This window comes from Pelodiscus sinensis, chromosome 2 (assembly GCF_052426305.1).
Source record: "Pelodiscus sinensis isolate ZL-2025 chromosome 2, ASM5242630v1, whole genome shotgun sequence".
NCBI classification, from domain to species: Eukaryota; Metazoa; Chordata; order Testudines; family Trionychidae; genus Pelodiscus; species Pelodiscus sinensis.
The window spans coordinates 118239893-118528250 of record NC_143053.1 but is presented as its reverse complement, the minus strand read 5'-3'; the positions used below and the strand labels follow the sequence as shown (position 1 = coordinate 118528250).

General features: G+C 40.2%; 1 protein-coding gene across 4 annotated transcripts; it reads left to right on the top strand.

Annotated features, from left to right (window-relative positions):
* Window positions 1-86382: 86382 nt before the first annotated feature.
* On the top strand, window positions 86383-277849 carry EXOC2 (exocyst complex component 2). Of its 4 annotated transcripts, XM_075921344.2 has the most exons (29): window positions 86384-86539; window positions 102036-102171; window positions 107830-107989; window positions 114270-114446; window positions 115573-115699; window positions 124998-125111; window positions 132403-132527; window positions 146125-146205; window positions 154190-154335; window positions 154441-154522; window positions 155485-155587; window positions 160553-160671; window positions 174677-174802; window positions 177069-177193; window positions 185631-185699; window positions 186405-186562; window positions 188748-188869; window positions 193607-193668; window positions 199632-199712; window positions 201181-201240; window positions 202217-202278; window positions 203589-203655; window positions 206764-206880; window positions 213909-214050; window positions 259889-259944; window positions 264349-264471; window positions 269643-269704; window positions 270700-270759; window positions 276137-277849. In XM_075921344.2, exons 3-29 carry the CDS (start codon window positions 107872-107874, stop codon window positions 276225-276227), a joined length of 2775 nt encoding a protein of 924 aa, XP_075777459.2. In that variant the 5' UTR covers window positions 86384-86539; window positions 102036-102171; window positions 107830-107871; the 3' UTR covers window positions 276228-277849. The 4 variants fall into 4 exon arrangements, with proteins under 4 accessions (XP_075777458.2, XP_075777460.2, XP_075777461.1 ...); XM_075921343.2 differs by lacking the exon at window positions 102036-102171 and having other exon boundaries at window positions 86383-86539; XM_075921345.2 differs by lacking the exons at window positions 102036-102171; window positions 146125-146205 and having other exon boundaries at window positions 86383-86539.
* Window positions 277850-288358: the final 10509 nt, after the last annotated feature.

Here is a 288358-nt window from a genome sequence, read left to right as displayed (position 1 = left end):
GCTAGAAATTAAAGCTAGACAAACTTGCCTGGAAACAATGCTTTAATTTAAAAAAAAATTGGAGCAATTTACTAATGGTCATGACAGATTCTCCATCATTAGCAATTTTTAAATTGGGTATTTTTCTGAAAGATATGATCTGGGAATTATTTTGTGGAAGTTCTATGGCCTGTATTATATAGGCAGTCAAACTTCATTATTACACTGGTCCCTTCTGGCTTTGGACTCTACGACCTTATAAAATACTTATTAAAAAGACAGCCAGTAGACTACTCATATGTTCTTGTTTGCAGGGTTAAGGCCTTAATCAAAATATGTTTATTCTTACAGAGCTGGAGACTGAGAGAGAGAGATTTGGAAAAAATTGAAATAGATTCTATGAAGAATCTCTAGAAAGCTCTAAGATTATTGAGTGTTCTTTTGTGACCCCTGCTGTTCAGATTTCATACTGTGACTTCAGAAAATGTATCTGAAAGTCAGTGCTGGTTATATTTTCACTTCCATTCCCAGCGAAATCAGAGAAGGTACACAAACACATTAGTTTCTGTTACTTACCACATTGTTTGTATCTGCATTTTATATTTCCGTACAAATTGACCACTCTCTTTAGTACAAAATACAAAATGTAACAATGCTAGCTGAAATGAAAATAAAAATATGTAATCTGTTTACTGGCATTTTTTTGTGTTCATAATTTCAAATTTGTGTTCGATTAGTTGTTACTCTGATGAAAGAGAATAAATGTTTCATATATTTATATTTTAAAATATTAATGCCTAAAATGTTCTCAATGAGAGAAATCACTCCGTACATACTATCTCACTATGCAACTGGTGTTGTAACATAAACCATGTGGGGGTAAAATCTGTCCTCACACCAACATTATTGTATCTTGTGGGGGGAAAAAACCCATTTTGTAAAGTAAAAAAATAGTATTGATTGTTAAGGACAAATAATTGTCAGCTTTTCAAAGGACATTTTAATGGAAAAAAGTTATAATTGAAATTTTTCGTAGGAAATAAAATCCTTTCCCAGGCAGCTCTAATTATTAAATGTTCCTAGAGCAAGAGAGGCACCAAGTGCTCTGGAAAGAAAGAAAGAAAGAAAGAAAGAAAGAAAGAAAGAAAGAAAGAAAGAAAGAAAGAAAGAAAGAAAGAAAGAAAGAAAGAAAGAAAGAAAGAAAGAAAGAAAGAAAGAAAGAAAGAAAGAAAGAAAGAAAGAAAGAAGTGTACAAATAATTGGGTATACTAATGGAAAATCCTAGTTAAAACAAGGTACTGCATCTATGAATTGTTTAACCAATTTAAAGTGAATGCTAGGATCTGATTCTACTTTCACTTACGTAAATGTAGATCATGAATGTAAAATCCAGGATCAAACCTAGGACAAATTAGGAATAGCAAAATCACATCCAAAAATACTAAGAACTAGAAGAGGGGTAGAGCTTCTAGGTCTATTAAGATTCATTATATGTGTGCTTGCAGGTATCTTCAAAATCATTGCTTGTGAAGTATAGGTTGCATCTCTCTAGTCTGGCACTCTCTGCTCCGGCAACATCCATGGTCTGGCATGATTTTATTTAGCCAGATGCCTACTTATCATGGGTGTGGCCAAGTTTCCTGTTTACAACCACCAGTCCTGGCTCTCAGTGTTCTGTGCTGCTATTAAGCTCCAACTTACCCCAAAAAGTCTTCTAAGAGCCCAGTAAGCAGTGGCAGTGTTGGTAATGCTGCTAGACAATATTGACCTCCCATCGTCTGGCAAATTCGCTGGTTCGGCACTGGTCATGTTCCAAGGGTGCCAGACTACAGAGGTTTAATCTGTATCTGTGATTAATATGAAGTGAGAATATGCCTAAAACTGTATAAGGTTTGATTATAATCTTACTTACGCTGGTAAAAATCAAAAGCAGCTCCAATTAATTCAATTGAATCACAGTGGTATAAACTGGGTGTAAATGAAAGGCGAATTAGGCACCATAAGGCCAAATTCTGTTTTCTTACATTGGAGTAAATGTGTAGTAACTCCACTAAAGCCCATGGTATAACTGAAATAACTAGATCTATGCTACTGCAAGCAACAGAAGCAGATGGTCCATATTGTGGACAGACATTCCTCCTTCTCTCTCATAATTTGTCTATTGGCAATTGCTGATTGCCAAGATACGTCCTGGATGTGTACATAAGTTGTCTCCCTCTGTGAGAGTACTGCATTTGTGACATCACAGTCATTTCCAAGGTTCTCTACTACTTTTGAGGAGGTTTGCTATAAAGAAGATCCCACAGTCTTGTCTCAAATGTAAAGATAATTAACATTCCTTCTGGATTCATGATCAAAGAACTCAAACCAGTTGCATTCCCACATTCTAAATTTCCCTTTCAATGTATTCCAAGCTCTGTTTTTAAACTCAAAGTGTTGTGTATTATTTCAGAGGACTTTCCTGACCCTTTCCCCATAAATCAGGAGAATGAAGTGAATATCTCTGGCCAAGATACAATCCTCTCCTGGTTAGACATATGAAAATGGCTGCATCTTTTGTGTGAGCATGTGATCACATTATTGCCAGGGAAGGATTTCATTTTTCCTTGCTGGTTTTACATTTAGTCATAAAACTGGTTGACATGGTGACTATGGAACTGTATGTATTTGGCTGGAATATGGTAAAAGCAGAAATGGGCTCAACCGACCAATTCTGATTCAGACCCAAGTTTTCTCAAAGTCTGGGAGCATTTGAAACAGGCTAAAATTTTGCCACTGAAGTTGAAGGGAATTTTGCTGTTGACTTCAACAGAGTCAAAATTTGAGCCCCAGTGTTTTGGTTCAAGTCTATCTGTGACTCAAATATTTCTAGATGTTGTTACTAGGATCTTTCTAAATCAAGCAGTACATTATTGAGAGTAGCATAAAAAGAAAGACCCTGAGCAATTTTGGGTCCTCTTGGCTTTTTGACAGATACCCACACAATATGGTTATTTGGTTTTTTAGATGAAGCATACCATAATTACATCTACTTTTAAAAAGACCCATTCTGTCTTAATGTATTAAGACTGTGCATACATGATATACAAATGGTTATATTTTTACCCTCCATTTTGGCACGCAGCTAATATTGGACTTTACTAGGAGTTCTGCTTCTGGAATCAAGGTAAAGTATGTCAAATAAGACAACACAAGGAAGGCTGTGTGTAGTAAAATATAAGGGCAGCTGATGATATATCAGCAGATCCTTAATTAGTGTGCATCAGTTTAGCTCAGTTGAAGCCAGGGGATCTACACTGATTTATACCTTCTGGGGATGAGGCCTGTATGTAGCTGTAGGAATAACAACGACACTTTCACTATATTTGGTTTCCTCTGCTAGTGAGGAGCATAGTATGAAAAGTGGCAAGATTTTGTTCTGATAAGCTTCCAAAAGTCTGGGGGCCAGATCATGGGAAGCTCTATTTTGAATTCTGACTAAGTAGTGGGGACACACTATTTCGATTTTGTTGTTACGGGAGTTATTATTTCAATTTTACTTATTTCAGAATGATTTCCTAGTGTAGACATGCCCCAAGTGATCTACCTCTGTCCTTCAGTCCCAGCTTCTGGCAAAACAGAGAGTAGGGACACACATACCAGGGGCAGTTCCATTCTTCATCATCCTGGTTAATAATAATTGATGGGCCCATCCTCCATGAATTTATCAAGTTCTTTTTTTAACCCTGTTATAGTTTTGACCTTCACAACATTCCCTGGTAATTGGTTCCATTGGTTAACTGCACCTTGTGCAGTCTACACTGCACTGTGTCTACAATGCAGTGCTATTTCAGGATAACTTGATATTCCTCATTTTAACAGCAAACCCGTTATTTTGAAATATAACTGGCTTGCTATTTTAATGTCCCTGTAAACCTCATTCTGTGAGGAGTAAGGGATGATTTGAAATAGCAGGTTAGTTCACTTGACTATAAGTGAACTAGCTGAAATTGACTCAAAATCAGCTGTGCAAGTTGAGTTGTTCAAACTGTGTAGCTTATTTCGAGCTATGGGTGCAATGTAGAGGCACCCTTTGTGAAGAAGTACTTCCTTTTTGTTTGTCTTAAACCTGCTGCCTATTAATTCCATTGTGTGACCCATGATTCTTGTGTAATTTGAAGGGTTAAATAACACTTCCTTATTCATTTTCTTCATAGCAGTCATGATTAGATAGACCTTTATCATATCACTCCTTAGTTTTCCCTTTTCCAAGCTAAAAAGACTTTTTAATTTTTCCATATATGGAAATTGGTCATTTCTGTTACCTTTGTCTGTACCTTTTCCAATTCTAACATATCTTTTTTGAGAAAGGAATATCAAATCTGCATGTAGTATGTTAGCTTTTTTGACTGCCACTGCACATTGAGCAGAAATCTACAATGACTCCAAAATCTCAGCTGGCCCTGGGCTGCACACAGCTTTTCAACGCGGCAGCTCCGCATTGAGCCCAGGGTCTGGCCCCAGGCTTCAAGTGGCGCTGACACTTTGAAGACCTCCTCTTCTCCCCACCCTTGTGCCTCTATCTGACAGACACAGCAAATAGTGGGGGGGAGGAAGCGACTAGTTCACTATCCTGTCAATAATCCAATAAGCATTTGCTTATCATAAAGTCGACTAGTTGACTAGTCCTTCACATCCCTAATTTAGACGCCATCATTTTGTATGTTTACTTAGGATTATATATTCTTATGTGCATTATTTTGCAATTCTCAACAATAAATTTCATCTGCCATTTTGTTTTCCCTTCACCCTATTTAGTGAGAACCTTTAATTCTCCACAGTCTGCTTTGGACTTAGCTATCTTGAGTAATTTTGTATCTTCTGCAAATTTTTAAAACTCACTATTTATCCTCATTTTTCAGATACTTTATGAATATAATGAACAGCAATGGTTTTCCCAGAACATTCCCCTGTAAACCCAACTATTTCCTCTTTCCAGTATGAAAACTGACAATTTTTCCTACCCTTTGTTTCCTATCTTTTAACTAGTTCTCAAGCCATGAGAGGACTTTCCCTCTTCTTCCATGAATATTTATTTAGCTGAAGAGCCTTTATTGAGGGACTTTGTTATTACTGGATCAGATTTATCCTATGCTATGATGGTCAAACTAGATTAACATAATCCAACCTTAATATCTATGAAAAGTAGTAAATTCACATTGGTCTATGATGTCACTGAATAAACTTAATAGAATTTTTAACAAAAGACACAACCATTGGAACTTAACTCACTAGTCTGTAAAAATGAAATACAGTTTGAACCTCTCTAATCCAGCACTCTTTGGTCTGGCAACTTTCATGGTCTATCATGATTTTAGCTAGTTGGCTATCCACTTATAATGGCTGTGGCCAAGTTTCCCATGGTTTCATAAAGGTTGCTTACAGCCACCAGTCTAGGCGCTCAGTGGTCTGTGCTGTTATTTAGCTCTAAATTACCCCTAAATGTCTTCTAAGAGACCAGCAGGCAGTGGAAGTGCTGGTAACGCTGCTAAATGAAAGCATGTTTTTATGCTTTATCTCCTTATTTCCTTGTGCCAATACAGTAAAATTGCGTAACAACACTAATACTTTGTTATGAAGAGAGCTGATAACGCCTTGGATAGGCTTATGTTTATATACGGTATAATCAGTTTACAGTCATACATTGCAACATTACAAGAGCTGTTCCATTTTTGGTTAAGTAAAAATAAAGAAACACAATCACTACAATATTGGCCTCCCATGGTACAGCAAATTCCCTGGTTTGGCACCAGTCAAGTCCTGAATGTACCAGACTAGCTATCTTGAACACACCACTGACTTCCTGAGGAAACTGCAGAGCACCAGTAATCTTCCTCAACAAATCATCCTGGCCAACATAGATTATATTCCAAACGAGGATGAACTGCAAGCTATCAGGAACAGTATACCCAATGATGCCAAGGCACACCTGGTGGCAGAGCTATACAACTTTGTCCTCACCCACAATCCTCTGGGGCATCTGGCATTGACCACCCTTGGAAGACAGGATACTGAGCTAGATGGACCTTTGGTCTGACCCAGTATGGCTGTTCTCATGTTATGTACTTGTGTTCTTAACCATTGCTGATTTGGGGACAATTTATACCTTCAAATCAGTGGACTGCTATGGGTATCCACATGGCCCCACAATATGCCAACATTTTTATGGCTGACCTAGATCAATGTTTCCTCGGGTCCTGTCCCCTACCATCCCTCCTATACTTACACTATATTGATGACATCTTCATATATATGGACCCACAGGAGAGAGGCCCTTGAAGAATTCCACTGGGATTTCAACAACTTCCACCTTACTATCAACCTGAGCCTGGAACAATCCACACAAGAGAGCTAATTCCTAGTATAGGGGAGCCTGGATGGCCCTGCCTTGACTAAAATAATTATGTCTGCCTTGCCCAAAGTATGTCTCTCTAACAAAGCAAAACCCAGGCCTGGCTTAGTCTGGTGCAGGCAAGCCGGGGGGGGGGGGGGGGGGGAGAGAGTTTTGGAAGACAGGAATGTTTTGCACAATCATGCAGATTCAGCATGGTACAGTGAGACCACATCAGGAACATCAGGAGGAACCTTTGTACTGGCATATCCTATTTCTGATAAGCAAAAATTCAAGATAAGGTCATAAAACTATTAAGCACAAAGTTTTTGTAACATCCCGAGTAGCAGGATGTACCCCAAATATGGACAGAATAGGTATCTTACAGAATATGTAATAGATTGATAGATATTAGTAGAGCAACTAAGCCAAGTATAAATATAGGTGTAGAAAACATAATCAGTGGAAGGGATTGGATAAGAGGTCTCCACTACCTTACTCGCTTTGCAACTAGAAGTTGTGCCTGTTCCTACCGACAAATGCATTGTGGACATCTCTGTGTGTGGGGAAAGAAAGAGGCTTTCTGTCCGCCAACGGTAAATTGCTAACAGTGGAACTGTGTGTGATTTATAGAAATAAGTACATGTATCTTTATATCCTTAAAATTAAATACCTTGTGTATTGTCCTAGGTGTAGGAGTTATTATATTGCCTGTTCTACCTATTCCATTTATTGGAATAGATTTAGTGGAACAAGGTGTAACGGTAGTTCGAATTAGAAAGCCTAATTCGAACTACCTACTCCGTGCTGCGTGTAGCTGCGGGCACGGAGTCCGAACTACCGGGGATTTAAAAATGGCGGCGCCCGGCAAGATGCAAATGAAGCCCGGGATATTTAAATCCCGGGCTTCATTTGCAACTTCGATTGACTACATTAACCACCCTAGTTCAAACTGGGGTGGTAGTGTAGACATACCCTTAGTCTCTAAGGTGTCACAGGACTCCTCTTAGTTTTTGTAGATACAGACTAATATGGCTACCCCTCTGATACTGTAGATAATTAGTTCATCAAGCCACAAAAAGTTTGGTTAGTAACCACAGAAATGTACAGGTGTTTAATTAGTCAGAAAGGGGCTTCCCAGTTCCCTGATACAACAAAAACATTTTGAAAACTATAATGAAAAATAATTTTAAAAAATCATTATAAAGACTATAAAGTTCAAAAGCATGGTGAGTACAATCAAGATCTGTGTGCCTTTGACATTTCATAAAATGAGACTCAATGGTGTGCAATACATATTGCTGCTTCAAAAAAAGCTTATTTCAATATTTTCATGAAATATAGAATATTTTGGGATAGGAATTGCAATTAAATTTTGTAAATGCGATGATCAATTTGATGCTGAGCAAATAAAAGGTATTTTAATAAAAAATACAATAATCTTGGAACTTCAACTCACCTCTTATGTACTATATGGCATATACTCTAGCCATTAGACTACAAAGTAATGCTTTAACAAGAACAGGAATTTCAAGGTGTAAAATTAGCCCCAGGAAAGATCTCCTATTATTGCATGAATGCAATAAAGACAAGGCAAGACTTATATGGAAAAATTTAATAAAATTTTGACTATAAAGGGTACAATATTCAAAGTCTGTTCCCAGGTTTGTACTCAAATCTAGGTGTGTGCAAAATCTTGTGCAAATTGGACTTAATTTCCTTTGCATTATGCTTCTTCAAATAATAAAAAGTGAGATCAATAATTTTCCTTCATCTATAAATGGTTCTAAATAGAAGTTTTTTAAAGGAAAGTGGGTGACTTGGAGGTGGTGTTAGAATGATTAGATCTTACCAAAACCAAAAAAGGGAGACTGTCCAAATATTTGATAACAAGCCAACATCCTGGTTTCCTAATAAGTTTTTGCCTTGTCGTCAAAACTTTGTCAATTTTTCATAAAAGCTTGTCTCTTTCACCAACAGAAGTAGACCTAATAAAAACTATACCTCACATACCTTGTCTCTCTAGTTTGCCATAGGTGATTTGCCTTTATCCACTCATAGCAATTTCAATATTCCTATAGCAGACTGCCCGTGTGGTCCCTCAAACCCCAATGCCTTCTTTCTGTACAAAAAGAGCATAAGACTTTCACTTTAAATTACTTGTGTTTTATATGAAGGAAATTGAAAGAAAATCCAAATTTCTAGGAGTGAGACCACCTGATGTGTCTCCACAATAGTTAGCAACTAGAGCTGGCTGGGAAATTGTATTCTTGTTTAAGGAATGCAGTCAAGATCAGTATTCCCTGTAAGCTGGGTGCTTGTTCAGCTTCTCGAGAGAGATTCCAATGCTGTTCAGGCAAGTTCTCAGAGCTAGATTTAGGTTTCTCCAGGTGGTGCACATTCATACATGCCTCAGTGCATATAACAAAGTTTATTCCAGACGTGGGTGCCAAAAATCTGCACATGTATGGAAAAGATTAGAGGGAACATTGGTCGAAATTTTGAAAAGCTGTCCCATTCCACCTCAAGACAAAGTAAAAAAATCTCAACAATGTTCATGAACCTACAAAGAAAGAGAATTTCAGTTTGGAACAATTGAAACACTGTGTTGAAATGTTTTGTTTTGGTCATTGCAGAATGTGTCATTGTTTCTGGATTGTTTTTAATGTTTTATTAAACCTTTGACTCAGCATAAATTTATCAATGAAAAGTCACTTTGAACCAGGAAACTGATTGTTTCCATTTTAAAAAGTCATAATAAAATATGGTTGAAACCATTTAAAAACTTTTTATAACATTTCTGAGTTGAGAAATTCATCAGAACAGTGCCATTCCCATGACCAGTTTCACATTTGACAAATTCACATTTTTATGTGTGAAAACCACCAATAGCATCAGGGATCTTTTGACAAGACAACTCTGAGAAAGCATGTAAATGAAAAACAAAGGCAGAACAGTTTCAAGCTACACCCACCGCACCTATGATTAACTGTATTTATATACCGGTAATTTAAAACTAAATACAGTGTTGCTTTTCCTATTGGAATGACAGCAATCAAACATCATCATTTGTCTTACTTCTGCAGAGCTAACATCATGATCCCTACCTCTTAAGCAAAACAGGAAGACTACCTCTTCTAGCTAGTAGCTAGACTAATGTCATTTTGGGTACGTCTAGACTACAGGGTTTTGTCGACAGAAGTTTTGTCGACAGATACTGTCGACAAAACTTCTGTCGACATAGAGCGTCTAGACACATTCAGTTCTGTTGACAAAGCAACCTGCTTTGTCGACAAAACCCTGTAGTCTAGACGCAATCCTACAGGTAATAGTACCTTCTGTCGACAGAACTCTGTCGACAGAAGGTGTTATGCCTTGTAAAATGAGGTTTACCAGCGTCGACAAAACTGCTGAGTTCTGTCGACGTTATGTCAACAGAACTCAGCGGTAGTGTAGACGCTGGTATAGTTTTGTCGACAAAAGTCCACTTTTGTCGACAAAACTCAGTAGTCTAGACACACAGGCTCTAGAAGGAGACACAGTCTATGCAGTGAACAATGACTACTGTGTTGTATACCTTCCACCAACATTCTTTAGAACAGTAAGCTTATATGTTCTGCTACCGACATAAGACAAGTTCATTCAACTTTACATGTGGAAGAGTGATTTACAGACTGCCTTCTCCATAGAAGCAATCTTCTGCTATGTGGCAGCTTTAAGTCGTAGGTGCACAACCTACTGGTTAAAACTTCTGCAGTGATGTACTGAATCATTCTCACTTGACCTGACCACACCTTTCACTGGCCAATGCAGTCATTCACTACAGGGACCTAACCAGAGGCTGAGTTGTGACTAAGTCACTTCCTGAAGTATTTTCCACCTCAGGGGACCTGCATGTAAATTTATGCCAGTACACGCCGAATTTAGCTCACTGGATGGAAATGATGTACAATAATGGATGGCAGTAACAGAACATTATTTCTAGATCCAATCCTTAATTCTTCAGGCATAATTCTCTATGAAATCAATGAGAATTTTGCCCCAGAAAGAAGTTCAGTATAAGACAGTTTATGTAAATTATTAACGACAAGAACAGAGGACTCAGGACACCGTGAAGCCTCTGATGTACAGGATAGATTTTTTATTTGTATGTGAAAACTCTCATTTACCTCTGATATTAATCTGCTGTTTGCCTGCACTGTTTCAGTACAAACCTGGTGGTCCATTAGAGTTTAGCCTACATCCCAAACTGCTTGGGCAAGATAGTCACATTAACCTCAGAATCTGCTTTGTTGGGGGTGCCAGCTTTGTCAATGAGTCAGACCGTGATTAAACACAGAAGTATTTTTTCCTACATTTATGAAATGTGAAGATATTTGTTTTGATTCCATCACTGTCACCTCATTAGGCACCAGGAAAGTTAGGTTATACACTGAATCAGTTTTGCACTAGGTTTTGTTTACTTTTCAGAAATGAACATGGTAATTCTCTGTAATAAAATTCATGGTTTACATAGATATCAAAAGCCACCGTCCATTATTCTACTTAATGTTACAGCTTTTGAATGTGCACTAACTGCTCTGTTTATATAGCAGCTGGACGGAGCACTTAAGCCACAGTCTGTCGCATCCCGATCTGCTCCTTTTTAAGAAACAGCATGGAAATGCCAAAACTAAAAGACCTTTCCATTTGCAACATCTCCCTTCTCACAGAAAGGTGAAACTGAAGAATTGTTTCCCCTAAAGTCTCCCTCAATCCTCTTGCACTGTCCACAAAAGCCATTCTTATTAAAAAGGCAAGCGTTTCTCGTTGTAAAATCTGCAGAACTTCTGAGGATTCATTATTCAGAGCTAGGTCAGTCAAGAGTCTTTCTTTAAAATTCAGCAAGGAGCAGCATAGAGTAAATGTCATACATAGACAAGGGGCCAGTTTGGGGGTACGTAGGTCTCTATATTTTATACTTAAAGGCACCCTGAACACCAGTATACATACTCTATGCTGCTCATTGCAAATGGGCCAGAAAGCTGGTCTATCTAGGCAATTCAGGATTTATCCAGCACAGAGGCTGTGTCAGTGTGCTTCTGGAGGCAGGGTCACAATGCTACTGCACTCTTGAGAACTCCTCAGCAAGCATAGTTGCACCTTATGGATCATTAACAGTCACAGAGTTTAGAGCAGCTTTTTGTGAGGCTTCTTCTCTAGCGTAGGTCTGGTCTTCACCTAAAAATTATGTTTACCCAGCAACACTGTTCAGGGGTGTGGAAAAATTCACACCCCTGAGAGATGTAGTAAAGCCAAACTAGACCTCTGTGTTGACACAGCTAGAGCAATAGAAGGATTAAGGGAACGGATTTATTACAGTGGTGGGAAAAACATTTGTATTGCATTGTAGTGCTTGTAGACATACCCTTGCACTGAGAATCATATCAGCCTGTGGGTAGAGTTTAGCCACTTTTTGCTCTCCTTCCCACTCACTTGGTCATGAACAGAAAGCAGATCAGGCAAGCAAACCTGTGGGTAAAATCAATTGATCTGTCTATATACTGACCCTTATCCTTATTTGAGTTAAACCAAGGTAAAATAGGAGTAGCTCTATTGAAGACAATGGAGTTACACAGGTATAAATGAGAAAAGAATGAGGCCTGCTAACTTCTGACTGAAGAGACCCATGAAACCCAGCCCTTATGTAAGGCTCCATGCCAATGTCTGATTGGTGGAGTCACAGAGTGGCCGATGGGCCACTAGCCCTTTTTAAACCAGCAGCAAAAAGAATAAAGCTGTTTGAACAACTAGGGGCTACATCTACAGGCCTCTTACGAAAGAACTGAAGAGTTCTTGCGCAAAAGGTCTTGTGCAAGAGTGCGTCCACACTGCCACGTGCTTTTGTTCAAAAGATGTGCTTTTGCGCAAGAGCATCCATGGCAGTGTGGACGCTCTCTTGCACAAGAAAGCTCTGGTGGCCATTTTAGCCAGAGGGGTTTCTTGCGCAAGAAACCCCTGTTGCCATACTGCCTTCTTGCGCAAGAGCTCTTGCACAAGAGGGCTTATTTCTCATGGGGAGAGGACTAACTCTTGTGCAAGAAGCCCTCTCTTCCGACGCCTTACTGTAAATTTACTTGTGCAAGAAAATTTACTTGTGTAAATTTACTTGTGTAGAGACTCCGCAAGTTTTTGCACAAGAACAGCCATTCTTGAGCAAAAAGCCTGCAGTGTAGATGTAGCCCTGGACTCCTTCCTGCTCCCACAGTCCTGGCTTGATTTGATGGCATCTCAACCTAGAATGACTCTTGGAATCTATCTCATGGGTCTGATCTGCATATTTTTTTCCTGCCTCTGACTACTTGCTATCCCAGCCTGGCCTGACTCTGGTTCCTGACTCATTTTGATCTCCAGTTTGTGTGTCCTTTTGATCTCCTAATGTCCAGATCCATCCAGTTCTCCTGCCTCATTATTGCATACTCTGGCTCTGGTTACTAGGTCTGGCTCTCCCTAATTTGGGTGTGACACTTTAGCCTCATGAGATAGAAGATGGTTTATGTTACATGTAACCTCTGATACTATCTGGAGTTTCCCACCAGTATATTTTATTCTCATGCTCATCTGGCACCAGTATGTAGAAGTTATCCAGCTTGTAGAACCTTCATGGGGTGGGAATAGGGACATCCTTAGGATGTATGGGGCCCTATGCAGTACTATTAAACTGGTGTCCCTATGCCCAATGGCAACAGAGGGGAGGCAGTTTTTTGGAGATGTGATTTTATAATCTTCAGCAACACGCTAGTGCTATATTTTAAAGCAAATTTTAAACTAAGTCCCTGTAGGCTAATACAGTAAAGTCAAAAGCAATGAGTGGTCCTATGGTATCTTAGAGACCAAACAAAATATATAGAATCATGAGCAAAACCCACTTCATGAACTGACAGTATACACCTGTAGTTGGCAAATGCCTGTTCAATGGCTTCATTACCCCTTGAATGGCTCTTTCACAGGTTTGGTGTTTTGCTATTTAGTCTGGCAGGCTTTTTTTTTTAAGTTAACTAGATCCTCTCTGGAAGAAGCAGAGCCACAGAACAGGGATAGGAAGAGGTGGTGGGGTGGACATTAAGAGCAGTAGTGCCCCAAATGTTCAGGTGCTCTATGCAACTGTGTATTTTGCATGTGTGTAAGGATGGCCCTGGGGGGGGGGGGAGGGGGACGATGTCATATCAGCAAAGCAAAGTGCAGCTTAACCATCTATCTCCAGTATTTCTCTTTCATTGCTGTCTGTCTCTTAACCTAAACTAAAGGAAAGCTAACAGTGCAGCAATAGTGCAGTGAGGCCGAGGAAAATAAAAATATGTGCATGGTTTATCTGTGTCTGCCCTTCATTTGCTTTTTAATATAAGTTGATAGGAAAAGAAAGATCCCATGGGCCAAATCCCATTTGCTAAAATTATTTGGAAAACTCATAGGGGGCCAGAATCTATTGTAAAACCAGAGTCGCTACAATAAAGTAAGTGGGGCTGCAATTTGGCCCATCATATGCATTCTCTGCATACAATATGGTTTCTAAACAATTAAATGTATCTTTTTAATAACACCTTGTGCTTCTTCCATCTAAAGATCTCAAAACAATTACAAACTCTAATTTACCCTACAGCACAACTGGGAGATGAGATAAGGAAGTATTATACTCAACTTACAAATAGTAAAACTGAGTCACAAAGTTGGTAAGTGACTAACCTAATTGAACACAGCAAGTTTTCTAGTAAAGGTGGGTCTTGAATTAAAAGTTGAAGAAAGCTTTTCAACTCGGCTTGTTGAAAATTGAGGCAGTTTAAAAATTATTGATTGAGCTTATCAAGGAATAGGCCAACTGTATTTTCTATAGGACTGGAGGGACACTTTTCACTGAAGACATTGGCTGGACATGGAGATGGTGTTGTTTGGAGGTGCTTCTCAGTTCAGATGACACAGCATGTAATTGTTTTTGTAAAGTGATAAATTCATCAGAAAAGGCCTCTTTATAACAATAAAAAAGGAGGGGAGGGGTCCTGCCATTCTGACATCTGATCTATGCCTAAAACATAGATTGGCTTAGCTACGTTCTCAGACATGTGGGAAAAAATCACAACTTGTGCAACGCAAATAGATGGACCTAACCCACTGTACAGGCAATGAGCTAGATAGAAGAGTTCTTCTGTTGACTTAGCCACCATCTCTTGGAGAGGTGGGTTACTCACATCAACAGAAACATCCCTACCATCAATGTTGGAAGTGTCTCCTCCCGCACTGTACCCCAGGGATGTGCAATAATTTTTGAAGTGGTTGTGGCCACCCTGGAAGGGGGGGGGGGCTCAGGTGTAAGGGGTGGGGCCTTTTAATAGCAGGAGTTGAAAAGGCTCATGCCTCCCCTGTGGCTCCCAGGCATCACGTTAGCAAGGGGCAGGAGCAACCAGCCCTTTCAACTCCTGTTATTTAAAGGGCTTGAAGCTTCCAGCCCTGCTGCTAGAGCATTGCCTGGGAGCCAGGGATGCATGAGCCCTTTCAGCTGCTTCTATTTAAGGAACTGCCGCACGGGCCAGATCCGGCCCACCGACAGGCTCTAGCCCATTCCTGCTGTAGCCATTGCCGTAACTGCTGAAGTGTAGACTTACCCTTAGTCACACTATTAACATCAAGGGGCTATTCAGTATGAATAAGAATGGCAGAATCTAGTCCGATATGATTGATTTAATATTGTGTGATTAATTAAAGCATGATAGCAAACTGAACCAAACTGCTTTATCACCCACTTTAACTTCAGTCGGTGGTATCTCTTTTTTACTACTTTTTTTTAAAAAAGGATTATGAGATGAATGGGACCTAGCCAGCTCTCATGTGAGCACAAAGAGTCTGATTGTGCAAGGTACACAACAACTTGTACTTCACTTGGTTTTATTGGGAGATGACAGCATTCATCAATTCTTGTTAGTGCTCAGTCTGTCACAAGGCTGGACCCAAGGTTCCTGGGGCCTGTACAAACCAGCTGTTATGCAAGGAACAGAAACAAGAGACAAACACAGTAACTAGTTGGAAAAATTCTGTAGCACAGAGGACTAATTTTCAGTTAAATATAGAAATAATCAAAATGGGCTCTGCAATCAACCTCCAAATATAAAAGATGAAGTACAATAGTTCCCTATCCTACTTTCCTAAAGAGGTAGACTGCTGTGATTAATATAAAGTGGACAAACCTGACTTCACCAAAGAAGAAATCATATTATTGCCCATAATAACTTTGAAGTCTGAAATCATTTATTAATCCAGCAAAACTTATTCTCCTGTAAAACAATTATTTTATCCCAAGAAGTGCTATTTCAGGTCACATAACCAATCCAGCCAACATTATGTCCTGCATTCAGATATAACACCCACTTTAGATTTTGTTCCAAATCTCATTTAAGACAATGGAAAGATTCCAGGTGACTTTCATAGATGGTGTATCAGGAAATCATTTTAAATGAGCAAAGGCCACAATTTGCCAACCATAGCTGGGTAACACTTACGCAGCAAATAGGAATCTGACGCTAAGTGAAGCAAATGAATATGTACTGTAAGAGCATATAAATAAATGATTTTTAGAATTTAATAATAAACACTGTAGCTGATAGAATAGGATCATAACCTAATCGCAGGCCATTCAATGGCCAAAACCTCCCACTTTTGTCCACAGCTGGATGACTTGGCAGTTGAATATTAACATTAAGATCCTCAAATGTTCAGGACAAAGGTTAAGAAGTAAACTACATTCAGGAAATCAACAAGTTGTAGATTGACTTATCATATAGGTTTCCAAAATGTGGTCTGTGGAGCTCTGGTTGTCTGTAGAGAACTTGCTGGTGGTCTGCAAAGCGCAAAGAGGGAGCCTGAGGTGCTAGTACCTTATTTCTAGCTGCTAAATTGCATTACAGTTACAGATACGTTCCTACCCTAACTTCTCAGGTAGGCAGTTTCTGAAAAAGTCTGAGAACCTCGGATCTACCAGGAAAATGATAGGGTGAAAATATTGGGGATATTATTTAAGAAACACTATTAGGCCCCTCTCCTATTCCATGGGCCAATTCCAAGGACACAATGCCCAGCCAAAAAGCTAGGCTGTGTTTTGGCTATCCCCACAGAGGAATGATAGCTGGAAGGACATTTCTACCTTAGCACTGATTTTCTCTGGCCCATGTTAGCCCATGGCTAAAGTAGCCCTTCACTGCCCTAACCTGCACCCAAAACAATTCCATTTTCAGAGGGATTTTCCTTGCAATCGATCTGATCCAAAGGCCTTTCTGAGTCTATAGGAAAGCTCTCACTAACATCCGTTGCTTTGGGTCAGAATCATTGTGCATGTAAAATGGTAACTCTAAAGACTGGAGGATCAGACCATAGCCTCCATCTGGGAGGCTAATGACGATATCAGAGGAGAATGATGATAGAAGTGGGAACGCTTTAACTCATTTTCCACCACTGCCTCCCAAAATCTTAGAACTTTGATGGAAAACACATTTGTAATGTATTCAATTGCATCTATGCAGGGAAGAATAAGATTGGCATAAAGGTAAACAACTAGCAAAATATTCATAACTCAAAATCTGCCCAATGGTTTTTCTTTCCAAAACTTTAGAAATTAGAGACTGTGCACCAGATGTTATAAAAGAAATTACTAATTTAACTGCTAAACTGCTAAAAGGTTCACTCTAGTAATATTTTCCTGCCGAAAATGCCTGTGTCTTGTTAAATGTTTATTGAATACTATAATTATATTACATTTTTCTGTTAAACAATATTGACATTTTTGAATAAAAAAAAAGTTTTGGTTTCTTTTTTAAACCAGCCAGGATGTAAAGTGAACATCTGGTAGTAACCTTATGTGTGGTATTCAGGAGAAAAAAAGCGTTCTTTTTTTTTTCTGTGTGCTTTTTTAAAACCATGAAGCCTTTGTAGCAGAGAATATGATTAAGCACTAGATTTCTCACTATCTCTGAAATGTTTAAAGACAAGTCACCAGCAAATCCTCAGCAAGCTGATGAAGTAAGGATAAATTTAACTATGAAACAGCTGTTTTTTGAGCAATAGCCCAGCTGTTTGGCTTGGAGGATGTCTGCTAGCGTTGATTCATCATTATATTGAAAATAGAAAAAAATAATATCTTTGGAGAGCATGGAACAGGTTTTAAAAGAAACCAGCAATTCCATTATTACAAGGAGTGCAATAACAAAAAAGAATTTCACTTTTAGCAACACAACTGCATTTGTTAATAGTACAGAAGTAGATGAACAGTACAAGAATATAATTGCCAGCAGTTGATTGAGTTTCCTTTCTCCATTCAATGCTTGTAAAGCATTTTGCAATAGTTTGTGTTAAAAATTTTTCCATGTCCTCTTCCTCTCCTGGCTTAGACCTTTTGCTGAATTGCTATAAAGAGTCACAGTGTGTTTGTGTGGGTTGTTGGCTGACTGCACCAGCAGGGTACTTTTTTTTTTTCCTTTTTGCATTAAGTAACGAAAGAGGATAGATGGCAGGTATTTGGCTCTTTCTCCAGCCTTACACACTGTGGCTGTGTCTACACTGGAGCGATCCTGCACCAAAGCGGCCGCTCTTGCGCAAAAACTTGCTGCCTGTCTACACTGGCCGCGTGTTCTTGTGCAAGTACACTGACATTCTAATGTATGAAATCAGGGCTTCTTGCACCAGAACTCTGACATAAGGAACTCAGGAATAAGCCCTTAGGTGCAACTGTTCTTGCACAAGAGGCCAGTGTAGACAGGCAACATGAATTTCTTGCGCAAGAAAGCCCTATGGTTAAAATGGCCATCAGAGCTTTCTTGTGCAAGAGAGCATCTACACTGGCATGGATGCTCTTGCGCAAAAGCACATCTCTTGCGCAAAAGCACATGCCAGTGTAGACGCTCTCTTCTGGAAGAGTTTTTGCACAAGATCATGCCAATGTAGATGTAGCCACATGTCTGTAACTCAAAGATTGGATTTGAGCCGGAGGCTAGAGTAGAGGGATCCATATTATACTATACAATTTAGTTGGGATTTTAAGACAATCTTTCTTTTATGTCATGAAATAGATGTAATCAAGAGAATCAGCCAATTATAATGTGACATTTAAAAGATGTTTTACGTATAACTTGACTCTTTAAATTGAAAGTTGCTGTTCAGAAAGGAATTTCTGCCTGAGAACAGTGTCAAAAACTAAAAGCTTCGCTCTATATATGTGGGGCCAAATCCAAGTTGCTTTACTCATACAAGCAGTCTTGTTGACTCCGTTGCAACTACAGATGGCCTTCAGTTTAAGCACATACCTAAAGTGAAGCATACAAATTAGCCCATTGACTAAAGATAGGGTTTGTCTACACTGCAGGGCTTAACTCGAAATCAGCTACGCAAACTGAGCGACATCAATTGCGTATCTTATTTCGAAAAAGCTTATTTCAAAATAAGGAGCTTCTACACAGCACTTATTTCAAAACAGAGCACTCTTCCTCTGACTTCCCTTACTCCTCATACAATGAGGGTTACAGGAGTTGGAGTAAGAAGTCCTCCAGTTTGACAGAATTTTGACATTATTTTGAAATAACTGCCTGCTGTGGAGACATACCCTTAGCGAATCAAAGTCTGTATGAGGCTACGTCTAGACTGCAGGCTTCTTTTGGAAGAAGCTTTTCCGGAAGAGATCTTCTGAACACCCCTCTTTTGAAAGAGCGTATCCACACTGCCAAATAGCATAAAAAAAGCGACCAGCTTTTTCGAAGATGGAGTCCACACTGAATGGACGCTATCTCGCATTTAAGCTGTGATTACTATGGATGGAGTAGCCACCAGGGCACCTGTGCTTTTTCCTCTTTCCTCTTCTTCCAAAAGAAGTCCCTCTTCCCTGTCCACACACGCCTTTTTCTGAAACAGCTCTTTCGGAAAAAGGCTTCTTCTTCAGAGAAAGAGGATTACCAATGCCGGAAAAAACCCTCTGTTCTTTCAATTTTCTTTCAATTTTCTTGAGAAAGAATACAGTTGCAGTGCGAAAGTAATTGATGTTTTTCAGAAAAAAACTCTGTAGTGTAGGCATACCCTGACAGGATTTTGCCAATGTTAACTGTTGGAAATTTAAACAAGCCCCCTTCTTCTGGCTAGTTCTCTTTAAAAAAAAAAAAAAAAAAAAAAAAAACAGAATAAAAACAAGTTGTTTAAAATTATTTTAAATCTGATTTTAAATGTATTTCTTTAGACTTAATAATAAAATAATAATAAAATAAAATTACATATTAGCCTGAGAAATAGTCAGACATGAATTTATCCCACACTTTATAATTCTGGTAAGAGCTTATCTCTTGCCGTAAATGTCTGCAAAATGGATTTTTTCTTTCATGGGACATTTTGACACTTCAAAAATAATATTCTATTCCATATCAGAAGGGCAAATTGAAATATTTAAAAAAATTAAAAGCAAATGAAACATTGAAATAGTAAATTTGTAAAAATTCAATATCAATGCAATGTTTTGACCTATCAAATGGATCATTTTCATTTAGATTCACCTATTCAGAAAATTTTAATAACATGTAATTGAAAGCTACATTTCCCACATGAAAAATGTCACATTAGGCAAAACCATACTTTCCATCAGGAACAGGTTTTGATTTAAGAATGAACTAGCTCTCTTTCATACAACAGAATAAAATTATGCCTTGAAACATATATGTAGATGTTCAGCATGATTATCATTTACCCTTATGTAAATCATCAGTAACTCAATTAAAACAGAGCCCCAGGCCCTTTAAATCACTATTGAAGTGCCAGGTATGCACTCTGGGTGATGCTCAAGTGGAGGCGGTGGAGGCTAGTTTCTGTCCCACCCTTTCAGCCTGTGGTCCCACCCTTTCCCGCGGCGCAAAGCCCAACCCTGCCACCATCTTGCCCAGTGGCCCAGCAAGTCTGTCTGCCTCCCTGTTTAAGAGACACTGTTTATCCACAGAACAGATACACTTCAGAGAGTAGCAATGCAGATATCCACACGCAAACTCCAACTTATAGCTAAGAGAGAACAGAGAAGTTTCTATGACCATTGAGAGCCAGATTTTTATCTGCAGTATACAAGTTAAATCCAGAGTAACTGCACTGACAACAAGGGATCTTCTACATATTTACATTGCTTCAGCTGAGATCACAGGGCACATCTGCACGGCAGTTGGACACACAAGACTTGCCTGCACCAGGTGACTCGTACTCACAGGACATGGGGTAATGGGCTTTTTAATTGCAGAGTAGATGTTTGGGTTCAGTCTAGGGCCCCACAAAAGCATGAACTGCAGACTGAACTAGAGTCTATACCAGTTAAACAGCACCTCACCCAGAGTCCTGCAGCCCTCAGTTAGCTGGTACGGCACAGCTATGCAGCGTAAATATACCCATAGTCCTGCAAAATGCTCTTCATAGAGATTTGCCTGCAGAGAGCTCTTTACAGGATCCAGGCCATAATCTGGCCTTTACAAGTACTGTGGTACAATTGGGTGCAAAGATGGCATTAGGATCTCTTAGCAATGGAATGAGGAGATTTTGCTGTTTCCCAATCTCTCCTCTTTAGCAATAGATCTGAGTTAATTCAAACATATACATTTCAACAAGGGACATTAAATAGCATTATAGGGGCATCATTATTTTCTGTATAGATCAAAGTGTATGATGTTTACTCTATCAGCTACTTTTCCTATTTTTTAAAATTTAATTGCAAAAATGAGCTCCAAATTGAAAATTGTCTCTCAAGCTCTCAACAATATAAAATGAAATATTGTTAGTATAAAAGTAGCATTTACTTCCAAAAGGTCTTATTTAGAGTCTCCTAATAGAAAACTCTTGGGGTTGAATCTAACCAAAATAATAAAAATAGGAGTAGTTTTCCTTGTAATAGCACCTAGTTATTAAGTAAAATTGTTCTTTGTGAGTCAGCTGCACCAATCTAGAATGGTTCTAGTGCCCATCATCAGGCGGAAAGGCAAATTAAATGTGTGGAGATGATACAGGATGTTAATAAGGAGTTGTCAAGAACCTCTCAGCCAGCAGGATATTTCCTTAGCAGCCGTTCAATGAATTAAATTAAGAAAGAAGACAAAACTCCCATCTTCCCAAGGATCCCTGGGGTTGTATCTTGTTGCCAACACATGATCTAAGAAAAGAGGTATGTCAAAAAAAGAGCAAAAGTGTATTAAACATAATTATGCTTTCCTTATGTGTAAAATATCATCCTTCCTGAAATTAAGTATATCAGCAAATTGACAGTGGTGGGAGAGCAGAGAGGATGAGGTAGCTGCCTGTAGGAGACATGAAGCCCCCAGCAGGGTTGCAAAATGAGTCAACTAGAAACAGCTGGGGGAGAGGGAACCTCAAGCAGCTGAAGCAGTTCTCTGCAGGGTTGGCTGGGAAGTCTGCAAGGAAGTTGGCTGGGAGCAGGGCAGTACCAGGCTGAACCCAACAGTAGTTCACCTTCTACGAAACCATTTAAGAACATAAAGACTCTGTAGGGACCATTTTGTTCATCCACACTTTGAGGTAAAAGCCAGGACTGATTCAGGACCGTGTGTTTTACTTCTGGGTTTATTTGATCTGAATAAACTTGGTGATTGGATGAGTGAGTGTGTGTAGTCTGTATAAAAGTTCCTAGAAAGAGAAGAGTAAGTAGAGATCAGGGCAGTGAGGTGGCACCCAGGCCATGAGGAAGGTGTCCAACTTGTTTACAACAGTATGTCATTCCATAAGAATAATCATTTTGATGATTTCAGCCTCCTTCTATGCACCGTGAATATCCATACGCAGGTTATGATTGCCTCCTGTTTGTCATTCCGAATTGTTTGAATGCTTTTGCAAAGCTTTTAAACTCAGAAGTGACTGTTAATGATTCTGAATATTCACTATTCAAGTTGCACTGGTTAGCTGTGATGAGTCAAGTATGTCACATTGTATTGTTTCTATTCTGTGGATGAGTGAACATGTGCTTCTGCTGAAATATCTTTGAGTGCAACTTGAAAATTTGTCTTTCTTTAGATATTTCCATATGCAGCTTCTAAATCTGCTGTTGTGAACTTTCTCCTAGATCACTCACATATCAGCAAAACAAAAAGACAAGAGGCACCCATCCCTCCAACTGATCCATGAAGTGACCAAGACTACCAACAATACTTAAGGTAATAATAACAATAATTGATGTCAAATCCAATCAGTTTTCTCTTAATATAATTTTAAAGTGCCTTGAGTTAGCTGTCTGCTCCTAAAACCCTTTCAGTGCAGAAGAATGCAGCCACTGATATTTTCACTTTGTATCTTTTTATACAGTTCATCTACTTCCAAAGCAATTTCAGTAGCAAGATCATGTTTCTTCTCTCCAGATTAGTGAAATTCATTTTAAGTAAAGCTTCTCACCACAACCATATTTGTTGAATGCACCAATCTGAGGGTATGTCTACACTACAAAGTTAATTCAAACTAACAGACGTTAGTTCGAATTAACTTTAATAGGCGCTACACTAGCGCTCCGCTAGTTCGAATTTAAATCGAACTAGCGGAGCGCTTAGTTCGAACTAGGAAAACCTCATTTTACGAGGATTAAGCCTAGTTCGAACTAGCTAGTTCGAATTAAGGGGTGTGTAGCCCCTTAATTCGAACTAGTGGGAGGCTAGCCCTCCCCAGGTTTCCCTGGTGGCCACTCTGGCCAACACCAGGGAAACTCGTCTGCCCCCCTCCCAGCCCGAGACCCCTTAAAGGGGCACGGACTGGCTACGGTGCCCGTGCCAGGTGCAAGCCTGCCAGCACCCAGCCAGCAGACCCTGCACCTGGCACGGATCGAGCCACCCACCCGATGCCCCCCAGCCCTTCCCCTCTTCCCGGGACCAGGCTGGCGGCTCCCGGGAGCTTGCCCGGGACCGCAAGAGGCGAGCACCCGCCTGGGCTAGTGCAGACATCATGGACCTCGTCCACGATCTCCGCACTAGGCACAGGAAAGTGGCCGGCTACGGCAGGAGAGCTGCCAGCCTGGCCACCCAGGAGCAGGTGTGCAAGAAAATCAAGGGGGTCCACTGAGACCCCCGACCCTGAGCCCTGAGCTTACAATGGCCATCCTGGGTCAGATCAAAGGTCCATCTAGCCCAATAGCCTGTCTGCCGACAGCGGCCAACCCTAGGGACCCTGGAGGGGATGGACCGAAGACAGTGACCAAGCCATTTGTCTCGTGCCATCCCTCTCCAGCCTGCCACAAACCTTGGGCAGGGACACCACTCCTACCCCCTGGCTAATGCCACTCCATGGACCCAACCTCCATGACTTGATCTCACTTCCCTTTAAAGTCTGTTCTAGTTCTAGCCTTCAAAGCGTCCTGCAGCAAGGAGTTCCACAGGTTGACTCTTTGCTTTGTGAAGAACAACTTTCTGTTACTAGTTTGAAGCCTGCTACCCATTCCTTTCCTTTGGTGTCCTCTAGTCCTTCTTTATGGGAACTAATGAAGAACTTTTCTGTATGCACTGTCTCCACCCAACTCCTGCTTTTAGAGACCTCTATCCTGTCCCCCCTCCGTCTCCTCTTTTCTAAGCTGAAAAGTCCCAGTCTCTTTAGCCTCTCTTCATATGGGACCTGTTCACAACCCCTGATCATTTTAGTTGCCCTCCCCTCTCCCACCTCCTTTTCCCAGTCTCCCCCAGTTTTGTTCAATAAAGACAGATTCCATTATGGAAGACACGTTATCTTTATTTTGTACATCAAGAAGAGGGGCTAGGGAGGGGTAAGTGGAAGGAGGTGAGGGAGGAATGGGGCACGAGCCCCCGATGGGGAGGACTGGGCTGGCTCTGCGGGCTTCTGGGGGTGGAAGCTCTCCTGCAGCCCCCCAGTTGCCCCCTTTCCCCAGATGGCAGCCTGTGGCAAGTGCAGCCGGGCTGATGGCCGAGTGCTGTGATGTGCCCAGTGTGGGCACTCCGGGCAATCCAAGCCAGGACTGCTTTGCAAGCGGGGCACCCCAGAGAACTGTCTGTCCGGGGTGGGGGTCGGGACCCTTTAAGCACAGCCCTCGGCTAGCCTGAGACAGCATCTCCATGTTCTAAGTCCTCCTCTGATGCCCTGCCGGCACTGCTTCCGGCCATCCTTAAGCCCGGTTCAGGGTCCACTTAATGTGGACATGCTAGTTCAAATTAGCAAAACGCTAATTCGAACTAGTTTTTTAGTCTGGATCCGTTAGTTCGAATTGGCTTAGTTCAAATTAACTAATTCGAACTAAGTTAGTTCGAATTAACGTTGTAGTGTAGACATACCCTAAGAGGGTCTACCCTACTCCCTTTCTAAAGACTGGTATCTCTGAGAATGGTCATAACTGGTGGTCTGCCACTTAAAGAGTTCATCCCCTTTATTTCACCATGCTTACAAGTTCTTGCAATTACCTTTGCAATTACAGTTGCAGTAATGTTGAGACTTCTGCACTTATACTGAATCAAAGAATCTTCAAAGAGCACAAGATGATGTTTTCCCTTTGGTTCATCAATCACTGAGTGGGAAATTAACACAAACTTCAACTTTTCTTTTTGACATAAACAATGGCACACTATAGATATCCATTGATCAGAGTATCATTAGCAATGCTTGCATTATGATGCTGGAAGAAAACCTTCTGCCTCCTGGAAAAGTATGATTATTTATAATACTGTAGCATCTAGCAGCCCCAGCCATGAAATAAGACCCCATTGTGCTAGGTACTATACACACACTGATTTTCTTAACCTATCTACTGAGAGGGGAACCATATTTAAGGAGGTCTCTGTTAAGCTTCTCCCTGATGGTACCTCTAATGATACACTGATCAATAGACTCTCTAGCTATGGATGAAAATGTGGACTCTGCTTCTTAAAATGACTTGTTAGTACAATCCGTCCCTAGTAACTGTTGTGAACCACTCCAACTAGAAGTGCTTGGGAACAGACTAAAGATGGTACATTACTGCAATACTGTTCTAAGATGAAACAGAGCTCTACAGAATTTTGGCTCAGGAGTTGTGGCTTTTTCTATGCCTAGTGGTGGGGTTTTTTGTTGTTTCTTTGGGGGGGGGTGTTTGTTTGTTTTTGTTTGTTTGTTGGGTTTTTTTTTAAGTGCATCACAACCTCAGTTCTAAAAGACGCTAGACTTAGAACCAGATTCCTGATTTCCCTAGACATCTTTTGTGAGATTATCCATCCAGTACCATGTAATCCTTGATCATACTTTTTGGTTTGGAAAAGTGATGCTGTACTTTAAACACTTTTTGTGAAAATATGAGAGAATATGTGCAAGTATGGCAGGATGAGCAAAAGTTGGCTGCTTAGAAAGATTAATATAAAACACCTCTTCAGAGGTTTAAGATGTTAACTGTGTGTTCAATTCTATCTTCATGAAATATGTGCTTTTTCCCCCCAGCATTTCTTTCCCCCAGCATTTCTATCATGCACAGAGTATTGCCCCTTAGACACAAGTCACATAATGACCTTTTGCATCTTTAGCTCTTCATATATTGTGCCCTGCACTTTAGAGTGTGTGAAACGAAGTAGCTCAACTGTTAATCTTTGTTCCTGGCTCGGGACTAGAATGGGAAGAGAACAGTCTCTATACAGGCAGTCCCTGGGTTACGTACAAGATAGGGACTATAGGTTTGTTCTTAAGTTGAATTTGTATGTAAGTCGGAACTGGCTCCAGATTCAGCTGCTGCCACTGAAACTGACCAGGGGCTGACTACAGGAAGCCGGAGGCAGAGTTGCTCTGCCTCCGGCTTCCTGGAATCAGCCGCTGATCAGTTTCAACAGTGGTTAAATCTGGACTCCTGGGACAGAACAGCTGGGGCACTGCCGGGTAGGTCCCCGCAGGACCAACCTGGCAGCACCCCAGCTGCTCTACCCCAGGCGTCCCGCAACAAAAGCCTGGTCTGCTGGGGGGGGGGGGGGGGCGCACTAGCTGCGCCCCCTCCCTGCCCCCCCAGCAGACCAGGGAGACCCGAGCAAAGCCGCGGAGGCGCAGAGGTCCCGCCGCTTCTGCGGCTTTGCTCCTGTCTTCCTGCTGTGCACAGGAGGGAGACAGGAGCAAAGCCGCATAGGCGGGGGACCCCACCGCCTGTGCGGCTTTGCTCCGGGGCAAAGGAGCAAAGCCACATGGGCAGCGGGGTCCCTCCGCCTGTGCAGCTTTGCTCGGGTCTCCCTGTTGTGCTGGGGAGTCACCCCCAGCACACCAGGGAGACCCGGAGCAGCTTTTCTCGCCCCGGAGGACACGGTTGCGGGACCGCTGCGCTCTGGCCGGTCCCACTGCCCGCGAGCTCTGGGGCGAGAAAAGCCCCATTCGTAAGTGCGGATCCGACATAAGTCGGATCCGCATAAGTCGGGGACTGCCTGTACTACAGACCATTTTAAATTGAAATAAACACATGCTAGAAGCATTTAATCATAATAACAACCTTTCTCTTTAATGTGTTCATTCATTTATTTCCTCCTACAGAGCAAGAATTAGGCATCTGTGTCTTGAAGCTTTATTTTATGTAAAATTAATAAATTGAATCCAAGAAAATTATACTTAAAAGTGAAGGGAGAAAAAAATGTTATGATACTTTGTTTGATACATCTTGTTAGTGTTACATAGTTTGCTTTTAGCATAGAATGCAATTACCTAGCCTAGAGAATGATATCTGCAGGATTTCCTAGGCTGTTGTGTTTACTGTTCTGAGCCTTTATCTATTGCTATAACCACAACAGGAATTAGGCACCTAAATATCTTTGAGGATTTGGGCATACATGCTTATTTTGTATTGAGACATAGCTAGAAGATTTAAGCATCTACATATCTTTTGCAGATGTGAGCCATAAGCCCCAGTCCTGCAATGCAATCTAATCAGAGTCTTTAGCAGAGCTTTGTGTGAGACCAAGGGTGTGTCTAGACTACAGGGTTTTGTCGACAAAAGTGGACTTTTGTCGATAAAACTAAACCTGCGTCTACACTACCGCTGAGTTCTGTCGAGATAACGTCAACAGAACTCAGCAGTTTTGTCAACGCTGGTAAACCTCATTTTATGAGGAATAACGCCTTTTGTCGACAGAGTTCTGTCGACAGAAGGCGTTAGTGCAGCTAAACTGTTCTTTGCATCTACACTGCCATGTCGACAAAGCAGCTTGCTTTGTCGACAGAACTGAATGTAGTCTAGACACTCTTTGTCGACAGAAGCTTTGTCGACAGTATCTGTCAACAAAACTTCTGTCGACAAAAGCCTGTAGTCTAGACATACCCCAGGGGTTTGCCTGTAGAATCATAGAACACTAGAATTGGAAGGGACCTTGAGTCCAGTCCCCTGCCCTCGTGGCAGGACCACGTACCGTAGACCATCCCTGATAGATGTCTATCTAACTGGCTCTTAATATCTCCAGAGATAGAGATTCCATAACCTCTCTAGGCAATTTATTCCAGTGTTTAACCACCCTGTCAGTGAAGAAGTTTTTCCTAATGTTCAACCTAAACCTCCCTTCCTGCAATTTAAGCCCATTGCTTCTTGTCCTATCCTTAGAGGCCAAGGAGAACAAATTGTCTCCCTTCTCCTTGTGACACCCTTTTAGATACTTGAAAACTGCTATAATGTTCCCTCTCTCTTCTCCTTTCCAAACTAAACAAGCCCCATTATGTCAGTCTTCCCTCATAGCTCATGTTCGCTAAACCTTTAATCATTGTTGTTGCTCTTCTCTGGACCTTCTCCAATTTCTCCACATCTTTTTTGAAATGTGGTGCCCAGAACTGGACACAATACTCTAATTGAGCCTATTCAGCGCAGAGTAGAACAGAAGAATGATTTTCTCATGTCTTGCTCACAACACTCCTGTTAATGCATCCCAGAATCATGTTTGTTTTTTTTGCAACTGCTTCACACTGTTGAATCATATTTAGCTTGTGGTCCACTAGTCTATGACCCCTAGATCTCTTTCTGCTGTACTCCTTCCTAGACAGTCGCTTCCCATTCTGTATGGCTGTGTCTAGACTGGCAAGTTTTTCTGCAAAAGCGACTGCAGTCTACACTGGCCGCTTGATTTTTCGTAAAAGCACTGATGTTCTACTGTCCGAAATCGGTGCTTCTTGCGCAAATGCTTTGACGTTCCTGTTCGGGCAAAAGCCCTTTTCCAGAAATGTTTTTGTGCAAAAGAGGCAGTGTAGACAGCTAAAAACTGTTTTGCGCAAAAAAGCCCCGATGGTGAAAATGGCGATCGGGGCTTTCTTGAGCAAAACTGCATCTAGATTGACACGGACGCTTTTCCGCAAAAAGTGCTTTTGCGGAAAAGCGTCCGTGCCAATCTAGACGCTCTTTTCTGCAAATGTTTTTAACAGAAAAACTTTTCCGTTAAAAGCATTTGTGGAAAATCATGCCAGTCTAGACGTAGCCAACATGTGAAACTGATTGTTCCTTCATAAGTGGAGTACTTTGCATTTGTCCTTATTAAACTTCATCCTGCTTATCTTAGACCATTTCTCCAGTTTGTCCAGATCATTTTGAATTATGACCCTATCCTCTGAGGCAGTTGCAACCCTTCCCATCTTGGTATCATCTGCAAACTTAATAAGCATACTCTCTCTGCCAATATCTAAATCATTGATGAAGATATTGAACAGAACCAGTCCCAAAACAGACACTTGCAGAATGCCACTTATTATGCTCTTCCAGCAGGATTGTGAACCATAGCTACTCTCTGAAAATGGTTATCCGGACAGTTATGCACCCACCTTATAGTAGTCCCATCTAAGTTATATTCGTCTAGTTTATTGATTAGAAGATCATGTGAGACCGTATCAAATGCCTTACTAAAGTCTAGGTATACCACGTCCACCACTTCTCCCTTTTCCACAAAACTTGTTATCCTATCAAAGAAAGCTAGCATTTTGATGTATACCTTGAAGTACCATGAATTTCTCACATGGTGAGCCATTTTCAAGAGCAATAGTTAAAGTGGGTGGTATTAGGTGTATAAGTGATGGGGCGTTTCTCTCTTTATATATTTCTATATAGTCTAATTTAAGGGCCTACAATTATGAGAGCACCTGGAGCCTATGAAAAGCTTAATCCAGTCCTGCCTGTGTGTTTAAAAGCAAGTCTAGTACTTAAAATGGAAAGAAAATCCATCAAACACTGCTGTGTGCATTAGTATAGTATAATGTGCTACCCAAATATGCCACTGCCAGTAAGAGATCAGCCAGTGCGGTATCCTCCAATCAAACAAAATACTCTAAAATAATTTAATCTGTTCTTTTAAAATCAAAATCAGCAAGATTACAACTCATGTTGAATTTTCATGGTGGTTTATGATAAGAAAAAAATAGCATTAGGAACAAGGATGAGAGAGTCAATGGCACAAAACGTAGCAATTAGCAATTGGGCCCCTGTTAAGGTAGGCAGGAAGCTGCACCAATACAAGAGAAATTTGGGAGGAGAATGCACCTCAGTGGGGTATTACTGCCCCATTACCTCAAGAAACAAGCAGTTTGCTAAGTGTGGAGGTAGGGCAGAGCTATAGTTCACCACTCTTCCGTTCCCATTGAAACGACATGGGCCCATAAGTGCAGGAACTTCACAGGTGAATGGCCCTTCTCTGGAGCAGGCAAGGAAGGAGGTTCTGTCTCTTTCTTCCCTGCATTGCAGTGCAAGGGCTTCTCCCAATCTGGTCCAGATTCACTAATGAGCAGCAGCAGGTTGGGTTTAAATCTGGATCTCCAGAGGGGTGTAGCCTTCTTGTGTATTTCAACTCTTTTTTTTTTTCTTTAGTTTGATGCCATTTAAATAGGTTTAAAAAAATCCATTAACATCATAGTAACTTTCTTTATAAGGCTGAAAACAAATGTCAACATTTTTACAGTCCATAACCAAATGAAGAATACTGAAGTGTCAGCGGTCTGGACCCTCACCAATTTACAGGGCAATAAAAGAGAGCCCATTTCTTTTAAGAAGCAGTAATATATTTTACTTCATGTTTTCATGATGCATTGTTGATAGCTCTGATTTTATTTCCTCCTTCGTGGTGGGGGACGGGCGGTGGTGGCAAGGCAATCCCTATTTGGTTTCATGTCTTCAGGGCACACTTTAAGTATCAGTTCATTTTTTGATTAATGTTTTTACATACTCACATGCAAAGTGAAAAATCAAAGCCAATACTCTTTTCTGATTCACAGTTCAGCTGTCAGTTCTGTGAATTTTGATGAAGACAAAGTCATCCATGGTGGTGCAAAGTCATCAAATGTGCCCTAAAGACTGTACATACTGCTGTGTAAACCTACTACTACTTCCAGTACCTCTCTATAGTATAAGTTGTGAGTAAATCAGTGGTAATGCTTAAACTAACACAAAAAGAGGTTAATGTGTATTTTCAAAATATCACCTGTCAGAGACAGCAGAAATCTAACTAACAGGGCTGGACAGAATTAAAGGGGAAAATAGATATGGACCTCCTACTTCAGCTCAAAATATTTTAATCAGCTATGGAGCTGGTTAAAAGTACAGTAATTCCTCATTTAACACTATAAATATGTTTCAGAAAATGATCGTGTTAAGTGAAAACGTGTTATGCTGGGTCAATTTTTCCCACTGAAAATAATAGAAAAGGTGGGGGTTGCATTTCAAGCTGTGGTGTCTGTTGGGACCAGGACATAAGGTTGGGGGAGAAAGGGGACACGGTTACAGCAGGGAGGGGTGGTGTTTGGCTCTGGGGAAGGGAAGGAGAGGAGAGAGATTAGGTTGGGAGTATGCCCCTGTGATGGGTCTGCTGGGACCCGCACTGTGTCCCGTAAGGGGGGGTCACCGGGGAATGGTGCAGTGAGCGGCAAACCCTCCACCGCTTTGCAGCTGCCGGCGAAGGGCTGTCTGGGGAAACCCAGTTGCCGGCCTGCAAGCAGGGCTAGAGAAGAGGGGGCAAGGCATCTGGCGAGGGGGAGTCAGCGGGGAACAGCACAGCAAGCGGCAAACCCTCTGCTGCTTTGCAGGGAGGTGGGAGAAGCCCTGCGCAGCTACCGACAATGGGCTGGCTGGGAAAATCATGTTATTCTGGGGACAGTCGTGTAATTCAAAAAATGTCCCCTAAAAAAAATTGTGCTATCGCGAAAACATGTTAAGCGGGCACGTGTTAAATGAGGAATTACTGTACTAAAATTTAAAAAGCATGTGTAAAAATGGAACTAATAAGATTTCTATTTTTCAAAATTAAAAATATTAAATTTTGATTAAAATAGAATTACTGGCTCTAGTAGTCATTCATTAATTATTTGTATTGTCATAGCACTGACGTGGCGTTTCTTGGGGCCAGGTACTGTGAATACAAAGAGGCTACAATACAAATGTATAACTAGAGACAGCAGGTGGTTATAGGAAACAAAATGGAGGAGCACAAGGTACCAGTGAATTGATTATAGTTAGTACAATAAAGGGGGAAGCATGCCAGAAGCTAGATCTAACACCAACAGAGACTCCTGCTGACTTGAATGAGGTTTTGTTACATCAGGTGCAGCTCTACAGCTAGTTTCAAACATCTTTAGGCATTGTGACAGAGTTGAGTAGGGCTATGACAATAATATACCTGAACTCATCAACATGGAAAAATTTTGGAATATACTCTGTAGGACTGATGTGGATTTTTGAGAAACATATTTAGAAACTATTTTTTTTCTGCTAGCTGGCCTTCCCCACAGCCAGCTGATGGGGAAATGGCTTCCCAGTAGCCCACCTGTCAGCTGACGGTCAGGGCAGTGTGTGTGTGTGTGTGTGTGTGTGTGTGTGTGTGTGTGTGTGTGTGTTTCCGAGAAAAGGTTTAACGTCCGTGTCTTTACTGCTAGGACCGGGGTCCCATCACAAAGGGTAGCCAGAAGGCCAACAGACGCCCCTTTATAGGAAGAGCTTATTACACCTCAGATTTTAGCTGCTAGAACACAGGGTTCCTTCGCAGCGGGCAGCCTAAGGAAGGCTGAGAAGTGCCCCAGCAGATCTGTCACCTGGGAGTGACACAGATCCAAACACCCAAGCTCTTCCTATACCTGTCCCTTATGACCGGCTGAAGTTCTTTTAAATTGTGCTTGGTTCTGTTACAGCAACTGAAGGAGTCAGGTTAAAGCTTAAACAGTTACAGATTTATTTTAAAAAACTTATAAAAGCATATGGTTACAATGGCTGTTGCTCTCTTTCTTAACTGTTAGCAAATACAGATTTTTAAAAATGGTTACAAAGAAAATAAAGATAGAAAATAGAAATAATGGTACCAAGTGACAGCTTAATCTTTAAAGAGCTCTAAGTCTATGTGTACACTTAAGACAAAGGACCACATCCAGGTATAATTTTTACCCCCTTCTGTGCCTCTCGACTCCAGCGGGTCAAGCCAGGGCCGGTCTCTCAATTTCTAGGAAAGATGAATACAAGGTGGGCGTCCCCTTGGAACCTTGGGAGATCAAACACCTAACCCGACCATCGGATAGATGGTAGATTGACGCTCAGAGTAAATGTGCTGCTGGACCCATCTTTATACTCCTGGGGGGCCCGTATCCTCTTTCTTATCTTAAGATGCCAAATTGTACTGGTCCGTTTTGTGGCACCAGTTCTTACATGAAAGTTTCAAATAATTTACACTTGCAAGAGAGAGAACTAAATTGTGAGTACTAGACATTTTTTTTTACTGGGCAAGAGATTCCTCTCCCCGCGGATGGCTGTGTGTTCGTATCAATATGGGTTTGGCAGTCTCTCGGTCAGCAATTGGCATATCTCTGTTTACAGCCAGCCATTCACAGTCACACAGCCTGGGCCTTCTGCTCTGTGTGCCCTGTATGCTCCAGGCAAGCAAAAATGGATGTTACAGGGGGGTTCCTGACTGGCTACACCACCCTGTCAGAATCAGGAAGGAGATTTCTTATCTCAGTATGGAGATGTTTGTTTTAAGGAAGGAGATGTGCAATGTTTCTAGTCTGCTATGGAAACATCGAGAGAGAGGCTTGGGACATTTCCATGAAGACTGGAGTTCAGATAAGTCCAGAATCCAATCATATTTGAAGGTGTTGACTCACTGCCAGCCTTCTGTGAACCAGACCTCAGAGTTTTCATCTATGTGTCAGCCACCCTTTTGATTCACAAGAGCAAGTCAATTCAAAGCCAAGAATAATCTTCCTTTCATAATCCACCCTGAAATAATCACAGCTCAATAAAGGAATAAGGAATGTAACAGCCTGCACAATCACAGCTTGGACTAACCTTGTCAAATCTCATTTCATTATCCCTGGATACACATTTCTTTTTACACAGTGCTTTTTAAGCTTTGGGACTCCAAGGAACAATTTGTTTCTGCAGCTTCTCTCCTCATCCGTTCTCTTAATAAAGCTTTCTAGATATAGTGTGTGTGTGTGTGTGTGTGTGTGTGTGTGTGTGTGTGTGTGTACAAATCTACCACCACTCCCAGTATCTCTCTGCTAATGTCATCCTTCTGTAGATGTCTAACCATCATGTATGCCATTTCTCTATAGAGACATAATTGGTGTTTCTTAGCAAGCCAATGTTAAGCCTCATTTCTTTATTTCAGCACTTGGCTGGACTTGTAAATCATCAGGTTAGAAGCGACAGAAGACCTAGTAAGAATAATATGAACCTGATGTCAGCCTTTGCTAGGTTCCTGCTAGTGCTTGAACCATTAGCCTCACTACTTGTCCTCTGACTAGCTCCATACATGTGATACAGAGATATGTTGACTATAATGGGTGACAAGATTCAGACCACTCAGTTGCCAGACTTATCCTAACTATTCTGACTTACATGGAAGAGGGATGGTCTTTCCTTTAGAGTACTGGGCTAGAAATCATGAGACAATGGTTCATATCCCACTTCTTCCACAGACTATATGACCTCACCATCTCATAGGAAGACTGTGTCTCAGGATAATGATACTTAACTACTTCACAGGTGTATTCCATGGATAGCCATTAGCTACTTCACAGGTGCATCCCACGAATAAATGCACTCCCCCTGCATAATAGGTACCTAATATAGATTTTTTTTTCTTTGTATTATCAGTGATGTTCTTAGCAACACTAAACCCATCTCTCCATAATTATGTGTGTGTGGTCGGGCTCGGTAATTAAATGAAAGGAGACCTATTTATAGCAATAAAGAGTAAGCATCCAGATAATTAAAATGGCTAAGGTCACCCAGCTAGCATTCCAATATTGACACACAACCTCCAGTACTGGAGGAGAATGTGACAATTAGCCACTGCTGTTGCTCTCATAATTCCACAGAGGCCCATTTCTTGCTGCTTTACAATCTTAAATCTCCAAATTATGTTGATTTCTTCTTCTAAGAGATTTAATTATTGGTGTATATTCAACACAGGAATGATGAAAGCAAGCTAGAATTACTGAGTGGACTAAAGCAATCTAGGATTATGATGAAAGTGAGCAGTAATTGAACACATTGACTGATGTAAACAAAGTATTATTCAGCTTGAAACATCTATAATTACAGGGCTATGATTTATCAAATGAATGTTTTCTTGTCATACATAGGACAAAGTATATTTGTCTTGTAAAGCTGAAAGCTTGGGAGTGAAAAAGTAATTCATCAGAAGATAACTTGAGTATCTTATTGTGAAAATTAACCAGAGGGCTAAATCATTTCTAATGTGATTTAACTTCAGTGGAATTGTGGCCACTTGCAGCAAGACTGCATCTGCCTGTACGAATTAGATTGGTGTGAAATGTTCTTACAAAACTCAGAATGACACAGTTCCCAAGAATTTCCATTTCATTAGAAACTAGAAGCCCAGAGTTTGAACCAGTCCGTGAGAGGTGCCAAAGTTTTCAAGAAACTATAGACTACAGTCACTTAGCATCACTCTGGCTTTGGAACCCACCTCTCAAGCCAACTACGTGAATTTCTGCCAATCAAACAGGAAAGAGTGTCAGCAGTGTTGTTACCAAACTCTAAAGTGTCTCCTTTCCCAAAACACATTTCTTTCCACAGAGTGAGTTTAAAAGGTACTAATCAAATTCATAATCCTTTTAGATTTGAACATTTCATAATGCATATTATACATTAATTATAGCCTGTTTAGCAGTCCTGAAAATGATTGACTTGTTTAGCAGCTCCCAATACCGTTAGGTCACCAAAACTAATGATAATTCAGTAACATGGAATAGTCCAGAATTTTTCTGTGCTTTGAAAGCTGCCTAAGAATAACTTTTTATTGGCTGCCTCTACCCCAAACACTAGTTCAGGATGGGGAACCTTTTTGGGGGTCAGAGGCTGCAGACCCACAGAAAAATCAGTCAGGAAGCCAAGGGCGGGGGGAGGCAGCAGGGGGCTGGAGTGCAAGTACAGGTTCCCCAATGCTGGGGGAAGCCCTAAGCTTTGGGGGCCAGATCAAGGCAACTCAGAGGCCGTATCCAGCCCCCCCACAAGCCTTAGGTTCCCCAACCCTGCACTTGTTCATTAGTTTGGGTTGCCATGTCCAAATGCAAGGCAGTGATAAAAGACTTCTTAAGCTCCAATTGGAAACATTCTGTGGACAAAAGCTAAAAGTACCCAGCAGAGCTGCTGACAATGCCCAAAATGGTGTGGTTTTTAAACAGGGGCCATTAGCCGCGTGATTTCCATTTTTGTAACAACATGTTTCAGAAAAGAACTCAAGTACTCCAAGCCAACACAAAATTGAGCATGTGTGTATAACAACGCGTCCTTCAAAAGTGAAACCAAACATCCCAAAGGAATTGGGTGCCATGACAAATGGAGGAAAGCAGATCGGATGTCACCGTTTGAAAGCAGAGCATTAGGATCCCATTTCCTTATTAGCTGAACAGCATGGTCAAAGAACTAATGGTACAGAATTGATCTTGGGGTTGACTGAAACTTTTACTGAGATTCTTTAATGTACAAGAAGTGAGTTGTAAGAAAGTATTCAATGAGAATATTGAAGATGCTATTTAAAGAAGCTTAAGAAAAATAAACCACGAGGTTCTGTGGAATTCCTATGGAACTGTTTAAAAAGTGTTGGACCAGCTATTCTTTTGTGGCCATGAATGCTGTTCAATAATATATAGAAAGAGCATTATTTGGATACACAAAGGCAACAAACAGGGATGTTGTAACTATCATGGAATTGTTTTTCTATCCATCCCAGTTGTTGCTGCTTCTTGGCCTGAGTCACTGAGCAAGATAATACCCAACAAACTGGCTTTATTTTGGATCATTCCATGAGAGAGCAAATCTTCATAGTGAGAGCTTATCAAGAAGGCACCAGAATTGAAGTGCCCTGTTCCCATTGCACTGGCTGTCAAGACTGTGTTTGACTCTTGACACAAAATTGCTCTGGATGATTTTGAAATTTACAGACTTCCTGGACAAACTCCTCAAGTTGAAATACTCGTAAGTGGGAAAATAATCTATTTCTTCTGAGTTAGGTCAAGTGTTTGATAAGGATGTGTTGCCACCCTAGGATTCTTCAATGCCATCGTTGGCTATGTTCTTTGGCAGACACTACGCAAATGCATTTTTATGCCTATGACCTAGGAACCTCATTGATGTTGGTTTTGCTGATGACACAGGGCTAGCTGTTTGAGTCAGTGGATGAGCTGGTTACAGCACTTAAAGCCCTATGTAGCTAGCTCAGTGGCAAAAACCAGTGTGAACATTAAAGGTAAAGAAAAAATCCCCATCTCGTGTCCAAAATCACCATTAGCTCTAGACTCTAGCATCAATTACCCTGTTGAGAATGTCTGTCAGTCATGTCACCTCCCTGAGCTCTGTCAACAACTTGAATGGCATTGAGAAAGAACTTAAAGCCTGCACTGTATGTGTGTTCATTATTGGGGCTGCTCAGGAACATATTTCATAAACCAAACACAAAAAAAATTGTATGAATTCAAATTGAATTAAGAGATCCTTTCTCCAACTAAATAGATCATGTTCTCTCAAATGATTGCCCAGCGCTCTCTAAGGGTATGTCTACACTACCCCGCTAGTTCGAACTAGCGGGGTAATGTATGCATACTGCACTTGCTAATGAAGCCCGGGATTTGAATTTCCCGGGCTTCATTAGCATAAGCGGGGAGCCGCCATTTTTAAATCCCTGCTGCTTCGAACCCCGTGCAGCGCGGCTACACGGGGCTCGAACTAGGTAGTTCGGACTAGGTTCCTATTCCGAACTACCGTTACTCCTCGTGAAATGAGGTGTACTGGTAGTTCGGAATAGGCACCCTAGTCCGAACTACCTAGTTCGAGCCCCGTGTAGCCGCACTGCACGGGGTTCGAAGCAGCGGGGATTTAAAAATGGCGGCTCCCCGCTTATGCTAATGAAGCCCGGGAAATTCAAATCCTGGGCTTCATTAGCAAGTGCAGTATGCATACATTACCCCGCTAGTTTGAACTAGCGGGGTAGTGTAGACATACCCTAAGAGAACATAAGAATGGCCACACTGGGTCAGACCAATAGTCCATCTAGCCCAGTACCCTGTCTGCCAACAGTGGCCAATTCCCAGAGGGAGGGAACACAACAGGTAATCCTCATGTGATCTTTCCCCCATCACCCACCTCCAGAGACACAGAAGCTAGGGACACCATTCCTACCCATCCTGGCTAATAGCTATAGATGGACCTAACCTCCATGAATCTATCTAGCTCTTTTTTTTTTTTTTTTTTTTTTTTTTTTTTTTAACCCTGTTAAAGTCCTAGCCTTCACCACATCCTTTGGCAAGGTGTTCCAGAGGTTGACTGTGCACTGAGTGAAGAAAAACTTCCTTTTTGTTTGTTTGTTTAAAACCTGCTGCTTATTAATTTTATTTGGTGACCCCTAATTCTTATATATATAGTGGGAATAAGTAAATAACTTTTCCTTATTCACTTTTTCCATAGCAGTCATGATTTTATAGACACCTATCATATCCCCCCTTAGTCTCCTCTTTTCTAAGATGAAAACCCCAAGTTTTTTTAATCTCTTTTCATATGGGACCCATTCCAAACTGCTAATCATTTTGTTACCCTTTTTGAACCTTTCCCAATGCCTATATTTTTTTTAGATGAGACAACTACATCTGTATTCAGTATTCAAGATGTGGGAGCAACATGGTTTTATATAAAGGCATTAAGATAATTTCTGTCTTATTCTCTATCCCTTTTTTAATGATTCCTAACATTGTTTGCATTTTTTTTTTTTTACTTTGACTGCCACTGCACACTGAGTGGGTATTTTCAGAGAACTATCCACAATGATTCCAAGATATCTCTTGAGTAGCTGTAGCTACATTAATCTCCAGCATATTGTACGTATAGTTGGGATTATTTTTTCCAATGTGTATTACTTTACATTTATCAGCATTAAATATTCATTTGCCATTTTGTTGCCCAGTCACTTAGTTTGGTGAGATCTTTTTGAAGCTCTTCACAGTCTGCGTAGGTCTTAACTCTCTTGAGCAGTTTGGTATCATCTGCAATTGTTGCCACCTCACTGTTTACCTCTTTCTGTTGATGAGTGTCTCCCAACTGGTGCTCCGTGAAACCCCAGGGTTCTGCGAAGCGAAAGTAAGGGTTGTGACAATGCGGCACTCCCCCTCCCCCTCTTCAAGAGACAGAATATATTTTGCAGCTTTTTATTTATGTATTTATTTTTGCTTGACCAATTCTGGTGGGTCTTTTTTTTTTTTTTTTTTAGTTTGACAAATTTTACCCTGGTAACCCTAGGGGTTCCTTGAAATTCTTTTAAGCCGAAAAGGGTTCTGTGGCCAAATAAAATTGGGAAACACTGCTCTAGATCATTTATAAATAAATTGAATAGGATTGGCCCCAGGACAGACCTTTGGGGGCACCCCAGTAGTTACTCTCTCCAATCTGAACACTTACCGTTTGTTTCTACCCTTTGTTTCCTGTCTTTTAACTAGATATCAATCCATGAAAGGATCTTTCCTCTTATCCCATGATAATTTACTTTACTTAAGAGTCTTTGGTGAGGGACCTTGTCAAAGGCTTTTTTAAGTATACTGTATCCCCCTTATCCACATGTTTGTTGCCCTCCCCCACCAAAGAACTCTAGAAGATTAGTAAGGCATGATTTCCCTTTACAGAAACCATGCTGACTTGCCTCCAATAAATTATGTTCATCTATGTGTCTGACAATTTTATTCTTTACTATAGTTTCAACTAATTTGTCCAGTACTGACATTAGACTTATGAGTCTGAAATTGCCAGGATCACCTCTAGAGCCCCTTTTAAATATTGGCATCACGTTAGCTATCTTCCAGTCATTAGATACGGAAGCTGGTGTAAAGGATAGGAACAGTTAATCGTTCCTCAGTTTCCCATTTGAGTTCTTTCAGAACTCTTGGATGAATGCCATCTCATCCCAGTGACTTGTTACTGTTGAATTCATCAATTTGTTCCAAAATTTCCTCTAATGACACATCAATCTGGGACAATTCCTCAGATTTGTTACCTAAAAGAATGGCTCGGGTTTGGGAATTTCCCTAATATCCTCAGCCACGAATACTGAAGCGAAGAATTTATCTTTGAGTGCTCCTTTAGCATCTCAATCGTCCAAGGGCCCTACTGGTTGTTTAGCCAGCTTCCTGCTTCTGATGTACTTAAAAAACATTTGCTATTACTTTTTGAGTTTTTGGCTAGCTGTTCTTCAAACTCCCTTTTGTCTTTTATTATATTTTTACACTTAATTTGGCAAAGTTTATGCTCCTTTCTATTTTCCTCACTGGGGCTGTGTCTAGACTACATGCCTCTGTTGGCAGAGGTATGTAGATTAGACACATAGGCAAAGGCAAATGAAGCCGTGATTTAAATGATCACGGCTTCATTTACATTTACATGGCTGCCGCGCTGAGCCGACAAACAGCTGATCAGCTGTTTGTCGGCTCGCGCGCTAGTCTGGACGCTCCCCTGCTGACATTAAGCCCTTTGTCGGCAGCCCCGTTATTCCTCGTGGAATTAGGTTTACCGGGGCTGCCGACAAAGGGCTTTGATGTCGGCAGGGGAGCGTCCAGACTAGCGCGAGAGCCAACAAACAGCTGGTCAGCTGTTTGTCGGCTCAGCGCGGCAGCCAAGTAAATGTAAATGAAGCCGCGATCATTTAAATCGCAGCTTCATTTGCCTTTGCCAAAACAACAAATCTACATGGCTCTGTCAATGGAGCCATGTAGTCTAGACATACCCTAGGATTTGACTTATCTTTTAAAAAGTGTGTCTTTTCTTCTGTTACTGTTTCTTTTACTTGGTTATTAAGCCACGATGGCATTTTTTTGGTTCTCTGACTGTGTTTTTTAATTTGAGGGTATACATTTAAGTTGGGCCTCTATTGTAGTGACTTTGAAAAGTTTCCAAGCAGCTTGAACCAGAGGTTCAATGTTACCTCTTGAACCAGATCCTGCACTCCATTTAGGATTAAATCAAGAATAGCCTCTCCCCTTGTGGGTTCCAGAACTAGCTGCTCCAAGAAGCAGTCATTTAAGGTATCAAGAAATTTTATCTTGGTATCCCATCCTGAGGTGACGTCTACCCAGTCAGTATGGGGATAGTTGAAAAACCCCACTATTATTGAGTTTTTTATTTGGATAGCCTCTATAATCTCCCTTAGCATTTCATAGTCACTATCACTGTCCTGATCAGGTGTTCAATAATATATCCCTACTGCTATATTCTTATTATCAGAGCTTGGAATTACTATCCATATAGATTCTATGGAACCTTTAGGCTCATTTAATATTTTTACTTCATTTGATTCTACATTTTCTTTCATGTATAGTGCCACTCCCCCATCAGCACGACCTATCCTTCCAATGTATTTTTTACCCTGGTATGACTGTGTCCCATTGATTGTCCTCATTCCACCAAGTTTCTGTGATGCCTATTAATTCAATATCCTCTAGTTCACCCATTTTATTATTTAGACTTCTAGCATTTGTGTATAAGCACTTTAAAAATGTCACTCTTTATCTGTCTGCCATTTCCTGATGTTAGACTCTTTGTCATTTGATTGTGTCTCATCTGATCTGACCCATACTTCCATCCTCGCCTCCTGACTAGAACATAGAGCATCTCTATTAATAGACCCTCCCCTAATTGATGTCTCTGTCTGATCCATGTGCTCCACCACAACCATCAGCTTTCCCCCCAGTCCTTAGTTTAAAAACTGTTCTACATCCTTTTTAATGTTAAGTGTCAGCAGTCTGGTTCCATTTTGGTTTAGGTGGAGCCCATCCTTCTTGTATAGGCTCCACCTATCCCAAAAGTTTCCCCAGTTCCTAATAAAATCTAAACCCCTCCTCTCTACACTATCATCTCATCCACGCATTGAGACTCTGACGCTCTGCTGACCTACCTGGCCCTCCATGTAGAACTGGAAGCATTTCAGAAAATGCTACCATAGAGGTTCTGGATTTCAGTCTCTTTCCTATCAGCCTAAATTTGGCCTCCAGAACCTCTCTTCTACCCTTTCCTATGTCATTGGTACCTATATGTACCACGATCACTGGCTTCTCCCCAGCACTATACATAAGTCTGCCTAGATATCTCAAGAGATCTGCAACCTTCACAGCAGGCAGGCAAATCACCATATGGTTCTCCCAGTCATTACAAACCCAGATATCTGTGTTCCTAATGATTCAATCCTCCATTACTAACACCTGCCTTTTCCTAATGACTGGAGTTCCTCCCCCAGAGATGTATCCTCAGTGCAAGAGGATACCATAACATCCTCTGGAAGGAGGGTCCCAACTATGGGACCATTTCCCTCTGTTCCAGTTGACTGTTCTCCTTCACTGAGTTTTTCATCTTCCTTAACAGCAAAGGGGCTGTCTGACTGGAGGTGGGACAATACTACAGTGTTCCGGAAAGCCTCATCTACATACCTCTCGGCCTCCCTTAGCTCCTCCAGTTCAGCCACCCTGGCCTGCAAAGCCCTTACGCAGTCTCTGAGGGTCAAGAGCTCCTTGCACCAAATGTGCACACAGACTACCTGTCCACAGGGCAGGTAATCTTACATGCTACATTGGGTGCAAGAAACAGGATAGCCCCTACTCTGCTGCTGGGCTTCTGCCTGCATTCTCTCCTACAGATAATTAGGTTATTGATAGGGTTTTTATTTAAATTGGGTAGTTTTAGTTTTAGTTTTAGTTTAAAAGTTTTAAAGAATGGCAAGTGTATCTCACTCCTTTCTAATTCCCCTTCTAAAGTCCTTCACGAAACTTCTTGTTAGCTGCCCCTGTTTGAAAAGCTCCTTGGTCATTTACTTACGGGCTTTATAAAGCTCTGCCTTCCTGATAGCCCTGCCCCCGGCTAAGGTTTGACCAATGAACAGAGGGTTTTAGATTTAAAATCTTTGTTAAGGAGCTCACAGCTTCAAACTGCTGGCCACAGCACACGGTCCTTCAAACAAACAGCTCAGCACTTGAATTTCCAAACAGAAAGACAAACACAAGCTCAGCACACGGTTTTTTTCAGGCAACCAGCAAGAAACCCCCAAACACACATACTACAAACAGCCACTTACCTCAAGGGTCCCATAATCGCTCCTCCTTCACCTGGAGAACTCTCTCACAAAACTCCCTGTTAGCTGCTCCTTGAGGTAGGGGCAGCTAACAGGGAGTTTTGTGAGAGAGTTCTCCAGGTGAAGAGAGGTAGGTATCTGCTCCAAATGCCTGCCAAGAGCTCTCTGAAAATCATCTTTTACTTTGATCTAATGAATACAGGATGAAAACACTCTCTAGGAGACCTAAAACCTGATGACTGGACAGTATCAATGGCATCCTATTCCATAGCATGACAGGACATAATGGAGGTGCTTAATGTATTTGGTGGTATTTACACTGTTCAAGCAACAGCATATGAACCAAACAATTTATTTGGAGACCACACTAAGCAGAGATGTTTTAGAGTGAGAACAAGGAAAAGTTCAGCAATTAAAACACTAGTGGCCAACTTCAACCAGGAGAAACTCCATCTGGGACAACCAACTAGTCTCAGTTTCAAACAAGTGACTGGTGTTATCAATAAAAATACAGTGCAACCTGTGTTTAAACAATCACCCAGCTGGCAAAAATATGGGCTTGCTCAATAGAACTTATCTTGAAACAAAAATTTAAATATCTTTAAATAGGTATTTGTAGGAACACCAACTTCAAATCTCATCAATATTTTTTAAAGGAGTTAAAAATTCATTTCAGGCACTATGCTGAACACTTGTGAAAATTGTGGTTTAAGAGATTTGCCCTGCATCACACAAGAGCTCTGAAGTAGGGATAGAATCCAGCACTCCAAGGTAGCATTCAATTGTCATCAATATGAGACCTTCTTTTTCTCTTCCAGCTATCTTGTGCCTCATTCACTACGCTCCTTCCAAATTCTGCAACAAACTTGCCACAAACAAGTATCTTTCTGTATACAACTGTGATTCATCTCCAGAGCAGCTACATCCTGTGAACTTGATGCAGGGGTCTTGTACAAACAACTAGTATATTATAATGTAATTAGACTGTATCCTAATATATACATGGGGGAGGGAGGTCACATTAAGGTTGCATGAGCAGCCTTAATTTCAAGCACTTCCTAATTTTTTTACTGCTTGACTTTTGTGATCTTTAATGTTGCCATTGTCACTTTTTGTGTGTGCAATAAGGATATAAACTGACTATATAAAAAGGGCTGTCAAATGAATAAAACAGAGAAACAGAGAAAAATAACGTCCTCTAATTTTGTTCAGTTCTGATAATCTTAGGGTGTTGCTTGTAACAAGACTAGGTAAAGCAACTTCAGACAAAGGTTTTTTTCTTTTTTTTTCAAATTAATGGTGACCCTTTAAGAAAAGAGATTGGTTATTGGAGGTGGTGTTCAAGGCAGGTTCACCGCATGTGTTTTCCTTTGTTTGCTAGAACATAGATAGGACAACTAAAATAGGGTCAATATGCCGTATGTATTAGCAGGTTAGTACGAATCCTGCATGGCCCCAGAGAGTGTCGGTGAAAAACGATAATGGACAGCATTTTGTAGATTTGTGCCTGGAGAATGGTCTGGTGACCACATAAGACAATACATAAGTTGACCTGGATATCTCCAGATAGAAGGACTTGTAACCAAATGGATCACATTGCTATCAACCAAAAGTGGAGAAGATCCATGAGAGATGTCCGAGCACTGAGAGGAGCAGATGCCAACAGCGATCATCATCTTCTTCTTTGCAAGCTGCAGCTCAAGCTGAAATGGCTGAAAAGTACAGACAGAAAGATTGGCGGGCAGCTCTTTAACTAAAACATCCAACAGTGAAGATCCAGTTCACTCTAGAGCTGTCCAACAGATTCAGCCTGCTCGAAGACCTGATAGCAGATGATATTAATATCCTGTGTGAGGAGATCCAGAAGATATACCTGGAAACCAGCAAGATTGTACTGGGTTACAAGAAGAAACAGAGAAGGGAGTGGATGTCAGATGCTACATGGCAACTCATTGAGAGCAGAAAGGTGTTTATACAGTGCACACTTGCAGGCAGTGACGAAGATAAAATAACAGCTGTACAGGTCTACAGGGACCTAAACGTTGCCGTGAAGAGAAGTGTACGAAGAGATAAGAGAGCGTAAGTGGACAATATTGCCACGGAGGCCCAGTCAGCAGTAGACAGAGGAGATACTAGGACAGTGTACAAGATCACCAAGACTCTTATAGGAGACTTTACCAACAAGTCTACTGTAGTAAGAGACAAGAACGGGAAAACGCTGGTGACAGCAAAAGAATAGCTCAGCAGGTAGGCAGAACACTTCAGGAAGACTCTCAACAGACCAGACCCAGAGGAAGAGGCTGATATTAGAAGTATGAACCTCTAAGTAGACATGGACTGTGGGGATATCAGTGAGCTGGAGATAGCAGATGCTATCAAACAGACGAAGGGCAACAGAGCGCCCGGGGAAGACCAGATCACTGCTGAAATGCTTAAGGCAGACCCCAAGGCAAGTGCACAAGCTCTGAAAGGTCTCTTCAACAGGGTCTGGGAAGAAGAGAGGGTACCGGAGGCCTGGAAGAAGGGCATCATTGTGAAGTTACCGAAAAAAGGCAATCTGTCCATCTGTGGGAATTGTAGAGGCATTAATCTGCTGTCTCTGCCGGGAAAGATTTTCTGCAGAGTCCTGCTACAGAGAATGCGAAAGGGCATTGAGAAAATCCTCAGGGAAGAACAGGCTGGCTTCAGAAGTGGAAGGTCATGCACGGACCAGATCTTCGTCCTACGCACCATAGTGGAGCAGTCAATAGAGTGGAACTCTTTGCTCTACATTAACTTCATCGATTTTGAGAAGGTGTTTGATAGCATCCACCACTCCTCACTCTAGAGGATTCTACAAGAATACGGGTTCCCTGAGAAGGTCATTAACATCCTAAAGGACCTATACGCTGAGAATCAGTGCTGTGTGCGACATGAAGGACAGCAGAGTGACAGGGGTCAGACAGGGCTGTGTAATCTCACCTGTTATCTTCCTTGTGGCCAGTGACTGGGTGATGCACAGAGCCACTGAGGGCAGATCAAGGGGAGTACTATGGGGACTGACTGCTCGGCTTGAGGACTGTGACTTTGCAGATGACCTGGTGCTTCTCGCGCATGATTAGCAGGACATCCACGAAAAGACCGACATTATTGACCGGACAGTCAGAAGCACTGGGCTCAGAATTCACCCTGGCAAGTCAAAAGTGATGAAACTGAGGACAACTAACACCGATAAAACCATCGTCATGGGTGAAGAGTTAGAGGAAGTAAATGACTTCAGGTATCTCGGCAGTTACATCTCAGCAGACAGCAACATCGACAAAGAGATCTCCGCTAGAATTCCCCTGGCAGCGCAAGCCTTCCAAAAGCTTAACAACATTTGGAAGTCGTCACTGTTGCAGACCAGGACTAAACTGAAGATCTATAGGTCGAATGTGCACTCAATCCTGCTGTATGCCGTAGAGACTTGGAGGACTAACAAGAAGATTGAGTGCAGACTCAGAGGCTTTGAAGGACGATGCCTTCGTCATATCCTCAGAGTCCGCTGGGAACAGCATGTTACCAAGAAGGAGATAAGCCAACGCACTGGCATCAACAATGTTGTGGACGAGATCAAGCAGAGATGCTGGAGGCGGCTGGGGCATGTCCTTCGGATGAGCGAAACAAGACTCCCTCATGTGGCACTTAGATGGATTCCACCTGGAAAGTGGAGAAAAGGGAGGCCGTTGAGCACCTGGAGTAGGACTGTGGAAGAGGACATGAAAAGGAAGGGCATGACCTGGGAAGAAGTCAGCCGGATTTCTCAGTACTGTGAAGGCTGGGGAAGATTTGTTGGCACCTAATGCTCCATTAGGAGCAAAGAGGATTAATAATAATAATAATAATTAGCAGGTTACCACATTGTACTATGCTGAAACTTTGTTGTAAAGGTTTTTGTTCTACTTCTAAGTCAATATGTACACTGAGTATTTTCTTAGTGAACACATATGGAAATTACAGGTGGAACTTGCCAAAATATATCAGTGCTGTCCATATAGTTGCCAATGCCGTCCATAAAGTTGTTCTAAAACTAACACAAGCATCCTAGATCACTTAGGGTATGTCTACACTACCCTCCTAGTTCAAACTAGGAGGGTAATGTAGGCATACCGCACTTGCAAATGAAGCCCGGGATTTGAATTTCCCGGGCTTCATTTGCATAAGCGGGGAGCCGCCATTTTTAAAATCCCGCTGGTTCGAACCCCGTGCAGCGCGGCTACCCGGGGCTCAAACTAGGTAGTTCGGACGAGGTGTACCGGTAGTTCGGAATAGGAATCCTAGTCCGAATTACCTAGTTTGAGCCCCGTGTAGCCGCGCTGCCCAGGGTTCGAACCAGCGGGATTTTAAAAATGGCGGCTCCCCGCTTATGCAAATGAAGCCCGGGAAATTCAAATCCCGGGCTTCATTTGCAAGTGCGGTATGCCTACATTACCCCGCTAGTTCGAACTAGCGGGGTAGTGTAGACATACCCTTAGAGAGAATAAACAGAATTACCTGATCAAGAGGATGTGAACTCTCCTCCTCTTAAAATAACTCAACTCTTCTTGAAATACTAGAACTAAAATTGAGTAATTTCTGTTTTGCAAAGGAGCAGACCCTTTACAAATGCAAAATGCTATTGATTCCTGCACACCCATCCCACCTGTGCTATGTTTTTAAATACACAATTATTATTATAACCCTATTATATTGCTTTCTATACTTTTGATTTATTGTTCTAAATGAAAGGCAAGCAATATATATCTAATGAGTTCAGTTCATCCCTGGATCACAGCAGAAGCATCAGGTCTCTAGCATTGGAAAACCACAAAGACGTAGGGATGAACATAAGAATGGCCATACTGGATCAGACCAAAGGTCCATCTAGCCCAGTATCCTGTCTTCTGACAGTGGCCAATTTCAGGTGCCCCAGAGGGAATGAACAAAATCATCAAGTGATCCATCCTATGTCACCCATTCTCAGCTTCTGACAAACAGAAGCTAGGGACACCATTCCTTGGAAGGTAATAAAGTGATAGGGAATAGCCAGCATGGGTGTGTGAAGAACAAGTCATGCCAAACTAATCTGATAGCTTTCTTTGATAGGATAACAAGCCTTGTGGATAAGGGAGAAGCAGTGGATGTCATATACCTAGACTTTAGTAAGGAATTTGATACTGTCTCGCATGATATTCTTATTGATAAACCAGGCAAATATAACTTAGATAGGGCCACGATAAGGTGGGTGCATAATTGGCTGGATAACCGTAGTCAGAGAGTTGTTGTTAACGGTTCTAAATCCTGCTGGAAAGGGATAACAAGTGGAGTTCCTCAAGGGTCTGTTTTGGGACCCGTACTGTTCAATATCTTCATCAATGATGTAGATATTGGGATAGAGAGTACGCTTATTAAGTTTGCAGATGATACCAAACTGGGTGGGGTTGCAACTTCTTTGGAGGATAGGGACATAATTCAAAATGACCTTAGCAAGTTAGAGAAATGGTCAGAGGTAAACAGGATGAGGTTTAATAAAGAGAAATGCAAAGTGCTCCACTTAGGAAGGAACAATCAGTTCCATACATACAAGATGGGAAGCGACTGTCTAGGAAGGAGCATGGCGGAAAGGGATCTAGGGGTCATAGTGGACCACAAGTTGAATATGAGTCAACAGTGTGATGCTGTTGCAAAAAAAACCAAATATGATTCTAGGTTGTATCAACAGGTGTGTTGTAAGCAAAACTCATGAAGTCATTCTGCCGCTCTACTCTGCACTAGTTAGGCCTCAGCTGGAGTACTGTGTCCAGTTCTGGGCGCCACATTTCAAGAAAGATGTGGAGAAATTGGAAAGGGTACAGAGAAGAGCGACAAGAATGATTAAAGGTTTAGAGAACATGACCTATGAAGCCAGGCTTCATGAACTGGGCTTGTTTAGTTTGGAAAAAAGAAGATTAAGGGGGGACATGATAGCGGTTTTCAAATATCTAAAAGGGTGTCACAAGGAGGAAGGAGAAAATTTGTTCCTCTTGGTTACTGAGGACAGGACAAGGAGTAATGGGCTTAAAGTGCAGCAGGGGAGGTTTAGATTGGACATTAGGAAAAAATTCCTAACTGTCAGGGTGGTCAAATATTGGAATAAATTGCCAAGGGAGGTGGTGGAATCTCCCTCTCTGGAGATATTTAAGAACAGGTTAGATAGACATCTGTCAGGGATGGCGTAGACGGAGCTTGGTCCTGCCTTGAGGGCGGGGGGCTGGACTCAATGACCTCTCGAGGTCCCTTCCAGTCCTATTATTCTATGATTCTATGATAACGCCCAAGGAGGACTGAAATCTTGCTCCCTTACCTATGTTGGCTGTAGCTCTTCAAGAGTAACAGGCATCATATTATGCTCTTATTAATCTGGCATAAGTATGACAGACGATCACCCCATGCAGATAACCCCTAAGTAAATAACATAGTCATCTCCAAGAGGCAACTCCAAACTTTTGAGAATGGAAAAGTCTTTTTGATGCAACTTCTTTGCCAGTGTAGGGGGAAATAACTTTAACATAAAGGTGTATGTTTTTGGTTGGTAGTCTTTAAATGCCTCTCACTCATTTCCAACTAGACTACATTAATGATCATTTAGGAATGAACGAAACCTACATGGCATCATGGCATTCAATTTGGAGAGGTGTGTGTAGAGAAAGTACCGTTGGTGGCGAGGTAAAATATACAGAGGACACCGATCTGTAACTGAAGGATGACACACTGAAGACTGCACATATAGCTTTCACCTTTTGAGTTTTGGTCATAAAAATTAAGACACTTAGAAGTAAAAAATATTATTTATGTAACATCTTTCAGCACTGCATTGATTTGCGTGCTTAATTTAAGTACTTCATTCATGTGCCAAATGGCACAATCAGCATGTACTGTTGAAAGACTGTAATTTCACTTATAGAAAACTCTTGAGAGTTTTTTGTACATGTGCTTAATGTAAGATTTGTAGACTGTATCCTCAGCTGGTGTAAATCTGCATAGCTCTGCTTCCAATGCAGCCATGCTGATATGCACTAGCTGAGAAACTGGCTCACGGACTTCTCTTTTGAGTATTGTCTAGTTATAAAACCAGGTTTCATTTTAATATTTAAAGCTGTTAAAACTATATGCAGAGCATTTCAATAAGGTCTTACAGACAAATTTTAAAAATATATGTAGCAGAAAATAGCATGCATTTAAGCCAGGTTGAGAGGGTGAAGAATGGCAAAACATTAGTATGATGAATGAAGAAAAAATCTGTGGCTACGTCTAGACTGGCATGATTTTCCAGAAATGCTTTTAACGGAAAAGTTTTCCGTTAAAAGCATTTTCAGAAAAGCGCATCTAGATTGGCAGGACGCTTTTCCGCAAAAGCACTTTTTGCAGAAAAGCGTCCTGCCAATCTAGATGCGGTTTTCCGCAAAAAAGCCCTGATCGCCATTTTCGCGATCGGGGCTTTTTTGTGGAAAACAAATATCTGCTGTCTACACTGGCCCTTTTGCGCAAAAGTTTTCAGAAAAAAACTTTTTCCCGAACAGGAGCAGCATAGTATTTCCGCAAAAGCACTGACAATCTTACATGAGATCGTCAGTGCTTTTTGCGTGTCGACATCTGCTTTGGCGGAAAAACTTGCCAGTCTAGACACAGCCTGTGTGTACAGAGAGATGGGTATGTGGTGAGAATGGAATCCATGACTGGAGGAACCCAGAGAACAGATGGGAGAATTAGGTGGACATTAGAATTTTGCAAAAAAAATTTGGAATAATTTTTGCAATTTTAATTAAGTTTAGTATTAATGGGATAATTATCCACATGGCTATGATGTAGGGATGAAATTCGCCACTGTGCAGATGGCTTAAAAACATCTTTTACAAATAAGTCTGATTTTGGAAGGCTCAACTGCGACTTCGCTAGGTGTGTGGGCTTCTTACTGTCTTTCTGCATAGGGTTGAATTTTATCTCACACACCGTGCCTTAAAGCCTTGTTACATCTTATTGTTTAACAAATTTTCCTTCTGGGCATGTCTATACTTATGAGAAGATCGATGCTCTGAAGGTCAATCTTCTAACATTCAATTTCGTGGGCCTAGTATAGATCTGTAAGTCAAACACTGAGGGCAGCCCCCATCAGTGTTTAGTACTCCTCCTTCCGCGAGGAGTAAGGGAAGCCGATGGTAGCATTTGCTCCCATCAGCCTCCCACTGTGTGGCTGTTGCCACGGCTTGGCTTAAGGTAAGCATACCTTAGGCTGACCTCCATGGTCAAGTATAGACCAGGCCTCTATGTCTTCCTCTTCAGGATAATTCTAAATCAAGCTTGTATATTCTGTGACTTTATTTTTGGACAGCTTAAATTTTATTAGTATTTTGAAATTGCACCCAATTGTTCATCTCATTTCTAATGTATGAGGTGGTACTCAGGTTAGCCTTTTCCCTTTCTCTGTGCCTCACTTTCCCTATCTTTAAAGTAGGGATCATGATATTGATCTTTGTAAACCATCATCATCATCTGTAGCGTTAACAAGAAGATATCTGGCAATCAGCTATGGACAACATATTACATAGTTCTTAAAATGTATTTCTTAATACTACAGGTTGAACTTCTCTAATTCTGCATTCTCAGGACCTGACCAGTCCAGAACCAGAAAATTTGCCGAAACACAGGAGGTCAGTATTGTCTAGTACCATTACCAAAACTTCCACTGCTCACAGGGCTCTTAGAAGACATTTATGGGTAAATTAGAGCTAAATAACAGCACAGGATGCTGAGAGCCAGAACTGATGGCTGTAAACAAAACTTATGGGACCATGGGAAATTTGTCCATACCTATAAGTGAAAGCCTGGCTAACTAAAATTATGCTGGACCATGGATCTTGCCAGACCAGAGAGCGCTGGACTACAAAGGTTCAACCTCTATGTGCCAGTCAAGGAGCTAAGAACACTGGGACAGATTTTGATTTAAAGTTATACTTGTGTAAATTGGAGAAACCCCATTGTGATCTTAACTGGGATTTATGCCAGTATAACTGAGATTAGAATGTGGCCAGATACATTTTAATCTATTTTATCTCCTTATAAGAGAGCCTGTAATGATCAGAGCTCTGTGACATTTCAACTAGGAGTTTCTGGGATTTCACACTTTCTCCTTTCCCTTTAATCACAATGTTCTAATAATATAGTTAGATTAATGGATAAATTATAATTTAATGGAGATTGCCTATCTCCTAGAACTGGAAGGGACCTTGAAAGGGACCTAGATGGGCACTCTAAAAATAGGATGGATACTGACTGAGATTCTGGACTGTGCCTTCTTGAGGGATAGTATGGGCAAAATGGTCTCAAGTTACTTTGCATCCTGTCTATTCTGAGCTACTCCAGGGGCCACGTAATTTAGAGAAACAAGGTGTAATTATTCATGGGCTGAATTTTGGATATTTTTTGTTGAGATCAGAAGTGCTGTAGGTATTTTCATTTGCACATTCAAATATTTTAAGAATATTTTTCCTTTGCATTAATTAATAGCCAATTTTTCAATGTACTTAATCAAGCTTCCAAAGTGTAAGTATTATACCTGTAAGGTAAAGCAACTCCCCAGAGAAACATTCAACCCAGACTGAACAAATGAGAAAAAACTGCTTTGTATATTGGTGGACAATCAATTTTGGGGTTACAGCAAACACTAAAATTCACTGTGAAAGCCAAAAATAGGTCTGTACTACTGCAGAAGCATTGGGAAATATCACTTAATGCCCACCTCCAAAAACTAAATCACAGAAACAACTTATGACATATGGGTACAACCAAGTATGAATCTCACCTTGCAGTTTATTTTGAAAATAGTTTTCAATTCAGGTGATAACTGTCCCACCGGACAGAGATGACATACATGTAAGCTCGTTGGGGTAGCAAACCGTAACTTTCTTGTATGTTAGGAAAATGCCTAGCACATTATGGATACTACCAGACTCATGGAATGACAATTACAAAAAAAAATGATACTCGTAATTCTTGGTGCTGGCTTGCCTGGGCTTATTTTTGCTTGGCTCTATTTTGATAATGAAAAGAAGCCAACACATCACAACCAAGAATATCTACTGCTGTCTAATCCTTGTATCAGTCACCTGTCTTATCCACCTTTGGGGTTTGCTCCACCTTAAGATTTTCATTTTGACTTTGAACTGCACAACAAATGTTCTTTGGGAAGTCATGTAAGATATTTAAATTCAGGTCCTGAGTTTTTTCAGTACTCACTAAGTCAACACTATTTAAGATAACCGAAGATCTTAATGAAAGGATTCAGCTCTCTGTTGAATTGAGCTTATGTTTTTATCCAAAGAATTTAAATATCTTCAATAGTTATCATGGCCCAATGTGACAATTTACAGCCCGCAGATAGACCCTTGTCCCACTGCTGTCATGTTGCAAATGGCAGAAATAGAGCCTAAACCTGCTTCATTGTATTGCACTCACAGTGGGAAGTACAATTCTCAGGGACATGAAAGCATTTTTCTTGAATATCATATAACAGTTCCAAATTGTTGAAAGATGACTAAACTATGATGACTTCAAACATTCATCTTCATTTATGCTAGATTACTTTTCTAATGTATCAGCACTTGATTATTTAATTAGCTGTGTATTCAAAGCCAGAATTTCAAATGGTCAACTAAAATGCATCTATTTGCATATGCAAAATCCCACAGGTGATTGCATTTTTGTTTTCTTTCTAGATTGACTTGCATTGACATGACTGTCTAAAACAAATCAAAACACATAACTTTTTGAAGGGCTGCTAGTCATGCTTGCATACAAATAAAACTTTTTTAAAAATTTGAACTCTTTAAAAAATTGTTTTAGCAGCATAATATGCAGTCAGCTTTAGGTCATTTTCCAAAAATTTTGAAACTGGGTGGCTCTTATTTGACACTGAAGAAAATAGTTTGTTTCTCTGCAGCAGTTAAGTTCCCTTTTTAATTTAGCTTTTTGTGTCAGTTTCAAGATGCCTCTGTCACTTATGTTCATTATGTACATGAGAGTTTATGGGCTCCCTCTGGTGGCCATTTGAAAACCTGAAAATTAATTATATTTTACATACATCTCTACCAAAAAAAAAAAAAAATCCTAAAGCCTGGTAAACAAACAATCCGATACACCTGTAGATAGCTATATGATTAACCCCTTCTCTGTTTGCTACTATTCATAGTAGATTTCCTTGGGAGATGTTTCTTAAAATTTGGACTGAAATGTCATATTTCTAACATGAAGTATCCAGTAGTGCTTGAAGTGCACATTGATACAGTAAGCAGCAACAAAGTATCTAAATCTACTTGGAGGGTGCATGTTCATTAAAATTGCCATTATCATCTGTATTATCATCTGTATTAGTCTGTTTGACTTCTGTGTTCTCTCACACACGATGGACTATGGCTATGATTCTACTTCCATGCTGATTTTACATCAATGTAACTCTATTGAGTTTAATGGGGCTATTCCCAATTTACATGGATATAAGGGAAAGGATAACCAGGCCCTACATATTTAAATAAAATGTAGACTGTTTAAAATCTATTGCTTACTTACATCAACTTTTATATTTTCTGACTAAAAGCCATGACCAAAAATGTCTAACCTAGGAGATGTTGCATTAATTTAGAAGGACTCTGTAGACCAAGGTCTTAACACAACCCTGTCATTACCCAACATTAAACAGAGTTAAACAAGAGCTGAGGTTTGGTATACAGAGACCTCAGCCTGCTTATACTATGGCAAACACATCATTAAAATCCTTTTAACCTTTTAGTAAAGATGCAGGAAAGAAGGGGAAATGGTTAAAGCATATGAAATGTAAAGTATTTAGTAAGGCTTTCATGTTAGCTGGAGAGAGCTTTTAGAAGAGAAACTCATTTGTCTGATATTCTCATAGGCTTTTTCTACACTACACAGCTTTTAGCGACACAGCTGTGTTGCTACAGGTGTGTCACAAAGGTTGGGCAGTGGAGCTGCTGTTTTTCAGCTCTCTTGCTGACAAAATTCTTCTACCCCCCCAACGAGAAGTGTTCGTTTTCTCAGCAGGAGAGTGCTCCTGCTGATGAAGTACTGTTCACATTTGGTGATTGTCATTGGCAAATTTTTATCTTTCAGGACTGGGTCATTTTAACATCTCTGAAAGAAAAAAGTTTTATGGTTCAGTTGCCAGTGTATATGTAGCCTGAGATAATATTTCAGATTATAATAATTGTCCTTTTGGGGAGAAGAGAAGTTTGTAAAGTTGGACTGGAGTTGTTGTTGTTGCAGCCCACTCTGTTTTATCCCAGCTAATGTCTGGGATTCAGTCAGAGTTGGCAGAAGTGGTGATGTCATCTGTAATCCTCTTCTGGCCCAGTCTGATCAGGGCCTCACTGAGAACAAAGGTCCTGGGTTCCAGGAAACTGGGAGAGTGGCAGCCATGACGGTGAAAGCATGCTTCAATAGTCTCTATCTGCTCTTCTGTCTTTTTTCCACAAAGTCTTTCTCTTAGGACTGAAAGGGTATGTCGACACAGCAGTGTTATTTTGGAATAACTAATGTTATGGTAAAATAACATAGTCTGTGTCTACACTACAAGCAGTTATTTCAAAATAATGTGGAGCTGGAGGACTTTTTACTCCGACTCCTGTAACCCTCATTTTACGAGGAGTAAGGGAAGTCAGAGGAAGAGTGCTCTTTCTCGGACTTCCTGATGTGTAGACAGCGCCAAAAGCCGAAATAAGCTATTTTGACTTAAAATACGCAATTGACGTAGCTCAAGTTGCGTAGCTGAATCGAAATAGCTTAATTCAGCTTTTGGGGCTGTCTACACAGCAGGAAGTCTGAAAGAGAACACTCTTCCTCTGACTTCCCTTACTCCTCGTGCAAGGAAGGTTAGAGGGGTCGCAGTAAGAAGTCCTCCAACTCAACATTATTTCAGAATAATGGCTTGCAGTGTAGACATGCTCTTTGTTATTTTGGAATAATGTCAGTTATTCTGAAATAACGCTGCTGTGAAGACGTAGCCAAAAGGGGAGAGATGAGCAGAATAGTCTATGCTCTCATTATTTTCCCACACACCAGTTTTGATTCACTGATTTCCAGACTTTGATTTTCTTAAGTTCAAGTATTAGGCACTCTGATTTCAAAATGTTAGCCCCTAATCTTTCTTCCTTCTGCATACACATAAGGCCCAGTAATGTCCATGGGAGTCTTAATCAAAGATTAAGTAGATCTTCTCTGAATATTAGTCATCTGTCATGGAGAATGATCAACAAATGTCACAAATTCATATGTCCGCTCAAGGAGTTGTCTGAAGTTTTGAAGTTGTCTGACAGATGTGTAAAATGTAGTTGATATAAGCATCTATTCATTCATGGTGGGCCACGTACTTTTATACTAAGCATGGCATGTCCATTGATATTACTGGATGACCTCACAAAGCTTGTAGTTAGAACATGCCCCTCTACTGAAGGCTGTATTTGGAAGAAGACTGTCTAGGGTTGGGACACTAGTTGAAGTAGTGGGTGGCATCGATTCAATTTTCAGACTTCACATGTAATCTTGGGGTAATCACTTAGCTTCTCTCTGACTTGTTATCCTATCTATAAGGGTGCCCTGAGAAGAAATAGTGGCATATATATATATATATTTATTTTAAAACCCCACCCATTTAGATGTGCTGCGTACGGATGAGTTGATCACAGGGTAGACACTATGGAAATAATTATTGTGACAGGGCATTCCATAAGCATATTTTCATAAAACATATGAATAAAACTGGAAAATGCTTTATGTGAAATAGCCCATGTAAAGTATCACTGGAAAACTTATAATCTACTGAATATGATTTTCTCATTTGTGTGCATGTATCATGCCTGTATTTGAAGTTAGAAATACGAGGTATAAACCTGTATTAATAATGTAGTCATGCTAAGTGAGGGACATTGTAGTACTCAAAGAATTTAATAGCCCAATACTCAGCACAATGAATACACTTGGTTTAGTTGTAAGCCTGGGAGGAAAGCCATGTCACTGGATGCTAAGACCCATCTTGGATGCTGTATTTTCTCACTGAAAGGATTCCAATTGTCAGAATACCCTGGCTTACAACACAATATGACTGCTGGAAACATCTAAGATTAAATGGAAGGAAGGACTGATCTCAGACTGCGAGACTTTCCAGTCAAGGAAAGAAGCTTATCAGAATAACTCTGACTGTGAGATATTACACTTAATTAATTTCTTAGGGCATGTCTTCACTACAGCGTTATTTCAAAATAACAAGGTGAGCGTCCACGCAGCAAGCTCGTTATTTTAAAATTATTTTGAAATCATGGGCTTGTTATTTCAAAATAATAACCCTTCATTCTACAAGGGATAACACCTATTTAGAAACTGCTATTTTGAAATAGGGTTAGTGTGGATGCTCAGCTGTTGTTACTTTGAAATAACTATTCCCCAGAGTCATCCAAAGTAATTACTCCCCAGTGCTTCCTGGGCTCTAGGTCAAGATAGCGCATCCACATTAAGGGAGCCCGCCTCTGACTAATTTTGAGGCTTCCCTGTAGTGAGGATGCACTATTTCGAAATAGCTATTTCAGGAGTTGTTATTTTGAAATAACCTGATAGTGTAGACATAGCCTCTGAGTATTAAGTTTACCTGGTGTGTTCTATTTTATTTTGTTTAGTAATTGACATTGTTCAGAGATAGCAGACAGATGACCACTTAAATCCTACCTTTTATATGTAAAAAATCACTTTTGTTTATTAATAAACCCAGTTTAAGTGGGGCAAAGCATCTGTGCATATCTCTCTTCCCCCTGAGAAAGAGGAGGAACACTATCTTAGCTTATATAAGACTTTATGCAGCATAAGATGGATTCATATGGAATTCAGATCCCACTGAAGCTGTGCATTGGATGCCATGGCAAGTTCCTTTGGCTGAGTCTTTTCAGAGCTAATCTGATCTCAGTATCTGTATTGTACTGCAATGGGCTATGACCCCATCTCTGTGTCAATGCTGGAATAGGCTAAAAGGCATGGTTCAGTCAGATAGTCTTGAGGGGCATTCAAGAGCATAGACAGGTAGGCTCAGTGGTATTTCAGTGCATCAAGTGACAGTTACGAGGGGGGTCTCTGTGCCAAACCCATCGCAATTAATTTAAAGAGATAGATTTCAGATATTTCCATTGCAGCAAGTATAGTCTAAATACCTGGTGCATAGATAAGCTTTTTTATCAAAGTACCTTCCAGGATTACACAACAGAAGGAACTTAAAACATAAGTGTAGATCTACAGAGTTAGGCTAAATCAATTGTTACAAGACAACAGAATTTCAGACTAGCAAACTTTTAGCTGATAGCACTTCAGGCACCAGCATTTTTTAATTTACTGGAATCTGCATGCGTATGTTTGAAGATAGGGCCATATCTTGAATGTTTAATTCTCACTGCATTTATTAAAAGCTATCCAGATACTGATGTTTCAAAGCCAAGAGCTTTATATTGGAAGACAAAAGGGGTTAGCATGCCATGGAATGATTTAACAAACATGCTTGTTCTAGTGGAAATGCTATGATCTTTGGTTTCTGTTCTTACAATGAAAATGCAGTACTGATTAATCAAGGATTGTGTTCAGAGCTTGCATGAACTATGCAGTGGTTTCTTAATCGCCCTTTAAAATTCTGAACTATACTTTAAATTACCTCATCATAGTCTGTTATAGAATATATCACTGAAGTTACTTACTAGGAGGGGAAAAGGCAATCACTTCACTCCTGGAGAGTCCGACTTTTTACTTCAAACAGCTATTACAGTCAGTGTAATCTCAGACTATAGAGAAGGAAGCATACATGTGTACTCAGTTTCTACCTCCCCAGCCTCAATGCAGAGAGATGCCTTTTTGCAGATGAATATATAATACTTGTAGAAATGTGCCATATCACTCTGTCAACATATGTGCATCATATAAGAGATGAAGCATAGAGGAAGGTGGGAAATGGTTTTCCTATCTTACAAATATTTTTTCCCATCTGAAATTAGGACAAAAACTCAAAAGCTTATAAAATTTCATGAACTGGAGAAAGCCATCAGTATCAATTAAACATTTAGCTTCAATATTTGCAGGTTTTTTAATACTTCTGTCAAATTAGCTTAGCTTTCTAAATGAAATCTTGTTGAGAACCCGTGTTATGAGTTTTTCCATGTACCCGTATTCATGGGGGAGCACAGCTTTTACAGAATCAGGGTATTCCTGAACCCCTTTATCTGTAGCTCTTCTGTCTTGAAAACTTGAAATGTATCATTCCTATTGTATTTTGAGCATCCAGTAACTATGAGGATGGAAAGTGGGAAAAATTATTAGGTAAGTGAGCTTTATCTAAGCAGGAACTACAGGATTGTGCCCATATGGGCCTCCTGTTATTACCATTTAGTACCTGGTTAATTTGATCCTTTTGTCCCCTTTGACTATAGCTCAGGAAACAAATCCATTCTTATCAACATAATTTCCACCTTTTATCTTGATTTCATTGAACAGACGACATTGGATAATTTGGACACTGGCTATAGGAAATTGTCACTTAAGCCAAATTCTCAATTAAAAGAACAGTCTATATAAAATCTCTGGGGTCTGTCTACACAGCAGAGTTATTTTGGTATGATGGCTGTTATTCCAAAATAACAATGCGAACGTCTACATAGCAATTCCATTATTTCGAAAAATTTCAAAATAATAGACAGCTTATTCCAACTTCTGTAAACCTCATTACATGAGGATTAGTGCCTATTCTGAAATAGCTACTTTGGAAGAGGGAGTGTGTAGACACGGCAACTAGAGTTAATTCAAAATAAGGGGCCTCAAGGAAATCCCACAGGTGCCCTGCTGGCCATTCTGTCTACACTCATCAGGACTCTATAGTTCCCCTTCCCCTGCAGCCCTTTAAGCTGCAGCCACAGGGGAGAGGGCTTGTGGCAGGAGGACCTGGCCCATAGTCTACAGCCACACTACAGTTGTCAGAGCAACTCATTAGGCCATCATGAGTGACCCACGAGCCCGCTTCCCCCCCAAGAGCTCTCCCCCGCTCCCAGGAAGCCCTCTGATGGCTCCCAGGAACCTGCCAGCAAGAGGCACAAGCCTTCCTGGTCTGGGGCAGAGATCCTGGCCCTCATTGAGGTTTGGGGCGAGGAGGAAAACCTCTAGGATCTCTGCACCAGACAGTGCAATGCCAAAATCTACGGCCACATCTGGACCCAGGAGTAGGTCTGGATGAAAGTTAAGGAGCTCTGCTAGGTGTATACCAGCGTGAGGGAGCACATCTTTCATTCTGGGTCAGAACCCCACTCCTGCCCCTATTACCAGGACCTGCACCGCATCCTGGAGGGTGGTGCAGTTCCTTCCCTAACCCTGGTAGTGGACTCGGGGCTGGAGACGCCCGTTGTTGCCCTCCTGGGGACAAGCCAGTTGTGGGGAGGAGGAGAAGCAGGTGGAGGAGGACCCCAATGTGGCCAGCAGTGTCACCACACTGACCCTGGAGACAGTACCTGTCATAATCAGGAGTGCTGATCAGTACCCGGTGACTAAGTGGTTAACTCAAATATCTAGCAAACGTGTCAGCTGAGGATGTTCAGGCAATAACAATGCAGGTAGGAAATTCAAACTGGAAAAGAGGGGTTTTTCCTCTCTCTTCTTTGTTTTAAGATCTGAACAGTTTCTCCCAGGTATTGAGGGAGATGGAAGATGCTTCTCTCTCCAAGAACGGACTTCTTAAAATGTGTAAGTAGGGTTTATTGTTTTCCTTATTTGGGGGTTTGGAAACTGTCTGAGCTTGTTAATTGTTTTTTTTCCTCTCTTTGGTAACTAAGCCTTGCAGTCCAGGGGTTTTCCCTTAGTATCTATATCAAATGTGGCTCTTTCTATCTAGCCAATTTACTATGCCTGCAACTATAGTTTTGTTTTGATAAAAAATTGGGGGGTGGGGGGGTTCTAACCGGTATTGGTTGATTCTTGTGTCCTGGAAGGTCTCTTTGTGTCTATTTGCATGCCTCTGACTGAGGGGCCAGCTACCAGAGACTGCAGCTTGTTTCTCTCTTTTCTATTTCAAGCTCTTTTGGGGGGAAAAAACTTGGGGTACCCATGGGATTGGTTTTAAGTGTCCATCCCTGTTTGTGTTTTATTTTAGGGTTCAAAAGTACTTAATGGTGGGAGCGGCATGTCCATGACCCCAACCCCGACCCTGACAGTCTGGGGAAGAAAGTGCTGGCTTCCAGCTTATAGAAGACACTTGAGTTTCGGAACACGCAGGCATCATGCACCTTTCCCGCCCACCCGAAGTAGATGTTGGTGAACTGCCTGCAGTGGTCGATGAGGGCCTGCAAGATCACGGAGAAGTACCCCTTGCAGTTGATATAGAGAGATGCCTGGTGGTCAGGGGCCAGGATGGGGATGTGGGTGCTATCAATAGCCCCCCTTCCTGCAGTTGGGGAAGCCCATGTCAGCAAAGCTGGCAATGATGGAGTCATGTCACTGAGGTAGATGACCCAGAGCAGCTTGAAGGTGTTGATGGCCCGTACCATCTGTAGAAGAAAAACAAACAGAGATTCTCTGGGGTTCCAGGGCCCTTGGGAGGTCCCCAAACTCCCTTCCTCCCCAACTCCCCATCCTCGCCTCCACACCAGGAGCAGCTCCCTACATAGCCCATCCTCTGGCAGGGCTGTGTGAGGGCTGGACTGAAAAACCGCCCAGGGAAGGGGACTTTCCCTACCCCCAGTTTTCCTATGGTTCCCCATTCCAGCAGTCCATACCCCTCCTGGGACTGTAACCCAGGAGCACCATACTTGTATGACGAGGGCCCCGATAGTCAACTTCCCCACTCCAAACTAGTTGCAGATGGATTGGTAGCTGTCTAGCTTCCATATAATGATGGCAACCCACTTTTCCAGGGGGTAGTGGGTCTCAGGTGTGTGTCCTGTCAGGCACACAGTTCCAAAAAGGTCTCCTTCTGCATGTGGAAATTCTGAAGCCAGTGCTGGTCAATCCACCACTCCATAATGAGTTGGTCCCATCAGTCAGCACTGATGTTCAGCTGCCAGAAGCAGTGGTGCATGGTAGGGTGCACACTCCCAGACAGATGGCGAGGGTCTCCTCACTCAGCTGGGGGTTGTGTTCATGTAGGGCCAGGAGGGCAGCTTGCAGAAACTGCAGCATGACAGATAGGGGATGTTGTGTGCCCAGAGACAGCTCTGGCTCCAAGGCTAGAGAGCTGAGATGTCTGCAAGGGCAACCACAGCAGTCAGAGCAAAGGCTTTGCTGTCCCTCAATGAAGTAGGCAAAGGTGAAGAACCTGAGAAACAGCTGTACGGTTCTTCCCTTTAAGCATGAGCCTCAGATACTTCCTGGAGCTGCTGCCTGAGGCTAACTGCTGTCCTGATGCCCTGCCTGAATTGGCTTAAATGCGATGGTGGCCTGAAATGCGATTCAGCATCTAATCAGTGTGGACACACTATTTTGAAATAGCTAAGCGCTATTTCACTTAGTGCATCTGCACACAAAATGCTATTGCAAAATAAGCTATTTCGAAATACAGGAGGCCCCCGCTTTATGACGGCCCGATTTATGACCCCCTGCACTTATCCTTTCGCATAAGTGTGGAAGGGGCCAAAATCCCCTGATTTATGTCCTCGGCCCTGCATTTACGATGGCGTACGATGCCTGTTGTAAATGCGGGCTCAAGTTATGACACTCCCGACTTGCAACACTATCCCAGAGCTGATTACATCGCAAGTCGGGGGCAGCCTGTATTTCTTCCAAAATTGCTTATTCTGAAATAAGCATGCAGTAGATGTACCCTTATTGTAAAAAGTATGATGAAATCCTGACATGATTGAAATCAATGGCAAAAGTCCCCTTGACATCAGTGAAGTCAGGATTTTATCTAATTACTTTTAGTTTAAAGTTCTGTTGCTCTGAGCTTTATAAATACAATTGCCATTCTAAAATTATGTGCAGTTTCCTGTAACATAACCCACCGTTTCAATTTCTGTTCCAGTAATTGGCAATTGTAGAGCACACTTTTAAAACAAACGCTTATTTCTGTTTTAGATGGCTATTTAGAGATAACTCAATGAAAACTCTACACAAGCAAGTATTTCGATTTTAGGTGTGGCATGAATATGTAAATAAGTAATTTGTGTATTGTTTTTCTAAACAATATATACAGGCAGTCCCCAGGTTACGTACAAGATAGGGACTGTAGGTTTGTTCTTAAGTTGAATTTGTATGTAAGTCGGAACTGGTACATATTGTAGGGGAAACTCTAGCCAAACATTTCTCCAGAGCTCAGTTTTATTCTCCCACACCTCACTTCCCTCAGTCCTTTATTCTCAAGCTGAGGTGTCTGCTGAGAAAAGCCGCTCCACGTCTCCCTGGTCTGCTGGGAGGGGTGCTAGCTTTGCGTCTCCCTGGTCTGCTGGGGGGAAGCAGCTAGTGCGGGGTTGCCTCACCCCGTTTGTAAGTAGGGATCTGATGTAAGTCGGATCCATGTAACCCGGGGACTGCCTGTACCAGTAACATCATTATGAAGAATACTTCAGTATTGTGACATACAAGTATATGTGAGGGTAGCTGGTGCAATATTGTGATGCACTGTTAGCTGGTGTGTAAAGATTTTAATGTGAAATATTAGTGTTAAATATGTGGCTTACTACAGTGCTTAAGTGCTGTAGCCATTAATAAGGACCCTACTTTGCTAGGCACTGTACAAACTAAAACCAAAAACATTAGTCCCTGTTTAAGCATAAGACAAGGGGGGAGAGGGGCTGCAGATAGATCAACAGGGGAATACAACAAGATAGTACTGATTGGTATGGTAAATACTAGTCTCGGCACCTTAACCCACCCTTGTTAAGTACGTTTTGAATAGGGTTTATAGGACAATCATGAGGTATTTTTGTGGAAGTTTATGGGGGAACACTTTCCAAGCACGAGGGACAGCATGTCAGAAAGCATGATGGTGCTTGCTTTAACGTGGCTGATGGACGCTGGCATCATGGGCTGACTGGAGACACAAATCAAAATATCAATAGCAAAGGAGAGGTAGGGCTGAGAGAGACCGGGGGGAGGAGGGGCCTTAAAGGGAGCCAGTGGAGAGATGCAAAAAGAGGGATGACTTAGTCAAAATGATGAGCTTGGAAAATGATCTTTGCAGAAGATTTCTGAATGGAAATTAATGGGGCAAGGTTGCTTTTATTAAGACCAGAGCAAAAGATGGTGTTGTAACTGAGATGTGAGAGAGTCAAAGCCTGGATCAGAGTTTTAGCTGAGTGAGTAGATAGGAAAGGCTGCATCTTAGAGATGTTACACAGAAAGAATCAGCAACAGTTACACATAACCTAAAAGTGAGAATCTAGTGGGCTGAGTCAAAGGGAATATCTACAATTGAGTTAGGAGGTATGATTCAGGCTAGCTACCCCAATCCTATGGGTGTGTCTTCAGGCAGCTAGCCCAAACCACTGCCCCTGCAGGTGTGGACACGCTGTTATTTTAGGTACTAGCTTGAGCAGACTTATCATAGGTGTGCCTACAGCAGGGAGTCATACCCACCAGCTCAAACCAGAGAATCCTGGAGTTGGAAGAGACCTCAGGAGGTCATTGAGTTCAACCTCTTGCTAAAACCAGGACCAGTCTTAACTAAATCATCCCAGACAGGGCTTAGTTAAGCTGGGACTTAAAAACCTCTAGGGACGAAGCTTTTATCATCTCCCTAGGTAACCCATTTCAGTGCTTCTTTACTCTCCTAATAAAATAGTATTTTCTAATATCCATCCTAGACCTCCTTCACTGCAACCATTGCTCCTCATTCTGTCATCTGTCACCACTAAGAACAGCTTCTCTCCAGGTAGTTGAAGGCTTCTATCAAATCCATTCTTTCTCTTCTCTTCTATAGACTAAATAAGCCCAAATCCCCAGCCTCTCCCTCCAACACCCTAATCATTTTTGTTCTCTCTGCTGGACTTTCTCCAATGCATCCACATCCTTTCTGTAATGGGGAGGGAGGCAGAATTGGACCCAGTATTCCAGACGCGGCCTCAGCAGTGCCAAGTAATGTGGGTACCCCCAACTGGCCTGAGTGACCAATAGGCTGGTGGAGTTGTCCACACTGATCAAGGAAGGGGATAGTAGGTAGGGCTTGGAGGGAAGATTAAGGGGTCTGTTTCAGTCATGTGGACTTTAAGGTATTCAATACTTTAGAAGTCTGTATGCTTAGAGTGCCAACAAAGGACCTAATTGTGCAACGTACTGAATCCTCTGGCCTCAGTCTAGCAAAGCATTTAAGCAAATGCTTGACTTTAAGCATATTAATAGTCCCATTGAAACAGGTATTTAAGGGCTTTTGCTGGATCACAGCCATAGTGTTTAGCACCTTGGAGGATGAAGTCCTAAGAGTCTTTCAGAAGAAACTGTTTTTTCAGATTGGTCTTTTGCTGGACTCAAAGGAGGTGGAAGCACCCTGCAAATGAGGGGTGAGGCATATACTAACGCTCTGTAGTGGGGAAAGTAGCAACTGGTTACAAGCTGGGAAGGAGGGTTTCAGAGGATCCTACCTGCTCCCCAACTTCATCCTGGGACCCGTCAGGGGCAATCCAGTCCCTCTAGGTTTCACTCTCGCTTGCTCTTACTCCCACAGGCACACGTGAATTTATAGGGGGTAGACACCCAACAATATTTCCATTGCAAAGGGCACTGGGCCCCCTTGTCCCCATGGTTCCACTGTCCCTTGCTGTGTCTGGAAGCCTGCATAGTTTTTGTTTTAGAAATATGGTTAGAATTAAGCCAGTGGTATTCAAAGTATTGTTTTTAAAATGTTGGACAGTCCTGTACAGTAGATCAGATTTCAAAACCAGCAAAATTAGCTTTTTGGGGGGGGAAGGTCCTAAAATATTTTCTTCCAGCTTCAGTTTCTTAATTTTAATTCTGTAATAGGGCACACTGCAGTAATTCTGTCTCAAACAAATGTAACTTTGTCTTTGTGATAATTTTATTTGGTTTTTATATTATATCAATGTGATGATTCTTTAAAGGATTTTTTTGTTTTAGTGGTTATACTTTACATTAACAATCTTGGTTAAGAGTGGCTTTTTCATCCTTTTAATCATGGATCTAATGTTCAAATACAAAGGTAATTAATATATTTATACCCTATCAACAATCAGAAACATTGTTGTTGTTTTTTTCCATAAAAACTATGCAATCACTTTAGGAAAGCATCTTAATTCAAGATAGCAATAAATAATATGCAAAGAAAAGTGTGTGCTTGAATCCCATCATTAATGAGAATGGGAGTCATGCAGGTGTCTAAAGTTAAGCATGTTAGAATACTTTCTTGAATGGATGCCTGTTCCATTTAGTTAGCCTTAGGCCACTTGAATAAACATACTATTCAGAATGTACAGCATGCAGCTCCCAGGGACAAGAATACAGAGAAGTAAACTTTCCCCGTGTCATCCAATGGCTTTTTTTGCTCTGCAATGATTGGCAACCCTTTTTATTTTCTTGATGTGATGTGAGTTACCACAAGGCAAATTATATTTGATTAAATAATTATCATGTGTAACCAAAAACTGTATAATTAAATGTGAAAACAAATTAAATCGCACAAAATTCCCATCACTTCCTTCCTTGCTCAACTAATTGCTCTGGCAATTTGAACTGTAATATAATTATTTTAAAAAAATCTAGTGTATGACACACTGTACAAAATATTCTAAGCTTTTCAGAATTTAAAAATGTAAAAAAGATATTTTAAAAAATCTTTCCCTGGGAAAGGTGGAAGGCCCTTTATTGTTTAGTTAAAATGTTTTGGATTCTTATTCTTGAGTCCATGCTATTGTTTTTTTGGGAGGAGTTGGGATTCAGGGTTGATTTTTTTTGTTTTGTTTTGTTTTGTTAGGTTTTACACTCTTTAGCTTAAATGCAGAGCTCCTTACCCTTGATTTCATTTTGAGTAAAGGATTTACTACAACTTCTATTTTTTTCTTTGTATAAGTATAAGTATGGACCCAATATTTCCAGGCCCCGCATGGGTCAAACTTCCATTGACTGAAGTACAATTTTGCCAATTAGAAGACCTGCAGATGGCAAAAGACAATGCAATGGTGTAACACCTAAAATAGAACTGATGACATTAACATATAGAGACAGATTGGATAAATCCTGGCCCCATTGAAACGCCTACTTACTTTATTAGGTACAGGGTAGGGATGTTAAAGTGGTGCTAGCACTTAATCAGTTAACTTACGGCCTGCTGCCTGGTTCCACCACAGACATGAGGTCCTCAACAACCATCCCACCAGTTCCTCAATGGTCAGGGCTGTGCCAGCCTTGTAGGGCTGGCTGCTGCCAGAGTTTGCCAGTTAACCAATAAGGTCCATGCTTATTGGTTAACCATTTAACATACCTAGACTCTAGGATTACATTGGTTTTGTAAATTTGTGTCTCATCAGCTATTTACAGTATCCTATGAATTCATTATTCCTGTAATGCTGTAGCATCATCCTGAGTTGATTGAGCACAGCATAAATGGGGTATGATAAAGTAAGAGTAAGTATGACAGAGCACAGCCAATTAGATCCATGAGATAAGTGTCTTTTTCTTTCCATTTACATTTCTTTCCATATTCATTTATTCTTCAGCATAAGCCTTTTTCGTTCACAGTTATGGTCTGGTCCAGATCTCATTCTTTTTCACTGGGCATGATTAACTTTTCATTTGCTTAGTTTTGCATGTGCTTAAATATTTTACTTGATTGGGTTGTTCCATACTAATATCCCTTGAAATAGATATAGACAGATTCTTTAACTGAAACAATAAAACTAAAAGTTTAGGTCATACATGCTCGGGTATAGCTTTTGCTAAAAGTAAAATGCAAGATTTCAAATTCTTTGTTTTTGGCCTCCATCATGAACACTGTGACAGAATGGTCTGTAAAGTGGCATGGCCCCATGTTGGTCAATACCTCCTTACAGTGTGCTTTCAATCAAGCCTGACATGTTGAAATGTAACATTGTTCCTTATTTTTCACAAACTAACCAGACTATTGCTATTTCAGGTGGCTCAAAAATATGTGCACAGTTTGTACTTCGAATGTTTAATAAGCTTAAAACATAAAATATATAATGCAGCTTGAACTTTCTAGTGTTATTTCATCACCAAAAAAGCAAAGTCCTGAGGATCAGCAATTGCCTTTGTCAGAATGTAAATTCCAGCTTGTAATACCCAGGCTGTATGTTCAGGAAATCAGTATTAACCTATTAGCATGCAGTTTTCCTTGGAGAAGAGCCATCTTCACACTGAGCCTGTATTCCTGCTTCAAACCTTCCTGTCACTGTTCCGTATCCACGACCCAGCCTAAGGCAGCCTTTGACGGTTCTCTAGCCATTTCCTGCATTCTACACTAGCACTAATTGAAAATTTGGGTGGCCTTGCTTATTTATTTTCATGGAATGCAGTGGGTTATATTTTCATGGCACTTTCTCAGCAGTGCAACGTTTCAATTTCAAAACCCCTGCAACATGAGAGAGTGCACACACACACACATATATGCACGCACACACACGCACGCGCGCACACACACACACACACACACACACACAAAAGCCAGCTCACTTTTGATTAATTTTGTAGTGATACTTTTGTAAAATATAATGGAAAATAAGTAATTAGTATTTTGTTTGTCTTGCAAGATCACATTAATTTAAATGTGCATAGATCATTATCATTTACAATCTCTACAGACTCAGCAGTTTAAAAGTACAGATGCCATGGAAATGAAAAGATAATATTCAGTGTATTCTTTGAAAGTCTTGTAAAGTTCAATAGCTCCATTTTTTTTAAGCAAAATCCCAACTATGTCTACATATGCCTTTGGCAGTGGTCCTAGTACTGGACTCTGCCACCATGGATTTCTGCAAGAATGTAATTTCACAAAGTCATCTTCAGTGCCATTGATACTTTAGGTTTGTTTTTGTGTTAGATTTCAAGTAATCTCAAATCCACCTTTCCCCAAAACAAAAAGCCTATCGAATTTTTTATTTTTTGTGCGGCTTTGTTACTTAACCGCATTCTTTTCATCTTGTTATTCTGTTGTATCTTTTATTGTTCCTTGGATTTTATGCAAAAATAAAATGTGAATGTGGTCAAGTTGGCATTTAATGTAACTCCCAATCAACTAGCAGTTCATTGATGGATTTTTTTAGAAAATAGACTAACTGGAATATTTGAAATGAAATAACCTTTGAAACTCACACTTCCTTCATTGGCCCACAGACAAAAAAGAAAAATGAGCAAAGAATATACCATTAAGATGTTGATTCATCTCTAACAGTTACTTGGAGCTGGACTGAATAAAAAATGTCAGGTACAAAGCAGAGGCTGGAATCTGTTCTTATATTTATAGAATCATAGAATCATAGAATAATAGGACTGGAAGGGACCTCAAGAGGTCATCGAGTCCAGCCCCCCGCCCTCAAGGCAGGACCAAGCTCCATCTACACCATCCCTGACAGATGTCTGTCTAACCTGTTCTTAAATATCTCCAGAGAGGGAGATTCCACCACCTCCCTTGGCAATTTATTCCAATATTTGACCAATATTCCAATATTATGCTCCATTCTAAATGCAGTTGCCATTGATGGGAGTTATGCATTTGTGTCACAAGAATATATCCCTCCATCTGAATTTAGATATTTCAGAATTGGTGAAAAAGAGTATGCACAAGCAAATAGAAACTTCTCCTCTCCAACTGAATTATTAATGTCCTGTCACTCTGGAATTTTGACCACAACTGAAAAGTGTTGACCTGAATCAGATACTGATTGTTGTTTTTGTATAGCACTGGTAACAAAACAAAATGTAATATACATTTTGACTAGAGTTGGATTTGAACAAAAACTCAAGGGTCCACCTCCTCTCAATGCTGGCTTTAGAAAGTTCAAAAGCTTATCAGATCCAACTCCACCACTCTTACATATCTTTGTGAGCTGGAATGGAAACCTGGGATCCGAGCATCCCCACAGTGGGGGAAGTCCAGGTTTGGAACTAAACTTCCCAACTCTATTTTTTTGAAAAAGCTTGGTATACCTAAGCCATGCTTTCCAGACAAGGGGAAGACTGTAGCAGTTAATGGTTGTCCTGAGGTAGGTTTAGGAGAAGCCATCTTCCTAAGCGTATCCTACTTTATATTACTCTATCAAATTTGTGAATTTTCTGTTTGCTACAGTTAATTTTCATTTACAATTTAGTTTGAAGTTACAGACTGCGAGACATGAGGAAATGTAATTTCTTCACTGTGGCTGCCATATATAATTTTTTTTTAAATGCAAGGTATCAAGATTTAAAAACTATCAGAATCTATTATTTTTAAACTGTAGCTAATGCCTCCAGGAAATTATTCCATTTAGAAAGTATTCTTTTAAATGTGTCATATCCTCTGTTTTCTTCAGTATTATCAGGAGCACTTGCTGAACTAACCAGATGATTGTTCTCATAAATTAATCCACTCCTGCTACTTGAAGCTTGAGTCTCCTCACAGCAATGGCTGCAGTAACCCACTCTGATTGGTACCCACAGTTTTATAGTTTAGATTGAGAAAAAACAGCAGGAACCTGATCAAACTCTTCAAAATATTAATTGAAAGACTACTTTTTTCATGGAGTAGGAACATGGATCAGGCCTCAAAAGCAGATGATCCTTTGAAAAACAAAGGAGTTTTATGAAAAGTTGTTGATAGAAAAATATTGAAAATTACATTTTGAAAACAGTCTGTTCTATGTTTCAGAATTCAGTAAGGAGCCATATTTAACATAAAATTAATTATTACATTGCAAAATCCTGTACCCATAATAGAAAAGCTATCCTACCACCGTTTTTAAGTTTGGGCCAATCCTATAGTCTTTCATTTAGGAAAAACTCCCATTGAAGCCTAACCTTGAATAATGCTTAAGTGACCCGAAGATTCTGATGAAATTAAATTTGCTTTAAAGCAAAGTTTATTGAATTGATAATTGCAACTCTTCTAGTTTTTAAAAAATTAATTTGGTCTGTTGAACATCTATTGACCATCTTAAACAGTAAATAAAGCATGCTTTATATAATTTGTTCTACAACCTTTTGGGTACTCTTTAAAAATAAATAATAGTATTAAGACCTTGAATCAAAGCTCATTAAAGTCAAACATTCCCATTTATTTTAAGGACTGCAGATCAGGCCTTAAATGTAATAATTTCTGTTCAGTTATAGTTCAATTTCACATTTTAAGATTAAATGTATTCTATTTTTTCATAAGTTTACTCTGTAATTATACAAATGATTCCTCATAATACCAAACTGGCACACATCGTAATCTCCTATAAACACTGTGCAATTATAAAATTCATTTGACAATGATGACTATTATGGGAGTTGTTTGAAAAATATTCAGTTAAATGTTTTTTGAAGAAAAATGGCTTTTCAACCAAAACAAATATTTTCACTACTTCCCTTTTCCTCAGGATGGGAACTAAAAAGGGATGGAGAAATTTGGGGAAAAACCAAATTCCCCAAAAATTTTCAGCACTAAGCAAATTTTTATTTAATTTATATTTAATTTATTTTTTTAATATTTTAAAAAACAACATATTTTGTGGAAATTTTTCAAAATACAAAACCTTTTTTCTTTTGAATTGATTTACTTTTGTGGAAAACCTTTACTTTTTTGACGTGTAGACCTCACCCCCAAAAGTTTGCAACCGAAAGCCCCAATTCTATAAAGACGTACACACCCAACTTTACGAACTATAAGTAGTTAATGAAGTCAATAGAGACTAATCAAAGGCTGTATAGTGAAGTATGTGGAAGATTAAGGACTAATCAAACTGTTTCAGATTTAAAGCATGAGATTTTTGAGATGTTGATGTTACACAGTAATAACCAGTTAAAGTTATTTTATGAAAGAACCATAATTCAGGAAAAACAAATCTGAGATGTTTATCATACTAATTTAACAGTTTGTAAATGGTATGCTATGCAGAGTAAGCGTTTTTTTGCTATTAAGATTACTTTCTAAAGCAAGAATGCATAACGTGACACACATAGTGGCTACGTCTACACTGGCCCCTTTTCCGGAAGGGGCATGTAAATTTCACCAGTCGTCGTAGGGAAATCCGCGGGGGATTTAAATATCCCCCGCGGCATTTAAATAAAAATGTCCGCCACTTTTTTCCGGCTTTTAAAAAAGCCGGAAAAGAGCGTCTACACTGGCCCCGATCCTCCGGAAAAAGTGCCCTTTTTCCTACTTTGAAGTAGGAATAAGACCCTCCGGAAAAGGGCACTTTTTCCGGAGGATCGGGGCCAGTGTAGACGCTCTTTTCCGGCTTTTTTAAAAGCCGGAAAAAAGCGGCGGACATTTTTATTTAAATGCCGCGGGGGATATTTAAATCCCCCGCGGATTTCCCTACGACGACTGGTGAAATTTACATGCCCCTTCCGGAAAAGGGGCCAGTGTAGACGTAGCCAGTGTGATTTAATGTCACTTGTACGAAACACAGCCACTATTACACCATCCTAAAATCAAAGTGATGGCCAGTGGATCTGCAGTTTATAGATTAACTGGCCTCCACTCTACTCTCCGAGCCTTTACACAATCCTCCCAATGCATTCGGGGTATATTTACATAGCCGTGTTATTTCAGAATAACTAACGGTATTCCGTAGTAACATAGTCCGCGTCTACACTACAAGCAGTTATTTTGATATAATGTCAAAATAATGACAAGCTGGAGGACTTCTTACTCAGACTCCTGTAACCTGCATTTTATGAGGAGTAAGGGAAGTTGGAGGAAGTGCCGCTCTCTCAGACTTCCTGCTATGTAGACAGCGCCAAAAACCGAAATAAGCTGTTTTGACTTGATGTAGCTCAAGTTGCATAGCTTATTTTGACTTTAGTCCTGCTTCATAGATGTACCCTCAGAGAGCTACCACCTAGTATGATTTGAGAGAGCACAGAAGGTTGTAATGTCCCTCCCGGGCTTACTCCTATAACAGTGGCAGTACCGCTATAGTTGGGATTTTTGTACCAGGAGAAGAGAAGGAACACATTTTACCTTGAGGTCATGTCACAAAATGTGAAATGTTTTTGGTAGGGCTTTCCCTTTGAGGAAAGAGTATAGGACAATTCTAAGTATGTGCAGCTTTATATATCTGCTTTGTTCTTTAAAAACAGAGGCTGCAGATAAATTACTTCCAAGAAGTAGCATTTGAGCTGATGCAACCTATTTACATAAACTAACAACATTTTTGACTGAGCTGTAGTATACAATATTCAGTATTTTTAGCTGCACAAAGTAAATGAACAACTTGTTTTGTTGGTGCTGTTTAGAGAAACAATACCTCTGGGTCAGTAGTGCACAGATTCCTTGGATAGGCCTTTAAGGGAAAGACTTACTATATTGCAAGCCAAGAAAGGAAAACAGTGTGAGAATTTTGTATCCTATTGAAGATAATTTAAAAATGCAAAAAGGCTACACTTTCTGTTTGATGTGGAGAAACTGAGTGTAGTTGTTCAGGAAGAGTATTCAACATGTCTTGTGCATTAATTTATATTCTGTTTCTTTTAAAAACATGCCAGAAATAATTTAGGGGGCAAGCACTGATCACTGGGTTTCTTTTTTTCTTTTATTTTCTTTAGACTAACCTAAATATATTTTTCTTTACGTTGCTGGTTCAAATTGATATTTACTGGGAAAAGCACTGCCGAGCCCAAAGAATTTATTAGTATATATTTGTTTAAAAAGAAAAATAAAATAAATCTTACATCTAGTTGATTTTCAATGACACAGACTCACAGAGCAGAAAGTTTCTCGGAAACATAATGTAGCAATAGGGGGAAAGCTTAAAAAATGGGCTTTGGAGAAATAGTCCATGAATTTTCTAGCGAATATATGCTAGTATATGAAATCCCCAATAAAAATAACATAGAACTGTGGGCTTAGCCCTCTATTTTATCCTGAGAAAAGCAGAGATGTAGAACAAGTGAGCCCACAAAGAGTTTAAATGGTAAATCTGGATATCTTGAAGCAGGCAACTAGGAGATAGGGCTTCTTGGTTCCATTCCTTGTTCTACCATTTTGGCCTTAGACCATTGAAACCAGATGCTAAGCCTTAGACCATTGCACATGCTAAGCACCTTCAGAATCTAGGTAAGCTGTCAAAGTACCTTGCCAAATTGGGACCTCCAGGGTCTTTTCTCTATGCTTCATTCTCTCTATCTGCAAAACTGTCTAGCTACACTGAATAGAAGTAGATAGGTGATATTGCTTCTGTAAACAACATTAGCAAGACTATTACTAGAATGCTCTGTCCAGTTCTCATGTCTGCACTTCAAAAAATGATGCCGACATATTGGAAAGGGTTTTGGAAAGAGCTACAAGAATGATTTGAGTTCTGGAAAACTTGTTTTACAGTGAGAGACAGAAGAAGTTCAATCTATTTATTTTATCAAAGAGAAGTTTAAGTCTTGATCACAATCTACAAATACTTACATGGGGGATGGGGGAAGGGTTCTGATAATAGTCTAGTACAGTGGTGGACAATCTGTGACTTGTCGATAATCCAGATGAATTATCTGGTGGGCCATGAGACATTTTGTTGATGTAGACCATCCATAGGCATGGCTGCTTTGCTGCTCCCAGTGGCTGTGGTTTGTCATTGCCCATCAACATCAGCAAAACATCTTGCATCCCATCAGCCAGGCATGTCCAAAGTCCGGCCCGCGGGCCAATTGCGGCCCGTGTTCCGGTTTAATACGGCCCCCCAGGTAATTTGGCAATATCTATCTTTTATGGCCCCCAACGAATCCATATGTATTGAGATGAATACATTGTAAAATCTCAGTTAATGTCAGTTGGTCTAAATCAGTTATAAATATATTTGGACACAACATGTATACTTGGTGTTATGTTCCTGTTCATATTTTTTGAACTTAAAAGTTGACAGACAACCTCTATTACCAATAATATGTAATGTACTTTACAATGTTCCTGACATATATTTCAGCTTCCTGGATTTTTTTTTATCTGGCCTTCAGATATGAAAGGCAGAGTGATTTAACACCTGTTTAGATTTGTCATCCATGTGACGAAATGAAAAGTATGCCGTTTGCAATAAACTTTGCATAAAATAGTTAATTTGTGTTTAATTTTAATGGTTCAAAGAATGTCAGGCAAAATGGTCGGCCCTCATGCATGTTCACTTCATCAAATCTGGCCCTCTTTGAAAAAAGTTTGGACACCCCTGCCATCAGCAGATTACCCAGATGTGCTGCAGATTGCTCACCACTAGGTTAATAGTATAATAAGATTTAATAATAATAAACTGAAGCTAGAAAACTTAATTTTAGAAATAAGGTGCAAATGTTTAAATGTTGGAACAATTTTCTAAGCATTGTGGAGGAGTCTCCATCATTTGAAGCCTTTAAATTAGGATTTAATTTTTTTAAACAAACCAATTTTAGCTGCAAAACAAGATACCAGTTTGATGTAGGAATTACTTTCTGAAATTCTGTGTGTTGTGTGATGCAGGAGGAGGTCAAACTAGATCATAATAGTGTTTTCTGGCCTTAAAATCTTATAAGTGCTGACATACTTTCAGGTCCCCAGAGTGGGTCAGAGTAATAAATTCCACCCTGGAGAGCAAGAAAAGTTGCATATCTGAGGGAAAGGCAATTGGCTGCCTGTTAAGAAGATTATTTCCTTTTAGGACCTAACATTGGGCTCTGAAGTTGCAAAGCTCAACCTGGCTGTGCAGTTTGGACTGGATTCCATGTTGCTGTCATACCAGAACATGGATTTGGCCATGCTGCAAACATTATTTTATTGGCAAATTTTATTATAACCTTAACATGAATATGACATTGGAGCCTCTGAAAATCAAGTCAACATTCCTGTAGCTTTTGTAGAATTCATCTGGTGGTAAGTGCTGTACACTTTTGAAATTCAATGTCTTTCTCTTTTTAAACCAGTTATTTTTAAGATATTTGTACTTCCAAGAGATGCAGATCCAGATCCAAACAGCTCTGACCTGTGGGAGAATTTAGATCCATTTCCATATTTTGCAGCTTGATTTGAATTCTAAATTCAGCATAGCAAATAGATCTGCATGGACACACCCTTTCATCAAGTCCTACTCAAGTCTATCTGGCTCTCCATGTGCATATGTCTACTTGCGTGGAGTAGTCTATGGAATCAGGGCCCCAGTGTGCTCTACTAGACGGGTGCCTTCCTGAACTAATCAATCCTTTGTTTGAAAATAGTGGTATTGTTGGATAATATCCATTTCAACACACAAAATATACTGATGAGCAGCATGAAAATAAGTGATACTCTCCTGGGTGACAAATTATATTATATCATCATAGGTATCTGTCCTGCTCTGGTACCGAAGGACATACTCTAGCCTTCTGATAGCAAAAGAAATTACTGAATCTACTAGTTAACATCACTGGAGACTAGTACTAAAAAAATTGGACTTAAGCAGATTCAGTAAAGGACTTTAAATGAGCAAAAGGACAAAATAAGGAAACTACCAGCCAATGAATTCTAACTTGATTACTTGGTTAATTATTGTGGCCCAATCCTCCAAAAGGGCTCAGTACCCTCAAGTGCAGCAAATATCAATGGAATTAGTTGTAGGAATTATTATGCCTGGTAGCAGCAGAGGCCAACGAGATTTTGTGAAAAGGTGATTTTTTAATAAATAATTTTTAGGTCTTATTTTAGTTTTCCTTTTCTCAGTTTTTTCCTCGCTTTTTCTTTCTAGTTTAATTTCTTCTCTGTTTAGATTTAATTCTATTTAGGTGCTTGTAATGACATGACAAATAAAAATCCCAGAAAAATAAAGAAAATAATGTAACTCTCCTCTTACCTTTCCCCTAATAAACAGTGATTGTAGGGTTCTTAAGTAGGTAAGTCACAGATCATAAGATGGGCTCCATCATCCCCTTTGTGGAGGAATGTTCATGACCTTCCTTAGCTTGACATAAGTCTGGCTAGGAAGTCCAGGCCCTGTTAAAGTCTGGTGCTGGCTAGCATGCAGGCAGGCATCAGGCTAAAACAAAGTATGTGGAAATGTAAATTCTTGCCCTGGGTTGCTGGGTAGGGCCTGACCGCTAACAAAATGCTGAAACTGCTAAGTGTGATCACGAATAACAAGCATGGCTAAAATGTCCAGAATTATTACACTACAGCTTGCAGGCATAGGAGGTGACATGGCGGGTACACCTTGTGTTTCTCGAAAGTGCTAGCCACAAAAGGAGAAAACAACTTAAGATAATGGTATAGATTAGGATCTGAATAAGTAATGTAAAGTAAAAGGGGCCAGCGTATGAGAGATTGATAAAATAGGGAAGTACGTATGGCTAGGACAATATGTGGCAATGAGGGGTGTAAGCAACCAAGTCTCATTTTGTTTGCCACAACTGCCGGCATCCACAGCCGTCCCAACACCGATTGAACAATCCAGTCCCAGATTTACTGAATTAAAGTGTGCTCTGGAATCAGAGCATAAGAAAGCACGCCATTTAAAAAAGCCCTACAGTCGGCAGCAAAAGGGGGGAAGGGGCACTTGAAAGCCGCAGTGCCGCACAGCTGAGCCAGGATCAGCTGCATGGCATTGCTGCTTTGAAACCCCAAGGTGGTGTTTTAAAGGGGCAGCCACCTCACAGCTGATCCGTGGCTCAGCTGTGCGGCGGCTGCCCCTTTAAAATGCCTAAGTTCTGTGGAGTCCCCAGGTGATCCCGGGTTCCGCTGAAATGCCGCATGGAACCAGGGTCAGCTGGGGAGTCCCCCACTGCACATGGGCTCCATGGCTTTGAAATGAACAAGATCCCCCACGGGGACTCTTGTACATTTCGAAGCAGGCACCCATGTGCAGCCCGAAGTCAGCGGGACTTTCCGCTGGCCCCAGGCTGTATGCAGAGTTCCACATTCCTCCGAGGGGCTCTTGTACATTTCAAAGGAGAAATGCGGAAGTGCCTATCGACTAATGGAGTAGTTAATGGAAATTCCATAGACTACTCGACTAGTCAATTAACTGCATTTTAACATCCCTAGGACCAAGCACTGTCTAGATCATCCCTGACAGATGTCTGTCTAACCTGCTCTTAAATATCTCCATAACCCACTAAGCAATTTATTCCAGTGTATTACCACCCTGAAAGTAAGGAAGTTTTTCCTAATGTTCAAACTAAACCTGCTTTGCTGCAGTTTAAGCCCATTGCTTCTTGTCCTCTCCTCATTGGCCAAGGAGGATAATTTTTCTCCCTCCTCCCTGTAACACCCTTTTAGATACTTGAAAAATGCTATCTTGTCTCCTCTCGGTCTTCTATTTTCTAAACTAAACAAGCCCAGTTCATCCAGTCTTCCCTCATAGGTCATGTTTTCTAGACCTTTAAACATTTTTATTGCTCTTCTCTGGACCTTCTCCAATTTTTCCATATCTTTCTTAAAATGTGGTGCCCAGAACTGGACATGATACTCCAACTGAGGCCTCATCAGCGCAGAGTAGAGTGAAAGAATGATTTTCATGCATTGCTCACAACACTCCTGTTAATGTATCCCTGAATCATGTTTGCTTTTCTTGCAACAGTGTCACACTGTTAACTCATGTTTAACTTGTCGTCCACTTTGACCCCTAAATCCCTTTAAGCAGTACTCCTTCCTAGACAATCACTTCCCATTCTGTATGTGTGAGACTGATTGTTCCTTCCTAAGTAGAGTACTTTGCATTTGTCCTCATTAAACTTCATTCTGTTTACCTCAGACCATTTATTCAGTTTGTCCAGATAATTTTGAATTATGACCCTATCCTCCAAAGCAGTTGCAACTCCTCCCATTTTGGTATCATCTGCAAACTTAATAATCATACTCTCTATGCCATCATCTAAATCATTAATGAAGATATTGAACAGAACTGGTCCCAAAAACGGACCCCCTGCAGGCCCCCACTTGTTATGCCCTTCCAGCATGACTGTTAAACGTTAATAACTAGTCTCTGAGAATGATTTTCCAGACAGTTATGCACCCCACCTTATAGTAGCCCCATCTAGGTTGTATTTCCCTAGATTATTGATAAGAAGGTCATGTAAGACCATATCAAATGCCTTACTAAAGTCTAGGTATACCATGTCCACCGCTTCTCCCTTTATCCACAAGACTTGATAGCCTATCAAAGAAAGCTATCAGATTGGTTTGACATAATTTGTTCTTTACAAATCCATGCTGGCTGATACCTACCACCTTATTTTCTTCCAGATATTTGCAGATGAATTTCTTAATTACTTGCTCTATTATCTTCCCTGGCACAGAAGTTAAACAGATTGGTCTGTAGTTTCCTGGGTTGTTCTTATTTCCCTTTTTATAGATAGGCACTATATTTGCCTTTCTCCAGTCTTCTGGAATCTCTCCCATCTTTCATGATTTTTCAAAGATGATAGCTAAAGGCTCAGATACCTCCTCTATCAACTCCTTGGCTACGTCTACACTGGCCCCTTTTCCGAAAGGGGCATGTTAATTTCACAGGTCGTAATAGGGAAATCCGCGGGGGATTTAAATATCCCCCGCGGCATTTAAATAAAAATGTCCGCCGCTTTTTTCCGGCTTTTAGAAAAGCCGGAAAAGAGCGTCTACGCTGGCCCCGATCCTCCGGAAAAAAAGCCCTTTTCCGGAGGATCTTATTCAAGTAATTACTTATTCAAATAATTTTTAGCTTGTTCTTTTATTTTAACTTCTAAACCTACCCCATTTCCATTAGCATTCTCTATGTTAGGTATCCCGTCACCATCCACCTTCTTGACAAAATGGAAACAAAGAAGTCATTAAGCATCTCTACTATTTCCATGTTTCTTGTTATTCTTTCTTCTGATCCCACGTTTTGCCTAGGGCGCCAGTTGCTGGCAGCTCATCTAGGGCCGCTCCCGCCCCTGAATACCAGTTGGCTGTGTCTAGACTGGCCAGTTTTTCCAGAAAATCAGCAGCTTTTCTGGAAAAACTTGCCAGCTGTCTACACTGGCTGCTTGAATTTCTGAAAAAGCACTGACTTCCTACTGTAAGAAATCAGTGCTTTTTGCGGAAATACTATGCTGCTCCCGTTCGGGCAAAAGTCTTTTTTCAAAAGACTTTTGCACAAAAGGACCAGTGTAGACAGCAGAGATTTCTTTTCCGCAAAAAAGCCCCGATCGCAAAAATGGCGATCGGGGCTTTTTTTTGCGGAAAAGCGCATCTAGATTGGCCACGGACGCTTTTCCGCAAAAAAAGCCCCGATCACCATTTTTTGTAGAAAATCACTTTTTGCGGAAAAGCATCCTGCCAGTCTAGACGCTTTTTTCCGAAAATGCTTTTAACGGAAAACTTTTCCGTTAAAAGCATTTCCGGAAAATCATGCCAGTGTAGATGTAGCCGTGGTGTTTGCTTATATTCATTCTTTGTAATTTGACATAGTTTCCACTTTCTATACAACTCCTTTTTGATTTTTAGATCATGTATGATCTTCCCGTTGATCTAAGGTGGTCTCCTACGAGCGGCGGAATTAGGGCAGGGCGAGCGGGGCGGCTGCCCCAGACCCCGTGCTTCCCGAGGCCCTGTGCATGCACCGTGGCGCCATGGCGCATGCGCCGTGTCAAAGGAGGGGCCCCGTGAAATTTCGCTGCCCTGGGCCCCGCGGCACTCTCATCTGCCTGTCTCCTACTATACTTTCTATCTTTCCTATGTTGTAGAATAGTTTACTTTTGGACCCTTAATGCCCTTTTAAAATATTGCCAGCTCTCTTCAGTTGTTTTTCCTCTTAGTCTTGCTTTCTTGCTTACCTACCAGCTCTCTGAGTTTACTAAAATCTGCCTTCCTGAAAAGCATTGTCTCTATTTTTCCATTTTCCCTTGTACCATTCCTTAGAATGATGAATTCCATGATTTCATGGTCACTTTCTTCCAAGCTGTCTTCCACTTTCAAATTCCCAACCCGTTCCTCCCTATTTGTTAAAATCAAATCAAGAACAGCTTCCCCCCAGTAGCTTTTTCAACCTTCTGAAATAAAAAATTGTCTCCAATGCAGTCCAAGAATGTATTGGATAATCTGTGCCCTGATGTGTTAGTTTCCCAACATATGTCTGGATAGTTGAAGTCCCCCATCACCACCAAATCCTGCACTTTGGATGATTTTATTAGTTGTTTCAAAAAAAGCCTCATTCACTTATTTGGCTGGGTAGGTGTTCTGTAGTAGACTGCTAGCATAACATCCCCCTTATTTTTTACCCCTTTTAACCTAACCTAGAGATTTTCAACAAGTCTGTCTTCTATGCCCATCTCCATCTCAGTCCAAGTGTATTAATCTAATATATAAAGAATAATGTGTGTAAGTTTGTGTGCTAATAACGTGGACACTATACGAGCTGCCTCAACTAAACTTTGCATGGGATAACCTTTCATCCAGGAGAAGGTTTTAAGGTACTTTTGGACCCGATCGGGCCCAAGCTCAAGATATAAAACTCTGAGTAACCTGCCATGTTGTGCTGCAGGGGCTGCCCTGCCAACCCTAGGTCCCGTGCCCGCCGCCCCGCCCACCCCAGGTGCCGTGCCCACCGCCTGCGGCCCCCAGTGCCATCTGGGACTTGCCCCCTCCCACCCACGAGGTTACATAAGTGATCCTCTTTCCCCACCACCCCGTGCCAGCACACAGTGCCCTGATCCCCATGCGCACAACAGCTCGGGCACCCAGTAGCACCTGCAGCCCCGGGCGCAAGCTGGGGCAACCCTCCCGCGTATAACCTCCCCTCCACCCGGGGTCGCACCCGCACCCCTCTGGGGATGACGCGGACCTATATTTTAATCCCTATGGAAATCAGTGCAACTTTTCTACCATTCAAAAAAAGATAATGGACTACTGTTTCTCTACATTTTGTTCCTCCGGTTTCCCGAGCAATGCCGGTAACTCCAGCTAGTTTTTAATATATAAAGCAACACTTCTTCTCTTTTTTCCCTGCCTATCTTTCCTGAGCAAGCTGTACCCTTCAATACCAATATTCCAATCATGTGTATTATCTCACCAAGTAGGATAATATCACCATCTTCCATGGGTAGCTTAAGCTGCTCTGTGCCTAGCATACTGGCTTTTGTAAATCCCGTTCTAAGGTATCTGTCCCTCCCTATTTATTATGTAGGGATCCTAGAAGCCTTAGCTTTATTGTTTCTGAGATTTTTCTGGGTGTCTAAAAGTCAGGCACTGTAACACTCAACATTGCAATGCCTAAGTCCTTTTGTGGAATCCCATCAAAGACCCTGGTCCTACAAATTTGTAACTCTATGCTTAACTTTATGCATTTGAGAGGTTAAATAGGATTCTTCAAATGCATGAAGATAGGCATTATGCCTGTGGGCTGCTGTGTTCTGTATGTTTCAATTCTAGCATTAATGTAAAAATGACCTGCAAAGGAGAATATATATTTCGTGTGGTTTGATTTATTTTAGATTCAAGGGAAACTAGGACACTCCAAAGAGACTTAACCACTTCCTCATTTATTGCAAGTCTTCAAGCTGTTAATATAGTCCTTTGTTTTACAAGCCTCAAAAAACAATTACTATACAATTTAAGCCTTAAATACTACAAATTTGTAAAGCAATTAATACAATACAAAACAATACAAAAGCAATTAATAGGAGATTTATTATAATGCAATAATTAAGCCTTGTTCACTTACACTTCATTCACATGCCACCTGCAGGAGGTTCATTGTCCCTTTTACTGCCACACTTAGGGACGCTGTGCACTGCCACAGCTAGTGTGAATGGTCTTTTACTTTTAGTTACAATAAGAAGGACTTGTGGGTCAATCCTGCTTACTACCTCCCATCAATTCTTCTTGCTAAGCCCATTTTATAGCAAAGCAAGACTTGGTCATTCTAATAATATCTACTAATTGATTACATATTGTGTAAGATACCTATTGTGCCTTTATTAGGGGTACATCCTACTACTCAAGATGTTGCAAAAAGTATGTGCTTGGTTAACAGTTCTATGACTGTATCTGCTTTTTCTTATTAGGAATAAAATGTATCAGTACTAGATTAATCCAGTTCTCTTGGCATTATCACACTGAACTATGCTGGAAATGCATGATTGTGCAAAAACATTCCTGCTTCAAAGCCCCAGCCTTACCTGCATGCTACGTGCACCAGACTTGAGACAGGCTTGGGTTTTGCTTTGTTAGAGATCTTTACTTTGAGTAAAGCAGACGCTGTCTTGGTCAAGACAGGGCTGTTTAGGCTCCCCTACACTATACCATACAAAACTCCTGAACCTATGCCCTTTTTCACTTCTTTAGGATATATGGAAAATGCCTGAAGATTTTTTTCTTTGTACTTTTAACGGTAAAAATTCAGATCCTGTCTAAATGTGAGTGGACAACTAATTCAACGTTAACCTCATAAAAGCTAAGAGACAGAAAGCTGAAGTATTAAAAAGGGGAAGGATTTTTAGCCAGATTGTTTAAAGCTGTTCTTTTCCTCTTTTAACAGCTATATAATTTAAGTGGGTTACAGTTGGGCTAAAAGGAAGGTTTTGTTAAATATTCAGTAACCTTGGTCCTTCTTTTAAGATGTGAAAATATTCATTCACTAGAGACCGCTCCCAGTAGAAGCCCAGCATTGACTCTTATGAGGTCTTGCCTGCACATACTGGTTTGATTAAAGATACATCATAAATCTACTTACTTAAACTGGTACAAATCTCTGTGTGGACACTTAAATTCATTTTAATCTGGTTCATATTAATTTAACTTATACAGTCAGATTTACTATATAAACCAGGTTTTAAAATCAATTTAAGGGCTTGTCTACATGAGAGAGTTGCAGTGGTTTAACTATTGGTGTGATTTTTTTAAACCAATTTAATTAAATGATTACAGATACTTATATTTTCTTTAGATAAAAATTAATTAAAAGTTTAAACTAAACCACATGATGCCACTCTTAAACCAAACTAAGAGTGTCCACAGCAAAGTTTATACCAGTTTAATGACAGTGGTATAAAAACTGATTTAAATTAAGTTATTGTAACTTTCCCATGTTGACATCGCACTTCCCTACGGAGGCTTGCAATAGCCCATCAGCAATAGTTCATCGGCATGACCTGTCAGCATTTTCATCAACATTCCCACACACCCAGGAGGCAGAGCATGCAGCAAATTGTTGAAACATGGTACCAAATGCGGACGGAAGTGCCAGGGTTGTTGAGATGTGAAGTGATGCACTAAGGCCGTGTTTCTCAAACTGTGCGTCCTGACCTCCCTGGGGGGGGGTCGTGAGCAACTTAGAGAGGGGTCACGGTATCACAAAGTTTGAGAACATCTGCACTAGGGGCCACTGGGATTAGGGATGTTAGTGGTTAATTGTTTAACCGATAAGCTATTGCTTATTGGTTAACAGTCCCAGTTAACCACAATAACACCCCCCCCCCTCATGCTCTGCATTTAAAACTTGGACTGGCAGGCTGGCTCAATCAGCCTATCAGTCTGAGTTGTAAATGAAGAGCAGGCAGGGGAGCTGTATCAGAGGCAGCAGTGCAGTGTGGTAGGGGCTCCCTGGGTCTGGGAGCGCACTTGGCTGCTGCCTCCATCCTCAGGAGCCATTGCATAATCCTGCAACTGATGTGGTTATGTGATCATTAAATTAAATAATATCTAACATCCGTAGCTGGGACAGGGCTCAGGGTGTCCTGTGCCTCCCAACACCTCTGAAGGGGAAGAGGTGCTCTGGGAGATAGCTGCCCAGAATGCAGTGTGCTGCAAGTGCCATGAGTGTTGCCAGGCTAATGAACTGGCAGCTAACACTGTGGCCACCCAACTGTGGTTTCATTGCTGCACTTTGCAAGCAGCGCTGCAGTTGCCAGCACTTTCCATCTGCCAGGGTAGCCATGGCCTCAAAGGGTGTGTCTAGACTACAGAGTTTTGTTGACAAAAGTGGACTTTTGTCGACGAAACTATACCTGCGTCTCCACTGCTGCTGAGTTCTGTCGACATAACGTCGACAGAACTCTGCAGTTTTGTCAACGGCTGTAAACCTCGTTCTACGAGGAATAACGTCTTTTGTCAACAGAGTTCTGTTGACAGAAGGTATTATTGCATCTACACCGTCATGTCGACAAAGCAGCTTGCTTTGTTGACAGAACTGGATGTAGTCAAGACACTCTTTGTCGACAGAAGCTTTGTCAACAGTATGGGTATGTCTACATTACATGGCTCCGTCAACAGAGCCATGTAGATTACCTATGTAGACATAGGAAAATGAAGCGGCAATTTAAATAATCATCGCTTCATTTAAATTAAAATTGCTGCCGCACTGTGCCAATCAGCTGTTTGTCGGCACAGCTCTGTAGTCTGGACACTCCACGGTCGACATCAAAAGCATTTGTCGACCTCCCCGGTAAACCTCATCCCGCCAGGCATTATTTAAATCGCCACTTCATTTTCCTATGTCTAGAAAGGTAATCTACATGGCTACATCCACATTGGCATGATCTTGTGCAAATACTCTTTAACGCAAGAGTTCTTGCGTTAAAGTATTTGCGCAAGAGAGCGTCTACATTGGCATGTGCCTTTGTGCGAGAGATGGCTTTTGCGCAAGAGCATCCATGCCAGTGTAGACGCTCTCTTGCGCAAGAAAGCTCCGATGGCCATTTTAGCTATCGGGCTTTCTTGCGTAAGAAATTCATGCTGCCTGTCTACACTAGCCTCTTGTGCAAGAACAGTTGCGCAAGAGGGCTTATTCCTGAGCGGGAGCATCATAGTTCTTGCACAAGAAGCTCTGATTTCACACATTAGAACGTCAGTGTTCTTGCGCAAGAACTCCTGGCCAGTGTAGACAGGCAGCAAGTTTTTGCGCAAAAACAGCCACTTTGGCGCTAGATCACCCCAATGTGTAGACAGCTGTAGTGTAGACCTATCCTCTCTGTCCACAAAAACCTCTGTTGACAAAAGCCTGTAGTCTAGACCTACCCAAAGTGTTTCTACAACACTTTCCGTTAGCCCCGCACCCTACGGGCTGAAGAACGGGACTAAGATGTTTAAAAAGTCCAACCACCAGCAAAAACCACCCTCCTGGCTCGCTCAGGGCAGAAGCCCGACTGGAAGCAGAAAACGACTCGTTTGCAGGTTGCAGGCCCTGGGAGCGCTTGGCAGGAGCGGCAAGTCTGTCCCCGGGCGAGCTTCCTCCGCACCTCCTCGGTGCTTTCCTTTCTTTACGAGCTCAACCGGCTCCCTGCCCCGTGCGCGGCGCCAAACCCAGCAGCCCGCCGTGGCCTCGCGCTGCCGCTGAGGGCGAAGGGACCGAACGCGCAGGCACTGGGCGGCCCGGGCTGGAGGCAGCGAGGAAGGAGCTCAGGGGCGGGGCCGGGAGAAGGAAGGCGCGGCACAAGCGGGAGGGGCGGGGCTGCCGCTCGATTGCTCCGGTTCCGCCTCCCGGGCGATCGATGCGTCCGGACTCCATTGCGGCGGCCTGGCTGTGCGGGAGGCGGAGGCGCTACCTGGAGCGACGCTGCCCAGTGCCGGTTTCAAACAGCGCAGCGGCCGGTGAGTGCCCCCCCCCCCCCATCCCGGACACACGCACGTTAGCGCGAGCCGGCTCCTAGTCACTGGCCTCGGGCCGCACCCTCGCCGCGCGCCTCCTGCCCCGGGGTCTCGCTGCCGCCGTTGCTAATAACGATCCGGATCGGGCCGTTGGGATCCGCCCGTTACGCTGCCCCCGCCGGGCGCTGGATGTGCGCGGCAGAGGCCAAGCGCTGCCCCCGCCCCCCAGCCGCACACTGCGGAGGCCCCGCTTGTCTCCGCGCTGGGCCCCGCCGAGCTGCCGCCAGCCACTTCCGTGCCGCGGGGCAGCGCCGGTGGCAGCGGCTCGGCGCCAGCACTGCCCGTGGGGCCGGCGCGACTGTGCGGAGGGGCGGTGGATGCTTGAGCCCTGGCTTGGAAACACTGCGCGTGTCTCTGCTGCTGTGGCTGGCCCGTGCGAGCTGAACTGTGCTAGGCTGGCTCTGGACGAGGCGCTCAGTGTTGTAGTTGCTTGGGCTGAAGTCTGAGACCCTCCCAGCTTGCCAGGCCTTACAGCCCAAGCTGTCACGCTAAAGTCCTCTAGAGTGGACCAAATGTCCGTGCTGCAATAGTACTGCTCCTTGGCCTGAGCTCCAGGAGCCTCAGTCAGCTGGCAGGGGCCACCACAGAAGTCTAATTGCAGTGTAGACATACCCACTAAGTCCACAAGCCCCAGGTCTCTCAGATCTGAATTCATAAAGCACTGTACACATACCCATATAGTTGGTCACATAATCACCGATATTTTATGGACTTGGTCACTTAGTCATGTAGAAAGTACCTGCAGCTGAGGCTTCAACCATGCTGTCGTTTTGGGGTGCTTTAAACAGGATCCTGTTCATCTGCTTGTTATCAAATCTGGAAGACCCATATAAAAACATGTGTTTTTCATTTGAATGGAAGCTCTTATTTAAATTATGTCTGTGGCACTGCAGTTATATTCCTCAATGAGGGATAAAATCACTGATAATACAAAGACTTTACAATTTAAAGGCACCATAAATATAGTAAATGGGCCAGTAGTGGTGGCAGTTGCTCTTCATTATAAGGTACAGTAGAAAAGTAACATACTACTTCCAGACTTCATGCAGTGGCATGGGAGCCTGAAAACTTTGAGGGCCCTAGCTTTGAGTCTGCATCAGGGAGCTTGGATGCACTAATAAATTGTAGATCTTGCATGAGTTAGGCTCCCTGGCTAGCTGGATGCCTGGCCATCTGACGACTTATGCTGGGGGAGCTGGGCAGCTCAGCTGGTCCAAGAGTTTGGAAGCCTTGAGGCCCCTGGAGCAGGCTGCATCCAGGCCAGGACCTCCAGCAGCTCCTGATGCAATTCGTGTCAGTTTCATTGCTGTGCCCACCATTGAACAGCAGTGGTGAGAAACAATGTGTAATAGATAAAAATAGTGGTAGCCCTATATATTGAACAAGTGTGTTAATTAGATTAGGGTATAGAGAAATTAAATAGTGATTTGGTGAGCTTATATTCTACTAGTTAAGCAGGAATGTACTTTTTCTTTCTTTAGACGGTTGTGCCCACGAAAACTCATGAAACCATCTACAGTACATGTTTTGTTAGTCTTTAAGTGCTACTAGACTACTTGTAGTTTTTTCTTTCTTCATTACTAATCTTTATTAAAATCCTGTGAAGCTTATAATGTGGTGTCAATTTATGTAAAACAACCTGGATAATAATTTATCCTGAATCTCTGTTTCTGGCAAAAACAGGCATGTAATGCAAAAAGATTGCTACTGCTCAGAGCTACAGTCTCTGAAAGGCTAGCATGTATAAGTATTTTGGCAGTTTTCTTTAAATGTATCTTGTCACAGAATGAGTGACTTAACTTCTGTGCTGCTGCTTCCCTGGCTGTTATATAATAATGATAATGACTGCCTTGAAAAGCACGTTGAGATCTGTTGATAAAAAGTTCTGGGTGAAAGCTAGTTATTATTGTACCAGCCTTTATCCAGGTGCTTGCACTAAAATGTTGGTTTGATCCAATGAACTGGTTTATAGATGAGGAGGTTAGGAAGACTTTTTCTTGAGAATCCCTCTGCTCTTAGGGAAAGGTGAGTTTTTTCTTCCTATAGAAAAGGCTATAGTGCCCACCTTCGATGTAGTTAGTGGATCCCTAGCTATATCTGTTTGGTGGTCCAGAGCTTCAGGCCTTAGCTGACCCATCTCTAAATATACTAGTGGATATGGAAAGAAATCATGTTCATCCACCACTAGTCTGGCCTCTGATCCATCCACACGCTTCCTCTTCATTCTGACCTACTTACTTACTCATCACATACAGTGCACCTGTGGTTTATGGATAGCCTTCCATAGTGTAAACAAAATGGGGGAGAAGAAATGTCTCGTGAGGGTTCCCTGTACATGTGGGAGATGGTCTAGGCCAGAGATTTTAATATCATATGAAGTAAGTGTGATTAAAAGAAAAAAAACCAACCAAACAAACAAATCCTCATGGATAATAGTGCATGTGCATAGTGGTAACTTTTCACATTCTATCCTCCTAACATCAGTGTAGCCAAAGGCACTAGTCTGTGTTTACGTGTACAAAGTATCAGTTGCAAAAATAAAACAGATTTCAAATTAAAGTATAAAAGCAAACTGAAAATTAATCTGGTTGTTTACATTCCTGTATCTCAAAACCAGCGGCAAGTCCCCCCACCCTAATTTGATGGAGGAAAACCCACCTGTCTTTTGGGTTCTCTTGCCAAAATTCAGTCTTGGGCACATTTTTTAATCCTAGATTACAAATTCCTGAAATTAGAGGTTTATAATGAAAAGGCTCAGTTTACCTTTAGAATCTTAACCATATCCTAGACTGCATGCATATTAGTTATATGCTTAAAACAAACAGACCCTCCGTACCACTTTATTTGAAATGCATATCCGTTTTTTTAGGTCAAAATATATTTTTAAACATACACTTTTAGACTATTCATGAATTTGTCTAAGACATTATCTTCAGCAGAAAAGGAAATTATTTAAACTTTTTTTTTAAACAATAAGATAATGGACACGGTGCTGAATGCTGATTGTTCAACGTAGACAAAAACAAGTTGTGGTCAGCATCGTCAGGTAGATATTGTAGCCCTTATGGCACTTGAAACTCTACTTAGTTGTGTTTGTTCTTTTTATAAACAAAAAAGTAAATATTCCCTCTACCCTGGTTTTAAATATGATTGAGCTTCCTCGAAAGGTAAAACCCTCAAATGACCAATCAGCATACAAAGAAACAAAATAGGGTCCTGACCTTCTAATCTTAGTCATATAGTCAGACCTTGTGCATGTGCAGAACTGCAGAGTCAGTGGGGCGCTGTATCATATTTAAGAAGCAGATTGCATTGTAGTGGGGGCCTGGATCTGAATGTAATATTGAGGCCTAAATGAATATATGGGTCCCTAGAAGTGTGTACAAGTGTATTTTAATCTATTTTGGTTGAGTTTTACTAACTCTTTGTGTGATAATGTCTATAACAATATACAGTAAAACTCCAATAGTCCAGCATCCAATAGTCCGGAACTCCTGATAGTCCGGCGTCAAAATGGCAAGAGCCTAGTGAGTGAGCTTCGGCAAAAAATGAGTCACAAGGTAACAGTGGCAGCAGCTGAACTGAGCAAAAGGGGTAAAAAAGGCTTAAAAACTAAAACATTACAGTATACTGTATGTACAATAAAAAGTGTTAAGAACACTTTATATACAGTATATAATGTATACAGTGTATATATATAACCAGCTTATAGTACCTCCTGATAGTCCAGCATATTTGATAATCCGGCACCACCTAGGCCCCATAGGTTCCGGATTATCGGAAGTCTACTGTACTCTATATCTAAAGAGGCTGATGGCAACTCCAAAGTTAAGATTAGACTTTCCACTTACAGGCTAAATCTCTAAATGAAACAAAACCTTCCCACTGGTGGGGATATAACAGTGAATACAGACACACTGAAGTTTTAAAGAATTTTTTTGCAGTCCAAAGTCACTCTTTAAAAATCTAACTACTTTAAAATTGTTATTACTGAAAACTTTCAAATATCTGATGTGGTGTGTTTGTGTGGCTGAAACAGTTCTCAACATTTGTACATTGCTTCATTCTGCAAAAATGAACATTATGTTCTTTACCAATAATCTTAAACAAATATAAAGAAGGGTGGCATGGTTTTGTTGTCATCATATAGTTGTTTTTCATCAGCACAGAAGGTATCAAACTTTCATTCTTCACAGACAGCTTCAGTTCTGCATAATCACAATTCCTTTATACAAGAGAGAAGCTTTTATAGAAGAATCAGGCTACAGGTTGGGAGCATACAGGCCGCCTCAAATATTAATACAGACACATTATCTGTGTTAAATTCTAGGAAATGTACTGTAAGCGTATTTGTGCATTCAGACCCTCATTCAGAAAACTATTAAAGTGCATGTTGCCTGTGGACTACTCCTGTGCCTCAACTCAGGCACATGCCTAAGCCGTACTTCGCCAAATCAGGGCCATCTATTCTAAAGAGTGTGTGTGTTGGTGGTGGTGGGGCAAAATACTTTGAGTTAAAGTGTGGTGGGCAATAGTTTTGGAAGGGGGGCCACTTCACAAATTTTGGAAGTGGGCGGGGCCTCGGGCAGAAGGGGGTGGGGTTGAGAATTACCTTGCTGGGTACAGTGACCTTATTTTTTAAACCAGCTGCAGCTAATAAGAACGATTTAATTTAAATTATGAAACAGATTAAGCATTTTAACTTTCTCATGTTAATCAAACTTCATTTTAAATAAAGTAAAATATTATGCCCAACACAAACGGTTTCAATGTTTTCAATGGCAAGGATGGAGAACCCTTTTGGGTTGGGGGAAGGGGGGTCACTGACCCACAAAAAAATCAATTGGAGACCATACAAGTGAGAAGCAAAAAAACTCCTCCAAAACCTCCCAGTGCTCACTGATGTGGCCCCAATTGAGACACCTCACTTCTCCGGTGCCCCACAGGGTGAAGGGAAGAGGGGGGACTGAAGTTCAGGGCTTCCCATAGATCAGATTTACTTTTCTGGGGTTCTGGAATTAGTGGATTTTATGGACCTCCTTAGACGCTGGGGTAGGAACAAAAATGAGGGGTACAGTGTGTGAGACAAGTCTGTCAGCAAGGAGGATAGGGTTGGGGTGCAGGATCTGGGAGGGAGCTGAGGTGCAGAAGCAAGCTGGGTGGAGGGAGCAGGAACAAGGGAGGGTGCAGTGTGTGGCCAAGAGAGAGGGTGCAAGAACATGGGTGGGTGTCAAAGCAAGCTGAGGGTGTCGGGTCTTCGGGGGAGGGAAGTGATGGGATGAGGGGGGCCTGGGCATGAGGGGGAACCTTACCTGGCTTTGTGCCCCCTTGCAGCAATGGCTGCAGCCATGCTGTCTTGGCCACCCTGCAGGGAGGCCCTGCTGCTGTGGCCAGCCACCCAGTATAGGTCTGGCACCGCTGCCACAGCCACGCAGCCGTAGGTCAGCCCCAGAGACCACAGGTGCCACTGCCCCGGAGGCAGGAGATGCTGCAGCCACGCGGTCCAGAACTGGCCCTGAAACACTGTGGCCACAGGGCATCCCAGAGGTGCCACTGCTGCAGCCACACTGCCTGGAGCCAGTCCCGGAAGCACCGTGGCCTGGGGCCGGTTCTAGAGGTGCTGCAGCCACATGGCTGGGGCCGGCCCCAGTAGCTGGAGGCACTGCTGCCATGGCCAAGCAGCTTGGGGCCAGCCCCGGAGGCGTCTCAGCCACAGGCTGCCCCAATCTCTGGGGCCAGGCCCTGTGGCCATGGCAGTGGCACCTTGGTGACTCTGGGGTGGCCTGGGGAAGTGTGAGTCACCAAGCCGGTCCCAGGCTGGGCCGCTGAAGCACCATTTAGGAGCCTCAGGGCCAGTGTTGTCTTCTCTCCAGCAGCTGTGTGGGGGGAGGAGAGGTGGGGCTGAGCTCCTTCCCCTGCGGCACATGCCCTCTAGAGGGTGGGGTCTCGATCAAAGCCCTAGGTGATCTGGATTTGGCCCGCTGACAGGCTTTTGCCTGCCCCTGATTTAAAGTAATACAAGAGTATTTCCCACCTATGCAAACGGTTAAAAGCCAAAGAAGTCACCAACCATGCCACATAGCAAACATTTATTTACTTTATCAGCCTCCCCACTACTTACATCCTCACCAACAACACAAGTTTTAACTCTGGCCATATTAATTGTACAGATGTGGTTATTTTATGACTAATAATGTTTGGCTGAAGAGTAGTATATGCAGATACATGAGGTTATGAAAAACCTCTGGTGGTTTATTTTTTCTGTAGTGTAAAGCAAACAAAACTCCATCATAGTGGTATTTATTTAGTTCATTTTTTTGAATGTCTGTGTCATTCTCAGCATATTTACATAAATGGGTTTGAAAGCTTTTTGAGTCTCAAAACATCAGGCTTTAATTTCAGGCTGTGTGAATAAGACCTTTTAACTAATTTAGGAACTTGAAAGGAGATTATTGAGAACATTAACGTTCTTGTATAGACTTAGATTTATTAGGAAGCAGTAAGACAGTTACAGAACTTTAGAAGCCTAGAGTTAAAGTGGATGTATCAGCACAACCACTGGTAAATGGAGACTGGAAGGCTACCGGATGGAATAAACTTTCAATGGATGTTGAAGAGAAAAGAGGGTGGAGCCCTAAATTTGGAGAGGGTTTGATTTACAACAGTCGAGAAATTTAAAGAAAGCTTGTGAACTATCTGGCTGCATGGGTGACTAGGTCATTTTTGGTCTTAATGTTATTGAATTTACTAAGTAATAATTCATCTAACTAGTTAATGCCAAAACTATTGATCGATACTTAAAATGGGTGAGATATAGTAGTTCTTAAAAATATTCATCAGTACATTAATATTGACATGTTGAGTCTGACAAATTTGAAGGAAGGAGTATGAAACAGACTGTTCTAAAGAAAACCATAAAGACTGTCAGGAATAGTGTGACAGTCTTGATTTGAGATGGTAATCCTTCCTCTTTATGAAAGAGTTCATTCCACTGTTTGTAGTATCAACAAGGTAGAAATTTGTAGAAGTGAAATAGTAGGTTATAGGGCATTTGAGTTCATAATTTGACCACTTTAAAAGAACTTCACTCCTCCAACCAGCTCAGCATCAGTGGAATATATTAAAAGAACATTTGGATTGATTGGGTGAAATATAATAGGTTAGGAGTGGTGAAAGTGTTTCTATATTTATGAGCAGAAACAAAACAATGAAAAGTCAAACTAGTTAATAGATTGTGATTCATTGTGCTTTATTTATAATATGTGTAGAATTGAAAGGTTCTATTCTCGAACAATATAAATTTAAGGAATTAAGCATGCTTAAGAAATACATTGTGCAGTGGGTTTTGTGTTGCATTTCATAAAATCCTACTGAGTGTGTTTGGTTATTTTTTTTATGCTGAGGCACTCTGGTTTATGAAACTGAGTTTGTTTAGTCATATATGAATGATTGTAGTGTGGAAAGAGAGTAAAAAAAGTTTGAGTCTTAGTTTTCTGTTGTAATTTTGCTTAATGAGTGTGGTGTCATTTAGATAGATTGATCCTACCTCAATGACCTAAGTGTGATTGAGTAGATGTGGGAAGTTGGATTGAGTGTATGGGGAAAGTTTAGTTTGTGTTTGCTGGTGAGTTTGATGGGGGAGGAAAATGTGATGTGGGTGGTGGATTGGAGACAAGGTGAGTCATAAGATGGTATGGAATAGGGTGAAGTGTGCCCATGGTAGATAGGTATTAAAGGCTTCTAAATGGTCTTGCTTCAGTTTCTTCTGTTATGACACATAGTCTCTTTAGTACAGTAGTAACCCCCATGTCTTACAGTAATAGAAAGTATCTCTTAAAGTTGTTGAATCTGTCACAATAAAAGACGCTTCTTAAGTATGATCACTGAAAGGATAATTTCCTTGGTTTCAGTTGTTTGTGTTCATGAGCTATGCCCTTTAGGCAGCCTTAACTCATAGGACCAGATTGTGATACTGTTACATGGAGTAATACCTTGTATTAAAGATAGGCCCACTGACTTCAGTGAGACTCCTTGTGGTGTAAGATTCTATTCAAAGTGAGTTTTGGTCTAAGAACAAAATTGAACTGATTTGGCTAAAAATGTGATTCAAAACTGATTTAATTTAAACCTGTGCATCTCTTCGGTGTGTGGACAGCCTTTGAGTAAACACAACATAATCAGGTCCTTAATTAATGGGGTTTGTTTGTTCATCTTTTTCAAATATAAAACCTTTTAAGTACATTATTTGAATATTTGACACAGTTTCTCAAGGTCATTCTGTTGGATGTAGTGCATTCATTTAGTATTTACAATTTAGTAACTGATACCAGCCTAAGATTTTTTGACATGTGAAGGTTAATTGATACTAGCCCTTCATCGGCTACTAAACTGCTACAAAATGAGTGCAAATTATTACTACACAAGGCCATGACTGGTATGTTTTCTCAGGAAGGTTTATGGATTTCTTCTTTCTACTTTCCTTCCTCCCAACCCTCACAATACACAAGCCAGCTGCGAGGATAGAAGGCAAGCAGCTTTCTTAAAAACACACACACACTCCAGTCCCCCACCCCTTTCCTCTTCATACCTCAACAGAGTGACAGCTCCTAGATGTTGCGTGCGAGTGAGTTCAGCTGGTGCTGTGTGGTCTGGGTGTGTGGTCTCCAGCTCTGCAGAGAGGCTGCTAACAGGGTGGATGAGAGAGAGCAACACTGTTTACTTTAATTTATTTCGGATGCCGGAACTATGCCCCGAGTTTCCCTGAGCTTGATTCCACAGTTAGTGGCGTCAGTCCCTTGCAGCTGCAGTGCAGTCTGAAATATGTACTGAACTCCTCTACCAAGTGCTTTGAGAGCATCTGCTTCAGGTCCAGACTTCTAATCCCTCGTGACTCTGAAATCTTAATGGCAATGCTGAATGCTGTGATTATTTTGCTTTCACTATGTCAAGATATATGGCCATGATTTGAAGATGTACCTTTTTTGAGTTAAGCAAGAGTCTTAAGATATACAAGTACAGTCTCCATGAAAACAAAGCTATTATATGGGCATTACTTGGCTACTCTAAAAAATAAAAATAACTGACATACAGATCTGATGGCTAGATCACGTGGTTGAAACATGTTCTTTTAACAACAGAAAAAATGTATCAAGTCATTTAATATAAAATTACTTTTTTGTTTTTCATAATTTGTCCCCCATCTCCCTCCAATTTATACTTTTAAATTCTAAATTGATTTGGCATGTGCCATTGTCCGGTAAATTAACAGGTTTGTCAGTGTTGATAATGGCTTGACTTGATGTGCCACATATGACAAGCTAAGACAAATGAGGCTTTACTATTTCCATGTGACAATATTACCCTTTATTTTATACTAGTTTATCTTTTTCATTATAAGTAGCTTAGTGATGTTTTGAAGACTTTTTCATAAAATATAACATTCATGAGTATTTCTTGTTTAAATTGACAGGTCCTATTTTCTTTTATTATATAAATAAACATACATGGACTCTTAATATCACTTGGAATTTCAGCATTGTTTAGCTTATTCACTTCCCAGTCTTTTCTGGCAGGCTTGCAGGATTAGACTTGTATTATTGATGCAGTGTTGAAGGGCATTGAAGATCTCCAAAAGGGTTAATAAATGTCAGCTATATTCATTGTGTTGCTTTTTGGCGACTTTTAAATCTTGATATGTGTAGGTTTTCTGTCTGATTTTACGTTGCTGGGAAGATAAAAGCATTGAAAGGAGTGCAGTAGTGGCTTCGATTGGTTTGCAGTGGCTTTGAATTAAAAATCTAAGGAATTTATTCGTAAATCATCTCAATGTCCCCTTCGGTGTGATTTGCCATGCTTCTTCGTTGACTCTCTTGTATCACAGTTAGGAATGTAAAAGGCTCGCCGGTTAAGCTCACTCTTATTGGGTGAGGTTTACTGGTTTTGGTTAACTGGCACAACTCCTCACCTACCTGAGCAGCCAGCTGCAGAGTCTACAGTGAAGCCTCCCCGGGAGCAGAGCTGACAGGGGCTGGTGGCCCCACTACAGAGGAGGCCTCATTGTGAACTCTGCAATATAAATCTAAGCTTTATAAGGCAGAACCCACAATGCATCTAACAGTGTAATCACTAAGGCTTTTAGAGGTTGCAGTTACCTTCTTACACGACTTTTTACATCCCTAATTGCTGTAGTCTGAGGGCTTATCTAGACTACGGAGACAGGTCGAAAGAAGATATTTCGACACCCCCGCCCTCGTTGAACCTCCCCCTCGTCGAAAAGTCGCTCTTCCTCAAAAAAGGAGGTTTACTCGGCTTTTTGACAAAGGGGGGGGGGGGGGGGGAAGGCTCGCTGAAAAAGCTGCATCTTAACTACTTTCACTTTCAAAAGCTCCACTTTCGAAAGTGTAATTGGAGGAAGAGATGCAAATTCCTGTGGAATTTTCATATCTTCTTTCGACCGTTCCCCATAATCTAGATGAGTCCTCAGAGACACACTTGGAGTAAGTGTGTTTCAAAAGTCTACCACTGTTGAGAGCATGTAACTTCTAATTGATATCAGTGGGCAGGCATCCCTAGCACATCACTTCCAAATTTGCAGTTTCTTGTATATTAGAAGGCAGCTAATGAAATTAAATGTCTGATGAATACTCTGGAAGATGAAGTATGCCATGCTGAGTATTCCTGCTGTGCCTTGCACAAGAACTGGTTGAACAAATATTTTTATGAATGCTGGATTTTTTTTCATTAGTGTTTTGTGAATAGAATACATTCATGAACATGCACTAGTCTTGACACAGCTCATGCGGTAGATGTACATGTTCCACCATAATGATGGCAAGTAAAACTTATTTTTAATTTCCTCTTGTGAAATTCAGATTCCCTCTGCTGGATGACTGCAGCAATGCATGGTGACCTCAGTATCTCTCTTCCATTTGAGAGAGAGACTCTTTCAGGTTGACTGCTTGTGAGAAATTTCATCTTGCAAAGTGCTGGGGAGTGGGGACTTTAACTGGGTTTTCAGTGATTGGAACCAACTGACTTAATTTTTTTAGAAGCCTGGAACTCATCTTATGGCACACTACCTAAATTTCTCTGTTGACAAAACTTCTAAAAATTTAGTGGTTAATCCTCCTTTTCTAATGTTCTGTGTAGAAAGTTGCCTCTGCGAATGTCTGCCCTCATTGATAGCCTTGTCCGCGTGTGACTCCAATGGACAATGTGATGTCCTGAACAACTATGACTAAATTATCTGGTAATGATTCTAGAGCAGCCAGCAATATCCTACTTCACAAAACTGGTTTAATCAGTTCCTTTATATCCTCACATTCTTTGTCTTTTGGCCATCAAGCTAGTCATAGAAAGTGAATCCAAATGTTAAGATTAGTCCCAAAGGTTAAATAGATTTCTTAGCAGATCTGATAACCTCTGGAATTCCTGTGTGATTTGCCAGAACCATATTTGTGTTGTCAGAAAACTTACTTGAGAAACTCATTTAAAGAAGAAAAGATTATGCTCATCTTGCAGGATGTCTCTAATAGTAGTGACAGTATGTTTTTCAAACTACACTTTGGGTACTCACAAGAAAAAACAATAGTTTTTAATGGCTTTGCATTTGTTACTGAGAGAGTCCAGATGCACAAAAAGCTCAGAAGATGACAAAATTGGGAAATGTCTTTTTTTTCTGCTTCCTGGTTTGGGGCATATCTAATAAAAAGAGGGAGGATTGTGCTATTTCAGTATTTATAAACCTGGAAAATGAGTTAATTTTTGTGCTGGGTTTCCTATTTGGAACTACGTTTATAATTACAAACCTCAGTATAGAATTTGACTACGATCTAGTATTTTCTTAATGTGCTTCCTAGAATTATAAAAGTCGTATGTAGTTTGCAGTTTACACATCTTTAAAATAAGTTAGAGGAAGTAGAAAATCGAAAACTTGCATTTGGAGTACACCAGTGATCTTTTGGGTCTTTTATCTTTATAGGTCAGTGTTTCAAATTTAGATGAGTACTGAGTTAAAATCATTTTTAGCTAATGGCCTTTTTGATCTGTGTGACATGAATGGGTGGTCTCAATATATTTCCTGCTGTATAGATACTTGCATCATACATACAAACCACCATTGAGAATCTTAAAAAGAATGCCAGAGACCAAATGGACTGAACTGTTGTATTTTCTTTTTTCTCAAAAACAATGTATAGTCCTTTGGCACCTTCAAGACTAACAAAAATATATAGATAGTATCATGAGCTTTTGTGGGCAAAACTCACTTCTTCAGATATGCTGTAGTGGAAAAAAATGGGAATCCAGAATTTAAAATGTGGGGAAAAGGGACCGAGAGTGCCCCTGTCAATTGTAGTGCCAGTGATAATGGGGCTAATATGTGGTCTGTGTGTCTGTAACAATCAACACACATTATCAGGGCAGTGTTAAGGAAACTTGCATTGCTATTGCTTATGCTAGGGATGTAACAGTGTAGTCTATTAAATGATTAACTGGAAAGCGGCTGCTTATACTGGACTGCAAATTGAAACAAAGTTGCAGTTGTTTTGATAAAAATAGGCGACTTTACATAATTTTGCTATATTGATTTTAAAAAATGGCATCAATTTTTCTGAATCACACAAGGATTTTTCACAAATCAAAAAGAAAAAATGGACATTTTTCATGCTTTTTATTACACCTTATGCATTAAGCTTGGCAAATAGTAACTTCAGGGGGTAGCCGAGTTAGTCTGTTATAGAAAAAAACAGCAAGCAAATGGTCTGGTAGCACTTTTTAGACTAACAAAACATGTAGATGGTATCATGAACTTCAGAAGTGGGCTATGCCCACGAAAGCTCATGATACTATCTACTGTACATGTTTTGTTAGTCTATAAAGTGCTACCAGACCATTTGATGGTAAATACTAAGCTATAGTTCTTTTGGAAGGTCTGTTGTAAGTCCTTATTTAAAGAAAAAAGGAGGAAAGTGTGAAATTTAACAACTGAGTAATTTTATATGATTAGATGCAACTGAATCAATGCTTTCTTGACAACTTTTTATGCATTTCAACATCAGTCTCTCTTTTCAGGGACCAGCAGTAATCAGCCATCATGTTGACCTCCCAGTGTCCTTGATATCTCTTTTCCATTGTCTTGATATCCTGATGAAATCTTCCTTTGCTCTTCACTGACACTTCCAAGATTTTCAGGAAAATAATTATTTTCAAGAACTTAAAACTATAAGCAGCGACTTATTTTCAAGGACTTGCATTAAAAAATACCTTAAATTAATTGAATTTGTCAAAATGAATGCCATCTAGCTTAATTTTGTGGAAGGGGATCGCCAAATTATTATATTATATATTATAGGAGTAATAAAACAGAATGGCTTCAGGTAATCCCCTAACATGGCATCTCGAGGTTGCCTGAATGATCCAGACGTATTTTGTTACGTTTGTGGCAGTTTTGTTCCAAAGTCTTGATCCCCAAGTTTTATACCAAAGTACAGGCAGTCCCCGGGTTACGTACAAGATAGGGACTATAGGTTTGTTCTTAAGTTGAATTTGTACGTAACTCGGAACTGGCTCCAGAGTCAGCCACTGCTGCTGAAACTGACCAGGAGCTGACTACAGGAAGCCCGAGGCAGAGTTGCTCTGCCCCCAGCTTCCTGGAATCAGCCACTGATCAGTTTCAACAGCGGCTGAATCTGGAGCCTGGGACAGAACAGCTGGGGCGCTGCCGGGTAGGTCCCCCCAGGACCAACCCGGCAGCACCCCAGCTGCTCTACCCCAGGGTCCACAACAAAAGCCTGGTCTACTGGGGGGGGGGGCCCTAGCTGCGCCACCCCCCAGCAGACCAGGGAGACCCGGAGCAAAGCCGCGGAGGCGGCGGGGTCCCACGCCTTCTGCGGCTTTGCTCCGGAGCAAAGCCTTGGAGATGAGGGACCCCGCCGCCTCCAAGGCTTTGCTCCGGGTGTCCCTGGTCTGCTCGGGGTGTCCCTGGTCTTCTGGGAGGGGTCCCCAGCAGACCAGGGACACCCCGAGCAAAGCCGCAGAGGCGGCGGGGTCCCGCGCCTCCAAGGCTTTGCTCCGGAGCAAAGCCGCAGAGGCGTGGGACCCCGCCGCCTCTGCGGCTTTGCTCGAGGTGTCCCTGGTCTGCTGAGGACCCCTCTCAGTAGACCAGGGACACCCCGAGCAGACCAGGGACATCCGGAGCAAAGCCTTGGAGGCGGCGGGGTCCCGCGCCTGTGCGGCTTTGCTCCGGAGCAAAGCCTTAGAGGCGCGGGACCCCACCGCCTCTGCGGCTTTGCTCGGGGTGTCTCTGCTCTCCTGGGGACCCTCCCAGCAGACAAGGGACACCCGGAGCAGCTTTTCTCGCCCCGGAGGACGCGGTGGCGGGTCCACTGCGCGTCTGGGTGGTCCCGCCACCTGCGAGTTCCGGGGCGAGAAAAGCCCCGTTCGTAAGTGCGGATCCGACATAAGTCGGATCCGCGTAACCCGGGGACTGCCTGTAGGTGTGATATATGTTTCTAACAAAATCTGTTATGTTCTGTCTTTGCTTCTTTGGATCATTCAGGCAAGATACCATGTTAGGGGATTACCTGAAAAATGCAGAAGAAATGCAGAAAAATGCAAAAAATACAGTCGTAAATATCATTCGAAACAGTGAAACCATTCTGTTTTGTTACTCCTATAATATAATAATTTGGCTCCTGGGACCCAGTGTGAGCCAAGCTGCCTGACCGCCCAGCTTCTACGTGACTTGCAGAGCCACAAAGGGGGAAGTTCCCAGGACTGGCATCAGCTGGGACTAAATCGAGCTGCCTGCCTTCCTGGCTCCTAAATGACTTTACTTGCAGAGCTGGAGCAGGGGTAGATCCTGGGACCCAGCACAAAACAGGACTTAGTGCTTTCATTGCTAACCCTTATCAATTAATTGTGTCACTGACACAATTTTTGTTGACTACACAATTAACGAATTGCATGCCTTTTAACATCTTTGGCTCATGTTAAACTATGGATAAGTAGGATACATCAGCACTTTCTGTTCAAGACTTCTGAAAAGTTTTTATACTGTACACCAAATAATTTAGGATCTCAAATATAGCTGTGTTAGAGCTTAGTTGTTTAGTGAATTTAGATGGGAAATTTCTGATACCGGAGATTAAGGTATGATATACAGATTAAACCTCCCTAGTTTTCTTCCCCTCCCTTCCCCCCTGCAGCTCTGGACCAGCCGCCAGCCTCCTAGCTGGCTCCACCTTGCCATGAGCTTCTCTGCCCTGCTAGTCCCCCCACCTCTTTCCCTGCTATGCAGGCAGCCCATCTCCTTGTTTGCTGAACTCCCGCTGTGCTGCACTGAGCTCCCGGTCCCTGTGGGGAAGCCCCGCTGTGGTGCACTGGGCTCCTTGCCCCGCCAGGCACCCCTGCTGAGTTGTGCCTGGTTGTCTATTTGCAGTGCACCTGGCAGCCCAGCAGTGGGGACCCAAGCCATTAGCCCACCGGGTCTCTCTACTCCTGGAACATCTGTTGTCCTGCCAGATGACGGATGTTGCTGGTCCATGGAGTCCCAGATTACAGAGGTTCAGCCTGTGGTAATACTGAGTTTTTGGTTTTTTTGTTAGTGATTTGTTAGTGTTGATTTGACTATATTCGGGACTCGATACTGCAATTGGATCCATGTCTGATGACTCTTACAACACATAGCTATACTTCTAGTCTGTTGGGCTGTACATGGATCAAAGGTCTTCCCATAAGGAGATGCTGACAAAAAATACGATTCTGTATACTGTGTATTAAGTTAATGATCATGTTATAAGTTCCAATCCATGAAGCTCTTTCCATGTGCAATAATGTTAGCCTGAAAATATTGCTCTTTTAAAATTAATTAATGCAAATATTTTTTATTCTTTGTTAATTTTTGACAATCCATTAAAAGGTGCCAGTGTTACCTTTCCCTACTAGATTATCAGTTATCTATCCTAGAAATATGATGTCTTCATTTGAACAAGGAATTAATTAGAAAATAAAATGCTCCATGTCAGGGCAGATTATAAATAGTCATGTAGAGATCTGGGTTTTTTTGACAACTGGTCACTGAAAGTGAGGGGACAGGAAGTAGAACAAGAATTCTACTTTCTAACAGAACCATGAATTAGAAATGCACTGTGTCAGCCCATGCTAGCAGAATGATGAGAATAATTTCTGTATTGTTTTCATATGAATTAAGTTTACTGCAGGATTAACTGCAATAACTATTATTTGTAGAGATTTTGCAAATTGATTATTTCATATGTGATATTTGTATTAGCTCTCTGTGCTAATTGTGTTGGGATCCTTGAAGAATACTGTTTAACATTTTATTTTATTTAATCTTGCACCAGTGTTAACAAAAAAATATAATTTTGCATCTTTCTATTTCTTTTAGCGATCTGAGGCCTAGATACATTCATTCTCTTTCTCTTGCTCTTGTGTTCTCTGTTTAATATTATAAATCTAAATACAGAATAAAACTTCTTTCGTATGGTCCTCAAATCTTTTAGCTAGGAGGAAATATATAGAATGATTTTACCCATTCTGTGAAATAATGAATCCGATTATTATAAATAAGAACTGAGCTACTTTAGACTGAATGCGTCTGGCTGTAACATTTTGAGATTTAGTTCAGGCTCCTTATTCTGGTTAAGTGTTTTTTAAAGCAGTTCTGCAATAAATATAGAACTATTTTAGAAAAAATATTAGACCTCAGGAGGCTCAACATTTTTATTACATATATTCAACTCATCATGGGAAGAGATCAAGTACTAGTTTCTGAAATCCAGCAAAGTGTTTTAATATTACTTTCAAATTTATTCTTAATTCCAACACATTATCTGTATACCTGGATATTTTGGAAGATGCACTTCCCCAAGTAAGAAGAAATTGCAAATTTTTCTGGCGAAGAAAAATCAATAACAAAATATTTTTTTCCTATTTCATTTTGTTTTCTGGAGATTTTTCTCACATTACTAGTGAAGCTCTGAAGAGTCCCCTATTTTGACCTTTGTTTTGGTCACCGATTTAAAATGCTGTATAAATCTCCACAAAATGTGCCCAATGAATATAATGATCCAGGTTATCTCACTCAAATCAATGGCTGTTGTCTTCCAGTTCCTGTACAAGTGGGATGCTTAGCTACCTCCATGGCAATGTCACGCGAGCGGTGTAAGCGACTAGTTGACTATCCGATAAGCAAAAGCTTATCTGCTAGACAACTAGTCGCTCTCCTCCCCCTCTCTCCCAGCCTTTATCAGATCTTAAAAGCTGGTTCCCCCCAGCACCGTCTCCGTGGGCAGTGGGGGAATAGTGGGGATGGGCGCGAGCTGGGAATCACTTGATTCCTGGCTTGCACCCAGTCCTAGAAGCTGCACCTCTGCTTTTTAAATGTGTTCAGAGCCTGCTGGCTCTTAATACATTTAAAAATCAGAAGAGCAGTGGGGGGGGGGAGGGCCTGGTGTGAGCTGGGACAGCTGATTCCTCTCTTGCGCTTTCCCCCTCCCCCGCTGTGCACCAGTCTTTTAAGTGTATTAGGAGTTGGCAGGAGCTTCCCCTGCTTCTTGACTAATGGAAAATCCATCAATTGGTCAATTAGTTGATTAAACTAAATTTAACACACCTACCGTTTATTCGGCATGCTTTGCAAATTCTAGGTACGAAAATGGAGTTAGCAAAACTGCTCTATCCTGGGAGACTGTCTTGATTATGACCATCTTGTGTTCCACTAAGATGGAGGGCCACTCATGTAGCCCACATGAGCTTAGGTTGACCATTGCTGGGGTAGAGACTAGGTGTACAAATTGCTGGGGAATGGACATTATGGTCCTTCTGACCCTGTGGAAATGACCCAAAGAGAATAATACTGTCCTAGGCTGCAAAATAGCATAGGGAGCTGAATTAGGTGACTTCTCAGGATCCATGCATTTTGATGATTCTTTGATTTTTGGGAAAATCTCAGTAAATCTCTAGTGGAGTCATCAAACGCTGGGCCTAAGAAGGGATGGAGACTGTGAGACCAGAAGAGCACAGTCTGTTCATGGAAGGCCCTGTTATTCTTCAAGTTTCAGAATAGTCTGGAAAGCCAGGCTTTTTGAGGAATAAACTCCATCTCTTTGACTGACTAAGGATGTTAAATTGCAGTTATGGAGCTAATCATATAGTCAATACAATTAGTCGATAGGACTGCTCTGCAGAGCCACAGCAGGGATAGCTCCGGGTGCCACCTGCACTGCAGCTCAGCATTTTAAATGTAGAGCCGCCAGGCTCTTACTTCATTTAAAATGCAGAGGCATAGTGTCTGCTCGAGCCAGGACTGCTCAGTCCCAGCTCCTACTCAGTTCAGCAGACCCTGTTTGCGGTGGACAGCCCAAGCTGCTGTGAACAGGGGCTGCTTGGTGGCAGCAGCCTCCCCTATCCTCCCCCTTCCCTCCGCTGCCTCTGATAAAGGTGGTGCTGGGGGGAATTGGCTTTTAAGACAGTTCCCCCCTCCTCACCACTTGTTGCCTCTCATAGAGGCGGCGGGGGGGGGGGGAGGAGGTGTGCAGGGCGAACGAGGCACCACTCACCCCGTGTTCCCACTGAGGTGGCTTCAGCCTTTGAAATGTATCAAGAGCCCCACAGAGACTCTGTTTCTGATAGAGGTAGCAAAGAGGGGGATGTAACTAGTCAAGTGACATAACTAGTCAAGTAACTAGTCAAGTGCTTTACCAGTATTCTATCTAAACTGAGCAGTAGCACAGCTTCACAGGTGATTAATGAGCCCCACTCAGTCAGCTCCCTACACAGAGCCCTGAGCCTCTGCCTGGGCGGGGCTCATTAATCACCTGTGAAGCTGTACTGCCCCACAGCTTAGAGGGAACACTGTCCTCAACTATCCTATAAGCTTATGCTAATTGTCTTCTCCCTAGACCTCTTCCAAGGAAGGGATGAATCTGTAAATACAATCAAGATTTCCTATGCTGCCAGTATTTTTAAAATTTGGCAATAGGCACAAAACTTTTCAGGAAGGATAAGCATGTCTTAGCTTTTGAACTTGTTAGTTATTAGCGGAGGAGCTGAAAGCCCTTCTTATTATTAAGGTTGCCCTTCATTACACATTGTAAAACTATATTTTCACTTGATACTTAGTTATAAGTTTGCAAAATTGTAACCATTTGGGCTGAAATTATGAATCTCTGCAGCCTGCTTCAGGCTGAGGTTTTAAAAAAATGTTATTCAAAACATTTCAGCCACTTCTAAGAATGGGTGTAATGCAGTGGTATCCAACCTTTTTAAGCACAAGATCACTTTTTGAATTTTAGTGCAATCCAGGATCTACCTCAAATTACATCCTTGCCCCTTCTTCTTCCCTACTCTTTCTCAGAGGTCCTGCCTTACTAACTCCCTTCTTCCTCCTTCACTTTAACCAGGCTGGGGCAGAGGATTGAAGTGCGGACTCTGATCTTGGACGAAGGGGTTTGCAGTGTGGGAGGGGCTTTGAGCTGAGCCTGAGACAGTGGGTTGGGGTGCAGGAGGGAGTTTGGGTGCAGGGGGAACTTATGGCTGGTGCAGGGGTTGGATGTACAGGAAGGGGTTCAGCTCTGGGGCAGGGATTTGGGATGCAGGCTCTGGCTGGCCATTGCTTATCTCAAACAGCTCCTGGGCAGTGGCACAGTGGGGTAAGGCAGACTCACCTCCACCCTGTACTAGTGGCACTCCTACAAGTGGTTAGAGTGTCTAGCAGCTTCTGGAAGGAGGGGCAGATGACTATGTGAACTGCCCCCCATCCACAGGCACTGCCCCTGCAGATCCCATTTCCTGCGTTTTCCAGTCTATGAGCATTCCAGGGGCAGTGCCATCAGGCAAGGGTAGCATGTAGAAACCTTTTGCTCCACCTCCCCCAGGCGTTATGCTGCAGGCAGGGGCACTCCAGCCCGGCTGGAGCAACCTCTAGCTGTGTCAGGGGGTGCAGGTCACTCCAGCCCATTCACAGCCATTTACTCAGTTAACTGATTAAACTTTATGTATAACTGGTTAACTGATTGGGATTTTACATGTCTAATTCTTATTAGCATCTATTTACATTTTGCTGAGGTGTTTCAGCCATCTTTTCCCTAAGTGTCATATTTGATTATCGCCTTCCCTAGGCTAGAAGAGTTTCTAGACTAGAGGAGTTCCTGTTATATGATGCCAGATCACTTTCTCCCTGAAAGAAACTGGTGGGAGGAGTTTAGAGGGAACTGCATGCTCTTAGGTCTCTCCTCGGAGTTTTTAAAAAAATTGTTCTGCCCTGATGATTAGGGAGTCACAGAATGGATGAAATGATCTGGAGGCTGAAGTTGTCATGTGGATGGATGGCTGTCTCAGCCTGGCTATGCTGCCGTTTTCTTGAAGTTACTACAAGGTCCATTTGCTTCTTTGGACTGAATCCCTGTGCAGCAGCTGCAGAAAGAACCTAGTGGGAGCTAATGTTGCTTCAAGCCATGTGCATCTGTTTTTTGGCTTGTAAAGTTACTAATAAACAACAAGAAGTTTAGTATCAAAATTAATCATAAATTAAATATGAGCTGCATGACAGGGGAGCTTTAGTAGTGTTTATGACTGCTTAGATAACTGAAATAACTCAAGCAGGCTCCTGATTTGAAATGCAAGATGATACTATTCTGGAAATCATTCTCAAATTATTTCACATGGTGTTTAAATACATATTTAAAAGGTATATCTTCTTGGGCCAAGTAGATCATTTGTTCGATTATTGAGAATATTGAATTCTCCTTTGTGTCAGTATTGGGAACTGTCTCTTTCAGAATAAGAATGGTTTCCATTTTGGAGGAATTCTAATCACGTATCTAAACTCCCCTGTGTAATCTTTCCCTCCCAATAAAGAAGGGGGGGGGGGGGGCTGATCTAAGCCAAGGATAGACTTGACTGAGATTTTTCCTAATTCTGACTGCTGTGACCCTATGTACTCTAATTTATGAATGTTAATGGATTTGTTTCTACTGTATCTTTTTTTCTTGTTTTACTTTTCTTACTTATAATTTTAGAACTGGACTTCTAGAACACACGTGTAAGTGCAAGAACATCTACTAATTAATATAAAATATTTAAAATGTGTGATGAAAACTATCTGCTTTTATTTAAAAATTTAAAAGATGTTAGTTTTACAATATTAATCTTTTCAGTTTTGGCATAATTAATTTGTAAATTTTATTTTATTATTTTTCTTTATTTAACAGATTGCTGAGTAATTGGATTTCCGATCACAGAAGGAAAATATCATGTCTCGGTTACGCCAGCCCCCTCTTGTAACTGGTATCTCTCCCAATGAAGGCATTTCATGGACAAAAGTCACAATTAGAGGAGAAAACTTGGGAACTGGGCCAACAGACCTGATAGGTAAATTGACAGAAATGGTTTGATGCATTCCCCATTTTTAGATTGAGAATCTTGTTGGTGACATTCTGACATCTTTATAGTCATAGGAAATACACAATGGATAGTATGATAATGTATCATTATCTCCATGAGTTAGAAGCATGGAGTTGAATGGGTAAAGTAGATAGTAAATTATATGTGTACTTTATTTCTTATGGAAGAGATAGTTTGTCTTGTTAGAATCCAGGGGTGAAATCCTAGCCATAGTGAAGCCAGTGGAGTATTGACTTTGGTTTCAGTGGATCCAATGATTGTAAAATGGAATTCCTCTTCCTAACTCTGCTAGTGTCTTATGTGACTGTGTTAAAACTGTTTAATTTATTGTGTTCCAGTTTACCATCTGAAATAAAGAGTATAATATTTTCCTGCTTTGATCAGGGTGTTGAAACTTAGTGAATATTTGTTTTAAAACAGCCAGCTCCGCACAAGCACTGGCTCCTGCCTGCCTCGCCCTGCCTTTCCCCTACACTGTTGCCTCTGATACGGAGGCAGCAGAGCAGGGGGTAGGTGGCTCCGTAGGATCCGGTGTGCAAGGGTAGGGTTGCCAGATGGTTTCAACAGAAATACTGGAAACACTTGACATTATATCACAATCTACATTACATCTTATTTAGAAAATACCGGACATTTATATTTTCTCATTTATATTTTCTCAATTTGTTTCCGGAACAGAAAGCTCAAATACTGGACTGTCCAGTTCAAAACTGGACACCTGGCAACCCTATGCGAGGGGAGCTGACTTGAAAGCTAGCTTCCCTTATGTGTCAGCTCCCACCTGTGCTCCCCCACTGCCTCTGGCGAGGGGGGGAAAGGAAGCTCTGCAGGTGCTGTCTTGAAATCCGGCTTCCCATGTGTACCAGCTCCTGCCTGCCCCTTCTCACTGTGGGAAGCAGTGCCCGGGGGAGTGGAAGGGGAGGGGGGATGGACAGCTCCACAGGAGCCGGTATGTGAGGGGAGCTAGGTTAAAAGCCGGCTTCACATGCACATTGGCTTCTTCCCCCACCCCCTCCGTCCCCGCCTCTTATATGGAGGTAGCTGGCAGGAGAGGTATGTGTAACAGTGCGGGTTAATTGATGAGCTCAGGTTTACTGGTTAACCCTGTACATGAGTACATGCTAACATCCCTAATGGGCACTATATTTGCCCTTTTCCAGTCTTCTGGAATCTCTCCTGTCTTCCATGACTTTTAAAAGATACCTTCTCAGTCAGCTCCTTGAGTATTCTAGGATACATTTAATGAAGTCATGGTGACTTGAAGATGTCTAGCTTTAATTTTTAACTTGTTCTTTCCTATTTTAACTTCTAAACCTACCCCATTTTCACTAGCATTCATTATGTTAGGTATCCAGTCACCACCAACCTTCTTGGTGAAAACTTAAAGACATTGTTAAGCTTCTCTGTCATTTCCACATTTTCTGTTATTGCTTCTCCCTCTTCATTGAGCAGTGGATCTACCCTGTCCTTGGTCTTTCTCTTGTTTGTGATATATTTGTAGAATGTTTTCTTGTTACCCTTTATGTCTCTAGCTAGACTGAGTTTGTTTTGTGCCTTTACCTTTCTAATTTTTCCCCTATGGAATGGAACAAACTGTGCACTTTCCATTTGCTACCTGAGGAAGGGGAACAGCCAGTAATGTTCTGTACAAATTGGGTTTCAGCCCCTGCTGTCCTCCTTAAAAAGTGTTGGGGGGGAGGGAGGGAGAGGCCCATGGCTAGGGAAGTTTCAGAAGGCAGGTGGAGCGTGGACACACCTAGCCAGCTCATTCACTTCTGATGATTCTTTCTATTTTCTCTGGGGGGTTTCTGAGAAGGAATCCCACTCTAGGCACATCCCATTTTCCTGGCACAACCAGACCTTTAAGTTATGGTCAGAGGAAGCTGTGTACTGAATTTGATGGTCCTGTTTAGGAAGAGTTCTTGAACAGACAAACACACAGACAGACAAACTCAAATACATGGTAGATTTAACATTGCAATTTTTATTTTAGCGTATTTTAGCTTATTTAACATTCAGCATTTTCTGGTTAATGTCTAAAGTTACAGCTACATAGGGTTGCTAGATGGTCTCCCAAAAAATACCAAACACACGGGCTAAAAATTTGTGGGACAGGGCTTCTCTTCCTCCCCAACATGTCACTCCTCCTCAGACGCAATCAGCTGAGGGCTCCCAGCGCTGATTGCGCCCCAACTCCCAGCCGCTCCCTCTGCCCCCGCCCAGCTTCTGCATGCAACCAGAGGCTCCCAGCGCTGATTGCGGCCCTGCCTCCCAGCCTGGGACTCCCTCTGATTGCGTGCAGAAGCCTGGCAGGGGCAGGGGGAGTGGCTCCCAGCTGGGAGGCGGGGCCATGATCAGCGCTGGGAGCCTGTGTTTGTGTGCAGAAGCTGGGCAAGGGAAGTGGCTGGGAGTCTCAGCCACTGCCCCCGCCCCCTCCAGGCTTCCATCCGATGCCCAGCCGGAAAAACAAAATACCAGACATTGCACATGTCCAGTATTTTCTGAATTTTTTTACAGGACAGAGGGCGCAAAAACGACTCTCCAGTAGAATACCGGACACCTGGCAACCCTACGTCTACGTGACTGAGGCTGGCCTGGATCAGCTGATTTGGGCTTACTGGGCTTGGCCTCTAAAATTGCAGTGTAAAAGTTTTTGGGCTTGGACTGAAGTCCAGGTTATGCACACTGAGAGTACTCTCTCTTGTAAGCTTTGTTGGATTTAGGCATAATATTTTTATACACCTCAGTTAAACTCTTCTTACTACCTGCTGCCAAAAAGTATTGCAATTAAAGAAAATATGTGTTTAGGAATAAACTGAAAACCACATATATGAGGAAAGAGAATATACCTTTTATACTTCATTCTGTTAAAAACAACCAGATTGTAAGTCACTTGTGACTTAGAAACTTATGGATCTTTAAAAATTCTTGCAGTAAAATTAAGAAAAACATCTTTTTTATTTATAGAAAGGTTCTGTCATTTGGGAATGAAGTTTATTTCTGGATTTCTATATGTATTGAGGAAGATCATTGTTCAGCTTTAAAGTTTTAGCTCTGTGACATTACAATAATGTTTTTCATATCCTACTAACTAGTGAAGAGTACAGTGCCATGTCATTTACTATTCTGTGATGTCAAGCACATGTAACCTAATTTTTAAGTTAGCAGGCTTCTTAAGTCTCATGTTTCATGAGCAGTAATATTTATTTAAGAAATAAAATTGAAGGTAGGAAAAACCCTCTTAAAAGATTAGAAATCTTCTAAAGTAGATTTTTCACTAGTATAAACATTTCCTGTGTATTTTAGAGAAAAGCCAAAGTTAAATTCTTTCATTCAGTTAATTTAAATAGAAATTACATGAATCTTACAAAACAAACCTTAAAACTGACCTACAAAGGAGGGGGAAAAAGTGCTCTTTTTTTTTCTTGTGATGCATTCAGAATGCTATGGTTGTTAAAATAAAATAAATGCTTCCTTCCCTTTTCTATTCTTTACAGTAGAAAAATCAGATTTTGTGGCAAGTTTTTATGTACACTTAACAAATTAATGGCAATTATCTCACAAGAGTCTTTAAGCAGTAACTACAAATCACTTTCCCCCTCAAGTTTCAAAGTCTGATTTCTTTATTTGTTTTAGAATCTACTTAATCAAACTCTTCTCATGCACTTGGGTAAAGTTCTTTGTTAACGTGTCAACTCTCTCATCTTTTCACATCAGCGCTGAGAAAAGTTCCACTTCAGCTTCTTACTTATGTCCTTGAAAAAATCCATGGGCAAAAGCCAGAAAAAACAAGATTTGATATATCACACATTTTTATGTTTGTAAAACACAAACATAAAACCATTCTTTAATTGAGAATTTTTTTTTCAGACCTTAGTAATTTGTCACAAAGGAGCAAAGCTCCCTATCCCCACACAGTTTATTTTTCTGCTGGTTACATTATGTTAGATCTCTTCTTTAGATCTTAGTTCCTTTGATACCACTGACACATTGGGTCCAGTTCCTCCATTGTTTACGCTCACACCATAGTTTTGTGGCACTTTAGGTAATGCCACTGTATTCAGTATACTATGTCTTCTGCCAATTCTTCCTTGGCCTTCCTCACTTTCTCCTTCACGGACCCAATTCGATGCTTGCTTAGCATGTTTCCTATCTTCCATATGTTCATAGAATAATAGAATACTAAGACTCTCATGGTAGGACCCAGTACTGTTTAGACCAGTGTTTCTCAACCTTTTTTTGCTCATGGCCCCCTTCTGAGCCTCGTTTACCTCTGTGGCCCTCCTGATAGCCGTTGTTAGTTGGGGGAAAAAAGGTACATTATTTACCTAATGTTCCGTTTTTTCCATGTGGCCCCCTAGAGGTAGGGTGTCGCCACTGGGGAGCCATAGGGCCCATGGTTGAGAACCACTGGTCTAGACCATCCCTGATAGACATTAATCTAACCTACTCTTAAATATATCCACAGATGGAGATTCCAGAACCTCCCTGGGTAATTTATTCCAGTGTTTGACTACCCTGACAGTTAGGAACTTTTTCCTAATGTCCAACCTAAACCTTCCTTTCTGCAGTTTAAGCCCATTGCTTCTTGTTCCTCAGAGACCAGGAAGAACAAGTTTTCTCCCTCCTGCTTTTGACACTTTAAAATTTTAGATACCTGAAAACTGCTATCATGTCCCCTCTCAATCTTTTCTTTTCCAAACTAAACAAACCCAGTTCTTTCAGTCTTCCTTCATAGGTCATGTTCTCTAGACCTTTAATCATTCTTGTTGCTCTTTTCTGAACCTTCTCCAATTTCTCCACATCTTTCTTGAAATGTGGTGCTGAGAACTGGACACAATACTCCAGCTGAGGCCTAATCAGCGCAGAGTAGAGCGGAAGAATGACTTCTCATGTCTCTTGCTCACAACACACCTGTTAATGCATCCATTTGAGCCTTCTTTTTTGTTATTTTCTATCATGTCTTGCTGTCAGCTTCCTTATTCTTCCATTGTTGTTTTGTCTTTCCATAAAATGAGTAATATCTTCCTCACCTATGTGCTTTTGGAAAATGTACCCATGGTTTCCTTACTCTATAGGGCAGGGGTGTCCAAACTTTTTTCAAAGAGGGCCAGATTTGATGAAGTGAACATGCGTGAGGGCCGACCATTTTGCCTGACATTCTTTGAACCATTAAAATTAAACACAAATTAACTATTTTATGCAAAGTTTATTGCAAACGGCATACTTTTCATTTCGTCACATGGATGACAAATCTAAACAGGTGTTAAATCACTCTGCCTTTCATATCTGAAGGCCAGATAAAAAAAAATCCAGGAAGCTGAAATATATGTCAGGAACATTGTAAAGTACATTACATATTATTGGTAATAGAGTTTGTCTGTCAACTTTTAAGTTCAAAAAATATGAACAGGAACATAACACCAAGTATACATGTTGTGTCCAAATATATTTATAACTGATTTAGACCAACTGACATTAACTGAGATTTTACAATGTATTAATCTCAATACATATGGATTCGTTGGGGGCCATAAAAGATAGATATTGCCATATTACCTGGGGGGGCCGTATTAAACCGGAACACGGGCCGCAATTGGCCCGCGGGCCGGACTTTGGACATGCCTGCTATAGGGTCTGCGAAGTGCTATAGAAGAGTTAAATGTTAGCAGATGACAGCACTTCAATTATCTGTAACTAAGCATGGCAGGATTAGATTTTTATGAGTAAAAGTTGATAAACATTGATTTCACTGTAGACACACACATGCACAAAAAATTTCCATTGATGATGATCAAAATGTAAGAAAAATGCTGCTTCAGAACTTACTAGAGTCTAAATTTCCGTGATTTAATTTTTTGAATTAGACTTGTCACAAATGGATTAGGGAATGAATAGTATTAGCAAGTCTGATTTGTTGATTTTAAAGATATTTACTTTGTATATTTTGACATGTGGTGTTTACAGTTTGTGTTTTAACAGTTTATAAAGCTTAAAAGTTTGAATCTAAGTACTCTGATGACCTCCCACCCATAATTTCTCACAACTCTGAAAGTTTAAATGGATTAAAAATAGAAAAGAAAATGCTTAAAATAAATATCAGTATTATCCATCTAGATTACAAACTACAGGTTGACAACATTTCTTTTTTCTTGTTTATAACTTGTCTAGATTAAATAGAATACTAACTATTTTAAGGCAGTCTGTATTTCCTCAGTTTTATTCACAGTAAGTCTTTGATTTCCAGGTTTAACAATCTGTGGACACAACTGTCTGCTGACTGCTGAATGGATGTCTGCTAGTAAAATAGTATGTCGAGTGGGACAAGCTAAAAATGATAAGGGGGACATAATTGTCACTACCAAATCGGGTGGCAGAGGAACTTCGACTGTTTCTTTCAAACTTCTGAAACCTGAGAAATTAGGTATTTTGTCTCATTCAAACATTATTTTTTGCTAAATAATTATACCTTATAGATCTTTCTAACTAATATCCTTTTTTAAAAGGAATTGAATGTTGAACTCAATTATAATTAAACATTAGCAACTCAAGCCTTCCTGTAAGAGAAAAGAAGACCTTTCTGGAGTATTTCTAGTGTATTGTTTAATAAGAATGCCCCAAATTTCAGTTGCAATCCTGTCAGAAATAGATTGTAAATGTTTTTATTCAATCTAGCTCATTGAGAAATTAAGACAGCCACTGTTTATTTAAGGGTCTACACAAAAGCAACAGTTTAGGTTTTTGTTTTCCCTTTATGATTCCGATGGCAGTTAAATAACATATTTTTCTCAGAGCTAATCTAATGTTTTCAAATATTACATTTGGATTGTAAACTTTATTAGAAACTCATGGAAAGGGGAAGTCCGTGGAAAGGAGAAATCCATGGTTTGCCAAACAGTAAAAGACTGAGAGCCAGATTCTCTTCTGTGACCAGCTTCAGCTGGGTGCATCAGAGAAAGGGACCATCAGGTTTCTAATTGTTTGCCAGCCCTTCAGTGCAGGTTGGAGCAGCCCTGCCCTGACTTCCTGACCCTGACCTGTGACCTTGACATGACCCCATGCTTGCATATCTAGCTTACTGCTCTTCACTCCCCGAAGACTCCCAACATTGGTAGCTAAGGGACTTGTGGCCAAAAATGACTTTTACTCTGGCTGAACTCTTCTCCAAAACCTGTGAAAATTAACTGCTAATATCTGTAAAGCAGCAGGTGACAGGGTTAGAGGTGTTGAGTATAAGATTTGGAAAATGATGAATGCTAGAAAAGTTCTCTTTCCAGTTAACTTGCTCATGTTGGTACTTTGTGTTAGAAACAGAGCAGTACAGACTGTGAGATGTAAAGTGTGATGCCCTGCCATTGATATCTTTCTAACTCCTCTAAGCAAATAGTTTAGCATAATTGTATCCAGGTTGTTTTGCTCTATGTCTTCCAAAATATTACCCAGGCATGCATAATATTTGTCAGGCTTTTTCAAATTAATTCAGTATGGCTGAAGTTGATGGTGCTGGACAGTCTTTGCTGTTTTAAGGATATGTGCTTTGTTTTCTCTAGATATCTTGGATCAGTCTGCTGTCTGGGTTGATGAAATGAACTATTATGATACGCGCACTGACAGGAATAAAGGGATTCCCCCCTTGTCTCTACGTCCAGCCAATCCGCTTGGTATTGAGATAAACAAGTGAGTACCAAATGCCCTTAATCCACTTTCTTAGTGTTTTTCCCCCTGTACATCACTGTATGAATTCCATATAATTTAACAGCTTAGGGGACAAGAAAATTCAATTAGCTGATGGCCCAATACCTACTATTCAGTAGTCTTGTTGCTAGCATGCACTGTGGTATTTGGTAATCCTAATTTTTGCCTATGTTACTGGGTGACTGATAAGAACATCAGATAATTTGAGAGCCTAGTTCATTGAACCTTGCTATGTTTACATTTTTGAGATTGGCAAATAATTTAGGATCTCGTTGTTTATATGTTGCAATTCTAGAACTCTCAGTGTGTGAGTTCTCTGGGACTTTTAAGCACGTTTATATATCTCTTGCTAGTATTGCAATGTGAAATATGTTTTATGTACCCATCAGCTAGTTTACTTTTATTGAAACATTAATACAGGTTTCTAACCACTAACCCCTTGGCTTTTGTTCATAAATATCATAGACTTTATAAAATTGCTCTGTAATAGATTTATAATAAAGAGTAAGTTTATCATAGAGCTTTAAGGGGACACTGCTATTGCCCAAAATAAAATCGACCCTAAAATAGCTTTTAAAAATAAAATTCCTCAGGAGTAAGATATCATCCCCTTCAAAAACAAAGACTGTTTAAAATTAGACTGTTTTGCTGTGGGGCCTATTCTATCTGGAGTACATGGTTTGTTTGTGATTTTTCTGTCTTGTTCTTCACAAGGGTGAAGGAGATGAATTATTTCATCTCCTACATACAAGAATGGGGTAGCATGATGCACACTTGTGAACCATGAAAATTGAAAACTCTAATATTTGGCCTCCAGATTTGATGGCTTACTTATTTTAAAAGGTTATCAAAGCTATGTATGCATTTGAGATTTAATTCAGATATTTTGCTGTGATGGATAAAATTTTCTCCTAAATAATTACAATTCAGATGTGAATATCTTTATTTTAACAATGTTTTCTGTAAAATACTTGAATTCTTGCTTACCCTAAATCCTGGAAGGTACTGTACTCTCAAAGTCTGAATCCTGTTCATATTAAAATATTAAGAGAGTATGACAAATCTAGAAAATCTAAATCTGTTACGCTATCTGCTTTCCATTCATCTGTTAATATTGTAACTGTATTCAAACAAATGTTTATCTGGCAAGATCTAGTCTTCAGAAACCAGTACTGCTGATTTTTCATCACTTGGTTATGTTTAAGATTGGATTTATTTTCATAAACCCTCAGATACAGTCTCAGAACCTTACTGTCAAAATTAATTCATATCAGCTTAGCTACAAGCACTGTTACACAGATTGACAACTGCCTGAAGGGAGTGTAAACAACCAATGTAATTTAACATTGAAAGAGGAGTCTAAAAGGGTACAGATGAATTTAGTATTAGATCCAATCTTCCTTAATATCTCAGTAGCATGTTATAAAATGTGTGGTTACAAGTGTGCACGGAGTGGTACAAAATAATACAAAAGATTGTGGAAAGATCTCAAAACTCTGTCTAGAAAATTAAAACAGGTAAATTATCTTAATTGTACAGTGTGTCTGGTAAATTACAATCTAAGACACAGCTATGTAATGGGAAGGAGGAATTTGGGGAAATAATAATTCTGAGAGACTTATCATTAGATGCAGAGAGAGAATTCAAAACAATTTTGTAGTGAGAAATCTGAGTAAAAAGGGCCAGTACAATTTTGGGCTGCATGTGTTGAGAGATTCTATGACACGGCAGTGAGGTTATAAATTCAATGACTGTAACTGGAATATACTGTGTTTAATATTGAGAACCTTTTACTAGAAAGGTTGTGGGGTTTTTTATCTTTATTTGTAGAAATTGGAGGAAATTCAGAGGACAAAAATAGTTTTATAAGAGCATTTTAAAAGTTATATAGGTATAGCTTAGCTAACCATTAAGGTGACGTCTAGACTACGCTGAAGTTTCGAAAGCAGAGCTTTCACAAGTGAAAGTAGTTGGGGCGCGTTTTTTTTCAGCAACCCCCCTTTTTTCGAAAAGCTGCATTAACCTCATTTGAAACTTCAGTGTAATCTAGACATAGTGAGGACATAAGCCTGCAAATACTGGAAGTGCGTACTATTGAGGCAGAAGAGGTGGCACAATTAGGATTAATGCAATGAAATTTAAAAAGGGAAAATTTAGACTCTACTAGCTAAAGCATAAAACTTTCTAATGGTAAACTTTACTAGCCTTTGGAATCCCTGTGAGAGTCATGTAAGCTGCTCCATTACTTGGCATATTTAAAATTACACTAGAAGAAAGCCTAGTAGGTGATGACAACATCCTTGACTTGCTTAAATTTAAACACATGCTTAAGTTGTTAGGCATTTCTCAGGTTTAGTTTCAAGCTTCTGGAATGTGCCATAGGCATGCAGCACTGGTCTGACTTGGTAGAATTTACATCCTGTACCAGCAGCTTGGTTCACTGCCTGGGTAAAGGTGGCGGTGGCAAAATCTCAGTATGCCAGTCCTGTTGCTAATGGCAGACATTAGAAGTATTTTAAAGAGGACTAGTTGTGGAGGTAGAGCGGTGACAGAAGATAGAGAAAATGGGAGATGGCAGAGTAACAGGAGGAGAAGAGGGACCAGAAAGTAGGAGGTCTAGAGCAGGGATGGGGAACGTAAGGCCCGGTAGCTGGTTGTGGTCCCCCTCTTGCCTAGATCTGCCCCTCAGCAATAGGGAACCTACGTTGGTGCTCTCACCCCCTCGCTGCGGGACTGTCACACACAAAATCTGCTAGGTTGGGCTCCCAAGGCTCTGGTGTGTGAGAGGAATGTGTAGCCCCCGACTGATTTTTCTGTGGGTCAGCGGACCCTTAACCCAAAAAAGGTTCTCGACCTCTGGTCTAGAGTAAAGACATGGGGGGGGGAGGGGGCAGAAGACCATGTCAAAATGGCAGGTGAAACAGAAAATCAGGTTCAATGATGTGAAATGACTACCTCACCTGCCCCATCTATTGTATTTTTAAAAATAACAGCATAATGCTTACTTTTTTTTTGAACAAAAAGTTGCCACATGGGGTTTTCTAAATATTATTTATGGGACCCTGTCCAGTGCAAATGTATTTGAGATGAATAATACAGAATGAATCATACAAATTGGCATTTCCAAGATAGTTCCAAATATGTTGCTCAAGTTTTAATGCTAAAACATCTTAAGCCTTAGTAATTGTTTTTAGTTAGTCTTTGACTAATAGACACGATTGGGGAATTGTTATGGGTAATGTGAAAAGGACCTTTGAATAATGCATTACTTGCTAGTGATAGTGGGAGGCCTTCTGAATGTGTGAGAGTCTGCTGGCTGTGAGTTCCGTAAGATTTTTTTTTTTTTTTTTTTTGGACAGTAGAAGTGTAAATACGTTAAATGTACCTGGAAGTAGGAGTTTCATATTGTCTTTATTACCTGTCTGTCAGAATGTGAAAAAGAATATGAGAGTCAATGCTGCTTTTTCATGAGTCAGGGTTTCATACATATTTTATAGGTATATGAAGCACACAAACTGTCATCTTTTGACCCACAATTTTGACAATTGGTATGTAATGGCAGTCTTTGACTTTTAAGTTCTTCTTATTTTTAATGTCGTAACTTCTGTTTAAATTCATTTTTCAAGGAGACCAGGACTTGATTATAAAAACATACAATCATGACAATTATATTTACACAGAATTTACAAACAAATATACATTCCTAAGAATTTCTTCATTGCCATTGTCAGGTCTTATTTTTATAATTCAAACATAGAAGCAGGTTTCAATTAGAAGTGGCTTTGTTAATCAGTTTTGGAACTCAAGTGCATACCAGTGAGTGTTTTCTTCACCAGATTTGTTGCTTGTTCAAAATATAGTATGCTTCTTGAATTCTACTTTTAAAAGTGTTTTCTGCTTCTGTTCGGTGGAATGAAGTTCAAAGTAGATCTGATTTTTTTTTCCAATATGTGTTGCTGGCTCTGATACGGAAATGCATCCAGAAACCTAGCAGGAAAAGAGGTATCACGTAATGATGTAGATCTGGAAAACAGGGAAAAGTAGCATTAGAATTCTAATAAAAAGGCAATGGTGAAGTACGTTTGCTGATTCTATCATTTAGAATTGTACACGAACAGATTGGTAGGTCAGTGATGCAGTGCTTAGAATTTTAAAACTGAAGAAGAGAATTTGTAATACCTACTTCATGGTAACAATGTGATAAATGCTAATTAAATTCAGATCTACAGACAACTTGTTTTGAGTGATTATTTGCTATAGCAATAGATATACCTAGTCAAAACAGCCGAACAAGGTGGTGTATAATACAATTTATTCCATGTAACCTTTGACAGAACACAAAAATGAATACAACTGACAAGCAACCATGGCAATCACTGAACTGCATCTAGTGTAGTTAAAAATTGTCTTGGAAGAATGTTGTTTTGCATGTTGTATGGGTCATCCATGGATCAGTCTCATACATGAAAACAAATGTTGACATGCTAAATACATTCCACATAGTTCTGTATCCACCCACTCAGTGCAGATGCTTGCATCTTCCCATGGCTTGCTTCTGAAATATTTCAGCTGGGAAGATGGAACAGATTGATCTGACACTGCCACCTAATGGAGTATGTCAGTTTGCTGTTGTGATGTGAGAGACAAGACTTTCAGCTTTATTCTGGAACATGACTAATTGAAATTTACAGCAGCAGATACGCAATGCAAGTTTACATTTTTCTACCATACTTTTTGTAAACTGCAGCATTTGGTTATACAAGTTATGAGATCTACAAACGAAAAGAGCTGTATAAGCGGCCATATATTATTCTGCTGTACAAATATTGCAATATTTAGTTACAGCTTGTGATATCGAGACATCAGTTTTAGCAATCTGCTTTTCTTACTGTCTTTCACTGGATCTCTCTTACTGCATTTTCCTATAATTAGTTGTTCTGACATTTGGATATCTTCTCTCTGCTGTGACCAGCCCTATTGCAGATTTGGCCAGAGTGAGTCATTGCCTCTTTCCTGCTGTTGCAAAGGTCCTTGTTAACACTTTGGATTTGTCCTGTTTAGTCTACTCCAGTGTCCTTTTTGCTGGTCTCTCTGCATGCACAATTAACAGAGTACAGCTGGTACAAAATCCTGCTTCTAGGAGTCTGACTGATACCAGACAGAGCAAGCTAATACAGTAACTTTAGTTTTGGCTTGTTTATGCTGGTTGCCATTCAGATCTGTGTTTATTTTAAGTTGCTCCTCTTGACCTATACAATTCTCTGGAATCTAGTCAAGTTACATTTTGGTGATTGTATCCAGTTTTCAGGCCTGATTTTAGTCTCTAAATGAGTTTATATTGTTATATACACTGAAAAATCTACAACTGGATTGTTAATACATTTTTAAAAATCTGTATAATAAACCCCCTGAAAATGAGAGAGAACCATTGTTGTACAAATAGACTAGCTATGTTCATTAGTATTAATTGCCATCTATTGTTGTTTCACCTACTAGTTGTGTCTTTAAGTTAGATTGTAATCACTTGAAGGCAGTGACTGTCACTTGTTATATTTTCACAGTGCCTAGTTTGATTTTGATTGACCTCTGCGGTTGTTATAAAAAAAAAAAATCAGTATGTCTATGTATTTACAGACTTGATAACAATTTTCTAGACGTTTATGTATGTACGTAGTTGTATGAAATTAGAATAAAATTAGGTGGATATTGTTTTACTGTATGCAATAAAACTTGGATTACTTGGCAGATATGGCCTAAATGATGTAGCCGATGTATTTTACACATTTTTAATCTTGAATGTACATTCTAACAGGGAAAAAGGAGGTATACAGCACTATGAGATATTAGGAGTGTGCTTCCAGCACAGTTGAGGGAAGTGAAGTTTAGATGATGACTCAAATCCAAGTCTAATTTTTGTTGTAGATAAGATATGTATATAAGCTGTGTACATTTATTTTTAAAACACTTCAACCTGAGCAGTCAAACCATCTCAATAAAAATTATTTTCACAAGGAAACAAGGCTGGAATACCAAATTAGGTGTTTGATTAGGAATAAAGAGCCTTGATAGAAAAATCTTTCCCTTCACTGAAAGACTTTGCTATCTATGAAGGGTGAAAATATCCCAAAGTTTGGGTCATGTAAGAAGTTGATCTGCCTCCCATCTTCTTCAATAATGACAAAGTCCAGCAGACTCAGTCTTAGTGATCTCATTTACAATGGGTGTGGATGCTGATTACATCATTACAGCCGCCCAATGACCAAAGTATCTGAAATTATTTCTCAGTCTCTCTTTTTATTTAAATTTAATGGCAAATTAGATGCATAGTGATGTTTGACACTTTCATATGGTCCTAACATGATCTTTACGTTCCTGTGTGATGTTCCCCGCACAATGTACTGCTGACATCACTGCTACCCTCTTCACTTAGGAAAGAAATAAGTACTCTGTTCCCAATAGAGTTAGCGCCTGTTATCTGGCCAGGTTGTTATGAAATAATAAGCACGTCTTTAGAAACAAGTGTGTCAATGTAATGAAAACATACAGTGTGTGTGCAGATGAGCCAGTCCCTTTTTGGCTCATTTTTAAAGATTGTGTATACTTTGACAGGACTCCTTACTCTTTAATTCTCTTGAGTTCTAATTAGAATGCCAGTTTTGCTATCCTAGCAAGTCATGGAGATGGGAATGTTACTAATTCTCACTTCTTTACTAATCTACAAACTTAGTAGTTCTTACAAAAACAGCCAGTGATGTTATTGATTTCCTCAAAGTTTTGTTACACTTTATTATGGCACGCTTCTCATTACAAAGATATAAAATATATGCTATTATGATTTGTAAAACTCTTCATAAGGATGTTAGTGGACAAAATACTTCATGATGTATCTTTCATTTTTTTTAATAATATAGAAACACTCGATAAATTGCAAAATTGATTAATCTACTGTGCATCTCTCATTCAGTTCTGAGGTTCTATTACATGTAGCATCTATATTTTAACTATTTGTGTGGTGATGTTTATATATTTAATTTATAATTCTAAATAAATATTTAATTTATAATTCTAAATTCTCTTGAATTTTTCATTGTGGCCAAATGTCACACTAAAACTAAAATATAACTGATTTTTAGAGTTTGGGCTCTTTAACTGTATAAACCAATTTACAGGACTTTTGTTTTTAAGTCTGACTGGAGAGAGTACAGTACAGTAAAACTCCAATAGTCTGGCATCCAATTGTACGGCACACCTGATAGTCTGGCATCAAAATGGCAAGAGCCTAGTGAGTGAGCTTCAGCAAAAAATGAGTCATAAGGCAGCAGCGGCAGCCGCTGAACCGAGCAAAACCGGACGGGACTGAGTCAGTCTCCACTGCCATTGTGTGACACTGGACAGTGCTTGTGCTACAATAAAAAGGGTTAAAAACACTTTATATACAGTATATACTATATGGCTATGTCTACACTGGCGGGTTATTGCGCAAGAATGGCCGTTCTTCCACAGAGCATCCACACTGCCTACCCACTCTTGCACAAGAAGATTTACAGTAGGGCATGGTAAGAGGGGGCTTCGTGCACAAGAGCTAAGCTCTTTTCTAACAGATGTAAGCTCTCTTGCGCAAGAGGGCAGTGTGGATGCACAACAGGGGTTTCTTGTGCAAGAAAGCCCTATGGCTAAAATGGCCATCAGACCTTTCTTGCACAAGAGAGCATCCACACTGCCATGGATGCTCTTGCGCAAAAGCACATCTTGCACATGGCAGTGTGAATGTATTCCTTCACAAGAGTTCTTGCAGAAGAGCCCTTGCGCAAGATGTTTTGCACAAGAAGCCGTCAGTGTAGACATAGCCTGTGTGTGTGTGTAAGTGTGTAAGTAAGTAAGTAAAACCAGCTTATAGTACCTCCTGATAGTCTGGCATATCCGATAACCAGGCAGCACCTAGGTCCCAAAGGTTCCAGATTATTGCTAGTCTACTATACGTTGAAATAAAGGCTAAGAATTATATTAGCAATATTTATGTTTATTTGGTTTTGTGTGTGATATAAAGGGAAATGTAATATATTGCAGTAATAAGTATTGTCTCTGAAAGTTGTTTTTTTTTTTGGTTTATTTTTAATCAGATGTCTGTCTCTCATCTACTCTCAGAAGATGTAATACATGAATAAATCCTGATTTCCCAATGTGTTGTTAAATGCATACATTAATACATGATACAGTAAATGATTGTCTAGTTTGACTCTCTCAGCCATTTAAATAGCAATACGTTCCCTGCAACATAAACACCCCTCCCCCCCCGGCATTTACATTAATTTTTATGAGGAAATTGGATTCACTTAACATTTTTTCATTTAAAGTAGCATTTTAAAGGAACATAACTAGAATGTTAAGCAAGGAGTTACTGTATTATCTAAATGTTATATTAGGAAAAATAATAGGGCATAATTGACCTTGCTTTCACTTTTCTGGGGTTTAGTTGCTAAATACTCATTTTGTAATTTTTGTTTTATTGCACTATGAGAGTTTAAAATAAGAAACTGAAAGTTTCTGCTTGCCTACATGACATAGCCTTTATTTAATTAGGGTAATCCTTTAACTAAAAATAAAAGGCCATGTAAATTGATGCATACATTCTTTATCAAAAAAGGAGTAGAAAATATTTACAGTAGCAAATGTACATATGACTGCTAAATGCAAATGATAGTGTTCAGACATATAAAAGTTTTAAAAAGTACAGGTTGGACTTCTCTGGTCCTGAATCCTCAGGGCCTGACCGGTCCCAAATGAAGGAATTTGTTGGACCAGAGAAGGTCCCCTGCTACCGGCCCCCAGCCAGATGCCCCTCCCTGAGCCTGGCTCCAGATCTGCCGGGCTCCCAGCCACCAGCCCTCTTGCCACTGAAGATCCCAGCGAGGACCTCCCTGGTCCAGGAACATCCAACCTGTAACGGACTTGGTTGTGAAGAATACTTATGGTGATACCATTAACTGTTAGAATTACAATTATTGTGTGTTTCACTGTTTTAATGTACTATTCCTGTGTATGTTAGTCAAATCAAAAAATAATTTACTGTTTGATATTGTCTCTTTCCTAGATGTGTTGGATTTACCCTACATTTAACCATTAGTATCTGATTTATTTTGTTAGGTTATTACAATTCTGTGTTATTCTGTTACTACTTAGTGTCATGATTTGAAGGATGGAACATGGACTGTTATTTTATGTGGCAATTTTTCTTACATCCTTTTAGCAGTAAACACTTTATAAATTGGGCCTTTTTCAGAAACAGATTTCCCCAGAAGGATTTGGAGGCACTGTTTCCTGGGATGAGTGCTGATTTCACTAGTGAAAACTTCTCTGCTGCGTGGTATTTAATAGAGAACCATTCAACAACAAGGTTTGTGGTCAATAGCAGTGTTTTAAAAACATCTCACAGTGTTTGTATTGTTACTGTACATCATGGATATCAATGATGCTAGAAATGGAAGAATCATAGTTTGCACTTTGGTTATAATCAGATTTTGAGCTCCATTGCGTTAAGCAATATACAGACACAGAGAACAAAACAATAAAGCTTTTAATCATCGATTATCTGAAATTCTGCAACAGAAAAAGATTAGGACAACTAGTGAGATTCCTGGGGTGAAGTTTTGAAATTTTTTGCCAGTGACTCCATCGTAATATCTAGGAAGAATAACTTAGAATAACTTATGGCTTTTGCTTGTGTGCAAACCTTCAGAATTGTGTACACAGAACTTGTAATCCAAAGCTCATTGAAAATCAATGGAAAATTGTCCTTATTTCAATGAAAGTTTACTCAGGCATTGGCTCGTGGTAGTTACAGGGGCACATTATGTATGCATACATGGTTGCATAAGCAACTACTACTGGTGTTTGAGAGATATTTGAAGATAAGAATAGATTTAATGGAGGACACAACACTGTTTAAGAAGTGAATTTTATATTCTTGTATTTATATTAGCTTGAAACCATTTATTGAAATAAAGACTTTATTTGGTTTAAACAATGAGGAGTTTTATTTATTGGAGCATAAGCTTTCGTGGGCAAAGACCCACTTCGTCAGATGCATGTAGTGGAAATTCCACAGGCAGGTATAAATATACAGGCATAAGAAAAGAGTACCAATCAAGAGTAAGGCTAGAGATAACGAGGTCAATTCATTCCGGGAGGATTAGGCCCACTTCTAGCAGCTGATGTGGAGGTGTGAACACCAAGAGAGGAGAAACTGCTTTTGTAGTTGGCTAGCCATTCACAGGCTTTGTTTAATCCTAAACTGATGGTGTCAAATTTGCAGATGAACTGTAGCTCAGCAGTTTCTCTTTGAAGTCTGGTCTTGAAGTTTTTTTTGTTGCAGGTTGGCTACCTTTAAATCTGCTACTGTGTGTCCAGGGAGATTGAAGTGTTCTCCTACAGGTTTTTGTATATTACCATTCCTGATATCTGATTTGTGTTCATTTATTCTTTTATGTAGTGACTGTATGGTTTGGCCAATGTATATAGCAGAGGGCACTGCTAGCACATGATGGTATATATTACATTGGTAGATGTGCAGGTGAATGAACCCATGATGGTGTGGCTGATTTGGTTAGGTTCTGTGACGGTGTCGCTGGTGTAGATATGTGTGTTGAGTGCCACCGGGGAGGACCAGGCCAAGGCTACAGCAGCCCTGGCTCTCCACCCCCAGCCACTAGGGAAAGACAGGCTCTGGCATGACAGCCCCAGCTCTCCCTCCAGCTGGCAGGCTGAGGCCACAGCATTTCCTACCCTTCCGCCAGCTGTTGGGGAGGGCTGGGTTGAGGTAGCCCTGGCTCCACCCCCTTTCCTGGAATACCAGGGAGGTAGGAGGCCACATGGCATCAGGAGAGAGGGAGGCGTCTGCATGGCAGAGGGTGGTGGGGCAGTGGGACACAGTGACATGATAATGTCACACTGTCATCCCTCAGGAAATTTTTTTTTATAGAGAGAGAAATGTATTTTTGTTTATTTAACCATGCATTTATCTATGAATTTATTCATGCATGTATTTGCTTATTCATTTGTCTATGCATTTATTTATTCATTCATGTATGTCTGCATGCAGATATTTATTCATTCGTCTTGCTGTGGGAACAGTGTTTATCTCCTTGAACCTCCCAAGAGGCAGGGAGGCAGGGCAGGGTGTGGGGAGTTGGCCCGAAAGAAGAGTTAGTTCTCTAGCTTGCTCCCGGCCTGCATGTGTGCGCTGCAGGCTCCCTTTGCCTTGTCGGGACAAAGAGGGAAGAAAAGCAAAGGAAAAAAAAACCCGGATGGCATCCTCCTCCTTTCTAAACCTGCTTCTCTTTCCTGCCGGGAATGCGGGGAGAGAGAAAAAGAAAGGGAGGAAAAAAAGACAAAACAAAAACCTCTTCTCGTGAGTTCCCAGGCTGGTGGCAGTGGCAGCTGTAACAGCCCTCGGAGCCCTTACCCGCTGCTTGGCTGCCATGCAAGTTCTTAGTGAACAGACAGCACCAAACAAATGCGCACGAGCCCGAAATGCTGCTATGGTATTTTATTTGGGTTGGAACTTACAGTGGACACATGTGCTTTCTCCTTCATGTCCTGCCCTGCGTAGCTTCCTGCACCTCAGCCGCTAGTGAAACCCTCTCTGCCTGCAGCCAGGCAGTCCAGACTGTCCTGCTACCCCCAAGCAGACCACCTGCAAGACCCTGCCGAGAGCCCTAGCAGCCCCTTCTTGGCCAAGCCCCAGTGGGGTGTAATGTCCAACCCCAGCCCTGCTCCATGGATGCCAAAGAAGGGATATTGATTCACATCAGTTGGAGTGTAACTGGAACATGCCACTGCCCCATCTCATGTGACATGGGACCAGCTAGCTGCCTGCGGAGAAGCAGGGGACTAAGGGCCCTGCCTGGCAAATTCCCAGGCACTCCATGGAGCGACTGTTTTTCCCCAGCCATCAGAACCTCCAAGCAGCACAGCTCCTGGAGATCTGCTGCCTGATATTTTCTCCTGGGGAGGTGCTAAAGCCAGTCGCTCCTGAGGTGCTAAAGCCAGTCGCTCCTGCTATCTCCTGCTTGGCATTTCCCTCAAAGCCCTGCGGGAGAGTGGGGGGAGGAGTGTCTCTGACAGTCAGCCAACAGTGAGAACAAACTGTGTATTCTGATCAATGCCCTGTATCAGCCCTGAGCCAGGCCAGTTCTTCTTAGGCACACCAGGGAGAAGGGAGAGAGGAGGCTGTGTGGCTGAAGAGGGAAGGGCGGCAGGACGCAGACTGATGTAATGACATCACTCTGTCATACAGCAGGAATTTTTATATATATTCTGCGTCCTTTTATATATAAAGGGGGAGAGGAAAGGGAGAGAGGAAAAAAGAGCTGCTCTAATAACAAGGGAAGAGTATGTTCCAGTACATATATGTAAGATGAGGGTACTTGAAATAAAAGTAGCTGGGAGGGAAAAATTACTTTTCATTAGTTGTTTAAGCTCTGAGAGCCTGATTCTGGCATCTTTATTTACAGTGACTAGTAACTCAGTGGGACCACTCATGAAGATTGTACACTTGAGCTTTAAAAGAGGTCTTTATAGTTACCATTCAGAAATTGTTAACAGGACCAGAAATTTAGCTTTCGGTTTACCAGGGTTTAGTTGGAATGTAAGCAACAGAATAAGTCCACAATCAACTCTGTAATAAAACTGTATGCCAATGACTAAAATACTGAAATTGAGAAGATGCTGCTGTCCATGAGTTGAATACGTAAGTAACAACAGTAGCTTGACATAGATTGACTTGAACTGTTTCACATTGATGTGGTAGATCAATGCCAAATGAGGCATTCATGTGTGAAGTTTCATGTTAAAATGGCAGGTTGTTACATTTTTCTGCCAATATTAACTCAAAGCATAGAATATATCTTTGGAAAACAATTTGTCATAACTTTCTATAAAACCCATTCTAGTGTTCAAGTTGAACCTCCCAAATCCGGGATTCTCTGGTTCGGCAACATCCATGGTCTGGCAGAGCCATGGATATTGCTGGACCAAAGAACCCCAGAGCCAGCTGAGACAACTCAGGGGTTGGGGAGCTCTGGATGGGCCAGGCAACATCTGTGAAGCCCTTGCATTGGCTGTGGCACCACTAGCATCAATGGGGTCAGGTGGTGGCTGGAGAGTGCCAGCGTTAATGGGGCCAGGCGGTGGTGGGGAGCACGAGCCCCTGCCAACAACCCCCAATGTTAGCGGGGCCAGGCGGCAACTGGAGAGCTCCCACCCCAGCCGGGGATCCCCCAGTGTCAGCATGGCCAAGTGGCTGGGGAGTCCCAGCCCCAGCTGAGAACCACCAGGCAGCTCCATCCAGAAACCCGAGGGGTAACTACTGGTGGCAGCAGGACCACGATGACCAGACAGCCTCCATCAGAGAACCCATGGCTGAAGCGAGGCTGGCGGAGGTGGGCATCCCCAGCCGGGGAACCCATGGAATCCCCAGCGGCAACAGGGTGGTACTAGCAGTGGAGCAGTATGGCCAGGTGGCCCAAGCCAGGAACTCTGGGGAACGCTTTGAGGCAGCAGGGCTGGCAGCAGCCACGCAGTCCCTGCAGGCAACCACAAGAGACCCTGGGGCAGCAGATGGGCAGCAAGGTGGGGAGCCCTACTGAGCCAGCATTAGCGGGGCCAATGATAGGGCAGGGAGCCCCAAAGGAAGGAACCTCAGGGGCAGCCAGCAGAGGAGCACTGACCTCCCTGATCTGGCAGAGTCTCTGGTCCTGGACAGTTCAGGTTCCAAGGGTGCCAAACCAGGGAGGTCCAAACTGTAGTACAAATTATTGTTATACAGCTTTCTTTATTTGTGGTATCATATTAAGCTGTTTTTTGCATTGGGTCATTGCCCTGTAGGTATTTCTGTTCAATCCAATGAAATGGGGGCAGAGTGTACCTTGATGTTGTATTGATTTATTTTTTAATGGAAAGCACTTTCTTTTTGCATGTTTACTGAACCAGCTCATCATGATAAGTATTAACAAGGAACAAGGTTATGACAATGTGAAGGAAAATTGAAATTTCCAGGGTAACGATACAAATATTCTTTCAGACTAGTAACTGCAAGGAAGACTTCAATGATCGGTATGATTTGTTGAAGTTTATGGAGTGATTATAGGTTGATAGACCAAGTTGTGGATTAATGATAACTCTTTGCCTGATCAATCTTTACCTATTTTTCTAAGGCTAAAAATTTCAGAAACATGGGACAAATAAGACATTACCCAGGTGGAGCAAAACATCAGAGCTTCAGAAATGTAGTACTAGGAAGTTAAGGGGTATGATTGATAGAATAATTTCATAAGTGAAAAGTAAAAGTAAAATTAAGAATTAATTAATCAAAAACAGATCTATGTCTTGAGCGAATATTGGAAGAAAAATGTATTGTGATTCCATAAAGTAGGCTTTCATCCGCATAGAAATGATGGGACACAAGGTTGGGATATGGGACTCTTGATGCCTGTTTTTAACTTTGCTCCTAATTTTGTAGTGTAACCTTAGGCATGCTAGTTAGAGTAAAATTTTCAAAAATACCAAAATGACATTAGGAGACTGAAGTCCCAATGAAAGTCAGCAGGGTATAAGTTGCTATGTCCGTTTTTAGCCTTATCCTCTCTGTATCTAACTTTCTTCATCTCTAAAATGGAAAGAGTACTCACCCCTCTTTGTAACATGCTTTACAATTTATTGATGAAAAATAATATACAGCTACTAGGTGGCATTATTTTGACCCCCAATTATCGTATTTATGCTGGCTTTTTTTTGTTTCTTCAGAGAAGCACGGCTTTAATATTCCTGCCCTTTATTTAACCCCAGGTACCAGGAACTCAGAATGTGTGGAACTGTGATGTTTTGGTTAGCTTGTATATGTTTTTTCCTTGAAGGAAATTCAGGGTATTTTTCCCTAAAATTATTTTCCTGACAAAATGTCATGACAAGTATAAACAAACTATTCAGACTTCATATTCATTCATCAGATAACAGGGAGAAATCAGTTAAAAGAGCTGTGAGCCCAGCAATCTAAAATTGCTGCTGGTAAGTTCTTATTGTACACCCAAATAGGCCATTTCAGATAGTGAGTAATATGATTTCCAATCAGCAAATGAAAACAGGAAATAAAACAAAATATTGTGACATCATCCCTGTATAAAGGGAAATGCCTTTGTTCAGAGCACTAGTACTTTCTGTTTCACAGCATGTGGGCATCATTTTCTGACTGACTAACAGCTCAAATTAATTATTTTTTAGCTTGTTCTTTCAACAATTTATTTACCAACACTTTAAAACTATCAGAGTTTTTTGTATCCACAATGGTAGATTTTTTTTCACTTCCGTTCTTCACTGTCTTCTTGAACAGTCAGTGTTTAAAAAATTTGATATATCTTTAAAAAAATTGTATTTTTTCTAACTATAATTAGTATTTCCATGTTTACTAATGGTGGCTACTTAAATAACATAACTTGTGATAACTTGTCCCTGAATACAAGAAACGAATTGTATACATGTGTTGGTTAATCATGAATTACAGAAATTATTGTAGGAGTGTCAGTGGACAGCTAGTTAGACATTAATTTGCATTGCAGTATTATAGCCCCCATCCAAAAAAAAAAAGTAGTCTGAATGTGCAAAAGTATAAAGGAACAGAACAGGAAGGTGTAGATTTTTTTCTAAGGCTTTGGAGCAAAATTGCATTTAGTTCTGTACCTCATTAAGCAAGAATATGTTGGACTTAAGAAATAAAAAAAAATAAATGGGATTAAGATTAAAAGAGTTAAATGTACAATATTAGGCTAAGACTTCCTGGAAAAAAAGATGCAAATGCAAGTAATTATATAGTGTTAGTGGATATGCTTTAGAGCAATAGGATGAAATTTAGAAAGGAAAAACTTAGGATCAGTATCAGGCTAGACTTCTGACTGCAGTGGAAAATCTCTTTTAAGAGTGGTGATGGAAGCCCCTCAATTGGGAAAATCAGTGCTCTAGAAATACAACATAGAGAACCATTCTTCATTGGCAGGAGTATACTAGATAACCTAATCTCTCCCAACCTGAATTAAGGGTGTGTCTGCCAACGCTACCTACTAACATTTTAGCTCAGTCTCTATGCCTATCTAGGTCTCTCTTCACAATCAGCTCCCTACTGTGTGGGAAATTTTTATGACGTATTATTGTACATCTATGCATAGCTGACATAGTTAATTTTTCATACAACTGTATGCCCATCTAATTTTCTTCAATTTATTGCTTTATATTTCCATCACATTACTTATTGAGAATATCTACAGCAACTCGTGCAAAATGTAAAAAAGATGGCCCAATAACCTAGTGGAAATATTCCTACACAGGTCCAATTTTGCCACAGCTAAGAATCAACCTTGAGAGATTATCACTGTTTAAATAGCTTACTGCTAGAGGAAATTTTTGGAATTTGGGAGGCAGGGGCACTCAAAATTTGCAATATGATAGTATCTCCTGACAAAATCTAGTTACTATTTCAGGTACTTTTATGACCCTATTATCATATACCTTGTTTAATGTAATATATAAAATACTGTAAATTGCCGTGTTCTGTGTGCTATTTTTTAATATATTACTTTTATTGTGTTAATAGTTTTTCATTGTATCCGTTCCAACCTTTCCTCTTTGCTTAATTTCAGTTTTGATCAGCTCAAAATGGCAGTCATGAATTTGAAGAAGCAGGCAAACAAGAAAAATGAGGGGAGTCTAGCATATGTAAAAGGAGGTCTGAGCACTTTTTTTGAAGCACAAGATGCCCTGTCAGGTAAATTGATTAATGATCATCAACAATATAAAAGAAAAATTAAATATTCATATGGCAATTCTATTTTAACATGTTCATTTTTTAAGTAAAAATGTATGAAGAAGGAAAACATATTATGACTAACCTAAAATTCTAAATGACTGGCCAGCTAGATGTACTAATTAATGAAAGATGGACAGCAAAAAACCTTCCAGATATCAAAGATATTCCAAGATCATTGCATAATCCATAGTATGAAATCCAAAAAAGCAAGAAAACATACTAAATCAAATCAGACAGAAGATACATTTCACACTTTAGGAAACTAATCTTAGTACTATATTGTCTTCTCCTATACAGGCAGTCCCCGGGTTACGTACAAGATAGGGACTGTAGGTTTGTTCTTAAGTTGAATTTGTATGTAAGTCGGAACTAGTACATATTGTAGGGGAAACTCTAGCCAAACATTTCTCCAGAGCTCAGTTTTATTCTCCCACATCTCACTCTCCTCAGTCCTTTATTCTCAAGCTGAGGTGTCTGCTGAGAAAAGCCGCTCCGCGTCTCCCTGGTCTGCTGGGGGGGGCGCTAGCTTCGCGTCTCCCTGGTCTGCTGGGGGGAAGCAGCTAGTGCGGGGTTGCCTCACCCCGTTTGTAAGTAGGGAACTGATGTAAGTCGGATCCATGTAACCCGGGGACTGCCTGTATTTAGATTTATTTTACACCAGTGTATAGTTCTGAGAAATCATGCCAAGAATTTCAAAAAGTTTTCTAGTCTCTCAATTTTGGGGTGACCAGTTTGGTAGAGAGGTGTTATTTCCTGCACACCCACCCACTGATAAATAAGGGCCCTTTAAAGTAGTGCAAGATGAGCATGCAAATCTGAGCACTCCCAAATCACTGTTCAGTGGAAAATCTTGTCCTAATGTTGTTTTAATAAGAGATCAGAAATTTTGATGAGACAATCTTTGGTGGCAAGTTAGAGTGATGTAACAAAGTAGAGAAAAGTAGAATGGTGTATCTCTAATTTTAAAGGATCCTAGTACTGCTGATAGGTCAGTGGTTCTAATGACCATGTTTAAAGCTTTCAATAGCTTTTAAAGGTTGGCTCTCCTTCTCTTTAGGAAGTGCATCACAGAAATTTGACACTTCGGTTGTGGGACAGTTATAGTGTGTTACTGAGTTTGTAGATCTAGTAAGTGACATAGATGTTTAATAGTTGCAGACAAAAGTGGAATAGGAAAGAATATGCTGAAATGTCATTTAGAGGACTTGTTACTTCAAATGTCTGTTACAGACTTTTTCTTACATGAAAAATATGGTAACTTTTTTATTTTTCCTTCAGTAATCTGAAATCACTTAAATCTGAAGACCTAATTTATAAATAATCCTAAATCTATGAGTTAATGTGAAAACTTGACTTTATATCCCCACGATTGCAGCCAAATCATTTTTGCTGTAAAGATAATATAATATCAAAGTATACTCCTCTCCAGGTTGCCAGTTCATGACACACTTTCCCAACAACAACAAAACAAAAGCCCTGATGGTTATATAGTAACTTTGTATGTGACCTATTGGAAAACATAATGCATGTGGCTTTTCAGTAAGACCAAAAAACTCGTCAGCAGTTGTTTCTCTTCTCTCATCCTCCTGAGTCCAAGCTTCTCAAAACTAACATCATAAAAGATAGAGGCCAGAGAACCAGCCACACTAAAAATTAATTTGGCAGATATCAGTCAAACAATAGGAAAATTACAAAGCATCACGTATTTCATTTTTAAAAGTGTCTACTTTAATACAAAATTAGTTAGTAGTGTAATACCTTTCTGTATTTTTCAGCTGATATTCTTCAACATTCCCATAGCCTCATTCAGAGTGCCTTTTTTTTTCTTTTTGCTTTCATTTATGTTCGTTTTAGGGACATATCCCCCTGAAAAAGAAGTCTTGGTGCGGCTTCTTTTGTATCATAGCACTATGAATCGAAAATAGAAGAGTATTGTAGAACTTGGTGCAACTCTATGCCAGTGATCAATGATAGGTTTTGTGTTTTCCTCCTGGAGATACTTAATGAGCATTGAAAAGGAAACAAAACTTGTTGTTTGTGCCAATGTAAACAGTGAATTAAAAAATCACTGGGAGAAAGAATCATAGAATACTAGGACTGGCAGGGATCTCGAGAGGTCATCGAGTCCAGTCCCCTGCCCTCATGGCAGGACCAAATACGGTCTAGACCATCTCTGATAGACATTTATCTAACCTACTCTTAAATATCTCCAGAGATGGGGATTCCACAACCTCCTTGGGCAATTTATTCCAGTGTTTGACTACCTTGACAGTTAGGAACTTTTTCCTAATGTCCAACCTAAACCTCCCGCTGCAGTTTAAGCCCATTGGTTCTTGTTCTATCCTCAGAGGCCTAGATGAACAAGTTTTCTCCCGCCACCTTAGGACACTCTTTTAGATACCTGAAAACGGCTATCATGTCCCCCTTCAGTCTTCTCTTTTCTAAACTAAACAAATCCAATTCTTTCAGCATTCCTTCATAGGTCATGTTCTCTAGACCTTTAATCATTCTTGTTTCTCTTCTCTGGACCCTCTCCAATTTCTCCACATCCTTCTTGAAATACGGTGCCCAGAACTGGACACAATACTCCAACTGAGGCCTAACCAGCGCAGAGTAGAGCAGAAGAATGACTTCTCGTGTCTTGCTCACAACACACCTGTTAATGCAACCCAGAATCATGTTTGCTTTTTTTTGCCACAGCATCACACTGCTGACTCATATTCAGCTTGTGGTCCACTATAACCCCTAGATCCCTTTCTGCCGTACTCCTTCCTAGACAGTCGCTTCCCATTCTGTATGTGTGAAACTGATTGTTCCTTCCTAAGTGGAGCACTTTATATTTGTCTTTATTAAACTTCATCCTGTTTACCTCAGACCATTTCTCTAATTTGTCCAAATCATTTTGAATTATGATCCTATCCTCCAAAGCAGTCGCAACCCCTCCCAGTTTGGTATCATCTGCAAACTTAATAAGCATACTTTCTATGCCAATATCTAAAGAGAATGACCCTGATGCTAAGGCAGTTGAAAATTAGCACCTTTATGACTTTGAATCGCCTTCTTGCATTCAAACCTGTAGCATTAGAATTTGAGGGTGTTTTGTATGTGTTTTGTATGTGATTTCCAAAACTAATTCTCACGGAGGATTCAACTAGAACTACGGGAATAACTTATTTGTTATTTGCTGATACTTTTGAACAACCAACAAGAAATTTCACTCAGAACAAATTTTTCATTTTGTTTTAGACTATATGTAAATGTTTCATTTTTACTATATGTAAACATTTTGGCAAATCTGACACGAGTCTGCAGATTGCTTGTGTCACCAAATTTGCAGCTGTACCAGTCTTCTCCCACCCCTATGCCCACTCTCCAAACCCATCAGCTTCCAGTTCCAGCTGCCTCCTCCCTCTGTATCACATTCCTGGTCCCAATTAATTGCTGGCATGTTTAGCTCTTGTCTCCCTGCATTCAAATCAGGCAACTCCTTCTATGCTACCTTGGTTGTCAGTAGGAGGCATTCAGAGTTCAGGAGAAAGAGCCACCCTGCTTTCAGTTCCATTTCCTTTCCAGGATCTGATACAACCTGTAGCATCCCGGTTTTTGTGTTTGCAGGGATAATCCTGCTCAGCTCCATGCTGGTCTGAGCAGAAGCCTGCCAAGAATGGACAGAATCTTTAGCTATTGAACTCTAGCATGTATTTATAAGCATGTGCAAATTGCAAAGTTTTCAAATCATATAACGTAACCAAATTATGGGTGGATTTTAATAGATGGGGGAAAGCACATCCATAACAGAAAGGTTACCTTTTCACCAAATTTCAAGTCCCTGCATCAAAACATGGGGGTACTTCAGTTTCTCAGGGTTTTTCAGAATTTTGTAACATGGACAAAACCATTTATTTCTCTCTAGCCTCATTCTCGGAAGTGGCCAAAAGTTTCCAAAAACATTCAGTCTGAGTCAGACATTGGCATGGAACATTTCAGCCTAGTCAGGGTTATTTGTATTGAATTACAGAGCTTCTTTAAACTTCAATGTAAGAATTTATTATTATTATTTGTTGTTATACTGTACAGTATATGGAGTTATAATGCTGGTGATATCTTTTCATGCAAGTACATTGGAATTTCCATGTAATATTTTTCCTCCTCCAAATTCCAGACATGTCTTTTTGTTTTTAAACTAAGATACATCACAAACAGCTGATATTTTAAAGCTAAAACGTGACTTCAACATACTCCTTAATAAGGAATATAAGCTTAAAACTGTAAACTGTTAATCTATACAGCTGTCAAGTAATCATAGAGACTTAGAGAGAGAAAATACACATTAGATCACATCTAGTCTATCTCCTCTGTCAATAGTCTAAATGCCCCATGTTTATTGAATTTCCTCTACTTCCTGACAGGAAATCCACTAAGTTGTGGAATAACCTCCCCAAAAGAGGCGTTCCTTTATAGCCTAAATTTTCCCTATCAGTTTTATCCCGTTGCCCTTATATTATCCCCAAACAGTTTTCTCCATACTCTTTTCAATTATTTGTAAACTATTACAATGACTGCCAATTTTCAATTGTTTAACAAAGCCATCTATATTTTATTCTTTTAATCTTTGATCTTTCCTAATCCGGTGTCATTTTTGCTTTTTCTTGAACTCTCTCTAATTTGTTGTGAAATCTGTAATATTAAGAAATCACAACATTTCTTAGTGAAATTTCATTGAGAAATAAAATGCTGTGTCAACTAACCCTAGGCATTTTGTATTTTAATTCCATTGTAGAGTAGAACAACAAATGTTTGTACATTTTTAAGCCTACATTGTTTACAGTATTTTTAATATAAAGAACGTGATCTCGCATACAGTTATCCATAGATGATAGTGTGTCAGCTGCTGTTAGTAGGGCTTGCAAGACTGGACCCGATTTTATTAAGTAGACTATCAAAACCGATGAAATCTTTAAATCAGTTTTAATGTATCTTTACCAAAAAAGTGAAGAACATAAAAAGAAGAGTTGTACAAAAAGCTGCTCAATACATTGTGCAATTTGGAAAGTGTTTACTAAGAAAATAAGAGGTCAAGTAGGGCAGACGTATTATTTGGTTTAATTTCCTGGAAAATAAGATTGCCTTATCTGATCCCCATGTCTCTTAACTTGGTTGACAGTTTGACAGTAGCTTTGCTGTAGAGGAGATGTTCAACAGGAAGTTTGCTTTGTCAGCAAAAAGAGACTGTTAACTGAGCTGAGGGAAATTAGTCTCACCTCGACTTGACCCATTTGTCAACATCAGTTATGTAGCTGGTTTATTTCCCATAATACTAATGGTAACCTAGAAAGTGGCATTCCAAACAGGGTAATAAACAATTAACAAGATATAATGTTTATTGCCTTTAGCAGGCCATACACCGCCATAAAAAAATCTGGATGGATAATAATTAATATATAATTTTAAAGCACTCTTTAGAATCTTTAAATTACAAGATTTCTCTTTAGTTAAGTAGAGATTAGAGAAATACACATTTGCATTTATTGCATTACCTGAATTTCCTAGTGTGACAGTCATATTACCGGTTACCTTTCTTTCTGCCATTTGGATATGTTGAAAAGTTCTAAAATAAATTACAGAGAATATGACTCTGCTTAGGGAAACTTTGCACAGCTCATCTTGTGCAGTTCTGCTGCAAAATTGGTTTAATTAGCCCTGGGAGGAAGCCACTAGAATAGAAGGATCCTTGGATGACACAGTTCTCTCTCCTCCCATGGCTGAGTCAGTGTGTCAGGCCTAGAGCAGAATGATACCAAACTCAGGTGAGTGCAAAGGCATCTTTGCAGACCACATCATGCCCTCCTTTTCTCTCCCCAACCTTGATCTGGTATAAACACTGCAATAACCCACCATATGGGTCAGTGTCAGGACCCTTATGTTGTGATAATACTACTGCTTAATAGGCATGTAAAATCCTGTGTAAATTGTTAATTATAAGTTTAACAGGTTAACCGCTTGCTGCACTGTGCCATGGAAAGGGCTGTTCCTGCCTAGCCATACTGGAGCACCCTCTGCCTGTGGCTAAGCACAGTGGGCTGCTCTGACTGGGCTGGAGCAGCCCATGGCCTGGTGTTGGTTAACTGGTTACACAAGTAACCATGCGGATAAAATCTTTACCGGTTAAACCTTTACATCCCTACTGCTTAATCCAGTTTCTCTGAAACAAAAGTAACCACTACATAGTCATTCAGTTCTGACTCAGTCTGGGGTCTTGGGAAACTAACAGCTGTTTGCCTGCCATATACATGTTCCTTCCTGTTGGAGAATCTAAAGCTATCCAAGTATGTTGTGGGTATTTTCATAGCACGTTAGTAATGGAACAGATGTGTTGACATGTCACATTCATTCTAAACTCCTACGTTTTCTATAGTTTTTAATTCCTTAATCCAGTTCTGGGACAGGATTACATGTTAAGAGCTTAACAAAGTATACTGGATGGGAAGATATAAGAGGAAATGTTCTGTCTACATGTTCGTGGACAGCCAAATTTTCAAATTAGCTGGACACGAAAACTTTTTTTGACAAATTTTCATGCTTGTGGCATCATTCTGAAGTAAATTAAATATTATTGCTGCTGTTATCTAATGACAGTAGATTTCTTTGCATATTGCTTATTTTGCTTGCGAGTCAGAAGTGAGATATAATAATGCATTTTAAATCCAAATAAATACCCTATCACTTTAAATAATGTTATAGACAATATCCATCTGTCTTGAAATGTTGCTCTGTTCATACAAAATAGAAATAGTCTAGTCCTTTCTATTCAGTGCTCTGTGTGCTTATATTAATTAATATTATGTTCTTGGTCCCACATCAAGATAGTAGAAAATAGCCTGACAAAGGCGTAAACCATCCCTATTTATTCTGATTATGGTAAGATGTAAAGGTCAACCAAGATTAAGGCCACACTATGCTGGGCATTGTACAAACAGAGGGAGGACAGTTGGACTATTCATTAGTATCTACATCAAGAACTGTAGTGCTTTCTTGTGAAAGGAAAAGGATACTTAGTTTTAGTAAGATCATTGTAGATTACCCAAGTTGTATTACTGCTGTTCAATAGAACAACAAAAAAACAGTATTTCTACCAAGAGCAATGTATCCTGAAAGTTAGGAAGTTTGATAGCTAAAAGCTTTAAATTGAACATGCACTCACACTGTAATTAGTTGATTTAATGGTAATCAGGTGTCATTTCAGATAAAACTAACATTGTGGACACTTTCCTCCTCCTCTTTGCACAATACCTAACAAAATAGCAGATTGCCAAGATATACATTTACATTTCCACAAAGGGCCAGTTCTTTTTTGACCGTTCAAGTTGTGGTTGAAATGCCAAGATTCAGTCTCTCCTTACCAATAAGCAAACTTCTTATCAGAGCACTAATAATGTTACACTAACAAATCCAGCTGATGCTCAAACATGGTAAGCAGTGGTCCTAACTAGGGATTTAAATTGTGGTTATCTGACTAATCATGTAGTTGATACAATTTGCATTGAGTACACGATCAGTCGATAAGGACCGCTATGCAGAGCTGCAGCAGGTGTAGCTCCAGGAGCCAGCTGGAGCCAGAACTGAACAGTCCCGACTCCTGCCAGCTCCGGGAGCCGCCCGTGCTGTGGGTCTGAATTTTGGCAGCTCTTACTACGTTTAAAATGCAGAGGCGCAGCATCCCGGACCAGCACAAGCCAGGAATCCAGCAGCCCCTGTTCATGGCGGACAGCCCTGTCCATCGCAGACAGAGACTGGTTCCAGAGCAACTTCTCTTTGCAGCGACCAGGATTGGCCATGGGCAGGGGCTGCTCCAGCAGCAGAGTGTGCCCACTGCCAGCCCTGGTTGTCACGAGCAGAGGGTGCTTCGCGGTGGATCCCTGCGGGCCAGGGGCTGCTGTCAGAGCAGTCTCCTCTATCCATCCCCCTACTGCCTTTGATATAGGCAGTGGGGGAGGGGGACAGTAGACAGTACCACAGAGATGGTGCTGGGGGGACCCGGCTTTTAAGCTGGCTTCTCCCAACACCAGCTCTTGTGCCTCCCCGCCCATCCCCCGCTGCTGCCTCTCATACAGTCGATACTCCAGTTGACTACTTGCTAACATTCCTAGTCCTAACCAAGCATATGGTTTGTGTGTCTGTCTAGGTACACAAAATTTCCGTCTGTTTTGAAGTCATAGGATAGAACACATGGGGAGGGAGATAAAAAAAGAAAAATTTTGGAAAAAAAAATTGAAATAGCTACAGTAGTTACATATCAGAATGACACTTCTTTAAGAGTGAGAAATGTAATATGCATAATTTAGTTAGCCAACAGAAATTACTTTTAGTTATAGCTATGAAGTAAATAAGTATAAATTCTTTGCTTTTGAATAATGACAAATATACATTGTAAAAGAGATGGAGCTGTTCACTATGACGCTTAGGTTTCATTGTTGGGTTTTTTTTGCTGTTTGACATCTCTCTAAAATGGGGGAGAGGTAACATAATATGTAAAATAGTCTGTAAATCAAGACCTGATATTGTGAAGTACATGAGGAAGAAACATTTCTAGAGAAAAAGTGCTAAAAATGAGTATGTTTTTATATATTCATTATTGTGTATAGATTGAACCTCTTTAGTCCGGCACTCTGGTCTGGCAACATCCATGGTCCAGCATGATTTCAATTAGCCAGATGACCACGTATCATGGGTGTGGCCAAGTTTCCCACAGCTCTATTAAGTTTATTTACAGCCACCCATCCTAGCTCTCAGTGTTCTTTGCTGTTATTTAGCTCTAATTTGCCCTGAAATGTCTTCCACTGATTACTAGGTTCTTAGAAGTGTTGGTAATGCTACTAGACAATATTGACCTCCCCTGATTCAGCAAATTGATGAAATTTGTTCATTCTGGTGACATTTGGAAATGCAAATTTCATTTGTCAATATGTGCAAAACGCACATCCTTTTTTTATCTCAATGACTTCTATCATGGAAATGCTTTCATATGTTAGAAGACTGTAGTGCCATCCTTACTGAGAGAGAAGCTAAAAATAAGAAGAACTTATGTCTGATGGTGTCAGCCGACGGTCAGGGCAGTGTGTGTGTGTGTGTGTGTGTGTGTGTGTGTGTGTGTGTGTGTGTACTATACACTTGAGACTTTAACTGCTGAGACTGGGGTCCCTTGCAGCGGGCATCCTGGAGGAGGTTGACGAGTGCCCCAGTTCTGCCAACTGATGGTCAGGGCAGTGAGTGGTGTGTGTGTGTATACTATACACTCGAGACTTTAACTGCTGAGACCGGGGTCCCTTTATGACCGGCTGAAGTTCTTTTAAATTGTGCTTGGTTCTATTACAGCAACTGAAGGAGTCAGGTTAAAGCTTAAACAGGTACAGGTTTATTTGAGGAAGCTTATAAATCATGTGGTTGCAATGGCTATTGTTCTATTTCTTAACTGCTGGCAAATATATATAGATAGATCTTAAAAAAAAATGGTTACAAGGAAAATAAAGATAGAAAATAGAAAATAATGGTACCAAATGACAGCTTAATCTTTAAAGAGGTCTATTCTATGCATGCACTAAAACAAAAGGACACATACAGGTACAATTTTTACCCCTTTCTGCGTCACTCGGTCCCAGCGTGTCAGGCCAGGATCGGTCCCTCAATTCCTCGGAAAGACGAAAATACGAGGTGGGCGTCCCCGTGGACCTCGGGAGGTCAAACACCTAACCCGACCAGAAGGTAAATGGTAGATTGACACTCAAAGTGAGTGTGTGCTGGGCCCATCTTATATACCCATTGGGTCACATATTTTCTCTTTCTTATCTGTAATGCCAATTGATGCTGGTCTGTCTGCTGTGAGACCAGTTCTTACAAGGGAGTTGTGAACTTAATTTACACTTGTAAGAGAGAATTGAGATGATTAAATTGGAAGTACGGGACATTCTTTTCTCAGTGGGAAATTCCTCTCCCAGGGACTGTGTGTGTTCGAATCAACATAGGTGCCAGCCTGACACTTCTTGCAGCCTCGAGCTTAGCTTATTTCCTTAATCGTTACTCAGAGTCAGAAACTTGCATATCCTGGTCAAAGCAGATCAAAGCTTAATGGCTATGCTGATCTTCTTATTGTTCCTTCTCTGCTCTGTATACAGACATCTCAGAGGGCAAGCAAGATTGTTTGAGATGGGGAGGGCTGTCTGGCTACAGATGGGCGTGTTTTGTTCTTCCTGTGGATGTCATGATCATGACTCTGAGATAGGCTCCATTGTGGTCCCTCAAGATTCTCTTCCAATCCCTTACAGATACAGGCCTCTGCTCCACTGGTTCTACTCAAGTAGACAATCTTTCCCAGCAGGACACAAGGTGTGAATCTTCTAATTTTCTGAGGAAAGCAGAATGGATTGCTCCATTGGGCCTGTCAGGAGGGCAGCAGCTTCAGGATAGCAGCTGCTTTTCTCTTCCTGCTCACATTGTCTCCATATCAAACTTCATTTCTTGCTCTCTGGTAAAAATGATAGCACTGCCTACTGACTGGGGACTGTAATAATATGCCCCAGAGGATTACATAGATGCATACAGTATGTAGTTCTACAGTATATAGAAATGTAATTGCTTAACAATATTGTTTTGAAATAAAATAACTTCATTTACTAGTTGTTAGAAAGTATTTTGAAGTATACTGAAGTTCAGCAGTAATAATATTTTATATATTACGCTAATATTTTTTCATTCTGAGACACAATATTTCACATGAAAATTTATTTTCCATTTCTCCCAAAATTTCCAATTTTCCATATCAGGCTTCGGGAGGGGAAGGAAGGAAGGGAGTGGAGACCCACGGAAAAGAAAAACAGTTTTTTCCTGAATTTTTTTCCAGGGCCTCTTATCATGAGGCTACTCTCATCCCTCTCAATGGCATCTTAGATTTGTTGTGTCTAACTCCATATCTTCCCTTTGTCCTTGAGGCTTCTCTATTTTCTTTTTCTCCAGCCCCACTGAACTGCTCTGACTACCCATGTATGCATGGTGTCATTTAGCACATTCATGAACTTCATTGTTATTCTTGTGTGGCAAGTAAGAAATTTGTCCAGGTAGCACTTCTTTTCCTAGGCCTAAGAGCAATAAGTGTTTTCTCAGTTTCTGTGTGTGAATACAATATTTCAGCTGTTTTTTAGTTACTTTATAATGAACACATGTTTTTAATCATCTTTATGATAAATCCTTCAGAGACTCTTGCATTCTGAAGACTAAAAAATGTTTGAATCTTGAACCTAAAATTTGGTATGTGCATCATTCTCTATTGGCAGTGGACATATAACTAAATCTGAAAATATAGTTAGATGAAAAATAAAGATGTTTTTTAATATGGAAAGTGAAGATGTGTTGGTGCCTGTGTAGTATGCATATTGAAGTTATTTATATCAACACTGTGTTTAAAGTGACTTAGCTGAACTAGTTGTGCAAAATTAGTCCAAACAAAAATATTAATTGATATGTATGGAACCAAATCACCACTATCTCACTTACTCCAGACAGACTTTCCCTCCACTCTGCAATCTAAAACCCTGACAAAACGCTTGTATCATGTAGATTTCCTCTCTTCGCCTATGTCCCAGTTTTTAAAATGTGACAGCTTTTGCCATAGTTACACCGATTTCAAAGTTTGGGTAATCTGTAGCAAGGGGTCTCAAACACTTTCATAGTGTGGACTGTATCTTCATCTAGACATTGTTTTATCAACCTTCACTTTCCTGTTTGTGGTTTCATAGATCACCAGCTCTCCCATTAATGATAGTCCCGCACCGGCAACTGCAGGAATAGATTTACATATACAAGTAATATTAGGGAAAACATTATATTTTTAACTATCCGTAATTTAAAAAAAAAAAATTTAAAAAGCTACAAGTATTTTCTTCATTTGCTCTTCTTTTAATCTCATTCTGTCAATTCTGCTTTTCTCACTGGAAATGAGACCATAGCTGACAAGCTTTCTATAAAAGCGACGAAGAGTCCTGTGGCACCTTATAGACTAACTGAAGTGTAGGAGCATAAGCTTTCGTGGGCAAAGACCCACTTCGTCAGATGCATGCATCTGACGAAGTGGGTCTTTGCCCACGAAAGCTTATGCTCCTACACTTCAGTTAGTCTATAAGGTGCCACAGGACTCTTCGTCGCTTTTGCAGATTCAGACTAACACGGCTACCCCTCTGAAGCTTTCTATAAATCACCTACTATTGCTTCTCTCTGGCCACTGGCCTCACTCTGCTGTGGGTCCCTGCTCCTAGCTGCCAGCCCACTGACCAAGCTTCCTGCCCCAGCCCACTGGCTCTGAAGGCTGCCAGCCACAGGTAACCTCTGCACTGGTACTCTCTGGTCTGGCAACATCCGTGGTCCTGGTAGACCGCGGATGTTGCCAGACCAGAGAGTCCTGGATTACAAAGGTTCAAACTGAAGTAGATTAAACTTAAAAAAACCCAGATGGTCAGATAGTACTTTATAGACTAACAAATCATGTAGATGGTATCATGAGCTTTTGTGGGCACAGCCCACTTCTTCTGATGACTGGAGTTTTGAGTTTAGGACCAAAACTCCAGTCATCAGAAGAAGTGTGCTGTGCCCACGAAAACTCATGATACCATCTACATGTTTTGTTAGTCTATAAAGGACTACCGAACTATTTGTTGTTTTTTAAGTTTAATCTACTTCAGTTTGAACCTTTGTAATCCAGGACTCTCTGGTCTGTCAACATCCGTGGTCTATGAAATGCTACCAGACCATTTGTTATTTTTTAAGTTTATCCTGTACAGACTAACTCAGCTATCCCCCTGCAGCTTCTGAAGTAGATTAATGAGGCATGATTTCCTTTTACAGAAACAATGTTGTCTTTTCCCCAAAAAACTGTGTTCATTTATGTCTGACAATTCTGTTCTTTACTATGGATCACTTGATGATTACCTATTCTGTTCATTCCCTCTGAGGCACCAGGCACTGGCCACTGTCAGATGACAGGATACTGGTCTAGATGGACCTTTGTTCTGACCCAGTATAGCTGTTCTTATGTCTGGTAAACACAATTCAGTTTCGTATTTCCTTTATATTTATATGGTCCCTTAGGAACTTACTATATATACACCACACAAAAACGTTTGAGATCAATATGATATTGCTTTTCAGATAACACACATGAATTAGGGTACTCTGAACTGGTCAGACCAGTTGAAACTCATTACCAGATATCAGAGAGCCTCTTGCATTGAGGTGGTGTTAGCATTACACCTACAACTTACTTTCTAGTGTCATAACATACAGCATTTATGTAATATTTATATTTTCAAAATACTATACAAAATTAATGCTCTTATAGCATTGTCTTAAGGAGGAAGAAGGACTGAGGCCTGGACAGAGTAAATGATTTATGCAATGTGTCACAGTGTCAAAGTAACAATTAGAACTCTAAGCTATTTTAAAGTATCACGTTGATGTAATGTATTCCTATTTAATTTAATGGTCTGCATTTTAACTAGACATTTTATTCTAGCAATCCATCAAAAACTGGAAGCGGATGGAACGGAAAAAGTAGAAGGATCCATGACGCAAAAACTGGAGAATGTTCTGAACAGTAAGTTTTGTCCTCCTACCAGGAACTATTTATGAACTTCAAACTTTACAAAAGGTTTAATATATTTCTTGGAATTTGTTACACAGTAGAAAACAGTAAATTTTCTCCTGGCATTTATTCTTGCGTAGTGACTGTTTTTGAGACCTGATTCTGCATTCATTTAAATCCATGGGAACTTTGCTATGTCCTTCAATAGGTACAGGATCCAATTTATAGTTAACAGTGGGGAAGAAGGGGGGACTTGTATGGTAAATATTGTTTTCCTGCCTCTCAAGTGGTAAATCTTGGTTTTACAAAGTATATACAAAAAAGTTTTGAAAAATAAATAGCATCTAGGATGATTAGTGGAATTAAATGCAGAGGATTAAAGTAGTGGAGAAGAAAACTAGGGGACTATATTAGAAACTGTTTATACTGATTTATTACAATACATTTTTATTTGATATTCAGTCATTCAGGTCACATTGTGACCAGTGCTCCTGAGTCACTTAGGTGCTTTTGAAAATGTCAGCCATAACTTCTTTCCTGTGAAGGTATTGTTCATATTATATGATTGAGTTGGGGGAGAGAACTTAAGTTTTCTGTTGCTTGATAAATGTTTCACCAGATCACAAAAATACCGTTCCTAATATTTGCTGCCAAGATAATTTTACTTTGTTTCATTGTGATACTTTTCACAGACGAAGGGATGTTTCCCTTAGTTCTGTATCAATTAGCAGGGAACAACATCCAGATAACTGACTCAGAGTATGTCTAGACTACGGGGTGGTGGGGGTCCCCGAAAAAAGTGGCCTTTTTTCTAAAAAAACCTTCCCCTGCATCTAGACTGCTGCTGTATTCTTTCAAAAGTAAATTGAAAGAACGCAGCAGTTTTTTCAACCGCGGCAAACGTCATTTTACGAGAGAGAACGCCTTTTTCCGAAAGTGCTATTTTGAAAGAAGGCGCTATGTAATGCAAACTGTGCTTTTTCAAAAGAGAGCATCCAGACGGCCTGGGTGCTCTTTTGAAAAAGCAGTTACTTTATCGAAAGTACTGGTTGTAGTCTAGACGTTCTTTTTCGAAAGAGGCTTGCAGTCTAGACGTAGCCTCAGTGTCTGCGAGCTTGAATGTGTTGTATGATATCAGAAAAGTGACATGAAAGCAGTTTGGGTTTTTTTGGTCATATTTTCGTGTATGAATATACATCGATAGTGTGTGTAGGGAAAGAGAAGAGTTTTTCAAAAGAGACTCCACACAAGCTCTGTAATAGCACATTTCATGTATACCAGTGGTCTCCAACCTTTTTACACTCAAGATCACTTTTTAAATCTCAGAACAAGCAAAGATCTACTGCCCCACTCTTCCCCCCAAGACCCTACCCCTTCCTTAAAGCCCCGCCCTTTCTATTCTCCTCCTCTCCATCACTTGCTATCCCCAGCCCTTTTACACTCTACACTGCCACTTTTTTTTTTCCAATTCTTCTGTGGGAAGAGATTTTTCCAATAGTTGGCCTGTCTAGACTGGACCAAATGTCAGAAAAACCCCTTCTTTTGGCAGCCCTCTTATTCCTCATAGAATGAGGAATATAGGGGTTACCAAAAGAGCATGTTTGCTCTTCCACAAAAAAAAAAAAAACCCGGAAGAACAAACGCATCCCTGGATGCAGAAGAGTTTTTTCTGGGATACCTCTGGAATCCTGGGAAAAACACCTGCAGTATAGCTGTACCCTCTCTGGGTTGAGACAGGATATGTGGGCTCTAGGGTGGGAATGAGGGTTTTGGGTGTGGGTAGGTTGTGAGAGTTGCAAGCTCCGGGAGGATATTTGGATGCAGGAAGAGGTGGAGAAGGGGATGCCGGCTCAGGGAGAGGGCTCCAGGCTGGGGAGTGTTGGGGTCAGATGGAGGGTTGTGGTACTAAGCAAGCCACAGGCTTGTGGATGTGACGGTGCAGGAATTTGGGTTGGGGTATGTGAGAGGCTCAGGGCAGGAGGTTCCAGTGTATGATAAGCTCAGATCTAGGGTCTGGGGGAAGGAGGAGTGCAGGAGTGTTGTGATGCTGTTGCCAGATGGCGGCTTGGCCCCAATTCGGGGTTTGTTGGCCAGGCTTCATTCTGCCGTGATGCTCGGCTGACTTCTGCGCCGCTGAGCTGGGCCACCACGTGGGAGCAAGCGGCACAAGTGGCCGTTTCGGGTCCGTGCTTCCCATGTAGCAGAAGGGTGCTGCATGGGGTGCACGGGGACCAAATGGCCACTTGCGCCGCTTGCTTCCATGCAGTGGTCCAGCTGAGCGGCGCAGAAGTCAGCCGAGTGCCATGGCGGGAGGCAACAGCGTTGCCCAGAGGGAACAGCCAGGGGGTGGGGCCTGGACGAGCGTGCATCTCTGACGTCAGGAAGGGGTGCCAGATTCAAAAGGAGGAAAGTGGAGCAGACACAGAGGATGCGGGGAGACAGAGAGGAGAACGGAGGAGGTGGAGGACAGCGAGAGAGAGAGAGAGAGAGAAACACAGCAGGAGGAGGAGAAGCAAAGCATAGAGTGAGAGGCGGGAGGGGAAGAAGAGAAAGAGAGAGAGGCAGGAGGCAGACGAGAGCTGAGAGAGAGAGAGGGCCAGGCAGTAGGAGAAGAGAGAGAGAGGCTGTTTGTGCTGCTTGCTCCCACGCAGCGGCCCAGCTGTGCGGTGCAGAAGTCAGCCCAGTGCCATGGTGGGAGGCGAAGGCAGGCAGGGCAGTGGCATACACGCTCCAGGGGGCGGGGCCTGGACAAGTGTGCATCCCCGACAGAGACAGAGGAGAGTGGAGAGAGAGTTAGAGAGATGGAGAGAGAGGCAGAAAGCGGAGGAGAGCTGAGAGAGAGGAGAGGAGGTGTCGGGAGGAGGAGGAGAGAGAGAGAGAAAGAGACACGGAGCAAGAGACTGGAGGCTCAGGAGAGAAGACAAACAGTGGAGGAGAGACTTGAAAATCTCATCTTTTAACGGGCTAATTGGCTAGTTTTTAAATAAAAGACTATGTCAAACACAAAAATTTTCTGCATTGTCTTTATTTATGAGAAGGGCAGGGAACCTTTTTGAGTCAGGGGTCACTGACCCACAGAAAAGTCAGTTGGGGCCACATAAGGGAAAAGCAAAAACAAACAAAAAACTTCCTCCAAAACCCCCCACACCTCGCTAACGTGGCCCCAACTGTGCTGTGGGAGCAGGGGAGGTGGTACTGGGAAAGGGCATTAGTGGGTGCTGGGGCAGGGGACAGGGTAGCAGTGAGGGCTAGGGACAGAGTTCTGGGGTGGGGGCAGGAGGCAGGGTTCTGCAGCAGGGGGCATGGTGCCAGTGGGAGCAGGGAGTCCCCTGCACCCACCTCCTCCCAGGACTTCTCCTCCCTTCCCCCCGCAGAACAGGGAAGCCCCAGTGGGAGCCTCCTCTGGGGCCGACTCCCCTCTTCTGCAAAGAAGAGTGCACTTGGGATGAACACCATGACCAGCTGGCCAGGCAGCCCTCCTCTTTGCTCCAGCCCAGCTGCCCTGCACTCAGCCTGGGGAGGCTGCGCCATGCTCCTGCTGACCTGGAAGCCCTTCCTCTTTTCTCCAGCCCAGCTGGAGTGAGGCGCAGCCTCCCAGGGCTGAGCCAGGTGCATCTAGGACGGAGGAAAGAGGAGCGGCTGCCTGGTCAGATGGCCATGATTTCCAGCCCAGGTGCACCACGGTCCACGTGGGACAGGGGAAGCTGCCTGGCCAGCTGGCCGCAGAGTTCAGCAGAGGGTGCACCGTACTTCAGCTGATTGGGCTGCTTCTCCTCTGTGTCAGCCCAGGTAAAGAGTTGTGCACCTGGGCTGGAAACCATGGCCAGCTGACCGGGCAGCTGCTCCTCTTTGCTCCTGCCCAGCTGCACCGTGCTCAGCCTGGGGAGGCTGCACCGCTCTCCTCCTGGCCGGGAAGCCTTTCCTCTTTGCTTGAGCCCAGCTGGAGCAAGACGCAGCCTCCCTGGGCTGAGCCGCAGTGCAGCTGGGCTGGAGAAAAGAGGAGTGGCTGCCCAGCCTGCTGGCCGTGCTGTTCAGCCCAGGTGCACCACGCTCCACATGGGCTGGAGCAGAGGAGAAGCCACCCGATCATCTGGAGCGCGACATAGCCTCTGCTTCTGCTGAACGCCGCGGCCAGCTGACCAGGCAGCTTCCCCTGAGCTCCAGCCCACGTGGACCGTGGTGCACCTGGGCTGAACACCAGGGCCAGCTGGCCGGGCAGCCGCTCCTCTTTTCTCCAGCCCAGTTGCACCGCTGCTCAGCCCAGAAGGAGCTAAAGATCAACTCATAGAGCCCCTGCGATCGACTGGTAGATCGCGATCTACCGGTTGGTGACCATGGATGTATACAGTTATCTATGCAGTTTTGCATGTAGGTGTTTTTTTTTTTTTGGGGGGGGGGGGGTTGTATGGCTATGAAAAACCTGGTATTTTCAGTTTGCTATCTGAATAGTTTGTGTCCATACATCTTTTTTTTTTACATAGGAAAAATGATACACATAGAAAAAACATATATGTGCAAGGGATGTTAGCGGCTAGCCATCTAACCGTTTAACCAATTAGTGATTGCTTGTTGGTTAACTGTCCTGGTTAACTGCAACAACCCTCCACCCCCTGCATGCTCTGCATTTAAAACTAGGACTGACAGGCTGGCTCAGTTCCAGCCTTCTAGTCCAAGTTTTAAATGACGAATACGCAAGAGAGCCACTTGCTACCCCATGTTGCTGCCTCTATCAGAGGCAGCACTGAGGGGCGGCAGGTAGGAGTTGGTCAGTGCCGGGAGCCAGTTTAAAAACTGGTTCCTGCCTGCAGTCCCTGTCTGGGGGGGGGGGGGCTTCCCATGAGCAAAGCGGATTTATAATCCAGCTCCCCTTGTGGACCAGCTCTCGCCTGCCATTGCACGCTGCTGCCTCTGGTACAGAGGCAGCAGCACGGGGTGGCAGAGGTCTCGCCGGGAGTGAGACAGGGAGCGAACTGGCTGCTGGCTACGCCCCTGGCAGTGGGGAACATTTTAGTAACCCTGTAACTGCTAAGAATTGTTGTGGCTACATGACTACTAAAATAAACAATTTCTAACATCCCTAATATGTGCCAAAGTTTTAGACCTAACACACAATGCCATATTCTTCATACCAAGCCACATGTAAAGTCAGTGCGAACTATTTTATTTTGACCAAAGTACATTTTTAAAATATAAAAGTATAAAAGAACCAAACAAAAGCATGCTACATTTAGAGCCATTTGTGTACTCTCTCAAAGACTGCTTGTGAGAGACTTCAGATTTACAATAGACTCTGTGATCTTTTTCTAGCAAGTGGAAGATGAAATCTGTATACAAGTTATGTAGTCCATCTTTTGCAAGTCAACTTTTTAGAGTAGCTTGTGCCAGCCACTTCAGAATGTTTTTTTTTTCTTTGCTGTGAAAAGAATTGTAGCTTTTCTGTCCCTGTGAAGTTGGGCAAGTTATGATAGAGGAACTTGGATGGGCCAGTGCATGGGCTTTAAAAAGAGAGAGAATAACATTAGGCAATGTCACTTAAGATGAAAACCCTAATTCTGTTCTATTTTCAGTTTAAAATTGTATTAGTTGTTAAGTATTCTGCTCTGGTGTGTTCCCATAGTCCATGATTTTATCGGCCTGACTTTCAAAAATAGCCTCTGATTTTTGGGTGTTCCAGCTCAAATTAGGGGGAAGAGGAACAATCGCTTATGGACTCAAAGTATACAATTTATTCATCTAATGCCTTTGCTCCCATATTTAAATACATCCATAAATTTGGTGGTGGTTTTGTTTGTCAAAACAAGGTGCAAGATATACTTGATAACTGAGTCAAAATCTGTTCTGTGTTTTGTTCTATATGTTTGAGATGCAGTTGTTCAATATGCTTTTTCCGAAGAAGGAAAACTGTTGTGTAGTCTTTTGGTAAGATCTATTTTGCACGATGTCTGATATAACTTTTAAAAGTATATTTCTTCAGGCCTGATTCTTGTGCCCATTGAGGAGGACAGTGACAAAAGTCCCATTGACTTTAGCATTGTAGGCATAGGTCTTTACGCAGAGGTCAAGATTTGAGGGCTGTTTGAAGCTTACCCTTTTGGAGAAAAAAATATACATTTATACTAACTCCTTTTAAATATGCATCTGCCTAGCAGTCTGGAAAATGCCAGTGTTTTTAATGGTTAGGAATATCTGGAGTCTGAAGCACTGGATTTTGCATCAGGTACAGTTGTGTAACTATAAAGAAAAACATTTTCTTGTATAGGCTATAGAATTTAACATTTTACTAATTTGATTTGATATTTCTCAAAATTTAATTAAGAATAATCTGTAGAAAACAGATGTAAATGTATTAAAATGGTACTGAGAAATAATAAAGCATATTATTTCTTCAAGGAATTGAGTTATGGATTCTTTTAAACTAAAGGCAAATATCCTTGTGCAATTTTGCAGTTGTTAGTCACTTTTACAGAAGGTTTCTTTTGTGTAAAGGGAAAATACCTTATGCTCATAAATATAATTACCAGAAAATAAATGACTTGTGTAACTATTAAATGAATATATAAGCAAGTTGTGATTTAATATAAAACAGTGATTCTATTTATATTTTAGAAAATATATTAAAACAGGCATTTGAAAAAATATCATACTTTTATTCACAATCTGTATTGGAGTGCAGTTACATAATATGTTGGTGGGTTTTTCTTAATGAATTAAACTATTTTGCCTTAAATCACATTTAGCAGAAATGGTTCTCCTGATAGAACAAAGATTTTTATGTCAGAGCTTCACAATTTCAACAGATTAAACATTATTTAGATTTAACAATTATTTTACAAAGACTACTTTTAACATGAGCAGGCCACCCACAGTGTTGACTAGAGAAAATGGCATGCAAGCCACCCAGCGAGACTGATGTAATTTTTTCATCTTTGCTTAAAGTATAGTCACTAGACCAGATAATGTAGACACTTTTTACAAGCAGCGATCTAAAAAGCTAAAACAGTTCTTTTCTCTCTTTTTTCATTTGTTTGCCTAATTAAAAATGTCCAGTTGAAAGATGTAACTATTTTATATCCCTTACTGATATTCCTTATTGCAATGGAAATGTTATTATTCTGAGCCAAATAATTATGAAAAACATTTTTAGTACAAAATATTACAAGACTTTGTAGTCTAGGGAAAATAATTTTATTCTCTTTAGAATGTGGTTAGATTAAAAAAAAGTAAATGTTAAAAGATTAATATAGGAATTATTATTCATACAAAATTTGTTAATATAAGACCTGATTTTGCATCCAGTGAAGGCAATGAGAATTTTACTGTTGACTGCAATCCTTATATGCTGGTGTTCCAATAGTAAGTTCTGATAATTACTTATGTGTGTCTCTAATTATTGTATAGTTTATTTTTTTAGAATAAGCATTTTAATGCTAAAGATCTAAGGATATCCATTGGGGGGAAAAAAGATCTTAATGGATTTAAAAAAAACCTTGCTTTATATAGATGTACAGAAAAAAGAAATACACTTCCCGCCCCCCAAACCAACTCTTGCAGCTAGGAATCAGCTAGGTTTCATTATATTCTGTTCTAAAAAACCACAGTCTCTGATGATCAAATAGTTTAAAAGGCATAGATTAACTGTAAAATTGAGCTTGATGGCCAAAACAAACTATAAAATCACCACAGTGAAGCTAAGCACTTGACCTTGGAAAATGTGGTTGTTTTTAATTGTATGGAAGGCTCACCGCATAAAAAGGCTAAGTGATCAGCACTGAAATAGTGTTTCAGTAAATTGTGATGTATGCTTAATATAGCTGAACAGAAATCATTGAAGTATTAATCTGAGTTTATAGAATCAGCAGTAATTATTCACTACTTTATAATTAACATACAGTAATCTTTGAAAAACAAGATTATCTACTGAGAAATATAGAGTGATTTTATTCTGCAGTGACCACTTCATTTCTTTTCTTTTTTTCCCCTCTCTCCTTTGAAATAGGGGCAAGTAACACTGCAGATACTTTATTCCAAGAAGTGTTGGGTCGCAAAGATAAGGCAGATTCAACAAGAAATGCACTCAATGTCCTTCAACGTTTTAAATTTCTTTTCAACCTTCCTCTTAATATTGAAAGGAATATCCAAAAGGTATAGTGCTTTTAAAAAATAAGTACAAATGATTTTTTTCCTATAATAATAATTCCACAGTATCTTTTTATTGTGACAAATCTCCAATGTGCCTTTATTTTAAAGGGTGATTACGATGTGGTCATTAATGACTATGAAAAAGCCAAGTCATTGTTTGGGAAGACTGAAGTTCAAGTGTTCAAAAAATGTAAGATTTGGGTTCAGTTACTTTGATTCACTGCTGTTTTTTAACAGGAAAGATAAAGAACATGTAGCACCGTGAGAAGCCTTATGTGGGCTTCAGCTTCTGTTTATACAGAGCCCTCTTTAGAATTTGGAACAATTACTTTAAACAATATTTCTGGCAAGTTTTCCATCTGAGAGATACATATTACTTTGTAGTATATATAATAGGAGCTTGCAGCCAATTTTTTTAAAGGCTTAGTATTACTAGACATAAAACAGGTTTCAGTAACTACAGGATACAGCTTAGAGTGTCCCTCACTTGGTGTATTTGTGAAAAAAAACTTCAAAGCTAAGGTTTGTATTTTTATAAAATTGTTGTTAAAAGAACTCTTTCAGATGTAAATTACAGTAAAGAGTACATATACCTTGCTTGATTTTTGGAATATCCAATTCAAAATTACTGAGTCTAGAAACGTATTAAGAACAAAGTTCTAATTCTGCATAAAAATCTTTTATAACATTTTTTTAAAATTATTTTTTAAAAATCCATTTGAAAAGAAAATGAACAGAGAACATTGCCATCCATCTGGTGAAATTAGTGATATTGCAAAAACAAAACTAATCCAAAATGAACACACAATGAAGTTAAGGAAATATTATTTATGGTAATAAGCAGGGGCCATGGCCGCATATGTAAAAAGACAATAGATTTTGACTCCTATGTGTAGGGAAAATAATGCGGCCTAGACTACTGAACACAGAGCTAACAAAGCCATTTTTAAATGTAAACCTCCTAGGAAAAACATAGTAATTTGGTGGTATTTGAAGATTAATCTTGTCAGAAATGGTTAAATTAAAAACTTGTTCAAATTCATTAGTTTTATCCTAAATCTGTGAGATTTTACTGAGAAAATATTGAAATTTTCAGTATAACACTTCAAGCAAAGACATGTATATTGGAATTCTGCATTCCCTTTTTCATAGATTATGCTGAAGTTGAAACACGAATTGGAGCCCTAAGAGATCTTCTTCTGGATAAATTGCTTGAGACTCCATCAACATTACATGATCAAAAACGTTATATAAGGTGATCCTTTACCTAATATCTTTGTCAGATATATGGTATGTCAGAGGCATGTCTGTGCATTTCCCAGAGAATACATTTTAAACCCTGATTTTTGTTCTGAGATTATCATTTTCAATTCAAGGACTATGGAAATAAAGACAATAATAAATTGTATTGTGCAATAAATGACACTCCTCCCGAATGAAGAATTTAATCCCAATTATCATTCATTCATTGATTATTAAAAAGCTTTGAAAAAACTTGTATTTACATCAAGGTTCTAGTAAAAACTATCACACTATGGGTCTCATCTGAAGTAATCACTGAGAATACAGATTTCAAAATGGATTGCATATTCATTAATAATAATCCATCTTGATTTAGCACGAATGTCTTGGATTTCTTGGATTTAAAAATGCTAAAAAAGTGTTAATTTGAATTTCTAGTCAAAAGGTTTTATTCTTCAGATTATCTTTTTGGCTCTTACTCCTTTTAATAGGAACAAGTGATAATATTATTTAGAACATGAGCAGATAGATTAATTTGCATAGAAATACCCAGGATCAGTGACATTTTTCTTACAACTGCATTCCCAGAGAGATAACGCATGCTAGTATTAAAGTGTTTTTGAACTCCCCACACTAGCAGCCTTTTGCCAGTGTCGCCCTGTTTTGCGTAATCTCTTAGGCTCTGTCTACATTGCACGCTTATTTCAAAATAGCTGATGTTATTTTGAAATAACAGTGTACACATCTACACAGCAAGCCTGCTTTATCTCCTATGGTTGCCATGTGGCGGGCGGCTGCTGTAACTGAAGACCAGCTGTTCACAGCAGCTCTGGGGACCGGGACTGGGGTACGCGCCGACCACCTAAATCCCCCACTGCCAGCCCTAACCCCACCCCTCCACTACCGTCAGCCACTGACCCCAGAGTTCCTTGCACCCAACCCACCAGTGTCAGCCTCCCACCCTCAGAGCCTTCAGTGCGAGCCCCCCCACCAAACCCCCCAATGCCAGCCTCCTGTTTCCAGAGCCCCACTGCATCTAACCCCCCACCCCCCGAGACTCCCCCAGTGCCAGCTTTCAGTCCCCAATATTATCCCTGCCCCCAGCTCCCCACCCTGGATGCCCCATTGTCCCCTCAGTGTCAGCCCCCCACCTCTTAGAGCTCCTGAGTGCTAGCCCTGCCCCCCAGCACCTCTCCAGTGCCGGCCCCCTGCTTCTTAGAGTCCCCTAGCCCCCAGAGCTCCTCAGCACTAGCCATGTCCCTTGACCCCCCCAGTGCCTGCCCTGCCCCCCCTCACCTAGCCCTGTGCTGTCTCCCAGCCGCTAGCTAAACACCGCTGCTTGGGTCGCAGCTGCTGTAAGGCTGCCATGCTGGGCTTCACGTGGCCCTCCTGCTGTGCAGCAAACCACTCTTCCATGGCCAGAAGGAGAGCCTGCCCAGGCCCAGTGCTGATTGGCTGAGAGGCGGGGCAGGACAAACCTCTCCCAACAGCTGTGGTGGGTGGAGAGGCACTGGGCGGTGTACTCTAGACCCAACCCCAGAGCTGCTGCAGCCTGGTGCCAGTCCTCACACTGGTGAATGGGAACCGCTGCTTTAAATCCACTGGCCTCTAGATGCAAGGGCTATAGTTATACAGCCTGTAGAAGCAAGGTTGAGACCTGAGCTCATACTATCATGCTAAAAACAGCTGTGGTGACATTGTGGCATTGAGGTTGGAACTCAGACTCTGAAGTGTTAGGTATATGGTAGGCTTCAGAGCCCGAGCTTCCAGCCCAAGCTCCAGCTTCAAAACACTGTCTACATAGCTATTTCTAGTGCAGTAGCAATAGCTCAAGTCTCTCAGCCCCACCCAGAAGACTTGCTGCCATGAGCTGTAGTATACATACCCTCCAGCTTCATTCTTGACATGGGCCCCCTGTCACATAGGGCAGAATCCACATCAGCCACTTCTTCAGACAATCTCAAAACCCCAGGATATGCACTGACACCCAGATTGCTCTGTGTGCACAGAATAAATTGCATGATTGGCGTCTTAGGCTCTAATTAAGAAAAATTAAGTGTCTAACTTTAATCATATGACCTGTTGAAATCAATAGAACTACTCGTGCTCGAAGTTAGGCATTAGTTTAAGTACATTGCAAATTTGGATCAATAAATTGTAAGTTCTTCCTTACAGTGACCATTCTTCTTATGTGTGAATTGTACAAACACTTTTTGGGAGTTATATTAATTGTATGTAATTGCTATGTCAGGGAATTAAAGTGAAGATTCAAGGAGCAAAGATGTTTGTTCCTTTTTTTAAAATGATATATAAAATGTTCTTAAAAGTTTTTAAAAAGTCTTTCCTTAGACAAAGGAAAATCATGTTACTCCCTTTTTTAAGTGCTACTTGGGAAGATGCAGAAATGTATAGGAGCTTTTCATGCCCTCACTGAAGTGGCAGAAGTGTTGGATCCTTAGGAATGATCCTGCCTAAATTAAAGAAACTTACACCAGTATGTCTACACTAATTGTAGTTACAAAATGGGGCTTAGTTTAGTCCTGGTTAATTTGAGGTGTTACTCGCAGAAGCCACACCAGTGCAAGTCCTGCTTCACAGTACATTTTGTTTACTTTACGGCTGTGTCTACCTTGGCAAGATTTTGCACAAAAGCGACTGCTTTTGTGTAAAATCTTGCCACCTGTCTACACTGGCTGCGAGTATTTGCGCAAGAACATTGACATTGTAATGTACAAAATCAGTGGTTCTTGTGCAAATACTTTGACGCTCCCACTCAGGGATAAGCCCTCTTGCGCAAGTATTTTTGCGCAAGAGGCCAGTGTAGACAGCAACGTTAATTTCTTGCCCAAGAAAGCCCGATGGTTAAAATGGCCATCGGAGCTTTCTTGCGCAAGAGAACATCTACACTGGCACGGATGCTTTTACGCAAAAGCAAATCTTTTGCGCAAAGACACATGCCAGTATAGATGCTCTCTTGCGCAAATACTTTTACCGGAAAAACTTTTCTGTTAAAAGTATTTGCGCAAAATCATGCCAGTATAGACGCAACCTACTGGTTTACATAGGTGTAACTATAGTAATATGGGTGTATTAGTGCACATTTCCTGAATACGGCTAGAGTGTACCGATTTTATTCTCCCAAGTGGTCCTAATTACATAAATATGTTTTAAAAATCCAAACCCTAAGATTTTTAAATATTCTGAATAAAAATATTGTATCCTCACGAAATCTTGTTTCACTTAATTGATAATTCTGGTGTTCCCTACATCCTGAGTATGTCAGTGGAAATGTAATCAAACACCATAAATTATTCCCCACCACCACCACCACAAAAAATAAATTAATGTCTTTATCAAAAAGACTAAAAGTGTGTCAATCCATTTTTATCTTTTTGCATATCATGTTTTAGACTAATAACTGCATCCTACTGTTTAGAAGTTTTTTGTCGTGTTCATTAAATATCTTTCCCAAAGCCAGGAAAAAGGTTTTTTTAAAGTGGAAATGTTTCCTTAATTGAGTCAAATGCAGATTCAAGTCCTTACAAAAACTGATGGGGTTGAGCTTGTGATTTATAAATCTTCCACAACTATTCATTTTTAAAAAATGTCGTCTGTCTAAATGAGCATCCTTTAACAAAAACAAGTTGTTCTATATGTCTCAAGTACCATAGACAATTCTTAAGAGTTGGAATATTGCAATCATATCAATTAGCATGTCTCAGATGTAATAATCTAGCTTTTGTGAAAGGATTATGCACTTCTAAGTACTGCTCAGTATTTTAAGTCAGTGTATTTCATCTTGGGTATCTTGCATTGCTATACAGGCAGTCCCCGGGTTACATGGATCCGACTTACATCGGATCCCTACTTACAAACGGGGTGAGGCAACACCGCACTAGCTGCTTCCTCCCAGCAGACCAGGGAGACGCGAAGCTAGCTCTCCCCCCCCCCCCCCCCAGCAGACCAGGGAGACGTGGAGCGGCTTTTCTCAGCAGACACCTCAGCTTGAGAATAAAGGACTGAGGTGTGGGAGAATAAAACTGAGCTCTGGAGAAATGTTTGGCTGAGTTTCCCCTACAATATGTACCAGTTCCGACTTACATACAAATTCAACTTAAGAACAAACCTACAGTCCCTATCTTGTACGTAACCCGGGGACTGCCTGTATTCATTCTTTGTTTATGTAGTGCAAGAAACTTTGTAGTATACAAAACAGTAGATTTTCTAATACTTAAGCACTTTTATTTGAAGCACTTTGAAGGCAAAGTTATTCAGTTATTGTTGTCACATACATTCAAAGGCCTATATACTTCGGATTTAGATATGCTGGGCATAAACTTCTACAGTCTCTGTTTTTGCAAATACAGATGATTTTGAATAGGAGTTGGGATTTTTTCTACATACCTGGTGATGTGCTTCTCCTACCCCCTTTCCTAGAAATTTAAGGCCATATTTTCAAGGAACCTCCTCTAGTCTGTCACACAAGTCATCCATTTTCTCTCTCTCATCCCAACCCTCCATCCCCAAATAATTGTTCCTGCTTTACTCATCTGTTATAGTCCCATTCAGGATTAAAAAGATGATACGATCAGAATATAACTAGATTAGAAAAATATAGTAGATTAGATACTTATGATGTCAACAAACACAGAGCATTGAGCTAAGGTCTTAACAGATAAAGAAAGAACTTGGTTTCAGGTATTGGAGGAATAACAGGCTATCTATTAATGTTCTGTTTCTGTTTTGGGTTTTTTTTGGGGGGGAGGGGTCAGGTAAGTCTTTGCCTTCACTAAATTAGGAAGGGAACAAGCAAAACTTGTTCTGATTTGCTGTGTAAATATCTCTCATTTAAAATTTTACTGGATCTTTAATTCCCCACCCCCGAACAAGTACAGAAAAGATACTTTTTTATTAATCTTTTTGCTATACTTTTAAGTTTTCAGTGTGTCAAGTCTGAGCTGCAAATTTGCTTTTGCAGATACCTTTCTGACCTGCATGCTTCTGGAGACCCTGCCTGGCAGTGTATTGGTGCCCAGCACAAATGGATTCTTCAACTCATGCACAACTGCAAAGAGAGCTATGTCAAAGAGCTAAAAGGCAAGCATGTTTTTTTCCCAGTTTATAGTAAGTCTTTGGTGTGACACTTATGAGTTTGACATAATTTCTCATGTTTTATTTGACAAGCTGTGTTGTATGTGAAATATTTTGCTTTCCACTCTGTTTTACCAGTTTTACTTAAATTGAGATTGATTTAAATATTAATTTGCGTGCCATTCTCCTACTTCAATCTTACTATAGGTAAAAGTTGCACCTCTATAAACCGGAACTCTCTGGTCCAGACCATGGATATTCCAGAATCAGAGAGTCCTGGTGTACTGCAGGTGATGTTGCGGTTGGGGGGTCGGGAGCCTGGTGCAATGCAGGGAGAGGAGAGGGAACACATGGCTCAGCTGGCATATAGAGGTGGCTGGGAGCCGGCGTGTGGCTCAACTGGGCTGCAGCAGGTGGGAGGGCAGGTCAGGAGGGAGCCTAGAAGCCCAGTAGAGCAGCAGGGCAGAGGGCGTGGCCAGAAGTAGGGGTCCAGAAATGACCTCCCTTGGTCTGATAAATCCTTCATCTGGGACTAGTCAGGTCCCCAGGGAGGTCCAACCCGTAATAAAACAAAAAACCCAAAGGTTAGAATTAATTAAAACAACAACAACTTTTTACTTTAATGGCATTAAATAGTGAAAATATTACAGGCCATCTTCGCTATAAGTTCAAGAGAAGTTTCAAAAACTTGGATTTACAGCAAAACAACTTAAAGTGGAGAATTTTTTTCCTGCGGCTGACTTCATTTGTGGATTTTTTTTTTTTTTTTTTTTTTTGCGTGACTTAAGAGCAGGGAATGGGAGGACTTCAGTGAGAAACAGATGTATACCAGGGCTACTTATAGTGGGGAGACCCTGTATTAGGCTTCATCTAATCAGCTAAGGTTCAGTCCTACCCTCAAAATATTTTTCCATGTTGGGTTTAATTCATATTGGTTTTTAATTGGTGAATACAGATATCCCCTATCAGAATAAATGCCAGTAATACATGGATATATAGGAGACTGGAGCATTGTGGAATACTGTATTTGCATCACTTGATATGAAGTATTAGATGACGTAGTGTGTTCTTGTTCTTCATGCACATATATTTTTGAAGCTTAGTTTAGAGATTGACAAGCTGTGGCTACAACCTGCCACAGTGTCCAAATATCGCACTTACTCAGTTTTACCAACAGATTCATCACTATTCAGTGGTCTTCATTTTCACTGGTGTTACTGCTGGAAGCTTCCGGGTGTCACATCACCACAACTTCCAGTTAACATGGTCTGTTATAATAATATCCTTTCCACCCAAAAAGTGTTTGTAAGATTGGTATTGTAGGATGTGAAGACAAAGAAAATGGTACTGTATATGACTTTGAAAATTAACTAACTGGCCAAATTTTAGTATCCCATATAGCCATATGGATCCATCAAACATATTGAAGAACATCTTTTTCACTTAAAGCATAAGATGCTACTTGAGGTAAGTGTATGAGAATCTGTTTTTCTGGGAAGAAAGATAACTCTCTAACTCTCATGTTAATGTTACTCCAAGTGCATCTCAAACCAGATAAGGGTTTCTTTATGGGATGTGTCTAGACTACATCCCTCTTTCGACAGAGGGATGTAAATAAGACACTTAGAAATTACAAATGAAGTCGGGATTTGACTTTCCCGTGCTTCATTTGCATAACTGCATCATGGCGCTTTTTCGAAAGAGTGCCATGATGCAGTTATGCAAATGAAGTGTGGGAAATTCAAATCCCAGCTTCATTTGCAATTTCTAAGTGTCTAATTTACATCCCTTTGTCGAAAGAGGGATGCAGTCTAGACATACCCTTTCTTGGAACCACAATTCCATTGAACTGTGGAAGTGTTTCACAGAACTGGTATATAGGGTTCGCAGGTACTTAAGGTACTTGAAGATAATAGAACAACGAATTCATGAAATCTAAGTAGGGCATGTACAACATATGCCTTTAGCTTCAGTCTATGCTAGCAGATGCTGCTATATGCCATATAACAACAGTGGTAGTTGGAGAGAGTTTCATTTAGGAATTCACCAATTTAGGTGTAAAAAATAAATGAAAGTAATAAGATCCACATAAAAATATAGTCGTAGGCTATTGCTTTCTTATTTCATCTGAAAGCTTATTGAAAGCAACCATTCCTTAGCTTCTTATCCAGAGAAATAAAAGAGGAAGATATGAGGTTGAGACTTTTTTTTCTAAACTTGTCCAGAACATTGTTTCTTAATTATGAGTCTGTGGACTTGCATGGGTCCCTGAGCTTTCCCTGACACAGTTTAGGAAGGTAGCAAGCAAGTCCCTGGTGTCAAAAAAATTAAGGAACACTAGTCTAGAAAACTGAGATGTGTTCGTTAAAATTAATAGAAGATGTTTGTCAAATTTCCTAGCCTGTTTCAAAAATCTCAGCCTGTGTCTAATGCTTCTGCTTATTCCTTATTATCTGAATTGATAATGTGTGGGACTTGAAGCAATTGATCTCATCCCAATGTTAATATTAAGCACTTTATTGTGTTAGCAGCTTTCTGGGAACTAAATGGGGAATTTATGCAACCTAGTCTGCAGAGCACATATGTTTATAAATGTATGGAACAAGCAATACATACATAGATACATATATTAAATGATCTTAAATGAGTGTGATTGGAGATGTAAAGTATATTAAAAGGCAGTGTAATAAATGGATGTCTTTCAAGAAAGCAATATGTCTTTCCATTCTAGATATGAAATTGTTTATGTAGAAAACAGAGAAATCAAATTTATTTATAGAAATAAAAATAAGGAGTTATTTATATTTATACTGTATTTAGAGACCATTCCCCAAGTGAAGTTGCTAACAGATTTTCAGACTGCCTTTTTTTATTAAAAGCCTCCTTTCCAAGAAAAATTAAATTGTATATCAAGTATTTGGCAGCAGACACTAGTCACAAAGTTGATACTTTCTTGAATGCTGTATAAGATCTTTCTCAAGGTTTCAATTTTTAACAGGCATAGCATGCACTTATCCTAACAGATGGTGCTCTTCATATTATAAACATGGGGATACAAAGCTAAAGATTACCACTGCACTTTAAGAACACCAACATTAATCATTGGATATTCCAGACTATTCTTCCACTGACTGATTATACAACACAAATTTGATTCATATATTTAAATTTAACCAGGTCTGATGGTGTTAAAACTTCAGTAAAGATATCTCAAATGCCAGTAGGAGGGAGACAGTGTGTGTATGATGTATCACAAGCATTTTGAAGCTAAACTGTATCTGTTTCAAACAAGAGGAGTGCTCTGGATTGTTGCGCATGAAAAATTTTCTATTGCCTTAATACAAGTCTAATTCATCTCTTAAATTCCTGTGACAGATCCAAAATTAGACCAAAGCCTTTGCTTTTCCTGCCAGGAAAGCCTTTGGTTAGCCCCCCGTTGACATCCCCAAACAGGATTTTTAAAGGTGATCATCAAAGATGGTTGAGGGTTTATTTTGTGGGGGCGGGGGGCAGGGTGGAGGGGAGGTTGTGAGGAATGTGGGGGAAATAGCTTAATACTATTATTTGCTAAATGCCCCATATCCATGAGAGGTGATTGACATGTCAGTTTAAGACCTGTCTGTCCACAATGGGGATTTTCCCTATTTCAATTATTGTTGCTCAACAACCAATATATCTGAACCAGAAAAAAAATCTGTAGTGTGGACAGTGTCAATTGCTATAAGAACTCTTTATGTGTAAATGCTGGATTTGCCTGTCTGCACTATGGAATTCAGTAGAGCAGCTACACCAGCCAGACAACCGGTGGCTGTAATCAGGACAAATCTGCAGTATACGCAAGGATTAAGTAAACTTCCCCACCATGCATGTATTATTTTAGCTTTCCGTAGAGTTCTCCTGACAGTCTACCCAGTTGTCAACTAACAGAATCTCAAAGGCTCTAGTAGGCACCTGGAGAAAGAAGACAGTAAAGATGCTAATGTAGTTGACTTTTTATTGTATGCTGTAGTTTAATTAGATATTTAAATATTGTTTTTGTATTCCAAATGAGAATGGTGGATTTATAACAGTACCTTCATCAGGAAAAAATCTGTTTAGTTGGACACTGTTGGACAAGTTGCATTCTATAATTGTTACTGGTAACTAGACTGTGTTAGAATTCTGACACAGCACAGTGTAGAGCATGCTAGCGCAGCTTGAAACAGTTCATTAGGAAATTTTATCCCAGTTGCCCATCAAGTTCTTTATCTGCTTGTATAGTCATTTGTTCCTCTGACAGACTTGAACTTCTTATCTTCATTATATTTGCTAGTGAAAAGTTCTTGTTCTGTTCGTCTGTCTCTTTCTCTTTCAAGGTAGGATGAGAAATCCTTTATATTTGTTGTTGTTTTTTAAATTTTATGTTTATGGAATAATTGCCCAGAGATTGAATGGAGCCCTTTTCTAAATCTAAATAAATACTCTTGCAGCACTGCATTAGGCCAGCCATTTGTCGAAAGACTCATTGTGGCTAGAGCCAAAATCTTTCCCGTCACTTAGTCCATAGGCTCATCCTTCCCAAGGAAGATTTTCCAGCATAGACATAGAATTGTGGGAGTCTTTTAATTGCTATTTGAATGTAAAGCCTGCCTTGTTAAAAGCACTGTGAAATGTTAATGTCTGCTCAAAGTATATACTGCTTGCATATCTACCAAAAGGTACCTGAACAGTAAAGAATATAGAAGCTTCAGGGGATAGCTGAGTTAGTCTGTACAGGATAAACTTAAAAAACAACAAAAGGTCTGGTAGCACTTTATAGACTAACAAAACATGTAGATGGTATCATGAGCTTTCAGGGGCACAGGCCGCTTCTTCAGATGACCGGAGTTATGAGTTTAGGATGTGCAGACCAGCACTAAGTGTTTCACTTAGGGCTTGATACTCTGAATTGATCCTCCTGTGATTTGGGAAGAGCCTAGATATTTTCCAACCTGATGCTTAGTCACCTTCATTATCCCCACAGCTAAAACAATATTTATTTAAATGTATTTGGCCTTTTATTTATCATTTTAGCACATTCCTTTGGTTTTTCATTACTTTTGTAGACTTCTTGTAGTCAGACTTGTAGTTCGGGAAATATAAGGGACATAATGAAGTAAAGTGACAGGCAAATAAATGCAAATAAATAAGCTTTAGTTTAAAATTTGCTCAGGAGCAGTGCCAAAATAAAGTGAGTATTGAGATTTCTAAAGTGAATATGTGGGAAAGAAACTTTAGAGAGTAAGAATATTTTCTAAGTGTCTGATAGTTATTGCTGGAGCTTTGCTTTTGGCTATGTGGGTCTTGTGATCCTGTGAGCTAAAACAAGGAAGGAACTTAATGTTGTTATTTTAAGTGACTGTAGCTAATATCATAGCTTCACATGAAAGATGTTCTGAGTCAGAGCAAGGATATAATCCTTTTTCAAACCTTTAAAATAGACTTATGTAAATCCTAACACCATTAAAGTGTGAATTGCCCGATGCATTATGTGGCATGTGTTGGTATGTATAACCTGTGTACATTGTGTTACTTTTTTAACAAAGTAAACACATCAGTTTTGAAACAGAAAAATGTATCACATTTAGCCAATTTTTTTATGCTAAAATGGTATCATTTTGGCTGCATTTTTAGTATGGTGCTCAACTGTAGGTACTGTCTTAAGGATATATGTTTTCTTTTGATGCCAGAATAACAGCAGCTGTACATAGTGTGAAGTAAGGAGGCAGATGCTTAGATCACTTTGCTCTTTCTTCTGTACCATACTAGGATTCTATTCACCTTGCGATGAATGATCTATCTTTGTTAGAGCAGACAAGCCAGCAAGACTTGTGTCAAAAGGGCCTTTTCAATTTGTTATCCTAGCAGCTGGTTCTCTTCTATTGCCTTCACTTACTGTACATCTGGAAGAAAACTTCTTGCAGCTGGGAGCCATTTCATGTCTAAACCACATCCCCTGTCAGTCACAGAAATAGTCTTTTGACAGTGAATGTCCAGCAAAACTCTTAATGAGTTATTAATTAAGAAATTAAAGTATTAATCACTACTGAGCTTGACATTGGACTTTTTTATTGTATGTCTGTTTTTAAATTGTTAAACCTATGTTGCAGTAAAGATGTGACAATAAAAAAAAAATACAATTCAATCAAGGCCAACATTTACAAACTGGGGTGAAATCCTGGCCCCATTCAAATGAATGGTAAAAGTCCCATTGGCTTCAGTTGTCAAAATTTTCCCCACTGCTAAAATTAGTCTACTATATCCTTATAGAGGTGCCTAAATAAAAGTAGCTGACTGTCAAGAATGCACTAGAATAGACCAGTAAAAACAGTCAGTTTTATGTAAGTGCCTAACTCTAGGTACTGAGTTTTGAATTCAATTATTTTGAGTCCTTGGGACTAAGATACAAGATTGCCCATCATGTAATTACAAATAACAAGCCTAATTGCCAGGTTTTGGTTTGGCTTGCTCCAGTATTGTCAACTACAAAAAGTGAAAAATATTTGTCAAGTTCTTATTTGTTATTCCAAATCTCTATTTTTCTTCCTGTATAAGAATTCCTATCTTAAATGCAAAACCTTCCAGCACAATTTGTTTTCAAACATTTTTCAGAAATATCAATAGTTGTAATGCATGAGAACTAATCTAGTAAATGCTAGGTTTTTTTCTGTTTTGTTTGAATGGATTTTTTTTAATGTTTTACTTACTGACCATCTGAAATCTGTCATACTTCTAAATATATATGAGAGAGTATTGAAAGCAAACAAAACAGTAATTTATCTCTTGATACAGGGTAATTTTAAGGGAATTTGTAGTACTCTCTTAATTTCTTGTCTCAACAAATTGAAATTCTTCTATGTAGCGTGCTTGAAAGGAATCCTATCCTGGTTGTGTCAGTGCAGGCTCCAGGCACTGCATGTTTGGTCAACAAGCAACAGTGGGTGGTCGGGCTGTAGGACAGGACAAGGGCCCGCTGTGCACAGGAAAAAATGTTCAAAGGTGTTTAAGGGTGGTAAGGAAGTCTGCCTCCCTTCAGAGAGTCCGGAGGCTATAGATCAGTATACCCTCACACTTGTGGCCTGTGAGAAAGCTCACTATAAGAGACATAAAGGATGAGAAAATACAGTAACTATATTCACCTAGTTACACATGTGCAGAGTCCTCTTAAATGTCACACATATGCGCACCACAGCTAAAGTAGTCTGTTTCAATATTGACTGGCACTTCAGCTTTTAAAGGAAATTTGTAATTCTTCAGATGTCTCATTAGAAGTTGCTTTTTCAATCCAAGGAGAAATAATATTCCTCAATAGAAACAAACTTCAGTCAATAGCCCTTCTGAAATCCTTTTGAAAAATTGTAGTTGAATTTTACTTGCGGGATATGCCAGATACAGATTTGATGCAGCAATAAGGCCACATTTAAAAATGGCTCAAAACAAAATCTCATTGTTATAAAGGGGGGGAAAAAAACAAATAAAGTGAAGGTACAGAGAATTTTACTGAACATACATTTGCTGTTGCTTAGTTTCACAAATAAGTTTTAGAATATAATTAATTGTTTAAAGGGTTTAAATGGTTGACCTGTTTATAAACTACAGCAAAACTACTTTAAGTATATTGCCTATAGATCTTCAGTGCAGTCACACATAGTAGCATGCTGAATATACAGTATATGTACATAAACCATATTGTGTACTGTACGTAAATGTGTGTATACATTTAATGTGTATATAGCTGAGAGAGAGAATTCTAGTTGTAATTATAGCAGCATGCACACAAGAATATATTCATAATTACTTTACTATACAGTACGTTTATGCATATGTGTAGTAGATGTCCTCATAAGACATACAATTGCTTTGTATGCAAGGATCTGATTTTAAGAGATGCTGAGCACAGATGAAGTGTGTGCAAGTGTCAAACATATCCATTCTAATATTCATATTTTATCACAGTAAATATGTGATGTAAAACACATATTTTAATGCATATTATATTCAAAGAGTATAGGAAAATATTTTAAAGTGACTTAAAAATCATGGAGTAATGAATATAAAAATCTCCTGTTACAAATTCTGCTTTATTTGATCCTTTTGTGGTTTTACAGTTGTAATTAAAGCCTTTTTATATGTACATTTTCTTTCTGTTAGTGTGGTTGGGTATTTGCGGAGAATGTAGTGAATTTAAATGTAAATATTTATTTTTCCATATTTCTTTCATTAAATATAAAGTAACAAATATGATCTACATAGATCCTGTGTTTTGGAATTAAATATTTCTGTGCCATCAAAGATGTGATACATTTTTTAAAAAGTGTGTGTCAGTAATGTTTATGCATGCTGCAAATAACCTGTTCCTGCAATATGACACCCTTAATTTGTGGAAATTCATACCTAACTTGCTAAGAATCTCTGGTTAAAAAATGTAGAATGTGGGGGGGAGGGTAAACTTGTAATCACAATAATTTCTTTTGGGTTTTTAAATATTTACTGAATATGAACATCTCCATTCTTTACTTTGGTCTTAAAATAATTCCATGGCTACCCTAGTATTTGTGCTCCTAGAGAGGAATTGAATATGGGAGGAAATTTGTTTGTAAGTTAACTCCCACTTTTCAAGATTTATGTTTAGTATGCAGTCTTCAAGCGCTATCTTCTGGCCAGTTCAGAGCAAGATCAGCTTTGCTAATGTACTCCAGATGTTAGTCCTGGAGGTGTATGTGCTGTTGCTGTTCCCTGCTGCTGTGTTATACTTGCCTATAATGTCAGACAACCAATTAAGAAATTAGTTCATGTTAAACTTTCTTTTCCTCATACTACTGCAGCCTAATGATATGGTTTCTAGTGGAACAAGAGAATATTCCTTACACTACCTTCTGTTGTTAGTGAATAAATCAATAATTTTGGGTTTTATAGAATTTTACGGCTTTCAATATCTGTATAGTATCAGGTTTTTAAAGTGATTTTAAGTGAACTTGCCTAAAGAAAACTTTGCAAATGGTCTGTTTTTCTTAAATAATTCTGGCAGTTGATTAGGCACTGACATTTTTAGAAACAACCTATTTACAAGAAATTCCTCACATTTACAAGGTATCTGGATGTTGAGGGCAGAAAATCTATTTCAGTGTGTTAAAGCATGAAACTTTCACTGTCTCCTGTACTTGAAAAGTGGTTTGTTAGGGAAAATACTGTAGTTTTAATTTTATAATTATATTTAAAAGCACATTTTAACTGAACATATATATTCCAACTAAATAACATGAGAATAGCCAACTACCAAGCCATGCTGGAAAAATAAGACTAGTTAAATTATGACTGCATCACTAAATTTTCTGATAAAATCCCACTGGACAGCAGGAGAAGATGGTAAATGTTTTATTTCAGATTAGCAATTTGTGGCATATACTTCCAAACAGACAGCTCCTTGATGTGTCAGATACTGCCTCTGAATCTATGACAAATTTGTTGCCATGAGAACATCTTACTGGCTACATGAGTCCAGGATACCTTAAGATACGCAAGTTACCATACAGGGCCTCTGTTTTGAGGGGTTTGACCTGCTTTTTGAGAAATATGACTTATTCGCTTAGGGTACGTCTACACTTGCCCCCTAGTTTGAACTAGGGAGGCAAATGAAGGTGACCGAAGTGGCTAATGAAGCGCGAGATTTAAATATCCCACACTTGATTAGCATAGTCGCAGCCGGTCACTATTTTGGAAATTGACTAGCCTGATTTAACTAGCCAAGAATAGACGCAGTACTCCGAGAAAAACCCCTTAACTCGAATTAACTGGTGATACTCCTGCTTTGACAAGGAAACTAGCTAAGCCTCAGACTTACCCTAGGAAGTCTTACCGTTAGTGAAGACATTCCGAACCTTTAAGAAACCATCATATGTTCCAGACAAGTGAAACATGACTTCCCCTGCATCATCTTCACAACTGACAGCATCCTCAAGGCAGCAATCTTTACTCCTCAGTTGGGAGCTGTGAGTGAGTTCTAATAGATCATGTTGTTATATCAATTCCATTTGGAGGTCATCTTTTTCATTTTCTTGTGGCTTAGAGTACAATAATTACAGATTGTTAGGTTACAGAGATGATAGAAGTGGGATATAGCATTTTGTTCCACACTTTCCTCATCCCTGATCAGAGACCTCTAGTGACCATCTCTTGGACCAGTAGAAGAATTCTCAAGGAAGGGGTTACACTCCCACTATTTCTGATATCAAAGAAAAATGGGAAATGGTACCCAGTTCTGGATTTGAAGACATCAAAGCAACTTCTTCAGCAAATTCAGGTTAAAAATGGTAATTCTAGCTTCTGTGATTTCCTCCCTACGGCCACAGGACTTGTATGCCGCTTTCAACCTTCAGGATGCTTACTTCTGTATAGCCATTCATCCTGCCCACAGAAGACATCTAAAATTTCAAGTGGGCGACTGCAACTATCAATTTAGGGTTCTGCCATTTGTGCTATTAGTGGCACCAAGGGTATTTTATAAAATGCCTATCAATAGCAGCATCTTACCTGAGAAAGCAGGGAGTCCTAGTTTAGCCATTCTTAGAGGATTGGCTTACTTAAGGGAAATCTCATCAATCTGTTGGTTCTCTTAAGCAAATAATCGGTCTCTTTTCCTCCATAGGACTCTGGGCAGGTATATACTACAGACTAAAGTTGACCTAAGTTATGCAACTCTAGCTACATGAATAACATAGCTGGAGTCAAAGTACCTTTGGTCGACTATTTGCCTTGTCCACATTGCTCTGAATGGACAGGATAAACTTTCCTATTGACTTACCTTAAACTTCTCATTCCAATGGAGCACTGGAGGAGATAGGAATGCATTTGGCAGTTGTTTTAGTGGGTCTTCACTAGATCTGCTAATTGACACCCTTCCTCCTCCCCCCCCCCCCCCCCCGTGGATTCATCACAACAGCATTGATCCACCTGGTAGTGGATCCAACAAGGAGAAATTGCTCTTAATTCCCACTCAAAGAATACAGTTTGCTGTGGAGGGGGTAACCTTGGACATAGTTACAGCAAAAGCTTATTTATCTCAGGAAGATTCTAAAGAGAGTCAAGTGCACGTCCATCCTCCAATATCTGTGATAACTTTCTTCAGGCTTCCAGGGCACTAGGTTTCCTGAACTTACGTAACTCAGCATGCCAGAATTGGTTACATGGAAGAATAGTTCAAGTCATTGTATCCACTCCACACATACCACCTAGAAAGGGAGTTGCAAGTCCAATTGTCCTTCAACTAATGTAAGGCTTCTGGTTCCCTGGCTTATTTCATGTCTTCCCAGCTCTGGTTACACAATAGGCCCACTGCTTCCAATTCAAAAGCAAGATTCACACTTCCCTCTCTGCCAGGGCTATCCGGCTTTGGAATTTGTGTATATCCACCTGTGTATGCAATTGGATTGTAATCACAGCTGCTTATCTTCTAGGGCTTTAGAATGTGACTATGTATACTCCTACCAGGAACTTCTTCCAAGACCACAAGTGGAAAAGAGGAGCCAGCATGTTACCCCACTGCTGGAATATACAGAGTATCCCCGCCCCCCCAGACTTATTCAGCACAGCAATAAATAAGAGATGTACCTTATCCCTGGAGCAAAACTGGGATAAGCTGGGTCCCCTATTTGTAGGGAATGCTTTTCACCTTCACTGTCTATTGTATGCATTTGTACCAACTCCTCTAATAACCAAGTTCTACTCAAAATAAAAAAGGACAAGCCAGAGTCATCCTAATGGTTCCAAACTGACACAGACAAATATGGTTTCCTTTCCGGATGCAACTTGATCACTCTCCAGGCCTTTCCTCATCTTCTCTCAAAGGAAAGCAGAAAGATCCTTCATCCCAGTCTCAGAGTGCTTCGTCTCAAAGCATAGTTGGTCATTGGTTCATTGGGTTGGAAACATCCTGCTGATAAGAGTTACAGCAGTGTTTCTTAAACTGTGTTCCATGGCATACCGGTGTGCCGTGAGGCAGTCGGAGGTATGCTGTGGAGAATAACAGAGTTCAAAATGACCACCCTTAAAGGAGCAGGCAACCTTTATTTGTTTATTTATTTGTATGTTTGTTTATTTGTTTATTTATTTGCTTAATAACTCCCCCCAACCTTTTTTTCCCCCACACTAACTGTTCCCAACCTTTTTTTTTTCTTCTTTGCTCAACAAAAAATCCTTGGTCTTCTTCATTTAAACAAAAATTGTTTGATGTTCCTTGGTCTTAAAAAGTTTAAGAAACATTGAGTTAGAGAATATTATTACACGGCAGAAGACCGGCTTCTCTCTACACATACACGTAAAAATGGACCAGATTTGTCTGTTGGTATGACTTCAAATTTATTTCACTGGTGACCTCATTGCTATTAGATGTACTGAATCATCCTAATACTAAAAAGCTTGTGGCTATCACTGTGCTCTATTAAAGTCCACATGGTAGTCGTCATGGCTTTCCATTCTCCAATAGAGGGTTATTCCAATTTTACCTACCCAATTGACAATAACCTTCCCCTAGTCAAGTGTCCTACTTGTGTTTGGGGCCTGAGTCTAGTTCTTAATGCATTACATGACCACCATTTGAACTGACTGATACCTGCTTGCTCCTCCATTTATCCGTGAAAATGATATTCATGATAGCCATCATATCAGCATGATAGGTTGGGAAAATAGAGTCCAGATGGCTTTTGTAGTATTTTTAAGGGCAAAGTAATGTTGTGATCACATCCCAAATTTTTACCTAAAGTCTCCCCTGAGTTCCATGTTAGCAAACCTATTTATCTGCAAATGTTCCACTCTAAATCTCATCCAGATAAACAAGAGGCAGTCCTTCAAATCAGAATTGCCAGGCCACCTATCTGGATTAAACCTTCAACAAGGCCCCCAAATTGTTTGTCTCTATCGCAGATAGATCAAATCAAAGTTCTCTAATCAAAGATTTTTGGAGTGTTTAACCAACTACATTAATCCTTGCAGTGAGTCTCGTAATATTCAAGCACTTTTGGACATATGAACTCTCTTTACAAGTTCCATTTCCACTTGTGTGGCATGTCCTAAAAACAAGCTTTTTACTGAAAAATGTCAATCTGCTATTTTGGGTTTTTATACATATGTTTGCAGAACACTATACAATAACTCACAACTCTGCATCTGATACTGTTTGGCTGTTTCACACTGGACTTGACTACAAAGTTCCCCTCTTCCTCATCCTCATTGGGGAACTGCTTGGTAATCACCTAGGGTGCATCTACACGGCACTGTAACTCGAAATAGATACACAATTTGAGCTACGCAAATTGCGTTTCTTATTTCAATGCTATTTTCTATGCTAACTTAGTTCGTCATTTCGAAATAAAGCACTATTCTATAACATCCCTTACTCCTCGTAGAATGAAGTTTACAGAAACATCGGAATAGCAAGCCTGAAATAACAGGCTTGCTGTGAAGACATGGGATAGCTATTTCGGAATACTCTGGTATCCCGAAATAGCTTTGCAGCGTAGATATATCCCTAGAGTAAAGTATCTAAAGGGGCACTACTTGAAGAAAAAGAAATGGTTACTCATCCTGTACAATAACTATAGTTCTTGGAGATATTTGTCTATATGGATGCTCCACTATTTGCCCTCCATCCCCTCTACTTTGAGTTCTCTTTTCTGGTAAAGAAGGAATTGAGGGTGCATCAACCACACAGTGTTATATAACAATGGCATAGGGTTGACTAGCACATATGTGCAGGCTGAATACACACCGCTATGAGAAATCTCTGATCAGAGGCACAGGCAATGGTACACTTAGATTGGAGCACCCATAGGGACACACTTCTTGAAGAACTGTACTTGCATGGGGTCAGCAACCATTTTTTTCTTAAATTGAAGATATATTTTGTTACATAATTTTGAACCTGATACAGTTCCTCTGCACAATGAAATTGGAGTTCCATAAAAATAAATATATGAATAACTGTATCACTGTTTTTCAGGGATTTCATTGTTACATAGCCCCATGCTGGACCTGGACAGTGATGTGCGTCCCTCTCCACTTGGCCATCTCAGTCAGACTGCTTCACTTAAAAGGGGCAGCAGCTTTCAGTCAGGTCGTGATGACAGTAAGCATCTGTTTTATTTACAAAATAAAAAAATCTATTTCTAGCAAATCCCTAGAGCTGGTTTATTTTACTGTGTGTTCCGTAAGTATTCAAATTTGATACAGGGTAATCGTATTCATTGTTCTAGTCTGTTGACAGAAAATGAGCTACCAGTCCATAACAGAATAATATATGTATGTGAAAGTTATTTTCATATTCTGCCTCTACTACTCTATAATGACATAGACGTTTTTTAAAGGTAAATTGCCAAGGCAAAAAGGGCTTGTGCTTATTACAGGATTGGATTTCCATCACTCAAAAAAGGAGCCCACTAAACTGAATAGTTTTCCTCTCCTTATAAAATCCTGAATAAAAATCTCAAAAAACACTATACTAAAGAATATTCCCTTTGCTGATCTAAAAATTACATCCAAATCTTCTTTTCCAAGTTGCAAAGCAACAATGTCTCTTTCCATTTTTAGTTCAGGATTTGTCCTATGCTTTAGTAACTACTTGCCTATTTTTATTATATCAGTATCTTGGTCTCTGTAATATGAACCCCAGCTGCCTTTGTTTTTATGCATGTAAATGACTAGTCAACTATTAGATATTCAAATGCTCCCCCTACCATATTGCCTCTATAAGAGAGAGTCATCAAAGGGGGCGAGCTTTAAGCCAGTTCCCCCCCCAGCACCAAGTCCACGGCGGGGCAAAGGAGACAGAGGCACAGCAGGGAAACGGCACTTTCAGTTCCCACTGTGGGCACTTGTACATTTCAAAAGCAGAAGAGCCCTGTGGGGTCAGAAGTGCGACAGGGAGAACGGGTCAAGCAGGCACTCAAGCAGTCCCTGTGCTCTCTGTGGGGTCCCTTCCCCTTGAGAGGCAGCAAGGTTGGGGGACGAGCTGGCTTCAAAGCCAGTTTCCCTCAGCACTGTCTCCGGGGTGCCCCCTGTCCGCTCCTGCTGCCTCTGTTAGAGGCAGCAGGGAAAGATAAGGGAAGCAGCGCCTGTCCACAGGGGTCCCAGCAGGAAGCTGGGCCCCTCATAGAAAGGGGCTGTTGCCGCAAAGCAATTCCTATTTGTGGTGGCCAGGGCTGGCCACCGACAGGGACTGCTGCCTGAGCAGCCCCTACCCACGGCCAGCCCTGGCCACCGCAAACAGAGGCTGCTCCAGCCCCAGGTCACAGCAATCAGAGCTGGCCACCACAAACAGAGGCTACTCTGACACCGGCCCCTGTTTGCAGAGGATGGGGGCTGCTGGATTCAGTGAGCTGGCTAGCGCTGATTGCTCTACCAGCGGCACTTACTACAATTAAAATGCAGAGTCGCAACGCAGGTGACTCTGAAGCTGGCATGAGCCAGGTCTGCTCATTCCTCGCTCAAGTCAGCTCCTGGAGCTACCCCCACTGCGGCTCTGCAGAGCAGCGCTTATCTACAAATTGTATTGACTAGATGATTAGCCAGATAATCGCATTTTAGCATCCTTACTTTGTTTCCCTGTTACTTAACACCTCCAGGCCTGGTTATGTAAAGCAGTAAACCCAACAGGGAAAATATGATTGCATGCCTTTGTTTTACCTGGATGTCCTTGTGACGTAGTGGGGGTACTTGCTGGGCTGTGGTGACCTCTGCTGTCTGGAGCAAGACCCAGCAGGGAAAACCTCATTATGCAAAGGTAATGCCAAACCTGTTGAACCAGACACCCCCCATGGAGAGGAACAAAGGAAGGTGGAATGCTGCCCTGGCTGTGGGGCAGGGCTGGAAGAGTGTGAGTTAGTTGCTGTCTGGGAGCATGGAGGAGACAGCCTAGGAAAAGGGGCTGGAGTTTAGGGGCCCAGTCTCCCCCCATCTCAAGGGGGCCTGAGGCATCCTAGCCCAGCTCTGTGACCAGATTACATCTGTGCTGTGCTGTATCCTGGAGAGGCAATAAACTTCCTCTATTCCACCGGCTGGTGCAGTCTGTTTGTGCCATTTCGGGGTGCAGGAGACAGAGGACCCCCAACGCGCCGTCACAGTCCATAGCCAAGCTCCCTCTTCTTTTCCAGTAACTAGATGGGCAGCATGAGAACCATTTATGTGTCCATGACTTAGGAATCTAAGTCCTATTAAGCCCCAAGTAGCAAGATCATAGGTGACTGAAACTTGAATTTGCATCTCTCCCAGACTCCTTTGACAAGGATGAGAATATAAGGGAATGGAATTTGCCTTTTGTATTTGCCTTTTAGATCACATGTTTAAAATAGTCTTTATTCTCAGTTCAAAGTTATTTTTTCCACTTTTCCTCTCAGCTTGGCGTTGCAAAGCTCCTCAACAAGTTGCATTTGTTGAAAAGTTGACAAAACTTGTTGTAAGTCAGCTCCCCAACTTCTGGAAACTCTGGATTTCTTATGTGAATGGAAGCCTTTTCAGTGAGGTATGGACTTATGCATACAAATAACCTAAGTGGCTTCATCTCGACAAAACTCATAGAATTATTTTGTATCTCAATCTGAGTTTGAAACTGTAGGGCTGCGTCTAGACTGTCATGATATTATTGCGCAAGTGTTTTTCCGTTGAAAGTATTTCCGCAAGAGAGCGTCTATACTGGCATGTGCCTTTGCGCAAAAGATTTGCTTTTGCACAAAAGCATCCGTTCCAGTGTAGACGCTCTCTTGCGCAAGAAAGCTTTGATGGCCATTTTAGCCATTGGGCTTTCTTGCGCAAAAAATTAACTTGGCTGTCTACACTGGTCCTCTTGCACAAGAATACTTGCGCAAGAGGGATTATTCCTGAGCGGGAGCATCCGAGTATTTGCACAAGAACCACTGATTTTGTACAGTATAAAGTCAGTGTTCTTGTGCAAATACTTGTGGCAAGTGTAGACAGGCGGCAAAATTTTGAGCAAAAGCAGCCACTTTTGTGCAAAATCTTGCTAGTCTAGACGCAGCCTAGAAGTATAGTACCTAGTGGAGAATATGTCTGATTAAGGTATCTTTACAGCTTTTCAATTTATAGAGATTTGTAGAATGACATAAGTAATTGTACATATATTGATTGGTGCTTCAAATGGGCCCACTTTGCTTGTTATGAATGTTTCAATAACTTTCCTAGCAACATATATGTAAGGGTGCTATTTTAAAAAAAACTGAACGCTTCACAATAGGAGCTATTTTATACTGTAGTGTAGTTCTGTGAATGATCAACTTCTAAAAATTGCAATGTACATAGTTTCAGCCCTGCTTGTCAAAATCATCAGCCAACTGTCCCATGTCGGATCTTACATTTAGCCTCATCTAAGAAGACAAGATATTTGGTAATCATAAGAAATGATGAAATAAATTAATCTTAAAGATATGAGAGACAAAGCCAGAGGGAGAGTGTTGTCTTTCTGGAATGGGCATATATATTTTGTAACTTTGAAGAATTTGGATATGAGGATAGATTTAACCCCAGAATTTCAAAATGACAGACGCCAAGAACTCTGTGTGTGTCTGTGTGTGTCTCTCTCTGTCCCTGACACATACGCGCACGTGTGCGCCAAATCTATGCAAAATAACTGTAGTGGCATGGATCACAATTGTATTTGTTCCTCCTCTGGTCTTGTGGTAAGTAAATCCAGCCCATTAATTTTGTAGCATTATTGTATCGTGCCCCGAACAGCAGAAAATATTTTTCAAGATGTCATCAAAAGGAATGTAACTTATACCAGTGATCATACAAAATGACAGTATTGATAGCTTTTTAAACAGATACACTTACTCAGATATGCATACAGTATTCTGTCATATAATCATTATAACTAGAGACTATAACTATTTTTTGATTTGTGTAATTGCTAGTCACCAGTTTATAAAACTACAGTGTATTTGGCAGAAAGAGACAAGCTGCAAAGGGCCTGGCCATTTCTCTACTTTTCTAATAGCAGGACACTAAGTGTAGTACGTGCCTAGAACAGGAAGTATAGTATATATCTCCATCATAAACTCATTTGTTCATAAGCCAAACCCCCCAAAGTTTAAAAAAAATGTAAAAAAATTGCAATGACCTGTTCATAAGTGGACTCTATATCAGCTGTTTTAAAAACTCCTGGTCCCAGCTCATCAGCGTAAGGCTTTGGCACGTCGAGATGTTTTGTTTACATGGAGCGTCTACAGGCATGGAGTCCTGCAGCTCTGTGTCCGTGATTTGCCGTTTTTGGCCTACAGCAGTAGTGAGAAGTGGCAGCCAACATGTCCCTTGGCCTGTGCTGCTTCCCGCAACTCCCATTGGAAACAGTGAACAGCAGCCACTGAGATTGATAAAATGCAGTGACCCGTTCATTAGCTGACCCCCACTCTTTTTACTGTGTCATATTTAAAAAAAAAAAATCGATTTATGATCATGTGTATATATAGTGATTTTCCATAATGATGAAGGCGTTGTCTGGTAATGGAACAGGAAGCCTTCCATTGCTAGATCATCAATTCATATGAGATGCTGATCTGTGGTATTTGAAGTTCTTATAATAATATGAAGGTTGAAAAAGTCATATTTTTGAAATGTAATGTACCCCTGCTGCACACACATATCATATCCTTTGTACGTTTATTTAAATGCATTTAGATGAGATACTATTGGGAGCTATCAAGTAGTGCAATAAGCCTGTACTTCAGGTGAGACAATGGTACCCAGAATGAGTGTTGTATTTGCAAAGTGGTGGGAAGACTGCAACATGACTATGACTACAGTTTTTACTGTTTAAATTAATGTCGCCATCTTCATGTGATATTGGTTTTGCATGGGCAAATTTTGGGCTTTGGGTTTTTTTTTCCAGAAATGACGAAGCTCTTTAGCATGTGACAAAAGTGTTGAATATCTCCTGAATATTTTGCAGTCTTCTAACATGAAATGTTTCACATCACATATTCTTAATTATCAGAGTAATCATCATACACTTCTGTAGCTCAGTTGAAATGTGCTGATCAGATCAGTCTTAAGCTAAAGGTTGGGCAACAGTATCAATAGATTGCATTCTCATAGTTTGTACTGCATAGTGGATACATAAAACAGTGTGTGAGTTCCTCATGTAATGTTTCTTCTTTTGTAAGCTTTTGTGCATATAATGCAGCATCTACTCTGCCTGATAGGCTTTAATTTTTAATTACCTATGCACACAGAACTAACTTTTGAAATATTCTAGAAATTAGCTTTTTAATTCAGTAACACTTATGCATGGATCAGTTCTGATGTTAGAGATGACAGTACAGAGTGTCTTATTATGAATATACAAAAGCTGTGAGAGAAAGAAGAGACCCACTAGAAGTAGAGACAACAAAGTACAGGCAGTCCCCGGGTTACATACAAGATAGGGACTTGTAGGTTTGTTCTTAAGTTGAATTTGTATGTAAGGGTATGTCTACACTACCACCCCAGTTCGAACTAGGGGAGTAATGTAGTCATACGGAGTTGCAAATGAAGCCCGGGATTTGAATTTCCCGGGCTTCATTTGCATAAAGCCGGCCGGCGCCATTTTTAAATGCCAGCTAGTTCGGACCCCGTGCCGCGCGGCTACACGCGGCACGGACTAGCTAGTTTGGATTAGGCTTCCTAATCCGAACTAGCTGTACACCTCGTTCCACGAGGCGAGAAAAGCCGCTCTGCATCTCCCTGGTCAGCTGGGGGGGGGGGGAGTTCCTCCGCGGCTTTGCTCCGCGTCTCCCTGATCTGCCGGGGAGCCCCCCCCAGCAGACCAGGGAGACGTGGAGCAGCTTTTCTCTCCGCAGCTTTGCTCCGCGTCTCCCTGGTCTGCAGGGGGGGCCCCCCAGCAGACCAGGGAGACGCAGAGCAGCTTCTCTCGCCGCGGCTTTGCTCCGCGTCTCCCTGGTCTTCTGGGGGGCCCCCCAGCAGACCAGGGAGATGCGGAGCGGCTTTTCTCTCCATGGAGGACGCGGGCGGCGGGACCGCAGCACGTCTGGGCGATCCGCCGCGGCAAGAAAAGCCTCGTTCGTATCTAGGGATCCGACATAAGTCGGATCCACGTAAGTCGGGGACTGCCTGTACTCAAAGTCCTTGCTTCTGTTCTGCAGAGGAATGAAAAGCATGTTAAAGCTCATACTGACCATGTCATCAACAATATGAGAAACTGATTTAACCCTGAATAACCTCTGGAGGTGCTTATCAACATATCTACAGCATTGCACATAGGTATCAGTTGTATAATAGTCTCATTTAATTCTGATGGGATATGAAGCTTCTCCAGCCCAGTTTAGAAATTTGACATAAAAATATTTACTGATACTGTCAAGAAGACTAAATTTAAGTCTGACAAGGAGAAACAAACACAACAGCCATGAGTTCCAAATTTTTTCTCCCAGAGAGCCCAGTTGTTAGCAAGAGGGAGAGATGTTTGAATTGCAACTGTTCCTATGGCTGGTCTACACTGAAAATGTATGTGAGCACTCCTGTCTACATTGAGGTTGGGAGAATCTACCCCCTTAGAGACACAGGATTAAGTTGACAGAATAATTCTTCCAGCACTCTAGCTACCACTTTCTGGGCAAGCGTGTTAATTATAGTAAGAGAAGAAGGGGTGATTGGTTACACTGAAGTGTTACAGCAGTGCAGGTGATGCGATGCAGCTGTGCCACGGTAGCCTTTTAAGTATAGACATATCCTCAGTCACTTATGACTCTTTTCCATGGTGATGGGACAATAAAAACGGACAAAGCTGAATTAGGGCATCAGTTGAAAGCTTAAGCTGAAAAAAAATCCATGAGCTAAAAGCACACAACAGAGAAATCATACATACCTCACAGATGCCAAATACAAATGATTGCTGTCAACAAATTCTACACATTTGATAAAGTGGCTACTGAGTACTTTGAGGCATGGGCGGAAATAATTTGAAGCTACTTCTGTAATTGGAGTCTTTGATGGGTATGCCAACAGTAACGCTGAGAAAACTTCAGAAAGATAGTTCCAGAAGGGATGTAAAGGTTGGGTGCAAGAAGTACCAGATGATTAGTACCAGGTGATGGACGCCCTATGCCTCCATGGGAAATGTTTTAAAAGTGGCATTTAATGAACACTGAGTTGCAAAATTCCTCTTTGAAGTAGGAATAAGAGCCTCCGGAAAAGGGTGCTTTTTCCGGAGGATCGGGGCCAGTGTAGACGCTCTTTTCCGGCTTTTTTAAAAGCCGGAAAAAAGCGGCGGACATTTTTATTTAAATGCCGCGGGGGATATTTAAATCCCCCGCGGATTTCCCTACTACGATAGGTGAAATTAACATGCCCCTTCCGGAAAAGGGGCCAGTGTAGACGTAGCCATGATGTCTAAACTGTACTTCCTGCTCTACATGCCTTAACCTGTGACTGAGACCTAGCTAATTGGTATACAAGGGGGAAAAAAATCTCTGTTTAATAAAGTGATCTTACTGCTTCAGAGCTCTTTCCCATTTGGAAGATTGTGATGGGCAATCTGAAGATTCTATAGCAAGGAAGTTGATAGCAGTCCTCAATGACTAGAGTGAGAGAGAAAAGGAAACTCACAAAAATCTGACTTATTTGCACCTTAATTTAACCATTCAAAAGGACAGGTCACTGGCCAGAATTTTACCATGTAAGGAAACTTTTGAGGAGTATTTCACGACTGCATTATGGCAAGCAAAGCTTTGGATGTCATCACAGACAGTTAAAGCAAATAATACATCAACATTACAAAATGGATGGAAAACATGTGTATGTTGAACTACTTCCTGTATTCTTCAAAGGCCAAGTGGCATCTGAGCTAGTCCTACAAAACCTTACTGTGTTGGTTCCTGTATTAGTAAAGGTTGCTGTGAAATCAACTATGTCTGTAGTCATAATATTCTTGCCTGCACAGAACTGGGTATGTGCAAAAGCAACAAAGACAATGGAAACCCACTCATTCTCGACAGAGAGCATAATGATGTACAAGATGATAAAATGATGTTGCCCAGAAATGTCACCAGCATTATCACTTTTCTATTATACCAATACCAATGTGCTACCAGATTTAGTTTTAGGTTGTTCAGATTGTTGTGGTGCTTTGAGGCCACAAAGAAACCCAATTGTATGTTTTTGAGTAATACTTAGTGTTCTTGAACTAAGAGAAACCAATGCAAGTTATTTCAGCTAATCATCTTAACATGTTGAAGGTGTTATTTTTATCCTCCATTTCTATGGTAATAGCACCATATGATGGCTCCATATCATACCTCATCAACAAGTAGATACAATAATCTTGCAAATTATGTATGAGGTGCATGTGTGTAGAGAATACATTAAGTTGACCAAGTTGGTGTCTGCCCCTCACCTAAAATCCTCAGGATTGGATACATTTTGTTTTCCCCATTTCACAAATTGAAACCCTAGAGAAAGAGAGAACATGTATTAGCCGATGCCATAAAGTAAACCAGAAGTAGAAGTAGTATTAAAATGTAGGAGTTTGATTCCTACCCAGTGTTTTTTTCCCATAAAGAATTATGTCATGAGATTTATGAAAGAGATGAGAATCCTATTGAAGCTTTTAATTTGAAAATAATTACAGTTTTTTGGTAATCATAAATAACTGGTTATTTGAGCAAAGATTTGGACTTTTAAACCTGAGCTGTAAATTCAAATAGTTTTCTGTCTGTGGATTAATAATAAATGAGAAATTTCAAGAGACACTGAAAAGAACCGCCGTGTTTACAGTTGTAAATGAAGTTGAGCAGTTCTGCTTCTGGGAATGGCAAGAGAAAATGTCGCAATTTTGTTTAATGATTTCTCCAAATATTGCTTCCATGCCAAATTTGAATTAATTTTGTGTGTTACACTGTGAAGGTAACTATACTGTACTTTCATAGGGCTAGATTCTGATAGCACAAGCAACACATCCTCATCACTTTGCTCCTTTTTTGTCAATATGTAGGAAATGGCCAAAGTCCTGTGGATAGCATAGGCTCTAGTTCTTATTAGATGTCTAAAAATGCATGGGAGCTTAGGAAACTTCATTAGGAGCTTCTGAGGAGAACTTTAGTCATAACACTCTCTCAAGGTGTAGAATTTTTCTAACAGTACAGATTTTAGGCATCACTGAAGGTGTCCTTGCTATTTACTGACATTTCAGAAACAAAATATTGTTCAGTATAGATTTGGAGACTGAGAGAAAATCATTAAAGCAACATACACAGAACCATTTGAGTGAAATTCAGAAACCTGAAATAGATTAACTCTAATACAAAAGAAAAACCCAGTGATAAATAACAAGTTGGTTTGAGTGAGTGTGTGTGTGTGTGTGTGTGTTTTCTTGGCATGAGGGTAGGCCGTTTGTCTTAGAATATTGTCAGTTAAAGTTTTATGTACTGTTTCTAACAGCTTAAAAAGTTCACAACTCTTTGAACCACTCAGATCCATATGAAGTAGCATATGTGAAGTCAAAACAGTGAAATACAACCGTTGGTCTTACCACAAAGTAGTTTTGGTCTGTCTGTGCAGGAAAGGGTTAAGATTTTTATTCAACGAAATCACTAATTGGAAAATATCTTAAGATCTTTTATACTTTTTCTTTAATATAATTTCACATCAGAGCTTTAAGGGAGCAAAGAAAACTATTTTAAAACTTCAGCCGAGTAACATTTTAAAGGGTACCTGCAGTATCGAGAAGTTTATTCAATATAGACTCATAAAATAGTCTGATTTTATTTGAAAGACCATAAAAAGGAGGACAGTACATATAAGGCTTATCAATAATATATAAGTTGGAACAGTTCAGAATAATAAAGAAAACAATTTAAAAACTAAAGTGTTTTGATTATAAAAGCTGCTTTCTATTTAAATTTCTTGTTGGTAATTTTATGCTAACTACAACATTTACTTGACATTCCTAAAAATAACCTGAAGAATTTTTAACAAATAATTAATTATAAAAAAATCATAAAACATATTAAGTGGTTTTAAAATATATTGATTATATACTGCTTTGGGGGCAATTTTAAGAGTATTTTTTCCAACCCACAGTTCTGCTAGTATATTTTTTGTCCAGTAGGTGTCACAGTGCATACATTAAATTAACAAATATTCTTCGCTATAAAATTCCACCCACTTCTCTAAATCCAGTCTTTAAACAGCTTTTTCTGTGAAATGTGCTTTGTGTTATGGCACACTTCACACAGAAATATATAATTATCACTTGCATTTGAAAACTGATAACAGTAAGAGCATTATTCAAGCCATATTCTTTTCTTCACACAACTGTAACCAAAGTTGCTAGCGCAGATGTGCTTTCATGCATCTAAATGTTCAGAGATGTGAACTGTCCAGCAAGATGATGATAAATCTTCATACTAAGTACATTACAGATGATTTAGTTCTTCACTTTAGAGAATAATGGCCTCTGTCTTCTGAAACAAAGTACTAAGCCAAAAGAAAAAGGGGAACACAATAGCTCTACACTATCCATCATTACTAAGAATGTACTTTATTTTACACCCACATTTTCCTCCAGGCACCTCTCACCTACTATGGACATGAAGATTCTTTTCCTGCAGACTTATTGCTGGATTGTGTCATGGATTTTAGAGTTTTTAACTATGTTAATGCAAAATCATAATAAAATGTTGTACTACTTGAATGAAGCTTATAATTTTTCCACTGTTACTTTACTTTCAACTTTTATTTTAGGTTATGGCAGGCACATTGTACCCCACGCTTAAATACTAGCAACCAGATACTTTGCTTGTAGATGAGACTTGAGTTAGTTTCTTTTATCACATTGTAAACTCACCACTTTTGACCCATTTTCTTTGGTATGATTTTTTAGAATGGTTTTAAAATTGAAAGCCGTGGTTACCAGTCACTGATACTTTTCAATTGTTTCTCATTTTTACAAGACTGCTGAAAAATCTGGTCAAATGGAAAGGTCAAAGAAGAATGCTAGGCAAAGACAGAATGATTTCAAGGTAAGCTTGGTGTTCAGCCTTATTTTCGTTTAGGTGGTCCTTCAGACTGACAACTGAAAAAGGCTTAATTTTCAAATAGTGGTGAGCCTTGACCCTCTAATAATCAGGCCCCTTTTAAGGTGTTTTAGGTTCAACATCCAAAAAATCCTAGTCACTTCAAAAATAGGGGGAAAAGCCCTGATTCTTGCTCTACAAGAGTCTGTAATCCATGTAAAGGATATATATCTTGTACTGGTAAGTACATGTTCATACATCACCTGCCATTTTAAAAATCTGCCATCAAATTTGAAGCCTCTACAAATAATTAGCTTTGATTGTGGTAAGCCCTACATCTTTGAACTCTCTTTTTATGCCCAACCCCAGAAATCTATTTTATTTTATCCCTCCTTTAAAAAAAATTAAATATTTTATTTTTTACAGTTATTTTTGACAGTGACTCTTATGAAATCTGTTTTTTACTTTCCCTTTTCTCATTTGGACCCTATTATTTTGTGCTTATGTTGAAGTAATTTTTCTGTTTTATCTAGTATATTTGTTTTAATTAATTGTACAGTGTTATAGCACTTTGTTTTGTGAATATAATGAAATTTGAAATATATGCCTACCATTTCAGTCTAGATTATGTGATGAATACATAACTAGTTAAAAAATATTGGTGCAGTTTCTAAGTATTTATTTTTGTGGTGTTCTTTTATGCTGTGACAGAAAATGATTCAGGAAGTGATGCAGTCCCTGGCAAAACTGATCCGTGGCGCTTTGCTTCCATTTAGCCTCAGAGAAGGAGAGCTGAGAGAGTATGGTGGTTGGGAAATGAAATCTGAGCTCTCTGGACAGTGGCTAACACATGTCATCCAGACTGTAAGGTAATTGAAGCTATTAGTCTGTATGTGACGAATCCTTAGTATGTATAATATTGTCTTAATCAGGCATGGGCAAACTACTGCCCACAGGCTGCATCCAACCTATCAGGTATTTTAATCTGGCTCTTGAGCTCCCGCTGGTGAGTGGGCTCATTGCAGCTCCTAGAACAATGGCATGTCCCCCCTCCAGATCCTACATATAGGTGCAGCCAGTGGAGGTCCATGCTCTGCTCCCACCCCAAGCCCCATCCCTGCAGCTCCCATTAGCTGGGAGCCACAGCCAGTGAGAGTTACAGAGGTAGAGTCTGTGGACAGGGCAGCACTCAAAGCTGCCTGCCAGCAACTCCACATAGGAGCCAGGAGAGAAGGGGGAAACGTGGGGATGCTTGAAGTAAGCAATGCCCAGAGCCTGTCCCGCTGAACTCCTTTATACCCAAACCCCCTACCTCAACCCTGATCCCCCTCCTGCCTCAATCCCAGCTGGGAGCCCTATTCTGCACTCTAAACTTCTCATCCCTGGCCCCACCCCAGAGCCTATACCCCCAGCTGGAGCCTCCACCCCCACACACTCCAGTCCTGTGCCCCAGTCTGGAGCACCCCTTTCATTCCAACCTTCAGCCCTTAGCCTTTCCTGAACCCCAAACACCTAGCTCTGCTGCAAGCCTGCATCCACAGGCAGATCTCACTCCTTCCCTTGCCCAAAACTCACTCAAATTGTGTGAGTATTCATGGCCTGACATACAATTTCCATACCCTGATGTTGCCTTTGGGCCAAAACGTTTGCCTACCCCTGGTGTAAACTTTGCCTATTTTTCATTCAGTTGAAAGAACTTTAAATATTGCAAAGTCAAGGACACAAAAGTTAGAATAAATGAAAACGAAGGTCTCCTGTACAAGATTATATCTGTAGCTACATAATTCCCTACTGTGTGCCTAAGGACTCTTGTCTCCTTGCATAGAGTGGACAGTGTTTTATAGATGAATCAGGGTTATGTAGTGAATGAGACTTTTATCTGTAGAATCTATTTCATTTGTTTTAGATGTTGAAAAGTGTGTAGTAGATGAGGCAGGAGATTTTTAGAAAGAGGCATGGTCTCATAAATAAGACAGCTGAATGTTATTCTGGAGAAGTGGATTCTATTCCTGTCTCTTCATAAATTCGTATATAATGTTAGGTAAGTCACTTAAACCAATGTTTTCACAGGTGACCTCTTCTAGTTCGTCATCTCCTAGGTGGTTAAATGAACTAATGATGGCTTGTTATCTGATGATTAAGTGATTGTACTGAACAGACAGTACTATTGGTGTGAGCAAAGTTGTTGATCATTACCAGATGAAATTCCAGAATTACAGTGATACTGGCACACAGGCTGATGAAAAATTGAAGATTTGTGCCCATCCTTTGTGGTGGCTGCTCCCAGTATCAACCTTTTGCTGAGAAAGAGGAGCAGGAAAGATGATGGCTTTGCAGCCTCACAAACGTCCTGGTTTGGGTGGAGGGTTATCAAGTGCACACCCTTGGAGCCCAGTTCCTGTTGCTAGATGTTCCTGATACTTATGCTCTGCATAAGATATAGGGTAGGAGAAATGACAGTGATTCCATTTGCCTCCAGGGGGATGGATTATTCTATGATTTCCTTGCTCTTTTTTTGTTTTTGTTTTTTTTGTATTTGTTTTGTTTTGTTTTTTGAAGCACCTACAATTGGCCACTCTTGGAAGACAGTAGGATACTGGGCTATATTGACCATTGGTGTGATCCAACATGGGCATTCATATGTTCTCAACTCCTTTCTGGGCAGCTTTTGTGTGTCTGTGTAAAGGTTGAACACACTTGCAGTTCTGCAGTGAAGACTGCAAATGCTGCCCTTTACAAGTACAGGGAAAATCAATCTAAGTATAAAAAGAGACAACTGATGGATACAGACAGGTGGAGAATTACAAAGAAAACAAGACGACAATGTTGGTTATTGTGATAGGCAGTAGTATTAGCACATCAAGGGCCTAAACTTTGTCAAGTTTCTACAGTACAGTAGTGAAACTCTACATTGATATGGTTTCAATAAATGAATGAACCAGACAGTAAAATATACCTATGGTATAATGATTGATCATACAGTTTAAAAAGCAATATTGTTTAGAAAACTGTAGGTTTAAATCTATGCTTCCTTTTATTTCCTTCTCCTTGCAGGCTTAGTTATGAATCCCTTACTGCACTTGAAATACCAAATGATATGCTTCATATCATCCAGGATCTTATTTTGGATCTTCGAGTACGTTGTATAATGGTCACCTTACAACACACAGCTGAAGGTAATTAAAAAGATGTGCAGACCTATATGCATATGGTTAGGATTTTTATTTTCTCTTTGGTTAAATCAAATTGCATGCGAGAATAAATCGTGGTCACATTAGGTACTTGAATCAGTAATGAGATTACCTATATTTCACAAAGTCACAAGACCTATTAAGATATTCTATCATTTCCCTAAAAGTACTCACTTGTTCCCTTTATTATAAGCCTTTCTTTCCCTTTGATACAAAGCAGCCATTTTTTCCAGTAATTTACGGTATTTTCTCCAAATCGGATAAGTTTCAATTTATTTGTACTTTTTGTCATGACACAGCTATTCCATACAGTGAATCAGCATTATTTCTGTTCTCTTCTGTAATTTTGACTAAAATCTGAATATTATATTTGTGAGCAAATCATAAAACCTTTATGTAATTTTAGTTCCGGTTTTGTCAAGGATACTCATCATTTGTTTCTACAGTCTTATTTAGTTCTTTGCGGTCATAAATTCGTAGTTTTTTAAGGACAAAATGCTCTAAAATAACTTGTATTGCACAGGTCATAGAATTTCAGTGAGTTATCCCTGAATTAAGACAAATAACTTGTTTGACTAACTCATTTTTTCCAAAAAGAAATCAAGTCTTGGTTTGAAAAGTTCAAGAGATGGAACATTCACAGTTTTCTTTGGTAGTTTGTTCTAAAGGTTATTTATCTTCGCTGTTTAGAAATATAGCATTGGGGTTTTTTATTTGAATTTGTTTGGCTTTTAACTTCCAGCTACAGGCAGTCCCCGAGTTACGCGGATCCGACTTATGTTGGATCCGCACTTCCGAACGGGGCTTTCTCGCCCCGGAGCTCGCAGGCAGCGGGACCGCCCAGAGCGCAGCGGTCCTGCCACCTCGACCTCCGGGGCGGGAAAAGCTGCTCCGGGTGCCCCTGGTCTGCTGGGGACCGTCTCCAGCAGACCAGGGACACCTGGAGCAAAGCCGGGGAGGCGGAGGGGTCCTGCGCCTCTGAGGCTTTGCTGTGGCAAAGCCGGGGAGGCGCGGAACCCCGCCGCCACTGCCGCTTTGCTCCCGGTGCCTCTGGTCTGCTGGGGACCGTCTCCAGCAGACAAAGGACACCCGGAGCAAAGCCGCAGCGGCAGCGGGGTCCCGCGCCTCTGAGGCTTTGCCAGAGCAAAGCCTCAGAGGCGCGGGACCCCGCCGCCGCTGCGGCTTTGCTCCCCGTGTCCCTGGTCTGCTGGGGAGGGGGAGCGCAGCTAGTGCGCCCCCCCCCCCCCAGCAGACCACGCTTTTATTGTGGACCCTGGGGTAGAGCAGCTGGGGTAGAGCCGGGTTAGTCCTGCAGGAACCTACCTGGCAGCCCAGCTGTTCTGTCCCAGGCTCGAGATTCAGCTGCTGTTGAAACTGATCAGTGGCTGATTCCAGGAAGCTGGGGGCAGAGCAATTCTGCCTCCAGCTTCCTGTAGTCAGCCCCTGGTCATTTTCAGCAGCAGCGGCTGAATCTGGAGCCAGTTCCGACTTACATACAAATTCAACTTAAGAACAAACCTATAGTCCCTATCTTGTACGTAACCCGGGGACTGCCTGTATTTGTTTTTGTTATGCATTATTTCATTACCCAGTATTTTCTTCCTGCAAAGGTATACGTATGCCATGCTCAAGTCTCATGCATAAGTTAAACACATTGTAAGTCTCTCACTGTAAGGTATTTTTTCCAGCCTTCAGATCACTTTTGTGTTCTCTTCAGCATCTTCTCCCATTTTTCAGTTTGTTGGGTTTTTTTTTAATGGTCACCAGCAATAGATGAATTATCCCTGTGTTGGTCTCATGAGTATAATATACAGAGGTAAAATCACTTCCCTGCTCATTCTCACTACTTCCCTATTACATCACACTAACAAGCTATTTAGTGCTCCAAAAATCCAAGTAGAACACTTCCATTGTCATGCCTTCGTTGATTAATTTCAAACTCTTTAAAAAAGAAAACCAATCCTATTTATTAGTTTTACTTGCTTTAATCTTGTTTTGTTTTTTTCTAATCAACAGCTTTGTAAATTCAGCATGGGTTCTGGGAGTCAAGCTCCTTTCCTTGTTTCTGCTTTATCACTGGCAATAAAGGTCATCCAGACTAAATTATGCTAATACCATGTTACACAGTGAGGGCTATACAAATGCAACTGATTGAAAAGTGGTAAATAATTCTTCTGATGATACACAAAAAGGAATGTAATTCAGCTCCTTCCTTTGAATATGCATTTTAAAAAAACTATTTCTATTTCATGCCAATCATAATTTTATTCCACTAATATGTCTGGATTAAGGATAGAACATTAATGGCAACTCTGAAATTTTTCTTGCGTGCCTTGTATTTCTGTTAATTTTTAGTTTATTCATCTTTATGGGCAAAAGTGCTTTTTTTAGTGCTTTTTAATTTTCAGTTCTGTAACTGTAAAAAAAATTTTTTTTTAAATAATGCATTCATGTGATATAGTGGTGATGGGGTTCTCTTATGAAAGCTGTGTCATGGTACTAAGCTGTACATTATTTTGTTGACTTGCAGACTACATTTCATTAGTAAATGCAATTTAAACAGTAATCTAAGGGTATAAATTCACATTTAAAGATCATTTTATCTTGTATCTCAGATCCTACTTTCAAGGATACCACCTATGTTTATTTTGCAAATGGATTTTTGCTGGAATCAAGTGTTGTTTTGTTTTACAATTGTCAAACTGAAAAGTTACTGTGTGGGATGTACTGTGTGGGATGCTTATTGTCTTTTAGTAGTACACATGTTCAGTTTACAAGAAAATAGAAGAGTATTTTTCTAATCACCAGTCCTATAAACTCAATCTCAGCCCTGAGAGTCAAGGTGATTTCTTTTCTTGTCATGCATCATCACTGGCACCAACATCATGCAAACTGAATTATGCTAATGTCAAGCTAGACAATGAGGACTGTACAAGTATAACTGACTTAAATTAAATAGTTCTTTTGATGATGCTCAAGAAGGAATGTCATTCAGCTCCTTTCTTTGTATATGTGTAACACAAATATGAAGTTGGCAGGTTCTGGGGAAGGTAACAAATTTTACATAGACACTTTTCAGAGTCTAGTACTTCTTGAGTGTACTACAAGATGCTCCTTTGCCTATTAATCAATCTCACAACACCTGTTAATCAATCTATCAATCAAATCTACCTATTAATGATGACTGGGTTGAAGGTTAAATGGGGTAACCGTTGTAGATGCTGATAGGTACCTAAATTGTATGTAACTGATTCTTATACTCCTCTTCTTCCCCTCCTCTTTGTTATCCTTCTTATAATTTTTTTTTCTTATGTACTTTCTTCTTATAAGTGCTTCAGGGCCTGGCCAGACTTTTCATATATGTGTGAGCAACTTTTAGCACGCTGGAGTCCTGATCCTAATTGAGGACTCTCAACCCAACCCATACATTTTATAAGTATTTTATATAATTATCTTCAGAGGGCTAGCCAAGTTAGTCTGTGCAGGATAAACTTACAAATAAACAAAGATTCTGGTAGCACTTTAAAGACTAACATAACATGTAGATGGCATCATGAACTTTCGTGGGCATAGCCCACTTCTTCAGATGACCAGAGTGTTGGTGGGATAACTCAGTGGTTTGAACATTGGCCTGCTAAACCTGGGGTTGTGAGTTCATACCTCAAGAGGGCCATTTAGGGATCTGAAGCAAACCTGTCAGGGATGTTCGTCCTGCCGTGAGGGCAGGGGACTGGACTCGATGACCTCTCAAGGTCCCTTCCAGCTCTATGAGATAGGTATATCTCCGTGTCCAGAACCAAAATAAATAAGGGGGGGGGGGAGACAAAAGGAAGCAGTGAGTATATAAATATCAAAGGGAAAACCGGGCTGGTATGTAAAAGGCAAAACTGAGAAACTATATTCACCTAAAAACTGGATAGTTAAAAGAAGCAGATAAGGACCATTAATTTGCAATTAGAGAGGAAGAGTACTAACACCAGAATCTACACTCTTCCTCTCTAATTGCTAACTAATGGTCTTTATCTGCTTCTTTTAACTATCCAGTTTTTAGGTGCTTATAGACTATCAGTTTTGCCTGTTACATACCAGCTTGGTTTTCCCTTTGATATTTATATATCCACTGCCTCCTTTTGTTCCCCCTCTCCTCTATTTATTTTGGTTCTGAACATACAAAACTCCAGTTATCTGAAGAAGTGGGCTGTGCCCACGAAAGCTCATGATACCAACTAAGTGGTTTTTTTTTAGTCTTTAAAGTGCTACCAGACTATCTGTTGGTTTTTATCTAATTATGTGAGTCTTAACACTTGTCCTGATCTCAGATAAAGTTATGTATTTGACTATTTGGTTTTTCTAATTGGCTTGATCAAGGAAAAATAAACATTTGGATTCCTAAATATAATGCCTATTTTATGGGGTACACAACATGTCCATTAAAAAAGAGCACTATAACAATATTCCATTAACCTCAAGCTTTCCAGTAAAAGGTGGGATTTCAGCAACTGTTGCAATGCACCATACATTTTACTTCTGTAGGAGAAAACAGCAGAAAACTCTTGTATGTGCACCTTTATTAATCATTTAGTGGCAGAAATCTTTTATGTAAGGCCAATGTTTTTGTATGCCTACTCATCACTCTTAGGTGCCTATGGTTTTGTCTATTCTGAAGTTCAAAGAGGTTTTTAAATATATATATATATATAAGAGCACCTTTTCTTTTTATAGATGTGAAGAGGTTAGCTGAAAAGGAAGATTGGGTGGTTGATAATGAAGGTTTAACATCTCTGGTAGGTGCACTTTTGTGTGTTTTAGTAATTATAAACATATAACTTGTGAAAATTTCATTTTTTTTCTTTTCACGAGTATTAAAAGTTTTGCAACATATTATACTTGTACTTACATTTACACATGTATATGCATAGGTATTTATAAGAGAGTTAAAATATGGTACAAAATAAAACAAATCAGTTCTCATCTACAATGAGTTACAGTTTAGGTAGAGGTGAGATTATATCCCTAAGGGTGTGTCTAGACTACATGCCTCCTTCGACGGAGGCATGTAGATTAGCCAGATCGGAAGAGGGAAATGAAGCCGCGATTAAAATAATCGCGGCTTCATTTAAATTTAAATGGCTGCCCCAATCTGCCGATCAGCTGTTTGTCGGCAGATCGGGGGAGTCTGGACGCGATGCCCCGACAAAGAAGCCTTTCTTCATCGACACAGGTAAACCTGAGGCTTACCTGTGTCGATGAAGAAAGGCTTCTTTGTCGGGGCATCGCGTCCAGACTCCCCCGATCTGCCGACAAACAGCTGATCGGCAGATTGGGGCAGCCATTTAAATTTAAATGAAGCCGCGATTATTTTAATCGCGGCTTCATTTCCCTCTTCCGATCTGGCTAATCTACATGCCTCCGTCGAAGGAGGCATGTAGTCTAGACACACCCTAAGTGAATTCTTTTTCCCCTCTCTACTTGCTTTCTCAAATATTCATAGGTATATAAATCTAACCAAGAAAATCAAAAGTTTTCTCTCTTTTTCTTGTTTCACTTTTTCAGGAGTTATTTTTCTCCTGGTGGATTTTTTTACACATGTCAGTGAGCATAAGCATAGTCCAAAGTAGTTTTAAAAACTAATAAATTTCAATTGATGGATAAGGTTTTCAAAAGCAGTGTCTTCAAATTCAGTGCTGCTGAACAGTACGTGAATAATCTTTAGTTATGTGAGTAACAGTTCATGTTATTGAACCTACTCACATGAGTACTTAGATGAGTATAGCTTTCCCGGGTTTGGTCCTTTAATATGAGTAGAATGAAAAGAAGGACATAGGGGAAGAGTGTATTTAAGTAGAGAAAGTTGCGATTTTTTTTATGAGTCCCCATATAGTTTTTACTGAGCTTCCTTAGCAAGATTATGTTGAGATTTTTTAGAAAAAGTTTTCTTTGTAGCTATGGATGTATTTCTAAAATACAGAGTTTGTTTTCTCAGCTTTTGACAAGTTCAGTCCATGCCCTAGTGTTTCATAACTTAATGGAAGCTGGACTGTTGCAGATATAAGAAGTTGCTTTTCTGGTATAATGAGCCAACTAATTTAGGAGGTTGCTCACAGACAAACAATAAATGATTTGAAACCATATTCAAATAAATTAGCATGGTGCTTTCGGGAAAGAAATAGTAATGACTAATGGCTAAAACATGACAAGCACATTGTAGGCATGACTCGAAAACAGTCTGAGAAAGCAGAAGTGGCTGTGGGAGGATTGTGCCTTGTGTATATTATATAAGACCATATTGGGTAGGCCTTCTGTCTGGAGTTTTGATTATTTGTTACTATAAATATGTTTGAATGAAGTTGAGTAGGAGGGCATGAAGCATTTCAGATACACATAATGTGGGAAGGAGTGTTTTCTGGTTATTAAAATTGAGTACTGGGAGTCATGACTTCTTGCGTTTATTCTCAATTACCTCTGAGTGTTCTGTGACCTTGGGCAAGTCCCTTAATCATTCTGGTTTTCTTTTTATTCATCCGTAAAGTTGGAAGAACTTATCTACCTCACACAAAGCTTTTCATGGTAAAAGCTTTGTTGTGTCTTAAGTCTCATTTTATGGAAAAGTGGGGGCAGGAATAGTTTGTCTTCAATGGGTATCCTTTTAAAGTACAAGTGAGAGTTAAGACTGAAGTAGGCCAAAGTATAGTTTAGACAAGTGATACTCAGGCTCACGAGCCACAAGTGGCTATTTAATATGTCTTCTGCATATGATATTATAACATTGTATTTAATTATTAACCAATTAGTATGCCTCCTTTGTTAGTAGTATCAACGATAGTTGATAAAATAATACTTGGTCAGTCATTTTGCTGTGAGAATGATGCATACATATTTAAATAATAAGTGAAACCATCAATTCATACTACTGTAGCTCTTCTGGGTAACGTTCATTGCTAATTTGGCTCTTGAACCACTGAAATCTAAGATATCAATGATCTAGATAGACAGTTGCTAGAGAGGTGTTTGTCTAACTTGATTTTTAAAACCTCCAGTGATGCATATTCCACAGCCCCCATAGACAATTTCCAGTACTCAATACTCAGGTAGTTAGGACGTTTCTCCAAATGTTCACCTAAATATCCCTTGCTGCAATTTAAGGTCAGTGCTTCTTGTCCTGTCCACAGTGGTTAAGGAGAACACTTTCTCAACCTCCTCTTTGTAACAACTATTACATACAGGCAGTCCCCGGGTTACGTACAAGATAGGGACTGTAGGTTTGTTCTTAAGTTGAATCTGTCTGTAAGTCGGAACTGGCGTCCAGATTCAGCTACTGCTGAAACTGACCAGCGGCTGACTACAGGAAGCCCGAGGCAGAGTTGGTCTTACATACAGATTCAACTTAAGAACCCCAGGCATCCCCAAGTCAGCTGCTGCTGAAACTGATCAGCGGCTGATTCCAGGAAGCCTGGGGCAGAGCAACTCTGCCTCGGGCTTCCTGTAGTCAACGCTGGTCAGTTTCAGCAGCGGCTAAATCAGGACGCCTGGGGCAGAGCAGCTGGGGTGCTGCTGGGTTGCTTCGGTAGCGCCACTCTCGGCGCTACTGGACCAACCCACCAGCACCCCAGCTGCTCTGCCCCAGGTGTCCTGATTCAGCCACAGCTGAAACTGACCAGCAGTGCCCCAGCTGGCAGCGCCCCAGCTGGGACCAACCAGCAGCGCCCCAGCTGCTGTACCACAGGCGTCCGGAGAAAAGTCTGGTCTGCTGGGGGGGAGGGCGGGCGTACTAGCTGGGCCCCCCGCCCCAGCAGACCAGGGAGATGCGGGCAGCGTACCGAGACGCACCGCAGTCCCGCCGCCCAGGTCCTCCGAGGCTTTGCTCAGCATCTCCCTGGTCTGCTGGAGACCAGCAGACCAGGGAGACGGGGAGCAAAGCCTCTGAGGACACCGGCAGCGGGACAGCCGCGGCGCGTCTGGGCTGTCCGCTGCCCGCGTGCTCCACGGCTTTGCTCCTCGTCTCCCTGGTCTGCTGGTCTCCAGCAGACCAGGGAGATGGGCAGCAAACCCCGTTCGTAACTGCAGATCCGACATAAGTCGGATCCACGTAACTCGGGGACTGCCTGTACTTGAAGACCATTTTCATATCCCTCCTCACTCCTCTTTTTTTTCCAGACTAAACAAACTCAGGTTTTTCAATCCTTCCTCACAATTAATGTTTTATAGAATTTTAATCATTTTATTGCTTTCCTCTGGACTTTCTCTAATTTGTGTACATCTTTTTCTGAAATGTGGTGCCCAGAACTGGACACAGTATTCCAGTTGAGTCCGTATCAGTGCTAACTAAAGAGGAAGAACTACTTCTTGTGTCTTGCTTACAATATCCCTGCTAATATGTCCCAGAATTATGTTCAGGTTTTTTACAAAAGTTTTGCATTGTTGACTCATATTTATTTTTTGATATACTATAGCCCCCAGATCCTTTTCTGTAATACTCCTTCCTAGGTAGTTTTTCTGGTTTTGTATTTGTATAATTGATTATTCCTTTCTAAGTATAGTATTTTGCATTTTTTATATTGAATTTCATCTTGTTTACTTCAGAACATTTCTATAGTTTGTCAAGATTGTTTTGATACCTAATCCTGTCCTCCAAAGTGCATGCAACCCCTCACAGCTGAGTATCATCAGCAAATGTAATAAATTGCATTCTACACATATAATTTAAGCTTAAGCCATCTCCACAGGCTTCTCTAGCCTTGTTTACCCTCAAAAATTTTGTGAAAATTTTCCATCATTATTACAACTGATTTAGATCCACCACTGATAGCAACAATGGGATTATTCTTGTAGAGTGGCATCAATAGATGCCATGATGCCATTATCCAAATCATTCTTATTAATTTCACCATGGCTTTTTTTTTAAAGGCGTTTATTTTTCTCAAGACTGAAACTTTCTGTTTCTATCAAGTCTAGATATATCCTCTGCCAATATAGCTGGGACTCAATAGACATGGATTGCATGATTTAACAATTCAGGTATAGTTTCAACTGACACTTTGGAATCACCTCATTGTTTAGTCAAGACCATGATGGCTTTTTTTCTTTGCTGGAAAATCCACTTCCTAACAGTAAGACAATACACACTCCCTCCTATTTGAGTATCAGTTTTAACTTTTTAGAAAAAATATGCTAGACTATTAGCAACACATCATTTCAGTCCAAAACAATGCCCCACTTCCTTCTTTCATTTAGGATTGCATATGTGATCATTCTTTTGTAGAACAAATAATTATAAACAAAATCTTATTAGTGCTTCATTATCATGCGACTGTGCTATATCTATCCTAGGATTTTTTGAAAAAATTTCCCATCAGTTTAGCTCTTCCAAGGGCTGAAATATTGGGAGGATTGCTAGTACATATATAGGTCTTTAGGGATTTGCCATCATTTTAAGTATGGTGTCATCTAATACTGCTCAGAATCTGGCCCAGTGCTTAGAATATTGGCAGCTGCTGATGCCTCATCTATATGAATAATCCCACTGTTAATACCACCAGTGGATTTGAATCAATTGTCATAATGATGGGAATCTTCAGCAAAATTTCCAAAGGTAAACCAAGATCAGAGAGGCCCTTTGGAGACAGCCTAAACTTAAACTATATGTGTAAACTTCATGTAAGACGATTAGTTATTAACATCTTCAATATTTACACAACTGTTAACACATATTTTGGAATACTGTTGTCAGAAACCTACAGCCATAGGACCAGTAATGCCCAGAGTTTAACGTACAGAGAAACTTTGTTGTTTTCTTCTCAGGCAGTAAAAATCTACATGAGAACAAAAATGAAAAGAGCAGCATTTTACTTCTCTACTGAAAATGTACCTCCTTCATGCCCCTTTAGCTCTCTTTCTCTGATGTATGCCTTCAAGATCTTGTTCTAAATATTAATAATTAGGTTGTATTTTAGTATACTGCTTTATATTTTCAAATTTATCCTCAGACATTAATCAGTCCTCATGGCACCTATGTGAGGAGGATAAGGATTATATCAGTGTGATAGGTTGGGGAAACCAAAGTGAAATGACTTACTCTAAGCTACACAGAGGATAAAGGGCAGAATGAACTTAGAAGTTTTTGGCTCCCATTTTTGAGCCAAATCAGCTGGCCCCATCTTCCTTCTTCTAGCATGGAGATAGCTTTCTCACTTTCATGTTCCCCTCTGGAAACACAATTTATCCCTTAGGACCATCAGGTATTTTCAAATAGGAATGATACTATTCTGAACAAGAGAGGAGGCTAAGGGAAGATTAGCTGCTAGAGATAATTCTACAAATTCTAGATTTATATACTTTAGGTCCTAGGCCTGTTAGTTAATATGACTTCTGCCATAGACTTTGAGGTCAGGGTTTTACCCCCAGACTTTTCCTGTGTAGCTATGCATGCAATCACAAACAAGGTGTAAGAATATCACTACAGACTTAGTGCAAAGAAACTGTTCAGTGGAGGAATTCCTTATTCAGGCACTTAGAAAGAAAATTTATTTATGGAGGTTTTTTTTTTTTTTTTTTTTTTTTTTTGCTTCCATATCAAAGTATCTCATTAAAACAAGGGCTTTCTTTATTACAAGTATCAGGTAATTTGTGTGTTTTTCCATTTTGGATCAGTAAGAAATGAATGCCTTTGTTTACTGTAAAAAGTATATAATAGTAGTTTGTATCATATACATTACATATTCATTTAGGAACTCAATCTTTTTACTTTTAGCCATCCCACTTTGAGCAGTGCATTATGCATTCCTTGCAGTCACTTAAGAGTGTTCTTGACTGCAAACCAGGAGAAGCCAGTGTAAGTCTTTTTTATGCATTTTATTTCCTTGTATGTAAATTATTAGATTTAAACATTACTGTATTAATACATTTTTATTATGTATTATTTGTGGTTGTGGATGCTACAGAAAAGCTGTTATAAAATGAATTAAGAGATTACTCAAGTTTCACAATATTTTTCCATCACTTTGACAAACCAAAAAAAAAAAAAGCCCTTGCAATACTGAGTCCATTTTCAGATTGCACTTTTAGTACCTTTTGATTGCAAGGTGAGGAGGTGAGAGAACTGTACTTAAATGTAATTAAAAAAAAAAGACTGTAACCTGTATCTTTCAGGTCGCAAGTAGGTATGATCTTGCACTTGTTGGTACCCTAGAGAGCCAGTTACAAATACACCTCATATGTAGATTACATTAGGGACATAACTCAACCCCTTGTTTTCCCTACAACAGTATTATTTCCATTCATTTACTGCCTTGAGGACCTGATGTAACAAGATATGAGAAACTCCCACTGACTTCAGGGTGACATGTGAGCATCCTTCAGGAGATGATCAGCATCTCATAGCATTGGGTGCTGGTGCTGCTACACTGCTTTTCTGTTGGTCTTATATATGACTAAGGTACCTATTCTCCAGTAAGGGTTCCTCAGAAGAACTCAGAAGGGGATAATACTTCATGATTAATCTCTCCCCATGACATAAATGTCATGTGAAAACAAGGATGGTCTTGAGAAGTCCCAAGAGCTTTTACTATCACCCTGTTCTCTCTTCAGCTTGACTTAGTTTCCCCCATCCTACATATCACTAGAAACCTTTTTCTTGAAATTGGTGTGATACACAAGTCAAAGGGAAGCTAGCTACTACTTTTTCCTCCACTCATGTATTCTTTCTCCCTCCTTTTTCTAATCACAGTTTCACTTTCAGGGTAAGGAAAATTGGAATTATCCACAGCTAGGTAGCATCGTATGTCTGTATTGTTCCCATCATTGGCTATGTCTAGACTACACCGAAGTTCCGAAAGAGGATATGCAAATTCCCTGGGAATTTGCATATCTTCTTCCTATCTCACTTTCAAAAGTAGTAGTCAGGACACGGGTTTTTTTGGTTTAAAAAAGCTGCATGATCCTCATTTTTTGAGGAAAAGCGGCTTTTTGAAAAATGGGGTGTTGCTAAAAAAACGCTTCCCGACTACTTTCACGTTCGAAAGCTCCTCTTTTGGAACTTCAGCGTAATCTAGACGAGCCCAATTGTGTTCCCCCTTTAGTATAGGATGCTATACTTTAGTATAGGATGCTCTTAGTCCTATCCTTTATGCTGGTACATAGAAATTGTTCTACCAGCCACTTTTCTTTCCCTGGGAAGACTCACAAGAACAGTGTACACAGAGAAATTAGGTTTGCTATTTATAACTCTTTGCTTTACTGCCTTCCTTTGGAAGAAGGCCATCTGAAGTTATTCCACTGATGTTATATGGTTGTTTTTTCAGGTTTTCCAGCAACATAAAACACAGGAGGATGTGTGCCAGCTAAGTATTGGTATCATACAGGTAATTTTAAAATGGAATTGAGGAGCATAAATGAGTGATTAAAGTCTTACTTTGTATCCATCCCTCCTTCCCCCAAAAGTGATAAGATGTCATATGCTGTTTAAATCAGATCATCTAGACGTTAAGTATTATCTTATCTTCAAATGACAGTAACTCTTAAGGATAATGATGCTTAATGCTTCCTGGGATTTTAAGATCCTGATTCATCAGAGCACTTAAATTCCTTAAGCACTAGCTTTATGTCAAACATTTTCTGGGTTATCAGTTATATATTTTAAAGATTAATTTAAAATTTGGTTGCAAAGAGCACTGGATTTTAATACAAAACTAAGGCTTAGCTCCTGAGCTGGTATAAATTGGCATAGTTCAGTTACAATCAGTGGAGATGCCAGTTTATAGCTGAATTTCTGGATTTTAGTTTCCTATTAGAAACCGGTGCTCTTTGCAGTAAATTTCTAAGGTAATCTTTTAAGTATATAATGAATAATACAGAAAATAATTTAAAATAATAAAGCAATACCCAGAAATTTAAAAAATTGTTTATATTGTGCTATCAGATGGAATGTCAGAAATCAAACTATGATGCCTAAGAGACATTGCTTTGGAGTCTCTATGTAAGCATTTTAAAGATTCAGTCATTGCAAACCAATGGACCTCCTGTCCTATGATTTCAACACTAATTTGGGAGGTCATTTAGGAAGAAGAGAGTTGGTACAAAGAAATAGCACAGAACTTTTTTTCCACAAAAAAACAAAGACTAACAAGATAATGAAAACATTTACAGAGTTTAATTTAAAACTCTACTGTTCTCAATTATTTGAGGTTTGAGAAAAATTGGGGTATTTGTGATTACTATGGTTATATCAGCTGCAATTAAAATACATACACTTAAGAAAAGTTGAAATACTTGATAGTTTTTGTACTAGTAGCTAAGCTCTGATGGGAAAATTCATAATTGTCTTTAATTATTTGATAGGTTTTCATAGATTGTCTGGAACAACTGAGCACCAAGCCTGATGGTGATATAGATACCACACAGTAAGTAAAATAACACAGAATATTTGAAGTTGCAAATTTCAACATAAAATTTTTTGGGTTTTACTATAGCATTTTCTTTATCAATATTCCTTAGCTATTTGAATTAAATAGCATTTGTGAATAATTTTTGGCTCTGACCAAAAATGCTATGGAGCCAAGTAGGATGTTTCTACATCAAAAAAGTGTGACTGATATTGAATAAGGCAATGAAATGTAATGAATATTAAAAAGTTGTTTTTTTAGTAGCTATTATAACGTTTAATGAAAGCTAGCTTATTCAATATCCCTCCAAAGGGATTCCAAAGGGAATCATCATTCTAAAGGTTGTAACTGTTACACCAGACCAGCCCATTTTTGTTTCAAGGGTTATAACTATGCCTGGAGGTTTTAGTCACATTTATGACTTCCAAGAAATTTGTATGAATGAAGTTGCCCCTGTCACTGAATAACATCTACCAAAGAGAAATGGCATTTGCCTTCCCTCTTAAGCATTATCCTAGCTCCTATTTACATATCGACTACAATGTTGACAGTTTTGCTTTTATTCCATGAACCACTAATTTCAGAGATCTAAGGAGTCATAAGAACCTGAATTTCTAAGGTAAATTAGAAACTTATCTTGATAAAACAAAAAACCAGAAAATATTGCATGGATTTGCCAGGTTGTTTAGCACAGGGATTAAAACTGCATCCTGAAACACCCCTTTTATTTTTTCTCTTTACTTGGTTTTATCTTTAGTTGATGTATAAGAGTAGAGAACAAATGATTTTATTGCAAATCAAATAGAGTGCAGAAAGGTGCAACTTTGCCTTCCTCCCCAGTCTCCCAACATAATTGCTAGTATATCAGTACCTGTTTCCAAAGCTCTTCATCAGTTTGTGGGTGATTTAGCAAAGCTCTACAGCTCATTCTGCCTTCTATTCCATAGTATGAAATGCTTTGATGCAGCTCTCCAAATTTTTCTATAGTCTTTGCAGTTGAACCCAGCACTATAGCTGGTCAAAATACTTTCCGCTAAATATTTTCCATCAAAGCCATATTGATTTTGACTGACTCTCGGAGAGAGAAACCCAAACTGAAGACCAGATAATTTGCATTTTAAAAATGGAATTTAAACCCAATTCCATTTTGCAAATATGCTTTAAAGGTTTGATTGTATTGCATTTGGAATTTTGTTCCACGTGTGAAAACCTTGAACGTTTTCAAGAAGCAGACATGTCAATCTCTACGAATCACACATCACAGCTGATTTGTAAATGCTTAGAGCAAAAAGAATAATCTCCTGTTCACTTTTTTCAAAATATTTCAGTCTTTCAGTTGATGTTTCATCTCCCGATTTATTTGGAAGCATTCATGAGGATTCTAGTTTATCTTCCGTAAGTATGGCTTGTTGCGGTAAAATGAAAGGTTGAATAAGGCTTTTATCTTTTACTGAGTGTCTTTTGTAATGCATTTGTGTGTTCCTAAGTTATTTTTTACAAAGTAATATAAAACTTTACTAACTGCAGGATTATCAGAAAAGCTAATATTATAGTTATCTTGAGCTTCAGATTGGTGGACATTCCGTGTATTTCCTACAGAATCTTACTCACCAATTTTATTTAAAAAATAAGAAATGTTAGGGCTGTACGCTCTCTGTGTATAAACTGGCGTAGTTCTGACATCAGCAAAGGTAGCATTAATTATATCAATTGAGATCAGACCTTCGATGTTTAATTAAAACTCAAGTGACAATAGCCAGATACCTAAGACAGATCATTAAATTTCATTTTTTATAACAGAGATAAATGTATTAAATAATGTAGTTTGCTTTGGTAAGTCATCGTACTTATAACAGAACATTCTGTGATGAATGAGAGACCAGACATGTTGTTGTTTTTTCCATAAAATTCCGAATGTTGCATTTTTGGGGGGTTCAAGTTACACTCTAAGTTATTTATTCCCATAAAGCATATGCCCCCATAAAAGGACTGTGGAAACATGCAACATTATGCTCCTATGAGAATGAATTTGAAGCTCTTATTATATTTGTAGTAATCTTTTCCTGCTGAATTTCGACACTGTTAAAGAAGCAACCTATTGCCCTTACTTTCATGAGTAGTCTAATCGCAGTTAGTGAGCAAAAGCTTGTAGGATCAGACCCAGAGTTCTAAATTTTGAAATTTAATATTAATTGAGTACTTATATCATTGTAATTATCTGAGGAATGTGTAAACATTAATTTTTATCAACCTATTTTATTTTCATGTTATTTAAGTTTGTGACATTGTGAGGATTTTTTTCTCCCAAACAAATGGTTCAGTGCTTTTTTTTAGAAAATAAATAAATAAATCATTGCTAGCAGCCCAATACTTTTAGCCAGCCATATATTTTATAGAACAGAAAAATAAATTTGTTTAAGAATTATTTTAGGTACAAATGATTTATTTAATAAACAAATGTAAGAAAGAGCATTAATGTCTATAGTTTAATATATTTGGCACATAGAACAGTTTTGATCTGTGGATTTCAAAACATTACAAGTATTAGTAAGGATTACTATCCCCCATTTACACATGGAGTAGATAAAGCATAGAGGCCATGTATACTCTATGAGAAAGATAGACACTACTGCGGTTGATCTTCCAGGGTTTGTTTTAGCGGGTCTAGTATAGTAAATTAGACCTTCCTTACCTCTCTCCTAGGTCTCAGAGGGCACCCCCATTGGCACCGGTATTCCCGCTCCTCACGAGGAGTAAGGGAAGCTGATGGGAGTGTTTGCTCCTGTCAGCCTCTCACTGTGTAAATGATATGGAAACACTATTTAAGATATACCAACTCCAGCTATATAATGAACATAGCTGGAGTTGCATATCTTAAATTAACCTTCTGCTGTAGAGTAAATCAGGTCAGAGATATTTAAATAACCATTCTAGGATTCTTCAGTATATTTTGCATTTTCATTTTCATTTGTATTGTGTTTGGGTTTAATATTGTATAGACAAGTGATGGTAATTAATCAAAGTAGTAGGCAAGTTAATGGGTAACATTTATTAGATTAGTCATTGTGGAGCATTAGTGGTTTATAAGACCGTTGGGAATGTATCAGGATTCGCAAATCTCATTCTTAATAAGATGTTAATATCCTTCACCTCACTATGATAATTCATCCTTGGAAAATTTTCATTTTTAAAGCACTTTGCAAATGACAATGTTGAACTCTCTTCTGACACAAGAGAAACAAATAAACTTAGGGAATTTAAATGAATTGTGCACAGTTGCACAAAAAAAGTCACGAGAGCTGAATTTATAATTTGGGAGTTCCTAGCTCTGTTACCTCCTGAGAAAAATTAGACTGTGCTAACCTCTCTCCTAGATCTTGTCTCATATTGTTGCACCAGTCTCAGGGACCAACAGTCCTGATATCTCCTCATTCAATATGGCTATTTCTACACTAAAAAAACGTGGTGGAGCATCCACACCTCAAGTGAGTTTTTGTGCAAGTAAATTGGCAGAACAGAGGGCTTTTGTCAGTAGAGTTATTCCTCTCCCCACAAGGAATAACTCCTTTTTGTGCTAGAGCTCTTGCGCAGGAAGGCTGGTGTGGATGCTCCAGAAGGGTTTTTTTCACAAGAAACCCCTATCGGCAAAAGCACAGGTTCTCTAATGGTCATTCTGTGAATGGCCATCAGAGCTTTCTTGCGCAGGAATGTCCGTGCAGTGTGGATGCTCTCTTGCACAAAAGCACATCACTTTTGTGATGTGCTTTGAGGTCTAGACGTGTTTTTGTGCAAAAAGATCTCTTCCACAAAAGGCTTCTTGTGAAAAAACCCTGCAATGTAGACAAAGCCTATATGATTTTTTATTTAGGTATATAGGCTTTATTTATGATTTTTTATTTCACCCATATTTGATTTTTAAGGTAAAATATTTGGAGAACAGAGATGACTTGGAATGTTTGAAATTATTTGCAGAAATGATTTTGAGTTCTGTCTTGATTTAGTTTAATGTAGAAGCTGGGAATGCATTTGTTTAATAACTGTTTTCTTTCCTTTGCTTGAGTGTTAAAACCAAATTCTTTAGTCAGTTTCATATGAAAGTGAAGATTTTGGTATCATTTTATGGTGGTCATCATTTTTAACAGGTTATGAAAAAAATAGTAAAATGCAGAAACCACTTCTTGGAAAGCTGTTTGTGGCTTACTTTTTGGAATGGGATCTGAATCACAGATCTGTATTAGTCACATTTATTCCAGTGAATACTTTTAGACATGAGAGCCCATAAGAAAAAGTGCCCTTAATGAATAAACAAATGTAGGAAAGAGCATTGTACCTAGCGTTAACTAGTTTTTAGGATTTTGTTTACAGAACTATTTATTAATTATATTTTACCAACATGCTTATCATGTAACTGTTGACATTCAAGTCAATAAAACATTTTTTAACAATCAAAATGTGTAAACTAATTGCTATTCATTTTCCTTCCTTAAAACATCTTTGATTTAGGAGCAAAGGCTTTTAATTGTACTCAGTAACTGCCGCTACCTGGAACGTCATACTTTCATAAATATAGCTGAACACTTTGAGAAACACAGCTTCCAAGGAGTTGAAAAAATAACTCAAGTAAGCAAGACTATTAAAATGCAATTTTCACAGAACTATCGTTACTTTGGGTGGAAATATTTTTTCTTTTCACAGGTATTAAATTAAGTATTTGTACAATCACCCAAAATAAAAATTACTTGATCCTCCTACAAGTGAGTGGGACTTTAAGCATTAGTTTAAAGGAACAATAATAGCAGCAGTAGTAGTAGTAGTAAAAATAATCTCTCTTTGTGTTGAAATAAGTGGTGTAAAGTAGTATAGCAAATGTGAGTACTTGTTAAAGATTTCTATATTCATAGGCAATGTTTATCTGATTTCTAAGTAACGCTTTTTAATGTCACTGTGTTTTCTTGATGCAAAGAATAAAAAGATCATCATCTCAAAATACACTTGATAGATTAAATAATCTAGTAATCTCTACCACTGACAGCTCTTGTTCATAAACCAGATCAGGGATTTTTTTTCAAAGAACGAAAATGTCAAGGTGGGCGGCTATAGATGTCTCATTTTCCTGCCTTTTTGTAATGATTAATCATTTTTTATGAGAAATGTTATGACTGAAAATCTTTATGGCCATATAGTTGGTTTATTTCCAGAAATGTTTGTTGTTTGAAAGTAAAATGTTATCTCTTCCAGTACAGAGTATTTCTGTACAAACTTGTGCTTCTACTATATAATGAACTCTCATAACCCTTCCAATGAATGTACTTCAGCTTTTGTGGGTGGAGTAATTTTGAATACATTCAGGTGGAGTTTGAAATGATTTGCATTGTTAGTATAGTACACAAAATTGCTGCAGATATCTCCTTTCATGCTCAACTATCCTGAAATGCTTAATAAAAGGCTGAGTTAGGGACTAGTAGGGTTGCCTAGTGACTTTGTAAGCAAATGAGGAGTTCATTATATATTCAGCAATAGATCTGGAACAGCCACATTAAAGCATTGTTCTTAAAATCTGGTATTTTTATAAAAAAGAAAATTCAAACATTGAAATCACTGAACAGTTTTATATCTACATTAACCCTTTGATGACTGGGGATAATGCAATACTGTATATACAGTACACATACCAGGTGGTATTCATCCCAAGAGTTCAGAAGGAACTCAGATGTGAAATTGCAAAACTACTTTCTGTAGTATGCAACTCATTGCTTAAATCTTACTCTGTATCAGATAACTGAAAAATAGCTAATGTCACATGGATTTAAAAAAAAATAGATTATGGAAGTGATTCCTGGCAATTACAGACCAGTAAGTATAACTTCAATACCAATCAAGCTATTAAAACTATAGTAAAGAATAGACTTATCAGACACAGTGATGAACATTATGATCGGAAAGTGTCAATACAGCTTTTGAAAAGGGAAATCATGCCTCACCAATCTATCTGAATTTTTTGAGAATATCACAAGTGTGTGGACAAAGGTGATCCAGTTGAAATAGTATACTTGGACTTTCAGAAAGACTTTGGCAAGGTCCCACACGAGAGATTCTTAATTAAAGTAAGCAGTTATGATCATAAGGAAGGTCCTCTCAAGGATCAATAAGTGTTAAAAGAAGAAAAAAATGTAAGAGAAAAGGTAAAGAATAAATGGAAAGAGATATATATTGGAGATTTCTGATCTGTCTTGGGACCTGTGCTTTTCAATATGATCTGGAAAAGGGGTTAAACAGTGAGGTAGTGAAGTTGCAGATAATACAAAATTACCAAAGACGGGACCAAAGCTAACTGTAAAGATTTTCAAAGGGATCTCACAAAACTGGATCACTGGGCAACAAAATGGCAGATGAAATTTATTGTTGATAAATGCAAAGTAATTCACATTAGGAAAAATCCAACTATTCATATGAAATTATGTGCTCTAAGTTATGTGTATTATTTAAAAAGATCTTAGTCATGATGGATTGGTCTATGAAAACAGCTGCCCATTGTGCTGCAGTAGTGAATAAAGCTAACTGTGTTAGGAAAGGAATATATAATAGATAAAATATCACAATGATGCTAAATAACTCCATTGTACACCCACACCTTCAGTGCCGTATGCATTGGGGTTGTCCCGTTTCAAAAAAATTATTAGAATTTGAAAAGGTACAGAAAAGGGCAACAAAAGCGATTAGGGCTATGGGACAGATTCCATGTGAGGAGAAATTAAAGAGGATTATTTTAGAATGGAGAAAATAGAAGGGGGTTATGATAGAGGTCTATACAATAATAAATAATGAGGTAAAAGAATATAGAAAAGTGTTATTTATCCCTTCACATAGCATAAGAACCAGCGATCACTTTATAAGACAGTACATTTTAAATGAACATAACGAAGTAATTCTTCATGCAACGTATAGTCAACATGTGGAATTTGTTACAATGGAAAGTTGTAAAGGCTAAAAGTATAACTGGATTCAAAAAAGAATTAGATAAATTCATGGAAGATAGACCTGTCAATATCCAAAGCTAAGGTGGCTGGGTACACAGCCCCATGCTTTGAATGTTCCTGAAACCCTGATTGCCAGAAGCTGAGACTGACTGAGAGGGGATGAATTACTCAGTAATTGTCCTATTCATTCCTTCTCAAGCATCAGGCCCTGGCTATTATCAGAAGAAAGAATACTGACCTAGCAGAGCTGTTATACAAATTTTCATGGGTGATTATGAGCAACATACGAGTCCTAGATGAATAGTTATATTGTCCTCTTAAGAGTTCATTTGACAGCCAGTTTAGAAAACAACTGTTTTCTAGCATTGAGTATTAATTGAATAACATTAAATATTTAGTATTAAGTACCAAACAGATAACTTGTAGGAAGTCAGGCAACAATGTTGCTATTGCCCAAATATAATGAAAGAAGATATAATAGTATTTTGGCAGTTGTAGTTTTGGGGAGTTGCTGTGTCCACGAATTCCTCATGGACAGACTAGAGGTCAGATCATCATGATAATCCTATCCCTTCTGACCTTAAAAATCTATGAGCTGACTTGTCTAAACATATTTCCATGTGAATGCCGTCAGGCATTCTACATTTACAGTCTCTTTTCTTTTTTCTGATTATTCAAAGCACCTTCAGATAGTCTTTGATATCACTTGTAATAGGTTTACGTAGATTCATTATCACATGCAGTGTTACTTGTGGCCATTCAAGAGTGAGTCCCAATAAACAGAAGTGTAGGAAGTGATAGTATACTGACAAATCTCCTGTAATTAAGTAGAATTGCATACTGTAGTACCATAGACAAGCTTAAATAGGGGAAACCAGCAACCACAGCCCGTAACCTTATTCTTGCACAATCTCACTGCCAAATTTAGGGAATGTACCATACTGCATTGTACATGTAATCATTTAATTCCAAGGAGGAGTTACACACATCTTAAAATATTATGCGCTTTTTATTGGAAACCTGCCAAAGCCCTGACAGGGTTTTCAGCTTAACAGTTCTAGGAAGTACAAAATAGCTCCTGACTTCAGTGGAAGTTAACTGGAGTTCAGATTACAACCCAGTTACCATTATCTTCTTAATTGGCCCAAAATATTTCATTTTAAGGTGGAAATAGTGTAAACTTTTCTGTTTACAAAAAAGTACTATTTTTATAATAAAGACCAGATGATTCACTAATTGCAGCGATGGTAACCTTATTGCCAAATGTTATCAGTTGGATTGATTTCAAGATGCTCCTTTTTTATAAATTAGTGAGGTTATTAATGCTTCATTCTGAGGAATTCCTTTATGTATCAGACACTTAAGGAGGGCTTTTCCTTTCAGTGGACATTCAAGCAGCCCTAAATTATAATATGTTCATTGTCCATAAATTATTAAAGTTAAATTACTTGATCACTTGACCACTGTTTTAAAAACTTGTCTCTGATGCACAAATTTTATAACACTGAGGGCCATATTGACAGTTTCCCAAGATCCTGAGTGCTACCACTAATTTGTGCATATATACATACGGGCTACATCTACAGTACACCCCTCTGTTGGCAGAGGGACGTAAATAAAGCACATCAAAAGCGCAAATAAAGCAGGGATTTAAATATCCTGCGCTTCATTTGCATAATTGCGTTCTGGCACTGTTTCTATATGGCACGGGATATTTAAATCCCTGTTTCTTTTGCACTTTCGATGTGTTTTATTTACATCCCTCTGCCAACAAAGGGGTGTAGAGTAGACATGGCCACAGAAACTCCGTCTCTCTCTGTCTGTCTCAATTGAAGATGAATATGCTCATCTTTCTTGTGGAGTCTTGTAAGTGTACATAGTGCTTTCCCCAAATCACATAGACCCAGACTTGAACTTTTGAGGACTCCAGAAGTGGGACGGCATTTCTGCTGGAGAATTCATTGATGAGAACCAAACACACAAGGCATTCAACAAAAATCCAAGGTTTAAAAACAAACCAAAACAGTACTGGATATGGAAAGGATAGAGACAAACAAACAACATCCAGAGTCAGTGAAGGCTTGAAGAATGAAGATGAAGGCAGAATGAATTAATTCTTAAGAAAGTGGGATTAGGATTTGTTGCTCCATAATTAAAATAACATGAATTTCCATTATAAACTCAACTCCTCCATGTCTGCACCTTATGAGCCACACTAAAAATGTATATCTACCTTATAATTAGTGGTTTTCATTATTGTTGTATCTGTGTTACTTCCTGGATATGAGAAAGGGAAGGTGGGTAAAGTAATGTCCTTCAGTACTGATCTTTAGAGCTATACAGTTTCTCTTTCCCCAACAAAAGGTGGTCCAATTACAGTTATTACCCTCACTCACCTTGTGTGACTCATATTCAGCAGATTAGATCTGGTGTTGAGAGAATTTTTCTATATAATATGAAATTGAAATGGGCCAAGAGCTAGGTTTTTTTTATACTCAAAACAAATCCCACCAGAAATCAGAAAAATATTGAGCTATGGGTTTTATGCACAAGATCAAACCTTTATCCTTTAGATTCTTAATTTTCTAGCTTTTGAATTGGATCATCAATAGGAGTGACTGATGGGCTTGAAGATAGAGATCATAGTTTATATTTTAAAATAAGTAAATAATTATTCCTTTTCCTTATAGAAATAAAGCTGAAAATGTAACCTCTTGGGAAAATTGGCAGGGTGGAAGATTTTTCCACTAAAAGATTCATAAAGGAGTCTGCTAATCCTAAGACTCACATGGGTACGAGCAGGAAGAGGGTGGGGTAGGACTTAATGACAGTTCTCCATTTGACAGATCTTAGAAGTGCCACAGGATGTGGGTAGTGAGGAGGAAGGGAATTGCATCCCTGACCTTTTCTTGAGGGCAAAGTTTCACTGCCCTCCTGAATGCTCCCCTCCTGCTGATCTCCTGAGCTCCTTTCTATGATCCTTCCTGATTCTCAGCTCATTTCTGAGAAACCTCAGGAGGTTTACCAGGTGGAAAAAGCAGGAAAGTCCTATTGTATTCTGCTCCTGTGCATCAGTTTCTCTAATTGGACTCCTCTGCTACTGTACACCTTCATGCCCCTCACCAATATAGATACTTTCTCCCATATTAACATTTCCCTCCAGAATTCCTGTTTCTTTCCTCATATCTTGCTCAAGAGACCTTCTCTCACCACCCTTAAGACGCAATGATTTGTGATTAGAGTATTCAGGAACAGCTTGGAGGGGGGGGGGGAGAAGGCAGAGCAACAGAAGCATCAGTTTGTCCTCCTTGCTTCAATCAATGAATCATCAAGTGGTTTTCAGTGTGGTGATTCCTATCTGATAAGTCTCCATGGGAAGAAGATAGTGAAATGCTAGGGGGATTTTCTCCCTGCCCTTCTGTTCTGGATTAGTCTTGAGCCTTCTCTCACCTGAATCCCTCTCATCCTGAAAGTCCCTAAACTGCACAGTGACTGAGAAAAGTGAAGAGTGACATTTAAAAGGTTTTACCTTGAAATCTGATAAGCTAATAAACATAAATATATTTAACAAGCAGTCTCATGTGTTTTCTGCATGACTTGTTTTAGTAGCATTCATGATGATACCAGGATGTTAACTTTCTACTACTTTTGGTGTTGTCTACATTTCAAGTTTCATGTTATGTTCTGGAATTGCTTTAAAAAATGTAGCTTCCTTAACTAGTTACTTTAAAATGAAAACACTTGTACAGTAATGAAAGAGGTGCAGTCTTTAAATACAACAAACAAGTGAAACGTACACATTCGTGTATCTCATTGACTAATCTTTTTATAAGTGTTTCATGGTTTAGTTACTTTCTTTGGAAGTTTCAGTAACTCTGATGCTTATATTTAGCAGTACTCACACAAAGGAAAGAAGAGCACATTCTTGCTCCATACTATCCACAAAAGAGCTGCAGCTTATTGTTTTGTTGTACAAGGAACTTTTAATGCTTGCAATGGTGGTGGCTGCCCTGCTAACCAGGGCAAGGGGGACTCCAACCCATAATCCCAGGCTCCAGAGGCTGATGCCATATCCATTAGGCCAGTGGGACCCATCTCATTTGCCCTCCCTGTCTTCCGCGGATGCCCTGCTAGCAGGCGACAGATCTCTGTAATGAAACTGAATTTTTTAAAAGAATTAAACTCAATATATAGTGATTTTTTAAAAAAAATCCACAAGTACATTAGGTGGTTTAAAAATATGGTGAAATATGTATTCATCTTTCAGGACCTGAGCAAATAATGTAAGGCTTGATCCTGCTCCTTTTGAAGTCACTGGCAAAATTCCCATTGTCTTTGATGATGCGGGATCAAAACCTAAGTGACAGTGTTAGGATTAAATTTTGTTTATGGGTAGGTTATTCCGTGATTCTCCGCGATGGAGTTTCTTACATCATTTTGTGAAGCATCTGGTACTGGCCATATTCAGAAAAAGTATCCTGGGCCAGTTTGCTCAGTAATGTGATCCAATATCAAAATATTGTTTTTATATTTTTAAAATTATAAGGTTGTAAGCATATAGCATATTTCCTAAAAGTCAAAGAGAAGATAAGCCATACAATGGTAGCTTTTATTCTGGCTTTCATAAGTAGTGGATAAATGTGCTTTTTTCTCTTTTTGCTTTGATTTTAGATTAGTATGGAATCCTTAAAGGAGTTGGATCTAAGACTGTTTGAAATTTACATTGAATTGAAGGCAGATCCTATAGTTGGCTCACTAGAACCTGGCATTTATGCAGGATATTTTGATTGGAAAGATTGTCTCATTCCAACAGGTACATATCTGTTTAATAACTAACTGTATAATTATTCTAACAGAGGCTTAGATAACTTGAAATATAAAAATCTGATGTTTAATTACAAGCTGTTTTCTCTTTTTATTTTTCTTAACATTTTCCACGATCTTGTTTAAAGTTGTATTTCAGTGGCTTACTTTACAATTCCTTCTTTTTTAAATTCCCTCAAATGAGCATAGCATTTTTATCATTGATGTTTTAATGCTTGTTTTCATGATTATTTTGCTTCACTGCTAAAGTATAATGGAATGATTATGAAAGACATTTTTGCCTTTTTTCTTTTGAAATTCATAGAGATTTTTTGGAATTCTTTTGTAAAGAATCTGGTCATACTTCTAACAGCTCTATCTGTAATTCTGAAAAGGTGAAAGTTATAAGAAAATGTGTGGGTGTAGCATTATAACAGTAGCTCAGTAAGGAATAAAAATTATAGAAGGATGTATAGATTCCAGTGCCAAAAGGGTCCATTGTGATCCCCAAAATAGTACCGTTAGCATATCTTAAATAAAAATCCAATCTTGATTTGAAAATTACTGCTGAGGGAGACTCTACTGTGAGTTCTTGGTAAATAGCTTTGATGGTTTATTATCCTCAGTTTAAAATGTTCCCCTTATTTTTCATCTGAATTTGTCCAGCTTCAGGTTCCAACCTTTGGATCATGTTATGCTTTTCTTTTGCTAGTCTGAAGAGTCTATTATCAAATATTTATTTCCCATGCCGGTAAATCATTGGCTGTATTCAAGTCACTGCTGAAACTCTTCTTATTAAGCTGAATAGATTGAGCTCTTTGTGTCGTATCACTATAAGGCATATTTTCTGATTATTTAATCATTCTGATTATAATTAATACAGATGCAATGATTTTAATTGCCAAGGTTTTTCAAAAGTCACTAATGATCTTGTGTGCTTCCATTTTGGGGGCATTCCTTTGGGCATCCCCTGAGACACTTTTTAAAGAGTGTATCTTCAGTACTTTCTGAAAACCGAGTCCCTTCAGGATATCCTCAAGAATAAGGCACTCAAAATCATTGGTCGGTTTTGAAAATCTTGGTCAATATCTAATGAAAACCAGTTGTAAGCAATGGACTGAGCACAGATTAAAAAGTGATTGATAATAGTGCTGTTTGGATTTTCTTTTTCTCTTTTTTTCTTTTTTTGGGGGGGGGCTAAGTTATATTAATTTTGTATAAAACTTGAAGACTTTGTAGGACTTTTTAGTAGTTTAAACTTTGACAATAACAGGAAATTATAATCTCATCTATGAATCAGGAGTTTTACTAGCTGTTCACTGAGCCCTGGAACCTACAGGGTCATAGGGTTCTCTCCCTATGTGTCATTTGTAGCATTGCTGTATTCAGGACATTGGTACTAGTATAGTTTATTGAGCAAATGACTTGGTTTGGACTCTTGCAAACTAAGATTTGTTAAATATGTAAAATAAAATTGTGGCTGATCACACTTGGGGTGTGTTATATTTGATATTACTGTAGGTCGTCCAAGCAGCAGATGGAGAAAAGGTGGTGGGGGGGGGGGGGGGGATTTGTGATACCATACCCCTACAATGGAATGGACCTGTAGATGCTCACTTCTTAGCTTTTTCTAGCACACAGTGCCCCACTTTTGGCTGACAAAGCTCAGTGCTTTTCGGTGTCTGTGGAGGGGAGGGTGGAATTACTGAGTTCTACATTAGAGTGAGCTGCTTTCCATCCTTTTTCTGCAACTCGCACAGAGCCACCGACAGAAGGGTGGGGGACAAATGAGGCTGCTGCCCAGGTCCCGTAGGCCCCAGGCCCTTTAAATCACTGTCAGAGCCTACCCCTTCTTGAAAGCACAGAGGTAGACCTTCTCCCACCTTGCCATGGGACTCGACAAGTCTCCCTGCAGCCCTGAACACTCATATTAGAGAAGGCCAGGTCTCTTTAGAGTCAGGGATAATCCCGAAGGTGAACAGACCCCCCATAAAAGTATCCTGTCTCCTATTTTACTAGACTGACTGCTGGAAGTGTTAAGAAATGTACAGTCATTCCTCCTTCACCCACTCCAACTCAGTGGATCAGCATGTTGTTGTGAGTTTCACCCACAACCGTAATTTATTTATTGTGAGGTTTTTTTGCTAGCAAATAATTTTGTATTCTTGCTGGAAAAGTAGACCATATTTACTGTTGGCATGAGAAGGTGTTACTCTGACTTAGGAGTTGACGAGGAAAAATGCCCTCTTGGAGATGGAGAAGAATGCATAGATAATAGGAACTCAAAAAAGAGAAGCTGTCCCTAAAAGGACTCATGAATACTTAACATATCCACCTTTCAAATGTAAACATCTTCTAACTTACACACTGTAGATTTTTCAATAACAGTAGTGGCTATTTTTTTTAAATCAGCAATGCCAAACAATACTGAGAAAATAAGAGCCTCATGAAAACCTGAAAGAGGAGTAAACACCCATAGTACTGGAACATACCAGTCTGAGAACCTTTCTTTTTGCCACTTACAACGTATTTAATACTTTCCAGTTAATATCCAGGTATGGGATTTTTTTAACAAAAAGCCTGCTTGATTAGAATAAAATAACAGTATCTAGTTGACTAGGAACTTAAAGACAAGACTAAGTAAGCAGTTCCATTATACTGAATCATTAAAAAGTCCAGTTAATCTGGTGATTCATGAGAGAAATTATTTGTGAAGCCATCATGGTACTTTTCAAATACCACATCTGGTTGAAATTAATATCTACTCTTAAAAGTAATCTTTTACTAATGCAAGTTTAAAAATTTGAGTCATTGAACTGGGTGTGTCGATTTTAACTATTTTACCCAGAATTGTCACAAAAGTTGATGCCATTGGTAGGGAAGGAAGGAAACTTCAGCAGGGCAGAATAGCAGAGGGGAAATGGTCTGAAGTGAAGAGGATGAAATTCAATAAAGACAAATGTAAACTATTCTCTTTAGGAAGGAACATCAGTTGCACACATACAGAATGGATAATACCTAGGAAAGAGTACTGCAGAAAGGGTTCTGGGGGTGATAGTGTATCACTAGCTAACTATGAGACAACAGTGTAATACTGCAAAAAAAAACAAACGGTATAATCATTCTGGAATGTATTAACAGGGCTGTTGTAAGCAAGACACAATTCTTCCTCTCTAATTTGCACTGATTAAGCATCAGAGTATTATGTCCAGTTCTGGGAGCCACATCTGAATAAGTGGGCTATACCCACAAAAGCTCATGATATCATCTACATGTTTCGTTAGTCTGTAAAGTGCTACCAGACCATTTATTGTCTAGAAAACTACATGATTAACCGATTAGCCTCTCTAACTTCAGCTGATGCCATCTCCAGCTCTGGGGAAGCTAGTGTTGGCTGCCCATCTGCTTCAGGGTTGTGGGAAGACTTGAACCCAAAGTCCCATGCTCAGGAGGCTTGCTCTGGAGCTGTACTTGGCCTGGCTCAAGCACACAGCCAAGGTGGGCCATGTAGTGGCGGAGCACAGCGCTAGAGCAAGCAGCCTGTCCCACCCTTGCCAGCTTCCTCCCCTCCTTGCTGTCTCTGTATCAGAGGCAGCATCACAGTGGGGGTGGGCAGCGGAGGCTGCTCCACATACCACAGAGCAGCCTTTGTCCGCAGCAAGCCTGGCCTCACCGCGGACAGAGGTTGTTCCGCGGCAGCAGCCCCCTGGATAGAGGCTGCTCTGTTGTATGCAGAACAGCCTCTGTGTGCAAGACACTTGGACACCCAACCTCCCCCATAGACAGGGCCTGCTGCCACCCTGCGCTGCTGCCTCTGTATCAGTTACACGATAATTAACATCCTTACCACATTTCAGGAACAACGTGGGCAAATTGGAGAAAGTTCCAAGAAGAGCAGTAAAAGCTGTTAAAGGTCTAGCAGACATGACCAATTACGAAAGATTGAAGAAATTGGGTTAGTTTAGTATGGAAAAGGAAAGACTGAGAGGGGACGTGAAAGAGAAAAGTTATTCCCCTTAACCTCTGAAGATAGGATAAGAAGTCATGGGCTTAAACTTCAGCAAGAGAGGTTTAGGTTGGACATTAGGAAAAGCTTCCTAACTATCAGAGTAGTTAAGCACAGAATACATTTTATCTAGGGAGGTTGTGGAATTTCCATCACTGGAGTTTTTTAAGAGGAGATTAGGTAGACATCTGTCAAGGATTATGCACATAGTATTTAGTCCTGCCACAAGTTCAGGTCTCTGGACTAGATAACCTATTGAGGTCCCTTCCAGTACTCTGATAAATAGTAAGGAAGGAATCAGGCCTTAGGCATATCAAAATGAATATAAGAACAGCCATACTGGGTTAGACCAACGGTCCATCCTGCCCAGTATCCTGTCTGCCAACAGTGGCCAATACTAGATGCCCCAGAAGGAGGGAACACAACAGGTAATCCTCATGTGATCCCTCCCCTATCACCCACCTCCAGAGAAACAGAGGCTAGGGAAACATTCCTACCCATCCTGGCTAATAGCCATTGATGGACCTAGCCTCCATGAATCTATCTAGCTATTTTTTGAAACCTGTTAAAGTCCTCGCCTTCACCACATCCTCTGGCAAGGAGTTCCAGAGGCTGACTGTGTGCTGAGTGAAGAAAAACTTCCTTTTGTTTGTTTTAAACCTTCTTCTTTCTTCTTAAAACCTTGTACTCCGAGTGGAGCATAGATCATCTACAAGTCTCCTCCACTTCACTCTGTCTTGAGACAAAACTTCCAGCTGACTCCAGGGTACCCCAGTTGTTGTCCTTCAGTCTGCCGCCTTTTAATTTCATTTGGTGACTCCTTGTTCTTATATTGTGGGAATAAGTAAATAACTTTTCCTTATTTACTTTTTCCACACCAGTCATGATTTTATAGACCTCTATCATATCCTTCCCTTAGTCTCCTCTTCTCTAAGATGAAAAGTCCAAGTCTTTTTAATCTCTCTTCATATGGGACCCATTCCAAACCCCTAATCATTTTTGTTGCTCTTTTCTGAACCTTTTCCAATGCCGCCTTTTTTTTTTTTTTTTTTTTTTAAGATGAGGCAACCACATCTGTATACAGTATTCAAGATGTGGGCGTACCATTTATATAGATGCATTAAGATATTTTCTGTCTTATTCTCTATCAACATTCTATTTGCTTTTTTGATTTCCGCTGCACACTGAGTGGATGTTTTCAGAGAACTATCCACAATGACTCCAATATCTCTCTCTTGAGTAGTTGTAGCTAAATTAGTCCCCATCATATTATATGTATAGTTGGGATTATTTTTTCCAATGTGTATTACTTTACATTTATCAACATTAAATTTCATTTGCCATTTTTTGCCCAATCACTTAGTTTGAAGAGATCCTTTTGAAGGTCTTGACCATCTGCTTTGATCTTAACTCTCTTGAGCAATTTGGTGTCATCTGCAAATTTTGCCACCTTACTGTTTACCCCTTTCTCTAGATCATTCATAAATAAATTGAATAGGATTGGTCCCAGGAAGGCCCTTGGGGGACCCCACTAGTTACCTCTCTCTACTCTGAAAACTTAACATTTATTCCTACCCTTTGTTTCTTTATCTCCTTATCAAGATAAGGGCCTCCTTTGATCTTTATCTCTTTCAACTTCAGTTACCCATCTGTAAAATGGGAATAATGCAAATTTATCTCAAAAAAGGTTCTGAAAATAAATTTATTAATATTTGTCAAGTACTCATAGTATTAATTCCCTCCTGCACTCTTCTATGGAGCTAATTAGGAGAAAGGTTAGAATAGTGTGCAGTAAAGAACACCTGGGGCCACATATTGAACTATAAAAAGAAAACATAATATTAAGTACTTCTCTTTCAGTGAGCACCATCCATTCTGTGCACTGACTAGGACAGTGGTTCTTTGTTTCAAAATAGCACATGCCATGTAATTAAAGACTGTATCATAATGTATATGTATAAGAAGGAAAGTTGGAGGGATTAAGTTTGTACAGGGAACTTTAATTTTGGAATATCTTAAATTTTGTGTCTTGACTTTGCAATCTTAACTGTCTTTTAAATGTAGAGGATATTTTAAAGCACAAGAATAGACATATTCTGAGTCAAACCAAAGGGTCATTTAGCCCAGTATTCTGTCTTCTGACACCACCCAATGACTGACACTCCAGAATGTGAAGAAATACTTCTTTTTGTTGGTTTTAAACCTGCTACCTATTAATTTCATTTGGTGACCCCTAGTTCTTGTGTTATGGGAACAAGTAAATAATTTTTCCAGTCATATTTTTATAGACTTCTATCGTATCCTCCCTTAGTCTCCTCTTTTCTAAGATGAAGAGTTCTAGTCTTATTAATCTCTCCTCATATGGCAGCTGTTCCAAACCTCTAATCATTTTTGTTGCCCTTTTCTGATTTTTTTCCAATGCCAAGATAGGTTTTTTGAGATGAGGCAATCATATCTGCACACAGTATTCAAAATGTGGGCATACCATGGATTTTATATAGAAGCAACAAGATATTCTGTCTTATTCTCTATCCCTTTTTAAATTAATTTTTTGACTGCTGCTGCATATTGAGTGGATGTTTTCAGAGAACTATCCAGAATGACTCCAAGATCTGTCTATTGACTGATAATATCTAATTTAGTTCCCAGTATTTTATACAAATAGTTGGAATTATGTTTTCCTATGTGCATTACTTTGCATTTATCCTCATTACAATTCATCTGCCATTTTGTTGCCCAGTCACTTGGTTTTGAGAGATCCTTTTCAAGTTCTTCACCGTCTGCTTTGGACTTAACTATCTAGAGCATAAACTTAAAAAACAACAAATAATCTAGTAGCATTTTAAAGACTCACAAAACATGTAGATGGTATCATCTACATGTTTTGTGAGTCTTTAAAGTATTACCAGACTATTTGTTGTTTTCTAAGTTTATCCTGTATGGACTAACTCAGCTACCCCTCTGAAGCAATCTAGAGCAGTTTTGGTATCATTTGCAAATTTTGCCACCTCACTGTTTACCTCCTTCTCCAGATCATTTATTAATGTGTTGAATAGGCTTGGTCACAGTACAGACCTATGGGGGACACCACTAGTTACCAGTCTCCATTCTGAAAACCATTAATTCATACCCTTTGTTACCTATCTTTTAAACATTTATCGGCCCATGAGAGGACCTTCCCTCTTATCCATGACATCTTACTTTGCCTAAGAGCCTTTGGTGAGATACTTGCTCAAAGAGTTTCTGGAAATCTGTGTACACTATATCCACTGGATCCCCTTTCTCCACATGTTTGTTTACCCCCTCAAAGACTGCTAGTAGATTAGTAAAGCATGATTTCCCTTTATAGAAACCATGTTGACTTTTCCCCCATCAAATTATGTTAATCTATGTGTCTGACAATTCCATTCTTTACTATAGTTTCAAAAAAATTGCCCAGTACTGAAGTTTGATTTTCTGGTCTGTAATTGCCAGGATCACCTCGGGAGTCCTTTTTAAAGATTGGCATCACATTAGCTGAAGATTTAAAGGATAGGTTCCAAACCACAGTTAGGAGTTACACAATTTCACATTTGAGTTCTTTCAGAACTCTTGGATGAATGTCATCTGGTCCTGCTGATTTGTTACTATTAAGTTTATCAATTTGTTCCAAAATCACATCTAATCACCTTATCATCTTGAGTGCTCCTTCCACATCTTGATTGCCCTGTGACTCCACTGGTTGTTTAGCAAGCTTACTGCTTCTAATGTACTTTACAAATATTTTTCTATTTTTTTTTTTTTTTTTTTTTTTTGGCAAGCTGTTCTTCAAATCCCTTTTTGGCCTTCCTAATTTATATTTTTACATATTTTAGGTGTAATTAAGTAAAAGTGCACAAAAAAGTAATTACACATTAACATACTCATGGTGATTACATTGCTTGCATGATCAACTTTTATTATGTAAATTACAGCAAGTTTTTCGGTATGAAGTAAATCCTTTTAATTTGACAGGATTTACTTACAGATTTACTGTTAGTTTAATGAATCATTCAAAAGCTGTATATAGTGTTGTTCAGCTTCAAAGGAAAGAGTTTTCTAATTGACACTGAATATTGAAATTTAATACAATAGCCTAGGAAAAAAAACCTGGCTTCTCCTGCCCAACATTGCTGCCAGTTTAATCCAGTGAAGTTTCGATCTTTACATAGGGCGCTGTAGAGTTTGATTGTCCAAACAGATTTTTAGCTAATGCATTTGAACTGGTGGGAAAAATAGGAATTGCTGTCTGATTAAATATATTTTATTCTCAGTGTTCTCCTTCAGTACTATTTGAAGGCTTCAATATCTGAGATATAGGTGAGAGGATTATTCTAGGAGGGGTGGGTGAGATTTTGTGGCCTGCACTGTGCAGGGGGTCAGACTAGATGATCATAATGGTCCCTTCTGACCTTAAAGTCTATGAGTCTATGAGAATCCTGGCTAATCCATCAATTTGCTTACCTTTTCACCTGAACTAAGATGTCTTGGTAAAGAATCCTAACAAATTTGTTATACTTACATTATGTGTTGTTTATCCGTGGTATCCAAGACGCTAGTGGCTGCGGCTTCAGAACATGTTGGACACCAGGGCTACGTCTACATTGGCCCCTTTTCCGGAAGGGGCATGGTAATTTTTGAAATCGCAATAGGGAAATGCGCGGGGGGATTTAAATATCCCCCGCGGCATTTAAATAAAAATGTCCGCCGCTTTTTTCCGGCTTTTAGAAAAGCCGGAAAAGAGCGTCTACACTGGCCCCGATTCTCCGGAAAAAAAGCCCTTTTCCGGAGGATCTTATTCCTACTTTGAAGGGCTTTTTTTCCGGAGGATCGGGGCCAGTGTAGGCGCTCTTTTCCGGCTTTTCTAAAAGCCGGAAAAAAGCGGCGGACATTTTTATTTAAATGCCGCGGGGGATATTTAAATCCCCCCGCGCATTTCCCTATTGCGATTTCAAAAATTACCATGCCCCTTCCGGAAAAGGGGCCAATGTAGACGAGCCCCAGAGGTATACCTAATCCTTAATACTAGGTTCCATACTCTGTACTCAAGTTCCACATTCTTCTAAGATCCTTATCATAATTACATGATTAAATATGTTGTGTCTGGGTATAATAGTTCACTGCTGAACGCTGAAGTTGTGAGAGAGAATATAAATGATTTAAGCTACGAAGTAATAAACTTTTTAGTGGCCTAGTGTGAATGGCATGTTTAATTTTTTTATAGTGCATTGCAAAACTACTCATAGTTTGTTTAGATATACTATAAACATATCTTGGGGTTGTTTGGGGCTCTAGTTAGCTTTGATTTATGTACTTCATAGAAAGTCAGTGGTCCATCTCCAAGTAAATTATTATTCTAGAATATCCAAACAGCTGTCTTCCTTTACAAATTAGTTTTGAAGTGCAAGCATCTATACAATAAATATTTAGCTAGCATTCACCCAAAGCTCAGGTTGTGTTGCGGAGATTAGTCTAAAGAGCATTAAAAATGTTTATCCCTCTGTATTTCTTTGGAGTCAGCATCAGCTACCTCTTGTCATACTTAAGCTGAAGTGTATCAGATGACTTCACCCCTACCAACTGAAAGACAGATACTCAGCCCCATAATGCTTGTGCTTTAGGGATCCATTCTATACCTGAACTAGAAATCTGGAAGGGAAAACTTCGAAGAGTTTTATCTTTTTCATCAGGCTAATCAACAGTCTAAATACTTACCCAGCAAAGTATTTGACAACTTGAACTTTTTAATGTGTGCTTAAGCTGGATCATCAGCACTCTGTTTACATTTTAGATGACAAGCAGATTTCGTTTTTAAACATGTAAGAATGTAACAGCAAGGATGCATTTTTTCCAAAGTAGATCATTACATTTTAACTAAAATGTACAAAAAATATTGTTCAGCTTCAAAAATCTATAACCTTGAAACTGCTTCTAACATGCCATTTTTGGCAGCTAGATGAAATATCCTGGGGAATAAATGAATAATCTGTACATTGAGATTAAATCTCAGACGATATCATGTGTGTGTTTGTGGGAAGGAGAGTTTGCATGCTTTAACAGGCAAAAGTTGTGCCACTTTGGACAGGAGAAAATTTAAAGAAAATAATACAGTGTTTATGAAGAGTGAAAACTTATTTATACCATTATCTGGAATTTAAGGGAAAAAATCGCTTGATTTTCAAACGTGCTTTGCACTTACAAATCCCAGTGAAGTTAATGTGATATACAGCTGGTCAACATCTTTTAAAAATCAGATCAAATGTTTCTTTCTCTATGGTGGTCTGATTGTGAAGGGACTTCAAGAGAAGGTTAGAGGCCTGAATATATAAAACACGTGGGCAGTGTTTGATCAGTAGCTAAGACCTCTCTCTCTTTCTTGTGATTTATTTATGGCTTCCAGACATATAATAGGTTTCTTGACCATTTCGTTACCTTAAACTAAAATTGTCATTTTTACTGACAATTGCATTGTCTGTTGCCCAGTTATACATATATTGGAGGTTTAAATGATAAACAGATAATTTCATATTTAATTGCTCAACAGATCATCCCAAACAACTGTAACACATATTTTGATCATTTAATGGAGAAGCGGCAGCCTGTCCTGTGGGTCTCTCTCACTTCAAGAGTGCAGAGCAGCAACAGGGGAATAGCGGTGGGGCTTGTGCTGAGACACACCCACAGGACCAGCTGATGCTTCTCTGTCCCTTTCAGAATGCAGAATGTCAGTGGGGAAGGGAGGAGATGTGGGGACAGGAGGAGGTCTTGTGCTGAGACCTGAAGGACCGGCTGGTCTGTCCCTTTCAGAATGCAGAGTGGCAGTGGGGAAGAGTTATCCTCAGACCCAGCGGGAGACCAGAGACTGAGCCAGTGTCTTTATGTGCCAGTTCCTCTCTGTCCCTTTAAAAAAGCAGAGCGGCAACTAGCATGGAGGTGATCGAGTAGTCGATAGTGCTAACCAATAAGCTCCTGCTTATCGGGTAGTCAACTATTTGTTCACATTTAATGTGAACCATTACTTCCACTTCTCTGCAATTAAAAGCATCTGTCCTGTGTATCAAAACAGCTCTCTTTAGTTAATTTCACTTTAACCTCAAGTTCTCTTTTCTTAACTTCACTTTCAAATTTGTTTTAGAAAATATGACGTCATTTTCTTGTAGCTCCAATTTCGAACAGCAAGGGGATATCACTGAAATGTATCTGCATTAGTGGATAGTATATTAATGCAATTACATACATATCACAGGTTGAACCTATGAAATCCAGGACTCCTCGGTTTGGCAACATGCTTTGTCCAACAGAGCCACAGGTGTTCCAGGACCAGAGAGTCCCAGTGGAGGGCTGCTGCCTGGACTACCTGCCAGGCACAACCCAGCAGGGCTGCTTGGCGGGGCTGCCCCATGGGGCCAGGAGCTCAGTTCTCCTGTACAGGACAGTCCAGCAGAGCCAGGAGCCCGGTGCACAGAGAGCTGGGCTGCCTGACATAGCAGAGAAAGAGGTGAGGGGACTAGCAGGGCAGCAAGGCTAGTGGCAAGGGGAAGCCGGTCAGGAGGCTGGCAACTGGTCCAGGGCTGGGAGGAACCAGTAGCAGGAGAGCCAGATATGACTTTTCCTGGTTCGGCAAAATCCCTCATCCGGAACCAGTCTGAGGATGCGGGACCAGGGAGGTCCAACCTGTATCTAAACAATAAATACTCTGAATTGGATTCACTCTAGCAGGTGCAAAGAGATGTACATGGAACCCTCTATACTAGGGGGTCAGCAACCTCTCATTAGGGAGCCAAATATGGCTTTTTAGGAGCTCCAGCTCATCTTCCCCCTCTTCCCTCCAAACCAGCTCCACCTGCAGCAGGGAGCCCACACTGGTGCTACAGCCTTACAGCACCCCAGTAAAGTTGGAACCCTAAAGCCAGTTTCATGTGTGAGGAGAAAACTCCGAGCCTCCCTGCTAGATCCAGCATGCAGGGAAAAAGCAGAGCCAAAAATGGCTCTGCGTACTACCATTTTCTTTCCCCTGACTATGGGAAATGGCCTCACAGGGACACACATCCTGGAGGCTTTTCTCTTCACTCCCATTGGCCAGAATCCAGCGAATGGAAGCAGCAGGAACGGTATTCCTTGCTTTTGCTCCATGGGCACTGTATAAGTGGCCCTCCTCACCCCCTCCTGCTCCGCTGCCCTGGCCAGACACATTGCCCCCTCCCTCCTGGGCAGACACCCTCCCCCCAGCCTGCTCCTGTCCCCTCCCCTCTGGCCAGACACTTGCCCCTAGCCTGCTCCTGCACCCTCCCTTCCTCCTGCTGCCTCCCTCTTGGCCAGACACCCTACTCCCAGCCTGCTCCTGCACCCTACCTCCCACCTAGACCTCTCACCCTCACCCCCTCCAGCATCCCCATCTCTATCCCACTCACTGGAATCACTGTCCCACACACTTAACCCTTCATTTTTTGTCCTTCCCCAGAGCCTAAGGGGGCCCACAGAATCCACTGGAACCCCAGAAGAGTAAATCTGGCCTGAGGCCTTGAACCTCTGTTCTCCCTGCCACTCCCCCCGCATAGGGCAGTGAGGTGTTTCAGTTAGGGGCCACATTAGTGAGAGTTAGGGGTCTTTTGTGGGTGATTGTGGGTTTTTTTTCTTCTCACTTGTTTTGTCCCTTACTGATTTTTCTGTGGGTCGGTGGCCTTTGACCCAAAAAAGGTTCCCCATCCCTGCCATAAATAAAGACAATGTTGAAACCTTTTGTGTTGGACATAATAATTTACTTTATTTTAATAATTTATTTTATTTAAAAAGCCTGGCCAAGAAGCCCCCATCTGGCTGCAGCTTCATAACACTCCTGCACCCCCCCCCATATACTAACCCTGAGCTTATCATACACCTGAACCCCCTACCCTCAGGCCCCCAAATCCTGAAACTTATGCCACCCACACATCCTCAAGACTCCTGTACCTCCACAACTCCAGCCTTTCTATAACACTTCTGCACTCCCCACACTCCAACCCTGAGCCTGTCATACACCTGGGCCCCCTGCCCTGAGCCCCTCATAATCCCACATCCCCAAATTCCTGCACCCCCATATCCCCAGCCCCCTGCAATAACACTCCCGCACTGCCCCCACCCCAACCTTGTGCCCTGAGCCCATCATATACCCAAACTCCCGCACCCCTCATATATCCCAGCCCAGACTCCTGCACTCCCACATCCCCAGCCCCCTGCTATAAGATTAACAGAAGATAGCCTGAATACATGCATGAAGCTGGATTTGGCCATTTATAATATAAACCTGAAAGAAATGTGCAAAAAGATGCTGTAGCGGAAGTCGCATTAAATAAAGTCTGTGAGTACAATGTTTCATTTATGCTAGTATTAATCGTTATGTCAATTATTAATAACATTAAGTTGTATATTTTCAGTCATGCAAATGAGCATTCTTAAATGGCTCCTTGTTGACCACTTGTTCTGAATTTTGATATAGCTTGGCTCTTAGTTTGAAAAGATTGCTGGCTCCTGCTCTATACCCACAGGGGAAACAATTCCAATGGAGGGGGGAGAGAGTGAGGTTTCAGATTGAAGGGAGGGGACAAGTTACTGCCACCAGGCTCTCCTGTAGGTTCTGCCAGGAGGATAGTTTTAATATCTGGTGGAGAACCACAGGAGTCCCAGCAGAAACTGTTTGAGGGGCATTTTAGTATATTTTCCAAGTCTCCTTTCCCTCTCTGTCCAGTCCCACCCACTTTAAAGGCTTTATTGACTAGCTACAGAACTCTGAGTAGAGCATAACTTGTGGCCAGCTTTCACTTCTGCACCTGACCCATTTCCAAGATTCATTTCTATGCAGAGTTTCTACCACAAGAGCTTTGAGTGTGATTTCTCTTAGGTTGTGCTTCCAGGTCCTAAGCCCTAAGTACATCTATTGACTAGTGTTTCATTGCCACTTGGGAATCTCCTTCCACATCATTTCTTATGGCTGGAATAGTCTTCCACTTCTTGTGCATCTGTTCATTTTCATTCAAACCCCTTCTTGAAACATATTTTGACATCAAGCCTATCGGTGATAATCCAGAAGAGAAAGTTGCCCATGCCCCACTAACTTAGATCCTCTTCGTGGGCTTTGACCTTTTCCCCAGTATTCATCTGCCACGGCCTCCAGGCAAGATACCTTAGTGGTAGAGGATACTTCTGTAGATGTCTTTTGGTAAAAACTGAGTCCTGTTTCTGGCTCTTCCTAGAACTCTTCACATTTCAACACCTCTCATTAGAACAGGGCTACTCAACTTTGGAAGCCCCTGGGGCCTCAATGATACTCACAGCAAATGCTGAGGGCCGCAACTTAAGTGTGGTTGCATATACATTCAAATATATATGCAAATAGCTTCTTTCACACTGACAGGCATGAATACAAAGATGAAGGCAAGACTACACAACGTGCAGGCCCCATTTAAGTCAGTTCTGCTGATATTAATAACATGCAATATTTACCCGATTTCTACTCATATGACAGCACTTTTAATAAGCAATGACAGTCCAGGAATTTAACTACTAAAACACATATCAATAGAAGACCATTCTATTGACTACTTTTTTGTTTTGGCTCCCACCTGTGGGCCCCGTATCAAGCTCTATGTAAATCCAAACTGCACTGCAGGCCGCAAACCAATGAACCGTGGGCCACATGCAGCCCTCAGGCCGCGTTTTAAAACTGCCTTAGAAGCTGTAGAACTTTGCTTCCCTTAGGGGCAGTCTGGGCAATGTTACCTAGTCCATGAGTCATATACTCACATTTTAAAAACAAGATTCATTAAAAATAGAGAGGAAATAGTAGCAAAACAAAATACATTGTTTTATTCCATGAAAGCTTCATAAAGCCTAGTGAGATAGGCTTCATTTATATTAGCTAATGAAAGAAAGGGAAAATCTCTCATTGCCAAAAATGAGTCCCTTTTATGACCATCCCTTCTTAGCCTAGCCCAGGTATTCTTGCTCTATCCAGAGATCTCCTATCTCTTCCAGCCTACCTATCAAGTTTTTGGTGTAGAGTTCGTTGTCATATCAGGGTGAGGTTACCGTAATATTTATAGAAGGAGTGTTTAATCAGGAGTATTATCTGGAGGGGATACTGACATCTTATTTTATCCCCCGTAGAAGAACTGTTGTCCCTTATCACTTTTGGGATGTTCCCCTATTTCTAAGCTCCAAGTCTAAAATGTCACAGGCCATCTTGACCTTCTTGGACTCTCCTCAGAATCAAGGTGATTATCTGAGATTTGCATGGCTCTTTTTTTATTTATAGTAATTGAATCTCTCTCCTTCCTCTTAAAATTAATATTGTCAGTTTTCCATTCCCATGAAATGCTCGGAACTCCAGCCCTCTGTCACAGGGAGAAATTTAAATGATATAAAAATAAAAGAATTATAAAATTCAACTCTCAAACACATTCAGAATTAGTAATATGACCTGTACATATCTGAAAATAAGGCTGCTATCGTCCCAGACCCAGCTTGGGTCTTTCACCTGTGCTGGCACATGGAAAAGTGGGGGAAAGAAGCCTCCACCCAGCTCTACCTCTACACTAGGACAGGCACAAGAGGATTTATGTTCTACTGAGAGCAGTCTTCTAGAAGTTCTCCCTTCATTGCATCCTGGGGGCAGGGAGGGGGATAAATAACCCACAGAAATCTGATGCAATGATGGAACCAGCTAGGTGCAGAGTGGGTAACATGCTTTATCATCCAGAACGATGGCTGTAGTTCACAATAGCTTTTCCTTTGAGTAGCGCAATTGTCTGGCACAATGTAGACCCCAGCACTTACTGTTTTTCTCCCCATACTACTTCCTCTGTATTTGTCTTCAACAGCTGATGTAAAGATGTCCTCTGCACATGTTTTTATTGGTTTAAATATATATGTTTAAATATAATTTCAGCCCTGATCCTGCAGACTCTTATGCTTTACTGTTGTGAATAGTTCCCTTTAAAATCATTAGACTCAATCACATCTGTAAAGTTAAACACATGCATAATTGTTTGCAGGATCAGGGCCTTCAATTGCAATCTCCTCATATCTCTTTGCTTTCCTGTAAAGCACCATGCACACTTACAAGGCTACATAAATAATAGTTGGCAGTTTGGTAGATCTGCATCTAATCAGACAGTTCAAAGCTGTTTCTAGTAAGGCGAGCTTATTACAAAACCAGGGTATTCATGTTCATTGTAACTGAAATCCCCCAAAAAGGTTTTCTTTTGGGGGAGGCTGAGGTTTTCTGTACAGGCAGTCCCCGGGTTACGTACAAGATAGGGACTATAGGTTTGTTCTTAAGTTGAATTTGTATGTAAGTCGGAACTGGCTCCAGATTCAGCCGCTGCTGCTGAAACTGACCAGGGGCTGACTACAGGAAGCTGGAGGCAGAATTGCTCTGCCCCCAGCTTCCTGGAATCAGCCACTGATCAGTTTCAACAGCGGCTGAATCTCGAGCCTGGGACAGAACAGCTGGGCTCCCAGGTAGGTCCCTGCAGGACCAACCCGGCAGCACCCCAGCTGCTCTACCCCAGGGTCCACAACAAAAGCCTGGTCTGCTGGGGGGGGCGCACTAGCTGCGCCCCCCCCCCCCCCAGCAGACCAGGGACACGGGGAGCAAAGTCGCAGTGGCGGCGGGGTGCCGTGCCTCTGAGGCTTTGCTCTCGCAAAGCCTCAGAGGCGCGGCACCCCACCGCCACTGCGGCTTTGTTCTGGGTGTCCCTGGTCTGCTGGAGACGGTCCCCCCCCAGCAGACCAGGGACACGGGGAGCAAAGCCAGGGACACGGGGGCTCTCGCAAAGCCTCAGAGGCACAGGACCCCGCCACCGCTGCGGCTTTGCTCCCGGTGCCTCTGGTCTGCTGGGGACCATCTCCAGCAGACCAGGGACACTGGGAGCAAAGCCACAGCGGCGGCAGAGTCCCGCGCCTCCCCGGCTTTGCCAGAGCAAAGCCTCAGAGGCGCGGGACCCCTCCGCCTCCCCGGCTTTGCTTCAGGTGTCCCTGGTCTGCTGGAGACGGTCCCCAGCAGACATGGGGCAACCGGAGCAGCTTTTCTCGCCCCAGAGGTCGAGGTGGCGGGACTGCTGCGCTCTGGGCGGTCCTGCTGCCTGCGAGGTCCGGGGCAAGAAAGCCCCATTCGTAAGTCGGATCCGCGTAACTCGGGGCCTGCCTGTACTGTTATAACAACTATTTTGAATCAGAGTCAATTTTCCATGTTTCATCTAGAAAAATTTTGTTGCTCACAAATCTAATTTGTGTTAGTCATATGCTTTCTTCAAAAACAAATGCCTGTGGTAGTGTGTGTTGTCTAAAAAACTAGATTTTCATCAAAGTTTTACACCTGCTCTCCAGAACAGAAAGAAGAGCTTTGTTGTGCTAAGCCTAGGGTACTCTGTTATTGCACCACAACTACATAGAATTCAAATAAACTTGGAGACTTTGGATGTATTTTCAAACAATCTAAAGAACCCATACATTTATCACTGAGGGAAGACAGAACCCTCCTTCATGGAGTCTGATTTTTGTAGGGCCTTGAAATCAGATGGATGTTTATACATGTTCTCTGGCGCTATAGTTTACACTTGCAGTGTTTTTAATCATTTAATTTTTGGATCCAGTGCAATGATAATGGTGCTGTGACTGTTGAGACCCATTTGGTATAATTTATTTGTTTTCAAAAAATTTTTGATTAAATAAAGCAGACTTTAGCATTGTATGTTCTTGAACATAATGTTTATTAGCCTTCACATAAATTCTGGGCTCTATGAGATTGTGTTGGAGCCTCTTAAAACAAAATTAAAAAAAGACTCCAGGTTTCCATTATAACAATGTGTGTACTGGTTACCTTGAATCCCTTTTAAACTCTATTCTTATATGTAGTTAGGCATTCCTTGTGCATCATGTGGGAAGATTGAATTCCTATAAAAAAAAAGGGCCACTTACTTACTTTTCCTAGTCTAAAAAAGCAGAGTGATTGCTTTCCTTCATTAGTTCCTCTTGGAGGCTGAAGGTTTTTTCATCTCTTTGGGGCTAGTTTCTATGAAATTGCAAAACAGTCTAGATCAAAATGCATAGAGCCCTGCAAATCTGCAGGTACCTGCTTTATATCCATTTTTGTAGATGCAGATACAAATTTTGTATCTAGAATTCTTCAAATTTGCAGAGGCAGGTTGATCCTCTCTGGTCCAGCAACATTCATGATCCGGCATGATTTTAGTGAGCTGGATGTCCACTTATCATGGGTGTGGCCAAGTTTCCCTGCAATCCCATAAAGTTTGTTTACAGCCACCAGTCCTGGCTTGTAGTGTTCCATGCTGTTATTTAGTTCTGATTTACCCCTAAATGGCTTCTAAGAGGCAGTAGGCAGTGGAGGTGTTGGCAGTGCTTCTTCTAGACAATATTGACCTCCCCTGGTTCAGCAAATTCTCTGATTTGGCAACAATCAGGTCCCAAAGGTGCCGGACTAGAGAGGTTCAACCCGTATTTGCTTTATATCCTCTGGTATCCACATGTGCAGATATGGATACAGATTTATTAATGGAGAGAGAGTCAGTCCGAGGAAAAGAGAAGAAACTGCATGCATAACCAGTTTAGTCTTAAACTGTGGTATCAGATAATTGCCTGAAAACACCACTTAATACAGTTGACCTCCCATTGGTTCCTGGAGAACCATTGTAAGTCAAGCCATCGTAAGTCAAACCCCCATTTCCCAGAGGCTCAATATTATAAATGGTGGTTCCGTTCCTGGAAACCCATTTCATACCCTAAAAATACCAAAATTGACTACAGAAATGGAGGAAAACTAAACGAAATAGTTCAAATAATGCACAAAAATAACTAAAAAGTGAAGACCCATGTGGCAGATGCACGCAGCTCAAGCAGCAGCTGCAGACTGGTGAGTCTGACTGACCTTGTGCATTTCCTGTTTCGGGATGACGTGTGGAGTCTGCGTCATACACCATCATAAATATGAGCTGCGGACGTAAATTGGGGTTTTTTAGCAGCTATCTTGCATGAAAAAAATGGTTGTAAATGAAGGGGGTGGTAAGTTGGGTGGTTGTAAGTTGGGGGTCGCCTGTATATCCTTGTAGGTTTGATCTCTTTAACCCTCTTTTAAGTTCCCTTCTTACTAAGATATTTACACAGGTGTGCTCTGAAGATGATCTGATTGTTTCTCATATAACATCTCTAGTACGTTTCCCAGATCCTTTCAAGACTGAGGTTGCCTCTTAGGACTAACAATCTGAGATTACTGTTTCTTCTGCTCTCTTTACACATCTTAAACAATTCCTTTCCTTATGTATCCATGCGTTAGCAGTCTCTGCTCACGTTCCTCCATTCCAAAGGCTATCTGTTCTGGGCTTTAACCTGGTGATCATGTAATTCTAGCTCTGTCAGTCTAAATCCAGCTCACTGTCTACCTTTATAGAGACAGGACTTGATTTTGTTGTAGTCCTCTCTTAAGTTTTTTTTATATTTTATCAGATGTAAAATTACTGACAGAATAAAATAATTTTAATCAGAATGCATTGTCATTTCTGTTATTGCATGTATGGTGTATTAGCGCTATCATATTGAATCAGCTAATATTGTTTATTATTCAGTTCCCAGCCTGCACTTGGTTCTATATGAGTAAAGGCCTATTGATCTCAAGGCAAAAAGGCCTATTGATATCAAGACCCACTTTTGTGGGTCTATTTGTTGGATTGGGGTCAAGTGTGCCTAATGAAGAACTTTATGGCATTTTAATTGAAAAGTATTTTATTGGAGATTGAAGTCATAGTGGCAATTTTAGTTCTAAAATTGGGTATTTACACTGTAGGTCTGTGGGCCTTTATTGTACATGACACATTTTAGAAAAAAAATGCCACATGTCATAGCAGACACCACTTGTAATAGCTGCTGTCTGCTAGTGCTTCTGGCTACAGACATAGGCCCAGGTCTTCAAAGATATTTATTCTCTTAATTTTCATGGAAACCAATGGAAGCTTGGCACCTAAATACCTTTGAGAAGCTGGGCCACACTCCTTTAGCTCAAAAGATAAAGACTTATGCCTTTAGCCCTGAAAATCCTAGGTTAAAACCCTGCTGTTCTTCCAAGCAGAATAGGCTATGTCAAATTAACCTGATCTTTCTATCCAAAGTGCTAATAAACAGGAGACTATTCTGTATACTGTTCTCTCTGTGTAGGTTTTTATACTATAATATCTGAGCACTTGGATACTGGAGTTTCATCATTTTAATTTAATCTCCAGTTAGCCAAAAGTGAACATATTCTGTTCTCTTATGTCCTCTGCTAATAATAATGAAGCCTCTTGCATCCAAGTATCTCTAGGTGCTTACATACATTGTTTTACAGTACCCCCTAAGATAGGGATGTAAGCTGGTAGTGGACTAACTGATAAACTTAGGTCTATTGGGTAGTCAAGTCACTATCTGAGGCAGCAAGGGGGGTGCAGGAGGTGGTGCCGCCAGCATCTCACCTCACCTCACCACAGCGTAGTGGGTGGGAAAGCAGGAGAGGCAGAGGCGCAACTCACCTCTACTTTTTAAATGTAGTAAGAGCTGCCTGGCTCTTACTACGTTTAAAAAGCAGAGGTGCCATCGGTCTGGGACCCGGCACAAGCTGGGTTTGCAGAGTCCCGGCTTGCACTGGGTCCCGGACCTATCCCATGCGCCCAGCTCCTCCTACATTTAAACTGCAGAGCCGTAGAAGGGCCTTTATTAACCAAATTGAATCAAGTACATGATTAGTCAGATACCCACTTCTTAACATCGCTTACTCTAAGATAATGGACAGAGAGGTTGGGATTTACCTGAGACCACACAGCAGGTCAATATGGAGCATTATTAAAATCCAGCAAACTTGATACCCATATTCAGACCACTAGACAGTTCATTTCGCTAGCAACTGTGTTGTGACAAACACAGAAACAAGCAGAAAGCAAAATGTATGGTATATGAGTGGGAATAAGCCCTCACTCAAGCACAAATATTCTACAATGCTACTGACCATGTACAGTAGCCACTTCATACTAAAGATGGTTTCTGTTTTTAAATACTCAAAGACACCATCAAAATATTAGCATAAAATATGAAAATGTATTACTGGGCAGGAGGGACATATATGGATAATCCCTAACATCTGTTTTAGTACTTTAACATTTTCTGACCTGTAATTTTTGGGTTGAAATTTTTGGTTAAAAACAAACTTTGGCCGGGAACTTTTATGCAAAGTTCAATCTATAGTGTGCTCTTTTTACAGGCAAGTTACAAAGTCTTTAAAAATAAGGGTTTAAATCGGAAAGTCTGAAAGACTCTAAACAATACAGCAGGCCTATTGTAATAAGTGTTTTATTAATTTAACATTTATTTACACTGTGCATAGCAATTTAAATTTAATGAAACACTTACAATTTTTATTAGTGTTTGGATGGGATTAGAATGCTGGACTTGTTCAGAGATTCAGAGTAATTCAACATTATTAAACCACTTTACTTTGAACTGTGAAAAAATCGTAAGCTTTCCAGGTACTTTAGATTGCTCCTAAACTCAAATAGTTTCCAAATGTTGAATTTTGGCTTTAATAATTTTTAAGACTTCATTTTACAATATGCGCTAAGAAACCCCAGTCACTTTCAAAACCATACCAATTGAAATATAAAAGACTCCACTGGAAGTTCAATGAAACTTGAAATGGGGGGGGGACCTTAACCTCTGTCTAATTATGTAGAATTAATGTGTAATTTCAATGAATGCTGTACACTTAGCAATTCTTTTTGTCCTTTTTTTGAGTAGGTGAGCATAGGTGTAAAGGATCATCTGTTTACTCCAGTAATACAATACAGGTCAAATTGCCACAATCAGTCTCTTGCCATCTAGCATAAAGTCATTGTTGTCTTTTCTCAGGCACATGGACAAAATTGAGGGCTGTTTTTATGATGCTGGTTTTCACAAATGCAAAGTCTGCATGCATGCATAAGAACAATTATTACTGGTATGCCTTCTCTCTACCACAAAGGTTCTACATATCAAAAATATGATTGGGGGGAATCTGGAATAAAAATGGCCATCAAAAGTATGTGAAAGTTAAAATAATTATTACCCTTCGGGCATCACAGTTGGGCCCATGTTTGTATAAAAGGAAGTTAGGTTTTCCCAGAGAACATTAAAATATTAAACGCTCCAGTCTGATAAAGGAAGAGGAAGAGTATGACCTGCTGCAGTTGTCAGGGGACCCAAGTTCAAGAGTAGGATTTTTATCTTCCTTAAGATTGTATATACAGAACACTGCTAGTTGATAACAGTTAGACAGCTGGTGAACTGAGACTACTGATACTGATACGGTCACTTTTCCTATTAAGTAAAGCTAACAAAAGAAATCTAAAAATTGTGCAATTCAGTCTGTGAAAACATGTTTACTGTTCTCTCTTTCCATTTTTACTTGCTTCAGCTCAGTGTAGCTGCTTGTGTCTTTAAAGTTAAGCGCATACATAAGCCATTGCAGGATTCAGGCCCAAGACTGTAAATTATTGGGGCAAGAATTGGATTGGTTTTTACTACATGTGTACATAGCACCTAAAGACATGTCTTTCAAGACATGAAAGAGCCTTGACTTGGTCTGGTTCTTTAAGTGCTACCATAATAATGTAATGCCATCAGCACAGACTTCAGAAAGTGTGTTGTATTGTTCAAATGAGATACTGCTTAGAATACCTACTAAAAGACTGAACCAGCCATAGATATGCACCTTGTAATTGCTGGATAACCTTGCTTCTCAAGAAAAGACAACTTAAATGTTGCATATTTAATAAAGTAAAACATGCCCTTTAAGAAATCCAAATGCAACTACTCCATTTCCTTTTTTTCAGATCACCCCTATTTCTTCACCATCTGGGCTGTGCATCTTAAGTCATGACAGAGAGTTTAGCCAAAAGCAAGTTTATCCAAATGTTTTGGATAGTTTGAAAGTCAGATGTTGAGATGACTTATATGCAGAAGACAAATAGACACCCAATGCTAGTTTCTATACTGTTCCAAACATTTTCTCTGATGTAGATTTTTTTTGCATCAATTCACTTCAATTTTCTGATAATTTCTTATGATAATATTCATAATTTTGAGTGACAACCCAAGTAAATTCATAAACATGGTATATCTCTAAACTCATTTTTCATTTTTGAAATTGCAGTCATTTCATCTTACAAAGACGATGACAGGTTGTTATTATTTTAACGATGACTTTAGGAATTGTAAGTAGAATACATAACACTTTTGAACTGTTTTGTGTATTGAAGGTTTTAATAATGTTAGGTTTTATAGAATCATGAAAAGACACCTTCAGGCTGTTTTTAAAAACTGATGGATTTGAAATAAAGAAAAGAATATTTTTGTAGTCTATGGTTGGTTTGTGTTAATGAAAGGAAACCTTGGGATAGATTTCCGTATTCTTGAGGGTTTTTTTTTTTTTTTTTTTTTTTTTTTTTGGTTTGGTTTGGTATGGGGTTTTTTTTGTTGTTGTTTTGTTTTTTGTGGGGGGTTGTTTTTTGTTTTTGTTTTTTTCTGTCTAGGGAGAGGTGATGATTTTTAATATAGTTTTTAGATAAAGAAATTGGGATTTTTTTTTAAGGTTAGGCTTGCACCTCCAGGTCTTGTAGTTATGTGAGTCTACAGCTACTCTCTTTTGTCTATAAAGTGCTTTTGCAAAAGTGACAGGGTTTATATTGCACTGAATCCTTTTGTATTTTGTTGAATTTTTTTCCACAGGGCAGATTTGGGCTTAGAGGGTAGGGGGAGTTGTACCATTAATTTAGTAGATTTTCCAAAGTGGTGTTGGGATGGGAGAGAGGCATGGAGGATGTTCAAGTTAAAACATGTAAACCTTGGACTACGCATGTGAAAGCTGAAGTAAAGGGGAGCAATTATCTTCATTTTCCTAAACAATGGATCACCTATGAAAAAGTTTGGGAAACACTGCCATAGGTAATAGAACAAGAGAAACAGTAGCTGTAGAAACCATATTTGGCTCCTAAATTCTCCAAACCAGGAGTCTACTACTGTTGTGTTTCCTATTTTCATTTTCAGTCAAAGCCAACATAGGATATACCTAATACAATAGCACAAAAGGATTGCAACACTTTGTACTGAAAGAGAGAGAGTCTTCATTTTACCTTCTAAAATCCATGACACAACTTTTGAGTATACCTCCATGCTTTTAAAAAGCGTCTAGAACAGACTGATAATACAGTGGAATAGATAATTGGAAGTCCCTATTTCTTGTGTCTTCAGCAGTGTGTCCAAGGGAGATGGATTATTAATAGTATATGGTGCTTTTGATAGGGAGTTGGTGTTCTGATATCCAGCTTACATGTTAGGATGAGGACTGGTTACATGAAACGATCAACTTGAAATTGTTTAATTATTTGAAGTAGGGTTGCCAGGTGTCTGGTTTTTGCCTGGACAGTCTGGTAATTGCGTCTTCTGTCCATAAAAAAAAACCAAAATACCAGATATGCAAAATGTCCGGTATTTTCTGTTTTTCTCAGACGGAAGGCCGGCGGGGACATTGTTCTCCTTCCGCGTCTGGCAGGGGTGGGAGGGCGGAGTGTCCCTGGGGCCACTTTAAAAACTTCCCCCAGCCTCTCTTGCAGCACAGCCAGATACTTCTGGTTCCTCTCCTGAATGTGGGAGAGGCCCGCACAGGAGACGCGCCACGTGCTGGGGCCCTGCTGCATTTCAGTGAGGCGGCAGTGAAACAGGCTGCAGCTCCTTCCCAGGCTCAGGCAGTTGCAGAGGCTGCCAACAAAACTCCTTTTGCCATGAGCAGGTGTGTGGGATGGGATGAGAGGAGAGGGGAGGGAGGGGATCCATTCCCAGAGTGGGAGGGAAGGGAAGCTCCTGAGCCCCTTCCCAGCATGGGGCACCTTTTGGAAGGAAGGGGAAGCCACAGCAGGGACAGCATCTCCCCTTCTCCTCCTCCCTTTCCTGAATAGGCTAGCTAGCCTCTGGCAGTCTGGAGCCTTAACAGTTAAGGAGGCATGGAGGGGAGGGGGGGGGAGTACCTTGCAGGAGTGGGAAGGAAGAGAATCACCCCCAGCTCCTTCCCTGCATGGGGTGCATTTAGGGAGGAAGGGGTTAAGGAGGCATGCAGGACCTGAGGGAAAGGCTTTGGGGGGCGGGGGGAGAGGAATCCCTTGAAAGCCACCTCCCTCCCCCGCCTGGGGTTAGGGTTGCCAGGTGTGTGGTTTTCACCTGAACAGTCCGGCAATTGCGTCTTCTGTCCGGTTAAAAAGACCCCAGAAAATACCGATATTTTCTGTTTTTCTCGGACAGAAGGCTGGCGTGGACATTTTTCCCCCATGTTCGGTATTTTTTGGGAAACTATCTGGCAACCCTAATTTGAAGAATATATTGTTGTACATAAATACATATTTTCCCCAAGAGCATTTTTATTGCCGTGTTAAATAGACTGAAATTTCGTTCGTGTGTATGTGAGAGAGAGAGAGAGAGAGACTGAGTGTCCTCTACTCACATTGACTTGAATTCACTGTTAGAGTGTTAGAGCCCTCTATCTAGGGCTGCTTCTCCTACTCTTCAGATGGTGGGAGCAACACTTAATCAACTAGTGACAGCGGTGGTTCTTTGCGTGACTAGTCAGGGTTTGATAATGGCAGCTAATCTTACTCACTGTGATTTTTCCAGCTGTGTCTGGTGGAAAAAATTAATCAGATTTGTAGAGCCCTGCAAATCCACACACATCCACTTTATATCCATGGGTATGCACATCTGTGAATGTGGATACAGATATCCGTGGCTCATTTTTGCCAATACTACATTTTGTATCCGCGGCTGTATCTGCATGGGGCTGGACAGCCGTTAATGAAGAGGCCTGAGCAGCAGATCCTGAATAGTTCCAGCTCCATGTTTTATGGCTACTTGACTTCCACTATGCACAAGAGACCAGAGCCAGCACTATCACACAGCTGCCTGGCTCCACAATTTGGATTCTTAGCTCTAGACTTAACCATGTGTTCAGATTAAAAAATTAGCTGCAGCAGTGTCACCACTTACTGGTGTCTGGTGTTGCTAGCCTATTCAAGCATGGAAATAAGCAGTCTCTAGTTCTTGCACTCTGAAATAATTGTCTGTATAGTTATTGAACTGAAATAGAGCATAACAAAGTACATACCTAATCATAGTTTTTATTTCTGTGTGTATTTAAAACTAGTATTGTGATAATTAGGTGATAAATCTACCAGCGGACATCCAAAAGATGTCTACATATTACATCAGTACAACATCATAGCTTATGAGTGAAGGAAAAGAAAACTAGTTCAGGGATATAGCACTTTCAACTTCAGTTCTGGAAATCCTTAGCTGAGTTTTCCCCAGTTTGGCCCTCAGAAAGCTTGAAATCTATTCCCCTGTCTCTAATGACTCCCTATATTCTGATTGTCTTAAAGAAGCCTTTCTCAGGCAAGATAGCCCTCAAATCTCTCTGCTGATAGTTCCATCTTCTTTACTTTTCAGCTAGTAAGTAGGTCCTTTTATATCATTATTTCTGTCAGCTTTTTTCTCTTTCATTTGTGAGGAGACAGCATTTCTTCATAATTACCATCAATTATGTTGAAAAGATTTGTTTAAAGCAAACACAAAGTACAGATCCTCAGAATGTATGCAGAGATCACCCACTCTTTGCCTTCCATTCTTTTGGCTTTTATGTCAATGCATTCTGGATCTCTGATCTTTTGAGTTTTGTTTCCCATAGATTATGGCAAAAACCAGTGTACCAACAGCGCTTTAGGTACCTTCCATAACACTAATTGGTGTGCTTTTTAATGTGGACTTGCTGTGAACAAAAAAAGATAGATTTATCAGATCATTTTCAGTTTTACAAAAAGAATTGCTAATGAGCTATTTATAGCACATTGTTATATCTATTTTTTGTCAGTAGACTAGGGACTGATTTAGGACAAATGGGTTAAAAACAGGAAGTGTGGTTAAATAAGTAGGTAGTCTCTCCAAAGAGTTTCCAGAGCTTACCCACACATTCATATTTTCTTCTGAAACTACTATCAAAACAACATTGAGTACAGTACCTTGAAATCCATCTCTGTTTAAAAGAGGAATATTTTCAACAATAGCAGGAAATGGCTCATAGAAAAGTTTTACATTCTTGTAAAAAAAAAGTTCAAATGATGTTTTCTTTCTGCTTTAATCAAATTGCAGTACCTACAGGGCATTTTAGTTGATTCACGTGTCCCTTATGAATTCCTGCAAGCCTGTAAACAGTACAATTACGTATGAAGCAGTTGTATTTTCAAAATTTCTTTCAGTGTTGCCTTTCCTTTTAAATGAAAATGTTTATTTATGGATAGTTTTAGCATAATTATATTTGAATGTATTTCGCTCACAGTTGCAGGTGGCAGAAGGAGTAGGCTAACAATATTATTTGTAGCAGACATTTTATACACCATAAATCTGTGGAGTACTGAGTCTGCTGAACACACTGAACATGATGGCCTCTGTGGTGCTCTAGACTTGTAGCAGTGTCAATGGTAATACAGTAACAACATAACTCATTGCTTGTTATCTGTCTTTCTGTGCTATAATGGTCCTAGCACATCAGAATAAATTTAGATTTTTTCCATCTAAAATTATGTGGTGGGATTTTCACAAGCACTTCACGGAAGCCAAGAATGTCGACTTTCACAGTATTGAGTCTATACTACCATAAATTCGACCACGGAAGGTCGAATTTTGCGTTATCCCTTGTGAAAAGCATGACTGCCAAAATCAACTTCAGTGGCCCTTAAAGTCAATGAAACGGGCTTGGTAGTGTGAACTCATTGTTTAGAAAATCGACTTTATGTGGCTATATTCAACCTAAATTCTTAGTGCAGGTAAGGCCTGATTCAGAGACATAAATCCTTGCAGGGTAAAGAATATTGACATATTTTCTTGCTTCAACACTTTTTTTCTTTTTCTAGCAAACCATTTTATATGTCTTTGAATAAAGAAAATGCTTTTTGTCTAATAAATTGTAATAGAACTGTTTGTCCACCATTAACCAGACTAAGTTGTCCTGTTTAAAAAATGTCAATCTCTGAATAAAGGAACAGAAAACAGTAATATTTGACTCAGGTAACCATTCCTGCAATGCAACATAGCAAATATTCATAGCAAGTAGTTAAGTGGAAATTATTCATCTAAAGTTTTGGTGAGTGCTTGTAAAATTAGCATATTTTAAAAAAATCAGGGTCACTTTGTAAATAATTAATGAATCAAAAAGAAACCAAAAAAAAATCTAACAAATAGCTTGAGCAGTTTTAGTTGCAATAAAGTAGCTGCCTTGATTGAGAATCCTGTATTACTTTTAGAATCACTACCGAATGTAATTACACCATTTTAGGCTCCTCACATCTCACTTGCTTCAGATGCACAGTTGTAAAAGAGTTTATCCCAAGAAATTAATCAGAGAGGAAATCAAAAAGCAGGCTTATTGTAAGGAATTAGAGTGAAGCAGACCTTTCCACCTGGCGTAAGAAAGTGGGCCACAGGCAGAGACATACTGGTTGAAGCAGATTTCCCATCAGCCCACTTTAGAGGAAGAAACTTGCATGTTGGTGTGGAGAGCAGAGGTGAGCTGCTTTGTTGTGTCCATGGGGAATTTCCAAGTCAGAGCTCTGACTTTTTTTTTTTAATTAAGCTGCTAGGCTAGCGGGTTAGATGATAGCACTGTGTGGGTGGGGACACTTCAGTCAAATATCATGACATACTCTTGTGCAGGTACTGTAGTTCAGGAAAGGCTTATGACTGCAAACATTTAGGCTTCTTCTGGTCTAAAGTTTGAGAATACCTTGCAAGGTTATGGATTTTTAGAAGAAAATATTATTTTAAAATAGAACATATTTTAACATTAAAAAAGACCTGCTAGATCCCACCATAAGAAAATATAAACAAGCTTCTTGGAATTTGAACTGCTGTTTTTCTAAAAGAGGGCATCAGAAGAAAAATAATCTGTCAGTAATTAAGTAGGAAGTGGTAACTTTCTTTACATTTGATCTCCTAAGAGATCATACTTCAATATTTGAAGCCCGAATAAGCTGGCATTTCTTTGAAAATTTAATGTATATTTCTAAATTGTACTAGTAGCAATATAATCATTCTCTTTCAATTAATGCTTCCTTTGCGTAAAATGGATATATACAGATCAGACATATTAAATAGATTCTGATGCAAGTGATGACGCTCTAAACAGCACCCATTGTGGTACAAGCCTTAGCATCCTCATCTTCCCAATAGCTTGTTCAGACAGGGTGTCTGGTTCTCTTGCAAGGGCTTTGCCCCTGGACTTTACAGATAAAAAATGTCACCCTCATCTTTCACATCTGCCCATGTTTTTTATCCCCCCAGTGAAGGTAATTTTCACACAGTGCTATGAAAGGGATAAGAATGACACAAATTTCACTTAATTATATTATCACAAATTATTTCTTAAATAATTCGTTGTAAGCCCATACACTTTTTATGTATGTCCTTTGCAGCACATCTTGTAGTTCTGTGTACTTAATCCATAAAGTGCACTCAACAATATATCTCGTGTCCCAAAATGGTGTCCATAGCTAGCTACTTCATCCTAGGAAATGAACCAAAGGTTGGCTGTGCTACTGATCGAAAAGCAAATGCATAGTATAAAGTATTGGAGGAAAAATATTAAAATAAATACCTCAGAGAGAAGAGGTCCTACTATATACACAGTCTCTCAAGTGTTGGTTCCCAGGGTGGGTGGAGGGGAGACTGGGGAGGGGGCTGAGTCCCTCACCCTGCGCTTCCCAGGAAGATGCTATATCCCCAAGGCCACTCCACAACCCGCCCCACCATGCTGTCATCCTATTACAGGAGACAGCTCCATCGCTCGGGTAGCCTGTCTGGCTGTTCCCAGAGTGGGTGGGACTCCAGCCCCCAACCCTGCATTCCCCAGGCTACTCCAGAACCCACACCACCTGCCTACCCTCAGAGGGTCCCTTATCCTGTGTTGTCTGTCTGCTCACTCCCAAGGTGGGCGAAGGAGGGTAGGGAGGTAGTGTAGGTTCTTGAAATTAGCCTTTGCGAAGGTGTACATGAATGAAAACAAATTACAGGATGCCATCAGGATTTTAAATTAAAAGAATGATTTTATATGGTATTTGAAAAATAAAACATGATCATGCAATTAAAGAGTAATATAATACAGAAGGATTTGGGAGAGGAGTAAAAATTGGTTTTATAAACAACCATCATTTTGGAATTTTCTGATTTTGGAGTGTCTGACAGTTCAACTTCAATTTTCTCTGAAGGTGAGAATCTTGGGGAAGGTATTTAGAATCCTGTAGAAACACAGTAAGAGAAAATAAATTGAGTAATTATAATGCAATCTTAATAAACTACACAAGTAAACTTCACAGATTTCTAATGTTAAAAAGGGCCGCCAGAAGAACTAGATGCATATATTGTCATGTTAATTTTGCTATGTTATTGTAATAGAGTGGGAAAAGAGTAGCAATCTGTCTATTCTCATGAAGTTCTGTCCTCCATAGTTAACATCTCCAGCTATCCTGATTTTCAGATTATACCATTGTTAGTTCTTATAAACTTTGGATGTGGTAGCAGGCCATAAATTACACATCATGGTTGAGAAGTGACTGCAAATTACATTACTTAAATAACATGGAAGGATTTTTGGTAATAGCATCAACTGCAAGAATGAACCCAAAAAAAATGTGATGCCATCCAAAACACCAATGTGGCACTGTAGTCTTGGGCTCTTTCTGTTTTTTATTTTGATTTTTTCTTTTTGGATAATATAAACAGATCATTTTTTTAAAATATCTAATGAAAATCTTTGCTTTCCCTATCCGTGCCATAGCCATCAGCCCACTCCTCCTCCCCTGCTCTTCTCATTTTAGACTCCTTACACTTTCTCTTTTGTAGTGCCATCTGAATTTTTTGCCTTTGATCATGACAGCAATAATTTCAGTTTAAACATCGCCATCACCTTTGAATCACAGCAGATGCATGCATGTTTGAGAATTTGTACATATGAAGCCACTCTCTGAAGTGAAATATTTTGTATAAAAGTGCGTTTCCCATGTATTGCGTTTTTCACAACATTGCTTGTCATTCACTTATGAGGAAATCTGTTTGTTTACCTTTTATGAATAGGCAGAAGTGTTACAGTGTATTCAATTATACACATCATGGCTGCCTATTAGTACTTTGGAATAAAGGACAAAGGTCTAAATAGTAATATTGTACAGTTCAGTTGATTTTGAATTTCCTTTATCATAAAATGAATGGAAAATGTTTAAATAAAAAACGGTTCTGTTGATATCCATGCAATCTAGTTTCAGAGTTTCAGACACAAAGATTTTCAAAGCAGGTTATGCTTTATAGTTTTGGAAGATGTTAAAGTATCAGTATGAACCTATTCACTGCTTTGAGGCATTGTTCTGTAATGCTTGATCATTCTTTATGAAACAGTTGTGTGGTGAGGGCTGAAAATTAGGCACCCTAATGTGCCCAGGATGTGATTAAAATTGTACTAGCAATCTCCGTATTCAAACATCACTTACTGTCTGCTGACCTGCTATGACCTAAGACAAGTCATTTTAATTTCTGTGCCTGTTTCCCCTGCCATCTTTTGTCTTTCTTGGTAGATGATAAGTTTTCTAAAAAATACTGTAGAAGTGATGAGCTTAACATAGGAATACTGAAGTGAAACTCTGCGGCCTGTGTTATGCAGGAGGTCAGACTTACCATAAATGGATTCCACCTGGCCTTAGAATCTGTGAACAAGTTCTCTGGGGCAGGGTCTGTTTCTCAGTATGTACTTTGCCTAGTACATGAGTGCCTATCTTCGCTGGGGCCTTGAGACATTACTGTAATACAAATAATAAATAGTAGTCTGCTACAGACTAGCCTGCAGTATAGTTTTATTGCAAGGAAAACAAAATGCCTTGTCCACAAAGATTAGACAGATCATACCAGCAGCAACCATTTTTAAACATTCATTATTATCGCTATTTGACCTGCAAAGCAGACAGCATCTAAAGGAAATCCACCTTCTTTAAACAGTCTGATCTTAACTGTTACCTGGCATGTGGGTACCATTCATTGGTTTCTATTTAAAGGTCAATTGCACAGCAGTGCTTAACAGCAGTAGAAAATATTGTGCAGTTTTTTTGGAAATGGCTACTTAATGGTTCCATATAATTCTTTGCAAGTGGTTAGAAAAGAGGTACAAAATCTTGAGTGAAAAAAAAAGCTATCAGTGGCTTATAAAGTTACAGAACTATACATCTGTAATTTGATCTGAGAACTTTTCATGGCTATAATATGAGTTAATTAAAAATTCTTTAGAGTTTTTGGAAAGATTTTTCATACCTACATCACGTCAGCACAAGGGAAATGTGACTTTCTTAAGACAGAACTAATGATGATGACCTTCTAGCATACATTCCAGGCAGCAAATGAACCCACCAAGGACAATCAAGTATTAGAGCAATACAACTATGCATGAATCTCACTCCTCTTTAATGGATTGTCATACTGTATTTATTATAATAATTGTGGGAGGGAAATTTTTAAACCAACCAAGTTCTGAGATTATAGACTGAGTGACTATAATTGACACAACTCACTGCTCAGAACATAGAAAGCCCAGAACAGTGAATTATGCAAATAATAATTGAGGTTTAGACTCAGATTTCACATTACCAGGCTCGTACTTCCACTAAAAACAATGCTCGTGCACCTTCAGGTCTTTCCATAAAGAATGCTGAATGCTAGCCAACATTGTGGCATAGATCTACAGTATGAATCACTGTTCCCTATACTAAAGACTGGATCTTTGAAACTGAGATTGGAGGTGTCTACCACATTTGGGAATAAAAAGGTCTTGGCTCCAGTTTCTGCATCAGTTCACCATGCTTTGATTTCTCATCTGCAAATCAAAGAGCTGAATCTTGAAAATTGTCTAAAAAAGGAGTAGCAGCATAATAACAATATGAATGAATTTCTATGTCAATGATTAATTCCCCTTGTCCTTGAGAATTTAGAGACAATTGAAACTGACTTGCAATTGGCAGCCTTAGGATCTCCCATGAGTTCTTTCCCAAAACATCTTAGTTCCAGGCATAGAAAAACAGCAGCAGGAAGTACTCTGACCTGTTTCTCTTTCTTATTATATGTTTGCAATGTTATAGCTATATTGGTTCCAGAATATAAGATGAAACTAGGTGGGTGAGGTAATATATTTTATTGGAACAGCTTCTGTTGGTGCAAGAGATGTGCCTTTGAACTCCACCAAGTTCCTCTTCTAGAAGTTCTAGAGCTCAGGAGTTCATCTCTCACCAAAGGAAGTTGGTCCCAAAAAAACCCTCCAAAAAGCCCTCACCCATCTTGTTTCTTTGTAACAGAGTATTTGCCTTACATCATCATGAGCTTCTTCTTTGAATGACTGCATGTTTATTCCACTATAGGTGTATGCACAACTTGGCTGTGTCTACACTGGCATGAATTTCCGGAACTGCTTAAAACGGAATACTATTCCGTTTTCAGTTTTTCCAGAAAAGGAGCGTCTACATTGGCAGGCTGCTTTTCCGGAAAAGCCCTTTTTCCGGAAAAGCGTCTGTGGCCAATGTAGACACGCTTTTCTGGAAAAGAGCCCCAATCGCCATTTTCGCGATCGGGGCTTTTTTCCGGAAAAGACTACTGGGCTGTCTACACTGGCCCTTTTCCGGAACAGTGTGTCGGAATAAGGACTTATGCCCGAGCGGGAGCAGAGTAGTTTTTCCGGAATAGCAGCTGATTTTGTACAGTAGAGCATCGTTGCTTTTCCGGAAATTCAAGGGCCAGTGTAGACAGCTCGCAGCTTATTCTGGAAAAGCGGTGATTTTCCGGAATAAGTGGCCCAGTGTAGACACAGCCCTTGTGTACAGTTCTTGGAGATTTTTCCTTCAGCAATAATATATGATGCAATATGAGTGCCCTTTTATGCCTCTCACCACTTCATGCAGGAGTAAAGATTCCCCCAACACTCCTCAATTCCTTCTTATTGCTGCTGATGGTTGTTGGAGCTTTGATCTTTGTCTCTGAAAGACTTCCCCCTCTTTTTGAGTTAGGTTATAGTCTAGGGTAGTGTATTTGAACATATAAGATACAGATCTAAAAATAAGTGTAGGATAAGTAATTTTTAGAGTGGGATTCCCAGTTCCTTGTTGGGTATCAGATTTAGTACAGAACTAATTTTTCATTTTGCTGACTTCAAGGCCTGTTGCTGTAACACATCTATGCCAGTGAGTGACCCATGACATAGCTGCCTTATGTGACTGGAAGTGGTGCATGTGAGTGATAAATTTCACATTTGTAGAGGTTCAAGACTCAATTAAAAAAAAACAGAGCTGCCATATTCAAACAGCTGCTTATGGAATCTGTGCTTTCCACTTGAAATGGGTACCAAGATATGTGAATCATCTAGGTATATTTCCCCCCTCTCCCCCATTCTGACTGTGTCCAGAGGCAAATACTCATCACAGGTACAGGAGGCCCCTGACTTCCAACATGATCGGTTCCAGGGGAAGCGTCACAAGTCGGGGACGTCGTAACTTGAACCTTCATTTACGATAGGTGCTGTGCGTCTTCATAAATGCAGGCTGAGGATGTAAGTCGGGGGTTTCTGGCTCCTTCCAAACTTACAAAAATGGTTGTAAGTGCGGGGGGTCGGAACTCAGTCAGTCGCAAGTCAGAGGTCTCCTGTATCTAAGAAGAGACAACCTAAAGCTCCCAAAGATTTGGCACTGCCACCTTCAGAATCTACAGTGAAGGCATGTAACTCAGGCTAGGACTTGGAGGGGTGCTGGAGCAGCTTTCAGTACCACTGACTTGGGAGGCCTTTCTAGTACTGTCTACACCCAAGACTTTTGTAACAGACCATCACTCTGGACACAGATGCTTCAGATCTTGGTTGAGAAGTACACTTAAGTGCCCTTCCGGGCCTTTGGTATCCTCAAGATCTAAGTCTCCATAAAGAAATATCAGGAAGCTATGGGCCATCCGTTTAGTTTACATGGTATTCCTTCTGGATATCAAGGGAGTAAAATTTGTTGGTTTTTATGGACAACACAGCAAACAAACTGGGGTGGAGGGGCATTCCTTGAAATTAATGACGGTGTTCCCTCAAATTTTTTATTTCTCTGTAAGGAATGAATTTTTATGTGCACCAATATGGAGGATGATGTGTGACACATCACTTAGTTCACTGAAGTGCTTTCCTCCTACCCTGATTAAAAGACTAACCCTATGCCTTCCTTCCACTTCCACTCCTTCCCAAAGTTTTGTCCAAAGTTAAGGAAGATTCCACCCGCCTCTCATCAACACTGTTTAGCTCTGGTGCGGTTCCTGGCAGATGAGGATGTGATCATCTCAGAACCACCATTGCTACCTCCATTCCAACCTTGAGGTCATCCGTCTAACAGCATGGATACTTCATTGCTGACAATGAAGGGGGTACAGAATGTTCTGCTAAATAGTAAGAAGCCTTCAATTATGTCTATTTGCCTTGCTAAATGGAAGAGATTCTCCATTTGGTCCATACAAAAAGGCATCTCACCGTAACTCAAACTCTGATTTACATTATCTTGGACAATTTTTTATTTCTGAAACAACAAGAGCTAGTTCTTGGTCACCTATTGGACTCTGTTATAAGTATCTCAGCTTTCTCCCTCCCTTCCCCCCCATGACTAACTAATTTGTTTTTTAAAATCCTATATACATTCTAAAATGTTTGTTCATATTTCATTCACAGCCTCATTCCATAGTGGAGTTTAAATTTAGTTTTAAACAAAGTTGATGTATCCTTCACCCTTCCCCAATGATCTGCTAGTAATGCTTCTCTATTATGCTTGTCTATGGAAGTGTGCTTCTTGGTTACTATAACCTTAGACAGGAGAGTAAGGGAGCTGTGACCTTCAGTGCCAAAACCTTCTTACAAATTTTTCTCTAGGAACAATTCCTGTGGAACTTGGTTTCCAGTTTTCACATTAATTAGGCCATGCATTTACTTTCTTTCCAGAGCCTCATTCAGGTAAAGAGAAATAGATGTTCCATAGTCTGGAGTTGTAAGAGGTTTGGCTTTTTACCTTTATCAGACTAGGTCTTTCAGATCTTTTTCTTAGATCTTCATTGTAGTTTGACAGAGTAAAGGGTCATCAGAGGATCTCTTCCTGGATTTCTAGCTAGATATGTTTATGCTACCAATTGACTGATATTGCACCTCTGGTAAAATGGTGGCTTGCTCAAGCAGGTTGCAGGCAACTTCTGTATCCTTTCTGGGCCATGTAACAATACTGGATGTTTGTAGAATGGCAGTCTTGTTGTCAGTTCATGTGGTTGCCTCTCACGATACCATCTTTCATCAATTTTAGACATACTGCCAGGTTTGGACAGGTGGTCCTTCAGTCCTTGTTCAAGTAGATTCCAAGTCAACCTCCAGTTCAAACTGCTGGTGAATCACTTATAACAGAATGAACATGTGTAATCTCTCACAAATTAAAAATGGTTGCCCATCATTCTGTAAGTGTTCTTAAGATGTACGTGTCCATTCCATGACTCACTTTCCAAAGAGGGCAGCATTCTCCTTTGTACCTCTCAGGCAGTGGTGTGAGACACCAGAGGATGCTAATGCCACTCCAAGAGGTATTTCTGAGGGAAAAAATCTCCAACAACTATGCACAAGATGTGTGCACACCTACAGTAGAATGGACATGTGCATTCAACAAATTACAGAAAGGTAGGTAAAAAATTTCCTAAGGTCCTTCTCTCCTGCTTCTTTCTTCTCTGTCTTCCATCCTACCTTTTGAAATTACATCAACCCTCATCACTAGTATGCTTTACTACCTTTGAGCAAAACTATTTAATTATGACACTTTTTCTTAAAACTTGTTTACCTTAATTCCTTCTTTACTCATACCACTTGACCCACAGTATACAATCTGACTGGTCCACTTGGCAAGAGACAACTAAAATAAGAGCTAACATTTCTAATTAATTGTACCAGTGTTATATATAATGTTTAAAGCAACTCAAATCTTAAATATTTAAAATGTTACATGTAGGCTCTTTGAGTTTAAAAAAATTCCTTTATGTTCCTGCTTCCTAGCTGAATTCAGAGCTCTTTGAGCTTTGAGTTTTCTAGGCTGCGGAAGAGGTTACAATGTTTGATGATCACATCCCCTTTCAGTGTTTTCTTTAATATATTTGAGCTCTTGAAGAATAGCTTGCTGGATGCAGATAGAGAGAATGTCCTGATGAGTTCAAATATATTCTGTGTTGTCAGGTGATCACACTCTGTGCATGCAGAATTTTGTAGCTTGCTTTTTAAAATTGCACACATCACTTTAAAATTATGGGCAACTTGTATGAACATACGCATCCCACACAATTCTACCTTCCAGCAGTTTTTTTGTGGAATTACTACATTGGCTGAATGCTTTTCAGAAACCCAGCTCTCATAACCAGTGTATTTGATATGCAGTGGTGTGTGTGTGTGTGTGTGTGTTTGTATGTGTTAAGTTTGTGAAGAATTCAGTGATACAGTTCTTCTGCAGCTCAATCTGTATACCCAAGTGCAGTGTATTTGGTAGAATCACACTGTATCTGACCCTCTCCTGAACTACTACTCCATTGAGTGACTGCAAACTTAGTTTCTGTTACTTCTCAGAACCACAAATCTTTCCCTTCTGTTTTTTTGCATAGTTTGTACAAGTCATTGCAAAAGCTTTACATTCTATGTTAAACTTTCTTCTAAAAGTGAACTTTCTGGGGGGTTTTGTTTGCCACAGACTAAACTATTTAAAGCATAAAATGGAAAATTGTATTTAACAGAAAATAGATTGCCTTCCCAAATGCTTCATCAATACAAAACTGCTGTGGTTGGTCCAAAATGGGGGTGTCTTTTTTCTGAACGGCCCTAAGTGCTCTGGAGCATCAGGAGCTCTGCCTCCGCCCCAGCTCTTTATTGCTCAGCTCCTACCTGCAGCCGCCGCTAGACCAGGTGGGGAAGCTGGGCCTTCCACTCATAGGATACAGCATCAGCTCCCCACGATGGTCCCTGGGCCCTGCCCCTACACACAGCACACCCTGTGCCCCTGTGCACAGCACCACCACGCACATGCTCCCTCTAACTAGGGATGTTAGCATGTACCTGTTTATATGATTAACCAATAAGCCTAGGCTCATTGGTTAATCCTAACGATTACATGCAACCTCCTCCCCCTTGCTGTGTCTGTATCAGAGGCAGCAAGGCAGGGAAGCAGGAACCAGTGCTCATGGGGAGCCAACTTTTAAGCCCTCCCTGGGAGCTGTCTCTCTCCTCACCACTGCCATCCTCAGAGGCAACAGGGAAAGGGGGGCAGCAGGTAGGAGCACTGTACACATGCGGAGACAGCTTGAAAGCTGTATCAGAGGCAGCAGTACCGGAGGGGGTGCAGGCAGGAACCGGTACATGTTGGGAGCCGGCTTAAAAGCCAGCTCTCCCGCCTGCTCCCCTGCATGTTAACGTATAACCACTGAAATATTCAGCGGTTACACGTTTACAAAAATAAGTGTCTGTTAACATCCCTATAGTAACTGCTTGTGCTCTATATATGGTTAGAAATTGACTCATTAATGATAACGGTTGTCATAACAAGTCTCCTCAAACAGCTATTGAAAATGGCCTTTACTAAGTGTAAGAGATACAAAACTGTTCGTTATCTTGCCGGTTTAGTGGGAGCAGTTGCTAACAATGTTTATCAGCAACGTGTCATTTTCCTAGTTTTTACTGAGATCACATAACTCAACTGTGTCTACTTATCCTGTATGTTTTCTTTTTTAACTTTCTCTTTGCTTAATGCATACTGTTACTCTGAAGAATGTAATGTATAATTTAATTCAGAAATACTTTATGAAAAAGAAAAACATTTTGACCAAAATTCCAGTGCTTTGATGCAACTGGTATTTGTTCTTCATGTTTTTCCATGTGACTGATAGCTGTTATGATCAGTGACCATGTCTATTGCAAAAATGTTTCTACCTCTCTAATGGGTTTCCTAAGGCAGAACTGATGTAGTATGCTAATTCATTAGACTATGTCTGGCTATGTGTGGTTGTGTTGTCCTTTGTTGGATGCAACCTACAAAGGTTCTAAGCTGTAAGAAAGGAAAGTAGGGGAGAAGAGGGGAAAGATAGATTAAAAGGAAAAGAGATTAAGGGAATATTTCACAATCTCACATCAACCTGAGACTTTTGACAGGGTACAGATAGTAGTGAATAATATCCCCACTTTGGTTTGATAATTACAAGGAAAATATTATTTCAGCCAGTTTCACAAATCATAAAAAAAAAAATTGTATTGCAGGGTTTTCCCCTTTCCACCTTGTAATAAAGAGCAAAAGCGGAGAGGGATTTATAAAGTTCTGGAACTTTGGAAAGAATGCAGTTACACTACAGTTTTGGTTTTGGTTATTTTTGTTTAGTTTAAATGAAAAACTTTTCAAAGAAGTCTCAGAAGAGTATCCGTGTTAGTCTGCAACTTTAAAAACAACAAGTAGTCCTGTGGCACTTTAGAGATTAGTAGAAATATATATAATGTATTATCGTGGGCAAAACCCACTTCAGATGAAGTGATCTAAAATACAACCAAATTTGCTCCAATCCCATAGACAGAGACAAACACCTACAAGAGCATTATCAGTCTCAGAAGGGTAACTTGACACTATATATTTTTTGTCAGTCTCTAAGATATACTACAGGACCACTTGTTGTTTTTAAGGGATTTTTTTAAGATCTTTATCAGGAATTCTTTAAATTTAAATACCCACCTGGAGAAGTGAAGACTAGACTGAGCCAGACTAGTACTCAGGAATCTGCTTCTTCAAGATAGGCCTAACAAGGAAAATAACAGAATACCATGAGTCATCACTTACAGTCCCCAGCTCAGACCCCTCCAGCGCACGATTGCCAATCTACATCTACAGCCTAATCTGGAAAATGACCCGTGACTCTCACAGGCCTTGAGGGACAGGCCAATCCTCACTTACAGACAGCCCCCTAACCTGAAGCAAATTCTTTCCAGCAGCCACACATCACACCTCAAACATACTCACCCAAGAACCTATACCTGCAATAAATCCCATTGCCAACTCTGTCCACCCATCTGTACAAGTGACATCATCACAGAACCTAACCATGTCAGGGGCTCATTTAACTGCACATCCACTAATGTGATACATGCCAACAAGTGCCCTTCTGCCATGTATACAGGCAGTCCCCGAGTTACGCGGATCCGACTTATGTCGGATCCGCAGTTACGAACGGGGCCGTTCCTCTCCCTGGTCTCCAGCAGACCAGGGAGAGGAAGCAAAGCGGCGGAACACGTGGGCAGCGGACAGGGCTGTCCGCTGCCCACGCACTCCGAGGCTTGGCTCTGCTTTGCCCCCCCCCCCATCCCCCTGGTCTGCAGACCAGGGGTACGGGGGAGGGGGGGAGGCAAGGCATAGCCAAGCCGCGGAGCGCCCGGCCAGCTGACAGCCCAGACACGTCTGGGCTGTCAGCTGATCGCGCACTCCGCGGCTTGGCTCTGCTTTGCCCCCGTCCCCCTGGTCTGCAGATCAGGGGGACGGGGGGGGGGGGGGCAAAGCAGAGCCAAGCCACGGAGCACGCGGTCAGCTGACAACTGGCCGCGTCCTCCGCGGCTTGGCTCTGCTTTGTCCCCCCCCGTCCCCCGTCCCCCTGGTCCGCTGCCCGCGTGTTCCGCCGCTTTGCTCCCCGTCCCCCTGGTCTGCAGACCAGAGGGATGGGGAACAAAGCAGAGCAAAGCCACGGAGCCCGAGGGCAGCAGGACAGCCACGGCGCGTCTGGGCTGTCCCGCTGCCCCCGTGCTCCATGGCTTTGCTCCGGACACCTGTGGTACAGCAGCTGGGGCGCTGCCAGTTGGTCCCGTAGCACCGCTCTGGGTGCTACTGGACCAACCGGGCAGCACCCCAGCTGTTCTGCCCCAGGCGTCCTGATTCAGCCACTGCTGGTCAGATTCAGCAGCGGCTGAATCAGGACACCTGGGGCAGAGCAGCTTGGGTGCTGCTGGGTTGGTCCAGTAGCGCCGAGGAGCGGCGGCGCTACTGGACCAACCCAGCAGCACCCCAGCTGCTCTGCCCCAAGCGTCCCCAAGTCAGCCGCTGCTGAAACTGACCAGTGGCTGACTACAGGAAGCCCCTGCCCCGGGCTTCCTGGAATCACCCACTGATCAGTTTCAGCAGCAGCTGACTTGGGGATGCCTGGGGTTCTTAAGTTGAATCTGTATGTAAGTCAGAACTGGCGTCCAGATTCAGCTGCTGTTGAAACTGATCAGTTTCAGCAGCGGCTGAATCTGGACGCCAGTTCCGACTTACGTACAGATTCAACTTAAGAACAAACCTACAGTCCCTATCTTGTACGTAACCCGGGGACTGCCTGTAGTGGCCAAATTGCAACAAAGGATTAATGGACACAGGAATGGTAAAACAAATAAATCTGTAGGGGAACATTTTAATCACCGTGGGCATTCATTAATACACTTAAAAGTAACCATTCTTCTACAAAGGAATTTCACAAGCCAATTAGAGAGAGAGTGCAGAATTAACCTTCATATGCAAATTTGACACCATCTCCCTTAGCCTGAACAACGACTTGAACAGGTTAGCGTATTATAAAACCAGCTTTCCTTACATTCAACAACCTATTGACATCAAAAGCTAAGAATGGGACACTTCCAGCCCACTCAATTAGCCTCATTAGCACTGGGTCTACAATTGACAGGTAATTTTTTTCTCCTCTCCCTTCTTATTCTGAGGATCCCCCTTCATTTCTCCAATCCAGATTATCTCATCAGGTTTTACCCACAAAAGTTCATGATACTATATGTATATTTCTGTTAGTCGCTAAGATTCCACGGGACTACTTGTTGTTTTTCAAGGAAGAGAACGTGTGAATATATAAATAAAAGCCTGATGATGCCAAGGCCACCTGAACAACTAGAGTTTATGAGAAGCCCTGTGTTTCTAGGCATAGCATTGGACTGAAGTGATTATGTAAAAATGAAACCTTCTTCCTGAACAGATCTGCTCCCTGTCTGTATTCTGAATCCTGTCTACTGAGGTTAATGCTGTAAATAGATCGTTATATTTTTTTTATTCCCATTAAACTTTCAGAACCAACAAGCAAAGAGTGATTCTGTTCTTTCCAATGCCGAGTGAACATAGTTGTCTCCTAAGTTTTGATTTTAAAGGTTATCAGTTACTTTATAATGGTGTAAATGCATTAAGAGTGATAGTATTGCATACACGTGATTCAAAGCATAATTTGAACAGTGTGGAGTTACACAGATGTGACCAAGGCCTCTAACGTTAATACATGGTCATAGTTAAGGCTACGGTTTAGTGATGGGTATTTTTAGTAAAAGTCAAATGCAGGTCATGGACCATAATCGAAAATTCATGGCCCCTGACTTGTCCATGACTTGTACTATAAATACCCCTCACTAAATCTTAGGTGGGACAAATCGCTGCTCTGGGGAGGGCTCCAGGCAGCAGCTATACCAGCCACCCCTAGGACTGCTGCTCAGGTGGTCCCCAAACCAGCTGCCTCAGGCCACCCAAGCAGCAGCCAGTGTGGCTGACCGTGGAGCTGCTCGGAATGGCTGTCTATACAACTGCTCCAGCAGTGGCCAGTGCAGCTACTACCCAGGCCACCTGAGCAGCTAGACAGTGTGGCTGTCCCTCAGGCCACACTGGCTTCTGAAGAAATCACAGAGATTAGTTATAGTAGCTCAGAAGACCAGTTTGGACACTCAGCACACCCCGGAGTTGTGAAGGGTCCTTAAGAACATAACAGCCATGCTGGGTCAGACCAACAGTCCATCTAGCCCAGTATCCTGTCTGCCGACAGTGGCCAATACCAGATGCCCCAGAGGGAGGTATCACAACAGGTAATCATCGTGTGATCCCTCCCCTGTCACCCACCTCCAGAGAAACAGAGGTTAGGGACCACATTCCTACCCATCCTGACTATAGCCATAGATTCATGGAGGTTAGGTGCATCAATCTAGCTCTTTTTTTGAACCTTGTTAAAATCCTAGCCTTTACCGCATCCTTTGGCAAGGAGGTGGGTGACAGGGGGTGGAGAAAATGAGATGGAGAAAGTGTTCTTTACGTACTTGCTCTGCTCCTTTCTCCTCCTCGTACAGTACTAGCAGGGAATATCTGTGATCTCAGTTCAGTATCGCTCTCTACCCTGGCGAATCAGTGACTTTAGGGCCTAGCCCGCATTGCAAAACTTCTCTTACCCCATGCACAACATCACCATGCCCTCCCTCCCCCAGTGAGATTTAAAGAGTATGGGAATGTAGGAGACCTGCCCTAAGTGAGATTTATCCAGGATGCGTCTGGACCCCTTAGTCTTCCTAGCTCTATCCATCTGTGAATAACGAAGAAAATGTATACATTTTATATATACAAAATACAGATTTAATACTAAGCTGAGAGGGATATGGATTGCAAGGGTGAGTGCTAGTGGAACTCTGGGAATGTTTGAACTAGTCCTGATGGAAAGTAAAAAGTACAGCCTGGTTTTCAAGTCTCAAGCTAGATTTGCAGTGCCAGCAGTTAAACTAAACTAAGCAAACACACAAACTGAGTCCACTGTCACGTGACAGTGGAGAGAGTACGCTTTGGTTTCTTCATTGGGTTGGAAACATTTTCATTGCACAGTATCAAGCATCCTTGCCCCACCCCTTTTCTGAAGCACTGCCCCCACTCACTCTGTCCCCCTTCTCTCTGTCACTTAGTCTGCCCTATTCTTACTCACTTATTTTCATCAAGCTGGGGCAGGTAGTCGTGATGCAGGAGAGCATGAGGGCTCAGATCGAGCGTGTGGACTCCAAGGTGGTTCCAGAAATGAGGGCTTCAGGATGCAGGAGGGGGCTCTTAGCTGGGACGGGGTGGGGCTGGGGATGAAGGGTTTGGAGTGCAGGTTTGGGTTACTAATGGGGGGGTAGAATTGAGGGGTTTGGAATTTGGGAAGAGGCTGCAGGCTGAGGCAGGGGAGTAGGGTGCCACAGGAGGTATGGGCTCTGGGCTGGGGCTAAGAGTTCTGAATTGGGGCCAAGAATGAGGGGTTCAGGGAACAGGACTTGGCTTCAGGCTGGAACAGAGGTGTGGGAGGGTATACAGCGTGTAGACTCCTGGAGGAAGTTTGGATGTGAGAGGGGACTCTGGTATCAGGCAGGGAATTGGAGCGTGGAAGGGTGGGTGAGTTCCAGGTGGGGGTTTGGGTGCAGAAAAAGGGTTCCCATTTAGCTTCCAGTTGGAGTGGGGGAGACAAAGGGTGGGAGTGCAGAAGGTGTCCAAAGTTAGGACAGAAGGTTGGATTGCAGAGTGTGGCCTACAGGAGGGAGTTTGGGGATGGGATGGGGACTCAAGGCTGCAGAGAGGATTGTAGTGTGGGAGGGGGTACAGGGAGCAGGTTCCGAGCAGTGCTTATCTTGGGGAAGGGGCGCTCCCTGGAAGTAGTCATATGTTTCTCATCTCCTAGGCATAGGGGCAGCCAGTAGGCTCTGTGCTATATGTGCTGCCTCCACTTGCAGGTGCTGCCCTGCAGCTCCCATTCATTGGCTGCGGTTTCCAGCCTGTGGGAGTTTTGGAGTCGGGGCATGCAGCAGGGGCAGCACGCAGAGCCCCGCTAGCCACCCATGCACCTAGGAGCCAGAGGAACATGTTATCACTTCCAGGAGCCACACGAAGCCAAGTAGGGAGCCCGCCAACACCGACTGGACTTTTAACAGCCTGTTTTGTAATGCTGACAAGAGCTGCCAGGTTCCCACATAAAAACTGGACACCTGGCAACCCTACCTATGTTGGCATTGCTTGCAAAGCAATGTACACAAAGGACCAGATACATTCTGTTACTCTGTATTTACAACAGAATAGTCCATTTCTGTGAAGTAACTCCAGATTTACATCAGTTGCAGCTGAGGAAAGAATAGAACAGCATAGACTGAATGTTATAACTAAGCATATCAAAATGAATTCATTCCGAACAAATATTTTATATACTACTGTAAACATTTTAGGTCAGAAAATAAACTGCTTGATGAACTTTTTCCCCAAAGAAACTTCTTCTACATAAGTATGACATCTGCTATAAATTGTTATGAGTAATATCTGCTAAAACCACTTCCATAGAAACAAGATTTGTTATTTCCATTTATAATAATATTTCACAATCAAAGAAGCTACAAAAGAAATAGGAGTGAGATCTTCTGCAAGCTATGTAATCCTGTTGTCTGTTTGCTTCTTAAAATATCACTTGCCTGATACACATATAATATGGTATATTTCATGTATATTAACAGGACCTTTAGATTAAGGGATTATTTTTATATTGGATCTGTGGTAAACTGAAAAGGTTATCAAAGTTAGGCTGTCATACAACAGAAGAATACTGAAACAGGAACCTACTGGCTTCTCTAACCTTTTGCTGTAAGGAAATGTGCCTTTCTCCATTTGATTTTAAAAAAAGGAAATAGATTGTGGCAGTGTGACTGGAACTTTCTCTTTCTGCCTCTATGATTGCAAATGTGTTAGTTAAAGAAATGAAAAGAAAAAGTACACTGGAACAGTATAATTGAAGAGTGTAATATCATAGCTCTGTCAAGATATCACAGTGAAAGTGACTGACTACCCTTTTTGTTTTGTTTCAGGTGTCAGAAACTATTTGAAAGAAGCATTAGTGAATATCATAGCTGTGCATGCAGAGGTGAAGTAAATTTAGATTATTCATATTATTACAAGCATCAAACAAAATAAGTTGGCTGATTTCATTGGAAGGGAACACCTCTGAAAATCAGCCCATTTTTATTTGTGTTTAAAACAGATTTTATTTGTCATCAGTAATAACCACATATTGCATTCTTTACACTGAACATGAATCCAGAATAAGTAGCACATGAATTTAACATGGATTAATTATTCCTGATTAATTCCAGGTGTAGACATCTTATTCTGAAATAAGTGTCTTATTTTGAAATAGCATAGATTAAAATTGGCTTATCTATGTGAACAGTTAGCACGCAGCAAGCTGGGGTGTAAACCTACTTTATGCTATCCTGCTCTTATCCTAACCGTCTGTTGCTGTGCTCTAAATTCCCTAATGGACTTTAATCTACTCCTGTTTCAAAACAGGATAGGTCAAAACAAACTAACAGTAAATAAGAGTGTCTTCTTCCAAATTAGTTTGGTTTAAATGAATTCAGAATAAGGTAATATTGTTCTGGAATAGTTGTCCACTTGTGGAGTTATTCCAAAACAGCTATTCTTGATTAACTCCCTTTGGAGACACGTCATTGGTGTATGCTTTTTATTTTCTTTCAACAGTCTGAAGAGAAGGAAAGTCAAAGTTATAAAACTCAATTCTTTTTTTTCTGTGCACATTTAAAAAAAATATAGTGCTCTGTCTATATACTTCTAGAGATGGGAGTGTGGGGGAAGTGTTGAACATGTGCAGCCTGAGGGGGAAAACGTACATCATGTTGCATGGAAATTCATCAAGCACAAATAGAAAATCTGGAGTCACTGCGTAGTATATATATGCCTGCATGACCCCATTTTGAGACTTTGTTCTTGTGACCCTGGCAATGCAACGTGACAACCAAGGAATCCAAGGAATTTACACTTTAAGTATGTTGTTTAATGCTCTCTAGTGTGAGCATATGGACTAGTGTGTTGCAACACGACTTTTCAAATCTGGTTGTGTAGTAGAAAGAATACATCTAATCTAATTGTTACATCAGTGGGTAGATGGATGCTGAGACTTGATGGATGCAAGTGTGCTGAATACAGCTTTATATTAATATGTGCTCATGAAAGACACATCAGTTTCAGTGCAGGTGTTGAGAGTGCAGGGTACTCATTCTTGACTGTGAACCAGAACTCCAGAAGAGAAAGTTGGGCATATGTTCTTCCCAAAAATTAATCCCAGTAAATTTCAGTGAGCTAATCAATTTCAGCTGCTATCAAATCCATGGCATGAGGGTTTGCAAGCAGGTTTCACACCTAGTAATACTTTATAATATTCCATATCAGGGAAAAAAGGAGGCAAACCATTACTCCCTCTGGCAGGTAATGTGTGGCAGGCCAGATAGTTTCATCACAAACAGTAACTTACAACAATTTACAGTGATTCTTTATTAAGTGGGTGGCAGATAAGAAGTTATGGGCCCTGCCTTAAGCATCTTACAAACCACTGCATATTCTAATCTCAGAAAAGGCTAGCAGGAACTACCAGGTCAAGCAGAGAGGATGCTCTTTTGGTAAACCTGCTGCTCCCACAGATAAGTATCTTCTGAACTCAGGTCTCACTCCTCAAGTCTAGATACTGGCACAGCCAGTATGTGCAAAGGTTAAATAGCATCCAGGAAGCTACTGTTTTACAAAATGGTGATCTCTGCACAGAGTGACCTTGCACACATGGCATGTGGAGGTCACTTTGTGGAGGTCACCATTTTGTAGATCAAAGTGGTCTACTAGTGAGCAGTGTTTCTGGAGCAAATCTGGGTGTGTTTGTGGGCAGACAGTATCACATCATCAGCTGAATCTGACCTATTGGACCTGTGAGCTTTTCTGCTGAGAGTACAATCCCCAGTTTGAGAATCACAAATATATAGAAAATGGGCCATGGCTTGCAATGGAGAGGAGGAGTGTGAGTTTAGAAAGTTCAGGAATTTTCTACAGTAGTTTAGTTATAGCATCTCTTCTAAATAACTCTATCCTTCACCATCACAAAATGTATTTTCTCATTAGTGTTATTAAAACCATGCATTCACACAGCACAAATAAAACTATTCTTTCTTTAGACCTTCTTAAATTGCTTAAAATTGGCTTTTGAGTATTTTAGGCTCCTTTTAAATATTTTCTTTAATTAGAGACCACTAATGCTACTTGAAATATTTTCATAGCTTTTGGAATTCCAATTAAAACAGATTTTTGCTTCGATGCAGGTATTTTCCTCCAGTGTTGTAGTGCAAATTGTTCCAATACCTGAGAATGAAGGAGTTAACAGAATTATAAACCATAATGAAAATGATTAGTTTTCATTTTCCAGGATGAGTAAATTACGTGAATTAAACAGACAAATGATGTTCATTTTTTTCTTTTTAATTCAATTTAATAATCTAAACTGCTTTTAATAAACACAAGTAAGGACAATAAAAACAACAAGGAGTCCTGTGGTACTTTATAAACTAACACATTTATTTGAGCATCCGCTTTTGTGGGCTGGAACCTACTGTTGAAGTGGATTCCAGCCCACAAAAGCAGATGCCCAAATAAATTTGTTAGTCTATAATGTCCCACAGGACTTCTTGTTGTTGTTTTTGCTGAAACAGATTAACATAGCTACTCCTCTGAAACAAATATTTTTAAAATGATTTTAACTTGACCATAACCTTGTAAGTAGGTATTATAGCTAAGTCTCAATTCAGACAGACAATTAAGCACATGACTAACTCTAAGTAAAGTTATTGTCTCACTGACTTCAATTAGACTACTCATGCTTAAAATTAGGACACATATATAGATACCTTGCTGACTTGGAAGCTAGTTGTTTCTCTGATGTTCAGTTTTGCCTCATGAATTTCTATTTGTGAAATTACATTTTTGCATCTGTTTACAGAAGTATATGAATTTGATCGCTGATGTGAAATTTTACAATTTCTGTAAGAGTGTAACGCTGTTTTCTGGCAAAATTTTGCTAATCTGGATCAGTCTTAGATTTTGCTAGCAACACTGCTGATTTTTATAGTTTAAACAATAATAGTTAATTATCAACTGTTCAACAGGCATGTTTTGAGGTGAAAAAACCTGTTAATTAAAAAGTCAAATTTGAGCTGAAACCAAAATAAGTATAGTTTTTGCAAAAATATGGTGATTTAGTATGACTGAGAATTTTTCCTAAGTTCTGACAACTAACATTGAGCATGGCCTTCGTGAGTACAAATACTTCCTTCTCAGTAGAAGGTTTTGACCGTTTACTTGGTATTTCTTGTCTTGTATTGCTCAGCAGCAACTGCTACTGCATGAAATGGACTTTTCCCATTTTACTTTAACCATTTTTCTCTGTATGTGATCAACGTTGTTGGCTTTTGTGGGTCAAAGCAGTTAAAAACAAGATGAGTATTTGAACTAGCAGGGTAAGTGACTGATAGCCCGCATATGTGCGGTAAATATACCTTGGCTGTGGTGCAAATCTATTACGTTACTGGTTGTCTAGTCTGTGTGGTCCATGACACATCACTCTCACATATATGGTAAACAATCAGGTATGGTTCTTAATTTCATATTTGAGTTTTACTCATAAACATACCTTCTCCTAGTATTTTCCACTGACTATGCATTTCTATAAAACAGGTTTTCATTGTTAGATCAGATACATTCCTAACTTTCACATAGAGCAAAAGTTTTGAATCAAAGTGTAACCCAATTATTTGTTGTTGCTTGTTTGTTTGTTTTTTAAATCCAAATAAATGAATAATAATATTTCTAACCAAAAGCATCTTTTTCCATGACTGATCACATCAATTCCTCCTCAACTCACCATCCATTTTTCTTTCCCCTCTTTTTTCCACATGTAATCCAAACTGTTCCTCATATTCTTCTTCAAGGCTTAACACAACTCTGTTCTATCTATGGCACCATTCTTGTTTTCTCTTACGCACTCTTTGCCCTGTGTTCTGCCCAATTTTCTCTTCTATTATCCTTTTCACTGTCTTTAAATCTCTTCTTAAAACCTACTTTTTTACCTCTGGTGTCTCTTTTGATACTTCTTGATCATATTTCAGCACCTAATTGTTGTATTGCTCTTGTATTTTGTAAGCTTCTTAGGAGATTACTCTTATATCATTATTAAACTGAATTGCAGCAGTAACTATGAACCCTAATTGGGAATTCAGGCACCATTGGTCTTAACGTTAGACAGCAAGTAATAAAAAATAAAGTCCAGAGAGTTTTCAGGCTAGAGCTATGATAAGCCATAACAAAATGGCTGAACTGGGGGAAGAAGGTGCTTTTTGAAAAAGCAGCTAAGCAGGTAATGAAGGTTAACTTCTTCTATATCCATGCTAACATCCTATATACCCAATTTATAACTCTGATTTCAAACCTGCAGGTATTCACCATCTCTAAGGAATTAGTGCCTCGAGTACTGTCAAGGATTGTAGAATCTGTTGCTGAAGAACTAAGTCGACTGATGCAGTGTGTGTCATCATTCAGTAAAAATGGAGCTTTACAGGTAGATAAATGTGTTATCATAAGAACATAACATAAGAACAGCTGTACTGGGTTAGACCAAAGGTCCATCTAGCCCAGTATCCTGTCTGCCGACAGTGGCCAGCACCAGGTGCCCCGGAGAGGGTGGACCGAAGACAATGATCAAGTGATTTATCTCCTGCCATCCCTCTCCAGCCTCTGACAAACAGAGGACACCATTTTATCCCCTGGCTAATAGCCTTTTATGGACCTAACCTCCATGAAATTATCTAGCTTCTCTTTAAACTCTATTATAGTCCTAGCCTTCACAGCTTCCTCTGGCAAGGAGTTCCACAGGTTGACTACACGCTGTGTGAAGAAGAAACAAAATACAGGACTATGTAGCACTTTAAAGACTAACAAGATGGTTTATTAGATGATGAGCTTTCGTGGGCCAGACCCACTTCCTCAGATCAAATAGTGGAAGAAAATAGTCACAACTATATATACCAAAGGATACAATTAAAAAAAAGTGAACACATATGAAAAGGACAAATCACATTTCAGAACAGAAGGGCAATTCAAGGGTGGGGGAGGAAGGTAAGTGTCTGTGAGTTAATGATATTAGAGGTGGTGAAAGGAAAATTTCTGTGAGCTAATGGTATTAGAGGTGATAAATGGGGAAGCTATCTTTGTAATGGGTAAGGTAGTTGGTGTCTTTGTTGAGCCCCCCTTGAAGAGTATCGAATTTTAGCATGAATGACAGTTCAGAGGATTCCCTTTCAAGTGCAGATTTGAAAGTCTTCTGGAGTAGGATGCAGGTAATTAGGTTGTTGAGACAGTGTCCTTTCTGGTTGAAATGGCAAGAAACTGTTTTGTCTTTGTGATCCTGTCTAATATCTGTTTTGTGGGCATTGATCCTTTGGCAAAGTATCTGAGACGTTTGTCCAATGTACATAGAAGAACTTTCTTTTATTAGTTTTAAACCTGCTACCCATTAATTTCATTTGGTATCCTCTAGTTCTTCTATTTAGGGAACTAATAAATAACTTTTCTTTATCGGCCCTCTCCACACCACTCATGATTTTATATACCTCTATCATATCCCCCCACAGTCTCTTCTTTTCTAAACTGAAAAGTCCCAGTCGCTTTAACCTCTCCTCATATGGGACCTGTTCCAAACCCCTAATCATTTTAGTTGCCCTTTTCTGAGCCCTTTCCAAGGCAAAAATATCTTTTTTGAGGTGAGGAGACCACATCTGTACACAGTATTGTACACAGTATCATGTTTCTGAGTTGAGAAACTTGGAAGTATTATAGCTAGAAAATTAGAGAGATCCCCTGTTGTTATTAAATTGTAGCATAATACAGATTGAACTTCTCTCGTCCAGTACCCTTGGGACCTGACTGGTGCCGAACCACAGGAGGTCAGCATTGTCTAGCAGCATTACGAATTCTTCCACTGCTTACTGGGCTCATAGAAGATATTTAGGGTAAATTAAAGCTAAATAACAGCACAGAACAATAAGAACCGAGACTGCAGGAAACTTGACTACACCTATAATAAATGCACATCCGGCTAAGTAAAATCATGTTGGACCATGGATGTTGCCAGTCCAGACAGTACCGAACTAGAGAGGTTCAGCCTGTAATCTGTACTCAAAAATGCAACAAAAAGCTGCTGTAGACGTTCTATTCCTACTCATTATTTTATAGCAACCCATTCAATATTTTGATTGTATTTTTAAGTCTGCAAAGATTTTGTTTGTAATAATGTTTTGAACTGTATTTTATAGCTCAATTTTAAATCTCTTGGTCTTAGAGTGGAAAGGACAGTGTATTGATGTGTAATAGTGGTATGTTGTTCCTCTCTTTGGAGAGAGAATAAAAACATTTCCTATATTGTAAGACTCCAGAAGGAGGCCTGGCTGCAAAATTACATCACAACAGAGAGACTTGCAAAAATGACTATTAAAGATGTTCTTAAAGATCCATTTATCAAAAGTTCTGCTATTCCAATTTCAGATTACAATGAGTCGATGAACTGTGGACCGAGTATTTTAATATGAGGAGGGAGAGGGAATGCCTGGCCCATTTTTTCTAACAATTTATTTTGAGTTTTCTTGTGAAATTAAGCTTCAAAAAGAGGTGTAAGGAAGGATATATTCTTAGGTTTTGTTCACTATAATCCTGATGCATCATTAGTAAAATGTTTATAGAATACATGCTTTCATCACATTTTTCATAAGATCAGATCTAGTAGTCCTTACTCAGGCAAAACTCTTAAGTCAATGTTTTGAATCTTTTCACTTGTGAAGAACTATAGGCTATCTATGGTCTGTGACTTGTCAATTAATTTTACATCTTAAAATATCTTCATACTCAGGTTTTACTTCAGATTTTCTCTGTCTTGTATTTAAAAACATGTCTAGCTTTTAAAATTCATTTTTAATTGTTCATATAAAAGAAATGGAAAACTGCAGCCAGCACCTATCTTGTTTTTTTCAGATTTGTTTTAGAAATCTAAAGCAACTGAAAATCTAAATGAACACTCTTTGTAACAAAGATATATTTTAGAGTATTATCTACTTAATGTTTAAAGAGGAAGGTCCATAGAATATTTATGCTCTCTAGTTAGCAATTGGACTTAATTGGAGCAGAAGATTCCATGCCCTAGTGAAATCAGAAGGGTGGAACTAGTGTATATTTAAAATATAATAGATGTAAATGTATTAAATACATATGGTATTTCACAAATGTGAGAAAGAAGGAAAACATTGCAGACTGAAATGTGGTATGATGTAATCCACAGTGGTCTGGTATAAAGAAGCTTTGTATGCCATACTGGCCTACATGAGCCTTCTGATAGCTTATCTCCCATTAATTATGTACATGTTTCAAAAGGCATTTTGAAGGGGCAGGAGTTTACCCAGTGTAGTTGTAGTTTAATAATATTAAATACAAAGTCTTAGGAGTGTGTTCAAATATTTGTTTTGTTTTTGTTGGTTTTTTAATCAAGCTTGTGATTTTTTTAAAAACAAATTCAATATACTGTGTGACAGGATCTTTCAGATTGTAACAGTGCTTGTTTATTTGAACTCAGACCATTGAAGTGGTGGCACTGTACCAACCTGTGGGGAAAACATATTTTATCACAGATATTTCATTCACTTCTGATTGGTGCAGTAGTTTGTGCTCTTAATTTGAACTAGTTCTAGAGGAGTCTAAAGAAAAAAGAAAGCTCCCTTTGACTCAAAGGGCACTCTCTGTGACATGCAGCCTCAAATGGGACTTGCAGGCAGTACCCTGTACCGTTTCCTATTCTTTCCAGCAGTCTTGGCATCTGGTGGGGGGAGCCTAAATTTAAATCCCACGGTATTCTAAAACTTATTATAAACCTTATATTTGTATTACTTTCCAAATACTCTTAGTAGAGTAGCATTTGAGGGAGAATTCATGTGGGAAGGGCTTCTTGTACTAGTCAACTAAGGTTGACAAAAAGGTTCTACACAGTTTAAATGAGTAGCCCACCTTTTATTGAACTCATTCCTTGAATCAATAACTGAAAGGATTGTTTTTACCAACAGTACAATTTGTCATTTGTGGTGCCTTTATATCATTCTGGCCATAATCAGCCCTTGCTAATGGTAGATTGATTGTAACTAAACCAGTGGGGTATGAACCAGATCAGCCTGCTCAAAAATACCCATTCCCTGTGGAAAGGACTAAGTTTTGACAAGGGATGCTTCAATCAGTTTATAACATCTATTCCTCTTATACAGATATGCATCCTGGCTTCACTCATTCCCTAGCCATGTGCTTGAGGTTAGGTATAAACTATGGCTCCTGATGATGTGCCACTACCACAGTGGGGCTTGATAATGTACCACTACCACAATAGGTTATTGCCTCTTAAAACTGAGACAAAACTACAACCCAGTGTTACACTAAAACCCAGTAATTTTAGTGGTGGTGGTGGTGGTGGGGAGAGAGTCTAAAAGCCCTTAAGGGCTTAAGGCACTCAGCTTTGAAAAATCCTAACCCATTCATCCTGAAATAGTGTATAGGTTGTTCAAGAAAGGTGATATGGCCCGTCTATGCTTGCCATTTTTCTACAATGGAAACATTTCTCCTTAACATAAAATTGGTGGTCTGCTACTTCCTAATGCTTGCCAGGAAGCTAGCAGGGGAAAATAAAAACTCTATATGTATGCAGTATGAGATATTTCCAAGCAAAAGCTTTGATTACCATTGAAAACAAATCTGTACATTAGAGTTTTAAAAGCTTAATTAGAAAATTGATGTGGTTTTATTAACTTTGGGTTAGTTCAGATCAGTCTCTGCATTTCATGGCTGGATTTTAGAGAATCTTTGTAGTGGGCTGAACAAAAGCTGACTATGAATTGCAGTGAAGTTTGAATCCAGACTTTGTGGCCCTAATCCATTTCTAGAGAAAAATGTGTAAGTGGAATTTTTTTAAGCGCTGATCAAATTCATGGAGTTACCATCTTCACATAAAATCCAGGGTGGCGCTGATTTCAGAGAGAACAAAGAAAGATCTTTTAAACCCTGCTAGATACGCTTTTACCTGGGAAATGTACCCAAACTACTTTTTTCCATTGTAGCCTGCTCAGGTGGAAATTGACACATAGGTAAAATCCCCAAGCCTGTATACTCAGCAGGTGACAGATGAGAGAAATGGAGCAAAAACATTCTACTTCCTCATCTGAACAAGAAAATAAATTCGGCAGAACCCAGAATAAAATGTGTATTACATATTTTTAGTCTCTTGCGATATCTTCCTCTCTGGCCAAAATGTGCTGTAAGGAGCTAGGCTCACTCTGTAGAATGCAATAGCTACAGATAAAAAAGCTTTGAAATGCTCTCTCAGAACAGAAAAATAGCACCTGAGTTTCATGCTTTGGTACTGTTACTGAGAGACTGCTCTTTGTTTGGAGACAACTTCATAGTGATTGGATAAACAATTTGACTTCAATTTCACAGATCTGTAATTGTTCCTGCAGCACTTCCTAACTGACACGGTAGAGTGGTAACCAGAAATACAGGAAACAAATTATTGAAGTTAAGGCTGCTTAAAGCTACAGTGTATAGTAATATTTTGCTTCTGAAGAGAGGCAAGAGGCTTTGTGACACACATGTTTAATTAACCAAAGATTTTTTTATATTTCAAACAATGTTACATTCTGTCTCTAGGCAAGGCTTGAAATTTATGCATTGCGAGATGCTGTGGCCGTATACCTAACACCAGAAAGCAAGTAAGACGCTAAGTAGCTTATGCTGTTGATGTAATGAAATGCTTGATAATTAAGCAAAAATTCCTAAAAATAGCTTAAATATTTGTTTCAAGAACTTTTTATTTCAGATTAATTTCAAACAATGGCATACTTTGAAAACTGTACTTAAACTCATCTCTGATAATGGGAAATGCTGTTAGTTTTATTATCAGATTTTAAGCAGTATCTTTCTGAATACTGCTTTCCTGTTCCCTGTCTGGGAGAGATAGGGATCGGGATGAAAATAATTTGGTATAAACACAGATAAGATAAAAGGAAAATGCTTCTTGTTGCAGTCAGAGCAAAGTGATTCAGTCTCTGGATCTCATCAGGATCCTGCTGGTTTCTGGACTTACAACTAGAAGTAATGGGCAGGAATACCTTTGTTCATTTGCTGCTGGTCAGAATGTTCTGTCCTTCCACCTTGTGTGCTGATCTTGACACTTTATCCACCACGCTTGAATACTGTCCGCCCTCTATGTAGGATTACTTTGGAATGCCAGTTAGTACAGACTGCATTGGCCTTTCTTTTAAGTTCAGAAGCCAATGACATAACACCAGTGACATACCACCACTGATGTTCCCAGCCAGGACTCTCTGGTCCAGGAACGTCCATTGTCATGCTGGTCCAGTTGATCATTGTCAATACCACAATAAATGACTAAGACCAGTTATTGCAGCAGTTTCCTCTCCCTCTGTGGCCCCTGTCAGCACCTGTGTACAGCGTGAATACTTTCACTGTCAGGCTCCTGTGTTTATCTAATATCTAAGGTGTTTTTAGTGGCTTAGAAATTGCTCAAGCTAGAAGTCTACCTGAGCCTATGGCTGGCTGCGTTCAAATTATGAGATTTTGAACTGATAATGTGTTGATTTAGTTATACATTTCAGAACTAAAGTTTATATTCATGGAGATACGGAGGGAGGTAGTAGTAGATCGCTATTATAGCTGGGGAAAATTAAATGTGTTTGTATTACAGCTCAAGCTTTAAGCAAGCTTTGAAAGCCCTGCCTCAACTCTTAAGTGGAGCAGACAAAAAGTAAGTGTATTTGCAACTTTTTTATTACCACCCTGTTTTCTTAGTGTAGAACCAAGATATTGTTACTGGAAAGTGTCAGTCCCCGTAATACACGAGGTTCGAAGGGATGCCGGAAAGGATGAGACCATAACTGGGGGTTTCAAAAAGCACAAACTGATTTTATTTTGATGATGCCAGACAATCATCAGAACAAAAATTAAACAGATTGCCAGACAACACAAAACAATTCCCTGAGGTTATTCTAAATCACAATAATTCCCAATAACTGCCCAGGGGTTAGGAACAGTTGAATTAACACTGGTATTGTCCATAGGGCTGATTATTTACACAACTTTATACAAGGAAACGGTAAAAAACCTAAACCACAACTATTTATAAACTAACTTAGTAACTTTTTAACCACTGTCACTTGACAAGCAATAAGGACAACTAAAAAATCAATTAGGATAGGGATGATGGACGGGGGGGGGGGGGTTATACCAGTTCTGGAGACAGCAGGAACACAAGTACCGGTCGCATGCTCATAAACTGTCTCCACTCGGGTCGACCAACTCGGAGTACACTCAGTAAGACTCGAGAGCGGGGGGTGCAAGGCGTCTGGGTGATCAGGCCAGGCGTTCACTCGATGCGAATCCCCAGTGAGAGAGGGGCTGCCTGCCTGTTTTATTGCCTGTGAACTTATCACCCCATAGGTTGGTTTTTGCTGCAGTGGGTGGAGTAGCAGGCCTGAGCACAAGTCAGCCCATTGGCTGATCTTTCACTGCAATGGGTGTAGCGAGCAGAGGAAGATTATTCATTTACATGCCCTTATATGGAAAACACTCCACCTCACAGACAGAGCCCCCTATACCAGCCTTAGAGGTATTACAGGCTATGGCTCCCTGCGACGGGCAGCCATTGTTGTAGTTCTGACTCGGACACTAAGAAGACAGTTTTATAATCCAGAGGCTTTAAATAAGGGGGGAATGTGGTGCTCCATTAAAATTAGAAGAGAAAATTTAATTCCTCTTTCTCCATCCCAGCAGCCCTTGACAAAAATCATTCTGCCCTGTATATTCAAACCAGTATCTATATAGCAGTGGTGCATAAGCACGTTAGCTTGATGGTCATACTAAAATAAGAAATAGTGCCGACATTTAAAATGTCATAATTAACTTTCAGAGTTAACACCCATTGTGGTGAACGGGCAGATTCATATGTCTCAGACCTATTGTTTCAGGCTATCAGCAAATTTAATTAGATGTCGCTGTGTTCATTTCTACTGTTTTTTCATGACTGTATGGGCTGGAAACTTCTTTTTTTCTCTCTCTAACTGAAAGCTTAGTTTCTGGAAAATAATTAAAAACTAATAACTTTTTTTAAATGGCCATCATTCTGCAGCCAGTTATACTGTCACTTAATTGTATTATACAAAGACCTTGATATGAGACCAGTAGGATTCAGACCTGAAGATGGTGGCCACAGTGACTCCAGTTTAGCAAAGAACCTAAATGTGCATTTAAACTGAAGCATGTTAGTAATACCATGTGACAAATGAGCCTACTCAGCACCTTACAATGTTGAGCCCATAACAAATGTATTTACACACACATCTCAGAAAAACAAACTTGTCATTGATTTGTCATCTGTCTCTGATGCTAAAACCAAAGATGCATGAAACGTTTGCCCAAAATCCATTCAGACCTCACCTTACTTGCAGATCCGCAGTATTCTATAAATACAAGCAAAGGATGCTTGAACACCTACAAAATTTGAATTCCCTCCCAGCCAGTTACAAAATGGGCCTCCATTCATGTATCCAACATTTACTTCCTGTTCCTGCTATCCACAAACATCAAGACCTCTCCCTACCTCTTAGAGCTCTACAGCAGATTAAGGAGATGAGAAATGAGCTACTTTGAGGGTAAGGAAGGCTTCCCTTTGCAATGAGTTTATCAAACTCAAACTTTCAGGAAAAACCAGCAGGATGTAGTAAATTTCCAGCCACTGTGCACTGAACTCAAAGGGCTGTTCACAAACAAAGCACCATACAGTGGAGATGTGAATGGTTAACTGGTAAGCATCACCCGCACCAGGTTATGCTGACCAGTTATGGTTAAAAGGTGAGCTGGGACAGCCCCCTGTCTGATGCGGGCAGGGATCTGCTCCAGCCCAGCAGGGCCCACCACAGGTGGGGGGGGGGCACTCTAGCCCAACTTGAGCAGCCCCTGTCCATGGCTGGCCCCTGTTGAAGCAGTTAATCAGTTAAATATACTGTTTAAGCCATTAACGGATCCCTACTGTACAATTTTCACAGCTCTACATCGACCCAGAGGGCAGTTCAGCTGAGACCTACTTAAGGATATGTTCTATACCTGAGATCAACAGTTTTCAAACTATGGGGCATAACTCTGCTTTAATGGGGTCACCAAGACAGGGGTTAGACTTCCTAAGGCTCATGCCAAAGCCAAAACCCCGCCACCCAGGGAGAAAGCCAAAGCCCCGCCTGGCACTGAAGCCCTTCAGCTTCCATTCCTCCCCTTCCCCCCACCTGGGCTTGGGTGAGCTCAGGTTCAGTCCCCCCTCCTAGAATTATGCAGCAGTTTTTGTTGTCAGAAGGGGGTCACAGTGCAGTGAAGTTAGAGAACCCCTGCCTTGGATATTTTCTCAGATACGTCATCATTACATCTCTAAACTGTTTTATTACAAAATTACAAATAATTTTGTTCATTTTTGTATTAAATGATTCAGAGCTGTTAGTGTTACCAATAACACACTCCATGTAATATTGAAATATAGCCTGCATGTGAATGCTATATGTCCTGGCAGCCTTTCCTAGAGGGCTGTTGGAGAAGTGGATATTAATTTTTGTGCTTTCACTTGCGGATCCTGGGAAAGAAACATACCTGTTAATATTACAGCACACAATGAGTTATATGTTTAGAAGAAATGATTGGCTTAAAGGAAGCCTGCAAAAGTGTCTCATAAAATTGTGTAGGGCTGGGCCCTTTCTTTCTGCTTTTGATGTAGACCTAAACATTTTGAGGTACCTCCCCTTCCTTTCTTCCCGCCCAATGCTTAATTTTACCTTACAAATAGAAATTCTGATCTTCCTTGGGTTTTCTGGAGAAATTTTTTGTTGATGTGAGATGTTCGGTTTGACCTAATTAAAGGGGTGGGAGCATTGAATCTTTAACAAAGACACTCATTGTTACAAATACTCCATATGCACCAGTGCTCAAGAGGAAAGATAGTCTGTGGTTAAGGCACTCGACTAGTGTTCAGGAGATCTGGTTTCAATTCCTAGCTCTACCACAGACTCCCTGTGTGACTTGGGACAAGGCACTTAACCTCTCTGTGGCTCAGTTCCGTATCTGTAGAACAGGGAGGTGATGGTACTTCCTTTCTCCCATCCTTTTTAGTATTAGACTGCAAATTCTTTGGTGCAGTTGGGACTCCATTCTCCTCTAGAGCCTCTAGCCATGCCTGAGATAGAAATAATTACATTGAGTTCAATATGTCTTAATGTAAACAATAAAAAGCATTTTAAAAAGCCCGATGGAAAATTTCTTCACCTTGCTTTTTGCTCAGCTTTTAATTTAACTTTTGCACTGTTGCCATTTCATTTTTTTTCTCCAGACACCGTAGAGTCTTTCAAAGTAGACATATGACCCAGACTTAACATGGTTGAATGTTTTTGGTTTTGGTTTTTTATGGGGTTTTTTTTTCTGTGTGTGTTTTCAGGGTAGTAGAAACTGGACAGACACAGAGGAAGAAACAGTTTTTGCCTGAAAGAGCTTGCAATCTAAACAAACCTAGATCAGAAAGCAGAAAAAAAGGGGAAAGGTTGGGGTAAACAAGCCCCTTTTCTTTCTTTTGCAGGACTGTTTTTATATTAAAATTTATTTTTGGAGATAGCATTTATATGACGGCAAAGGCATACAACTTGATAACACCTGACACTATGTTCTTCCATGAGCACATCATAATTTTTATTGTCCCATTATGCAGCAGTTTAAATAGAACATGTATTTGCTGCTGTGCCAGCATTTGATCTGATGTAAGTTCACCTTGTATTTGGGAACACATAACTAACTGCTAAAGATTTAAGTAGAAATTTTCCTTTTCATCATATTCAACCACATAAAAACAGGCTTTTGTGATTTACTCTTTTTAAAAGAAAACTCAAGAAATAGGGATGCAGTAGTGCAGTCAGTTAACTGATAAGCAAAAGCTTATCGGTTAATGCTGTAGACTACATACTTCTCCCCCCTCCCGCCTGTCAGTACATTTTCTAGCAGACTGGCCAGCAGCTCAGCTCAGTCCTGGCTTGCACCGGGTCCAGGACCTACCCCTGCCACAGCTCTGCATTTAAAGTGTATTAAAAGCTGGGTGGGTAGGCAGCCCAGCTCAGTTCTGGCTCATGCCGGGTCTGAGAGCTCAGCCCCTGACCTCACCCTCCTGGACAGGGCCTGCTGCATCCTGCGCTGCTGCCTCTGTATTAGAGGCAACAGCACAGGGGAACAGACCACCAGTTCACGAGCTGGTTTTGTAACTGGCTCTCCTCACTGACTGGTTCTGCTTGGCACCCTGTGCTATTGCCTCTGATACAGAGGCAGCAGCATGGAAGAGCAGGGGACTCCTCTGGAGTTGGGCAGGGATTGCACTGGCTGCCATCCCAACTCCCGGGGACTATATAATAGTCGAGTAACCAATAAAAATTCATGAGCTTAATCAACTATTCAGTTAACTGATATTTAACATCCCTAATAAGAAAGCCTTGTGAGATCAAACGAGAAAGTGGCAAGTTAACAGAATCTGGTCATAACATTCTCAATGCTTTGCTACTGATTCCCTGAAAGATGCACCTTCCAATATGTTATCTGCTTGTGTCACTTATTAGAAGTTGTCATTTTCCTGCAATATTGTGAAAAATTTTCATACTAGAACGAATCAGCAGTTTCTCTGTTCAAGTATCTGGTCTTTAACAGTAGTCTACACGGGATCTGTTACTAAAGCATGCAAAATACTTCAGAGCACACAGTTCTCTGACATAGGAAGGTAAGAAAATAGTAGAGGAATTCAGACACAAAGGAATGAGATTTTCCTTGAATTACCCACAATAACTAGGTATGCAAAAAATACAAAGATTAAAAAAAGTGTACATCTACAATACCTGCTTTTGCAGCAGTGCATGTTTGTTCCTGGCATGCTATATTGGAAAATCCTGACTATTTAATATATACAAAAATCTTACTGCCTCAACCTGTCAGGGTCAGAGAGCTTGGGACATGTGCCAAATTAGCTACCTTCTAAATAAATGGATATCCCTGACTTGTAACACCCCAAATCTGAAAACTCCATAATGCCAAAGTTATCAACTGTTTTATTTTTACAGGCTATTGGAAGAGCTACTAAACAAATTTAAAAGTAGCATGCACCTGCAGCTCACCTGCTTTCAAGCTTCTTCAGCACTGATGAAAACATAGACAACAGTGAAATGCAACCATCCCACAAAAGAACACAGATAAACATACTCCTATTACTTCTGTATGTTTTCACTGCCTTTAAACACTTATCAGAATACTTATGCCATTGGACTGGTGTTTCAGTTCATAATAAGTACTGGTGTGACCCAATCACGTGGTGTATCCTTCTAAATAAGAAAAGTTATTAGAAATGTTTCAGTAAAAATACTGGGTTTTTTTTCCTATTAAGGCTGCTAACCCAATTTTGTTCTAATATCCTCTTCATTTGTATGCTCCAAAGTATATTTTATTTGTTAGTAATATATTTTGAAAATGTGTTGTTAGACATTTTTTAATATCTCTGTGTATCAGTTTGCAATTTCCTGGACACACATGGACAATGATGAGAATGGATGTGTGTGCTAGCATGTTGTAGGAATCAACTGGCTTAAACTATCCAGATGCATATTACAAATTTTCCTACCTGTAGATGGCTCTAATACATATTTAAATATACTATGCTGGAGGGAGCTGTTTATTTAAAAATATACTCAAGGTAATTTCTCAGCCATTGTCTTCAATCTGAATGGTCATAAATCCCATTATTTACGTTTTTTAAAAAGTTCAACTGCTCTGCTCAGGGCAGTGCTGTGTTCTTTATTCTGGTCCACTTCAGTCAGAAAGTCAAGGTTACTTATCTACCCAAAATATAGTAGTATGTTTATTTCTTTCAGTGGCCACTTAAAAGTTAGTGGCTATTTCTACATTGTAAATGCAAGCATTGCAATATAATACCTCTATCAGTTTTCACTAACTCAAATATTCTACAGAAGTCAAATAACTTCTCAGATAATAAAAAATAAGCTACCCATAGTCACTGAATTTTGTTGCTTCCTCCCCACTTCCTCTCCTGCCTTTCCTCCTCCTTCCAGACTTACTCCCTCTGTCTACTGTCCCTCCCCAACTCTGTCATTCTCATCAGGAAATAGTGAATTCGTGTTGTGAGTGGTTGGAGATTAAGCAGACCAAATGCAAATTCTGTTATTGGCATAGATGTGTAATCCTACAAGCTGTGTATGTATCAGAGCTTCTCTAGTGACCATTAGGAGTCAATCCTGTGGCTTAATGTAAAATACAAGATGGAACAAATATTAGTATAGACTATTAGCTTTGGGGGAGCTTTTTAATTGATGCACTAAAAGAATAATGCCCAATAATTGTCTAATGTTTATGTATTTAAAGTTATTTCTGGTTTACAGAAGCCATAATTTGAATTCACAAAACATCTTCAAGAATTACCAGAAATTCTTTATCTTGCCAATACAGTTAAGTGCTTTGAAAACAAATTGTAAAGCTTCAATAGTAAACTATAAAATACTGTAAAAAAAAAAGTTTGATGCCAAGAGATGTGTGCCTAAAGAAGCGTTCAGAACTTTTTAATAAAAATGTGACATTTTTTATTGTATATGCTTATGGAGGGAATATTAAACAATTACCTGGGCCACTGTTTTTTTCCCAAATATGTTATCTAACTAAAGCCGAGTACATACATTTGTAGGCTCAGTTTCTGGTATGACTGTACGGTTTGTTAGACCTGTAAAGGCGCTAGGTTCAGAATAATAAAGTGGTGTTTATGCAAGATGGCCATTGATTTTTTATGAATTCATTTTTCAAAAAAATTATAACCTTCTTTACATAATATATGAAGTTTTATTGTTGTATTAGATAGGCTGCGATATCGATGAAGTTTTATGCTAAAGTAAGACATTCAGAGGGATGCTTCTTTTATGTTGGTCAACAATTTCTTCCAGAGCTTAACTTGAAATAAGCTATGCAAATTGAGCTACATTATTTCAAATGCTTATTTCAAAATTGAGAGCATCTACACAGCACTTTCTTTGAGAGAGAGCACTCTTCCTCCAACTTTCCATACTCCTCGTACAATGAGGGTTACAGGAGTCGATGTATGAAGTCTTCCAGCTTGACAGTATTTTGACATTATTTCGAAATAACTGCCTGCTGTGTAGATGTGGACTAAGTTATTTTGAAATGACGTTAGTTATTTCAAAATAATGTTGCTGTGTAGACATATACTTCAAAACCTAAGTAAAGCTATTTGCTTTTAATAGTGTCTTCCTAGAGAAATCCTAATGTTACTGTCAGAGAATAAAAATATTGGGAAAGAGATCACATGTAACAAATTAAATATGATGAAGAAAGGGCTCATGAAATACTAGTACAAGAATATTAGATTTCAAGAAAGCAGATTCAGGGACAATTAAGAACCCTACTGGACAAGCTGCAGGAGAAGAAATGATAAAAATCCACTTGTATGGAACAGCGGTTAGGAATGCTAAAACACCATAATTAAAGTATAACCAACTACAGTGCTTCTGAAAGATGATTATGAGGAACAAGAAGTGGTCAGTGTGGCTTCTCAAGAGCCTGTTCAAAGATGCAATGAGTAAAAAAAATTCACTGTAAATGGAAAAACATGATGGGGACCACACCAGAATATATAGTCAGTTAAGGCTTGAAGAGAACACACAGGCTGTCCAAAAAATGTGCGAGCGTGCACGCATACATGCGCACACACACACACAGAGTTCATGACAGCAAAAGTGTTTTAAGGGTGAAGAGTCTATATAAAGATGTTTGGGTTAAGGGCAATATTAGAGGAAAAATTAGGAAATGGACCTAAATACTATCCTAAGTGGGGCTTTATAAGGCCAAAAATCAGCAAGATATATAAGAATATGCCTATTTTTTAGTGTCATTGGGATTGCTCACATTGAGAAATGCACGTACATGAATATGTTCATCCCTTCTGAATCAGCATCCAGATACCTAAAAAAGATTAACGGCAACCCTAAAAAAATAAGCAGAGATTATTGGGGGGGGGGGGGGGGTTAATTGACCATTTTAAAGAAAAATAAACTTGGGAAATTAGGAAGTGACAACAAGAATGTAAAAATAGGTCTTGATTTAAAAGAACAGGTGCAGAGCTCCTTGGAAAATTCAAATGCACATCTCAGTGGGCATCTTGAGGTATTAAGGAATTAGCTCACAAAGGGCTTTGTCCACAGGAGAGGGTAAATTCCAGTGCACATTAGTATATTAGCATAACCTTTTCCTTGTAGACCCTGCCAATGCATGAATATTTCCTATTGCGTACTAATGCAGTCCTGTTTCAAATAATCGTATGTTAATATACCCCAGGGGGCTTTTAGTGTGTGTCAATAGGGTCTCCACAAGTTAATGTGCCCCAACTTAGTGCATATTAGAATTTATGCCCCTGTAGTGCAAACTAGTATACTATGTAGACAAGCCCTAATTTACTGAACTTCTAAGAATTACTTCTGAAAAGTCATTGATAATTGGAGAGGTGCCTAAAGATTAGGGGAAAGCAAATGTGGTACTGAAGTTAAACAAACAAACAAAAATCAGAGGAGGAGTGACTGTTAAATTGAACTTCAGTCTCTAGTAAAATAATGAAACAAATAATAAGACAATCCATAGGCATACAGATGATAGTTTCACCACGAGAATTAAGCCACATGTATGAATGAATAACAAATCCTGGCAAACAAACCTGAGTTACTGTTCATATATATAACTTGAAAAGTGTGTGTACATCTTTGCAAAATCAAGACTGGGATTTGTGGATCAAGGATGTTGAGTTAATGCTATCCACCCATATGCATCAAAAGCCCTAAATGCAGCTGAAACTCACTGACAGCAAGAAGGAGGTAAAAAACCTGTTCTGGGGGGAGGCAGTTCTGGACTTTTTGTAGCTTTGTGGGGTTCTCTGACTGCTGTAGTGCAAAGGCAGGGGCAGGAAAGAAACTGAGCTATTGATTTAGCCATTTACCAAACCATTACCAAGCCTACTTCATCCATGAGGAGAATTCTAGTAAGGGTGAGGGTTTTTTTTTCACATTCTCTATTGCCATGCAAGTATGGAACCATTTATTTCTGGGTACATCCATTACCAGAGAGACTGGAGGGAAATCAAAGACACAAAAATGACTGAAGTACAACATAGACCTATAAGGGATAATGTAAAAAAAATTAAATATAGTTAAAGTAAAGGACCAAGTATTGGGGAACAGAACGCATGCTTACCGGTATTTGGAAAGTCTAAACACCAAAGAGGGAGGGACATTGTTCAGAGTGATGGAAAACTAAGTGAAATGGGGATTAATTAAAATGAAAAACTGGGTTAACACAGAAAATTTCCTGACACAGAGATCTGTGACTTGCCAGGAATTTCCTGGAAGACCCTGTCTGCAAACATTTAACACTTTACTGGGTAAAGTGTTGGAAAATATAAAAACTATTTCTGAGCTGACTCCCATGGGCTAGGAATTAAATGGTTCCAGTGTTTCTCAGTGTGTGTAATTTTTTAGACATGATGCAAGAACGGCATATTCTAGAAATTATTCTGGCCTTCAGAGAAAGGCAGCATCATGACAAGAATTTGACTGTTACCATGATTACATATGCTTCTCAGCTTCTTTTAGAAAAAGACAACATGCAACGTATCAGAACTCCTGATATATTGGCCCTGATCTAAAGTTCATTGTAGTCAATAGAAAGACTTGTTGACTTCAATGGGCTTTGGATTAGGTCCTTATTAAATTGCATTAAAACCGATGCACATTCAGAAAATGTACTTCCTGCGAGAGTTAATGTCTGTCCCAATCTGGGATCTCACTAGGGAATGAGTGGGCCCTACATCTTTTGTATTTGCTAGATAAGCATGGGTCCATTTTGCAACATGAAATCTTCAGTAAACTTCACCAGAATATTTGAAATACAAGCAAAATTGTATTTAATCCTACAGATCTGGATCTTGAACTTTGCATAGGTTGGGGTATTTTGATCCGAAGGTTTGATCTGTGAAAGTAAGAGGATACTAGTATATGTCAGCAAATCTGCTTCATGTTATGAAATGTGGCACACATGGCTGCTTGGAATTGTAATATTTGGCTAGAGCTGGTAAAAGCGATGCAACTGTTGTCAAAACAATTGGCAGCATTTGTATTCCTTGACATGCCAGAAGAGTTGCCAATAGTGTGGCGTAGAACATAAATATAATTTGGAGTGACTGGGTTCCAGGACTGGATGTGAACTACATCTGATGCTAACCTTGTTCCACAGATTGCAGACCTCAACTGGGACTAGAGTAATGGTAAGTCCGTTAGCATTTCTAATGTAAGCCATGTTGTTGAGAGGTTCACATACTGTCACGTAGTAGTAAAATAATCACTCTGGCATAGTAAATAACTAAAGTTCTTAGTCCAGGATCAAATTTTACACCCAAGGAAAAAAGCTAAACAATTTTAAAATGTCAGCCAATTAAAAATGTATTGGATAGGGTCTCTAATTAGCAGCTTTTTAATCTCAGATATCTTTTAAAATGGGACTGATTACTATGTTCATATCTGGGACAGAATGGCTTTGAGGGAATTAATAAGGGGGTTTAGATGTGGTCACCTCTGTGTGTCTGCTTAATATCTAGGCAAGGAAGGTAGTGACCAAAAGCTGTTACTGTCCAACTGCTATACCACCTTGAGCAATGATCATAAACTTTTCACAGGGCCATCCTTACCCTTAGGCAGAATACGCAGCTGCACAAAGCACCTGAAAATGTGAGGCACCACTGGGTCTTAATGTACACCATCCACAGCTTCCTGTCCCTGGGTGGCTTCGCTTCCTCCAGAGATCTAGTAAACTTAAAAGTGAAAAAGCTGCCCAGACCCATCAGCAGAGCACTGAACCTGTGAACAAGCCATTCAGGTGGTAATGAAGCCACTTAACAGCCCTTGCCAAACTCAGGCATATCCTGTCAGTTTCTAAACTCCTATCATCTGAAAAAGTGGGCTGTGCTCACAAAAGCTCATGATACAATCTACGGCTACGTCTACACTGGCCCCTTTTCCGGAAGGGGCATGTTAATTTCATCTATCGTAGTAGGGAAATCCGCGGGGGATTTAAATATCCCCCGCGGCATTTAAATAAAAATGTCCGCCGCTTTTTTCCGGCTTTTAAAAAAGCCGGAAAAGAGCGTCTACACTGGCCCCGATCCTCCGGAAAAAGCACCCTTTTCCGGAGGCTCTTATTCCTACTTTGAATAAGAGCCTCCGGAAAAGGGTGCTTTTTCCGGAGGATCGGGGCCAGTGTAGACGCTCTTTTCCGGCTTTTTTAAAAGCCGGAAAAAAGCGGCGGACATTTTTATTTAAATGCCGCGGGGGATATTTAAATCCCCCGCGGATTTCCCTACTACGATAGGTGAAATTAACATGCCCCTTCCGGAAAAGGGGCCAGTGTAGACGAGCCCTACATGTTTTGTTAGTCTTTAAAGTGCTACCAGACCCTTTGTTGTTTTTTAAGTTTATCCTGTACAGACTAACTCGGCTACCCCCTGAAGCTTCTGAATTGACTGTGTTAGTCCACAAGACCAGTTTAAAATTTGCATTAAATATATTTCATTAGTGTTTTTTCTGAAGATTATAAAATCATCTCTCTAAAAAATCATTCCCATCACAGTTGCTATCAGACTTGGTGCATCAGTTTAATATTATTTCATGGGGCCCCATAAATCATAAGGATGGCTTGGACTTCCCATATAATAGAAAGGTTTGGGCCCGGGTCACGTGACATGAAAAAACAGGTGCTTCAGGAAATTGTGGTGGTTGCTCAGTAAGTGACACTCTATGCTGGGACAATGTCTCAACATGTATCTATTGAATGACCCCAAATCAAATTTTAAAAGATTCACACAGCATTTTCTAGATGTTTATTACTAATGATTTAGAACGTGATAGCATCCTCAGTGTTGTAGACACTATATAGATAAATACAAGGTGCTTATTTTCTATACTGCTGTTCATTTCCTCCCCTAAACTGTTGTGCCATAATTCTGAGCACTGTCAGCAGCTGCACTTCATTCCAGTGGTGGCTGCTTTTCTTCCAGTGGTAGGCAAGGTAATTTTTTTATTACATGCAAAATCCTAGCAATAATGCACTATTCAGCTTCAAATAACCTACATGCAAATTTCAGGAGATACCTCAAGTTAAGGCTGCTTCTATATATCCTTTCACTCAATGGGAACTAAGATAGAAAATGTTATATAATGTAAAATGTAGATAAGACATTTTTGCAAGAGCAACATCATCTGTTCTAATGTTTTGACTTTTCCATGCTTGATATTTCTTCTTTAGCATTTCCATAAACAATGGTCTTTTGCCTTGGTTTGTTGAACAGAAAAAAAATCGGGAGCTATTTTTTTGGATGGAGCCTTGCAAATATTTCTGTCTTTGTAAAACCCTTCATCTAGATGTGTTATAGGCTCTGTGATGTAGCAGCCTTTTGTCCTCTAAGGCTCATGAGTGCCACTTATTTCCAGCTGCAGAGATTCTAGAAGACCTTTAATCTAGATGTGAGATATTCAGAACTTTCCCATCCTTAATTGACATAAGTTCTTTAATACAGAGCTATTGGCCTGTAATTTTTTACATGTCCTTCCAGTTTACCTGATGGAGTAAGTAGGCTGTTATGTAAAATCCCAAACAACCTCACTTAAAGGGTATGTCTACACTGCAATTAGATATCATTGGCTGGCCTGTGTCAACTGACTTGGGTTCAGCCCAAACTCTGGGATCCTCCTACAGTGCAGGAGCTTAAAGCCCAGGTCCAAGCCCAGATGTCTGAACTGCAACTAAACAACCTCACAGTGCAAGCCCCATGATGCCTCATGTCAGCTGGCATGCACTTGTGGCGGGTGTTTAATTGCAGTGTAGATATACCCAAGTCCTTTAAAAGAAGAGAGAGCACTAGATAACCTCACTGACTTCTTCCATTAGTAACAAGATTTTGTTATTTTGGGACTGATTGAATTAGCAAGTAAGACATGCATTTTTTTCCCCTAAATGCAGCTGTTTTTCAATTCCTAAAATGAATCTTTTCTGATCAGAATATATGGACAAAATGTCTTTTCTTTTCCTCTCATGTTCCCATTACATAATGAAATCAGTTCTGCTGAAACTTTCTTCTTGTACAGAAAATTTGCCAACAAATGCCTTTTGATTTGTAAAGTTTTGAAAAACTTGAAAAAGGAGGCTCAGACTAGAAATTGGAATTCAGCTTAATCTGTAGTAGATCTTTTTGGTGCATACAATGTATTTGTTGTCAAATTTTAGACTATATGGCATCCTTCTGAATGAACTATCTGTAAGTTACTCATTGACAATAACAGAGACTTAGGAAACAAGGTGCGATATGATTTGAATTTGCTCTTAAATGCAGCCTCCTTGCTTGTTGTTTCTATATATATATATATATATATATATATATATATATATATATATATATATATTTGGGTGATCTAAGAACAACTGGGAGGTCATGGTCTGTGTCAATTTCAGTGGCACACGGTGGTTGTGCTTTAACATTTCTGTTAATTCAACAAAAATGTGTTGAAATTCATAAGCAGATTTTCAGCAAATACTATCAAATCAGATCGCATATAATGTAAAATTAGCAAAATGAGAAAATCTTCATCGCTGCTCATTACTCACATTTTCTGATGAATTGCATTCATTTAAGTAGATTGCATTTTTATATTGACAAAGAGGTGATTTCCCTTTTCAGCTCATCTTTTAGATATTCAATAGATAATTCTAAATTTGAAATACTAATGCACTGCTTAGCAGTTTTTAGTTGTGAAATAAAGAGTTAGGCGCCTTGAGAGATTTGGGAATGAGTTAAGAATGCCATAACAAATAGTCTTGCATCACCTTAGGGTACGTCTAGACTACCGCGTTTTGTCGATGGAAGTTTTGTCAACAGATACTGTCGACAAAACTTCCGTCGACAATTTGCCTCCAGACACATGGAGTTCTGTCGACAAAGCAAGCCACTTTGTCGACAGAACTCCGTAGTCTGGACGCAACGTTACAGGCAATAACACCTTCTGTCGACAGAACTCTGTCGACAGAAGGTGTTTTGCCTCGTAAAATGAGGTATACCAGCGTCGACAAAACCGCGGAGTTCTGTCGACGTTATGTCGACAGAACTCCGCGGTAGTGTAGACGCTGGTATTGTTTTGTCGACAAAAGTCCACTTTTGTCGACAAAACTAGGTAGTCTAGACACACCCTTAGAGACTAACAAAAATGTAGATGGTATCATGAGCTTTTGTGGGCACAACGTTTATAAGGTAAACGTTTGAATGCCACTTTTCTAATCACAAAAGCTCGACATGAGGCGTGGAGAAAATCTCCAATTTTTCCTGTTCCAGCATTTGAACATGTCTGACTTGCACAATGTTGTCTTAGTTATGATCATCTGAGTGCTCTGAAATGCCACCAGCCAGAAAGTAGAAGTAAAGGTCAATAAAATCCTGCATCTTGTAAGAAGAAAATCTGGAAACTCACAGAGTAGTAATGTGCTTGAGACGAACACCTGAAGAGAAATGCACATAGGGAGTACCTGGTGGGATCAGACGTGTGGGCTATTTACTATCCTGCCTCTGAAACAGGCTGCTTTAATAGGTTATGTGCTAACTGCTGTGGTCAGCTGCTCATATCCTGAATCACTAGGACTTGTATCCCTTCTTTAAAAAGGGAGTGAGGGACTATCCTGTATACTGTAACTGTGGGTGTTCTCCTTACTCATATAAACACTGAGTACTTTTTTTGAATCCTGCTAAGCTATGGCCTTTAATGATACGTTTTGACAATTAAATCCCACAGGTTAATGACATGTTGGGCCCCTGGCCTGGTGGGGGAGGAAAGGAGGAGTGCCTCAAGGAGAAGGGGCGGGACTGGGGACAGCTTGCCCTCAATGCCACCAGGAACATACTATGTCAGCCCCCACTCCAGCCCTTAGAGCCACCCAGAGCACGTGCATGGCGCTCAGTGATGGTTTAAATGGCCTGTGGCTCCAGGCTGCAGCTGCAAAAACTAGGAGTCCTGGGCCCTTTGGAACCACCAGACCCTGAGGCAGTTGCCCTCCCCATCGGCGGGCCTAGTAATGTGACAGCTCGGATCAGTGTTCGGGCACTGGCTAGCTTTGGCAGCCTGTGCTCTACAGGGGGTCTGGCTACATGACCTGGGGCTGGAGTCCCTTTTGGACTTAAATTCTATGAAAATACCTCTTAAATCTTTTCAAAAGCAGAGTCCAAGCTCTCTCTGTTAGGTATTTAGGACCCCCATGAACACAGTAGCAGGGTTCCTTACAATCTGTGAAGTATTTTCCTTCACAAAAGTTCTGTGTGGTGACTTACTACTATTCTCATTGTTCAGACAGGGAGAGGGGAAGGGACAAGCCCAATGTCATTTTAAAAAGCCAGTGGCAGAGCATGGCTTTGAATGTAGGTAGTTCAAGTCCTAAATTAGTTGAAGGGTGATTGTACCAAGCTGTCAGCTTGTTGATGAACGTTCACATAGTAACCTGTGCCTGTGTACATAAAGACATTATGCTCTTCACCATGTAGCATCCATTGACACCAATGAGAGATCTGTCTGCTTGCAAAATAAAGGGAGAATATGCGTCTTTGAAAGGACCATCTTTTCTGCATAGCCATTGACGGAAATCTGAAAGTGCTTTGTACTAAGTATAAATCGTGGCTATTACAAATAAAACAGATATGTTAAACTCAACTTCAAATCTAAAGCAGCTGGTTCAATTACATGTCTTTTTGGCACCATTAGACTTTCTGAGATTATGCTTTGGAGGCGTTTCTGACTGTCTGATGTCTTACAGCTTTTTGTGATTGCTGGCACTGTATTAAACTTGGCAATGCAGTTTTTGCTGGACTCTCATTGAAATCAACGTATCGTAGTGGGTGTGGTGTCCTTTATCAAGTGGAAAGTCTGGGAGGTCCAGTTATTTAGAAGAATCTTGACATCCCCCTCAGTACTGGTATTAGTAATACATAACAGTATAATGGATCTATGGGGAGCTAATGAGGTTCGGAAAAATGTGGTGGTTGCATATGAATGGCTGGGTGTCTTTCCTCTGAATTGCTGAAAAAAGGCACATGTAGCAAGAGTGCTTCCTGCCAGAAACTGCCTCAGGTGATTACATTTCAGTGAAAGTCTAAAGAGTCTGAAATTTCTTTTCATACATAATTTCCCACTAAAGCTGCCCATAACTTTCTCTGGGAACACGAAGCCCTTAGTTTTCTTTGAAGAATGTCCCTCTGGGTTTTCCTCTTCAGGTGATTGCGTGCCCTGCACTTGTAATTGGAGCGTTGCAGTAGTAGTGCCTGGTTGGTTCATACAGGCACTATCCCCGTCTTGTGCTGCTTCAGGTGGCCTCACAGTGCTGCTGTGCAACCCTCATCCCCAACCTGTGTCTTCTCTACCACTCTTGGCTTGAGTTGCAGAGTTTCACAATGCCTCTTTACAGGACAACTTTTTTCTCTTCTATTAGGGTGTTACGTTTCAGTTGTTAGTGGACCTTTAGATTAGCATATTGTACTCCCTCATGGGAGAAATCCCTTCTCTGAGGGGCAAGTTTTAAGCACTGCCTTACATGCAGCCTCTCAGGCCCAGTCTGACAGGCATTCGTAGCGTGTCTGCAGCCTGGGCAAGGCACCCATCCTACACAATTCCTCACACTGCTGTAACCTGAAAGCTTGAGCCAGGAAGGCGAGAGACTCGTGATTGGAATTCCTCATGATGGAGGAGTGTCTGCACCCTGCATCTGATCCCAGTGCATGGACACCTCTCCTGGACGCCAGTCTCCCATTGCAGCCTCTGACAGAGGCTCCCTTTCACAGGCTCAGGAAGAAAAGCACTCCACCAACAAGGCAACAAAAAAGCAGTCTCAGACTTTCCTTTTTTGGGAATCCACCAAGAACCAGTGTTCTCCAACTCAGCAGACTCCATTGGTACCGACCACACAGTGTCCTTCATCCTCTGAGGCTATGTCTACACTATCAGTTTTAGCTGGAAGAGGCAATGCAAATGAAGCACTGATTAGCAAATTGTCACGCCTCATTCTCATAATTTATTCCGAGCCGCTTTTGCGCAAGAGGTTTTTGCGCAAAAACGAGCAGTGGGGACGTTTCTTTTTTGCGCAAGATCCTTATCCCTCTCCTGGCATTCATCATCAGATGCTCTCTTCAGATAAACAGTTTT

Coding starts and splice junctions, on each gene's coding strand:
- EXOC2 (XM_075921343.2), top strand. CDS start 107,872: ATGTCTCGGTTACGCCAGCCCCCTCTTGTAACTGGTATCTCTCCCAAT. Junction 107,990..114,269: donor TGGGCCAACAGACCTGATAG/GTAAATTGACAG, acceptor TTTGATTTCCAG/GTTTAACAATCTGTGGACAC. Junction 270,760..276,136: donor TTAAGTGGAGCAGACAAAAA/GTAAGTGTATTT, acceptor TTATTTTTACAG/GCTATTGGAAGAGCTACTAA.